The 284,688-nt window shown below is 28.4% G+C and overlaps 7 protein-coding genes across 28 annotated transcripts; 5 read left to right on the top strand and 2 right to left on the bottom strand.

The window, feature by feature from the left end:
* The first annotated feature begins 21,808 nt into the window (after window positions 1-21,808).
* Window positions 21,809-39,459, top strand: LOC112680773. Of its 4 annotated transcripts, none has more exons than XM_025550964.1 (31): window positions 21,809-22,109; window positions 22,470-23,444; window positions 24,303-24,424; window positions 24,511-24,593; window positions 24,681-24,777; window positions 24,842-25,272; window positions 25,728-25,808; window positions 25,882-25,926; window positions 26,037-26,806; window positions 27,222-27,434; window positions 27,509-27,637; window positions 27,711-27,873; window positions 28,437-28,587; window positions 28,651-28,797; window positions 28,864-29,009; window positions 29,070-29,221; window positions 29,284-29,440; window positions 29,740-29,947; window positions 30,038-30,127; window positions 30,243-30,323; window positions 30,388-30,471; window positions 30,544-30,630; window positions 33,444-33,545; window positions 34,692-34,760; window positions 34,977-35,066; window positions 35,127-35,234; window positions 35,318-35,416; window positions 37,953-38,253; window positions 38,316-38,482; window positions 38,567-38,611; window positions 38,690-39,459. In XM_025550964.1, the coding sequence occupies exons 2-31, from the start codon at window positions 22,487-22,489 to the stop codon at window positions 39,212-39,214; spliced, it is 5,901 nt and encodes a 1,966-aa protein (XP_025406749.1). In that variant the 5' UTR covers window positions 21,809-22,109; window positions 22,470-22,486; the 3' UTR covers window positions 39,215-39,459. The 4 variants fall into 4 exon arrangements, with proteins under 4 accessions (XP_025406749.1, XP_025406746.1, XP_025406747.1 ...); XM_025550961.1 differs by having other exon boundaries at window positions 35,127-35,240; XM_025550962.1 differs by having other exon boundaries at window positions 21,809-22,135; window positions 35,127-35,240.
* A 10,596-nt stretch (window positions 39,460-50,055) lies between these two features.
* On the top strand, window positions 50,056-56,136 carry LOC112680775 (6-phosphogluconate dehydrogenase, decarboxylating). The gene is made up of 7 exons (XM_025550966.1): window positions 50,056-50,469; window positions 50,607-50,827; window positions 53,845-54,089; window positions 54,783-55,277; window positions 55,450-55,583; window positions 55,648-55,870; window positions 55,931-56,136. The coding sequence occupies exons 1-7, from the start codon at window positions 50,459-50,461 to the stop codon at window positions 56,048-56,050; spliced, it is 1,449 nt and encodes a 482-aa protein (XP_025406751.1). The 5' UTR covers window positions 50,056-50,458; the 3' UTR covers window positions 56,051-56,136.
* LOC112680776 (protein Simiate) lies at window positions 52,057-52,924 on the bottom strand. The gene has a single exon (XM_025550967.1). It carries the CDS (start codon window positions 52,723-52,725, stop codon window positions 52,156-52,158), a length of 570 nt encoding a protein of 189 aa, XP_025406752.1. The 5' UTR covers window positions 52,726-52,924; the 3' UTR covers window positions 52,057-52,155.
* Window positions 56,137-58,390: 2,254 nt separating the features above from the next.
* On the bottom strand, window positions 58,391-232,907 carry LOC112680806 (coiled-coil domain-containing protein AGAP005037). 18 transcript variants are annotated; one of them, XM_025551017.1, is made up of 26 exons: window positions 232,632-232,906; window positions 219,777-221,222; window positions 187,987-188,037; window positions 166,819-166,934; window positions 166,555-166,581; window positions 165,385-165,556; window positions 163,459-163,524; window positions 159,165-159,363; window positions 155,964-156,141; window positions 94,947-95,118; window positions 87,795-87,948; window positions 79,157-79,264; window positions 77,250-77,350; window positions 76,598-76,648; window positions 76,253-76,300; window positions 75,408-75,497; window positions 73,175-73,237; window positions 71,063-71,143; window positions 70,833-70,986; window positions 70,074-70,196; window positions 68,531-68,638; window positions 68,101-68,199; window positions 67,939-68,022; window positions 66,711-66,804; window positions 66,033-66,082; window positions 61,477-61,675 (listed from the first exon to the last, which is right to left on the bottom strand). In XM_025551017.1, exons 2-26 carry the CDS (start codon window positions 221,155-221,157, stop codon window positions 61,564-61,566), a joined length of 3,882 nt encoding a protein of 1,293 aa, XP_025406802.1. In that variant the 5' UTR covers window positions 221,158-221,222; window positions 232,632-232,906; the 3' UTR covers window positions 61,477-61,563. The 18 variants fall into 18 exon arrangements, 17 of the variants coding, with proteins under 17 accessions (XP_025406791.1, XP_025406794.1, XP_025406793.1 ...); XR_003148350.1 differs by lacking the exon at window positions 66,033-66,082 and adding an exon at window positions 64,909-65,022 and having other exon boundaries at window positions 61,587-61,675; XM_025551018.1 differs by lacking the exon at window positions 61,477-61,675 and adding an exon at window positions 65,726-65,786 and having other exon boundaries at window positions 232,632-232,907.
* LOC112680808 lies at window positions 135,258-155,144 on the top strand. Its single transcript, XM_025551024.1, has 5 exons — window positions 135,258-135,599; window positions 146,987-147,290; window positions 147,364-147,469; window positions 149,082-149,296; window positions 152,803-155,144. The coding sequence occupies exons 2-5, from the start codon at window positions 146,988-146,990 to the stop codon at window positions 153,601-153,603; spliced, it is 1,425 nt and encodes a 474-aa protein (XP_025406809.1). The 5' UTR covers window positions 135,258-135,599; window position 146,987; the 3' UTR covers window positions 153,604-155,144.
* On the top strand, window positions 204,960-206,312 carry LOC112680809. Its single transcript, XM_025551025.1, has 4 exons — window positions 204,960-205,226; window positions 205,920-206,018; window positions 206,076-206,221; window positions 206,288-206,312. Exons 1-4 carry the CDS (start codon window positions 204,960-204,962, stop codon window positions 206,310-206,312), a joined length of 537 nt encoding a protein of 178 aa, XP_025406810.1.
* A 26,911-nt stretch (window positions 232,908-259,818) lies between the features above and the next one.
* LOC112680779 (PTB domain-containing engulfment adapter protein 1-like) lies at window positions 259,819-266,420 on the top strand. Of its 2 annotated transcripts, XM_025550973.1 has the most exons (10): window positions 259,829-260,092; window positions 261,066-261,167; window positions 261,228-261,292; window positions 261,352-261,522; window positions 261,593-261,783; window positions 264,973-265,090; window positions 265,161-265,336; window positions 265,640-265,776; window positions 265,850-266,070; window positions 266,143-266,420. In XM_025550973.1, exons 2-10 carry the CDS (start codon window positions 261,101-261,103, stop codon window positions 266,218-266,220), a joined length of 1,224 nt encoding a protein of 407 aa, XP_025406758.1. In that variant the 5' UTR covers window positions 259,829-260,092; window positions 261,066-261,100; the 3' UTR covers window positions 266,221-266,420. The 2 variants fall into 2 exon arrangements, with proteins under 2 accessions (XP_025406757.1, XP_025406758.1); XM_025550972.1 differs by lacking the exons at window positions 264,973-265,090; window positions 265,161-265,336; window positions 265,640-265,776; window positions 265,850-266,070; window positions 266,143-266,420 and adding an exon at window positions 262,972-264,744 and having other exon boundaries at window positions 259,819-260,092.
* Window positions 266,421-284,688: the final 18,268 nt, after the last annotated feature.

Genomic DNA, 284,688 nt, shown 5'->3' with positions numbered 1-284,688 from the left:
CACACACACACACACACACACACACACACACACACATACACACACATCTACACACTCGGGCGCTTCGCGACTGTTTCCAACAAACCGCAAGTCCACACGCATACTCGCACATATTATAATATCTGATATACCGTTCGATTCAATAAGATTGTTTTTTAATTTCCATCAGTATTTTCAACCGTTGTAACGTGATATTTTTCGCTGACAACAGTGACGTTATGACTGCAGATTATGAGATTATGCAGCAAAAGACGGAGTGGGAATGAAATCCAGGCCATCCAGCACGTTTTTTCTAAATGTAAAATATTTTTTCGTACCAGCTTTTGTATTAATTTTAATTAAAAAACAAATATCTAATTAAAACTTAGATTTCTTCTTTTATTGGTAATATATTACTTAAAACACTATTCTGTAAGACTTATCTAACAATGATATGTTTATGCTTAAGAAGTATATTTTTTATTTTTTATTTATTTTTTTTTGAGCAATTGAAGTCAATGTGATTTCCACCATAACATCAAATTTTTAAGGATTTAGAAAATAAATAAAATTATTATTTATTGATAAGTATGTAAATTATGAAATAAAAAAATATATCGAATAAATTATAGTTATAAAAAACTATTCTCTCAGTTATAAATAACATTTTCATAATATGTTACTTTATTAAATAAAATATAATTGAATTATAACATCAATATAGTAAAAATTAACACTATACACATAGGATGGACCTTTATAAAAGATATAGGATGGATCCTTTAGGATGGACATATTATAAAAAGTTATAAATTATAATTCTCTATTAAATAACTTTCTATTATTTTATAATAATAATTCAAATAACAGCTTCTTTCGCCAACTTTATCTTATTTTCTGTTATCATTATCGTAAATGATTGCAGATTTTTCTTAGTTTTTGTTTTTTCTTGAATTTCTATTCTTCAAATATTTCAGAATTGGGTATTCACATAACATTATGGGTCTCTGTAAAATGTATATCTTTACAAGACTTCCGAAAAATATTTACCATAAATTATTAAAGTTAAGATTCACAAACATTCTCATAATAATTTCTTTATTTTTTATTACTATATTATCTAAATTAATAAAAAAACAAATTTATTTTAATTTATATGTAATTTATAATTTTTTTAAGTTAAAATTTTGTTATAATTGGTTTTGAGCTCAGCGAACTCAATTATGATATCGTCAAAATTTATTATTGAAGCCAATGCTTTCTCCATAGATAAAAGAGCAAGTGAGTTTAATTGTTCTTGACTCGATGTTGCTCTTTGTGTTGTCTAGAGTGAATCTCCCAATTAACTTAAAGGTTTTTCTGCTTCGGGCCCCTATAATAGCCGGATCCAGTGCCGCAATAACCGGGTGTGTTGCGTGTATCAAACACATGGGCCCATGACCCAAGCTTATAATAGGGCCCAATGGTAATATTTTAAAAATATGTAGAAAGCAAGAGAATTAAACCATTTTGTAATAATAATTACTTATGGAGATTGAAAAATTAATGATTGATTTTGTTTTGTATACATCATCGTACATCAACGTTTTTTATTATAGCCTGTTTAATTGGAATTAAAATTAGTTTGGTTACAAATACGGTACGGTTTCTCTGCAGAGTCCGGATGCGGGGGAGGGTATTCATTTTACTTACACACGGGCCCAAGTTAGTGTAGTTGCGGCACTGGCCGGACTCCTGTACTCCAGGTCCAACATCCTCCTCTTTAGCGTATCCTGCTCATGAAATGATACACCTGAAAGCATATATTTGGTTGAATTTTTTGGAGAATACTTCACAATAAGGGAATTGATAATAACATTTTGAATGTTTCGATTTTGGAGAGTAGAGTTAAGTAACATCATAATGAATTTCTCTTACTGTATATAATAACATAATATTTTATAATTTTTTTTTTTTTTTATAACATAATAATTACCTCAAAATGAAAATGCAAAGAAAAAATGTTAAAAATGCCGGTGAATGTCTATTCACACTTAAGAAGTAATCGGTTATCCCAAATTTTAAAAATAATTTGTAAAAGTTCTAAAGAGCAATAGAAGGTAATAGGTTTGGTTCTGCATGATATAATTCACGTTTATTTATACGCTCATTAAATTAAATAGCTATACAGAACTAAAAATTTTATCCAGAAATGTGAACAATTTCTTATTTAATACAATAAATAATTTACATTTGTACAGTCCTTGAATAGTTTATGGAGGAAATTATTCACTAACAACACCTCGTAATATATATAATAATTTATAATTAATTAACTACTTAGTAATTGTTTGGGACTATATGGAACACTGAGAGTGATATGAGGATTAGAGTTCCCCCCGCCCTTTTTTTGCCACTTTAAATCCTGATAACAATAAGTTTTGCTTTCCAAGTATCAAATTATTTTTCAATATTTTTTTAAACTCAAAAAAGTTCATAAGTGTTTTATTTCAGGGCTCTTATAATTCAAGTATAATATAATGTTTTGTTCCTTTATAAAATATGCATGGTACAATATTTATAACTTTAAAATTTTATTGAAAGTATATTCATAGAATTAATACACCGTTATAAATAATTTATGCAATTGAAAGTATTCAATGTATTCGTATAAGAAGTAAATCAATCTTCACCCTACAATAAAATAAAAACGTTTGAAATTCTTTATTTTTTTATTTATCGTAGTTGCAAATGTAATTATTATATATGTATTATAATACATTCGAAATTTTGAACTACCCGATACAAATGTGTTTAAAATATTACTATTTTCAAATATATGATCCTAGCATGCAGTATAAAAAAAATATTTAAAAATAAACAGGAAGGGTGTTAACCTTACCTGGTGGCAAAGAGGATGTCGGTTTAGGGTTTGATACAAATTTGATATCGGATCCTACCCAGGGTTGCTATAGGGATGTACACCGTTCACCTTATTTCCGGTCATCAACACTTTTTAACTTCCTGGACATGGCATAATTATTACTTCCACTGACTGTCCGGTCAACGTTTTTTTTTTTTTTTCATACTTTTTTCTCTCTAGAAATTTGAGACCAACCTAACACAAATATACAAGCATAGGGTTAAAACGGTTTTGTATTAAATATCTTCCTTCTCACTCTATCTCACTCTTACCTATCAGTCTCGTCTCGTAGTCCATCGTGCGCTATGTCCTGTCAACCCAGTAACTCGAGTCGAGTTACATCGTAGAGTCACACGTTTAGATCCATTCCATTCCTATTCGTGTTGGATAAGATCTATTACTGTACGCAGTATCGCAGAGAAAAGCGAGATTCTGCGGTTACGCATTTTCAAAATCCCACGATACCCAATGATATTTGCTTAATGTATGTAAGTTCCCATAATGTATAATAATTTTTCAGTACACCTTCAAATTAATACTCTTGTACCAAAATATTTTTCGTAGAATAACATTTTCAACTTCAATATTTTTGGTCTTACAATACGTATGGTCAAATTGTTGAAAAAATATAGTTAAACATTTTTTAAAATTATTATCATTCTTAATCTAAAATAATTTGCTATTCACACTTTTAATTCTATAATTTAATGGAAAAAAATAGTTTATTGATAGATTTAATAAAATTATTTATTATTATTTTTAATGTAACTTAACATTTGTATTATACATTAAATGGTTTTGTCAGATAACACATGTAGAGTAGGTATCACTTATGTTATTATATCACACATGGATAATATCTCGTGACTGACCCATATTTTAAAGAGCATTTACATGTATATTAATCATTTCAAGTGTGATTCTGTGTTTTTAGTAGCGAAATACTCTCGTCAATGTCAATGTATATATAGGGGACTTGTTATTTTTTCATTTAAAATATTCGTCCATTAATGAATTGTCTCTACGGGTGTTCCTAAGGCGTGGTGTTTATGCATCTGACCAAGCACGTGCCAATAATAAGCCCCAAACAAAGACTAAAAAGATAAAATATTTCTGACAGTTCAAAAAGCAATTTTCCAGTTACAATCTAAAAAAAAAAAAAGAAAAATCATTAATTTGATATCTATATTCTCGTAGATGATTTTAGTAAAATATTTAGAAGTATAGTTAAACTTTTCGACCAAAATTAATTAATTAAATAATTTATTTTTTTTAAATAAGAAAGTCTGGCAACTGTCTGTTTATAAAATATAGATGGATAAAAATTAATCACAAACATAACGTGTGAAAATTATAAATTCATATTATTTACAAAGTATAAATGGATGACGAGTAAAATCTTATCAGTACTAATAAGTAATACTGCAATGTTTCAACAGAATTGAATATAATTTGTTTTGGCGAATTTAGAAATCCTAAAAATAAAATTTTTAAGTTTATAATTAAAAATTGTAATAAAAATAATAGTTACATAACGATATAAGGTAATGAAAAACGATAAAATTTAATTGCTTTTCAATGGGCAATCATATTTACAGTGTACTTTTTTATAAAATATCCATAGTGTGATTGATAAATTTTTTTAGTTACGGAGATAAATAACGCTCCATGTCCAGGGTATTATAGCTCTTATATAGCCCAATATATTTTACTATTGAATATCATTACGTTATATTATAGCAACCACATTATTTGAATACCTATTTTTTAATTTAAATTATTTATAGACCTATAATGAGAAATAAAAAAATTCTATATTTAATTTCAATAATTATCACAATGAAACGATTCTGAAATAAAAGGTTAATTTCGTTCGTGCTTTATTTTCAGTAGATCGCATATATTTGGCAGATAATTCTTAACATAATAATAGAATCCTATAAAATTAGAAAATAACACGTTTTAACTTATTTATAGAAGTTTGAACATAAAATATTAAGGCCGTATTTATAATATATACGGGATTTTTTAAAACCAACCATTGTGAAACGGACGGATGTAAATTTCAACACAAGATGTGGCAGTTAAAAATCACCTTTGGGTTTATCTATGTAAGTTCCTACACAAATAAAATTTGTAACGAATACAAAATTCCTTCCCATTTTATTCAGACTTAGGACTGAAAACGTAGTTGCTGTGGTTTAAATTTTTTTGTTTTATGTTTTGTAAAAAAATCTAATCCAATTTTTAACTGAATGAATCTTGTCCATATACTTATATAATAATGTATAGTTATCCACATGTTATATGTATTCAATATAATAATAATAATTATATAAATTAAATTAATGTAGCTTATTACGAAAACTCATAGTTTTAACATAATCACATTAGGTATGTTATTTGTTTTAAGTTTTATTTTAATATTTTGTTGTTTATATTATTTTTTTTTTCGTTTATTTTGTTTATTTTTTTGAGGTCTATTGGTATCTTATGTTCTTATTTTGATATATGTATTTGTTTGAAAATTTTTATAAAACTACTATTATTTTGAATTTATTAGGATGATGATAACGATTTGAGTTTAATTCTGAGTGAAAACTTTCATAAGCATTTATTGTAAGACTTCTACACAAATTAGCAATAACCTAAATACTAGGGGGATTGTACTCGTACTATTTTCCTGTATGTAATTTGTCGCTAAATACTCATAAAATTTGTTTGTTTATCTGTATTATTATCTGGTTTCACAGCCATGATATATATAACAATATAACAATCTTCAAATCCTGTTGGATTAATAAATTGTAAGGCATATAAATGTACCAGCCACTTTCCTAGCTTATCATTTGGGTTATTAAATTTTTATACTAAATCTAAGCTTTGAACTTTACAATACTAAGCTTGGCCCAAATGGAAACATTGTCCCAAACTACATATTGCATATTGCTGTACTTACTTTATATTTCGTGTAAGAACTTAAATACCGGTATATTTTTGTTCGTTAAAGAATTTACGTACTAGTATGTTTTTTATCGTGTAGGAATTTACGTACCACTATATTATTTTGTCGTGTTGGAACTTATGTACATATTATGTTAACGTTACCTGCTTTGTGTGCTTCGTGTGGAAACTTACCATCTGTAAAACTCTACTAAAAGAAAAATTGTGACCGTGCAAGTCTTCGCTATGTATTAATACACTGATAAAATGTACTAAAAATGTATCATGACGTATCCAGTGTATTGAGATATGCATGTTGGCTTTTGTCTGTTTGTATGTTATAAATTAAGAGAAATATTATTGTGAAAATACTTTGCAAATGAAATTTTCAAATTTCATATGTTCAGTTAAACGAACAAATTATAGGAAGTTTGATTTCGAAACGTATGGTTACAAACACAATTAAAAACCGATTTCGAACGTTCTCCTGTGGGAAATAATTCTGAAATCAATTGAAATCGATGTACAGAATAAATCATACGGATAATATCATTCTGGCCATAATATAAATACTTCCGTCAGTTGATAAATTTTGTAGATCTACACAATACAACATCATATTACTGAGGTTAACACCGTTCGCGGGCCACAATCAGGCGTAATAATCGTTTTATCATAAATTATTCAATATTACGGACTATAAACATGATGTATACTTTCGGATCGTTTTCCCGAGCATGACGTTCTTTTATTATTCAGGAGTCAAGAGGTATGCCGTGTACGGATACATATTCATCGGTCGTGGTTTTGTTTCGTCATTACGTGTACAATATCCCAGCCCGGTCGCTATATCTCGTCGCCACCGCCGCCGTCATGGGATAGTACGCCTGGGACGGTAATGTCTGCGGACGCGTCGTTCGTCTGGAATGATATAAAACACAGTATCCACGTAGGCCACACAACACTAAACTTGGTCACGTCAACTTCCGATTCAACGAACCCAAAGGCTGTTATTATGTTACATGGTCACCTGCCCCCGCCCAACGTTCTATTCGTTATTGTTAACGCGTTTCCTTTGCCGGGTTATACGCGATAAAATAAAATAATATCCACTCCAAAGAGTAACCAATCACAGGTGCCTAATTAGACACTCTGCCACATACACACACATACACAAACAATATACATGTATATATGTACTTAGTACTTGCAGTACGATGCACAAACGTACGTTGTTGCGACGGACGAACGTGCAACACAGCGGTTGTTATTAATAATAATATTATAAAAACAATACGTGCGCTGTGTAAAAAAAATAAGTATATCCTGGAGAGGAAAGGTCACTATGCAGCTTGTCATTTGTATATTATTACCCATCTTGTTTTCGTTCGATCGATGAAAGACTAGTTTGTAAAAGAAAATAACATTGCATAACATTAAAATATAATCAAAAATAATTATTTATATTCGCTTGTTCACGCGTCATAATGTGTTTCAAATACCGAGAATAACGATGATAATTAACTAATAGCTACAGCTCATTTATTATACGCAGGTTCACTTTTCCGATTTGTTAAACAGATGAATCCCTGAAAATTTTTGTGTCATGAATTTATAGTTGCTGTAACTCTAGTATTTGATTGATTTCTACAAGTAGTAATTTACATTGTTAACAAAACTGACGATGTTATTCTTCAATCATCAAACTTTTGAACGGTAATGAATGAATCATTACCAATAAATTATCATACGGTATAACATCTCACCAGATTGGATTTATTGGACACTAGATAAGTTGTTTTTTATGTTTTCAGTAGATCGTTGATATTAAATACACACACACACACACACACATATATATATAAAGTATTTAACCTTCTCTTAAAATCATTTTCGATTTGTGATCGGATAATTTTATATAACATTCAAATGTATAAAAAAAACATGATTATCTACACAAAAAAGGACCAATAACCCGGATCTAGTATTTAAAAGATTTTTTTTATGTAATTATATATTAATTTTTATAATTACTATGTATAAGATCAAAGCCCAATAGTTCATAGTTAAATTTAAAAATTACCAGTAAATTACCAATTTTGAAAATAATATAATCATATTTGTTTTCAAATATTTTGAAAACCTTTCAGAATACTTTTTTTTTTTTTTTAATATGTTGCCATTGAAATAAATTATACAAGGACGCTGAGTACTTATACAAAATATCCAAACGATTTGATAATTTTTGTTATTGATGTGTGCCTCAAGTCACGGTTATACATATAATTTTGTAGACACATATTTTATGACGTTAATTACGAAAAATACATATAATATACAGCGTATTTAAGAATTTATATGAAAAAATAAAACGAGTTGTATAAACAGATTTGTTGATGATTGTTTACTATTTGCAATGAGAGGTTTTGTAAAAAAAAAAAAAGTAGGGGCTGATTGTTACAATACATAGTCTCTACTCACCCTAATAATTTACAACAAAACGGCGCGATAATAATTTGCATTTATTAAGACTGTGGTATAGGCTATATTAATGTTGTATCCTAAAGTAATCTTAATGATCGAAATATTATATATTTTGCGTAGTACGAATATCAGCACGGCGATGGCCGGTCCCTGTATAAAATATACGGACAAGATAATCGGCGCGTGGTGTCCGATGAATAAAAAATGTATACGCGTGTGCGCCACGTGTCTGCTACTACGGATTACCTAATAATATAATATGTTGTCAAACCACGCGGACAGACGTATACGTGTGCCTACTGTCTGTCTATACGTACAGTAGTAAACGACGTAATCGGCTAATCGTTTGGCAAATAATTAAAAACCAAAACTACACGAGATATAAATCAGTAAATTGATATCACTGTCGGGTAGTTGTTTACTTTGAGTTTATTTGATGTCGAAGATACGCGCCCACCGAATGTTCTAGTCATGAGAATCTTTCGTACGGACGTGAAAAATCAACAGATAATGCTCATACAAACGGATACCCATCATTTTCCATAGTTGGTTATTAGGTACATTAACGTGAAGCGAAGAAAATGATAAGATTTTTTAAAATCATACAAGGAGAAAAATATTTTTCTCATTGCCGTCGAATTAAATTATTTTGAAAGTAGGTACGTATAATTGCAAATTACACCATTAAAATACAACTTCATCGTTTGTTATTTTTTTCTTCTTTGTTAAAGATAAAAAATTTTTTTCATTTTTATTTAAAATATGTGCTTTTAATTCGTTAATTAGTTTGTTTGCTATCAAGTGAAATACTCGATTAGTTGGATAGGATATTATACGAATTCCTAGTGTTAAAATTCATGTTTTAAATTTAAATTTTATTTTAAATTTATATTTTTATATTATTCATTATATGTTTTTTGTGAATTATTTATTAGTATTTTTACCAATTCCCAGTGATGTAGTTCATAGTGTTCACACGGAAATGAATTGATAAATACAATGCTGGACGATAATACACTTTTTACACGTTACATTTATAATGAGAGGGGTTCATTGACCACTGATACATGAAAAGTAAATAAACACCTGTGTTTACCGGTCTTCTTAGCTTGTCAATTTGTGTGTCTGCATAGGAAACTATCATTATACATATAAATGGTACTCGTAATATATACAGTTAGTGCTTTTAGGCTCCGTTTTGGATCAAAAGGGTGATAAAAAGGGACAATTGTACCTGGACTATTGTTCATGTGTAATATACAGTCCATTGGACTTCAACCATAAAAAGGGTCATCAAATCATTTTATTAAACCACACAATACATAAACCAAACAAAACTCATTCAAACCAGTAAAGTACGTAATATTTGAATATACAGTGCGTTTCCCTCAAATTGTGATACGAAATTGGTATTTCTGTCTATTAACCTCGGATTGAAACCTACACAAAAAAATTATATTTGACAACATTTGAACAATACTCATGATGCTTAAATTTAAAAATTGTTATGAATATTCAAGGAAATTTGCCAGAATATTTTTGAATATTTTCATAATATTTTTAGACCAATATTTGGTAGAAGATCTAATGTTTCTACAATAATTTTTTCAAAAGTTATTCTTATGATAATATTGTTTTAAAATGTTTCAACAACACTATATGTTAGTAATTTTCTGAATATTGGTTTTAAATATTTTCAATATATTATTAATGGTTCATTTTAAAAAATTCTGTAATATTCTGTATTATGATAAGATGATATATGGAGATATTGATTAGAATATTGTCTCTATATATTTTTAAAACAATTCATGCCAAATATTATGTAGATTTTTTATAGAACATGATTCTTCATTTTTCTGAATAATATATTTACAAGGAACAGGAATTATAATTTAAAAAATGGTGTTTCTCAATACTCACTTCATTCAACAAATTACCGCGTATAAAATTTATGAATATATAGTTTTTCATAAAAAAAAAAAATGTAATTAAAAAATGTATGTTTTCTCTAGCTATATCATAGCTATATATTAAAAATTATAAACTAAATACAAATAATCCCAACATCAGACATTTTAATTTTAATAAATACATTTCTGTATTAATAATAATTTAAAGTTAACAAAAAAAAAAATTGACTGTGTTTTAGATGAATATAGAATTATAGAATATACCTACTATATAATTCTTGTTAATAATAAATTATCATCATAATTAAAATTAATAAATAAGTAAAATAAATGTTATGTATGGTAAATAAATTTATATTTGTTTTCAATTTCAAAAGTCCAATTTTATTTTTGAAGATTTGACTAATTACACATCTTGAATCTATTTTTTAGAAACTCATCAAAAACCAATATTCATTTTGATTAGTTTAATTTTAAACTAAAAGTTTATTGAAAATAGTGACTGAAAAAAATGTTTTTCCATAATTTGTTTTTAGTAAACGAATGAGCACGTGCCATCCACATAATGTATTATATATATTCGTTAATATCCATACTATTTTCGTTAACAGGGTTATAGAGAAATTGAAACGGCAGGTGGTAGTTGATGACCACACCAACTAATGTGATCGGGTTGCGATCATAGTTGTATCGAATAACTTGAACACAGGAAATGTGGTAGCACGTGGCTACTGGTTAAATTGTTTTCTGTCTATATACGAATAATATTCTGAACATAAAGAAATATTTTATATACAATACAGTACAATTATATTATATTATTTAATTATAATAAGGAAGTTGAAAAATTAAATAAATTAAATATTATTTTCTTAAATTATTCATGATATAAGGGAAGCTTATTAATAAAGAGAAATTTACATTACTAACAATATTTTAAAAATCGAATACAACATGAATCATATATTGATATTTTATTATTACAAAAGTTATTGTGAAAAAGTGTTTATTGTCAAAATTTCAACTATTTTTTTAAGAAATTTGGTTTTACTGGACTTTGGAGTCTCGCCCGAATTAGGTATTCCACCATTTTTTTTTAAATAAAAAATTCGTAATTAATTTTAATTAATTTATAATAATATAAATAACTTTTTATAAATCAAATTAATTTTATTTTAGAAAGTGGAGAGAGAGAACTTAATTTTACAATGATATGCATATATACTCGTATTTTACAACTAATAAAAGCAGAGCTAGAATTGGTAAAATTAAAATGGTCGTGCGCATTTATCATAAGTGATTTGTATGAAAAATAATTAAATACCAATACAAAAATTACTGTAAATCTGTAATTTGAGTATTTAAAAGAATTCCTGGTAAAAAAATCTCAATGAAAAAAATTATATTTCTTCTTCTCTAATTAGGGTTAAATAGAAAATATTCTATAATGAAATTGTTTATGCATTTTCATTTTCATTAATGTTTATTAAGATATATGTTGCAAATTGTTACACGCATATCGACGCTTAATAAAAACATTTTTTTTTTTTTAACAAACCTAACTTATTAATTGAAGTTAGTTTATGTTAACGACATTTTTAAACTTATTCATTTATGTGATTCTCGTGTAAATTAACTTAATTGGGAAAATATCCAATTAACTAATTTAAAAAACATTATTACATGTAACATTTGTAAGTTATTTGTGTTTTTAAATTGACAAGTGTAATGCGTTTGAAAGTTATTATTAAGAAGTTCAATATTTTTATTTCCTTGTGTATTTTTATTTCCAATGAACATTATAAGTGTAACTAGGGTCAAAATTTTGGAAGGGCTTAAGCTAGATTTAGTATTTAATATGTTAAAATTAATTAAAAAAATTGTTTTATTTGGGACAGAACGTCAGACATATGGACAGACATACATGTTTGATAATTTTTACCTTTAATTGCACATACGGGCTATAGATGACTATGGTTTTTGATTAAATAAGTTTTGCTCAGGGCCTCGCAAAAGATAGCACCGGCTCTGAATAATGTCTTCGGAATTTTAATTTATAACCATTTCTTGTTCTGTAGTTGAAAGCTATTTAATCTCTCTTGAATAATTGTACTTCTTAATTTCATTAACACATTAAATCATTATTATAGCATATAATTTGTGTTTCAAAAATAAATTACATTTCTGGGGCTGAATATAAAAATTATAACATAATAAGTCACATAATATACATAAGATCAAATAGGTCATAATTTTTATTTATTTGTTATAATTTTAGAAACAAAACTCTATGTTTAGGGTGTGCAATTGTATAATTTTTAATCTATAATTATATCTATAATCGTTTTCGTATTTAAATTTATTTTTTAAGAAAATACAATTTTAAATTGAAAAGTTATTAATGTAATAATCAATAAGATAAAATGATGCAAGTAAATTTGTAATTTGGTAATTTTTTTGATAAAAAAAACAAAAATGTATCATCCTATTGGGTTTCATAAAAAAAAAAAAAAATTGTTGGGTTAGTAGAGAAAATTAGTAGAGATACTCCGTTCCCCTGCATCCCCAAAGTCGAGCACTCAGTATAAGGAAATCAAAACACTATAATATCAGTAAATGCTTTTAAAGAACAATCGTTTTTTTTTCAAATCGAAGAATCCCCTTGTTTTATTCAAGCATTTTAATTTTAGGTATATGTCAAAATATTTTGAACATCTTGCTATTTGTAATTTGAGATAATAGATCCGTTGAACGATTTTAAACATTATACCTAATATTTTACCATATTATCTATACAATTAATGACAATATATTTCATATACTTAAGACTGCGACAGCAGAAGCCTACGCTTCTCAGAAATCAAATATACAAATGCACCCCATAGCCTACGCTAGTGGTATTAAATTCAAATATAACATTTTATTAATAACTTACTATTATTATTACTATTACTTATTAATAACTTACTATTACTATTACTTATTAATAACTTACTATTACCATTGTAGCAATGATTAAACTATTGTTATGTTATAATTACAATTTGTAATCAAAATACACTCACGGGACCGGTATAAATAAATCAAATATCAATTCCTGCATCACGTATATTTCTATAAATACAAAACCAAGATAGTTACTCGGAATATAATGAATAAAAGTATACTATTTTAGAAATTATAATTCAATATAAGTAATAAAACTACCTAATTTAATTGGTAATACAGTGTATAGTAAACAGTATAATTTGAACAGTGTACCTATGGAGCTGGATTTTCGCTTACTCTCATCTATACACAACACTCTGAATTTCAGGTGCATAATAATTTGAACATTTGTAAATTATGGTTATGAATTTAAATATGTAGGAACTTCTTTATTTCAGTGGTTCAAAAAGTGTGAGTTACGCCTCCCTTGGAAAGCGTTAGCAATTATTAGGGAGACGTAAAGCAAATATTTATATATATTCTGATTTTACGATTATTAAATAATTATCCACTTTTGTTTTTATTTTAAATTTTACAATTATCAAATAATGAAATAATATATTATAACTTAATAAGACTCCAATTTCACCAATACGAGAGACACCTCGGTGATGAATTGGGCAATTAATTTGTATTTATAAAATTTACAATTTGTAATTTATATTTGAAATTAATTTTAATGTATAAACTGTTTTTTTAGCCAAATAAATGTATTATTATTATTTATTATTATATTTGCAATTTGATCGTTAATAATTTGCTTATAATATAATAATAAAAAATGTTTTATTGGGAAGCGTGAATCATTTATTTTGTTTTGGAGATGCATGACCTAAACAAGTTTGGGAACCGCTGCCCTATTGCATTTGTTATGGATTTGTGTGTGTATATGATTGAAAGTGTTATCTGTCCTTGCGACTTCCACATTCTTGAATTTTTTCAGATAAGAATGCACAGTGAACAATAATAATAGTTATTCTATCGTTCAGTGTTCTGACTAATTATTTTGGTTTTTCTGTTACGAAATTTGTATGCATAATATAACAATATGAGAATATATAGAATCAATGAATTATAAACATATTGCTCATATAGCTTTGACGTGAATGACGTGTTTACCGAACGCGTTAATTAGAGTACTTGCATGTGTAAGTGTGTGTGTATGTGTGTGTGTTAATATGTACATGTGCATAATAAATAAATGCATGTTTAGCAGTATATATAGGTATGTATGTACATGTATTGTGTGTAATGGGAGCTTTTGAGTTGGGCGGTAGTGGTGGTGTTGGTGGTGGGCGTACGGTCTAAGGGAAGGTGGTCGGAAAGGGTGAACAAGTAGGGCGAACTTAATAAAAAGCCAACACAGGCTCCCTTTAACGGTTGTGGGGCTTCAACCTAACCGACCGACCGCAATCCAACCAATACGCTCGGCTACAAACTTAACGCCACTTGCAGGTCTTCCACCCGGACCCTCGACTACCCCTAATCTCGTCAACAATCGCAACAAAAAACACATCATTTTATTCAGTATAACAATGTATATATACATGCATATCATATACGGTTATATTCTACTCGGAGCTGTTCCTGCGCTTTACAACCCCCCTACCGCCCTCTCACCCTAACTATGAGGATAAATGCGAGCAAATACTTTGTTGCTCCCTCTCAACGCGTATATTTTTTGTGTTCCATCGACGATGAAGACGTAAAGAACGCGATAAGTACGTTAAGAGTAACACGGCGCAAGAAAAATTATCATTCTACGACCTTTTGACGAAAAAACAAAACTTCCCTTAAATGTGTATAAGTATATTTATGCCGGTACCCGATGATAAAATATCAATCGTTGATCACGATTCAAGATACTGCTAAGCGCTAGATTTATTATAGATTATTACCAGGGCTCGTAAGTTCTTGCATTTGCATATCAATCTTGCAAAGTTGTATTTAATGCTAGATGACATAGAAATCCATTTTAAGGTACTACGGTTAAATATGTGAAATCTTATTTTGCATGTTTTTGCATATTTGGCATGTTTTTGTATATTTGGCATATTTATGCATATTTCTATTTTTTCGGGCATATTATACAACATTGTATTAAAATCTATCAAAAATCGAAATGGAAAATATAAATAAAATTAAAAATAGAAATTGTATTATCTTTTCTTTTTTTATCTTTTTGATACTCAAACATTTAATGAATAAATTAGTTTCAAAAGTTTCAGATTTAAAATTAATTACTGACAAAGACGTACATTATACGCAGTTAATAAAGGCTCAAGAATAATATAAAATAGTATTTAAAATCAATTTTTTTTTAAATGTGACATAAAAAAATAAAATATAGCTATAAAAAAATAAAAGAATAATTTATGTTATTTCAAAAATTATTAATGATTTTTTTAAGTGCATAATTTTAGATATTTAATGCATATAAATGCATATTTTTTAACTTTTTAAGGCATATTTCAAAGCATATTTTGCCAATTTTAAGTGCATAAATGCATGCTTATTTAAGCATTTTTTAGGCCATGAACTAACAAACCCTGATTATTACTATAGAAACGTATCAATTCATCAACGAACAATATTGAAATGGTTTATCATATCACTAAAATTAGCAAATTGTTCGTGGTTATTTCAACATGTTGATTCCCGCAACTAGATTGATTCTGTAGTCAATGAATAACGGTATTTTAAACATACGAAGAATATGGAATATAATTAATGTACACGCCCAAACCCAGAAAAGCTTTAAAAAACATTAAATTTTTAAACTTAAATAAGTTTAGTTACGAATCTTGATTTTATACTTGGTTATACAACAAATTAATAGTAACTTTTATAATGAGAAAAATGTAATAAACGTTATTCAATTTTAAATTATTTGTTTAGTGTCCTTATATTATAAAGTGTAACATATTGAAATGTAATATTCATACAGCATAAGATCGTGCGATGTACTGAAACATATATCGTAAATCAAAAAATGTTTCAAATAATATCCATCTAATATCAAGATAAACTTTCAGTATGATTATTTTTACATAAAAGACGCATGTAAATAATTAAATAATAATTCCGCAGAAGAGTCAGACGGATCACTGACGATCTTAAGAGTTTAAACGCCATACAGTGGGAGAAATTGAAATTTTACACAGAACAGTGGTTTTACCGCAACAAAAATATATTTCATAACAGAACAATATTTTAATAAAATATTACATTTATTTAATTATAGTGAAAATTATGTAATAATGCATAGGTATATTTTTACAAAAAAAAAATTAATAAAAGAGGTAAGTTCTGTTAATTGTGCGAAAACACGATAAATTGATGCAGTATTTATGTATATAAACCGTTATTCTGAATCAGAACATGTGTCTGAGTCTTCTGTTTCTTCTTCATCATTCGTAATTATTAGTTATTTTAACTGAAGAAGGGAGTTCCATAATTGGTATTTTCAAAATATTTAGTTTAGAAGATATCACTATTTGTTCTTCTTCTTAATGGTTTGCGAGTATGATTTCCCTAATATTTTTATAATTTTTATTATATCCTTATTGGGCTTCTTCAGAAAGTAGTCCTATTGGTAAAAATGCATATTTTATTACAATAGAACAATGTAACAAAATTGTATGCTTACTGGAAGGCATTCGATACCAATTATAAATACAATTCAATGTATAATTCGACTTTTATTTACTGATTTATTATGATTTATTATTATTTATGATTTATTGATCAAAAGATTCAAAATTAATTTTAAAAATAATTGATAGTCCCTCACCACATCTTCGGCCAGAGTTTTGATTCTATCCAGAACGCAATATGATAATACCTTATATGTTGTATCTAATAGCGCTATTCCTCTATAATTACTACAGACTTTCTTGTCGCCTTTTTTATGAATTGGGAATGTATATGCTATTTTCCAATCTACTGGTAAAGTTTCCTTTTCCCACATTTCTTTTATTAACATACATATACTTTATATCATAAGCATTCAACAATACTAGATGAGAAAAACTTTTTCATTATATGTTTAAGATAGGTTTAGACTTCAAAGACAAAAGATTAATACATAAAATATACATAAATTAATCAAAAAGTTGTAGTAAAATGTAAATTTGATACATACGAAGAGTCGAAAGTTCAAAAAGGAGTAAAACAAGCAGTGACGTATTTTCAAATTTACTGTGGGGGAGAGGCCAAGAAGATTTTTTTCTGGGTGGTTGAGACCTGGGACCCCCACCCCCCGTAAATACGCCACGGACTATAATAGACGGCGTACTAATATAATTATATATATTACGTCGTTATCGTCGTCGGCGACGATGCGGCAAAAATAACCAAAAATTAAACCCAAGTTATTTATACAAATGTAGGTAATACAAATATTAAAAACAATAAAAAACACACAATATTAATTAATATTCACTTTCTCGGTACCTATGTAGCAAATTATTTATGACTTTTTAATCTTTATTTTCCGAGGGGATAGAGACCTGGAAACTTCCCCCGTAAATATGCCACTGAAAACAAGGGTGTAATTTATTACCTATATTATTTAATTTATATATTGAGCAAGCGCTAAAATATCTGAGAGATGAAGATATAGAAGGGATCAAGATTGGTAAAATGCTAGTTCAGATGGTGCGATTTTCAGATGATATTGCTATAGTAATAGACAGTGAAAAAAACTAGAAGAAATGCTTCAAAAAATGGATATAACACACTTAAACAAGAATACAATACGAATACTAATAAGACAAATATATTAGTTGGTAGCAGACAACAAGTAGATATCATTATAATCATGGACATAATTATGTATATTATAGGGTTGCCATAAATGTATAAGGCGAAACCAGGACAATACATACAATACAATAATGTGTTTACATTATTGAGTAACATACTTTTAAATAACTCATAATATATTGAGAGGACCAGTGGCGTATACAAGGGGGGGATGTAGCGGTTAAATTCCACCTAGGATTTTTTTTAAATATTATAAAATAATGTTCATAGTATGAGGGTGTTAAAAACGTAAAAAAAAATAATGACAAAATAAAAATAATGATTTGTTTGCAAATGATCCCTCCACCATACAAAAGTTATGTGTATACGCCACTGAAGAGGACCATTAATGGCCGGCAATACAATATTTAAAAATATTTTTGTAAAATAAAATACATTATATAATTATATGTGTAAATTACAAATTATGTTTTTATTATATATTGTCAATCGATTACGATTAAAAATGTGCTTTGAGATAAAATGGTCGAAATTAAAAATTAAACAATACTACATTTCCTCTAAACGTCTAACTCGGGACATACGGACGTCCCGAAAACATTTTCGGGACACCGGGACACGAAGTCCAAAAACGGTGACAATCTGTTTTCCAGGACGTATGGCAACTCTAGTATATTATGTATATTTTACTGACCAACAATAGAACACAATACGTATTATGGATGGGTCGTTCGCGAACGATTTGATCAATTTAAACGAATCGATTCAATGAGCGAAATGATTTAGATTCAGAAAGTTTATTTATATACGTTTTGTTCATAACTTCGTTAAAATTTCGACCAACTACGAATCATCATAAAAGCCTCATTTACGCGTGACGAGCGCTCGGCCGAGTAAATTGTTTCGTTGCTCGGCCTATAGGCTATAGCAGCGGTTCTCAATTTGTGCACCACGAGCACTTTCTGAGGGCACCGCAGTCTACATAATAGTTCATAATAGTTTAAAATGTATAGAATTTTTTTTCCTTATTGTTTTTGTAACAACTTATTGTTATATTATGTTATTTATTGTATTGTTTTCTATTGTATATTCGGACATTCTCATTTTAACTTTATAACATTTTATGTAATAACCAGAGCTCGGATGTTTATGACTTGGCATATTTTTTTTGCGCAGCAAGAATTACACCGGAGTGATATACATTTGATGAGATATACATTTGATTCATGAAGTCTATATTACAAATAGGCAATTTTTTTTGCATATTTTTGCATATTTGACATTTTTGAGCATATAAATGCATTTATTGATCATGTCTAGGTTTAGTGGCATATTTCTAATATTTTAAATGTAATATAAACACACTTTATATGGACGGCCATAATGCGATAGAAAATGAAAACTCATATATTTATATCAATATGTATACACGAATGTCGGAATTACCTGTCGACAATCTTTATCTTATCGTTCATCGATAATAGACTCATTGAGTAATATTATTCTATGAATAGACTATAGTATAAGTATCGGTAAGTATAAGACCTGATTCTCACTACAGACAGTGTTGCCAGACGTACGGAAGCAGTTGGGGGAATACGGTAATTCTATAATGTGTACGGTATGCGGACGGATGAATAAAAACGATGATACAAGATACGGTAATTTGAATTGTTTCCGATTACTATAAAAAAAAAATAATAAAAATATAAACCATTTAAAAATGTTGCTAGTTTTATATTAAAAGTTCTAAGCTTACTTCACTCTTCAATTGATTGCGAGAGGATGTTTTCATTAATTAATTTAATAAAAACCAAAGTTAAAATTAAACTAAGTACTGAAACAGTTAACAGTTTGTTCTTAGTAAGTGAATATATGAACCAAAGAACTAGTTGAGTAAAATTTGAACCAAAAAGAGCAATAATAAGCTCAATTACCAAACATATTTATGAAAAACAAGAAATTACCAAAGAAACAGACATTCAAGGTAATTTGGACATTTTAAAAAAATAAAAATTGGACTATTTTTATGAACTAATGTGATTATATAAATGTTTTTGTTTCTTGATGAAAAAATATAGGTATGTACGATAATTACACATCCGATACGGACATTTTAATCATATTCCCTTAACCGCAGTCATTATAGATCTGGCAACATTGATTACAGGTAATGTAACGGTCCGTTACAAAAACGTACTGTCAAACCGTCAAAGATCTTTCAAATTTGAAAACATATCTAAAATCATTATTATACAGTGTAATCTTCACTTTTAAATTATTTAACCTATGTAATATGAATTTTATTATATTAATTTATACTTATAGTATTTTATTTCTATTATGTATTTTAAAATCAAGTTATTTTAATATCATTTACAAAAAAAAAAAACTACTGAATTACTATCATCCCATTTTTTGTAATTGTTTAATTGTTAAAATGTAATTAAAATTGAATTGTGTAATTGTTTAAAATAGGTATAATATTTAGTGCACATTAATAGTGTATCTTGTAATATCTTGTTTTGCGTACATTTTTTTACATATATTTATTGAAAAATAGATATATTTGATATATTTGCATATTTTTAAATTTTTAAATGCATATTTTTATGAAATTCTGATCATAAACATCTGAGCTCTAGTAATAACTATAATAATAATAACATTGATTCACTTTTATTTATTTTCCAAGTATAAAAATGCATTAATTTATTATTAAGTTAAACTTTAATAAAATTATCAATGAGTATTTTTTTTTTGCTCTGTCTTTCATGTTATTCACAACAGGGTACTGTGGCTAAATTGGGTCCAAAAAAAATTTGAAATCGCTGGATTATAGTACCGAAATTGACCGAATCAGCGTCTATACACATTATATTCGCTAGGTCAAATGACACATGAGTTCACTACACGTTAATCTATGGTTCACTACACGATATACTCGGCTGGTGGTTTAGACACGCCGAGTAAAATTAATTTTGGTTGTATTCGGTCGACCGAGTGAATAGAAACGTATTTTATTTACTTGCTCACTCATTTTACTAGGCCAAGTGCTGGCCGAGTACTAGTTCACACGGGACAGTGCTCGGCCGAGTACTCGTCACGTGTAAACGAGGAAGAAGTTCAGAGTAGCAAGCTGCACTATTACTAACTTGCGGCTGTTCTCCGACCGCCGACTGACTATTCCATCTTATAATATTTAAATATATAATACTTATCATGTGGTACCAACTATCAGTTAATATTACTGATGACAACTGATGAGATTCGGATGATTACTTTTATTTCCATTAACAAAATTCAAAAGCAATACAATTGAATATTAACATTTTCATTAAGATGCGTCCCAGTGGTTACTGGATATTTTGTTTGTAAAAGTTTTGTGCTCAATGCTCATGACTTGCGTTTAAATTAATTTATAATGTAATTTAATTTATAATTATTTAATTATGATATAAGAAAAATATATAATTGATTATCATTACGTATAATAAGTAATAACTGAATGAGTTTAAACTCTTTTTAATGTTGGTGAATCACACGAATCGGATGAAACACTCCTTTGACCGAATCAATTTATTGAATTGATTCGAATCAGTTTAATGATTAATTTTTCCCATCCCTAATACGCATCTGTGATAATGGGAACACAATAAGGTCTAACCTAACCAGTATTTGAGTACGCGCCCGTCATCTGTAGGCTGAATGTCGAACTACGAACGCGATCGGTTGGTATCAGTGTTAGAATTTCATAACGGTCGGTCAGATTTTCAGTTTATAGAATAATTGATGTTTTGCGCCTGCGCTGATGTTTGTAGTGTTGTTGGGGTGGTGTACTGGTGTTAAACTGTTAACTACTATATTATGATATTATTATTATATATACAATTTTTTTCTTATGTGATTTCTTATTGTATATGTCCAAATCATTTTTTTTTTTTTTTTTTGTTATTTTTTTTCAATTCTGTAATCCTGTATCATGTAATACGTTTTGAATGGTTTGATAGTAGTCACCGACGGATCGGCCCATGACTCCCGATTGATTCTATAATTACGTTATTTAAGTGCCAAAAGTGGTGAAGAGACCATGACATGAGAATTTAGCAAACTATCCGCGCTGTGTTTGAGAGGTACCAATAAACAATTATTACTAACCGTGCGTATATGAGATATTTCGTGCTATTATAGTTTTCCAACCATTGACTTATCACTAGTGTAGATGTTAAAACAACTTATGTTCAACGTTTAAATCAATTAATTGTCTACTAACCAGAAGTCTTTAATTTTTGACGATTAAAATATAATTTTTCATTCAAAACGCGCAATCGAGTTTAACTACAGATGGGCACTAATATTTTTGAAACTTGATTTATCATAAATTTCATGAAAAATGAATTGTAATGACTATTGAACCTTTAGAAACAAACATTTAACTTAACAATTGTATTTGAGCATGTATTTGTTGTTACTAAAATTATTTTTTATTACAGATTTAATTCAGCACATAATGGCTGAATCTAAAGAGCTGAATGATTTGGTTATCGATAATAGCCTAAATATTGATGAATTACAGACAGAATCAAATGTTCTCAATTCAGATGAAAATCATAAATCAATTGAAGTATCTAATTTAGATGATAATTTATTGAGCAGTAATAATACTGAAAATACAGTGACTCTTCTTTGCAATCAAGATTTACCTGATGATAAAGAAGTTGATTCTATAATTGAAACCAATGTCCTCAATTCTGATGAAAATCTTGAGTCAACCGAATTATATAATTTGGATGGTAATTTATTGAGCAATAATAATACTGACAATACACTGACTTCTCTTCACAATCAAGATTTACCTTATGACACAGAAGTTGATTCTATAGTTGAAACTAACATCCTTAATTCTGATGAAAATCATAAATCAACCGAATTATCTAATTTGGATAGTAATTTGTTAAGCAGTAACTATACTGAAAATTCACTGACACCTCTTCGTAGTCAAGATTCACCTTATGATACAGAAGTTGATCCTATAATTAAAACAAACCTTCTCAATACTGATGAAAATGATGAATCAACTGAAGTATCTAATTTGGATAATAATTTGTTGAGCCATAACGATACTGAAAATACACTGACACCTCTTCAAAGTCAAGATTTACCTTATGATACAGAAATTAATCCTGTAATTGAAACAAACCTCAATTCTGATGAAAATGATGAATCAACCAAAGTATCTAATTTGGATAGTAATTTGTTGAGCCATAACGATACTGAAAATAAACTGACACCTTTTCATAATCATGATTCACTTAATGATGCAGAAGTTGATTCTATAATTGATAAATCTATAATTAATAATCAAAATCTGGATTACAAAATTGGTGATATTGTTTGGGCTAGAATTGGGAAGTATCCATTTTGGCCTAGTGTTGTCTGTGTTGATCCAACATCAAACACTTATATAAGTAAGATTTATGGGTTTTTATACATTACTGCTAAAATTATTACTTTTAATATTTTATTTTATAAAAATAATTTAATGATTTTAGATAATTTAATTTAATTATCTATTAATATTTAAATTTAATATTTTTTTTTTTTTCAATATCAAATAATATAACTATTGAATATGCAATTATAACATACGTTCAGTATTTATTTTAATATACAACTTAGTAGGGATAAGATTTATCACTTATTCTATAATAAAATACAAAATGAATTAGGGCCAAAACATGTTAAATTCCATGTTATGTGGTTCTCACTTATTTACCATTTTTACCTTTTATTGAATATATTTTGAAATCCTCAGAATTACTTGTACTTTTTCTAACATTAACATTTATTTTATAATGTATTATTGAAATTACTTTTGAATAAACATCTGTTTTGATAAAATAATGCTACATTCTTACACAATATTTGTGCTATATCTAGTTTATTAGCAAACCTTTTTTCTATTTCATATATTTTTCATTATTTTTTAATCTATTATTTATGTACAATTAATAATAATTGGTTACAAAATTTTCAATTTTTGTTTGATGTATTATTTTCACTATAGGTCAACGGGTTAAGTACCTAACAGTTAAATAAACACCCAATTTTCTAACTTCAGATGAAATATAAATATATAATTGATTACTAACATTTTTTATTTATAGTTTTTAAGATTTCGAAAAAAAAAATCCTAATATAAATAATATATTTATAGTTTAAATTATATTTTTAGTAAATATACTTATATAGGGTTTAAGCTATTATATTTTATTTTTTAGATTTTTAGTTATAGAATGTACATTTTTTTTTTTTTTTTTATACAGAAGACAAAAAATTTATGATACACGTACGATTTTGTAATGATAAAGGTAGGCGTAGTTGGACAAGATTTGTGGAAAAATTTTTGGGCAAAAATGAGTTCTTTTTAAAATATCCTAATTGTTTTGTAAGTATTAAATTATTAATATGTTGTATTTCGTATTAAAAATACTTAACTTTAATGAAAAATGTTATTATTATTAATAATTATAGTCTACCCTTAAGTATAATAAAAAGTTATTGGCTACATGGGATTTGGCAATTGAAGAAGCTGAGCATTTATGTAAACTTGATGGGTAATATTTTAGATAAAAGTGATTACAACTTTTATAATTTTTATTTTGTTGTTTAAACTATTTCAATGATTAAATTTATTGTTTTAGAAAAGTTAGAATGATTGAGTTCTTCAAAACATTTTCTACAGAAAATGTGACTTGTGTAACTCCTTCTTCAAGTAATTCTTGTGAAGGTGCTGCTACTGTAAGTTTATATAATAATTTTAAAAATTTATTTATATGTCATTATAAAATTGTTTTCTTTTTAGGAATTGAAAGTATGCACATATTCAAGAAAAAGATCTCTTACCATTTCAGAACAAGGTAATGCTTTTAAACTATTTAAGACTGAAAACATTTCTGTGGATGGTAGTACATCATCAAGATCGATTGATATTTCTCTACTATCAAAATCGGATGACATAGATAGTACTCTTTCTGATATTTCTATGAACTCTGTTTATATTGAAGATGCATTAGGTTTAAAAAAACGAGGAATAACAAGAAAAAGAAGATCTACAAAAACATATCTGCCGAAAAGTTCAAATATTGATAAATATAACTCATCTGATTTAATTATGACTTCTCCAGAGTATAATGATGATAATATATTACCATATGATCCTGATAAATTAACAGCTACAACCATGACTTCTACTTCCACTCGAATGATACCCTTGCAAAGGAAACATGAAATTAGGTATGCAAAATACTAAAGTAACTATAATATAAGTGTATATAATGTCCTAATGACTTGAAAATTCAACGAAAGAAAAACATTTTGAGATATTCAATTGCTTGAGCATGTAAAAAATATAATATTTATTCTTCAAACATATTTAAAAAATTTCTTGAAACTAAGATTTAATTGAGACTATAAATACTAAATATTAAATATAATAAAATACTAAATAGTTACAAAGATGTTTTAAATCTATATTTATTAATAAAATAAAAATTAGTTTAATTGAAATTAATTAATAAAAAAAAATATATTTTGTTTTAAAAATGGTTAAAATTACTACATATATTTGTTAAGTAATGTTATACTTATGAAATTATTATGGAAAATATAAATTCTTGTTATTTATATATTTTTGTTCTATTTCATAAACAAAAATAATAATATTGTCTTTCTTATATTTTGTACTGTAGAATGTTAGAAGGTTATTATGAACAAGAAGATGAAATTTATTCAAATTCTCGCTATTCTAAAAGAAATGTAATTTCTAAGAGGTAAATTAAAATGCATAGTTATTTAAATATATAACTATAATGTGTATAAGTATTTTCTTAATTTTTTTTTCAGTTCATCTAATTCTAAAAAAACAGCAATAAAAAAACCCCGTCAAAGGTAAAATTTAAAATTATTTAAGTATTAATATTTGTGATGGTAATAAATCATATCAATTTTTTTGTTTTTTATCTTTTTATATTTGTTTAATTATTATAATTTTATTTTAGAAAATCAACTTCTACTAAAAACAAGAGTGAAAGTAGTCCAGAACCAGACACGGCAGAAAGTGAAGTATCATCTAAGAATGAAACATTTAGTTCAATTTATGTGGCTAGTACAAAAAACAAACAACTCTTTATAAAAACTTTAAAGAGAGCATGTGTAGTTTGTAAAAATATTGAAGATACTATAAAATGTATGGGCCCATGTCAAAGTTATTTTCATAAAGAATGTTTAGATAAAAGTGAAGAAAGATATCATAAAAGTGAACCCAAGATTAAGATAAAAAATAAAAAATATGGACGTTCTAAAAGACAATACACAAAATCTTCAGTTAAAAATCGTAACTCTGTTACTTGTGTTCCACAACTAACAAAAAACATAAATGATACAGATATTGATGAATTAAATGAGAAAGATAATACAGTAACTAAATCTTTGAATGGTTTGAAGTCATTACCTAATGAACAAGGTGATCTTGGTGAAGAAATTAAAGTGCATGATCTACTTGAACTGAATAAAACTGAAAAAGATAGTAAAATTATTATTGGTAATGTACATGAGATAGAATTGAATGAAATAGAAAATTTATCTAAAGAATCAATTGAAGAAAACAGTGATCCTCCAATTATATCTACAGATTCATCTGTATCTAAAGAGAAACTATCTAAACCTGATTTACAATATTTATGCAGCTTATGTAGAGTTGATAAAACTTACTGTTATATATGTGGATTAGATATTGAAGATTCTGGACAAAGGATTGCTTGTAAAATATGTGAGTTATTTAAAAATAAAACTGAAAACATTAATGTATTTTAAAATTTTGAGCTAATTGGATAAAGTAGTAGTTTTAGTAATTTAATTAAAAAAAAACTAAATTATTTTATCTAGTGTATTAAATATTCTAAAGATTTAATCAAGTTGATTTTAACTTAAATTTAAAATACAACATAATTTAATATTTTCAATTTTAATGATATCAATTTATTTTTGATATTTTTAAAATGTAAAGATTATATAATTAAAGTTAATAATCAACATTGTCCATTTTTTTTTTTTTAATTTTATATATCATTTGATATTCAACTTGAATTATTTTGCATTTTAAATGTTAATAATATTGTAATTTAAGTATCATGTGCTAGGTCAAAAGTAAATATATAAAATATAAGTCTTTTTATAATCTTTAGCTAGTTGTGGAAAGTATTATCATGAAAACTGTTTAAGAGATTGGCCCCAATGTCAATGGATTCAAGGATCAAGGAATAATATACGAACTGTGATCTGTCCACATCATGTTTGTCATTTGTGTATTTCCGATAATCCTAAAAGTTCTTGTCAAACTCATTTTCCTGCTGAAAAATTATCTAGATGTATTAAATGCCCAACAGCATATCATAGAAGTAATTATATTTCAAATAACCTTTAATTTTTAAAAATTATTTTTATCTATCCTTATACTAATTAATATTAACAGGTGAATATTGTTTACCAGCTGGTAGTGAAGTTTTAACTTACAGTGATATTGTTTGTAGCAGGCATTTTGAACCACTTAAATTGCAAAATTATCATTATAATGCTACTTGGTGCTTTATTTGTACATTAGGTAAGTATAGAAGATGCTGTTTAAGCTTACTAATTAATTTTAGCTTTTATAAATACATATATTATTTTATAAGGTGGTGCATTAATTTGCTGTGATCTGTGTCCTTCTTCATTCCACATAGAATGTTTAAATCAGAATCCATCAGAATTTGTATCCGGTTTTACTTGTGAAGAATGTCAAACTGGACGATATCCATTATATGGTGAAATTGTTTGGGTTAAGATAGGCAATTATAGGTATGATTAATTATTTTCATTGATGTTATATTATGTACCTAAATTACTGTACTTTATATGGATTTACATTGTTGAAACACCAAAAGTATATTTATGTTATTAATGTTGTATATTATATTTATTTAGAATTCATTAACTAATTATAAAATTATTAAATTACTTATTTTAGTATATATTGAAATATTTAAAATAAATCTAATTATTCGTTAAGTTAGGTTGTCTTAATGATAAGGAAATTCCATGGATAACATAAAAGAGGCCAATAATTCATACATTAGTTTATCGACATTTTATAATTATTTAAATATTTACATTTTTAATTTTCTATAAAAAAAATTGGTTAATTGGCTTTGTTTTATTGTATCATAATTAATTAAACGTACATAATATTAAAGGGATAATTGAGAGTTTAATGTTTATATGAATTTTTATTGAATTATTTTTTATTTATTTTTTTTGATGACATTTTTATCAAATACATTTATTCTCATAATTTTTTAGACATTTTATATTTCTTAAATATGTATAAGAAATAATTTCTTCAAATAATTAAATTTGTTCAGATGGTGGCCTGCTCAAATTGTTTTTCCAAATCAAGTTCCTGATACTGTTAACGCAATAGCACATTCTGTGGGGCAGTTTGCTGTACGATTTTTTGGATCATATGATTATTATTGGGTGAATCGTGGCCGAGTATTTAATTTTCATGAAGGGGTAATTGAGTGAAACATTTCCAATAGCCATAATTTATATTATTTTATTTAAAAAATATTTCAGGATGATGAAAATATCTTAACTAAAAGTAAAATGAAGGTTATTGATCAAGTATTTCAAGATGCCATCATAGAAGCAGCTCAAGCTCATAATGCTTACATTTTAGATAAAGACAAAAATGATGCTATAGTAGCAAAAAAATATTCAACAGTATGTTTTACTTCTATTTTAAATTAATCACAATTTATCCTTGACAAATAATTAACTGAATTCTAGAGGCCTCCAAAATTTGTGCGAATAAAATTTAACAAACCCTTTGGCAATGTAAAAAATATGGAATTAAACACTAACACAATGACTCCTTGTGAATGTGACTCGACCAAGCCAAACCCGTGTGGCCCTGGTTCTGATTGTATAAATAGGTATTTGATTTTAATTATTTTTGTAATTTTTAGAATTCTTTTACATTTTATAATTTATAGAATGCTCATGTTTGAATGTCAACCACAAATTTGTCCGGCTGGAGACAAATGTAATAATCAGAGATTTACAAAAACCATTTATCCTAATATGGTTCCATTTTTGACTAAAGGTAGAGGCTGGGGTCTGAAAACTTTAGAAGATATTAAAGAAGGTATATTGAAAATATTTATATTTTTGTAATAAATTTTGATTAATTGATTATCATGATTTTAGGATCATTTGTAATTGAGTATGTTGGTGATGTTATTGATGAAGAAGAATTTCAAAGAAGATGCTTGGAAATGCATCAACGAAATGAACAAAATTATTACTTTTTAACAATAGATAATAGTAGAATGATAGATGCTGGACCAAAAGGAAATTTATCCAGGTAAATATAGTTTTCTTAACATAAAAAATAAATATATTTGAATGAAATGAACTAACATGTGATGTAAAATTTTAGTATAAATTTTAAGACCATAAAACTATGAATTATTAAAAAATTTAAATAAAAATATAATGACTATAAAATATTTGATTGTTTTAAAATAAATAAATATTGCATTCTATATTTAAGTATAATTATTTAAATTATATTGTTAATTCATTTTACAATTTAATAATTTGCCATGTTGTGTAAGAACCTAATACTTCAGGTTTAATGTTAATTTAAATATTTTTAAATAGGTTTATGAATCATTCATGTGAACCAAATTGTGTAACACAAAAATGGACTGTAAATGGAGATACTAGAATTGGACTTTTTGCTTTACATGATATTCCAAGTGGTACAGAGCTGGTATTTGATTATCGTTTACAAAGTTGCTCAGGAGTTGAGAAAAAACCGTGTCAATGTGGAGCTGCTAGATGTTCTAAATTTATTGGAGTCAAAGTGGTAATTTTTATTATAATAAAATGTTATTATTTTTTTATTTAATTAATAATTATTATTAACTAGATTATTATTTTTTATGAAATTTTATAGGAAGAAGAAAAAAAGAAAATGGTTTTAACAAATGATGCTGAAAAATCTAAGACTACTACAAAAAATAAACGGAAACCATTAAAACTAAAGGTAATTCAATATCAGTAAATAATTTAAAGAAGTAAAATAGGGTTTTACATTACATAAATTATTAAATCTTAATTTTGCTATTTTTAGTCTAATTTTATTTATTTTTATTGCCTAGGACAACATTTCGGATTCAGAAAAGTCTAAATCAAACAAAGTAACTAAAAATGATCAAAACATTTCTACTGCTGAAAATGAAGTAATGATGAATATTTCTAATTATTTTCATTATGTTTATTATTATGATTGATAATTTTATTTAGGTTAATGTAACCAAAGTTGAAAGAGATGATTCTAAAAAACCAAAAAATAAAGCATCCGTTAGAAAACTGTCATCTGTTATAAAAGTACTTATTAATTATTAATGTATAAAGAATAATTTAAATCTTATGTGTATTTATTTTTTATATTTATTTTAGAATGAAAATTCTGTACTCACAGACTCGCCTAATACTATTCAAAAGAAATGGAAAAATTCAAATAAAATAAGCACCAATATAACCAAAGTATGTAGTCGTGTAATAATTTAAGAAACTTCCATTCTACATATTTTTTTAAAAAAAAAAGAAAGTTTATTACTGTCAATACTTAATTGTAAATTTACTCAAATAACTCAAAATGTTAAATAGTCTCTTCATAAAATTGGAACATAAAAAAGACTTGTTTTTACATATATATATATATATATATACGGATTGGGTAATTTTTGGTTAAAATATTTACTTTTTTTATTTTATTAAGGTATTGCTTTAAATAAAATAGTTGATTTAAAATTGTATTTCAATTAACTAAATACATTCCATATAACAAGTATTAATAATAATTTAAATTCTAGAAGAAAATTACAATGAATGTACACATTTTCTATTATGTTTTATGTAGACAGTTAACATAAATCTGTGGTTCCCAGTCTATCTAGAGTTATTAATCAATTAACAATTTATCAGTTTTTAATTAATTGGGCTATTATTATTTTTTGAATAATTACATAGAATTAGATCATTGCTATAGCTAAACTATGTTGTATGATTATATAACATATGTGTGTTGTTACACGCTATCGTATAGTTGATTCTCAACTGTATAAAAAAAATACCATTACAGTATACTATCATACTATCACAGTGATACATAATAACAGTATGATAGTATGGTATGTAATACTTTGATATCACAATATTAATATTATAAAACTAAACTATGTTAATATAGACCTAACTTCATTGAAATATTTTTTCAAATTTAGTTTATGAAATGGTACAGATCTGTGGACTGTTTGAGAACCACTTATTAGACTATAATAAATGTAATTAACAATCCTAAAAAATAAATGATTTCATTTTTCTTATTCTCGATTAACCTCAAATATGATCTGACTAAATTGTGTAAATAAATATTTAATAATTAGATTTAATGGTGTAAATACACTTTAGTATTGCTTTCATATTATTATGTTTTTTAATGCAATGTAAGTTGTGATTTGATAGTTAAGAAGAAAAACACTATTATTATAATTAATTTATATACACTTGTTTAACATAATAATAATTTTAAATGATATTATATGTATATTACTTTAATATTTCTATTCTAAACAAATACATTAACTAAAAATGTTTATTCATTATTTCTTCGTTTGGTAAGCTGTCCATCTATTTTTGTTAAACTCTTGTCTATGTTGATATGATGCAGTATATTTTATATACAGAATTGATGTAATAAATTAATATTTAACTCTTAATATTACATTTTTTATAATTTTTTCTCATTTGATATTCAGTTAGCTCATAAACCATTTGATTACCAAGTTAGGTTATATCTTTTACATATTCAACAGTAAAATCATGTACATAATCAAAATGATTTTATTTTATATCTATATATTTTGTTGAAAAAATATATATTTAACAACCTTTCAATTTTTTTTATAAAATTATAAATAGCATAGGTTTTTCATAAACAAAAAAAAACTCTTTACTTAGAATAATTTAATTAATCAACTATCACTCAATATTTTATGAAGTCAACAAATGTCAATTTCATGTTTTTGGGTTGGAAAAATTTGCTGTCAGTTAAAAAAGAAAACTAAAATTGTTTGTTCTTCAACTTCTCTGTGACAGATTTTATTATTTTTTACTTTTTGACAAAATAAAATAAAAATAAAAAATGTGTAAATGGTTACTTGTAAATTATTATATATACAAAATTTATTTTCCAAAGGCTTAATATAGTTTATATATAAACTATTAGTTTATTTATTTAGATTAATAATTTATTATATAAGATTATTTTTTTCTGTATTAAAAAAAATATATTTATTATTTACTATTTCACTATTTACTGTACAAAAATTGTATGTGGAGAAGTGTATTTAAGTTAATCTATGATTATAAATTCTTTTAGTTTATTAAAGATGGAGATTTATGAAATAGATGTATTAAAAAAAATTTAAAAGTTGAAGTGCTAAAATTAATAAGTATTGATAGTATTAATTGTATATAATTTTAAATTATTTATAAGAAAAATACTTAAAAAGTGATGATCAGTATGATTATAGATGAATATTAATTTTGTTATCAAATTTTTTGGTCAAAATCCAGTGCTAAAGTGAAAGTTTCTAAGTGAAAGTATTACGTTTCATAATATAACATGAATTATCACAAGGACAAAACAACATATTATGTTTTTACATTTTATATTTCCTTCAGTTAAATAAATATAATTTTTATTTTATTTATGTGTTAATAATTGAACAATAAAATAAAGAAAATAATTAATTCTAATTTGTTAAAAATATTCTTAAATCTCAATTTTAATAGTATTTTCAGCATGTTTAATTAAGTTCTAAAAATTAAAATTTCTATCTGAAGTTAATTAATATTTTATAAAAACATATTTTTCTATACATATATATGCTTTCAAATTTAAAAAAAATAATATGTAATAGTAATAATGTGTTATTTTATACATTTTATTTTGATTAAAATAAGTTCTATTAAATCTTTTTTGTAATTAAAATACCATATACATATTCTTTGATTTTAGTGGCAATTACTTTATAATTTGAATCGGGTAAATTTAAAATAATAAAAAAGTAGATGTCTAACTATGCATCATTTTTTTAATGACTAACATAATAATTTCTATTTATATCTTTAAAAAACAATTTTTTTGTTTTCAAAAAAATTGATAACAATAATTTGAATGGACTATGTATAGTTAAGGTATCTAATAATAATATTTTATCTTTAATATTTTTTAGTTTTAGTTAATATTTAATATATTTTCCATTTTATATATGTACATTTATTATTTTTAGGTTGATAACAATGTTAATTCTTTGGAACTTGAAGAAAATATTAAATCAAAAAGAAAGTTAAAACATACTTTATCCACACCTTCGAGAAAACAATTTATTAAAGTATGATTTTATTTGATAAATAATTTATTTTACCATATTTTGTGCTGTTTAAATTTTTTTGATAATCATCGAAAACTTATGTTTTAGTTACTGTACAAAAAAGACTAATATATTATGTTTTAGTGTTCACAAAAATGTACCGATATGTTTACTACTTAAATACATTTTTACTATGTATATACATTTTTAATTTAATATTGTTTAATTTTACCGAAACATACTGAAACATTGTTTGTATTCATACCTTTTTTTTTTTTTTTTACTTGTCAACAATCATTATGTTTTTTTATTTATATGATATCAATTACTTTGATAATTGCTCACTTATTATTTTATGAACTGTATATCTTAGGACTTAAGTTTAAGTATCAATTTTTTTACATTTTTTTTTTTATAAAACGATTTATTTAAAAAAAAAATATGATTTTCAGTCTCATACGGAATTATTAATTGTTGTCATTTTTTCTTATTTATTATATTACTCTCTATCCATGACTAATATGTCGACATATATTCAAAGAAATGCCTACTATATATATATATATATTATAGTCTTGTTAAGATTAAACTAGTTTCTAATTTATTAAGTTATTTTAATTTTAAATTAAATTCAGCTAATGTATAGAAATAAAATGTATACATTTATAGAAATAAAATAATAAAAAATAAAATAAAAGTTATAAATGATTAAATGGTTAATACTTGTAAATTAATATATAAATTAATAAACCAATAGCTTATATAAAGAAATAAGTAAATAAATGCTTGCCTGGATTATGATATCTGAAAAAATGACCAGTTTCAATTTAAAAGTTTTCAGTTACTTATAAAGTCAATAAAATTGCAACTGAATATGAAATTAAATAATATAAATATAAAGTCTTCCTTCATTTTTTTCAAATTCATTCGTGATTTTATTGACTGTATATACTTGAGGGATGAATTTTTAATTTGAAACCAGTCGTACTTTACAAATATAATAATACTTCAGCCTTAGCATTTTTTTCTTTCTATATATAAACTATTTATTTATATATATTTATAGTACTTGACATGAACCATTTATAAAAATTATGTTAAATTGAAATCCATTGTATTTATAAAATATTATAACATCAGATTTATACAAGATGTTTATAATTTTAGGATTATTCATCAGATACAGATGATTCAATCGTAATGAAAAAAAAACGAAAATGCAAGCGTTTTAAAAAAGTAGGCATAGTATATTTATATTTTGAATAACATTTAATTTTAAATTATAATTTTAAAAAATATAATTCACAAAATGACAAGTATTCAATTATTAAATTTGCGTTTTTAATTTAATTTTTGAAAAGTTACATTTCAAATTTTTTTTTTGCCAATTTTCCCACATTTTTTTATGAGAAGCAATTTAGAATTTAATTATTATTTTAATTTATTTTTCAGAAGAATGTAATCAAAACTGATTTATTACCACTGCCTAAAAATTTGACTGATTTATCAACAGCTACAACATTGTGTTTATCCGAAGGAAAAGTAAGATAGATTCTAAATTATTTGGACTTAAAGAAGATAATGATCATTAATTATGATTAGGATAATGTTGCTGGTTTAAGTATTGAAGAAGATATGAAAACAAACGAATCAATAAATTGTATAAAGGATTTCAAGAAGACTGAACAAAATCATGAAGTATTAAAAACTGTTGGTGTAATTATTTTTTAAATTTTTTGATTCTGCTAACTAAAGTATCTATATAAAGAATAATGTTTAATTTTTATCGATAGGCCGATGTGATCAAACCAGATAAATGTACAATAACTCAAGAAAAATCTAGACATAGTTTAACTAGATTGGCCAAAAGCAGACATTCCTTTTTATCTAAAGTAAGTAAAAAATTATCTTTATTAATTATTTATAGTGGCCAGATATTAAGTCAAAACTTGCTTTTTTTTATGTTTATAACAATGCTTGGAATCAATGCTTGACTTGGAAAAAAAATATTAAAAGTACTCTGATGACACATACAAATGTTGTGTCCCTAATTCAAAACTAATTAAAAACTGAATATAACCATGTTCATTCCAGGGGCATCCTCCGAGTAGGAACGGGCAATTGCCCTAATGAATTTTTTTCTTCAAATATTTATTTTTTATTATTTATACCGTACTAGGAAATGTGATTACATGAATACATTTTGTGTCCCCTATAAAAGGGCCTGTTGACACCATTGGTTTATATTCTTATGGCACCCTTAAACATGTTATATCACAAACCAAAAAATATTCCATAATTTATTATACTAATTTATAAACTGTAAACCATAATCTTAATATATAAATAAAGTATGCCGTGACATGGTAAATGTCTATAAGCCATGATGCATAATATATATTTTAGTACCATCCACCCACTTTTTTTCTCTAGTTGACCATTTTTTAAATGTTTTTATAAAACATAAATTAAAGAAAACTAAAACTAAATGAATGAAGTACCTATCTTATTATCTCCAAAATTTAGTTTTAACAAAAAAAAAAGAAAGTGAACTAGAAGGGTTCTATGTTATGTCAATAAATACTCACTTGTGTATGCTTACAAATTGTTTAATGTTAATGTTTGACTATCATTTATCATGTTACATTGTATCAATAACTAATATTACTTAGGTATACATTTATAAATGGTTTATTTTTTAAAAAAATATTAATTTTATCCTAGAAAATCAGATATTTTAGTTATAAATCAGTACTCAGTCCCCTGCATTCCTCATTAATCAAGCACTGGTTGACAATACTATTCCTAATTTATAATATGTTCCAACAGTATATAAATCATAATAATTGCTCTGTATTTTATATTTTATGGTATATTTAAATAGTTTTTCTTTAAATTTAAGTATCATTTTCGCCTTATTTTCATTGGGAATGTTAACGATTATACCCACAAAGATTATACTTTTTCTAAATTGAAATTCATCTTCAAACTTCCAACTTTGACTTAAATTAAGTCCATAGTTTATATTTTCTTCATTTTGTAGAACATATTTTAGATATTTTAGATTATAATGCATTTTTATGTATATTTTCATAGATCGCTTATTTTTAGGTTTATCATCATTCTGATTCTAATTATTACCTAGCATAATACTTTTATATAAATAATTTAAATTAATATTTAAAATTAAAACTTAGAACAAGTGCAGTATTGTAAAAGTATAATTATAAAATTTAAATTATTCTATAGGTGTATTATAACTAGGGCTTGGATGTTTATGAAATTTCATATTTTTTTCTATTTATCTAATTTAATGCTAACCTGGATACAAATTTAATTCATGTTCTACTGAATCAAATAATAATATTTTTATTTTGCATATTTTATGGTTTTGTTTTCTAATTACATATTTTGGAATTTTAAAAATAAAAATACATATTTCAATATTTTTTTTTTTTAAAAAACAATTGAAATTAACGATCTATACAATTAGTTCCATAATTTGTAAATATAAGTTTTATAGGACGTGGTAACTACAACCTACCACACATTGACGTAAAATATAAATGCTTAATTAAAAATAAATTATTTTTGACTTATCGTGTTTGTTTGGGATTATGGTACCTAATAAATAAAGCTCGGAAGTTGATGACCGTAAAAACATTAAAAAATGACCTATATAAAGATGCAAATATGACATAAAAATGACAAAAAATGTCCTTAAAAAATGACAAATATTTATTTTAAATTAATAAAAATACATTTTATTAAATATATTACTCTATTTTACTATAACATTCTATATAAATTTATCTAAATTTATCAAAGCTTACAAATTACTCAAAAATCAAAATCATTGCATTGAACAATTAAAGCATATTTAATATTATCAAAATTAAATTAACCACAATTATCTGTTTATAAATATTTATATTTGGAAAATCTCTCCACGTTCACTAAAGTGATTGGGAGAGGCTAACGAACATTAACCGACTAACACTAATAATGTAATAAATAATAAATAATAATGTAAATTAAAATAAATAAAACTTAATACAAATTTAAAAAATGGGTTTTAATTTTTTTGTGTATAATTTGGTGTTTTTATTGGCTAAAAATGAGATATTTAATAATTTTTAGCGCATATTTTGATTGCATATTTAGCAATTTTTTAGTACTTTAATGTATTCATATTACAGTAGTTTTTAGTGCATATACACCCGAGCCATAATTATAACATGTTCTATCTTTAAAGCTTTAATATTAAATTTAATGTTTGACATTTCATAAGTAAACTATATTTAAGTATATATTCACATTGTAATAATTAACAACCTTTATATTAGAATTTATCAAAAGATTATAAAATATAAATATTAATTTCTCTAAATAAAAGTAAATTATACATTTTATTTATTTTAATTTTAGAATGATACTAATAAAGATAAAAATGAGCAGCCTATTTTATTCCCTAAAAGAAGAAAATTCTCTAAAGAAAAAAAAAACACTACTAAAGTATCAAAAACCAAACAAAAATGTAGAGAAATAGTATTGAAAACTATTGAAAAGAAAAATAAAATGAACAAACAGAGCTTACTGTCCAAAGCTTACTTCCAAAACGATTCTTGTTTGGTATGTGGCAAGGGTCAAACAGAACTAGCATGTAAAAACAAAAAGTGTCCCAGAGTATTTCATCTAAGTTGTATGAACAAAACTAGAATTGTTAAATGTGAGTATATCATACCTCACTCATGAATTTTGTATTTTAATAACTGTCATATTCTATTTCAGCTGGATATATTTGCCCATCTCATTTTTGTTCTGTATGTAATAAAAGAAAAGTAGTGGCAAAATGTAAATTTTGTGTGGAATCTTTTTGTTCCTCCCATACAAAAGGGAATATATTTAAAGATCCACTGGGTCATGGGATGCTGTGTACTACTCATCATCCTAGTAAAGTAATTCAATGCCCTCGATTATTAATATAACTAAAAAAAAAAAATTCTTAATTTCTAATTTAACTTTAATTTTTGTTTTCATAGAAATCAATTCCCCCTGCAAGTATTGCTACTTATCAACCTAATAAAGTATGTAAATTACTCATTAAACTAAAAAAAATAAGTCAATCATACTTCATAATCTAACCTAAATATATATTTCTATAGCAATCAATGCCTCTTGCAAATGTTCCATTGACTCCTAGCCTGAACAGTCATGGTACAAGTAAAATAAACACCATCAATAATAACCTTGAGCCTGTTGATCTTATGGATTCAAACCTTGATGCAGTGATTACTGAAACTGTACCAGATGTTGATGAAGGTCAGTTCGATATTGATATTGATGAAATCAATGAAGAAGAGTACACATTGACACAGGTAATCAAAGATGAGTGTGATCGAGAATACATTCATATTGGTGGATTTAATGTGTGCAATATGTCAGACCTGGCCTCTGATCAAGTAGAAGAACATCTGAGACCTGTTGATACAGATGGTGATCTTTTTAAGCCATCATCAGCCAATGTTGTTATTGACATAGATTCAGCATCGGCATTGTATCAGCCTACTGATACTGTTCAACTAGTGTCTATTGCCTCAGAAAATAAAGATAACCACAACTATGCTAACATACAGTTCGTACCTGATACTAGTCAAACTAAAAACAAATGGTTAGCTGCTGAACCTTAAAGTTTACTTGGTACTCTTACTTTTAATATTGAATTTATATTCATTTTCTTTCAAAAATTGTAGTTTTTTAAATTCTCTTGTTTACCTTTTTATTTTTTTTACCTAATAAGTAATTTAATTGTTTTGACTAAATGATTGCTGATTAGACAATATTTTCCTTTTATTTAATTTTAATTTAAAAACTAATCAAATGTTGACCTCTTAAAGTTGTCTAATTTTTAGGTTTTACCATGAGTTGTTAAAGTTTGAAATATTTAAATATTATATTTAATGATAAATATGCTTTATAATATATTATTTAGGTAATATATTTTGTATGATTAGGTATTCCGCTATATGTGATTTTCCTTATTGGATGTGATGTATTTTAATGTGTTGGATTACAAATGTAAATATATTAATCGGAGTTAAATTTTATAACTTTTTTTTTTGTATCTATATATATTGTATTTATTTAAAAAATATTTTTCAAACTAAAATGTATTTAATTAACTGTGCACGTCACTTCTAAAATATTGTTTTAGTTATCACTAAAAATATGTACTGCAAAATTGAATATTTGTTTTTACCATTTTGCTTTTTATACTGGATACTGGTGGTGGATATGTCTGAAAAAACACTCTACTTAACCCAACATTTTATGGTCCAGTAACATTGTCATATTTATAAAAATTTGAAAGCAATGAGTGAATCAAATTCATTAGTTATTCATGCCGTCTTGGAATTTAAGTAAATACAAATTTAAAATTGTTGTGAACTATTGTTTAAAATTAAAAAGTATTTTAAAAGATAATTTTATTTTTATTATTAAAAAATTGTATATTTTAACTAATTTAATTAAGCACTTTATATTTACATATTACAGTTATTCTACTCGTCAATGCATTAAAAATATGGGACAATAATTAACAAATTATTTGATGTTCAAATGTTACACATTCATATTTCCAAAAAAATATTCTATTTGAATAAAAGTTTTAATTAAAATTGTTTTTAGAATCATTACAATTTAGTAACCCCCCTCCCCTATTGAAATTTCTACATACTCAATGGTTTAATAAGAAATAGTATATAATAATAGTATATAGTGTATTTTAATATTCTATTATCTTCAATATACAAATTTTATAGATTATATAATATACCTATAATGTATAAACCTTACTATATTATATTAACAGTAATGTGTTGGTATTGAGTTAAACTATAGTTATAATAAGAGAACAGATAAAATAAAAAATGTTGGACCTCCTCCCCCCCATAAAAAATTCTTAGGTACGCTCCCGTCCAGATTAAAACATAGCTAAAAATTTAAAAATGAAGGGAACCAAAATAACAGCCATCATTACAAATGTTATTGGTGCAGCTATTTTTTAAGTGATACGAGGATTTTATTGAAGATACAAAAATTTGATTACTACAGTACGAGAATACCTGTTTGAAAATCTGGTAATCCTGGACCAATGTTAAAACCAATTGTTCTGTATTTACTATTTAAAGTACATGTTCTGTAAAATGTTCATAAATAAATTTATAAATCATAAGAATATTTTAATGTTTTATAAATGTAATATAATAATCCAATACATAAGGTATAAAATTAAAAATTTAATTTAATATATGAAAATCTATAATTTGTTTATGAAAATTCTATTTATTTAGTTTGGAAAATCAGGTTATCAGCTATAAATAACAATACACTTCGTTTCTATTCTATGGATAATTATCAATTCTTAAAATATTGTGTATTTCCAGAAATACGGTATGTATGTATATGTATGTGTGTGTGTACATCACCATAATATTTATATAATATTTGTAAATTAATATTTTAATAAATATAACTAATGTTTTTAGTGTCCAATTTATATTATTAATTAAATAAAAATTTCAATAAATTACTCTTATGGTAAATTGGTTAAATAATAATTATTTCATAGTCTTCCAGTTTAATATATATATTGTAAAATTATAAATCCCTTCCTATATCGTGGGTTATTCCTATTTATGAGTAGATTGTTAAATTAAAATGTCCCTCCCTTGAAAATTTTCCTATGGGCGCCCTTGCTTAGGTGTACGAATACAAATAATAAAATATAATAAATACATTTTAAAACCACTGATTTGCAAATTTGAAACTTACTTTAAATATTCAATTCTCGTAATCTTCTCATTTATGTATTCAGTCATACAATTTTCCAAGTATTTGTTATTTCTTTCCAGTTTACTAATAATTTGCTAGTCAGCGCCGGCGGAAGGGCAGGGCAGAAGGGGCAGCTGCCTAGGGCTTCGACATTTTAAGGGCCACACGCCTTTCATGGCATTTTATAATTTTTAACCAGTCATTTACCGAATCGGTTTTAGCGTTTCGCTAAGGTTAAATTAATATAAGGAATCACCTGTTCAAATAAAAATAGATTGTTTTGAAACTCCATATACCTCTTATCTAAATAATATTAAATTATTGTTTTTGAAATGTAGGTCGAGAAATGCACTGCGGACTTTAGTCTTACTGTTAGAAATGTTACCCCAGCGGTCCTTTTCTTGCATACAAGAGAGTAATTTTTTTAGAACGATAATAATTTAAGGATCATAATTTTGTTTGATTAGCTCATCACATACATTTTTAAATCTTTATGATAATACAATTACAATAGATGTAGTCATATATTTATCCCCACTTATAGTTTTTGTTGCTTCTTCGAAAGGACATAATACTACGGAAAACTCTTTTATTATGTTCCACTCATCTACTTTACTCATCCTTTATGAGAATTGTCTAGAAGTCCAAGAGTTCCACGAATAGAATCTTCAAGTTCAATATTTTGTTCGATCATGTACTGTGTTGTATTCCACCGAGTACTGAGATTCTGAAGTATTTTCTTTGGTACTTTTGCCCCAATATTAATTTGGTAATTATTAAATTTATTATTAGCTGATGCGTACTTCTACGCAGAGCTTGCGCTAAGAAAATTTTAGAACTACCTAACATTTTAATATTTTTGTACATGCAGATTAGATAAATTTGTCGCTCGCTAAATTCGCTTAACAACTACTGTTAACTAAACTATATATTGACTACACGTGTAAACACTTTATACATTACTTTATTTCAATTTGTTAATAATAATAAAAGATTAAAATATTTTTTTATTTTTTATATAATAAAAAATATTAAATAAAATACATAATTAAATTAAACAATATTAAAAATTCCAATAATACAGAAAACTCACGATTTATGGTACTGATCAAATTGGTTTTTAGAATTGCCCATTTTAATTTAGAACTACTATTAGGACAAGCTCTGCTTCTACGGAAAAATGACACAATTGTTTTATTTTTTTCTAGAAGACTAGATTTTAGTATTAAGGCATCTTGGACAATCAAGTTTAACGTATGAACAGAACATCCGGAATGTTTAACCTGAAGTATGGATAAAGCTATTTTTATATTATATGTGTTGTCTGACACTGATAAAATAATTTTAGTTTGTGAATTCCATTTTTTTAAGGTTGAATCTATTTTTACACTAAAATTTAAACTTGTATGATTTTCAGAGAACTTATGACAGTCCAATAAAACAGATCTTAGAATAGAATCGTCGTCAATTAAATGAAACGTAATTGCAATATAAGCAAAAAAATGGCAGTTTTATCACTACTCTCCATCACGAATTTACAGTGGAGTAGGGTCCATTGTTGCTAAATCGATACACGGGGCCCTCATTGCCCATGAGGTTACTAATAAAAATAATTCTGTTGCTACGCTACTGGGTATACATGTCATGTATACTGGAAGATATCTGACATCAATTGTCTATGCTCTAATGCTTCTCCTAATGCTTTTCTAAGTATAAAACTGCGCGTGATTTGGTGTGGACCGTCATCATTCGCCGCGAAGGTTAATTAATGTACTTAAATAAATGTTTTATATAGGTACGTGGAAAATATTAAATTCACGCGTTAGATAAACCTATCTGAGAATGGTTTTGAAACAAAATTTTTATTTGGGCCGGGAACCGGGAGGTCATCGTTGTCAATATTATTATAATGCGTGTATGCATTATGCAAGATCAAGGCGTAAGCAATCGATGTATCGGTTACCTACCTACAACGTCATTATAATATACGCGGCAGGTATCCACTAGCTGTTATTTTGCGGTGAGCACACGAGTATAATATTAACCAGGGGTCGGTAAGTAATTTATATTGGAGTCCTAAAGATTAAAATAATAAATCATTGAGGTCCAGTGAAAAAAATCTTTGTCAAATATTTTATATTTGAAAAATAGCAATATAAAAATAAAAATATATAACTATCTAGTTGTTACAGTTATTTTTATAATTAAAATTACAATATTAAAGGTATGAAACTAGATTTACAATATGTTTAAATTAAAAACTACAATATTAGGTCAATAGTAATAATTTTGTATGATAATAATAATAATTTATCAAGTAATTTAATGCGAAAAATTGAATTTCTTTTCCTTAGCCAGTTTTTTGAAATCGGGAACTCGTAGGGAACAACTTATGCGCAATGTGTTCTCAAGGTGAAAGTATGTTAATTTTGTCCGATATTTGTTTTTCAAAAAATGTAATTTTTGAAAATGATGCCTCAAAAATGTACGTCGAACTAAACATCGTAGCCAAATTATTGACAAGTTGATACTTGTGAATGACATCCTTATCCCAGTATTCTGCAAATGACGAATTTCTGTATATTTTAAAGTTGCTTACACACTAGACAGATTGTTTGCGCGCAGTCGTGGTTTTAAATCGGCGTAATTAATCGCTTACGATAAAACAGCCAATTTTAGATTAGATCAATCTCACTATAAAATCCATCGTCATCGTTCATTTTGAGTGAACATTTGCTGAAGACGGCTAAAATTAAACCCGTTGTTTTTGTACGGCGCCTAACCGCGATTATTTACATTTTATAGAGAATGCGGTGGTCTGTTTCTGTAATTTTTGTATAGTTGTCTTTGGATATTGCAATATATTTTTAAAATTACTTATATATTTCAACATGAATTTTGATTTGGAACATTTTATCATTGAAATATGCCATGAAAATAGTATCTGGAACTTAAGTACGTAAAATACCTATACACATTTTATGAAAACATGATTAATCAAATAATTTTTTAATTATTTATTATTATATACATTGTAGAAACCGAAGAATATTACAATATAATTATTAAAAATAATAGTTAGCTTAAGGTAGTAAAGACCACCAGAAAAGACTTCGTGATGTTCTCTGGCGCATTAATCACGAGTGATAGTTTTGGTTTTGTTTTTAATATTTTGTTTTAGAGCGGTTTTTAACCGCGTAAATTATGTGTAGCGTGTTAGCTTTGTATTAAAGCGCTTTTAAATCGCGGCGATTTAAAACCGCGTCCGTGCATGAACAATCCGTCTAGCGTGTAAGCAGTTAAAGGAAAAATCTTCCTGTAGGTCGATTATTGCCATTTAAAGTTTTGATTTTGAAAGATTAAATAATTTTTTAGCTACATCAGTCCATTCTCCGTCTGGGAGAACGTCGTCGTAAGGAATTTTTAAAAATTGTAATAGTTTTCCTATTTCTGAAAAGTCTTTGAATCATCGAAATCCTTTATAAAATCTAACAAAAAACTTAAAAATGTTTCGCTGTTAAAATTTCAGAATCATTTTTGCAGTCAAATACATACGCAATATAAATTATATAATTATTTGTGTACATTTATAGTAAAATTATAGGTATTATTAGCCAAAAAGTACTGATTAAAAGTAATAATTTAAGTATATTTCATATGATTAACAATTTCTACCCCGCGTGGCCAAATGTAAAAAAAAAATATGCGACTAGTGATGGATTAACGCCGTCGGTATAATTGGCATTATTTTAACCCCTAATTATTAACTTATTATTTTATAATAATTTATAAATTATTACCTATATTATTATTATTTCTATTTTATGTTTGATCACGTGGGGTTAGGAAAATAATAAAAAATAATAATCAGGGAACGAATTTATATGCATTTTGCATATTTTTTTGGTTAGTCCAAAAGATTGCTTAGTGAGATAGAATCCGTTTCACATACTGGAGATTAAAAATGCACTACGCATATTTTTGCATATTTGGATATTTTTATTAATAAATGTATATTTTAATATTTTTATATTCTATAGGTCATATTATTACTAATAATGTATACTATATACTATTACAGTAAATAACAAAATCAAGTAAAATGTGTTGGCGGGGTTCAAAGTTTTGACTTTCACGGTCCAGATCCAATCTGCGGTCCACCAGTTTACGACTCCTGATATAAACCTATCTATACATATATACATGTTCAACGAGTAAATTAAGTATGAGATTATTACGGTTGTGTCTTTCTCGCTGAAAGTATAAATGTACGACATATATTAATCATGCGCCAATGTAGGTTCCGGCTGTAGTTGACTAAAAAACGCGTGTTTATGGTCAGTGGTGCAACCCAGGTGGGAGTGTTGTGACTCCCTAAAATATGTAGTTAACTTAACCTTACCTCATTCTCCCCACCAAATACTTTCTAAAGTTAATTTTTTTCAAATGTCTAACCCTCCTTCCTTTGAAAATAAATACTGGTTGCGCCACAGTTTATGGTTCATATACAACAGCACCTTTCATGTGATTACAAATAATTATATTCACCATTTCGTTCTTTCATCGTTGTCGTGAATTTCGTGTGTGTAAGTGTAGACAATATTTTTCACATCGAAATTGTCTACACAAATGAGGTCAATATTATTTGAAGTAATTTAATGAGATTCGTGTTAACGGTTATGAACAAGTACTTGTGCATAATATGTATGTACTGTATAGGTACATATATACACAATATTCATTTATACGTGTCGTAAATAATTACCTAACGTGGTCACGTGGAGTTCACGTTTTTAATTATTATACACAGGAAAATACCCATACTATGTATTATAATTATATCGGTATGTGTAAAACCAAAATTATTTACATAAGCTGGCAGTAATATATACAATACACATCGTAGGTACACGCATTCATCGTATTACACAAAGCCCATGCGCACATGTAAGTTGCATTGATGTATACCGATAATATTGAATTATTGCAGTCCACAACGTAGTGGCGTAGTGAAAGGGGTTTGAAAATGCTTAGTACGTCTAGACATGGGTGCTGCGAGGGGCGTATCCGAATTGGGTCCCAGATAATATTTATGATAAAGATAAACAACTGATTGGGTTCGACTATAAAAATCATAACATACTAGTTCTGTCCGACCACCATGACAATACAACATGTAACTTACCAGTATTAATACATTTGTTAATATTAAAAAATTAATAGATTTGATTTTGTAAAAACTCTATCATTTAAATTTTTACCAATTGAGTAAATTTTTAAAATTTGTAATAATTTAATTTATTTATTTACCATATACCAGTATTCTAATTTATAGGTGACTGACAGTCCAAAGTCTGTAAAAATGAGAAGCGAAATATTTTTTTATACAAACCTAACTAGTGTACTACCTGAAAAATACTGAGATCCAACTGGTGTACTACTTGAAAAACACTGGGACCTAACTAGACTAAATAAGGATCTCTGGGACCCAATTGGTAAATGCCGACTGTGAGAGAGGTGCAAGGGGAGCACTTTCACCCCATTAGGTTAATAAATAAAATAAAATAAAGATACAATATAAATTATTGATAGTTTTGAACTACCTATACCGAAATATGCGATTGTAAACCAAAGTATACATTTATAAACTCAAAACTATAAAATATGTATTATTGTTTATACATATTCATCCACGCTATTGCTATAACGCATATTATATAATGTATACAATATATATATATTATGTATGTAGGCGCCACCAGGAGGGTGCATAATTATATCATAATATCATTGATTTTATATTATTAGTATTAATAATCAATGATATATTGTTTAGATTTTTGTTATCTTCAAATAACAGGAGCCAATAACAATAACAGGCCCTTTAAATATTTTTCAAAAGTCGCCTCCAGGAAAAATATCACGTGTACGGTATGTGAAAACGTCCACAATGTCATGGCTTCACGATTTAAATATGAGTTTTCTTTCGTAAAATATGAATGCCTTTCTTCTTTTAAAATTGGTGACTTAATATCCTTATCTATGCGAGTCGGTTGCGGTGTTATAATATTATTCATTTCGATTCGTATAATTATAATATTTAAAGTTATATGCTAGCATAAGTGTATATAATTATAATAGACGTCAGATAAATATAATTTGTGAATATTTGTCCGCTGAATTATTTCAATAACAGAAAAAGCAATAGCCAATAGCTATAGCTACATAATGATGTATACATAAACGAGTATATCATTTGAAAATTATAAATTCATGTATATTGTAGTTTAAACGATTTGAGGATTAAAATATACCTACAATTTAAAAAGTAAATATATTTTCAATTATTATCGCAATATTATAGTGTATGTATTAGGTTACCTATTAAATAATTATGATAATTTGTCTATCTATACCATGGTAAACGTCGAAAATACAAATATCGTATACGGATAAATAACTAGTAGTCGATCTATATAAAAATGAAGTTTTTTTTTCCAAAATATATTAGCATTAAAAATTATTATTGAGCTATGCGGTGTCGTGCATTTACACATGGAATCGAACAAAGTCTATAAACTATACGAGCGATAACCTTTATTTTTCGAAATAAATTAATTGAATATGCTATAAAAAACGTCCTATTTTTATTGAAGTGTACTATCGTAAACTAACATACAAATATAAGTGGCTAGTTTAAACATTTCGGTGATTGTTTAAAACTTCTGCTCCGTTTAGCAGTAATTATATGTTATGTACATGCACATATTAATAATTATTAATAGTTTTCTATTGTTTAGAATTATTGCTAATGTATTTATTTTTGGAAAAGATAAATGGAAAATAGATCTGAGCAGAAATGAAAATAATAATTTGGAATTGGTTTTGGGTCAATTAAAAATATGAGCTAAAGGGATAAATATGGGGATTGTTGATTTTTGTGATTTAATATCCTCGAGTTCTTGGTAAATTCAGTATGATTATATATATATATATATATATATATATATATAAGAGGTGTGCAATGCGTGCATATGTATTATATGTTCACCACACCAATATTAAGAAAACGCGAAAAGTCGATTCTGAATAATAAATAATAGTTTCATTGTAGCTGTGAATGTTATGGCGTTTATAGTTAGTCTCGCATAAAGAGTGCAAAAATGATTGCAAATTATAATACGCATACTGTTAATCAGTTTATCTAATCATAATACTATTTAGTCATATTAATTTGAACGTTGTTGTAATATTATCATGACGTCCATCATAACCATGCGTGGTTTGTAATATTAATTTATTATCATTTAAATTTGAACAAACCGTATTAGATATTGGTATATATATATTTATAGTAATATTATTGTTATCGCGCTTTTAATTCAAATTTAATTAAACGCATTCGATTTTGATGTGTTTATGCATACAGAAAATATGATGTGAAGTGACGTAAAGGTGGTGTACGGTATATGTGTCTATATGTTTGTGTGTGTGTAATACCGTGTACTTATACTCCACGAAGAAAAACAATAACGTCGATCGCTATTAGCATAGAATATAAATACTAAATAGTATTTATAGTCAATGCTATTAGTTACATTAATAGTTCAGAAACTTAAGGTGTAGAAATACTATCTGAAAGCGACAATGAAAACATAAATTATTGTAAAATTACTGTAAAATACCATCAATTTGTTACTCGTTTCGTTGAGTATCTGAAAATTTAGGAACAATATGCGAGTGGCAAACAATATTTTCGGAATGTTTGCAATACTTTTTCATTTATTAAGGGAATTATGGCGGCTACAAATAGTTTTGAGAGTGTATACAATCGATAGTGCACGGGCGTTCTCAAATAATTTGTGTAACAGTAAATTAATTAAGAAGTCTGAGACACTGCAGTTGTTGGAAGGGTAGGAAGAATCTGATGCAAATCACAAGTACATTCGATAGAAAGCGGAAAACCCAACAGTACGATTTTCCGTCTTCCGTTATATGTTTTGGTGCAGTCACGGGCCAATGCGAATTGAATCCATAGAATTAAACCGAATTCGTATTCCTTGCGGTACCGCGACTTTATCGTTTAAGGACTTTATTATATAGGTACTGCAAGGCCCTGGGGGGGGGGGTAGTTGAGGGCAGCACCACAAATTAGTGGATTGGCCATCGTTAGTTATGTCGATTGAGCAGATCTAAATTTTCGAACCCGGTTAGAATCCTACCACTTTTTAGTTAGACCCGAGTACTACCATTACTGGATAACCGTTGGCATATTGAAATTATACGTTTTGCCGTCACTGATTACTGATAACGCGCGTATTATAAATATTTTTATTTACAACACATAATTAATTACGTAGTTCGTTGCGGCACGTTTTGTGTGTAATGATATTCTTTTTTTTTGTGTGTGTGTGCACGCGTTCATTGTATTTTTATAGTACGTACCACCCAGGTGATAATAAATCGGAATAATATTATACTTTCACTTTCCCTCGGTCTAGTCATTGCGACCGAGCAGTAGTCGTGAGGTTAGCCCTTATTATCTGTCCATTATCATTTATCATAATTATTATTATGCGTCACGAACGGTGCCGGCCTACACCGCCTACCCTATACACGTACCACTGCTAATGTCATTGTGCGTAATTTTTCTTTTGCGGTAAGACCATCATTACTACAGCGGTAGCAGTGATAATAATAGTGGTAACAATAATAGTAGAAATAGTAAGCGTAATCGCAGCGCCTACCGTTTTCCCGAGGTGAATAATCACTTTGTTGAGATTAAAGAGAGAGAAACAGAATTATCATTATATGCCTACATGAAATAATCCGGTGCTTTTTTTTTTTTTTACCGGCGACTGGTTGCCGATGAGGTCGTACCCTTGTCCGGGCAGCGCACTCCATTCGAACCAGTCGGTCAGCAGGTCGACCTTCGTTCGACGGTATTCCGGAAAGGACCTTGATCCGTTTTACGTTAATATTTTTATCATATCACCTCTACGGCGGCGACCACGATGACGGCGTAAATCACCCATTCACTCTGTGACCGTGTCGCCGTACACACGCACGTCGAACCGAAAACCAACGAGAAACGAAAGACCATGAGTGCCAAGTGAGTAACAACCGTTTTTTTTTCCACAGCTTTTACAAATCATTATATTGCTATACTCATGATTCAAAACACGTTTCGTGCGATCGCTTTCCTCGAGTTTCTCGCCCGTCTTAATCCAACATGTTGTTGTTCCATAGATCTGACATCGGACTTATTGGCTTGGCCGTAATGGGCCAGAACCTCATACTTAACATGAACGATCACGGATTTATCGTCACGGCCTACAATAGAACCGTCCAGAAGGTAGACGAGTTCCTCAGCAAAGGGGCTAAAGGCACCAACATCGTTGGCGCACACTCTCTCAAGGAACTGGTCAACTCGTTGAAAAAACCACGAAGAGTCATGATGCTTGTCAAAGGTTAGATAGATAGATTCCAGTCCGTATTCCTATATTCAGTGTCGGATTAAACATTTGTGGGCCACTAGGCAATTAAAATTTTGGGCCCTACTAAATTATTTTTTACATACATCTGTAACATTACTGTCCAATAATTAAAATAAACAGCTTTAATAATGACCAACTATTATTAATAAATAAAATCGTGTGTATTACATTTTTTTTATTTGTGAGAAAAATTAATTATTATATTTTTTCTATTTTTTTTTCAACATTTTTTTATTATTATTACGGCATAAAACACTTACAACTTAATATATATTGTATTTCTTAATGACTTGTCCCATAAATTCGTAAATAAAAAAAAAAAAATATAGTTTTCAGTTTTCACAGAGCCCCTTAAATGAGGCTCTAAGGTGGGCGCTTACTCTGCCTAATGGGTAATCCGGCACTGCATATATTATACTGTTTTCTGTCACGGTTTATTAAATTTCAATTTAATAACTCTTATATGAATCTTACTTAAGATTAGTGAAATATGGACATTTCAGTATCATTTTATAGTGCTCTATAGCATAAGTATAAGCAGGGCTTTTGATCATATTTTAAGCGTTTTTTCAACATCATATAGTACTAATAAGTATAATAGTTACACATAGTGATTCACCAAAAATAATGTAATGTATTATTTCAATGACTAACTTGATATTGTTTGTTCAATGTCATATTAGAATAATTCTTATTTTTCAGGTTCTTTTCAATTTTGTTTATTCTATAGACTTTCATGGTCATGGTCCACATCTACTAAACTCAATTTCTCAATCCAATAAACCATTTCTAATTTAAATATTACATTCTATATCACAAAGAATATATATCTAAAGAAATTAAATTATGTTAATATTTCTAATATTTTATTATAATCATTTATATATTAAAATACACATAAAACAATTTAGATTATTGTTTTTATAATTTTATGAATATTGAATTCAATAGCATTAGGGTAAGGTATTTTATATTTCGTTTGGTTTTCTAAAATGATACTCATGTATGCCATAATAATTATTTTTGGTTTTTTACTATTTTTAAACTTTTTAACTACAATATCAAAATAATAAAATATATGTCCTTGAAAGATAAACTCAAATATTTTGGAGTGTAATAGAACCCGTAATACTGTTACCTTAATGATATAAATGTACATTATTGGAAGTATTACCTGTTAAAGTATATTAATAGTTTTTAAATCAAATTAAAAGTTTATATATTTCTCTTATTTAATTTATTTAAAAGTAGTTTATAAAAATAAACAAAATCAACAATTATACTATAGTGTTTCAGTCAAACTATGTGCAATTTCTTATTTTGTATTGTTCTTTAGTCAAAAGTCCGTTTTTAATTTTTTCAAATCTCTGCTTCTGTGGTAAGATTATTGCTATAAATCCAAGGTCATCTGGTTTTTCTAACATGATATTTGGGGTTTCTGCTAACTTGCTGTTCATTTCCACTAATTTACCTGGAACAGCTGATAATATCTTATGTTCTTCTCCATCAGAACAATGAACTATACACAAAGTTGATCCTGCTTGTACAACTTGAGCTCCTCGTTTGCCTTTTCCTGTCATCATATTTGTTAGTCGATGTGTACTCCCAGAAACTTGAAAATCTATTTTATCAATAGTTTTCCCCATTAATGCATGTGTAGGAGCCAGTGATAAAATACATAGGTTATTAGAATGAATTAGTACGCTGTAGTCCTGATTGGGCTTGTTGTTAACGTCTGTGGCATAACGAGATTCATAGTACCGTTGAACAACTGATGGCGGAATGTGTTCTGGTATTTCAACACTTTCTTCTATCGATGGCACTGAATCTTCATCTACATCGAAATCACGTCCATTCTTTATCACATCCATTTTAATATGTTACAAATTTAAAAAAGTTAAACCATATATTTTAGTTTGTTTGAATAATGTATAATTTGCATTATTTATTAAAAATTTAATGTAGATTTATATTTAATCACTGGTTGTCTGGGTCTGACAAATCACGAATGTAACCAAGTTTAAATCTTTAAATTTTCGTGCACAATAACGTGCTACTGATTAAATATTATCTGAACGTAATTATTTAAACAGTGGTACCAACCAAAAATATTTATTGTCTCGTGTCTTTTAAAAAACGAAAAAGAAACTATAATAATATTGTAGACCTTTTAAGTTTTGTTATTTAAAAAAAAAAAAAAAAAATTAAATCAAATCAAATCAAATGTACAAGTTTATATTTATTGATCTATATTTTAAAATTTCACTTAAATTAATTTAATTTGTAATTTTATTTGTTTTTGAAAACTCGTAAAAAAATAAATACTGATATTTTTTTTAAATATTAATGACTGGCTTGGAAGTTTTAGGAGTTAAATAATGCAAAATATGCATTTAAAATGTTAATTATAAAAAAAAAAGTATTTACAAAACCAATTATAATTGAAAAAAAAATGTACTACTGTTTGGCATTTTGACATATTATTGAAATGTAAATATAATTAAGAAATAAATATATTTTCTGTATTATTTAAGTTAAATACAAAAAAAAACATGTTATATAACACCTATTGAGTTATTGCATTGAATCATTAATACTTTGTTAAGATTTTAAATTTTAAATTTTATTTTTTATAGAATAAAGCTTCTTTCAACATTAGGTTACAGATTTATCCTTATACTGGTTAAGAAAGAAAACAAAATCAATTTTTTACTAATAATTAAATATTTAAAATATGCATATGAAAATTTACAAAATATGCACTTTTTCCTTAAATTAAACCCAATATGCAAAATATGCATTTTTAATTTTCAATTTATAAATTAATCCTTGTATAGCTTGGATTTCTAGTTTGGTCTGCTATAAAAAACTTATAGAGCAACTCCTACAACTTCCATGCCCAATTAATGACAATAATATTATTATGCCCATTTATATTAAAAAAGTGTATAAAGAAGTAAATATTAATTTAATGCTTTCATGTTCTATAGCTGGAAGTGCTGTTGATGACTTTATTGCTCAACTCGAACCTTTGTTGGAAGAAGGTGATATTATTATTGATGGTGGTAACTCTGAGTATCAGGATTCCCAACGTCGAACCAAAACACTTGCCCAAAAAGGTTTGTTGTTTGTTGGTTCTGGTGTATCTGGTGGTGAAGAAGGAGCACGATATGGTCCATCATTGATGCCTGGTGGGAATCCAAAAGCTTGGCCACATATTAAGGACATTTTCCAAGTGAGCATTGTTTTACTAAAAATATTAAAATATTGTCTTTCTATTCACTTGGTTTCATCTGGATCTATATTTTGGTTATGAAAAAATTACTAATATATTGGAGCTATTTTATTTAACATAGATTAATATTATTTATTATTATTTTGTATTCACCATCTTTATATAAAATATTTCAAGTATATAATTTAAAATGTATATGAACATTTTATTATATTGACTATACTATATTTAGGGAGTTTTAATTTCAAAATACTAAATTTGTGAGTGGAAACAGATCTTTTGTTACTATATATATTTTTATTCAATCTGGCCTTGGTTTTATGAAAGTTTTCTATTAAGATAATAACAAAAGTAATTTTAAAAATTTATTTATTATTAAGTTTTAAGTCATGACATTATCTTAATGTTAAAAATTATTTATTTTTTTGTATTAATGATCAGTACAGGGCTATTTGGGTGTGCCATTTATTTATTTTTATATAGTGCCTCAAGGCAACTACCTACCAAATTGATTTTATTATAATTGAAGGAAGTGATTACATTCACTATGATTATTATTTTATTTTTAATAATATTAAAAATGTTTTGCTGAATGTTATATTTTTACTTAAAATTATCGTATAGAAAAAAAAATTTAATTTTAATTTTAAATAAATGTATAATCATCCTTTATTTTTTATTCTTTATTGATAGAGTATTTCTGCTAAAGTTGATGGTGAACCTTGCTGTGATTGGGTTGGTGAGGATGGTGCTGGTCATTTTGTGAAAATGGTTCACAATGGTATTGAATATGGAGACATGCAACTTATCTGTGAAGCATACCACTTGATGAAATCAGCATTGAATATGAATCACAAAGAAATGAGTTTGGCTTTTGAAGAATGGAACAAGGGTGAATTGGACTCATTTTTGATTGAAATCACAAGGAATATACTGCAGTTTAAAGATGACAATGGAGAATATTTAGTTGAGAAAATTCGTGATTCAGCTGGCCAAAAGGGTACTGGAAAATGGACTGCAATCTCTGCATTGGATTATGGTATACCAGTCACGTTGATTGGAGAATCTGTGTTTGCTCGCTGTCTTTCTTCTTTAATTTCTGAGAGAGCAGAAGCTAGTAAAGTTCTCAAAGGACCAACAGAATCCTTCAATGGTGATAAACAAGCCTTCTTAAAAGATATTGGAAAGGTTACTTAATTTTATATTATTTTTAGTTTATTGATAATTTATAATGTATTTATATGTTCCACCATTATTTATTAATTTAAAGTGGTTCTAAAATTACTTAACCTCTATAAAATAGTAAATTCCTACCCTCTATTCCATTATGTTTTTGTTAAAAGTAGAATTTAATTTTTAGGCCTTATATGCATCCAAAATTGTATCCTATGCTCAAGGATTCATGTTGATGCGTGAAGCCGCTAAAATTCATGGATGGAACTTAAATTATGGAGGAATTGCACTTATGTGGCGTGGAGGATGTATCATTAGAAGGTATTATTTAAATGTTTCAGTTATTTTAAAGAATACATTGATTTACATAAGAATGACATTTTAGTGCATTTTTGGGAAAAATTAAACAAGCCTTTGAACGTGATTCAAATCTTACAAATTTACTGCTTGATCCATTTTTCAAGAATGCTATACATGACAGTCAAGTTGCTTGGCGCAAAGTGGTTGCCACTAGTGCAACAATAGGAATACCCACACCAGCTTTCAGTACGGCTTTGGCCTTTTATGATAGTTATAGAAGTGCTAGGCTTCCGGCCAATTTATTACAGGTAAAATATATTTCACTGCATTTTGGTAGTTTATATTTATAATTTTGTTTTTTATGTTAGGCTCAACGTGATTATTTTGGTGCTCATACATACGAGCTGTTGACAGCTCCCGGAAAATATATTCATACCAACTGGACTGGTACAGGTGGAGATGTGTCTGCTAGTACATATAAAGCTTAAATGTGACCAACGATATTTGTTAAATTATTTAATTTATAGGGACCAAAAATGGAAAATAAATATAAATTATAAAACACTCCAATTCATTTAAGATATATGATTTTTTACTTAAAAATAGTTCCATTTTATTTAATTTTTAATTTTCAGATCAAAAAATGGAAATTTGTTGATGTATTAGAAAATTATGGTTAATATTCTTGCCTTTAGGAACATATACATATATATATATTTAATTGTAATATTACCATTAAAAATATATTGTTTTCAAAAAAAACATTTTTGTTGATGAGAATATAGTATATTTTTATTGAAATGTTTGAATTATTAATTCGTTTATAGTTTTATTTTTATTATATGACCTTAATACTAAATTATGTAAATTTAGTTTCTTGATAAATTTGTATTTTATCATTTTTTTTTTTTTAAGCTAAAATTCTGTTTTTATTATCATGTTACATTTATGGTTTATACTTATATTACTTATTTATAAATGTATCCCAAAATTAAAATTAAAAGGTAACTGTAAAAGATAAAAACCATGTTATAGATTTTAACTATTAATTTTACTACAGTGTAGAATATAAGAATAATAATATTAGAATATATTAAACAAATTAATCATTCCCAAGGTTTAATCATAAATTAATTTTTAACTAGCTAAACTAAGAGGAAGTTACAATAAAAGTGAAAGGTATAGACACTGAAGGTTTTGAGTTATTAATACTATTTTATTTTTTGGAAATATATTTTATGTTATAAATACCATATTTTAAAATCTAGTGCTAATACTAGAAAAGTAAACTTTAAATTAACTTTACTTAAAATCAAATATTGTTTATTCTCTATTATTTGATTAATTACTCTCTATTAATCTTTTCTCTTTCTGTGTTTAAGATTAATTTTAAAATTTGTGTTTAAATGTACTTGGATAATGTATGTAACTATGTAAGTAATATATACACATAGGTACATATCGTAAATTATAATATGAATATTCAATAAAATAATGATTGAAAATTAAGATACAAATGATCGAGTATTGTACTGTATCAGTTGTTTTAAACTATGTTAGTCCTCATAAACTTTAAATTATAAATTTTAATACAAAAACTTGTAATTCAAACAATGTGTAGATATTTTATTAAGAATAATAATAATGATCAGTAATAAATATAATAAATAATTAATCTTATGAATAATGATAATAATAATAATAATAATAATAATAATAATATATATATATATATTTATGTATATATAGATCATTGTTGTGGTCTGATGACGCAATTTATAGACAGTATGTTTATATGTACGCGGTATAATAAATAATAATTATAAAAAAACAATAATTTATTATTCTATTCGTACCCTTTGGGAAATGAGCCTTGTCAAGCCATTAACGATATAGCTCATAATAATCAGTTACATTATGTTCTAAAAAATGTACAGGTGAACAACAATTGCAATTCATACTTAGTTTTTGTTATTTTAAAGTGTATAAAATAATGTTTTTAATACAATAATAATAATAATAATAATAATAATAATAATAATAATAATAATAACGCGTATATAACGGTCAAATATACATATATATGCACATGTTATATATAATATATGTATTTGTTTAAATAAATTAGTATGTACACGTAGAATAAATAAATCAAGGCATATAAAAAAAAAATGTACAGTTGTAAAACGTAATAATTATGGGTTTAGGTTTGTGTGAGTGTGTGTGCCGAATAAAAATCAAATAGCAATGTTTTAAGTATGCGTAAAAATATAGTACAATGTGTCGTAATAAAATATACTCATGCACGTAAATATTTCGTTCGATACAAATAATATTGTGTGCTTACACGTATCGGAAGCTAATAAAAACGATATTACACTATTACTATTATTTTTGACACGATCGTCTTGCATTTCACCCGGGTGCAGGTCGAGAATGACGAACAAACGGATTGAAATATACAGTCCACACCAGTTTTATTCGGGTGTTATTTATTTAATTGAGCTTTACGTTTTGAAAGGATTTCATCCCCCCTTCCTCGGCCCCGTTGTTCGTAACTGGTGCTATCTTACAACAGTATAGACTTTTAGTTCTCAAGTGGTCATCTGTATATTATTTGAATTCAAATTTCAAGTAATATTATATTTTTCTTCTTGATATTGTTCAGTCCGACGGTTCGGACGGATAAAGCGATATCATCATTTACAACGGGAAAACTATAAGCAAGAAGACATTTAATAATCAGTTATCTTAGCGCGTGGTGATATGTGAATAATATCAAAGCTATTTTTACGAGCAACGGAGCGGATGGATATGAAAAAAAATTAATACCGTGATGGAACACAGTGAAATCTCGCGAAAAATGTTCAACAAGAATAAAACACAAATCACTCGTTCTTCTACGACATAGGATCCGGAAATTTATGTTAAAAGCTTTACACTCATACAGGGCGGACTGACAGAGCTGGTAGGTGGTCGTACCCACCCAAGCCCTCCAGAAATGTTAAGTGTGGGCCTCGAGCTATATTTGTAGCACGAGTCGTTTGCCAGTTTGTAAAACTTTTATCTACCCATCCGAGTCCTCAGTCCGCCCTTGGTTATAGTCGTATGCGAATTCCGTATACATCAAGAGATGAAAATCGCGAGTTTCCCAATAATAGTATATGTTGTAATTTTTTTTCTATAATTGTTTGTACAAAATATCAATCTTTTCACAGTGCGCTATGCGCGACTGCGCTATACAGTAGCGCGCGCGAGGAACGTATTGAGCAACGTATAGGCAATAAGTTATATAACATAATATGCACATGGGTGTAATATTAATACATTACAACAGTAACTTAACGAACATAATTACAGAGAAGAAAAACTAAACAATATACACAATGATAAATGTACAACGGTGCCGCCGCGTGTTCGTGACGAGTACGTACGTACCTTTATGTTTTTGTATTTTTTTAATTTTATTTTATAACAACGTGAAATTGTCAAATACCGACTTGCTCATGCAACTGAACCGACTTATATCAATTACAATCTCTATCTCTGTCTGTCTGTCTGACGGTCTGTTACTCCTACACTTTCCACCCGGTCCGCTGTAACCATGTACCGGAAAATTGAATTTCTCGTTAGGGTTAAAAAAAAAAAAAAATAAATAAAAAAAATAAATCTTGTAAAAAGTGCGCGCCCGATCGAATCCCGTTCTCGTACGAGCACCACAACAATAATAATGCGTTCACCTCTAGGTTTAGCCCTACACGCCAGTAAAAGTAAGCGGGTAACAACGTATACTGGGAGTATACGCGCGCAAACGCTATTTTTGCTGCGTTGTACACGGATGGATTCGGACATTTCCCGAAAAAATTATTTTTTATCACGGCTGTGTACCCTCACATCTCTCCGGACAATGTACTATTCGGATACGTAATGTTATGTGTACGGGAGGTACATGCAACGAGAGTACAGAACGCGCGTGTTACCTGTTATTATACTATTATTTTTTTGAGAACGTTTTCCCGGACCCAAATCCCGTGTACGTACATATACGTAAATAATACGGTCGTAAGGGTGGCCCGGCCGATTCTTCGAAGTGGAAGAATTCGCCAGAGAAATTCGACACAGGCGAGGGCGGGAGGAAGGCGCAGAAATGCGGTTTTCGATGTGTTCACGTTCATTCCTATACATACTTTGGCACTGCACCGCAAGAGATCAATCATGGTTCGTTTTCGAGCACGGTAACGCGTATAATATTGATATCGAAAAAACGGTTTTCGGCAAGTCAAAAGAGAGGTTAGGTATACACTATTGTAATTCGTATGAATACATAAACGAATGCGTTCGCGTCACAGCGCTACAGTAATAACAATAATAATAATGTCACGAACACACTGTGTACAATATAATATAATGAACGTGAAAACTGTCGAGGACGGGCGTACATAATATAATACTTATTAGGTCCCGTGCAACGCCGCCATAGAAAGTTTTCACTGTAATATAAACAATAATGACGAACGTGCGTCGACACCCGCAACGAAAAAGTTTATAGTAAACGGCAGTTTATGTAGTCTGTATCTCATTAAAAAAAAACTTAAAGTTTGTTATGGAATGGGGGAAATACGGTTTATGGTTTCTTAAGCAACAGAAGAGATTTTTCAAAATTATTTTTCGAAAAACTGGTATACGTACATATATCATCCCGAAAAGTTGGCGACAGACATAGTATACGATATTTTTCGTTGCGGGTGTCCACGCGTGTAGCGCCTAACTGAGCGTAGTCCCGCAGTGTCAAAGACCGAATAGTAGCAGGTAGGTTACGTAGGACATGATGACAGTATAAATTTATGTGTACCACGGACAGATTCGTCGGAACCCGAAAGTTCCGAAGGCGGCAGCGTTGTACAGATATTATACGCTTTGGCTGATCCAGAGCAAGACAACGGGGATGAGCGTTTTGAGGATAATGTAGCTCGACAAGTCGGTCGGAGGTGTGAGGGTGCGACGGCCGTGGTCGCACGACACGTCTTCGAATGGAAACCGTCCTGGCGCGCGCAGGAAATCGTGTGTCACGCGCGCGCCGATGTGTTGTTCGTCGTAACAATTCAGACGTCCGTCGTGGGTCAAATTATGTCCGTCTCGTACACTTTGTTGACGGTAGTCGTCGCGGCGGTAGCGGCAGCGTTGTTCGACATAGTGGCCGCGGTCTTGTTCGTCGTGGCGGCGTCCACGTCGGATTGTCGTTTCTCGGCGTCGGCGGCCGACGACTTTACCGCGACGGCCAGCTGGGTGAGCGAACCCGATATGGGAGCGGCCGCGCTCATGGACAGGCCCATTTTCAGCAACAGGTTGCCCTCGCTGCCCGTCTTCTTCAGCTGCAGCAAGTCGGGCGTCGGTTGCGAACGCTGCAGCTGCTGCAGACGCATGTACTGCTCCTGCAGCGCTTTCTGTTTCTTCAACAGTTCCTGGTGCCGCTGTTCCAGTTGCTCCTGCCTGCTGACCGACCCGGTCGCGACTAAGGTAGCGTGCTGCTGCTGCTGCTGTGCGATCGGCGGTTCGGGCATCGGCGGTTTACCGCAGCCGCCGCTTGAAGGGATCGTCGACGGGACGGCGGACATGACGGTGGTCAGCGATCCCTTGCGGCTGGGCGGGCTGCCGGCCGACGACGACACCGAGCTCCTGGGAGACGTGGACGCGACCGAGCCGCCCACGCACGTGGTCGGCGACGCCACCGGAGACTTGGAACTGGTCCGCGGCGGCGGCGGCGGCGGCATGCGTTTGTTCTGCAGGTCGGGCGTGCGTTCCGGCACGGGCGGCTTGCCCGCTTCCGACGAGGTGCTGCTCAACCGCCGTAGCACCGGTTTCGGGGCCAGGCACGCGGGGGCCACGGGCGTTACCGCGGTTACCGCGGCCGTCTCGGCCACCGTCACCAATGCCGTTGCTGCCGTATCCGTCGCCGCCGTCACCGCGGACGATGTCGACGGGGGGGTGGTCTGGAGTTCGTCTAGCAAAGTGTCGAGTGCGTTCTCCGTACCTGTTGGCTCGCGCTTTCCAGCACCGCCGTCTGATCCGGTTCCGGCCTGGTCCACGACACTCCCCTGTCCAACGACACTCCCCTGCGGAACAGATAAAAAAACCCTGTTAAAACGCGTCCCACGGATTCGACATGATAATGCGGTGTTCGTGCACGCTAGTTAAAAGGACGGCATATTCGGAAAAATTGCGATAAATTAATACGTCGGTTATAAATCAAAAAATATATGTATATACAACGGGCATGAGGTTTTTGAAAAATTGTTTTGAAATCGTTGTCGTGTTTCACGTGATTTGAAATCTCGCCGTTTTTGCATTATCTATGCGATTATATTGTACTTTACATCTGAACCGAGGATTCGCGTCGAAACAAAGAAATATATTTATAATTCGTTTTTGATTATAATTTGTTTTTGTTTTAAATTTTTAAATCGTATCGAACACGTTTCAGTGGATGTCGTTCATGTGCGCTTTTGAAATGACGTCCGATTAGAGCTGACGATTATTGGCCGTACGGTTGGCGTGATAAATCGCACGTATCACGACCAAATTATAATTAACGAAATTATTGTGCATTAAAATAGAGAGGTCCTTTAGTGTTAAACGAACGACGTGGTATGAGGTCCTTTTGACTAGCACATACAAACACATATACACACACACACACACACACACACACGCATACACAGTAGGTACAGTATAATAAACATTAAATAATGTAATACATTATTTTTCTCGAAGATTCGTCGCGGGGGCTGTCTTTCAATTTCTTTACTTTTTGTTAACGCTCGTTGGTCATGTATTTGGAAAGCGGACGGTATTGATATTTGCATAATCTTAACGAAAAAACTGTTTCTTACGGGGCACCCTTCGATATTAATTTCCAAGTATTATTGCCCCTTGATGCACAAACGACAATTATTGAATGTATAAAATAACGCCGCGGCAAACTACGAACTATTCGCAATTTCAGAGTACACGTTTAAAATATTAGTTATACATGTTATACTCTTAATACTTAATGAGTTGTCAAGCGAATTGGTTTCATCGAAAAACCATATTATCGGATTGTTGAAGTTACACATTTTGTTGGAATGTTAAAACAAATAACGTTTGGCGGTATACATATTTGATCAAAAAGTTATTACATTATTTACATTTAAGAATATAGACTTGTATTATGTTCGCACACGTTACGAGATTTTAAAAGCTACATTTATAATGTTTTATATAAACGTATTTTATTTTTTAATCAAATAATGGAATTGATATGCGAGGGATACGCGATGGTTTTTTTCCGTGTGGTTCAATTTTAGACAGTTTATTTCTCACTTTTTCTATTAAATACCAAAAGAAATATTTTGTGCGTAATGTGTCAATAATTTTTTTCTTTCTTATAATATCGTAAGCGAAAGTTTCACTTGAATGATAGATTATCTACCCTTTACGTCAAGTATAGCACTTGGATTTCTGGATTTCGTAATATCTACGTAAAAAGGGTAAATTTATAGGGATCTTTACCGATTTTTATCGTGACTTAAAAGTTTTTATAGAGTTGCCATTTTATAAATGAATAGATAATAATGCGATAATTTCATACATTTTTGTTGATTATGAAATACGAAGTTGTTTTTAGTTTACGTTTCCGTAAACGCGAGAAAAAAATAACAACGATAGTATTAAAGAAATAATAACAATAGTAAACGCATAAGTTTACAGAATGTTAAAAAACAAATATTATATACTTAATTCATTGCGGATTCGCTAAGTTATATTATTATATTTTTGCAATGTTTATTCGAGAGAAAATCTAAATAACAGAAGTATAGGTAAGTAGTAAATGTATTTTTGTTTACTTAAAAATTTGTTATTATACACCAAAAATAATAGATGGAACTATGGTATCTATACGTATATTTTATTTAAATATTTGTTAATTAATAAATTTTGTTCGTACATAATTCAGTTAAATATATTTATACTCGGAAAAGGTTATTTTAAATGTATACTTCTCAATAGCAATATAACTACGAAATGAGATTGACATAATTTACGTTGAAACAAATTACGGTTGTGCTTACATTTTTATTGTACCAATTGAAACGAACTGAAAGGAAATGCGCCTCCATGATTGATTTATTATTTTAAACATTGACTGAACCTTTTCCAAATATATTAATATACTATAGACGAACTGTAATATAGAGCTTGAGAATACTTGTTAAGAAATTTTATTTGTAGCAAAAACGTGTTATTGAATTACTTCTTGGTACATTAATAATTACTTGGTTTAATGTAACACATTTATCGGTGGTTAAGACGTTTTATGAATTTTAATTTAAAAAAAGTTAGTCATATTAATACTGTAATAGACATTAAAGCAGATGTACGAACCCTCGTTGTTGTACCGATCACAAGATAGCCTATATATTATTACATTACTTTATTTATAAGCAATATTTTGTTAATTAAATGGGTAATTGAAAGACAGCCACTTCAAACAGTATATAGTATAATAAATTATTAATAATTATGTGCAAAAGTAATCTACAAACTATAAACGTTAATTACATATTTTTGCTGTGTAAAATATATGAGGCATGCGTAAGATAATAAAGTAAAAGCCAAGAAATTTTGACTTAGAACAAAATATTTTCAAACTAAAGAAAATATTTCTTTCAAAAACAAGCTATAAGAAAAATGTAGCGTTTCAAATGTATACAAAACTTATTATTGTAATGCAAGTACTGCAAAACTATTTAAAACAAACTTTCAAATATTCAAGCGGTTCTTTCGAGCGAATCAGTAAATCTTTTGGATATATTTGTATTCGTAGGAACATGCAAAATATATGTATATATATAAATGTATATTATAAATGGTTTAAAACAATTATTGTCATATATAATCTAAGGACGGATTGCGTAAAAATCGATTTGAAATTATAAATTTAGTTAATATCGACAAAAAAAGTGCAATCTACAATAATCTCAATGAAAATGAACTGTTCAATAATATGCAATTAGAAATTGATTTAATCATTATATGCTACTCATAGGTCTGACTACAGTGATTAAAAGAGTATTAGTAAAATTATTATTAATGAAAAAAATGTATTTATTAATATATGTATAAGTATAATAATTTGGTGTTAGCTTTTTTTATACAACGTTCAAAAGAGACTATAGACTTATTGAATGGGATATTATTATGGATTAGTAATTGTATTATTTTTATTTTGATAACCTTGTTAATAAAGTTATATCAAGTTACCATAAAATTAAATATATATTTACACATATACTCGGGTAATTACCAAAATCTATCCGAATTGAAACATGACGAGTAATTTGCAATGGACGTCCACGGAAAAAATATATTACAATACTTGTTCACAATCTACATTATCCGTGCAGGCGTTATTCACACACTATATTAAAAAAAAAAAAAACACAGGCAAACTAAATAATAATAATAATAAATAAAAAACAAACCAAATAATATATATAAACGAGGAATAAGACTTGCAGTTCAAATGAAAAGGCAGAAAAACAGTTATTAAAGAATATACAATACAAAAAAATAACAGTCATTATCATTGGGCTCAATGGAATTAACAATTGTTTGTTTTAAATTAAGCGCTACGGTTAATAATAAAAAAAAAAAAAATAAAAAAAAAAAAAACATATTTACTAAACATTTCCAATGTGAAATTAACTTTTTTTCTGTACGACAGTGAAAACTATAGTAGTAAGTCGTACACACGAAGAAATAAATATACGATAAGTAATTCTTCGCAGGAATATATGAATGTGTAAGTCAGTGGGTGTGCACGCGCATGTGTGTGTATTTTTGTGTATATAAATGCGTGTGACCAAAGTAAAAATTATACATTGTAATAAAAAAAAAAATTAATTATGTCCATTGCACGACCATGTCGCATATTTTAGTATATATAAAAAAAGAAAAATACACATGTTGTCTAAAAGTCCATGCAAATAAATCATTGAAATGAGAATAAAAAAAAAAACTCGTGTGTTAAGATAATATAGAAAATGAAACATCATAAAAGTAAGAAAATATTGAAAATAAAACCATTAATTATTAAACAAAAGAAATACTGAACCGTTTACCTGAACCACGGTCATATTATAATAGGTATCTAACGAGAGATGCATGCATCGTCAGTATGATCTAAAAAAATAAAATATATATAAAACCAACATTTCACGGGGATAATGTTAATGAATAAAATGGAATAATACATATAACAAATGGCAACATATAATAAAAATAATAGTTATGAATTCAAGTAATAAAACTCAGATGAACATGAAAATGAGTCAAGCAGATGAATAAAAAAGTATTACATCAATTCATAAGCATTAAAATACAACGATTCGAAGAATTTTGGACTTGTAAAACAATGAAAAAATTTACTCATGGCTAGTAATCGCATCCTTGAAGTTTGCACTCCAACGCCAACCAAACTGGTAGCCAATTTAAAACAAAAATAAAAAACAAAAATTAATTTCTATAAAGCTTTTTTTTTTGCTTTTTCTTTATGTAGTCATTATTTAAAAATACTATTAATAAGACATGTCCCGTGATTATAAATATATTGTTATTTACGAGATAATGCATATATATATATATATATATATATTATTATTATATATATATATATATATATGGCATAATAATATTATGTTACGAAAATATAAAATGCAAAATAAACGTTAAAACACATTGGAAATGCATTATAATAATATGTTTAGTTACACACGTTTAGAAATTGATCAACTAAGTTTTCGTAAAAAGCAAGTTAAACTAAAACAACATTATATTGAATAATAATAATAATAATAATAATAATAATAATAATAAATAAAAAAAAGAACAAAGCTATATTTCTGTAAAGGTCCGCAAATTCGGCAAGACTTGTAGGTTGAAAATACGAATACGAAAACTAAAAGAACCCTTTATATAACAATATAAATGTCGTTTTTTTATTTAATTTTTTTTTTTTTTTTTGTAGATGATCGAAAGAAATGAACGAAGTACGAATTTACTAAATGGCGACTCAAGAGTTACCGAGATCTCGGTAACCGATTATACCTTGGCGGACGATGTAGGTGTAATTGGCGGAGTGTTTTCATTAGTCGGTGATAGTCTGGGATCGGGCAAACGCTGTTCTTGTACGGATGCTAGTCTGTAAAACAATAAAACACAATGTACGGTTAAAACCAATTTTTCTCACAAATCATTGGGATTTTTATAGCAATTTTTTTTTTTTTTTTTGTATGAAAATTCGCGTATTCTCCTTTACGCCAATATTGCCTAGTCGAGCGAAGATGTTCAACAGCTAAGTTCTGAGAGTGGATTAAATATTTAAATATTAGTTACTTATTACTGTTTTACAGTAATTTTTATCATCAAATAATATTTAATTAAGTAGTCGTTATTAACTCTCGTTAAATATTCAAGAGAAATGAATTAATTCGAATTGACTAAGGCTTTGATTTATTTTTTACTCATTAAAATTCGATATTATAATTTAAAAATTATAATTGTTACTATTAGTAAGACAGCGTGATAATATATCATTTAGAAATTGGAATACTTGAAACACTATGGTTATATAGTTTCAGTTGGTAATCGAAAACATTTTAGACAAATTAATATTTACTTAAAAAAGTCTTGCCGGTGATCATTAATTTTCTTGTTCACTCATTATAATGACATAAGATGAAACTACCATAAGCTATTAATTGAGAATTTTGAAGTGATAAGGTATCCGACGGGAGAACTTAATGGTAATTAAAATAACCAACATTTTCTAGATTGCAGACAAAAGGCAAATAGAACTTGATAATGGGATCAGATTAACCAATTTAATTTCAAGTTAGATCAATTAGCTTTTGAAATATATATTAAGATTTCAGAACAAAAGTATAGTGATATTGAGTCGCAAGAGAAGAATAACATGCAAGTTGTAGACGGTTTATGCGATAAACTATTTTAAATTATTAAAATCATTTTTATTTTGTTAATATTGATAGTATAATATTACACGAATAAATAAATCTACAAAACATCTGAATAGATTAAAAAAAAGGTGTAAATTTTAAAATATTTAAGCATCCTTTGGCAAATCTTTGATCATCGACAAATAAATTATTATAAATTATTAATACATTTTTTAGAAGTATATGTACTTAAATACTGAGTTCATTTATATAAAATAAACTATACTTTCTATAGACACATGTTGTAGTATAGTTGTTTATAAATAATAAAAATATTAATTATTGAGTAGTAGGTTTATAAAACGTAAATGATTTACCTCTTGAGTGTTACAAGCGTTCCGGTTAATTTTTTACATCGTTTGAGTGCGCTCTCGAGTCGATCGGGCTCATCCTTGAGAAACCTATACAGGCAGAAGATTTATTGAATTATATATTATAACATTAAGGACCTAATATGAATATTATATGAGTAAATTTACTTTTCCTCAGTAACGGCTCGGTCCATTTCCTTGGTCAATACGTTTCGGATAGATTCCTGTAGACTCGGAAACTTCAGTTTCAATTCCGCAACAGTTTTACTGAAGAAGAAAAAAAACACAGTAAGAAACGAAAATATTTATTTTCTTAAGAATTCAACGTAATTTTACGGAAAGTTCACGCGTCGTATTTTCCGATATCATAAAAATTCGAAAGAAATCTCATTAGATTTTCGAAATACAATTAGAAATAAAGTATATTTATATACATCGTAAGAAGAGAATAAGAGGAATTAGTTTCACGAGAAATATACGTTGCCAACGGGATTCCCAGGAGAACGAGAGAACGAGAAACGATGTCGTAACGATTTTGGTTTAGGGACGATGGAACTCTCGTGTCGAGCCCGTTGGCTATGATATATATTTTGGATACCTGGATTTGCTGAGGACAAGCGCCATGTTTTCCACGTCTGACATGTTTACTCGGGACTTCTTGTTAATGACGTTTCCCCTCAATTCTTCCACCGTGCTCTCGAGTTCCCTGTGCGGACACACGCGGCAAAATAACAACACCCATTAACAAAATTCACAAGCGAAAACTATAAATTCTTGGTTACGCGGCTCTGGGTTATTGAGATTTGTAATCTAATACCTTATTATTTATTTAGGTTAATACACTATAAATATGAGTGTGACGATCGTCACTATAATAAGTTTATTTAAACTAACAATGCAACAATAGTATAATATTCATAAAAACTGTATCGTAATATCGAAGAGGGAGGGACGGTGCTACGGGTAAAGCTTCAGCCACCTTGATGAGTCGGATTATTTTTTTTCGGATAAAATGTATTTGTTATTTTTCTTACGATCCGCACTATCGAGGTGCGACGAGTAGACAAGAAAATGCGACCATATGATGTGAACACATGGACGTAGTTACGAAGTTACATAAGTATTCAATCCGATTGGATGTTAACATTTTACCGAATTTTGACGTGAAATCAAATAACTATAATTTCCCAATGACATGGGTTAACAATTTTTTTAACATACTTTAAGCAAGGTACATGGAGTACTATTATTACAGCAGTAAAGCATCAAAATAATGCATTTCGATGGGACCATATATATTTTCGAGGTTTATCTTGTGAACAAATTTTTCTGAAGTTATTTTCAAATATTTTTGAGAGGTTTCAATTGAAACATATATAATGAGGTTATCGTAACGGTTCGACGAACATTTTTCTAATTTGGAATTCAAAATTATAATGTACTACAAGTATGCGCATAAGAAGTTAACGAAATGTTTGTAAATTATAAAGTTGCCGTTCGCGTTATGCTATACTTATACAATAAGGACAACATTTTCGAGTTTTCACGCGTTCGTATATGTTATTACGTATTACAATAATTGTTATCTTACCAATTAAGAAAAAAAGCAACGAAGGCGAATTTATCCGAGAGAATTTCACGAACAAACGAATTATTATTACAGAAGACCACCGAAAAATATGTTTGGCTACGAAACGCGTAGCGCAGCATGATGCGAACGTGTAAAATAAGCGTAACACGTCGCGTTACTACATTGCTTATGATTTCCGACATTCGGCGAGAGTACAAGCAACAACGGTTTATTTCCGCGAGAACGGAATTCATAGAACAGAAGGTACCGACTAAATAATAATAATATCTACACACCACGCTGTATATTATATTATATTGTACTATTATGTGTGGAATTACACTCCGGCGATCTATTAAGATTAAGAGATGTCAGACAATGATATTGCGTGTTTAAAATCTTTATAGTGTGAATAATAACGCGTTAATAGTATTGTAATTCATCAACTTTTTCCCGACTACGGTCGGATGGTAGAAAAAAAAAATAAGTATAGCTGTTACACAATGCATCACATAGTGTATTATTATTATTATTATTATTATTAAATATGTCGTCGACGGTTGACACTTACGTCAAGTCGGTTTCCAGCCTGATAATCTCCTGTTTGTATATATCCTCTTCCCTGTCCACGCGTGCCCTCTCTTTCGATCCGGATTCGCTCCACGCCTGGTCGGCGCCGGAAGCGATCAACGCTCTAGATACAAAATTAAATTACATTATCTGCACGCAGTACATTTAATAAATATATTATAATAAATATTAAAATAATTCCCTGATCGGTGATTGGTCGGAAAAAATTTTAAATCCCGCGGAGGGTTTTTCGTTTCGTTTCGTATTATAATAATATTATAATTGTATAACAATTAATAACAAACGACATAGATTAAATCGTTGCAGTAATTTTAGAAGGATCCGATGTTATCAAAATATTTTAATTTATTTTATTTTTTTTACCAAAATATTAAAAACTGATTTTCGTGGTAAGTATATATTTACACGTCTATAATATTATAATATATAATGTATATTTTTAAACGGTGGTTGAATAAGAAAGATAGATAAAACGATAAATCGTTTGAATAATATAAGTTCAAGAGCTGAAAATCGATTTATGAAATATTCAAAGGATATCGTTGGTGAACAGCCTAAGGATATTTGTTTTAGCTCTCAAAATATTATGTATGCATACTGTGATGCTATAGAATGGCTTTGATGTATTTTCGAATAATATTAAGTATACAATTTTTGATACTTATATACTTAGTTTAAACTTAAAGTACACATATAATACGAGTATTTGAGTATATAATGTACAATATGTGAGATTTACCTAATTTTTATGAACGTGTCTTTAATAGTTTCACGAATGGAGTGGGCTTGTGCTTGAGACATTCGTCTTAAGCTCCGTGCTTCTTGTCTCAAATCTTTTGCTTTTTTCTGTAATACTCTTAGCTGGTTATACATTTCTGGTGTGAGCTGTAAATCTAAAATCGTACAACAATTTAGTATGCACACGTTTTAACCGTAAAATAGTTTATCATGTTATCATTGCAGACTGACCGCTGTACAAATGCCTGTCGTCGTATTGGCCGGGTATGGCAGATGGCTTAGGTGGAGGATGAGGCTTAAATCTGTCTTTTTCTAAAAGTAATTCCAACAAAATAATAAAATTAAATAAATATTGGTGAGCACACGATTAAGTTATACATTATACATTTTATTTATATATAATTTAACAGTACATTATACATCATTATTTTCGAAATTAAAACTTGGATGTTAATATAAAAGGTAAAGTATAAAAATAATATAAAGGTTATATTAAAATATTTTTAAATTGAAATATATTTATTTTGACCATATAATAAAATAATAAAAATATAACTTGTGGTGTACACTTTAGATAGAAGTTAAAATGATCATAACAATGATTTTCGACCACGAGATGAGGTTATACATTTTTGTTTTCTTAATAAATACAAATTAAATGCCAACATGAAACAATGCCATAGGGGCTGTTTTCATATTGAATCAAGTCATTTGAAGTAAGAGGAAGAATAATGAAATTTGAAAAATGAAGTGTTTACTATTTTTTAATGCTAGTTTGGATCAAAAGGGATTTGATCCTTCATTATTTCACGAAAAAATACGAATCCAGGAAAAGAATACATTTATTCTTAAGCTAAGATTTGATTTTTTTACTGTACGAGATAAAAATGTTAGATTACTATTAAGTATATTTATTTTAATGTGTTTTTAAGAACCTAGCATATCACTTAAATAAGAATAACAAAGAGTTAGGCAGTTGTTTATTTTTTATTCGTAAATGTTCTTTGAGATAAATGCGTATTCCGGGTGTTTTTTTTATATAGAAAAAAACGAATCAATAGTAACAGGTAAAACTTAAGAAAGAAAAATACCATTATTTGCGGACTTTGGAAGGATTTCTTTTGTATATATTTATGTTCATAAAATGCATTAGGTAGGTACTTAAAAATGTTTTCGTTTAGGTATTTTTTTTCCGTAAATATTTTATTACTATTCTATTTAACGTTCGACTGGAGGAGTACTGTAGATTATGCAATACATTATATTTTATCACTGAACCACTACACATGCTGCGACATTTATACGATGAGGAGCGATGTTATTATATTGGAAACAACTATAACGGTGAAAACGTACACAACAAATTGTTATTGTGTAACTTAAAATGAACGTCTGCGACGTAAACTATTATACATTATTCTTTCGTATTACATATGAATTATTATCACGCCGAAGTATAATTTAGAATATCGTATTCTTACATTTATAAGACTAGGGTGAGCAGATCAATAAAAAAAGAGAAATGGGTTAAAAAATTATTCTACAAAAAAATTTTTTAATTTTATTCTAATTTATAAAATATAAATAAGTTTCCATTACATTAAGTAATAACAACAAACTGCGATTGAATATAATCTATAAATAGATAAGTTGCGTAAATAAAAATTATAAAAAAAAAAAAAAAAACAAACGTGAATACTAATAATAACCATAGTAATTAATATAAATATAACGAAAAAGGAAATAAAGAGTAAACTAAAGGTAATATACTTAAATATATAATAGAATTTCAAAATTAGTAATACTTTTGTAATTTAATTTAATTCTGGGACAAATCGAAGTTTCGATTAAGATTAACGGGATACCAGAACAAACTTTCAAAAACCGGGAAAATCCTGGAAACCGTCTGAGCATTCTAAATGAAACACATCGTTTATAGTTAATTTAGGATCATTTATCGCAAGAATACTGTACACTGTAGCAGATTTTATTTGAAACTTCAGATTAAATTGAAGTGTATAATTTAAAAAAAAAAAAAAAAAAAAAAAAAAAAGGAAAATCATCGCACCATATACTCAGGGATTTTAAGGAAGATTCTAATAGAAATATTAAAAATATAAAAGAAACAAGTGATCAGTGTCGAAAAGATGTGCGCAATCAAGAATAGTATTAGACAAGTGTCCGGAACGCTGCAAAGAGTGAATAATTTTAAGTGCAATACACGCGTGAAACTGATCAAGCACAGTGAACAACATTTCTGGCTAACTGATTAGTTTTCTGTGGTACGTGAAGTAAATAATATATTTATACATAAGTACGTGTATTTTTATTTTTAATTTTTACCTTGAGACGCTGTTCTAGGCAATGTAGACGATTTAATTGCCGGTTTCGCAGGTTTCGTGTCCGCTATAAAATAAGCAGCGAAATACAACAATAACACAAACAATTGTAGTCCACTCAGTGCTCTCGTTAATAATAATATATTATTATATATGAATAAAAAAATATTATACAGTTATATTTACACGTATGTGTGTAATGTGTGTGTACTGTGTGTGTTACCGGCAATGCGATTATGAGATTGTCTTTGTTTAATATTGTGCACAGTACCTTAACGTTTTATACATTTCCTTAAGACATCGATGTAGGGCAACATAATGTAATGGTTAATTCGTATAATAATAACGTTCTGTACATTTTTCGTTTCTTAAATCAACTCGATAATATACGTGGAGGGACAAGCATACATAATAAGGTGTATTTTTTATAGATATCAATGCATGGGTTTAGGTAACGTACAAAATAGGTATATTTAACCAGGTATAATTAATCAAATTTGTCATTATTAAACTGTTTTCACGTAACAGTGATATACGAATAATGTCTAGAGCAACGAAGATAATTATATTATATAAAACTATGTATGTTACATAGTATGTCCGTACTTCATAAGATGGCAAATATAAATAATATTTGTTTATTTGTTTAATGTGATTTTGTAATTACGTACCGATAATTAGTTACACTCCGGCTTTCTGAACTATGATTATATAATTAGCTAAACTGAATTCATAGTTAGCTGCGTATAAAAGATTTTACCAGACAATAGTCGAAGGTTCTTGTCGAGATTCTAAAGGGCATAAAATAGTAGCTATAGATGTTATATACGAGTGTTATAAGCTTCTAGGTCTAATTATTGAGATCGATAACGAATAATCAAACGTTTTATACTGTCGTCATATAACTAATGGTTATTATCTATAAATAAATATTTAAGCAATGAAGTGGGAGGAGTAAAAGATAATTTATTATAAGCGTTAGCAAATTAAATTAAATTTAAAACGTATTAAGGTATAGTATAGTTCCATAGATTGGTTACCGGCTATTATGGTAAAACAACAATGGGATGTCACGTCCATAATAAAATAATTTTTTAACAAGTTTTTATGGAAAAACAACAATAATAATAAAGAGAATCAAACATTTTTAATTATTACAAGAGTTTATATCAACTCACCCCTTTCTATTTTCATAATTATTGCCATTTTAAACCATGTTTAGCTCAGATTAATAAAACGTTTACTACAAAAGAGTAAATAATTTTAAACGATTTTATTTCTTGGTAGCTTCGAAAATATAATTTTAGCCGTTTCAATTAATTTCATTTTTCCACCAACATATTTAAGTTTGATAGAGATATAGGAATATGTTTACGCAGTATTACTATTTTTTTACCTTTTTATCGCTCCTATTAGGAATTTTAGTTTTTATTCTCGTTAGTAAAATGTATTATTTATTACACGTATTGCATTTGAGTTAAATAAATATATATGCATCAATTGGCTACATGACTATTAACATCGCCGGTAACAAGAATTTATATATTTTATATACCAATACAGTAGATTCTTGATACATCAAAACTTAATGAATTCAAAAAACAATTCGAGGAATTAAATTTTCGACACATGAAAGTTATGGTATAAAAGTTTCCAACGATATTATATTGAAAAATAAAAAAAAAAAACAATTTTATTTTTATCTGATGTAATTATGTATCAACGAAAAAGAGTACATTTCACATTCTTTCGCAATACTTTTTTAATTTTATTGGAAACTGTTGCGAGCGTACAGTACTTGTATGATTTTTACTTATTTTACATTTAAAATGTTAATATAAACACATCGTGACAGGCGAAACCGAAATGCACGAAATCACACTGGAATTATTATTATTATTGTATACATATTATGAAGGCAAATGTATAATATAAATAGATAACTATCCAATATTCCAAAAAGTCGTAAATCATAACAATGCCGATGTACATAAACGGGATGAAAAAAAATTTGAAACTCCCAAAACGTCATAAGTATCATCAAGAATTTATTGCAGTGTATATATTTAATAATATAATACAAAAAATGTGTATAGTTGTGTTATAGTACTGTGTAAGTCAGTATATTAATTTCTCTATAGTATACCTGACAAAAATTTGATATACAATTAGTTCGCGAAAAGGGAAACGGTTTTTATCAAGAACTACGTAATCGAAAACACTAAAAATGAATCTACCTGAACTCTGAGGTGAATGTTGTTTCGGCGAGTTCATGTCAGGTGGCTCGTCGCTGAACGATACGGACTTCTCAAATGAAACTGATTTGTCTGTAATATTATAATAGTACCCGAAGTGTTAATTGACATAAAATCAGCTGCACGGCGATATGTTGATAGTTAAATAATTGTTTTAAAACTATATATATATATATATATATATCAATAAGCGTAATAAAAATATTGTATGTAATATAATTCATAAACATTTATTGATGCGTCATCGCGAATCCGGTTAAGCAAATATATCATTTGTTTTTGAGTGCGAACTCTCTGCAAGTTCTATGACGATAGCGATTTTTATTCATTCATAGAAGCTTAATACTTGAAAAATTTAGAAACGCAACGAAGAATCAATAGTATCCTACTGAAATTAATTAATAACAAGTACCTACGGTAGTGAAAAAAAAAATTGAAAGTTAATAAAGGCTTTCAAATAATATTACGCTCAAGCTCTTAAATATTTTCCAACTAAGTACTAATTCACTTTGCAGTTATTTATCAAACTGGAAACAATTCAAGAAGCCATAAAATATAATCTTACCTTTTGATTGTTGCGTTGTAATTTTAAGGTGCGAGGTTAAAATCAAATTAGTAAATGGATAGTAGGAAGTAAATATTTACAAATCCAAGATGTTTCATAAGCGTCCAATAAGGTAAAAAACCAATACAATAAAAGTTTAACAAGCTAGAAATAAGCGGACAAAATACAAGTAAATATTTCAAAGTACACAGTACACATATATAGTACATACACTACGCATTAGAGTTATAATATGTAAGAATAAACAGTATATATAGCTAACCTCGTCCAAGTTTAGGAGGTTTAGTGTCAGACCGCTTGTATGGTTCCTCTACAAAGCACATTATATTTGGATAAGAATATATTCTAATAATATTTGGTTAAAAATGTACATTGCATAAATAAAATGTTTAGAGACGATGTATTAGCATAGGTCACGTAAGATTTTTATCTTGTAAGGTAAAAAATAAAAATAAAATTAGGTATACAGTATAAGAAGAAAGGATTGATCCAAAAAGCCATTATTGAAGTAACACAATGTAGGTATATATCTATACAGGTATACACATATATGTCACTAGCTATTAGAATATTATGAATAAACGGGTTAGGAAATAAGACAACGTACCTGCCAGAGATGTGGTACTGCCGCTGGAGACTTTATCGAACTCATCACTAGCTGAACCATAATAATGAAAAAAAAGATAAGTGTTAGAGAATGGACATAGAGGGTTACACGCGAAAAACCAAGCAAAACGTGTCAATACGTTTTTTTTTATAAAATATTTATGTGAAATATATGTATATAAATAAATATTTCATTCATGTGTGTGTGTCTATATATATAAATATATTAAATATATATATACACACATATATACAGAGAAAGAATAGATAAATAGATAGTATATAAACATAAATTTACAGACAGATAGGTGATACAAGTATTAATATAATATTAAGATAAAATAAAAAATAGATGATATGAAAAGGTCTGAGGTCATATGCAATGAATAGTATGTGAGTGTGGGTGGATATTTAAATAAAAATATTAAATAACGTTGTGTTTGTATATAGGGGATATTTATAAATACGACATATTACGTTAGGTTGAGTGCTTCAATACATGAAAATATGAAAAATTATAAAAACAAAGTAAAAAAATCTTTGGCGTTGTACCAAAAAATTTCAAATTACTGTACAGAAAAATAATGATAATATAATGGTTTTTACTTTTTTATACAAATTGGTTTGGTATTTAAAACTGGTTGTATGCTTACCACTTCTGAAAGGTGCTGTAACAACCGGCGCGTGTGTCAGGGCTTTCTGAACCAATCCCGTTAGGTTGGCGATCTGTCTTTCCATGTTTTCCACACGTATCCTATAAAACAATTTGCGACAACGGTATTATTATTGATTTGAATTTTGGGTTATTACAATATCAGTAAAAATTAAGGAATAAAATAACTGATCATGATGAAAATAATATAAAAAATAAAAACAAGTAAAAATTATTATAGATTGCTATCCACTCTTTTTTTACATTTTTTTTTTTTTGGGAAAACATAAGTAACAGATTATCCAATCAATATGTAAGATTCTGGACCATTGAAAAATTATTCAAAACTTCTAAACGGGTTAAACGAAGTTCACATATCTTATAATAATTAAACAACATATTACTTCAAGATTTTATCGTGGACATATGATCTAGTTCATGTCATATTTGACAAATTCGATTTAAATTTGTTTATGCGTTTATACCGATCATAGACGTGCGCAGATCCATATTTTAAGAGGTGTCTACAATACTTTTAGGCCCTATCTTAATAAAATATGTAGGTATATTTATTAAATTATAACGTATAAATAATTAAATAAATATAACTTTAATATTTTATTTAATATTGTGGAATGTTAGTCCCAATGAATATGTTTTCCTTGAAGATCATTTATTTTTTCTCAGATAGCTTCAATTATTTATGATTTATACTTTTGTAGTTAATTATAGCCGTTATACTTGTATTATCATAAGAAGTTTTTGCACGAAAATTAAGAATATTTAGTTTTATTTTTTCTATTACGAAAAATTATTAATTTTTTACCAAATATTTTAGAATTAATTTAATTTAATTAGAATAATATCATTTAAATACGGGCGCGTTCCTCTTATACTTAAATTGTAGGACCCCATTTACAAAATTTTGGGAGGTGCTCGGACAGACACAGCGCACGTCTATGGCCAATTTATGTTACAGCGTTATTAAAATGGGATAAAGTGAAAAATAATATATTTACGAGCAATTTTACAGATGGCTTAATCTAATTTTTTTTTTCACCCAACGGAAGCCACAATAAGACAAAAAACGTTAATAATGATTGCTAATCGTCAAGCGGAATCTCGGCTGATAGGAACGACGTAGAGTTTAAAGTTATTGTGTATAGTGTATATTATTCTTAGTAATATTAAATAACTCTTTGAGTAGGGATAATATAGCTGAGACAATGTTCAGACTCATTCATTTTAAACACGTTAACTTAATTAAAGAACAAATAAAGAGTTGTCGAGCGTCTATTATCGTAGATCTAAATTGTATAAAATGCAACATGAAAGTGTATGAAAAACAAAAAAAAAAAAAAAAAATTATATTAAGAACACGCATAACTATAGTGTCGGTAAACGTCCGATAATCATTGCGTCAGGGTTACAAATATACTAATAATCGCAAGCAGAGGATTAACCGTGGTTTTCCGATTGCAAGATGACCGGATTATTATTAGATAATAATAAAACAATCTTGGACGGGTTGCAATAAATAAAACAGCGGGAAACAAACACAAACAGATCGTCTACAGGTACGTCTATCATAGTGTAAAATAAACGTGTTACACACGACTTGAATTATTGTCGTTGCGTGTAAAACAAAAACACCACTATAAAACAGGCACAAGCAATACTATCATAATTCACTGCAATAGGATGCACAAAGGATCAGCGAAAAAATAAATAATAATAATAATAAAAATAGAAAAAGAAAAAGTTTTACAAAAAACAAACTACCAACAATTAACTTAACGGAAACACACGTGAACACGGGTTAATTACACGTAAAAATAATATTATTCAAACTACGACACGGTACAAAACGTTAAAAAACGTGCGCGTGCTGCGAGTTACATGTTGTACCTGGTAGCGTCATAAGGGACGGTCGGCGGGTTGCCGTACGTCGATCTTTTGGATATCGATGGTTTCACGGTGTACATACTAAACGGGTCTTCCATTAGCTCGTTGTCGCTGAATAGAGCGAAGTCGTAGCCGGTGGTTGGCACGGCGGCGCAATGAGGAGGAGGAGAGGAGAAAAGCGCAACATAATACGGCAGTGTTAGTAAAACATAATATAATCGTGCTAAACGTATGCTATATTGCATTATAATATTGTTTTATTCTAGTTGTATTACAATATCGTTTACAGTATGTTCGAAATGTTCGGAAACAGTTAGAATTTAAAAAAAACCCGCGAGACGTTCTCAAAACTTTTCGAACACCTGTTATCGTATACACAATGTACATTTGGTACGTACTAAATAGAAGGACTGGCGGTAAATTTTTTCAACTACCGGTCATCGTTATAAGAAATGTCGCGATTACCGGTTTTAACGATAATCGGAGACATCCATAAATCAACACTTTGGGGCTTTTTTTCGAACACAGAAAATTAGTGATATGTACAATTTTTTTTTTTTTTTAGAATATCTTACATAATAACTGTGTGTGTTTATTTATTTCTGGTTAATATCCACTTTGTTAATTTATTTTTTATTTTCTTTCACTGATGCAGTACAGTAACTTAATAATATTATCATCATAGTAATTCAATATACTATTTTGCAGTTTTTTTTTTCTATATTTATAATGTTTAAAATATTTCCGCAATCCAATATTATATCCTTGTGTACATTCAACAAAGTAAATATTATTACACTAAAGTAAAATCATGTATAACATTATGGAAGTTTGTTTGGATAGGCGAAAAACTGCTTTGTGTGTACGTCCTAATTGCAATTACTATTGGTAATAAACAGATCTATCGTTTAATATTTAAATGTGTTTATTTTGTTTCAAACTATTTTTCTTCAAAAAATATGTGTTCGTTTTCGTAAAAAATATGTTTATTTTATGATTGGTTTCTGAAGAAAATAATAATTGATTCAAATTTTTTGGATTTTGTATTAATATACTCGTGATTCAAGTTCTTTTTAATGTACTGTTTTTATGGTAATAATTGTCTCAGTATCTAACCTAAGACTAGGTATTTTAAGCAAATAGTAACCAGTATTCTCGGTAACTATTTGAAAAGCAGTTACCATCGCAAATTAGATAAACAAATATACCAGAAAATAAATTTCGAATACAGCCACCGTACCATTTAATGAGGGTTGAAAAATTATGGTAAAATATGAAGAAATAGAATTATCAAAATATACAACGGGTTTAGTAAACTTAAATCGGTCATAATATAATCATTTAATAATAGGAGTACAAAATAAATGATTTGTCAATACGAAGAAGGGCTGGCTGGCTGTTATTGTTCGCGTTTGTCCGTGCGTTATTATATATATATATATACTATTTATTATATATATAATATACAAGTACGTATATACACACAAGAGTGCGAGTGTTTCTTAACGAGCATGTAGTGTACAATGAAGACGTACGTTAAACGCATGTGGCGAATATGTAAAATGAAGTGTGTTTATGTTATAAATCAACTCGGATAAAGTTCGAACGAACCACTCGTCGCGAACTCGGAAACACATCAATACAACCGCGAATGTGTTGACGGATTTTCAACGGACTCGAGAACAAATTGTGTGCTATTTGTAAAATACACAATATATGCATAATATTTATAGGATTGTACGCACATAAAGACTGTTTGAACCCGACGAATACAAAATGCATAACCTTATTGAAGCGCATGATATAAACGCACGCAGTACCCAACCGTGAAGAATGCTACAGCAGAAAGCGAGTTGTACACGGCGGTGTCTATTTTTATTATGCATACGTGAAAACTTCGAAAATATTATTTAAATATATTATAATTTGAGAGTTGGCCTCAACATTTTGGCCAACATTTCAATAAGTTGGAAAAAAAAATAACGCGACTTTATCAATTTTTGAAAATTCGATGCGAAAAATAAAAACTAATAATATTTACGATTGTTTTATGATTAAATAATATGTTATATAAAATAAGCAGCGTGAAAGGGGATTAGGAAAAAAAGGGGTAAAATTCCTAGATTGGATGAGGTACAAGTTTGGGTATTACTCAATTTTTTTTTTATTAGTCAATAAAAGATGTGTAAAAATGTGGAACTTTATATTAATTACCAAGATATTTGTCAAATCAAAATGATAGTAACAATATTTTTGATAAATATTTAAGGAAACATTTCAATTTTCTATAAAAAAACTCAACAAAATCTTTTAACCAGTGAACATTTTAAGTCTCCAAGACTATTACTTTTTTTGAGTTACGATGAAAACAAATACGATTTTGTCGAAATTGTGGACTCGAAAACTAGTATGTTGTAAATTTTTCTGTTTGAAACTTTATAAAAATTAACATTTTCAAAGTATCAACCAGAGTGCACTTCTTATCAGACATATGACTGTTATGATAGAAGCAATTGCAGCAAAAGCAGATTAATTTTTCTGGTTGAAATCGTCTATACAGATACAAAAAATAATACCATTACATTCCTCATCTCACTCAGAATTTTAAAACTAAAACTTTATAACTTTAGGCTACTATTAATTACCAAACTAAAAAAAGCTACCAAACTAGAATACTAAAAGACTACTCTTTGTTAACCTAATAACAATTATATTTTTTGTATCTAATAATATTTATATTAATATAATGTATAAAAATAAATCTTTTTACAATAATGGAATACTTTGAATATTCATATTTTGTCTCAACAATAACATTTTAAAAAAAATAACAAAATTAAATAAAAATAATTAAAATCTCTGTATTAAAATAAAATTTAAATTATTAATTTTTATGTATTCATATATTTTGTAATAATTGGTATTTATTAATAAATATATTTTTGTACTAAAAAATAAATTGTCTTTGGTTTAATTATTCAGTTTCATTATGATAAAAAATAAATTAATTTTCCTATTGTGTAAATTGCCAATATTTTGTTCATAATTTTATAAAATGCCTAGTTATTATATAAAATATCTATGAAATGCATGTAAAAATATAAAAATTATATACTTCTTTAAAGACGACTGGGTACTTCATAAAACTCCTAGTCATTATATAAAATGCCATGATTATACAAATTGTTGCTTATATTTATTATATTCGATAGATCGTTACAAAAATCATTCTTCTTTTAAAAACACAATGAAAAGTCTAGGCAACGCAGAACCCAGAAAGAGCAACCCGCGAATAAAAATAAACCACATTTAATTCGAAAATATATGAAAAATTGCATAATCAAACCAAAAATAATCAATTAATTAATAATTTTAAAATAATAAGAATTTATTTACTATAATTCTAACAAAAGATATTGATTTCCACAAAACATGTGGTTTGAATAACACAATGATGAGTAACGAATTTTGAGGGTAAAACCATATTACGAAACATTTTCTGGTAACATCCGTGTTGGTAAATTTTTAACTAATTTTATTATTATTATTATTCGTTAACAACCAGTTTCAAAAGAAGAAATCAATTATATTTATATAGGTATACATTGATTCACTCAAGTATAGTTAATATACTGCGAATATGAAATTGTGGTACATTTCTGACACTAACATTTTATGTGTGTATATATAATTTTAGTGGGTGTTGTTATTTTAAAAAGAAAGTTTTGTTTGGCGTTTTATATCATTAGATATTTATTTACTCAGTAATAATGGTGTTGTATTCATATATTACGCTAATAATATTATGATGTTGACACAACTAAGTATCAACATTAAAATACGACTATGGGGTTCTAAATGCGCGTTCTTAACCAGTTACTTTAGTTGTCGGGCGCATGGAACGCGGATTATAACTACTATAATAAAATATACATGGTTTTAAATTATTTATGTTAATGGCTCTGTGTATTTTTCAATTTGCAGAAAACCGGAAGTGTCATGCCATCATGACGTCAGTATCAGAACACCATACACGTTGTAACGTTTTATGTAGTAAAAATCGTGTGTGTGTGTGTGTGTGTGTGTTCGTACTCAATCGAATTGTCATCGTACGGTACAATAAAATTAAACGGATGAATTCAGTAGCGGTCGACATTAATTAACAAACGCGTGTTCTATATATATATATATATATTAGTAAACACTAGAAGCACCGGAAGACGGTTTGTTTTTCAAAAGCGGTCTATTAAAACGAAATTAATTTACGACTTGAGTAGCTTCTACATAGACACTCGTCCGGACACGAGTCTACCATTTCTATATATTTCTATGTATATATATATATATATTGGTAATGTGCAGTTGTTGTAAAACTGGATACGTGCACACAGTGTAATGGGCGTCAGAATTTTTAAAAGGAGTATACACATGTATATTGCACACACAAATATAAATATATGAACGCGTACAGAAGAGGCAAAACAAAAACGATGACTTTCTCCTCGATTTCACAGACAAAAACCCGACGGACGTGTAGTGTTCATCTTTTCGAGATTGAAATACGTATATATATATATATATATATATATATATATATATATATATTAAGTGGTATATTGTATTATAACTCGTCTGCCTGACAGAATATTACTGTATCGAATGCACATTTTATTACGATAAGACCACACGAATACGCCATGCGCGCAGTGCCCGTGGATTTATTTTCATATGGACGTCGTATAGGTATACCTCTACTAAATACGAGATTCCCGAATAATTGTTTTTCGCGCGATCCAACACAATAACTAATAGGATAGAGACGATATTATTTATCGGAAACCGGAGCCACTATATATATATATATATATTACAATATGTTTACAAGCGTGTAGGACGACCCGACGTAATGGAAATTACAACGAGCCGTATAAAAGGTAAAAATGTTGTTATTGACGAACATCGGCGGCGGTCGGTTAGACGATTGTTTGGGAAGATAAAATAGAAATATATGAGCCTGAGTCGTCACCGTCCTAATAGTTTTATACCGCAATAACCACGCGTAAGCCGTCCGAAAGATGGTTTTTACGGCGGTAAAGTATATACTTTTTTTTTTTTTAAAGTATACTCGTACATACATACATTATACATAGAGTGCAGATTTTTTTTCCCCCTCGCAACAGGACGCGCGTACTTTTATTTATGAGAATACGAATTGCTAAAAAAAAAAAAAAAACTCGGATCGAAAAAATCTCATCACGAGTCACCACATCACGACGATCACTACACTCGATAACGTACACGTTGACACACGATACCCTGTGGGTATACGTCGCTCAAGTGGGAGATTGTGGTGACGACGACGCCATGTACTCGTATATGAATATTGATGATTTACTTTTTAAATTTTTATTTATTCGACACAGTGCGACGCGTCGAAATAGCAGCCGTCAATAAAAACATGCGTTTTGAGTAAAAATACTGATAGTTACGAGCTATATATAATATATATATATAGGTTCAGGTTCGAATTCTAATCATATCTTAAGGATAAGTGAGTTTAATTTTCAAATTTTTCTGTTGAACTATTATTTTAGTACAGGATGACATATCTTCGAATAATACTTTTGAGTTTCAATAAGCAATAGCATTTTATAACTAGGTACTTGTTCTCATCCGCAGAACAAGAATTAAAAATAACACATTATGCGCTGAATTTATTCACGAAGGAAAGATAATTAATAATTATTAATAATTAAAATATAAATAAACGTATTATAATTATTAATAATAATTACTTCAATTAACTTATTTATTCGGTAATATATTTTTTTTGTTTTTTTACATTACTTAACAAGCGTGTGTAGATTGGAGGCTCGAAATATAGTATAAAAATCTTTTTGAAGTCTCTATATCAGTAAAACTACTCATCAAATTTCATAGTCAAAGTTTTAGTGCTTTCAGCAAAGCGATTTTTTTTCATATTTACTTCTTATCCCTTTTTACCCTTAAGGTGTTGAATTTTGAAAAGCCTTTTCTTATTGCACATCTAGAGTGTAAGAGAAACCACTAGGTCAAATTGCAAGTTTATATGATCTATCATTTTTATGATAGATCATATAAACTGATGATGATGAGTAGCGATGTTCAGTTAGTGGTATTTGGTTTATGTATATATATTATGTAGATTATATGTACCGAGATCGGTAGTATAAATATTAATTGTATAATATGGTATTTTTACAGTAATAGTAAGCGTGCGAGTCCCAATGACACACGCCACGATCGTAGTCGAAATCCGATTGAAAAAGGATGAACGTACCTTTTATAGGCAGTTGCGTAGTACACCTCAATACTTACCAACAAGAATCGTATACCTAATAATATTATCTGCGTGTGTATCTTATTGCATATAAGCAACCACTGCACGTGCTCGCACCATGACACAACATGTACAAATAATAGCTAATTTACCGCAGTCGACTGTTGTAATTCGATGATTAGTAATTTCCCCTCTTATGTTTTATAACTAATTTTGTTTATCGTACTGGACGTAAATATAAATAATTATATACACGTTAAGACGAAGGAGGTCCGCAAACACGTACCTCTTGTGATTTTCGACGCATCATAATTATATATCATTCGTGTTATTAGGTGGTTAGTTGCATTTATTATCTCATTAAATGTGAAAAATAATACCGACGACGTAGACGAAATATCTCCAAATAAATAAACCCAGTAGCTATTCGAAATCTGACTTGGACGCAAATCAGTATATAAAATTGGAAAGGTTAATTTTTAATAGTGATTTTTTAAAATGCAATTTAAAAAAAACCGAGAATTGGGTGAAACTGGCTGTGGTGATACGTTATGCATAATTTAATTTAATATTAAAAACAATAATAAATCTAAAAACTAGACGCTTAGATCGATAAGCTAATTTTAAACATTTTAAAGAATCATTTATTTAAATCATTTATGACCATTTTTTTTTTTTTTTTAACGTACAATTTAAAAAATGGTTTTTTTTTATTAAAAGTAATTTTAATTAATTTTATATTATTTTATATATTTCCTGCTTTTCAAAATTTTTATCATTTTTATGCGTAGTAAATGTTCATTAATCGAATTCTATAAATTACATTAACATTATTCACGTTAAGATTACTTTAATTCAAATGTAAAAAATTGTTAATAAGAATAAAATAAAAAAGTCTGACTTCTCGATTACGGATATATCTCTTTAACTATATAATGTATTATAGCATTTACTGCAGTCGGGAATAATTTAAATTCGTTGAAAGTTGTTTACGTTCACCATTGTTACCTCATCACTTGTGTCTGTATTTATTTTGGTTTTAAGAGTTTGTTATTTATCAATTGTTTTTATTGAAATTTTATGGTATCGAAGAAATGATTCCAGTATCTAGACAGGGCGGTTCAAATATACAATAAAATTTTTTAAGTTTTGTAAATTACTAAAATGTTGATGTATTATTATTACGCTACGGAGTTGTACTACTATTACTGATTTGCAACGTATGTATACATACATTATATAAGATTATTGTGCCAACTTACGCATTATCTTTTCGAAGAGATTAACAACAATAACAATAAAAATACTGTTTATAATAATAATAATACAATTATTGTGTAATATTAAAGTTATAATAACAAAGGGAATCACCAATTCTACATTATTCTAGTTATCTTCAGATTTTCATACGTGATTTCAAATTCAAATAATTTTGAAAGTACAGTTCCAAATTTTGACTCTTACGTTAAAAAAAAAAAAAAAAAAAAAAAAAAAAAGAAACGGAATAAATTTAATATAAAATTAATTTTTCTATTTGAAAAACAAAAGTTGATATTGGTACAGGATATATTATACATTTATACATGGAAAGATATAGTTTTTAAGAATATAAATTATCCAAAATCAGAATTTGAAAAAATGAATAATTTAAGCACAAAAAGGATATTTTATGAATCACATTTTAAAGTACTGCTTACCGGATAACTGTAGCGTAAGTGTTTGTAAGTATTCGTTCATTATGAATTATATGAGTTCCTATTCGTTCCGGGTATTCATTATGAATACATAATAATTATTCAGAATACCTTTTTTTTAATAACTCTCATCCCAGATTTTTTGAATTTTTCCGGAATGTAAACAGAAATAACAAAAATATTTATTTCTTCTTACGTAACATGTTATAAAATATTTCACTCAATGAATACGTAATATTTCTATTAATACAGACATACTTATAATATTGATAACTTTAAAATCCCTATAAATAAGTTTAACTATAAATAGACTAACCATAAATAGTTAGCCATGTTGGAGATTATAAGTTGACATTAAATCATCTGTTCGCCAAATATTAATAAAATATTCAAACTTTCTAATGATTACTCGATGTTTTAGTATAATAAACATTTCATTTTATCGGATGGTTAGATATGATATATATATATGTATATATATATATATATATATATGATATAAGCGTAAAATCAAAATTGTATTTTTTATTATAACTCTACTGGTTATCATTCGTTACACAATACAATGTAATTAAATAAATATTTGTTAGTTAGTTTTGCAAAGTGAATATAAATATTTCGAATTTACCTGGTTTCTTCGTCGATAACGGGTGTGATAGACCCCGTCCTGGGGCCATAGCCATAATAGGAGTTTTCATCGAATGATGAACCTCCAGGCGACATATATGGAGGTGCTGTGTATCCTGATCGAGAGCCAGCCCTCTCTGGTGATGACATGTACCCTGAAATATTTTAGTTATATATTATTATATTTCTCTTACATTTATTCAAGTTATAGAAATTATGTTGAGTTAGTGAACATCTTTGTTCGCTTAGTTTAAAAGTTACGCCATTAGAAGATAAGTACTACAACTACTCAGAATTTAATAAAGTAATAAAGTAGTTTGTTTGTAGATTACACCAAGTTTATATAAGTAGAAATAAAATTATATAATGAAAATTGGAGAATCTAATGTTAGAAACAGAATAGAACTACACGCACTAATAATTGTTTTTTAATAGTTTTTAATATAAAAAATGTAATTCAATTTAAAATTATAGTTGATATTTTTAAATTTAGAAAGTTTTTTTTTGAAAATTAATGAAATGTTATAAAAATATGGGTTTTAAGTTAGTATTATCTTTATCATATAAAGTAAAAATAATTTTTTCATTTTCAACGGTAGTTGCATGTATGTGTATACACACAACTAATAATGGATAATTTTTATAGTATCATAATTTACACAATTTCGATTCAAACTCATTCGAACAAAAATTGAAGAATAAGATCCGTATAAGATGCACTATTTATTTATGTATAATAAATTAATTTTTTAAGTTCTGAAACTATTATGACAACAATTTTATCTAAAATTTTATTTTTTTTCTGATAACTCGATAAACTAACTAATAAACTAAATTCTAATGAATAACATAACTTTTTTAATAACGAAAAGTTAAATATTTGTAAAATTATACGAATGTATTTCGTTAAATGTTAACGTATAGATGGGTCAAAAATGTTGAAGGCAATAATGCCACAAAACGTCGAAAAGTAGAACACTTTCGACCCAATATCATCAATAAGTGCATAATCATTCGTATTTTTATTAATTTCTAAAGTATGTTAAGGAGCTCGTTTGTTCAAAGAACCAGCTGACTCAAAATTATTCACCAAGAAAAACTCCATTATGGTTTAACAAAGTTCTACGACTCATTAATCCAAAATTTCGATAAGAAAAGTAATAACCACTGAACAGCAACTTCGATAAAATACATTTTATTTCGAATATGATATGTTGTACGTTTCAAAATTTACTATAGTAAATTGTATTTTATGTTAATAAGCATTTATGTAATTACAGCACCTTAGATCTAGAGTTTCCTTTCCAAGAAAACATTAAACTATTATACAATTTAAAACCAAATCATTATCGATGACACACGTGTATTATTTTATAACTAATGTTATCTTAAATTTAAATTGATTGTTTATCATGTATTTAACAGGTTGACCTCCATGAGACTCTTTTTGGGGGGCTCACTAGTTTTCTCCCTGAGGCCATGGTATTTTTAATGTGATTACTCAAATTTGATTTGAAAAAAAAAATGATTGGATTTTGCTGGAAATTTAAATATGGGTTCAGTATCAATTATATGACTGATATACAGTTATGTTGGACAAATTCTAGCTGAGACCCTTAATAGATTCTCATGGCGGTGGTGAGTAACATATAAAAAATTGTTGATTGTTCCTAACAAACTGAGATACCAAATAGGTTCTCAAAATAGTAATATTGTAATAATATTTTCATTCCATTAAATTTAGGATATTCGATTGTATAATATAATTTTTTAGGAACTTGAGGTTAGAGGTTTACATGAAAAATAATAAAAATTTAAAAAGAAACATTTTCCTTAGGTGCACTACCTTTTAATAATAATAAGTAATATTATAACAGTAAGATAAAACAAATTTAAGTACTTTAGTACCCAATAGTTTAACAGTGAAACAAACCAATACAATTTTTTTAAAAAAAAAAAACGTTATCGATTCATTTTTTTATCAAGATGAATATTATCAGTAGTTATGATATACAAATTGGAATAGTAAGATAATATCACAACCTAAAACTGAAACCATAAACATGACCAGATGACTTCATTGGTATCATCATTCATATAGTTATCGATAAATTTAATTTAAAAATTAACAAATAAAGATAAACGTTCGCTAAAAACACCAAATTATAGTGGTCACACTGTAGAATCCGATTCTGCAATAAAAACTACGACAACTGAGACTCTATTCGGAATATCGGCGTATAAACCTATGTAGTCATTGAGATTACAAAAAGAGTCTCAATAACGGTTTTGAGTAACTTAGCTGAGACCCCAAATAGAGTCTCATGGCGGCTATGAGTAACCCGAAAGAAAACACATGGCGGTCAACCTGTTAAGAATATTATGAATAAACGATAAAAATTAGATAGCAACATTACAATGTTACAATTATTATCACAGCTTTTAAAAAATCTTGATGTTTCGTGTGCTGCAAAATTGTTAAAGAAAACAAAATTATTTATTTTTTAATGAAATATGTAGTTTAATTTAAACTTTTGATTAAAACTACAGTTATAATTATTAAAATATGATGTTGTTTACGTAACTACGTAAGTAAAAGTAACCATGATAAAGGACATTTATTTTTTAGTAATTAATATTTAAGTATAATGGTATGCGAATGAATTAACGTAGACGAATGGAACAATGCCATAATATAATGAATGTTCACACTCTACCTTATATTTAATGAACTTAAAGTTTTCTTTTATTGAAAAAACCTACAATCGATACAAATATATATGTACAATGAGCAGGTTTAATGTGCGATGATTATAAAATGAATGGTGCGTATAGTATGAGTTGTGGAATTACCCAGTGGTAACATCCAGTACGTTTATTAATTATTGCTAAAAGTAACTTATAATGGGTAATTTAAAAGTAATTTATAATGGATAACTTACAGATTAAAATCGAATCTTTAAAATAAATTTAAAGAATTAAATTATAAAGACGTCGAGAAGATAAATTCAAATCAAACCGAACGATGTTGTGTTGACATATTATTAGTTACCTACGTAATACAATTTAAAAACTAAATGTGGCACTGCACCACAGAACTTTGCCAGAAAAAATAATAAAAAAATAACACTCAAGTATATAATTCGAGAATATAAATTATACATCTAAAGGAATTTCCAGGAGACAATTCGATTTACATATATACTGTTCGAAAAAATCAATGAGGGTATATTGAAAACAAGCCTGCTGTTATGCATTGTAACCAGCAGTAGCTCATTGCGTGCTTAATTATTAAGTGTGAATATAATTAAATGTTTTGAAATTAAATCAAGCGTTTAAAGGTTATGCGAATTCGATTTTATTTCTATACAGCTTGCGAGACGGTGGTAGTCTGAATGCACGAGTCTCCGTAAGGGTAGCCTCAGGAGTCATTGAATACGTATATATATATATATATATATATATATATAAATATTTTATGGACATTTTTTTCAAACAACATTGCCATCGTCATCGTTGTCGTTTTCGTGCTCCGTCCGTCCGCTCAGGGGAGAGGCACGTGTAGCCTAAACCATAACTAATTTCGAATAATTAATAGGAGCACGACGAACAAGGGTTAGAATAATTAAACAACGGGTTCGTTTTGAATAAACCGAATTACGTTAGCGTGTCGCACAAACTTGTAACAACGGCTCGCTGACCTCGAGAAACCTATAAGCGTTCAATGTTGGCCAGGCACAGACTCCGACCGCAACAATGGACCGTGGTGAAAAACCTCACGTGTCCCCATAGCATATAATGTCGTCGTATAAAGAGCAATTTTAGAAGCATTCAAGAAAAATTACCCCCCGCCCTCACAAGTAAGAAAAACCTTCGCCGTGACGTAACAAATACAATCGCAGACGTAGGTATCATTATTAATATTATTACTATCATTATTGCATGTTTTAATCGAAATCGATTATATTTTTACCATTCTTATTTTTATTTCAATTCTTATTGAATAGTTGTTATTTATATGCGATTTTCGGATAATGATTATTTTCATAATAAATGTACGCGGAAAATATACACGTGTAATATTCTATATTTATTATTTATATATTATACGAATGCAGCTGTCTAGACACAGAAACAAAAGTAAAAGAAACCATTTTCTTTAGGTTCTGGTAGTAGGTACGCGACGAAAGTGATCGATCAAAACCATACATTCGAATATAATATTATATACACACAGGACAATTGTCATCGGAAATATTTTTGATAGGTAATATGCGAAGGTCGGGTTTTGGTAAATCGAAAATTTGATTAAAAATATCAATGCGCGGCCACGATACGTATATACGAGCACGCCCGTATATGATAATAACAAACGAACTTCGCTCTCGAAACCAATATATCGTATTGTTTTGTCCGAGACCTTTTTAACGCCCGTCATCTAATGCCGTCAAGCTCGGTTTGACAGAAATAATAAGATACAAATAGTCGACGTGTTTACAATATATTATAATATTATAACATTCTGTGCAGCGTTGTGGGTATGCATCCAGTTATTCGGTGTTTGAAAAACAAAATAAAATATTACGTTTCAATGTTGTTCTGATTAATGGTCGAATATAATCAGTATTACACGGATCAGAGACTGTTGCAACAGTCGGATACGTGGTCGGACGAGTACGACGTAGGGGTAGTACACCGTGTGTAATACCCCACGGACACGGCGGCACGGAGAAAGATGTTATTATATTATTGCACGCGGAGGATCTCGCAGGGCTGGCGGGCAAAGGTTAAGAAGAGAGAATTTGATAAATATTTAACCATCCGTACATTCTTTTGACGGTCAGGACGCGTGAAACCGTATTAACAAAAACTTATCTAAATGGAACGATCGTAAATCTAGCGACTGAAACCGACCACCATAAATCACGCGTACCACATGACGACCTGGGTTAAAGGTTCTAATGTGCAGCTCTCATATTGCGCGCGTACATACCGCGTACATGAACATCGACGCACTAGAATTGCAAGGCAAAGATCGAGCTCGGGGTCAGCTGTTCGACCAGTCGGCCAGTTTATCCACAAATTGCGTTTTATTCGCTGTTGTACATCATTATCTGATCGGGTTACGCGGACTTACAGCGATCCTGGTGCAGTAGCCAAAGCTGAAACAGTCAGTGACGTTTGCTGCAGTGGCGATGTGTTTATATAGACATGCGAGGAGACATAGTAATCATCATAGTGAACGAATTGACGGCATCCCAAAATAAATAAGCATAATTTAGGTTTTTTCCCTTTCATGTTGTGAATTAATCATAATAATATTATGATTTGAATTTTTTCTTCTTCTGTATTCATACTATTACAGAATCACTCCAAGAGTTAGTTACGTAAATGTGGGGATTGCTGTAGGGCTTCTGCACGCACTGGGCCCGTCCCGAAATTCGGCTCCGAATGTGTTTACGCACTTCCCACTGTTTTATGTTACATTATTACTTTAGTTCGGTGACGATGCATTTTAAGATATTCGTAACGCTTTCGTAATATGTGTAATATATTACTGTACAAGAGGGTTTGCTGTGCACGAATGTCGTCCGTAAGCAACGATTACGAAATTCCGATTACGACTAATATTAACATATTAAATACGATAAATTACTAATACAATAATATTATCTATGTCTGTGTGTAAAGGGAACTTACTAAGTATGTAAGCTATGTACTATTATATACATTATGATGCCATATAATATTATGGACGTAGCAACTATGACTCGGCGACGCACACCCATTCTACACGAAAGCCGTTAGAAAACGTGTTGTAAATATTTTTTACTTTAATAATTTAATACCTAGAAAAATGCATCATTTTTTTTTGACACATTGTAGTTACGCGTTGTTTAATACTCAGTCCCTCTGCGCTTTATTCTATTTCGCACTATGATTTTTTACCCGTTCGCCTCCGCGAAATAATTTATATCGTATTAATAACGTATAGCGTGTGTATTCCAAAATATTTTAACCACCGTTGTTTCTGGTAGACGATTTACACGATATTCTGATTATTATTATTTAAAATGTATCAACTACTCGACATACATCCTTTTTATTTTGATAAATTTTATAAATTTAAAATGCACAACTGTTCTTCTCCGTTTGAATTATGGACATCGTTTACTGAATGAATATCGAGGGACATATTTAAGTATTTCGATAGAATTAGATTATTACACGACAGTCGTCTTGTTAATGTTTAATGTTTACACATTTGGATTATAAATAAAAGAAAGATGATTGATTGTTCCAGTGAATGAATTGTCTGTATTTTCGTATTGCTTATTTCTAAGTTTTCAATTAGTACGCATTAATAAAAATACGTTATATAAAAAAAAAAGCGTTAATTATACGCGTTGAAATCGAGAGGTATAAATGGAATATTTTATTCATCAAAAGGTTTATCTATCAATCGGATGCCTCTACCTCAAAAGAATGTTTATATACGTATCTTATAATATTGTTGTCTTTGTAAACTTCCAACACAATTGCACAAGTAAACGATAAACGTTTCGTAAAAACAATAAAATACAGCTCTAGACGAAGAACAATAATAATAATAATAATAATAATAAATTCATCTGAAATTTGTTTCATTCAAACGAATCGAGTTGAAAAGGTAAGTAGCTTTTGCTCAAAATTAATTTCGTTGTACAAACGACTTTTGATCTTTATGCCCTACTGGTTCACTATATAGTATTTACACTGCGGGTACATACTCGCGACGGAAAGGTCTTTTTGACTTTTGCTCGCCTTTGAGTGACGTTAAAAATAAAACGAAAACATTACTTTATTTTTTAAACGCTGGTTTTTAGCTATACAGCGTTTTATGATAGTAGAAGTTGCGTTTAAATTATATAACTATCGTATAAATGCACATCAGGCGGGAATATTCGGTCGTTTGTTTAATATTGCATCTAACAATAATATCTTCTTGAAGGAATAAAATCGCTTAGGCAAAAGAATCGAAGGAAAAAATACAGTTGAAATGTACGAATATTTCACCGGGGTAGGTTTAGTTTTTTGTTTTAAGACTTTCTCTCCGTCCCATAGCCCCGTACGAACGCACTGTAGTCAATTTCGTATCAGCCTCAGAACGTACCTGACGATTTGTTAGCAGCCACAGGCGGTATGGCAGGTGAATACGTTCTGGCCGGTATGGACCCGGTGGGCGGCCGGCCTCTGTTGGGTAGTGTAGCCGACGATCCTGGCGGGAACTGATGGGTCATGTAATACGGTTGCCCTGGCGCGCCGCCGCTAGTACATTTACTTCCCTGGAAAAAATGGAAAAAAAACCATTACGTTTAATGAACATGTACATATATTGCAGTGTAAACTTTATCGTAATATTTGTGTAGGATTGGGTATCGATTTTGCGATTTTCATATAATTAGAAAACGCTTTCACATCTAAAAATACGATTCAATAGAATTTAAATTTAATAAATACCGATTCTTATTGTGGAATTTTTTATACTTTCAAATGTTTTCGACAAAAAGGTGATGTTTAAATAATTTTCTCGGTAATTGAGGAATAAATCATGTTTTTACGATTAAGAGACGATTATACATTTTCCAAATCTGCTCTTAAACTATAAAAACTTCTTAAATCAAGTCTTTAATTCATCAGTTATAAAAATGATTCAATGTTATCGTTTAAAAATAAATACATACAAAACTTAATTTAAGGTTAATTTTTATAGATTTGCTTGAGTATCGACATATGTAGAGAAATAGTAGGTATGTTAACAAATATATTAATCAATTACAGACTAATACAATAAAATTTAAGTATTGTAGAACGTGTACGTGTTCTGTCCAAAAAATAGATGTCGTAATAGTATTATAATATAAAAGTAGGTGTTCATGAATGTGTGGGGATCCGGGGGTCCTGATAATTTAAATTAAAAACATAATTATTGGGTCATATATAATAGGTATATACACGTCACACGTTATAAATTATAATACGTGTTAGGATGAAATATCGTTTTGCTTTCTAAAAAAAAAAAGTTATTATTCGTCTTTATTAAAATAATAGTACCAGTACACTTTTAATTAAATATATTATTAATAGCCTAACAGTAGAGATATTAATTTTATATCTCGTTTTATAATTACTATTGTTATACGACTGTGTGATTATATTGTTATGTTAATTGACGAAAAATATACGAGCCCAAATTATCAAGGTGTACACGGGAGCCTTGTTATACAGTTTTATTATAATAGTCACAAGCAACGCGTAAGACTAAAGACTATATGTTCGGGACTTCATACTCATAATTATTATGAGCGCAGGCCCGACATCATATTTTTCCCAGATAATTTCGTTTCCTTATAGATATTAATCCCCGCCCATCTCTTAATTAAAACATTTCCACGATTAAACTATTGGTTTCGAAACTCACTATAGTTATTAATTACTATCATCATTGCTGTTGTTGTAGTCTTCGTCTTCGTTATATACAGCTCAGTAAACTGCATCAGTTATGATTCTATACTGTCATAGGACTTCCTAATTAAATATACATTCTAATGAATTGTTGATTCATAAGACAATTCCGAATATATACATATATGTTCCGTTGTTAATATCAAAGATTAGACCGGCGACGTGACGCTCTTGAACGGTATTTTCTCGGATATTTGACATAATATTATTAACTACATTATCGCCGATACGTATACTACTGACGTCGAAATTAACGGTTTTCACACAAGAAATAAAACCACATTTTGGAAATAAAAAATTAATTTAGGTCAAATTGCGGTGTTCGAAAACGTAACAGATTGTTTAAATATAAATAATATATTATAAAAATAATTATTATACTTCAAACTTCGGATAAATGATCATTAGATATGCCGCTTATTATAATTAATGTTGTGTGTGGTAGACGACATTTTTGATAATATTTTCTTGAACTAATAGGTAAAATTATTGAAATATGCTTAAAATCTCACACGTATATACATTACAGCCGCATTGTATTAAGCTGCGAAAGGTTAATTCAGTGCAAAACTGGAATAGATTTTCAAAAAATTAAATCCAATGTTAATTTAAATATAAATATGCTTATTTCCACCATTAAAAAAATGTTATACATGTGTATAAGAGATGATACATCTATATTCTATATCAGTGGTTCCCAAACTGTTGTGCTTCCAAGGGAGGAGCAAGCATTTATTGGGGAAGGCGCAAGGCAAATATTAGAATCTGAGCGGAGCGAGGAATGTAATGGTTTATTTATATTGTGTATTACATTATCTTATATTTATTTTTAGATCAACTGTAATTTGCTTTTATTAAAATAATAAAAAAGTATATTTTGTTTATCTATGGGAGGAGTATTTATATATTTTTTTTTTTTGGTTTAAGGGTGCGTGAACCAAAAAAGTTTGGGAACCACTGCTCTATAGAATCGCTAAATGTATTCAAAGTGTAAATCTATGAAAAAAATCAATCGTTTCATGGTAAATTAGTTATTTCACACATTTATTGATCAGGGTATATATAATATTTAGACGATAACAATAATTGGGTCACTTTCGTCGACGAGAAATTAATACCTAAATTCGTAAAGCTATATACAATTTTGAATGACATTGGTTTCATTTGAATTATATATTTGTGGTTTTCGTTGGTATTCGTGACTCATGAGTGCGAAAACGTGTTAAATCTGAGTAAATATGTATTCCCTCTTTCGGATACGACTACGAGTATTACAACATATTGCGACAAATACCAAAAGATTTAAAAACTACGACAGAATAATAATTATGGAAAACGACTTTTTTTCGCGAATAAATCTACAATCATTGCAAGAATAAAATTCGTATCGATTACGAAAAGATACCGATGGATAAATATACATATTTACGCTTATGTTTACATATGTACATATATTGTACATTATATATGTACATAGGTAGGTATGAATTATATTATATACATACGATGGGTTTAATTTTGAAAATCAAAGCGACGACGACAACGATGATGGGATGTGGTCATATTTGATTAGGGAACAGGGAGCTTTTACATTTTAGCGGCTTGTTAAGGACCATAGTTTTGTGCCGAGACATAGGGATTAACACAGTAATACAGTTAGTGTCTTGTGGGATTAATGTGCACGCGAGAGAAACATTAATAACGCATACGGCGCATTACATTCGCAACAGTAGCAGGATCCCGCTATAGCCTCCGGAAGGAAGACGCCAAAACGGACTGCCAACTTATTTTTATTTTTTCTTCAGATTATTCACAGAGGTTCATATAATCTTGAAGTGCCCCGATATGCAATATTAAAAGTATGATTGCGTCTTAAGTCTAAACACATACAATCGAATCAATATTTTCCTACGTTTTTAATAACCGAGTAAGTTATTCGGAGTAACGTATATATGTGTTCAATATTTATTTCACCTTTGCGAAAAAGTAAACAAATGTCTATATATATATATATATGTATTACATACTTAGGAAATGTCAGATTCGAGATATTTCTCTTGTGAGAATCAGTACACTATTACGTTATCCTCAGACGAGCTTCCAACGTGGTGTTTGTTCCGTATATTACAACGAGAATGTAATGTTATAAATATCGACCTAAGCTCTAAACGATAACCAAATTGAAATGTAAAGATTACATTCAATGAAATACTGCATGGAAATTTAAAATATGTATTTGTATTGACCAATAAAACGAACGAAAAACTTTTAATAATAATTCATTTTATAAGGGTTGTTAATATAATAAATTGTACCCTGGTGAAAGAATTGTCGGCATAAATGTTTTTTATTTAAATAAAAATGCTTTGATAAAAAGATATATAAAAAATTTGCAAAAATCAATAAATTATAAAGGTATAATTTTACTGACAAATATCAATATAAAATACCTTAATACCAGCGAAAAGAGTTACTACAAAGTTTGAAATTTTACAAATGTCATTTACTATCCGTTTTGTAGAGTTCATAGTGTTACATCATGCTTGTAATTGTGTTGAATATTTATACATTTTTTTTCTTTCTCTTGATCGATTTAGCAAATTGAGATAGAAAGATAGTTTTACGTATTTATGTACGTAAGTCATACTACTAATTTATGGACAAGTTAAAACGGGTTAAGACAATGAATAAATTATTATACGTGATATTGTGTACACGAGTTTCATGAACGCATATACTACCTGTATATATTTTCTTACTTCAGTTATCGCTACTCCTGCTGTTTTCATTGCGGTAACGACAAAAGCTTGATTAATAGTAATTTACAATTATAATACTAAAGTTTGTTTAGTTGGTTTGCAATTCAGCATTGCATGCTGGATCGCTTTTTTTGTTTTGAATTAATAGTGAAATTATAGGCCTAATTAATATCATTATATAATAATTTAACATATATACACTTACATGTATACATATAAATTCAGGTTGAGCCATCATTGTGCAGTTGCTCATTCAATTTTCAAAAATACGTTGATGTCAGCAATTTACACAGTTCATATTGTATATGCGTAGAAAAAATGTATTGTAAAGCAGGGGCCAACGTGATTCATTAATTATAAATATCATAGACTTTAAATTTGAAATAACAGATACATCATAAGTGAAGTTATTATACACTGATTAATTACTAATTAGGAAAATAATATTAAATATTTATTCAAAAACAATCATCAATCAACATGAATGAAAAATCCTAATTATTATATCATTTTTTTTTGTTTTACATTGCTCTTATAACTTAGTTATATCCTTTTAAATCTCGTTAATTTTTTAATGGATTTTATTGCAGAGTAAATATTTTGTTAAATAATTACATTTTATTATATAATATAAAAATTTCAGTTCTTTTAAATGATTTAAGGCTCTTACGGTAGTTTAATACAGGTTTTCATTACCTTATAATATGCAGTTAGATATACTCATTTTTACTTAATTTAACAAAATCAATATAATATTAATCAGATAAGTGAATTAATTCAAAATTGAATTTAAATTATTTAAAAGTACACCTAACTGTAGACAAGCTAGATTTGTTTAAAATAAAACATGCATAATACTGAAATTTCATAATGGATTCCACGCTATTTCCGAATGTGAACGAATGCACGAATAATTACAAAATCAGCAGCATAGACCAAAAATATTATTTCAAGTTGGATAAAATACAATATTGTATTGAGTACGAATAATAATAATAATGCTATGATATTCGTGAATATTTAGATTATATTTTATATCATTCGAGAAGGAAGTGAAAATGTTTAAATAAAATATTTAAACTTAAATGCTTTAATATCGGTCATACGAAAAGCGTTATTGCAGTCAATTAATGTATCCCACAAAGAGGAGTACGAGTCAATTTCAACAATATTAACTGTGCAAATATAAATTAAAGTGAACACTAAGTTATTGTGACATTATCTGTACTAAGTGAATACAATTTAACAACATTATGAGGATAACCATGGAAAATGAAGAAGAGGAGAATTTTAATGAGACTCGACGTTCCAGAACAAAACTATGAATTAATAGTGAAAACTAAATAATTTAGTCTTACATCATATAAGGAGTTTGCGAGAAAACGTGTTTTGATTACTCATTTGGCGTTTAAGAAAGCTGTGGTCGGTACTCATAATAAAATTATATTATTTTTACTTAATTTTATCTCCGAAAAGGTTAATATAAACTTGTTTTTGTACACAATGTTGCACTAAATAAAAGTTCATATTATTAACAATCATGGTTCGATCGATGGTGCTGTTTCCACAAAATAATAAAGATAAAATGTGCCTTTTTTAGACAGCAAGAACATCATTTGTATAATATATACTAACCATTTGTATAGCTCACTAACAAATGGTTACTAGAAATTTATACGTACTTGAAATTTATTTAATAAATAATTATTTTTATTAATTAATTAAATACAATACGGATTTAATTATCTATGATATTATAAATAATCTGAACATAGTATTAATGCGTGTAATGGAAAACTTAACCGAGCATTGGTTTTAATAATGCCTGGATAAATTATATCCAAAAAAAAAATACCCGGAAAAAAATACAAAAAAAAAAAAAAAAAAACAATATTTAGTAATAAGTTTTATAAATTAAAATTAGTTTTAAATAATATTTTATATTATTAATATCATAAAAGTAAATCAAAATTCTTTATGTTAATACAAGGTGTTGTGGTAGAACACTTATTGTTCGTTTATATGTTTTGATACATCATAATATCAATATTTTATCATACCTATATTAAAATGAAGAAATTGTTTTTTGGCTGATAAATTAATAGAACCACTATAAAGTACGATTAGTCTTAAGTGAAACTGGTGAACATGCAAGTAAAAAAAAAAATATATATATATATATATATATATATATGAATAATTGCAATATTCTTTAAGAGCATTGTGTGTTAGTTTAAATAAAAATGAATTTATTTTGCGAGAGTTTTTATTAAATATAGGTAGTAATGTAAGAAAATGAACTTTTGATTAATTCTTTATTATTCCTATTTATACATTATTTTAATATTTAATTTTATAATATAATACTTTTTATTTAGGTACTTTTTTCCTTCAATTGAATTAAAATATTGCATTGTCATATTTAAACATTTTCAAATGGTTTAATTATATTAATGAAGTTCATTAATGTAAGTTAATATGGATTATATTAATTTAAAAACAATACAATTTACAAACACTAAAACTTACTGAATTAATTTTCAGACATTCAATAAATTTAAATATATCTGTGTCATATAGGAGTATATGTATTATATGCATTAAAAAAATATATATAACTGTGCATTTGAAAAACCTAACAAACTAAAAAAACTTTTGCTAAATATATACATTTTTGACTTCAAGTGTCTACTTATTTACTCCATTTATACAGATTGTATAAGTAAGAATAAATTGATGCTTACGAGTATCGTAATATTTTAATAAATTATCTTAATATACAAACTACAAGAACTATAATGTTTAAGAAAAACCTCATTGTGAATAAATAAAGTATAACTAAAATTATATTTATAACATCTATTTGCACCATTAAGGACGTTATGAATAATAAAAATTAATAACGCACTAGTTGTGAATATTTATTTTAAAATGGAAATTTAATGCATTATTTATATTGGACCTAAAACATTATAACATTATATAACAAAGAAATATTATAATTTTGCGTATGATAAAGTCTATAAAGACTTTATCATACGCAAAATTAATAATATTAGATATTATTATAAAATAATATCTAATATTATGTGATCTTATGTTATTTAATTTTTAGTTTTTTTTTTCATGCAATAAAAATTAATTTGATGAAGAATTATCCATAAATATATATATATATATGTCGCATCCATATCGCGTTATTGTACGTTTCGCGAAATGGTCAACGTTTGCATCTATTTCACGAAATAAAACCGCGGTTTTTCCACTTCACGTAATTATACAATATGGATAATATTTCGTGAAATTGATACCTAAACCATCATCGACGGAACTTGTTCCGTCATTTGGATATCCATATAGCAAAAATTAAAAAAGAACTTTAATTTCTATATATTATAATTTATGATTATTATAGCGCGAACTTTTATGTAATTACATAATTTTATTGAATGTGAATTTCTCAATACCGATTAAAATTAAGCACGTTTCATAACACCCTGAATAATATGAGACCTTTTTTATTTTACATATTTTGATGTAAATACATATTTTTAAATATTTCATCAATATTTAAATATTTCATCAATATTTATATATTTTGTAAATATTTCACATTTTCATATCACTTCAATACAGTTTTTATTTTATTTACAACTATTATATTGGAGTTAAATGAAAGAAGATATTTCAAATATTGATTCAGATACTACAATCGCTATTTCTTCTGATGTTATGTGAAATAATAACTTGCAAAATAATTTACCATATATTTCCACAATTTTTTTTTTCTGGGTAAAATAATAAAAAAATAGAAACATTAAATCTAACAATAATTGAGAGTCTCACGATAGTGGAAAATGCAGAAATTCAATGAAATTAAGTTTAAGAAGACTTTAAGTTGGAGACTGTAATGTAATCCCGGTTTCAAAGGTGGATAGAGGTCCTGCAGACCCAGCTAACGTTATTGGCGTAGTAATCGTCCAGAAAAATAAACTTAACCGTTTAGGAACTGAACATGGCATACTAAAAGGTTAGTATGGTTCTCGAAATATACAACCAGCTATATCAAATTTCATTGACATCGAGAAATTGAATAAGACAATAGAAATGTCTTTAAGAGAAATTGTATCTTCTTTAACTGGAGGTCAAGGTATTTTTAGCTGTTATTGTATAGGCAAATGTGAAACTAAAAATGTGCTTGTTTTAAAGGTAATTTAAAATGTAATTCTCGTTGCCATAACTCACAAGATTGTCTAAATAAATAATAGTTTGTATTAAAGTATTATAATATTATAATATTTGTAAAATATTTACTTAAAAATAATTGTTTAATTTAATTTTTAGGAATAAATATAATATGTAGAAATTAAAGTTTTTTTTTTTTAATTTTTGCTATATGGACATCCAAATGAGGGAACAAGTTCCGTCGATGATGGTTTAGGTATCCATTTCACGAAATATTATCCATATTGTGTAATTACGTGAAGTGGAGAAACCGCGGTTCCATTTCGCGAAACGTACAATAATGCGATATGGATGCGACATACATATATTATCCATAAATACCTTGTATATTAATATAATTTTTGTCGTATAATAAAGATTCAAACCAATAGGGATAATAGAAAAAATTAAAATAACAATATAAATAATATAGAATAATATTATATTGCTGAAAAAAGTTACAAGGTTTATTTTTCCCAGAAAGTGACGGAGTATTTCTTAACAAGGTAGTTTTCAAGAAAATGTAATTTTACCAGAGTGTTTAAAAATACAAAAGTTCTTAAACCGGACGTCCTGCGTAAACATTCATTCGATTAAACGTACCGGTTATGGAAGTTACAAATCGAGAAAAACGAGTAGATTCTTCAGAGAAATAATAAATAATGACCACATACGGTGAATATAATTTAGATTAAGGCAAATAAAATACAGGTTTCGCCTACATAACAGAGCATCTGGAACGCATGACGTTTTATGCAAATACATTTCTAACGCACTTACATTTATATTCCTATAAATAATTTTATAAAATACCCATAATATATAATATTATTGTCGTTTCCGTATCATATTCACGTAACAATGTGAAATTGGTTTTTGAACGGTAATCGGTTTTATACAAAACTAGATCCGAACAAAAATCTACCATAATCCTCTCACAAAGAAGTCATCATTTTTTCGCAATTTATGTTACTATTATTTTGGTTTCGCTACCTCATAGAGTTAAAAATGAACCTAGAATTATTGTGGAGTCGAGATGCTTGTATTTTTAGTTTTTAACACATAAAACAACATCTTGATGAAAATGATTGTGAATTAACGAACCGTGAAAAAAAATAAAAGTACAATTTTTGCAACCCAACATTCATTACCATCACTAAATTCTTTAGCAAGCCACGCACGTTTGAAAATCTGACCTTTTGATAGTATTATTTATCCAGGTTTTCGCCGATCAGTAAGTTACCCTGGCAACTGTAAACCGGAAAAGAAAATGTTATTTGCAAGAGAACAAAAGTAAAACGTGCATAACCGGTACGGTTGACTTTCCAAAACAAGTTGCTGAGCATAAAAATTGCTTAACCGAAAGTAGACGGTATCTATTCTCTAAATAGATAAAATGCCGTCATCTGGTTTCAGTGATTTATAAAGACATAAAAAATAGAATTTAATATATTACCAATAAATTCTATAAATTAGAAATAATAATACAATATAATAGTAGTTTTCAATGGAGATAGTGTTTGAAGAGAGACAAGACATATAATCCTCTATCAAATATATTATATGTTTCCCCCTCTTATTTTAAAATTTTGTTTAGCAAGGAAGTTGAAAATATCATTATAAACATTTCATTTTACACTTTTCAGTGAAGTGAAAGAGTGCATATTGGTAAACGAATGTAGTACTAGGAACAATATATTTTTTCTAAATTTATATTAGAATATTATAATTTTTCTGAAAACCACGAAAGGCCATGGATGATTGTGAAGTCAAGCAAGTTTTGCAAGGGAAAGAAAGGGAAAGAATAGTTTTTCACAAAAAATTAAAAATCAATATTGTTTTCCTATGTATAGTGGGATGGTTGGTTACCAATGTATCATGTTTAAATGAAAAATAATATGGAGGATAACAACCGTGATATTTGTAATGGATATGGATTTTTAATGTTTAGTTATCTGTACAGACGAGAGAGTTAACTAGAATCTTTTAGTTCCAAAATTTTATATTACGTCAACACCTTGATATGATTTATTTTTATTTTTTTATTTTTAGACCAATGGTTTATCAATTCTATGGTTTATCAACTCTTAAATAGTTTACAAGTAGAATGAAACAAAGTTATAAATACTATACTTGATTGGTTTCTGATAGTGATGATTGTCGAATAACTTAACGAAAAAAAAGAAATGGCACTATATATAATACGGAGCTAAACGAGTGCTTGTTGTAAAAATTGATGAAAACAGTTTTTTTTTTTAATGTGTATACATTAAAAATAGTTACAACATAGAAAAATCTATTGCTTAGTTGTATGATGTTTATACTATGAACGCATAACAAAAGGTAAAATATTATACACGAATCATATCGATTAAGACTCATGATTTTGTAGCACAATATATACCTATAAATATCAATTTATAATTGTCCGCGGTTTCGTTCACGCAGGAGCGGGTCTAGGGGGTTCAGGGGGTCAGCTGACCCACAGTTAATATTTGTTGACAAAATTGACCTCTTGGAAATTGGCCCATCGGAGCTACTTGAAAAATGAATGCCATGTATATTCAAAATTTAAAATTTTTCAATTCATAATTTATATTTTAAATTATATCGTTTTAGTAGAAAGTTAAGTAAATCATATTTTAACCGTACGTTTGTTGCGCTGATAAAATTAGATTATATTTATTAATCGTAAATAAGTCACTATCGGCGGTATCAAGAATTCTAAAATATAATATAAATATACTTATACACTTTTATGAGCATATTGTGTTTTTTTTTTTTTTACAAGGTATTCATTTCTAATTCAGTTTTATCCCTAATAAATGGCCTCTTGAAATGGCTTGACCCACAGTTCCCCGACTCTGGATCCGCCCCTGCGTTCACGTATATCGTTATACCTATCCTGCGTCGACCACGGTAAAATACGATTCGCTCCATCGCGTAATACGTTTGGTCAACGCGAACTTATACGGGACGGTTTTTGAGTTTGACGTGCGAAGACACTTATCGACTTGTCCCCCTGAAGAGGTGTAACATTTTGAACAGTTTATCGTCGAAACTGGAGTAAACATATTACGTAACAACGTCGTGTCGTTAAATTTTTACGGGTATTACGTACACGCGTGCTAAGATGAAAAGAAGACGAAACGAAAGACGAAAACGATACCGGGGGGCAATGGCGATGCGAGAGCGACAATCAATAACCGCGGTTAGATGTACGTAACGATAATGAGACGTTTCGATCTACACCAGACACGCACTGTGCGGGTTACGTGCGCAGAAAGAAAATCGTTTGAGCGAAGACATCAACATAATCGCGCATATACGTACGTTGTGAGTTTTAAACGAGACGGATCACGCGAAGCGAGAGCGCGTTTAATTATCCGAAAGGGCAGGAGCGGAAAATACGGCGGCGATGGTCACGTTACGATCTTTTTAATTACTACGCCGTAATACATACGAACCGGAACAGGTCATATCGGGTGGCATCAGTCAAATTACTCGACGGAATACGAATCAATCTCTCGTTCCCTGGCCTTCCGTACGTGCGTCCTGCTGCTCGACGTATAAATTATGAAGCCCGATTCACATTTCACCGTGTCAGATACTCTTTAAGATTATTGATCGGTACCAATACGCATATCAATAATGCGTTCTTTATTTACCGTGTATCAAATCTCGGTTACACATTATACGATTTTATCTTAGAATCAATTACTGTAATAGCGCCCTACGTCCAATAGTAAGATGAAATAAACTTCGCGGTAGCGCAACGGTTACTTCGGTATCGTGTAATAATTCCATATAGACTGTATGCTATACGAAAATAAAACACCCCGTGGTTCAGGCAATCGGATACAGTTATTTTGTACCATACCGTGTGTAGTGCGAACTCGACTTTTTGGCTGTGTAAGAGCCGATGTATCTGGTACTGCAGTCCTTGAGCAACACGCATGTTCCAATACTGGTATTTTTTTTCTTCTCGTCCGCACATGTGTACACGATTTCTTTGTGCGGTGAAAGCGATGCGATATTATCAATTATTAAAGTATCATCATGAAGATATTGATTTTCTATCGTGAAAACTATACGACACGTATAATTGCAAGACCAACAAAACATAATTCGTATAATTGTGTACGTATACGATGCTATCAATAGGTGGTCGCCATTGTACCATCGGCGGGTTACGTATACATACGAATGGTAATTACCACGTTTACCTGAATTGGCGGAGTGGGGTCAAAGAAATGATTTTTCGGATGGTGTTGTATCATAAAAATCGTTACAATTCGGTACAAGAATATTTAGTAAATGATAAAAAAAAAAAAAAATCAATAATTTGTGCTCATTTTACATGTACGATATTGTAATTATTACTAACGAAACCACACCAGGAAAATGCGGGAAATGGTTGGGAGGAGCCAACCTTCAAGTCTCAAGCATTTATAATATGTATTTATATACGTTCGATTTAATATCATAAAAGCGTACCTTAAATACTTACCGCTAATTCCCCACAATTTATAACGAACGATACGGGTGTAAGATGGAAAACGTGTATATAAAATATTTAAAGTAATTAATTGCTGCTCAAATTCAGTCAGTGTTTATACAAAGCGCTCATCGATTTTCTACGGTTATCAACAACCGTAGTTTGTACTCCTGTGTTTTGTACTTAATACTGAAAAGCTATACGAAGCTAATTATCGTACAATATGTACGTACAATATCGCATTGTGCGAGATCCGCATAATATGTACGTTATTTTCCGATCAATGACGTATTAATTCGATTAACATCTATATACATAGGGGGTTTTGAGAGCATAGCAGTACTGATTGAAATACGTTCCGAGTCAATAAAGATAGTTAAAACTTGTTTTTTTAATTTACAGAAAAATTATGTAGGATAATTTACTTTGTGATTTGTATCAAAAATGCATATAGTATTTATGATTGAATTTATGACCGAGTAAAAATTCTGCGTAGTAATCAAATTGTCAAGGAATTGAAAAAAAAAAGAGATTGAAAATCGTGTGCTTATGAAATACGCGCAGGCATAAAAATAATAGTGTTATTGTTCGGGATTGTTTGTGTCAATACATAATGCATGTTAGGTGTATAGTTTTTAATTCCTTTTAAAATTATAATACGGCCAAGGTAGGGATAAAAAAGTAGGGGTCTTCAGAAGTTTGAAACTATCGATTTAAACAAATAAATGTTGAAAACTAGACGGGGGTTACACAAAGCGGCTTTGGAGAACAATTCAGTTTAAATCGTCCGTGCACATATACATATTATATACTTACAGTAGAATCTCGATTATCTGAATCTCGTTATACGAACCCTCTACTGTCCGAACGTTATTTTGTTTCAATTAATTTATGCGAACGGTAATGAGTAAAATATTACGACACCCACGACCAGTGTTGGGAATAGATGATGCAAAATTTATCTAGATAAAGATGAAAGATAATATGTCCAAATTCATTTAGATAAAGATAAAAGATAATTTCATTTTTATCTAGATAAAAAAAAGATATTTTCAAGAAATGTTATTTTTTGGTCAATATTTCATATTTTAATAATATTTATGAAGACTCAATCATAATCATTATTATCAATGGGTACTTAAGTGTTTAATGTTTATTGTAGTAATCTAGTGTACCATTAAGTAGTATTTATATATAATGTTACATAAAAAAAAAAAAAAAAAATGAAAATTGCTCTGTACCATCAGAATAAATACCGAATACATAAAAAATTATTTTAAGTTAACAATATTGTTTTCCATATAATAATAATTTGAAGATTTTCATTATTCTATAAGTAGTTACAACTTTACGAGTTCCAAGAGTGAAGTAATGACTATCCAGCGTATGAGTGACGTGTATACTAAAATCAAATACCTACTATATTTGGAACTTCCATGGAAAAATTAGAAATTAAGTTTAAAAATACCAAAAATATTTTCCCGACATGAAAATACAAACAAAATGTCATGCCAAGAAATAATAATTACTTATTGATAATACACGAATTATGATTATGAATACAAAACTATATGTAAAAGAAAGTCAAGTTAGTTACAGAATTTATAATTCTAGAACGGCTGGACCGATTGTTGGATTCGTCTTCGTACAAGAATAAAAATAACTCTAATCTTGGTAAGAATACAGACAATTATCTAAATAAGTAAAAATTTTATCTTAGATAAGTAATTAGATAACTTGGCGTTATTTATCTAAATAAGATAAAAGATGACAAAAAATCTATCTAGATAAGTCCCAACACTGCCTACGACTGATCGTAGCTTATTATTGGTACGTTTATCTTAACGAAGTCTACTTGCGGCTAACTTATCAATGATATTATATACTGGACATTCATATTATTTTTGTATTACATATGTATCAATATAGTTTTCATTTAATCTGGTTGAAACTTGTAGTCTTGATATCTTCTTTTTAGTCATGTTTATTTTTTCTAAAGTGTACACGTCTTAATAACACATTATACCTATTAAAATGGAATCAAATTTAGCGTCGAATAAATTTAAACGTAACGTTCTTACGATGGAACAAAAAAAAACAGAAATTCTTACAAAACTAGATAAATGTGAAACCAGCGTATATTGAGACCATGATTTTAGTATTGGTAAAGCAACAGTTTCGGATATTAAGAAAAAACCGCATTTGCTTCATTTGAGACTGATCTTGAGTGGTTTGAGAGACAGGACGAATGTTGTCCAACACAATTATTTCTATTAAAACGTTTGCGAAATTTAGCATATATATATATGTATATATACACAAGCATTTCTATAAATACGTACGTGCGTGTGCATGTAAGTTCACATAAAAAATATATTCTAGTACTAATGAAAAACAATACAATTGTCCTAAGCGGTGGTTTGTTTTAATTTCCGACCGATTCCCCTTTCATAGTTAACATAATATTACATGTATAGTGGTAGATATATCGGTATATGGTTATGGTGCAGCGGAATTTCTATTCGGCTAGTGTTCCCTCACGTACTGTATTTTTTTAAAATATAATGTGCATAGGATGTCCGTCGAATATTTTTATGAAAGCTTCAAAAATATAATCATTCGTGGCGCAACACTACAATGTCTGGATAATTTGATTGAAATGGATTATACATTAGTCGTTTTACTGTAATATTATAAGTGCCGGGTATAATGTTTGGTAGTAATATTTGAAAGTAAAACAAATTAAAAGAGTTTTAAAATAATTTAAACAACATTCGTAACGTGATACCACAATAAAACAATTGTATCCAAAATCGTTTAAAATTTAAACTTTATTGGATATTTATGCGATTGAAGACGGATTAATTAATTTCTAAAAAGGAAATTGCAATCCTTGAGTTCCCGGAATATATCTGTTGTGGTCATTAATTTCACGAAACTTCATTAAAACTACTATTACTACTACTACTACACACACACACACACACGTACACAAATATATAGGTGTATATATATATATAAATAATATAAACACATACTATTTAAATTACGTTTTGCGTTTATCGAAGTTTATCGGTTTAACTTTATCAAGATTCTTCCATTTTAAATAATAACTTAAAATGTTGAAATATTGTTTCATAGTAAATCCATGGAAATTATTGACATACTAAATTTTAAAATCGAATCCACACAAAATAGTTTAATTATTATAAAATGTATGAAATAAATACTACCATACATTAAATATAGGTATATAATTTATAATACCATAGGTCATGGAAAATGCATTATTTGAAAGCCACATGAACTACTACGAATAAATGTTTCATTGGGGTATATTAGTGGAAAGCTTCAGAATTGTTTTCGTTTTAAGTTATATTTAAATAATATGTAATTAAGACGTCTCATAAATATTCATTTGAAAAATTTTAAAATGTAAAAGTTTAAATTGCATGCCCTTATTAAGCAACACATAATAAGGAAATACAAATAAAAGTTCACCTTCTCATCATTTTTACATTCGGAACAGCATGGTTCAGCACGGAAGCGTGGTTTGTTGAAATCAAAAAATTTCGGGAACTTTCCATGATAAGAAATATTAACTTAAAGAAATAATACATCAGTTTAAGTAATGATGAATGTGATAAATTTGAGACTGTAAATAATAATTTTAAACGCGAAAACAGAAAAACAAAAAAATTTGTATATTTTTATTTTTCATTTACAAGATTTTTTTTGTATGCTATTGTACCACCATTGTTGAATAGAAAGCACTAATTGATCTTACCTAAACATATACACAGATATATTAATGCAAAAATTTTAATCAATATTATATCACAATATAATATTACATACGATTAAAAGTTTTCAATAATTTATAGATAAGACGTTTTTGAAATTGATTTTAATTCCTTTCAATCATTACCTTCACCTTTGACCAGAACTAACAGTTCTTGGTGTTCATTTACTTTTCTACAGAATTCTGCAAGAAATTCAAAATTTTAAAGATTTATTTTTGATTTAAATATTAATCATATTTTATTACATTATAATATTAATTCATAATCATATATTAAATCAAATAATATCGATCCCAAGACTAATTTTTATACAAGTTAAATTTTACAACCTATCGCAATATATTGAAAGGCTTGAAATCGGCTGTAATTTAATTCTTGCCAATACGTACGTAGGTATCTCACGGAAATTGTTCCTATTTGAATAAAATAATGATTATTGCATCACATTATCATAAATTGTTAACCTAATGGTGTGCGCATTTTCTATTCTTAAAACGGACAGGTAAAATGGTTGAAATGGTAAATATAACAATATAAAAAATATTATAATAATTCGATAATCGTCTGTATGCAAACAGAATTAGTTTAAGAAATCCATGAACATTATTGTTTAATACGTGTTATATGATTAACATGTTCACTTTATTCGCTTATATTTACTCGTAGTATGCTTACGGCATTTTGAAAGGTAAAATAGTTGTTAAACATGTTACGTGAACACGAACATACATATTAAAAATATTTCAAAAGGATTATATTGTACAGGGTAAATAGATAAATTGAGTTATTTGATAAGTTCAGATTACTTAGTTTGGTAGACTGTAAAAAATAATAATTAAAAGTCGATCATAATTGAATTTACAATACACGTTAATCAGATTAGAAGGATTACATAAAATATTTTTGCTAAAATAAATTTATTTTTAATCGAATAACTTTATTAAATCAATTATTTTATATTAATATTCTTGTTCAGATAATGTTTTTTTTTTTTTTTTTATAACAAATAAGCGTACGTACATATTTATACAATAGACCGATTTGATTATGGAAGGGGGGAGCGAAGAACAACAGTTTACAATTCAAGTCGTCTTGAAGAATAATGTGATTATTATTAAAATAAATATAAGGGGAAAATATCAGGTAAGTGTAATTAGAGTTTAAATTCAAATTATATCGGAAGAGTAATTATACAATAATAAACTGAGTATTCTTTTTGAATTAAAATGTTCCCGAATGTTTGTGAAATAAAACAAGTTGTTCGTAAAAACGGAGTGATTAATGCATTATGTATTTTTTTCATATTTGCTTTGCAAGGTGAAATAGAATTAATTTACTCAGAGTTCCGAGGTTTTCAAATAGTAACTACAATTTTCTGACGTAGGTATCAAACCCATATGTGTAGGAGAGTTCAAAAGCAATTATTTCTCACTGAGTTTATGCCTTCAATGAAATTGCTACGAGTTGTTGGATTTGGTATGAAAAATGCGGATTCATCGATACAACAAAAGGGTTAAAACTTCTAGATTTCGTTAATTTACATTATTCAACGTTCGCCATAAAACATTTTAGCACATATTCAATCGAATCACGTTTTCAATGTTATACTTTCTATTTCGGTACTACAATGCTTGTTCGGCTTGACATCGTATAAGTTAATAAATGAATATGTTTGATAAGTATACACACATGTGTTAATACACAAATTATGTTCAATTTAATGTATTTGACAATAATGATATATACATTATTATACTTTGAAATAGGACGTTGTATTTGTACTAATAAACTTTTTCTGAAACCCTACCGCTAGAATAAATCATCCTATAAATGTACTATAAACGGCAAAAAGGCGAAATGTTTTTGAAAATTATCCCAAATTTCATGTTATTATTTTGAATAAGTAATACAATATCAATAATAGGTATTCGTTCAATAATTTGGATAAATAAAGTAAATAAAATCTTCAGGAAAGAAGAAAATCAATCATAAAATGTAATGGTTAAGACATTCCCTCAAAGATATGGTGATTTATATTTTATTACTTTCTAATTTATATAAAGAGACAAAAGCAAATATTTAACAGTTATTATAAATTGGAAACCTTAAAACTATTTTTCGAAGAAAATGCACTTTTGTTCGAAAGCAAGTAACTACTCGAACAAGTCATTGTAGTGCAGTAACTATCGAGTTCGTTTGCTCCACTTAATAACTTAAGCGATTTCATAATTTTAAATGTGTTTGCCAAACGCAACTCGTCGTGGTCAGACAGTGAGAAAACACCCATAGTCTAGATACAGAAGAATAAAAACTAAGAATTTAAACTGACTATTTGTTTGGTAAAAGTATTTTTTTTCTGAAGCAGATAAAATATAAAAATAATATTAAAAATTGTCAATCAAATAAATAGTGCGCGTAATCGTAAAATTAACCATATATCAGAAAAAAAAACAATAGAAACTTATATAAATGTGGATAGTACTATATAATTTATGTGGTTTCTCTATCCGTTCGTATGTAGATTTACCACAATAAACGGTTCGCTAACGAATGATTTCGATAAATGGCCCAGAAATTTGAATGTACTTTTTTAAATTTTTTTCCATTGAATACCTTAATTTTATATTTATTTATGTATTCATATACAATGTAACGTGGTGGTTAAAATATTTTCGTACGACGATTCATACAATATATTTTTTTGTCACATTTTTACCATAGATAGCAGAATTGTTGAGCTTATACATCTGGCATGATCATCAATACGGCCATATAATATTTATTGAAACTTTATAAGTACAGTAGAATCCGCTTATTACGACGCCGCATACAACAATATTCCGAATAAAACGATTCCTAAGCCATGTATTTGATTGATTTTATACCATACGTAAGTAATGCTTTCATCATCCGGATACAACGAATTTCAAATATAACGATCTGATTCATTAGGACCCTTGAAAATTGTTATAAGCGAATTCTACTGTATATCATATTCATTTAAGTACCTATCGTTCAAATTGCATAATTATTAAAATAAAACCAATACATCCATATCATAATATATAGTTTATTAAAAATGTTGTATTTCGTTAAGTTATAATAGTTAATAATAATAGTAATGAAGTTTATCTATTTGCAAGCATGTATTAAGATAATGAATTTTGGTCGAAAATATAAAAATTTAACTACAAGCGTTGCTAATACGTGATACATTTTTTTCTAAGAAAACGAATTTATTTGTTGTAATTAATTTAAGCCCAACCTACCAAGAACGAAACGGTAAATATTTTTTGACTAATTACGTCTCTATTTTAAGGTGGTTGGTTGAACTGTATCCCAAAATCAAGTGCGCTTGACCCTTATAAATCTAATTTCAGTTAATTATGGAGAATTTTATTAATTTTTTCGGAGAATGTTCATTTATTGCTTTGTCGGAAAATCATTATTTTATAAATGAGTACATACTACACAGTATTGAATGTTATTGAATTAGTTCTGATTTAAATATTACACTAGATTTTTTTGCATGTTGTATAAATATTCTACACCTGAATATTGTAATTAATAATACAACCTTAAATAAACTTTATGTTGATATTTTATACTTATTTTAATAAGATTTATCTGCAAAGAGAAATATTTTAGTAAAATTTCTCTGAAAAAAAAACGTTAAAATAAATCTTGGGATAAATTGAATACACTACTGGCATTTGATTTATAACGTAAGTAGTGTACATTTATTTTTTGCAGTTAGCACCTTTAAGGTTCAAATCTCTAGATTATTGGATTAATTTGAATATATTTATGTGAAAATGTATCTAATACTTCAATATTAATAAGGAACTAATTAAAAATATCAACATATAAATATTATTAAACGTGCGTCGATATCGAGTTCAAAATGACTTATTAGTTATGTGATGTTATAATGGCTGCAACTTGTTTGCGCACAATTCATAATTTTTACCTGAAAAATCGGAACTCGTTTGCGCACTCGGTTATGTTAAATATACAACTGGTTTGTGCACATGAAAATAATAATTTTTTGAAGAGTAAGTAAATTTCAACGTATAAATAATACAATGTGGATAACAATTCAGGATCTTTGTGTTTATACGCTTAACCAAGAAGTAAATATTAAAGAGTTCCATGTAGACTTTGAGATATCCGCACACAATGCTTTACTAAATCTTTATCCCGATTGTAAAATTGTGGCTTGTACTTTTCATTTAGCTCAAAGTTAGTTTCGGCACATCCAAAGTAACAAACAATTATTACTTGAGTATAATAACAAAAATTCCAACATTGATAATTGGCTTAAAAGTTTTTTTGGTTTGCCGTATTTACCTCCAAAAGAAGTAAAATATGCCTTTACACAATTAATATCAGATTGCCCAATGTCAGATTTTTCATTTCTAACTACGTTCTTGAAACATATATAATTCCAGATTCAAAATTTATTCCTACGTTATGGGCAGGACATCCAAAAGACGAACCTCGAACTACGAACGGTGTAGAAGCATTTCATAGACATTTTAACCAACAATTTTACACTCCATATCCCCACATACACCAGGTAATAAGCGTAATTCTTAAAATACAAAGCGAAACAGAATTAAAAATAACATCAATCAACAAAAATATAAATAATTATCGCCGCAAGGAGTCAATAGAATCAGTTGAACATCGCATAAACTAATGGACAAAATATACATCTGATGAAATAGACCAAATTAAAATTAACATGCATTTTTTAACTTGAACAATTATTAAATATTATTTATTACAATTATTAATAAGCAATTAACATACATTTTTAACCACACATATGAATACATTCATAGACAGTCCTAAGTCTGTTAAGGGGGAAGGAAAATGTATGCAAGTACTTTAATAATAAAGAAATATTAATATGCAAGGTATTAAACTATTAAAGTCTAAAAGGTAACTGTGCGCAAACCATGTGTATGATTACGACTCGACTGTTCCCAAACGAGTAGTAGTTTTGTGCCCAAACAAGTTGTCTTTTTGATATTTGTGCGCAAACCAGTACCGCCCGTTATAATAGCATATACGAGTATGCTAAATACTGATTATAATAATCTATACTGGAATATTAATATTCAAATGGAAGATCAACTGTAATAATTGTAATTAGTGTTCGACTTTAGATTTTTGAAAATTAAGTTATCAATATTTATAGTATATCAGAAATTTTTCTATTGATAGGAATTAATAATATTAGTGAAGGATAACGATAGAGGAGAACGCAGGACAATATTTCATGGGGGAGGGAAGTTTGAAAAATAGTAACATGTAAAATGTTGACAAATACGAGAAACATACTCGTAACATACTTTATCACTCATTCGATAATATACTCGTAAGTATATATTTATATATTTTGTTTGCAAGTTTCGTGGAAATCATTTATATTTGTAGATCAGGTCATTTTTTATAATATTGTTTTCTGTTATTTTATTAGCTTAGATCAGCGGTTCCATAACTGTGCTCCGCGTAACCCTAGGGCTACACGAGAGAAGTTTAGGACTCCGTGGCTCTGTGGACATATCTGAATTAATTCAATTTAAATATTATTATATTTCTTAGTTATAAAGGAAAATCACTGGTATAATTACTTGAATTGCGCAATGAATTTTACGTTTTATTAACACTCATTTAATTTACAATTCAGACTTCTGATAAAATTTGATTAATTCGACTTCATTCCTTGGCTGGTATTTTCATAAAATTAAATAAAGTAAATCTATCAATACAATGTAATATTACCAGTTTTCACAGCAAATGACCAAAGACGAGCTTCTAAAAAAAATTTAAATTTTGGGTTGTGTATTTTTCTTGATATGAAATATTGATCATTATTGTTGTCTCGAATACGAATTCCTCATTTTCGGGGTGTTACAATTTTCTTAGGAACATAAGAGCTCCGCGAACAAAAAAGTTTGAGAACCACTAGTCCAGATAATGGTATTAAAAATGACTAAAAATCATATCTGTGGAATAGAGAACCACTAGAGTCAATACTAAGCCGTTTGCGTGTACGACGTACCAGAATAATATGTGGATATCTAATGAAAGGAGATGAAGCTCCTACAAATGAAGTCTGGAGCGTCAAACTCACGATTATTTATTATAATATATTTTAACTGAATGCTTTAAATACGAATTTAACCGATAAATATTCGGATTTGATGAGATTTTTGATTGGTTTTATGATTGAGATCCGAAACCGATAACGCAATAAAAATGAACGAATTTTTAAAACCATCAGAAATGTATGATTGAATCTAATAATATTACCACATCGTCAATATGTTAAAATATTATTTTTATTAAAATCTTATTTTATTATTATATAATATAAAGTAAATACTGTAATCACTATAGCTATGTTTAATATTGTCACCTTATTATTATAATTATAATGAAATATTTATTTAAACATACATATAATCATTTTAACCAACTTAACTAATGGTAATATAAATGCTGGATTTGTTTTAAGATAAATAGAAAAAAAGAGAACCACGGAGCTTATTCAATTTGAATGTCGGTATATTATTTTGGCATGGTCATAACTCTATCGAATATTTGTTAAAATATTAGTTTAATGATTGTAACCGGAAAATATTTTCATTCCATTAATTTTTCAAAGGAAACTATTGCTTATACTATTTGATTTCGTATTACATACAAGGAGTGTATTCGTAAATCACACGTGTGACGTTTTGTTAGTTTTAGTCCGTTAAGATCTCACGTAATATCAGTTTTTATCTCGTTAAAAAATAGAAAAGCGTATGATCATAAAAATAGTGTTACACGATTCAGTTTATGTTAAGTGCATCTATCAAATGACTTATACTATACACTCAACACTGTTATGGTTAAATAATTAATGATTATCGATGGTTATCAAGTGAGAGATAAAGATTAAACTATGTATGACATAATTTATATTTAGACGATGAAAATATATCATACGCGCATATATGAGCACGATGGAACCATAAGACTGTTCCCAGATGTGTAACGGATTATGTATTTGCGTCGTGCAGGTGAATATTATTCAGATATCGTGCGTACCTACGGTATTCGACGCGCGGAAACCGAAAACGCGAATATAAAGAAAACACGTACATCGTTTTTATTCCAAAATAACGGTATTAATTTGACTTTAGCCGACTTGATGGACGATCTTTTTCCCGTGACATATTTTCGGAAATAAGAATAAGAAAAAAAAGAATAGTGCTGGGTCGTGAAAAGAAAACATAAGAAAAAAGGAAGTAAGTAAATATAATAAAAATAGGAGGTATGCGTAAGAAAAAAAAAAAATAAATAAAATAAAAATATCAAGAAAAAAGGGAGGAAAAAAAATAAAAACCCGGTAACAAATGACGGTTCCACGTGACTACTTTGGTAAGGAGAATAAAAAAAAAAAAACAAAACGCGTGGTAGCGCAGCGAAAAGATATTCCGAGAATACATGTCTACGTTCACTACCGTCCGCGTGTACGCGGAAAATCGTAGGGCGGGTTCAAAAATCAATGAGAACGCGATATAAGTCGGTGTCTATCGCACACGTGTGAAATGTATATCGGGTCAACTGTATCCCCCGCGAGTGCTTCTGCGGAGGTATTATTAATATTTTGGATACTCGGCTGCCGTCCGTACGCGCATGTACGCACGTGTACGGGGACAAGTTTTCTCCTAGGCACTTCGTGTATGCATTTTAGACGACTGAAAACTCGTATAATATGCACGTACGTAGCTACGGGAGGCGACACGAGGAGAGGTTTGACTTTTACAATTTCTCGTAGTATATTTTATTTTCGGAACACACGCGGAGCGCAGTCCGCGTCGAAACGTGCAAAAACGAAAAAGCGTACGCGACCGGGGAGAGGTGCGATCGTAATATTATATTTATTACTGCACGCGTACAGGATACTTGTAACGCGCACACCTTGTGTACAACCGGTACCGGCTTCACGTTCCCGCCTGGGTCGCGGTAACAGCGTGACACACGAGACGACCAACGAGATTTTCTCCGTCTAACCACGCGGTGGGTATGATAATAGGTGTACTCGTGTGCGCGAAACATCGAGTAAATTATGCTGACCATATTTTTTCCGCGATCGTTGTTCTCACGAACGCGAATTAAACGCGACACGTATAAATTATAAAGTTATGTTTACAAGCCCGCGCGCTCCAGTAATGATGATACAACGTGACGGACGGGTCGAAAAAACCATGATCTAAACTGGTTCGTAAACACGGATTAAGTAGCCGGTACACGGAGCGTAAAAAATCGCTACGCGATTGCACGGGGAACGGTTGTGAAAGTTGTGAAAAAATATCCGTTTTTAGAAAATGGTTTTGCCTTCTCGACTTTACGCAGCCGGCCACCGCAGCGTCTCGTCAATCGCCGCGGCAATCCAATTATCGGAGTTCACGTGCGTGAACCCGTCGGGGTTAACGATAATGATTGCGAGCCCGCTTCACCTCGACGTTCATCACGTTCGTAAACGCATCAGTCAACAACGCCGTAGTAGTACAGATGATCGAAACGGTCACCGAGATTTGAAGTGCACGCCCTATTGTGAGCTGCGAGTGGTCTACGCGTTTGCCAACGGAAGTTCGTCATCACATTTGTATCGATCTACGTCGTTAACCTCATTCGGAAAAATAATTCCATCGAGCTTAACACCAGCAAAGCGCATGATGGGGAAAAATTGATTATTTCTTTTACACATCAATAAATATTTTTTTTTTTTTTTTTTTTTTACCGATTTAGCGCTAATGCAACGTATATTAATTTATTTATAATGACGAGCGAACATACGAGCAAGTAAGTGCGACGTTATCAGACGCTTTTCTGACGGCACGCTGTCATTAACAAAGTTTCGCTTCCCTTCAACTATTATTGTAATTTGCAAACAATTCGAAAAACATGTTTATAGGATGGAAATTGTTCAAAACTTACATACCCAGGTCTGTTAGCAAACAAGAAATTCGATTTAAACTGTACGTGAAAGAATCCGCGGAAAAAAAATCTATTTATCTCAATGCTTTCGGAAAGCCTGCTATAGTGAACTTTTTACCTACTATAGTGCCGTACTGTTAAAGATATCTTGAGTTTTGGTCAACATTATGCATCATTAATTAAATTGGTAATATAGCGGTTTTCTACCGATTCAGAAGTCAGAATTTCAAGTTTGCGCTTAGTTTGTAACGGAGCGGAATAAAAACAACGTCACTCCCCGTTTGTCGCTATAATTCGTAGTACATAAACTAATTTGTTCGCGACATGAATGGGATAGTCTAAATGGTTTTTGAAAACAGAAAAAATATAAACTAGATTCAGTTAGCGATCCAGCACGAGAGAACATCTCCAATTCGACAATATTACGGTGCTATGTCAGTCGTCTGAGAAAAAGCCACGTAAGTAATCGCTATCCGTACACCAACAACAGGGGTTGTAAATACTTATGAGATTTACTGTTATTATCAGCGTCGAACGGTACTCGTTCTTTTATTAGACGATACGGATTAGTAGTGAACTTTTTAGCGAATGCGATCGTCGGCGGATCATTGAAACGCGTACCATGAACTCAGATCGAGCTTTACGAACACGTGACCAACCATAAAGAAACGCTAAGACATGTACAACGAGACACTGTCATAGATTAGCGCATTCGATGTTGCTATCGTGTTCACACACAAACAGTTGGGGCTTATGTTTTTTTGTCGTGTGATTAAACAGTTAGTTATAGGTTACAACGTCCCGGGGGATACAACAGACACATTACGTTTTATTATTTATGACTGGATTTTTTCAAAGATTTCAATTTACAATCGTATCAGTTTTTTTTTCTCGTCGTAAAATCGCTATCGCCTTGTGATTTTAATACGGCAGCTTAAACCGTGTAAAATGTATAAACCGTGGAAGATATCGTTTTACCGAATGTTTTCATGTCGGTGTGCATAAAACAAAATTACAAAAATTAAATACGACAGAAAAACAAATCATAATTATTCAATTGTAGGTCAATTATACATTAAAATACATTGATTTCCTTAGTCCAAATGTAAATAATAACTTACTAATAATTATAACCCACAAACCGTTAACATTATTATAATCACGAAACAAAACTAGGTATCTAAGGTCTACGAGAACATATATTAAACCATTTAAAATTAAAAAGTCGGTACAAAGTTGTAGGTAGGTATATTTATTTCAAACCGTATATAATCCGATCATCTGTAAATGTATTACGTTGTATTATTAAATATGCGTGTAAGTGAATGTGCGAAGTATAACTGTAGTGTATATTTTGGAAACGACGTAGAAATATCTTGATCCGAATAATATAACTCATCGCGATCTCATAATTCTCGACGCATCGGAATATTTTTATGTTTATTGATATTATATACATATCATTCTTACGAGTATATATATATATAAGTATAGCATTATCACGCGGTCAGCTGTACGGTACATAAAAGTATATATAAAAATTCGATACAAAATGTATTATCAATATAAATTTTTATGATTTGAGAACATGACGTGCACATAACATTAAAGCAGTTCACTATCACAATAAATATAAATCACTGAAACAAAATTGATATTTGTATTCTGCAAAATATAATAAAATTTATCCGTATTGTTAGTAAAATCAAAATGCTGTTGTTCGATATAGGTTTGGTGAAATTATGGTGATTTTACACCGATGGCATAAAATAATAAGTAATAATCGTGCAAAGATTTTTCACTAAAAATCGAACAATTTTCACATTTTTATCTCAGGATCTTGGATTCAAGACGAATAATCATATTTCACTGAAAAACGCGTTGCATAACGTTTGTTGATCACAGCTGGTTAATCAAAAAATTAGTTAAGAGATTTTTCCGCAATCAAAAAGTTTAATCCAATTATCAAGTTCGTAAAGAATATTATAAAAACTGAAAAGTTATCTAACTATAAAACAATTTGAAACTTTAAAGTTAAACATGATTTGACTCTCCTAAATTGTGGTGTTTCAATATTTTTATACAATTAACTAATTTTTCGAACCCTTGTTTATACTACCGCGTAAACATAATTATTTGGCATGTATACAAGCGTTATCAACATCATTTGGTTTTGGTAACTAATAGCGATCGGTCGTATTTGATAATATTATAATACAAGCAGGTCGTTCCAGGCCGGATAATTATTTTTGAAAACTAGTCCATAGACTACTGTGCGACTGGTACTATTCGTAAAAATCAAAAAAAAAAAAAAAAAAAAAGGTGTGATAAACGTGACCGTTTATAATTTTAAATAAAAAATTCGTTTAATCTAATAAATTAATTAAGTAACCAAATTTTAGCGTTTAATTTATTGTATCAAGCAAATATTCTAACTGTCGTACGATTGTTTCGATAATAAGAAATATTTTCTGGACAAACATATTATTTTAATTACGCATCACGCTTCTCATGTTACGTTGTAAACGATACATTTACCTAACATTAAGTCCATGAATAGAATTCGAGTACTTACTATTGTAGTTACATCAAATGTTTGCTCAATGAAAACTGAATATCTAATGTATAAAAAAATGTATCAACATTTTAAAAAACGGTCGGTTATGCGGCCGCGTGTAGTTTGAATTTTAAATAATATAAATAATAACGGGGAAAAGCCTGGCAAGTTAAAGAAAATCATGTCCGCGTTCGTTTTCGTTTAACGTAATGTAATTGAAATAATATCAAATGTTTGCCGTGGACTTAAGGCGTATTTATTGTGCGCATTAAATCGATGAAGCTCTGTGCACATTTTTCAACAAACCAAACTATATCGACACTGATAAATAATAAGAACCACAGTGGAATCGAAGAAATATAATTTATAGATATATATTGTCTTTGAAATTTCCTGTATTCTTTTGTTTTCGAGTAGTGAAACTATGTACCACATGAATCCGGAGGAGTGAAGGATTCGATATCGATCAATAATGTTTCGGAGCGAAAACCTACTTCTTCTCTGTTTACAATTTTTACACACACACGCATACGCATACGCACATATTTTAACGTACATAAAGTTTTACGGCAGGTTAGGAGAATAAATGTTGCGTCAACCGATTTACTTGTGCGACGTGGTGTCGTATAAAAACACACGCACGTATATTAATATAAAGGGTGATTTCTTGAGCACGTTCACTCTTTGTTCTTTTACGGAAAACGTATCGTTTGTACGATTCCGAAAGCGACAGGTCGAAATGTTGACTGTGGTACGAAAAAAACTCGCGGAAAAATTATCTGTTTATTGATTTAGCGTAAAAAAAAAAAATCGGTATCAATGTTTGAAAAACAAGAGTTGATAATGTCACAGGATACCCGTTGCGAGACACGAACAATTCTATACATCTGAAAACGTAGCCTCGTAGTGCACACGCGTTTTCAGTAGAAGAGCGTTCGGGTGGGGGGGGAGGGGGAAAGAAACGCGTAATCCAAGGGTAACAACACGACGGACGAGCACACACGCTTGTCGTGCACGTCGCCCTGCGCACAGTGTTTCGGGCGCCGACCGGGGCGGAGTAGCCGCGGCGCAATATCTCGTACGCGCCGAGTGTTGCTGTCGAACGCAACTGTCGCCCGACGCACGTCCTCGGGACGTCCTCGGGGTTGTAACCGTGTACCAGGTATACGTGTTACGCGCGGCAGGAGGAACAAAATAAAAATATCGCGTACGGGGCCCCCGCGCGGAGAACGACTTTCCGCGCACTCCATCGCGAACGTAATCCCGCGCGATAATAAATCTCGATTAGTCAGCAGCCGCCCGCCCGCCCGGCAGTGTTGTTAACGTTCGCCGTACGCGCGCCGCCGCGGTGGCCGCCATCGCCGTTGCGCGTACCGCGGTGCGGAATTATGCGCGCGCGTTACACGCAATAAATCCCGAGCGCACATTACACGTGAACGCGCGGCAACCGTGACACGGGACACGTTTACGGTCGAACGACGTTACGAACGTGTGCGCCGCGCGCGACTTCGAAAACTTTTACGGCCGCGGCGATTACAACGGAACAACGTACGGCAAGCACGCGCTAATGTCCGAGTAACACAAGGTCCGTTAGCGATGCTCAGCGGCGGCGGCTGTGCGCGTCGCACAACAGTAATAACACGTGCATAAATTGTAAATGATATCCTTCGGAAAAGCGAAATCACACCGTTAGGACACTGTAGAAGAATTAACTAGTCCCGGGACGGAATGCGTAAACAAGGACCTAAACACGAAAGAGCGTACGGGGGGAGGGGAGCTGGCTGGCCGCGATGGTTCCGTCCGAGAGAGCGTCATCGATTTTCTCGGGTCCGGCCGTGGGTTTCGGAAAACGCTGAAAGCGTACGGTAAACACGTAGGTGGTACGTGTACGGTGCGGGATACGTTGTACACGAGTGCAGTTGCTCGACCGTACACTCTAACCAATGGATCGTATCAACGATGTACAACCGATTCGACGTCCGTGTTGTTTGCGTACCGTTGTTTTCGGGGGAAAAAAAAACATCCGGAGTGCGAAACAAACATTCGGTAGGAACACACAATCGCACACGGCAGGGATGGGGGCAACTCAAAGTTGCTAGATGGCCAATTTTTAGAAAGTTAAAATCTACCGGATCAGAACATAGAAAAAAAAAAGTCATTCAAAATATGAATTTTAATTAGCATTTGTATACACCGAAACAATAAATTCAACACACCCGGCAGCACGATACGAAAGATATGAATAAACTGATGTAGTTAAATATTTCGTTACAAATAGATGTAGTTGAAAGCTGTTACTAATACATAGTTAGATAAGTTTGCGTATAGACGATAGACTTCGAAATTGTATGAAGTGATTTTAAGATATGGCACGGGCCAGATAAAAAAGGCCCGTGGGCCGCCAGCCGCCCGCCTCCGGTATACGGAACGAAGAAAGAACCCAACAATGGATCTCGTAGAAGAATAACGACGGTAAAAAGTTACACGGGAAATGCATAGAAACACGTTGTGTGAGCTCATAAATTCTTCGAGCACTAGAGTCGAACCGACTGAAATATGACCCCGTACGTAACGTGCACGGTTCATTGGTGATTGGGCATAGGATTATTAGCATCGCGGAACATCGCGCGAATCGTTAAACGGATAGCGCCGATTGGGTCCGAACGCGTTGTTTTGTATTTTTTACGTGCACATTGGAACACAACGCGCACGTGTACTTATGGGTTTTTGCTCTCTGAGAAAGTCTATTTACGTACTACACGTGTATTTAATACGTATTACGTGTATGCAATACGTATACTTCTAAATTACGTATTGAGTTTTACATATAAACGTATATGATATATTATTATCGTACCAGTTTCGGAGAAAATTCCGTGTGCGTATCCACGTGCTGCATAATATATGTAAAGTGTCGTCGCACGTATTTATACCGTAAATACATAACAACGTGATAAAACATATTATATTTACACGTACAATTGAACGCAACAACGACAGCAACAACAATGATAATAATAATGATCAGGGCCGGCGAGAACTTTTTAGGGTCCAGGTGCTGATCGGTTCCAAGGTCCCCTTAACTTGTACTAGTTTGGTCAAGATGTACGTACAATCGTACATAACAACATGTACAATAAAAACGATCAAACTCTTATCTCATTAACTACGGCGAATGAGACTGTAAAAAAAATGTTGTATAAAAGGCTGAGACGAAGGGAGCCCCGGGGCTCTATCCCTCCATGCCCCACCCTCTCGTCGGCCCTGATAAAACGAATAAAATGCAAAGTCGTGTTTTCACGGCTCGCCGAGCTTACGAGCCGATTACGGTACACCGCACGCGTTCGCTCTTGCTCGCCTAAGATCGTTTTACACCTCGGCGTGGCTATCAGAAAATTGTCGGTCCGTTGTGTCCGCGCCAAAGGAAACGGGCCGCGCATTTAAACAGCGTTCCCGCAGGCACGCGATTGTATAGCGGTTTCCTATTTCACTGTGTATTTTGATTACACGTTCGATGTACGGTTTTTTGGTTTTTTTAAATTTGAAATATTTTGCCGTTAATACATTATATGATAAAATATTTATATTATTTGAGTATGACCTAACTAAATTTTAAAAAACAAACATGGAATGGTGCAACGATGAGGTTCTAGAATACATGGAATCATGGGAAGCCCGCCCAATCACAAGTTTTGTTTTTCGACTACTCACTACGCATTACAAAATACGCAGCTGCACATGTAGCGATTCGCGTCCGATCCAGAGCACTAGTCATTTTAAACCGAAAAATTCAGCGGCATCATTTTGAAGGAGCTCTGGTCGGCTCGGATAAGCTCGTGGCTCGTCGAGTTGCGCGTCGTGGGAACGATGTAGACATTGTTGTAGGCTCGTGATATGCCGAGCATAGTAGTAGGCTCGGCACAATAAGCGCACCGCCCGAAACTCGGCGAACCACGCGCTGTGGTAATTTAATAATTCGAACCTATTTAGGTCGGAATGCGCGTGACCATTAATCATATCGAATTAACTGGACCGTAATTACGCGTGCCATCTGTTTGCTGCCGCCGCCTCCGCCACCGTCCGTTTCTGGTTATCGTCGCGGTAAAAAGGATTCACACAATTCAATAGTAATTTGTAACGTTATCCGAGCCACCCGGACAAGGACGATCAGACGACAACGAGGATAATATAAACCGGGAGATTAAAAAAAAAAAAAAAAATACTGCTTAGGGAAAGGAGAGAGTAGAGAAAGAGAGAGAGAAAAAATTAAAATAAGTTTAAAATAATAATACGTGAATTTCACGACTTGTACCAACTGACAATATTTTTGAACACTTAAAGCCCGTACGCAATATGATATTTACAATTTAATAAATCGCGTCGCACCGAAGTAGTGGTTTAAGTTTGTATTGTATCCGTTTCATAACCCGGGCGATATTATACATGCGCGTAACATTTCCGTACATTATCGCCGCCGAATATAGGTACGCTGCACAATGGCAATAATAAACAATATTATTACATACGAGTAATTGTACGGCGCGCACGTGGACGGGATTTCCAGTTGGATTGGCTCGGCCGTATTAAAAGATAATACAATGCGGACCGTATATGGACACTGTTACGCTGCGGGAATCATTAAAATGCGATTTGTAGAAGTAAACCAACATAATAATGATAGTCCATGCAGTAAAATAACAAAAAATTAAAATTTAAATGGTTAACATTCTGAAACGAATATTTAAATGAATGTACAAATAGTTTATGCCTACATAGAAATAAATAAATACTCCGTTGTCTATGTCGTTTTAATGAATGAGAAATTATCAACTGATAATCGATTAACTATCAACGGTATTCAGCGAGGTTCACAAATTGTTTTGTTTTAACGTTTTCGTGTAAAGTATACGATAATGATTGCAAAACATACTGTGTACCGAAACGTACGGAGATCCGCCCGTCGGTCGAGCGACTAAAAATCTGTACTCGAGAGTGAATTATTATTTGACGACCAGCGGTTCTCGACCGGATGGTATTCATCTTAAGACGTAAAATAGAATTTTTTGAAGAGTAAAGATTGGAATAATTTATTCGATTTTTTTTACGTATTTACTATGTATTTATCTTATTACGTGTAACCACTTATTATAATTATTATTATTGTTTTACGATCTACAAATTGTATTTATACAGTGTACTATCGATAGGTCTTCTGCGAAACGAACCATTTTTACATAAATACAAACAAAAAATAAAAAAAATTAAGTTTTTTTTATATAATCCATCATTGCGGTTCCATAAATCGGTCAATTGGGTTGCGATAACCGATAACCCGATAATGCGGTTTATACGTTACGCTTGTCATACGTGGTTTTTTAGCGGGTACTGGTATTTACCAACATCCTACCCGGTTTGCGGGTAATAGATCCAAAAAGGTTAGAACCGCTGTTGTAGACGAATCCGAGTTTTCCAAGTACCAGGTTTTATTGTTTAAAACGATATCATCAATGATAATTACTATAATTATTGAATATCAAATTTTAACATAAGTCAAGCTACTATTATTATAATATTATTCGAGTGAGCGTTTTATTGTTCAACGATATGATGTGATACGGAACACTTGAAACGTTTAGTATTCATTGTTAATACATGCATAAATAACATCGAATAATTTCGTTCGGTTCGTTTGGTTTTCTGAGACGAGCAGGTACTTATACAATAATACAGTATTGTATACTACCTTACCTATTATCATTAACGTAAGTAATTACCAATAACTATCGTTATAATAATGCGATAATCAAAGATCATTAATACAACAAAATACGTTTTCCGTACGAATATTTCAAAAACAAAGAACCGGACCTAATGAATTCATCGCATGCGGTCATAGAGCGAATTATTGTGTACAACTAAATTTTTAGTAGGTGCGTCTTTTGTACGGAAAACGATCTCGAATGCGTAGTGAAATCGTATCTGCCCCCACTGCAGACGGCCCATGTAGTTATAATGATATATATTTGTAATAAAACCGACTTGTAATAAATTTGAAAAAAGAAAAAATACGTTCTTGGTTATTATTCATGGTACGATACACGTTGATTAGAACAAAAGGTTCTACAAGATCTTGATAAATCTAGTCTTAATAGCTTCGTATTTTAAACACGGATATAAGACTTACATCATCGAAGAACCGCGTAATACGTTGTTACAATCATTTTTTGCTGTTAATATTATATTTGCGTGCATTATTTAATAGCTTTTATGGTACGCGTTTGAAATAATAAAATTAAAAACATTCAAACACTTTGTTATTTTTTTCATCTTCAAACATTCTTTATATGAGATCAGTGACGGTGTTAGAGTTTGCGAGGCCCTGGGCAAAATAAATATTGGGTCTTTTGATTTATAATAATAAAATATTTTAAGTTCAATTAAATCAGAACCGCGGGGCCTTAATTATAATTTAAGGCACGGGGCCCTGGGTAACTGCCCCTATTGCCCACCCCCTCGTGCTGTCCCTGCATGAGATATAATATCTATTTCATTTTAGACCGGTCACAGAATGGCAATAATATACTCGTATTCCACTTTTACATGAAAGTTATTTTTGGTTTAACATTTTAGTCAAACATGATGAATTTCGTACAATTTGTTACGTTTAATTATTTATGTTGAACGGTTTTTTTTTCTAACACTATAACAAACTGCCTATACGCATAAATATTTTTAGGTGTATACAATACATGCAGATAACTTTGACCGCGTGGTCTCTAACAAGTTGTTTGTTATTACATAGTTATAAGCCTCTACCGGTTGTACGAGTCTTTTTACGAAAACGTAAACCCGTTTAGTGAAATGGAAATGTCATTTTTACCGGAACCACTCTTCACCATTAACAGTGCCGTTCCCTATGAATTATAGATACAACATGTAACATGTATCGATAGTGCGGAGGAGCATAATAAATTGTTCGACGTTTATTTATTTAAAATAAATGGATGATTGCAGAAACACGAGTACTTTTACAAATTACTCGAATCTGTATTCGATACACGGCGGGACGGCGAACTGATATTACGATATTAAACAAATATTAGTGTTTCATGACTTGTTTAAATGTTTCAACAGGTCTTTTAAATAAACAAGAGAAACGTGTTTCTGAACATCACATGTTTTGGCGGTCCAATGAAAATAGGAAACTGGAAGTGTATTGAAAAAGAAACGCGCGTTTTTCGATTCAGAAGGAAATACATGTAATGCGCGGTATATGCTGCGTACGATATTGCGTTCGAACGGCGAGATAAGACATAAAACGTCTTAATTACATAGGTACGCTTTATGGACGAAAATACTATAAACACGATTCTGCGGTATTGTGAAAGTCAAACCCAGGAATTGCCTCGAACAACGCAACGGTAGCATACACGGATATGGTTAAGTATTTCGTTTATTCTATCCTTAGCAACGATAACCCCGGTATTTGTGCGCGTACATTCCGAAAGAGTACCAAACAGTCCTTTACAATTTTTAATGAATAATCTATCGCACATAAAAAAAAGGCATCCATCGGTGTTCTGCATCCACCGCGAAAGTAGCGTTTTATTATTATCCAGCAGTATAACTTAAAGTATCATTGAATTTTAAATTATTGTTCCGTGAACTACATGGTTCTTTATTGAATCGACGTACGACTAGCTACAGAAATAATACTCCGAAAAACAGTATTCCATTTTCTCTTAAATTCCGCAGGAATAACACTTGACTCCGGTTAATATTTAAAAATCTATATTGTTTGTGTGTAGGTTTCTTGTATGAGATTGTACCTATGTGATTTAGCAGCAAGAAAGTGTTATTGAACTAACTTCTTTGTCTTGTAATTTAAAATAATCTTTTACTGTGACATTATTCAAACAATGTAAAAATGTTTACGAATATAAAATCAATAAAAATATACATAGACAATTATCAAATATTTATATTTATAATTTTATTTGGTATATATGATCAAACGCTAAAAAAACAATTTCTATTTTCAATCATACATTTTTAATTTACTTTAAAACTTAATTGATCTGAGCAATATGTTAATTTATAAAAAAATCTATTATAAGTTTTTAATTTTAATTTTAGTTCAATAAGTATTCGATTAAAATGTATACATTAAAATAAGTAAAAATATTATTTATTTTATCCCGTTAACTACTGCATAATAAAACAATACAACCAAACACACAAAATAAATATTTGCTTACTAAAAAACTTTATAGTATCGTACATAAATTAATTTAATTCGACAAGATATAATTTAAAAATGCATTTGATAAACTTATAAAATACAGAAAATATTTGATATCGGATTAAACTTTCTGATAAACAAAAATATCTACAAAGTACAACTTAAACCGCAATATCTATGACATTTACATATTGGAATCCTTATATTATTCAATGACATTTAAATCATTATTATATTTTTCATATTATGTTATATATAAACATTAGACTTAACGAAACATTACAATTTATATTTTTTAAATTTAATTTGAGATTGACAATAATTTGAAATGGTTTTAAATAAATAAATAAATAATTAATTTTATTTTTAGAAATATATTTTTCTTAAAAGTTCGCTATTCGAAATTAAAATGAAAAAGGTGTTAATTGTAATGCTTTCACATGAAATATATAAATAACATACTGTAACTAATAGTTGAACAGTTATTGAATTGTGGACAATCTAAGTAACAAAGAATTAATTATAATTTTAGTTTTTAAACGCCAAATACAAATAAATATAAAATGCTATCTTTAAAATTTCATAAATATTACCCGGGTCAAATTTCTTTTTAAGAAAAAGTTTTAGGGTTGCATATGACTATATAAGTATATGTAAATATAGAGAGGAAAATTTCAAAATATATTATATAAGTAAAGTTGTTTTACATGGTCGAAGTAAAAATTTCCAATGTATTGTAGAAATGTAAATTACAAACCATATTTTGTTGAATGGATTTTTTTGCAAAATAAATAAAATTTAAATCAATGATAACCGATGTACTCGTTTCATTTGATTTCACCTAAAACTGTGATTTCTTAAATAAATAGAAACAAATAAACATCATAATAAATAAGTCAGATACATTAATTTTAATAATTGATTGACCATATTTTTGGGACAACAAGTTTTTTAAATTACGTGTTATCATGTTCTTTGTGCCTTGCCGAGGTCTAGTTAAATTAAAATATGTGCCAGATGAATCAAGTGCAATGAAATCAAAAAAGTATACATAACATTGGCGTCATATTGAAATATTTTTCTTTCTTCTGGAATAACTGAAAGATGTACAGTTATTTGATTTTTATTATTAATAGTAATATTGTTACTATTTTTATTATTATTATTGTTGTTATTTTGGCCATCCTAAGTAATAAGAGGTGTTGGAAATTTCTCTTAAATTACATATCACATCCAATTCCTCGACGGTTTCTGATCGAATCGAATTGCGATAAGAGTTGGGCAGGAGTAAAAATACGTTTTATTAATTTTAATAGAGAAAAATCGAAAATTTTCACCTAAATTACGTCTGTCCGTGTGTTATATTGTATACACCGTAACGAAATAGCTAATCAAACGGAATCTGATTTGGTTCTTCTTTATAAATATAATATATTTCCCGTTTATTTGTACTCGACAATTGAAAATATATCTATATTATTTCAACTAAGAATAAATAAATATATATATACAAGGAATGAACTCCCATGGTTATATTTATACAGTGACGTCACACAATTAGTGTGATTGAAACACCGGGAGAAGATCTGAGGAATTATTATTAATAATTAAGTTCGAGGGTTTTTTGCTAATTAGTTTTTGAAATGTAATAGCAAAACTGATTTAACTCATAAATCATAAAAAATATGTTACGCTAATTCGATCAAAACGGCTGAGGATTTTTTTCCTTCCTCCGAAACTCTGGCCTCCTTAAAATACACAGGTTATAGATTCAGAATAGTATTCAGTATTATGGAATTGACACAAAAAAATCATCATGTTCACCGTATTATGTGTGAACACAAACATTTGAAATGCTTCTATAAGATCCATATCGGTTAAATATTTTTCTTGTTACATTTCCTGTTCGTTTATAGATGAGTGATGACATTTGGACTAGAAAGTCTCTATTGGGGTACAGAAAAAATAACCTAATCAGCGATGTGAATATTACATCATGCCGTTTGTTTAGTTTTGCAAATGCAGTGAAAAAAATGCATCTGTTTATTTCGCTAATATATTTATGTATTGTAACAATCGCGGTATCGGATTTCGATATCATTTTCAGTTATATTAAATTATATTTTTTTAGAAAAAAAAAATAGAGTGTAATATAATGTTAGTAAAATTTTAACATTGAATACAGAAGAAAACACACTTAAGTTGTAAATAGAGAAATGTTATTTAAATAGTAATAGCGATTAAATTATAGTTTTGCAATTTCTAATTCATGGGTCATGTAGTTGATAACTATCAGGCTTATAACAAAGAGGAAGGGGTTTTATTAATTTGTATAATTCATAGTAAATTCGTTGTAAATTCATAGTAAATGTTTTCATGAATGGTATTAAGCAAATTTTATGCAATTTGTACACGCAGAGAAAATATAAATAATATGTTACGCTTAAAAAAAAAAATTCAATATCGTTGTTCATACATATTAAAAAAAAAAAATAATCAAGTGAAATTCATAAATATTAAATAATACAGGGCCTTAATCAAAATTAGTGATATTTTAAACCCTGCGAACAACTTTATGTTTAGTTTTTTTTATTTGACGTTTCCTCATTTCCGAAAGTTTAGTCAAAACTTTTCATGTTGATGTGCGTTTTTTTGAAAGATATAAAAAAGTAAAATCTTCTGATAAATTATTATTAGTAGTATTATAATTATAGGAAAAATAAAAACATGTTATTATATATTATTATTATATTACACTATACAGGATTAAAGTCAGTAATCCGTAGGAGGAATATTATAATAATACAAATCCGCCCATAGAACATGTATATGACGTTTTATTATTATACGATCGTTGGTTAATTTAGTATTAATCAGTAAAAAATTATATTATTTTGAATATTATTATTTTTTGAAATATCAGTTTGTACACGCATACGTTTTAATTATATTAAATATTATTAATTCAAAAGCTGTTCAGTCGTATATTTTAAACTTATCGAACTTATTTTCTATTAGTCATTATGCAAGTCGTTTACCGATACATATATGCCTATAAACACGATGTTAAATAATTAAAATTAATTTTTTGGCAAATTGACATAGTTTTAATTAATATGAACACTAAAGTTTCCGCAGAACCTTTTTCCAAACTAAGTGATATTTTTCTATCATTTTAAAAAACAAAAACATCATAACATTAGGTTTTTAATTTAATATCCCGAAAATTGTATATATAATTTAATTAGCAGAAATATCATGTACTATTATTGGGATTATTCGAGTCATGCGTATTATGAATGTAACATACAAAAAAAATCCACTACGCAAAATAACGAGATAAGTGTAGGTATTCAACAGATAAAAAATATCTGTAATATCTATAAGAAATAAAGTATCACCTAATATATTGTGTAGGTCGGATAATAATACAAAATTCATATCGTATATACAACAGCCGACTGGAGCATGGCGCAATCGTAGACGCGAAATAATGTAAAAAAACCAAATAAATAAAACGAAATTATGGATTCGCACGTCCGCGATGGTAACACTTCCCGTCCAACGGGTCGCCGATAAAACAAGCGAAATGTAATAATATTCAATGTGCATTCCGTACAGAATAAACGCGGTAAAATATATTATGCGCGTAGAAAATATGTAAAACAGTTTAATAAAACGACAACGGATGACTTAATTATGATGACAACGCGGCGCGCGTGTACAGTTGTACGGTATATATTACACACGATGTATACGACAGACAAGTCCGAGTCTTGGAGAAAGTGAATCTCCCCTACTAAGTGCCCGCCGGTGTGTGTCTTCCTCCTTATCCTGGCGCACAAGGTACCGCCGTCGCCTGCGTCATGCAGTTCCCCCCAATGCCAAACGATCGCTTTAGATGACCGCACGTCCGGTTTTATTTTTCTTCGCCGGCGCGCCACAGCAACCGGACAACATTTCACGACCACTATAGCATATACTATCACCGCAAACTCGCCCCACGTCGTCTTCAGTCGTCCGATAGCCGTAGTCGTGTCCATACACCGTATATCGCGTCCGACCACTGAGTTTTACGCACCCGAGACGTAGGCCCGCAAGAGGTGAACATTTTCCGATCGAACGCTTTCATCGAATACCGCGATCCTAAAGCCCACCGCCGCTGAACCGTTCAATTCTCCACGATATATTGTCGTCGTTGCACGCCGGAAAAACGTAAGTCATACCGCTGCGAACATCACGACGCATGCATAGCGATTGCGCATTTACATATTACTTTGTCAAAGTTAGGATCGTATCCACCATTAGGTCGGCGTTGAAAACATATTTTTTTTTTGATTTTTATCACGCATGCGTTTAGGTCGTTTAAAAAAATAGCAAAATAATGTACGTGTTAGTTCAATAAAGTTACAGTTCTAGAAAGATTTGATCACCGAAAACATTTAGTTTCCCAATAAAATGGGATGCAAAAATTGTTTTTACAAAAATCATCGTGAGTCACGATCAAATCATCTGAAACGGAAATTAAATAATATTGATCATCTGTGTTATGCAATTCCACTCATATTACTTGTTTTTCATGGCATTTATATTTTCAACTTTTATTAACATGCGTTTTATCCGTTCTAATTCATTTTAAAATTCAGAAAAAATTAAATGTTTCAAGTACTGATTATTGGTGATGATGGAGTTTTCACGGCAATGTTATTGCGATATTTTTTTTTTACTTTGATACTTCACGCAGGTTAACTAACTTATATATGAATAACGATTTGTAAAGCTTTTCAAGAACATCTGATATAATCCATGTATATATCGCATACACAAAAACTTTATTAGATTTTACCCACAGTTATGTCAAATATTTGTAATGCAATAATTCATTTTTTTCCCAACTCTATTTTTGTGTAATCAAACTCCGCGTGAAACTTGCACCGTATAAATTTGTACTGAATAAATTCTGTAGATGTTATAATAAAATTTTTCTCAAATTCAATAAATAATGAAATATATGGCTCATTAAATAACATTTGCTAAACTACAACAAATATTTGAAGACTTTTTTTTTTTTTATTATAAAATTCTTATGTCATATGGTATTTAATGTGTCCAACCGTAATGCCATGCTGTAGTTAAGACAATATATCTTGGTTTCACAAATCGAGGCACTCGAGCAAAACATCAAAAGACAACTAGACTCGTTTTTGTTTGAGTTGACGATTATCCGAGTGTAAAAGTTTCGTATTTTTAAGAATAAAAGTTTGTTGTTTCTTGAGTAATGAGATCTTAAGATTAATATATAGAAGAAGTAAAGCACTAGTTGCATGAAAATATTTAAATTCTTTCAGTTTTAAATGTTAAACGAATCACTTTTTACACATTTAATTATATTAATTTTGAGCTCGATTGGGAGAATACGTAGAAAACTTTGAAATACTCTTTTCGCATCCGCTTTAATTTATAGGATTTCGGTTTAACTTTGCATCCATCGAATTTAATCATTTTGATCGATCTTACAAGTTTCACAGGGGTCAAGTACTCGTAATAAAAAGTAAAAAATAAACCGACAGAGCATATGAAAATACATCAATATGAGGGTTTTTAAGTACAGTAGTTGAATCCAGTTAATGGAATCGTAATTACTTTTAGACCTAAAAGTCATAGTAAATAGGGGAATCTGATTATTTTTCAACTCGGCCGGTGAAGAATGATAATTGCATGATTTAGCCACGGGGAGAAAATCGAGAAAATAAAAATGGATGTGAATATATAGAAAGCTCCAGAGCGCATATTCGATCAAACTAATTTCAGTCAAAATGATTTTAATTAATTTCACGGGTTTTTTTTTATGCGTTCTATTATGCTCATTTTGTAAAAACACGTTTATTCGATTTTTAAATACACGCTTACTAATGATGTTTGACTTGTTTTTCTGATAAAGTAAACTTATTAACTGGTAACTACTATATATTCAGTTTACTATTTAGGTTGATTATTAACCTAAATATATATATTATGATAATATTAATAATAAAAATTTTTATTTTTACTTATTATAATTTGTGAGTAAATATATGTCACTTGGTATAACAGACCAGCGGAAGTGTTTCAAAACTATGATGTATACATTTTAATTTTACTAATTAATATTCATACGTTTAGTGCACGTTAGTTTTTTTTTTCTTTTAATATTCTTATGAAGGAAACAATTATAATTTGTTAAGATTTAATGTTAAAAATTATTATGCTTTAGTGATGATTGACATAAAATTAACTTTCTGGTGTACACATTATTTCAGTTTAGGTGTAAAAAATATTACATTCTAGCCTAAAAATAAATTTAACACCGAAGGAAAAATGTTTATGTCAAGATACATTCAATTCAAATATACCTATAACAGAGCATTATCACATACATTTACTAAAATGATCATTAAATATAAAGAAAAAAAGAAAATTAAAAACACATTTATGATTCTCGAAATACATTTCTGTGCTAAACACTACATAGATTATTGCCATTTTTCCGAAAGTAGTTAAACTATTAAATTATTCTATTTGTATTGGTTCATTTGCAGTTGTTTTAATAATTTTTCAAAACTGTAATTTCACTATACCCATTATTATATACTATAGTTATTCAATTATGTCGTTTCACCACAAGCCAAGGCTAATTTATCATTTGTTGATGACACTTAATTTTAACGTCAACCAATCCTGCGAGTCAACAAAACACTCAAATTTTAAAATAATTTCATTAATTTTAAATACTTATTATGTCTATTATTTAAACTCTACAGCGTCTAGAGCAAATTATTTTTGACATCAAATCACATTCTATCAAGAGGGGAATTGGATTCTATTTTTTTTTTTTTTTTTTTACTAGTTACGATATTTATAGTGTATTAAATGTTTGGTCACCAGATATATTTTCCCTGAGAATTTAATGTTATAATTTTATTACGAGAAATTTGATCCTTTTACTATTTTTTTTCCCATAACTTCACATAACAAAATATCAGTTAACGAATTCGTTCTCTTTCCTTTCCAATAATTATTGGGTCTTGGACCCATAAAATATATCACATTTTATATATATGTATATATAAATCGGCAAACATCAAGAATATTAAATTTTTTAAAGGTAGAAGTGATTAATTTTTATATATGGATTAACCATAAATATTGCTTTGTACATAAACATTTAAGCACTCCTAACCATTATTTTTGTCCAATTATAGAGATTAATTTGGTAGATATTCGATAAGAAGTCAAAATTCTATACTGTAAATCAATATAATATGCATTTGTAAATTCTAGTTAATTCTAGTTTCATAAATTATTCTATGATAACAGTATAATAATTGTTCTTTTAAATTATTGTTTTTAAATTATCATTCAAACAAAGAAACTTTAAATTAAATAATAAAAATGCTAAATATTTGTAAACGACATAAATACAATTTAAAATGGTTCTAAAATGTGGGTACTTTAATTTGACTGAATGTCATAAAATTACAAGTAAAATAAATTAAAACCAAAATAAGGTATTATTAAGGTTTTAGCTAAATATTAATATAATATAGATCTAATATATTAACAAAACTGATAATTAGCTATACTTAATAAGGTATTAAAATAATACGCGTCAAATCGTTCAGATTTTATATAATATTATCATAAATTTTATTGAATTGATAATCTTATTAGTAAACATGAAAATAGAGAGACGAACGAACGGTTGAAGTATAAGGAAATGGTAACGTAGATTCGATTAAATTACTTTGCTTTCGTTTAATTATTTTCCTTCCACTTGAATTAAAAAAATATTTATCCAGTCAACTTATCGCCTCGACGCATATACAGAATTTAAATCTATTTCGTCCGGCTAAGCGCCAGCGTAGCAAGAGCCGTGGTACTGGCGACGGTAACGAAAACAACGACACACGCTTCTAAATTGGACATTTCTCGTAGGCAATTGTTAAACACATTATATTTATATATTTATTGTTGCTATTATTATTATTATTAACATTATTATTGGCAAATCCATTAGAATTGTGCAACCGAATATCCCAATGCTCAATCGTTCGAATCACGTACTTGATCGAAATGCATTAACGCCAGAAATAGGGCCACGCGTAAACATATATAATATACTATACATATACTATACCTATAACACGCATTGTTCTTATCACTCTAGACTATTATCGCAGCTGGACAGGTAACAATAGTCGCGGTTACCGCAGGCCAAATGAATAAAATTGACTTGTCGCAATTGTATAATATATATAAATAATAATAATAATCATAATAATAAAAAAAAAAAAATTGGATCACACTGGCATGTGTGCACGTTGATTCAACGATATTTTCAAGACGGATGTGACAACAAATAAATACATATGTACACAGTGGTTTGTCCAACGGTTATAACTACGTCACATTCTAGTGGACGTTTTTTTTTTTTCGGAACCAATTACAATAAATCGAAATTATTGTACATACATTGGCTACATATTATTGGGATGAAAAAGTAAACGTTTTATAAAATAATACTTTTCGCGGTTTTTACGCCCAGGAAAAAAAATGGATCGTACATAGCATAACATTTGTAAAAATTATTTCAACACTGCGGTATACGTGCAAAACAACAGAGAGAGAAAGATCGTATAACGTAAGGAACAAAATAAATTTAAAAAGAAAAATACAAACATATTATATTCTATATCCGTTTAGATGTGTATCAACTGTTAATGCGAGATTAGACATACAGGACTGCAGTAATCTTCGATCGCGTATCTGCTGTTCTATTCTAAGAAATACGTGAATCAACAGTTACGTAGGTTTGCAAATGTTCAGCGAAAAATTAAAGTTATAATTAGTTATTAATTATTAAAACTAAATGTTATAAGAAGCGACGAATGAAATTCTAATTTACGCGTTAAATTAATTGTATTTTCTTATACATTTTTAATACCCTTTTATTCTCTCGTTTACTTTAAGGACCACGTAAAAGTTAATGTGAATCAAAACATCTTTTCAATTACACACATGGAAATATTCTTTTGGGTAGAAACTTTTCCGGAATAATATATTTCAGAAATACATTTTTGAGAATCCAAGACAATATTAATTTATTCATACGACTCGTTGACAAATCATATAAGTACAGCAGTCCCAGATGTTCGATCATAATTTATTTGAAACTTAAGTAGTCCTTCTATGGATTATTATCAGCTGTAATTATTACAGCGTTAATTGGAAACAATAATAATCATAAATAAGATGCAATCGCTTCATTATGATAATTGGAGAACGAATAAGAAGTTTCTTAGTTCGAATTTTTACAAATGACGATATTTTAACTACTTGTAATAACGTTTTGACATTAATATATTATGGTAGTAAAATATGTAATCAACGTTTCGAATACGATAAAAAAAAGTTAGAAATGTTAATTAATTTAATTGCATAGCGTTGTTTTTGCAATCATGGCTCACATTTTGATTTTGAGATCAGATGTATTAAATTTACATAATTTATTATCTGTGTTTGTTATTCAGAACAAATTCATAAGTGTGTTTTCTAAATTAATCGTAATGGACCATATAATCTTATATTGCTGTACAAAGTTTATGACTTCAAATTATTTTTGTCGAATCAGTGACGTTTTGGACCGATCATTTGATTAAAACGTATATGCAAATAACTTTTTCATTACGTGCTTTTAGCCCTTTTATACAATCTAAGCGTTCCTTAAAAAATTCTTCAAAGCAATATTGAACCTTGAACTTTTAGCCGATACACGTGCAACCAAAGTTCACATCTTAAGTAGTATATTTATATATTATAAGCGTACTCGATGAAAAAAAGTTCAATTATTAAACCGCACGTTGGTAGAGACATATTTTTCTTATTTTCAAAGACAAATTTTTTTAGATCTTAGAAATAACACAAATATGCGCGCATACACACACACACACACACACACACGCGCGCGCGCGCGCACACGCACATATATATTTATGCACTAGTTTACAAGAGTTTTTAGTTTGACGTGACACATAATATTTTCTTTATGAAATATTGAAACGAAGAAAAATAACTTATCCAAAAAACATTAGGAATTATTAAAAGTAAAGGTATGTTTGTAGTAAGTGCTAGTTGTTTATTCTAGTTTCAAAGGTAGTATTTGTGCCGTAGGGAAACTTTGATAAGGACCTGGGGTTTTGCAAATACATGATTGATCAGAAACTTTTATATCGATTGCCTTTGTTGTTATTTGAAAGATACTATACAATATTTATAAAATATGGGACGAGCGTTTGCGTAATTCGACATATACAGAATTGTTGATAAAACAGCCTCCTCTATTAATTGTACTCCTTCGAATGTGATGGTTCAATATGGATTACATAAACCGTATTAATATTTAAATCGCGTTAAAAGTTAAATGTGATAGTATATTATTTGTTAAAACGATTAAGGCGGACAGCAGACGTTTCGTGGTGATGATACGTATAGTGCGTGGCTGTAACGCATATTAAAACTAACGCGATATGGTTACGATGCCGACGCCCAAGCAACACATTCTGTTGTTTTCTAACGATAGAAATGACAAAAATTAAAATAAAACAAAAATAATGTATACGCTACCCAACAACTGTTTATGATACAGGTTTACGGGTATTTACGGTAATCAATTTAGATTCGTATACTATATACTATACGTATGGTGAGCATTACCTGAAAGTTAAAATACTCAATTATTTATCGAATGTCCGAGAAGTGATTATTTATGGGGTGTTTGAATACTCAAATGCATAATTACCTATCGATCATTCGAAATTGGAGTAATTACTTATGGAATGTTAGGTATAAAGAAAAATAAAATTGTTACGTGTAGTCTAGTTCATTAAATAAAAACATTTATAGTTGTTATAATGGATTTTATGTAAAACTTATTGGCAAACATTGTTTTTGGTTAAGTTATCAACATAGGTCGAATAAAAATTAATTTACAATTTTTCCCTATTCGAATAAAAGTTACATCACTTCACTTGTACACGTAGCAACGCGGTATAGTATAGTATAGTATACGTATATTAAGTGAGCTGCGGAAGACGTTGTATGTGAAAATAGTTGATTAAAAAAAAAAAATAAATTAAAAAACAGAATGATATGTAATGTAAAATGTTTTTCACACCGTTGTAGTCGTATCGCCTACGCCGCGTGGTAATAAAATAATTTCATACATGGTTTATTTTTATTATCTAAGACTAATTGCTTCTAATATGGTTATGCAAACCGACACATACGAATATAATTCGGCGGTTTTCGTACTGATTTACTATAACACTCATGATTTCAATGATGATCGTCACGGTTGAATTATTCGCACACGCTACTTACATAACTATATTGTAACTAAACGAATACGATATCTAATAATAATATAATCAAATGAAAGCCTCGTAAAAATGTTTGTTTACCCGTTTGTGTGTGTGTTTTATGGTTTAATTGTCAAACAAAACGTCTAAACTACACGCATATTTATCTGAAATTAAGCATTGATAATATCTGAAAATATAGCGTTATGTACTGTTATAACAATTTATCTTGACTATACAATACCTTCCATTTCTTAATGAACTCAAAAGAAAAATTTTTGACTTCTTAACATATTTTATGCATTGATTAGAACAATAAAAATTATTATAATAATCTGGCGTGAGTAATGAATAAATTAAAAAAAAATAAATATATTTAAATAACTTTATGTTGATTTTAAATTAAAAAATAAAAACATTTTCAGTAGGTTTTTAAGTAGGATTTTTTAAATTTTTTTTTACAAGCTCTTGAAAATAAGAGATATTTTTTGGTAAACAATAAAAACAATGCCTCTGCGTGCAAAATTATAATAACGATTATAAAATGATATACAATAGGTACGCTTTGCGCGTTAATAATAAACGCATGATAAGTTATTATCTAAGTGTGACGCGACGCATCAAAGGATTACTGAAAGGTTCTGCAAGGTAACATATAGTTAAAACTTTCATTTCAATAACATAAATTATTTAATGTTGAATAACATAATATTATAATTATAAAAATTAGTGCCAACAGAAAGTTTGTGGCGTTACAATCAGCATTTAAATATTGCACAGAAAAGTCACAAATAAAATCCACTCAATTCCATTTTTTTTACATTTTAATGAATTAATATTCTGCTATTGATCAATGCAAGTGCCTATTAATATACTTCAAACATATAAAAATATTAAATTATCTTGAAATGATTTAAATAGATTAATTTCAAAGTGATTATACAATCTGAAACAATTGATGGTTATCAATTAGCTTCAAGGGCTAATGTGTCGTGGTCTACATACATGTATAATTAATTATATTAGGCAATCAAATACATTAAAGTTTATCAATGAATGGCATTGAAGTAGAACAAAATAGATTTTGTTCGACTTCGTTTATCGTCTGAATTTAAATCCGTTTATCATTGGGCGATTATAAAATAAAATAATCTGGTATATCAATTAAAAGTAGACACTTTTATTTATTTTTTTTTGTTTTTGAATAATTAAAGTGTCTTTATTAATAAGGATACGATATAAATGAGAAAAAAAAAGAACGATTAATTTATGTTCTCATATAGTTAAAAACATTTTAAGTACACGTAAACAATATATGTAATACAATTAAATAATCATTAGATTAATAACAATATTATCAGGGAGGTATTAAATTTTTTTGTAAAATCATTTCAAAGGCACGATATTTATTAATCTCAAGATAATTATTTCTAATATGAACATATATAACTTAAAAATATCGACTACTCCTCAAAGTTATTTTTTTGATAAGACATATAATATCCAACTTCAGTCAGATTCTATCGGGTTTTATATAGTGTATTCTGTGGCAAGGGCTAGAAGTAAGTTATTTCGGTCGTGGGCGATGTGTGCGGCACCAGCTGCAGGTGAGAACCGCGTTTTGCCCATGAATGAATTTACTTTCCCGCGTGAGCCACACATACTATATTTTGTCACGCCCCTGCGTTCGTGGAAAAGGTATTTTAGAGATCTATGCAACAGCAGAAAACAATTTCATGAAAAAAATGTTATTTTATTTCATAATTATTACAATTTTCATTTTATTAATATTTACCTGTAACGTTCAACGCATTCGCGTAGAAACAGTGAAAATATGTTTAAATGTTCAAACGTCATACGAGGAGGTTATAATATGAATAAAAGATTTAACCAGAAGCTTATGTTTTGTAAGAACCGTGATATACATTACGGTTTCTGGTTGTGCTGGGAATACGCGCCCGGCACTTTTTGGAATCATCACATTACCGCTCACTGGACGGAAAAATATCGCTTTCCAAAGCTTCGACTGCGATTGAAAACCAAACTTTTGGTGCAGGCGTGACAAAAAATGTATTAGTCAAGGGATAGAAGACTATTTAAAAATCGCAGAAAACTGTCTACACATGAGTATCAAATGTGTTGGTGGGAAACATCTTACACAATCATTTATCTAATTATTAATGTCAAAAGATTTCATTAGCAATACTATTAAAATTAAAAATTATTATTATTTACAAATCATTCGCAGTTATCAGCACTATATTTCTCAGATAACAATATATTTTTCAAAACAAAGTGAATAGCGTTTCTATTTAAAAAATTATGAGAGATGTGTTTGAATTTTTAAATTATTATTATAGCAGGCTCGGTTTCGTAACAACTTCATCCGGGTTAGGTTAGTTTTAAGTGGTGAATGCAAATACAAAATCGAGTTTATAAAGATTAGCATTCATTAAATAATACGAATGAATAACAATTATGTTACTATTGTTACAGGAACAACATTGTTTATTATTTTTCACATTATTTTTCATAATATTTTATTTAATTTCACGAAAGGTTTTATTTCATCTTGAAAATGTTGTCACTTGTTTTAAAATAATGTTTATCGACATCTTTCTGATTATTATTTTTTTTGTTTTTACCCTAGGGACGATTCAAATTGCCTTTTTATAAAAAAAAAATATAGACATTCTTATTAAAATTTAGTTGATATACACATTGATACGGTATAAATGTTTACTTTTTCATTTTTACTTAATACATATGTATATAATATAAAAAAAATATATATATATATATATATTCGAAACTATATGTACATAAAATTAAATCATCAAATAATTAAAATTTTAAAACGGAAAATGTATGGTTTTAATAATGGGTTTCAACAGTTTATCTCGGCAATTTATGAAAAAATTAATCGAGATAAAAATAAAAAAAAGCAAATCAACCTATCAAGTTTTATCATAATATACGTTGAATGATTATCAACTTCATTATTAGGTTTAATGTAAATACGATATAGCATTTTGTACTTCTGAAGAATTTTTGCACGGTAGTGTACTTTAATAATTTGAATTTTTATTGTAAACGAAGATCCACCCTGTGTTTAATACCGAAAATGTTTGTGTTGCCAGCGCACGCGTGATTATAAAATGTACGAAGACGATCACAGTTTGGGCGATTTACGTTCTTCATTATCATTTGAATCTCATTGAATTTCAATGAATAAATATATTTATAGAAAATCAAACAACACGAACGGCATGCATTGATTTATTATTAATATTATGTGTCACAAGAATTTATGGTTTGTAAGAAATAAAAAAAAAACCCCACAAAGGGAATAACAAAAATCTGTCATCTAAAATGGATGAGAAACGATGAAGGGAAGGGGATAAAACTAAGCATGGCCCCCATATGAGATAAGAATATTAAGTTTTATAAAAATAATAATAAATAAGAAAAGTGTGCAGAGTTAGTTGGTTGTTTTTGTAGACAACGGATCGCAAGAAAATTCTGACTTTGTTTTCAAAAGTTGTACCCCCTCGGGCGACATTCGTGTGCTGCTGATGCGTTATATAGTTTCCACTGGAATGGAATTCGTAGCTGTGAACCAACATATCACATAATCATACGCAACAAAAAGCGCACACCATTCGACATTTCTTTTTGCTTCTGATACAAAGGCGGTATCGACGTGAACATAATACTTAATTTATATTATATTATTATATTGTGGTGAAATATGGACTACAATCGTATGTTAATCAAATCGACCGTCGTTCAAAACCTCCTTCACGTCGGAGGTAACGAATTGCCTATACCGCGCGCCGTCTGAAAACGTTGCATCGTTTTCCCTTATAGGGTTGATTTATTGGTTTTTATTTCATTATTTTCATAAAGATTTTAGTTTCAACACGAGTTATAGATCTCGAGGTTTTGAATTTCGTGTTAAATTTTTTTTCAATTTCTAGTCAACGAAATTCAGATTTACACTAAACAACGGATTGTGTTGACAAAAAATACCACTGCATATTAAATTGTATTTTTCCATCCGCGTCGTACCTAGTGATCTCCAGCGAATCCGCTCCAACACTGTCCGACCAATAATATTCCGTCGGCCATTCGTCTTGAAAGTTGTTCGTAAAGCATAAACATATTTATAACGTAATAATTTGTGCCGTCCCTTTGTTCGCGCAGAATGATCTCGAGCCGCGTGCCGCTGATAACGTTAGCGATCGTGTCCTGTCACATGGTGTGCGACGCCGAGCACTACTGGAAGTGGCTGAAACCGTACGCGTGGGACGGCCGTCAGCCCAAGTACGTGCACTCGGCCGTCTACAAGCCGCAGCCGTCGTACGCGCTCGCGCAGCACGAGATACCGTACCCGCCGTTGTCGGTCGCTCACGAGAAGCCGTACCAGCCGGTCCACCAGAAGCCGTACAAACAGGACCATTGCGAGCTGCGCAAAGTGGTGTTCACGCCGGGATCGGAATCACCGCAGGTACGGACGCGTTGTTCCCCGCGGTTCGCGATTTTTCGTACGTAATTTATATCTTCATTTTTTTTCCCCCCAGTACGTCGCTTACAAGGCCAAGATCCCCGACCTCAAGGAGTTCACGTTGTGTCACTGGCACAACATATTCAACTACACGCACGATCAGCCCATATTCTCGTACTCCCGTAAGTATACACGCATCACGCCGACCAAATCATAAGTAACGATTTTGTACACATTTTGTACACGTGGACCGGGAGAATGTGAGTAGAGCTGAGATTATACGGCGCGATACCGTACAGGTGATCGGCCGCAGGATTAGAGTCAAGGGAAGACATCTAGTGTTCAGCATCCTGAGAGTAGGGAATACGTGATTAATATAATTTTATAATAACATTAAAAAAAAAAAAAATTCTAATTTATCGAATTACAATGTTTGCTCTCATAAGAGAATACATAATATATTTACAGGCGGTAACCTTACGTGTTTTTTTCACTATTCGTCTAACTCTATTTTGATCCGAAATAAATGTCAAAAAGCATCGCTCGTTCGCTTGAACATCAATAAACTTATTTGAATTCTCGATAAGTTTATCAATACTTTCAATTGTACACCTAAATATGGTTACTAGCGTATCCTTGATATTCAATAAAATATGATTAAATATAAAAAAGTCTGTAGTTTTTACATTTGTATCCGACTTCCAAAATAAAAAACTAAATACATATTAACGAACTCCGAAAAAAATATACGCTGTTCTTAAAACTGTTGGAATTTGAATACGAATAAGTGCAGTAATTTGGCGTTTACTCTCATCGAATTTTTTAACATTCCCATGAGTCTTTTTAAAATGATTGTTAAAGATAATTATTATAATTTATCGCTACAAAACTTCAACCGTTTTAACTTATAGATACCACATTTGTGGAAAGTCTAAGATTGAAAAGGTGAATGAACATTAGGAGATAACGAGGATACATTTTTATTTATTTTTTATTTCGGTAAAACATTTATTGAAACATTAGTAGTGAGATACGCCGTAAATCTGTACGATCCAAGTAAAATAATAACAATAACAACGATGTTTATGAAGACTGCTGCCATATAATTAATTCTGTATAAAAAAAAAAAAAAAAAAAAATGACGGAAGAAAAGTAATTTTGTATGAAACGGTCAAAAGGATGATGGAAGAAGTTTATTTTTAGTGGAAGTTTAAAAGGTAGCTAAGAATTTTCAATTTTGCTCGCTTAAAATTAATAAAGAAACAGTTAATAAACGTTGAGAAACTAAATTTTGTATTTATTGTTATGAAAAATATCATAACTTTGTTCTAAAAACAATTATCCTAACGAGAGTCTGTATTTTTATTCACGAAAAATTAATTATAATTGTTCTTTATTTATTATATGTATGCGGTTCTCATTACACGAATTACAAGTAGAATGTCGGTTCACATATAAAACAAGTAAATTGTACAAATATGCAATTCACCAAAGAAGTATTTCATTTTTATATTCAATTATTCATTTTAATAATTAGAAAAAATTTCTAGCACACATTATACAAATTATATATGTAAAAACCGAAAACTAGCTCCGCATTTTAATGTAGGCAATTAAAACACAATTGGAGAGCCATTTTAACAAGCGACTCGACTTTAATTAATTTTTCACGAATATATGTATTGTTAAACGGCAACGTAGTATGGCATAATGTACACGTTCCGAAAACTTGTAGCATTTTATAATAACACAAGCTACATGTTATTTTTTTTTCTGTTTTTCACGCGTACACAGAGCCTGGCAAGAGTCGCGTCATATACTCATGGATCGAGAATTCACCTGATAAAACGTACTATTCGCTGGCCATTAACGGACACACCATATACAGGATTAATTACCCGGAGAAATTGTTTAAATGGTATCACGTATGCCAGTCGTGGAACGGACACACGGGCGAGTGGCAATTGTGGATCAATTCCGAGAGAGTGGGCAGAGGATTTTACAATTTGGTGAGTTGAAAACCGTATATTGTATATTAATATTAATTTTTTGGTCGAAATTCCATGGGATTGTCTTCACAATACATGAGGACTACAACGATCAATTATTCACGAGTTAGAACGGACTAAAAAATGTTGACAGGGAGATAACATATGCGGTTCCGTGGATAATTTTATAACGGATTTTTTTTTCACACTAAACTGTTATCGAAATCTTTCTTCTTACAAATGATGGTAAATAGTTATGGAAAACAAATACAATGATAATAATAATAATATTCTACTAGGAATGAAGGTTTTTTTGTTTAGTAAATATGTTTATATTAGACTACTATTAATATATAGTATGTATTAATTAATTATAAATTAAATACCTTTGATAGAATGTTTTCAGAATTTTATACTTTAAAAATTGAAAAATATTTTTCTCTTTTTTTCTTGTTTGTAAATCTTTAATTGATTTTTATTGCTGTTATTATTCAGTTCTATAAGAGCAATGTAGATGAAGCCTGTATCATATGATTTCTTTTCATCGTTAGTCTCATAATATGTTTGTTATATATATATATATCATATATATCAGTATGGTGTGAAATGCAATACATTTCTCAAGTGACACCGATGTTGAAAATCGCAAATGACGAAATGATAATTATTTATTTATTACATGCTATAATAATTAATCGGTAGTAAAATATGTCTATATTGATAGAATAAATTATTTGTGGGATCAAATGGAAAACTTTTTTGACTAATTATTCATTGCAAAGGTCATGATGTTGATTTTTATAGGTATTTTATTATGTCTACGTAAAATATGTACATATATATATTTATATTTATATAAAAGGAAAATATCATCTACTGTTACTAAAAAACTGATAATAAAAAAAAAATAATTATTACAATCACTTATTCTTCCGCGGGATAAAAAATACAATAACAATAATGAGCCAGAAACGTTGAAAGCAACGACTTAATCCAGTCGTATTTAATGACAAGAGAAAAATCCCTTTGGTTTATTTTATTCAAATTTACGGTGCATACTAGAACTAAAACAAATAAAAATAAATTTACAAAGGAATCTTTTAAATATATATTATAAAATAAAATAAAACATTTTCTATAGCTGCGATGACGTTTCTATAGCGTGTAACTGATTTTAATACAACAGAAGAAAAAAAAATGTTAATTTTACTTTAATGGAATACTATAATATATAGGCTGTATTAGAATTCGGAATAATACATATAAAACACGGAACGGTTGCAAATAAATGATTTGCATAAACTGAGAACTCATAAATAATATATTAACGCTTCGGAAGAAAAAATAAAATCAATTTTAGTCTACTGCTTTTTAATACAGAGATCTCAAATATTCGAGTACATATATGTGTTACCATAACACTAGGTTACTAGGTTTTTGGGTTTAAGAGATAAATTCCAATCATTTTAGAGTAGAAATATATTACGAACTATCCGAAATATCATGTATTCGCTTTTTTTATTTTTATTCTAATAAATTAGCGTAGGTATATGAATTTACACAGTTTTTCATTATGGTTTCCTCAAATATACGTGGTGAATGTACAACATTATATTTAAGCAGACTACATAAGTAATTTTGGGAATTGTCGGTAGCGTAAGTGTTTCGTTTGAAAATTTTATTTATTCGTTTTATACTCAAACGAGCACACGTTTTATAATAATAATAATAATAATAACAATATAGATATACTTCAAATATCCGTATTACACCGCGTTGCGTAAGACTCCGTTTGCTTGAACACACGTAAATTGTTTATGGGGGGGGGGGGGGGGGGGAATGAAGCGCGGGGGGGGGTGGGGGGGGGGGGGGGGGGAGATTGAAAAATGTCGAGAGATATAACAGATAAGGGATTCGAGAGTCGTTTACGGATATGAGTATATACCGCACGTGCTTGTATAAAGAACAAGCGCGCGTTTACGGTCTGACCGAATTCGACAGCGTGTTACACATCACGCGTTGATCAAAAGTTTGTAACAGAAGAGCCGGTTGTTGTTAACCAGCTGATACGTAGAAAATGTCTTCAAAACATCCGTACGCGCATCACCGCTGACGGTTTTCGTGGGCGAAAATTCACTACCGCCTAAAGGCTTCTATCTTCACAAACACTGAATGGTTTAAGATGATTTCTTGAAAATGTACGTGAGTACACATGAAAATGCGTGTGTAGGTGTGTGTGTGTGTGCTTGTGTATGTGAGTGTGTGTATGCACGAAAGTTTAATATTGAAATATATGTAAGACAATATAACGAGACTGAAAAACGGAGGCACATGAATAATATGGTACAATACTGTGTTTCGTAAAATGAAAAATTTAACTTGATATATTCCAGAAATAATATAAATAAGACATGTTTTTACAAGAACCGAAGAATCTCATCTACTCCGCGACGTGCATGAATTCCAAGAACAAACCATAACGAATGGGTTTCGGGAAAATAATATTAAACTTTATTCGTAATTATTTTGTTTAATCCTCGAAGTCTTCGTTTTGCAACTGAAAACTTGTAACTGTCGTAGGTACATATGATTATTATTATTAGTATTATCATGCAGTTAAGAAGATTCATGAATCTTGACAATTTTATATTTCCGTTGGCTCGAATAAAATTGTATTTTTCCAACGAAATAATTGACAGTTACATGTGATTTTACAATAATAATCTCTTTCATAACTAGAATTCAGTTCCATTCATAATCAAGTCATCATGTCTCGACTATCAGAAATCTTAGTAAATACATTGCACACGGACGAATTACTCTTTAAACTGTAGTTGGTATGCTTATAACTCTTAAAAAGACGAATCGTGATGATTTATTTGTTTTTTTCTTTTTTTAGAATGGAGTAAAGATGAACTCCCTTGAACCATATAGTGGGTCTGTAGTAGAGACATACTTCATGTGTCATGTTTAGGTGTATATTCTATACTATATACTCGTGTACTACTATTTGGTATTTAAGTATTTTAAAACTTTGGCGCTAACTAAATTTTTACGAAGAATGAGGGTGTTTTTTTGGTACAAAAGCGTATTACTCCAACCGAGATTATCACTATGTTCGTGGAGGTTATCATGAAGGTTGTGGCGACTCTCGTCTAACACTTTAGTTTTATAATATCTATAGTTTTTATACCATGTTAGGTCGTAGCGATTCTACCGCAACTGATCACAAGTTATTTATTATTATTATAAATTGTATTTAAATAAATATTATTAAAACTAATTTAAAACACTATAAATGCATTTATAAATTTAGTGGGGAGGGGAGTAAAGGGAGAATTCTCAAATCTTTTCTTACCTAACCTGCCCGAAAAAGTATTCAGCACCTCCCGTTTAAAAACTCCGGTTACGCCACTGGAACCGGATAAATCTGATTGGATAGTGTACCATGGCGAGGATGACTTGAGGATAGAAAGGAAATACGAAAAACCGGTTTTCGATAGTAATACGACTTGACGTTTTTTCAGATGGTCGGCAAGATGATTAAGGGCGGAGGCGTGGCCATCAGCGGTCGTGAATATCTGGAACAGGCGTTGGCCGTGCACCATGCGTCGTACTCGGGCGAGCTGACGCTTGTGTCGCTGTACAAGGCGGCGCTGACGGCCGGCAAGGCATACAACAACCACAAGCATCACCACGTGCACAACTTTCACCACGGTTACGACGAGTCGGTGGACGAGGGCGAGACGGAAGAGCCGCCCGTGACTGCGGCCGCCCCCGACCCTACGCCGCCACCGCATTTGGCCCACGGCGGCGGGTTCGTCAACGGACAACGGGTGCCCAAGCTTCCAGTGAAGCCTGTGACCGCCGCCACCGCTCCCAACGACCAAGTGCTGCGGGACGAGCAATCACTGTTCGACGGCGGCCTATACGATTTTTACGTGCCGTTCCGGGACGACGTGTCCATGGCCGCAGTGGCGGACGACACGTTCCGTGTGAACCTTCTGGACAGACAGGACCGTTTGCGGTACAGGAGGAACGCCACGACCGTCGATGATGATGATGATGATAATAATAACCACGACCGGTCTAAGAGGTGGACCCCGTTGGTGATGGCGTCGCCAAGTAATGCCAGGTCCGGCCACTCATCCGACCCCCAGAAAGTCGATCCGGCCGAGTGGGAGGTGAGGAAAGTGTCGTCCGTGTGCTCGGCATGCGAGACGGATCCGTTCGGCGCGGCGTCCGTGCTATCCTGGCACGACACCCGCAAACAGTTCTTCAACGGTGCCCTATACCTACCCGCCTTGCCCAAGTGCTATCTGTTTTGATACGCAATCCCTGTCAACGTCATGTATGACACCCACTTTTTGCCAACCCATCAACTGCCGACAGCCGTATAATAATAATTATGGTTATGATAACAATAACGAACGCTCGTAGCGACAGTCCAAGGGGTAGACGGGTTGGTTCTAGTGGCAGGAAACGTCTTTGTAAATATTTGTACATACTACACGCGTAAGAACGTTTAAATTTATTTTTTACTGTAGGGTAAGAGCGAGGAAGCAAAAATAAAAATAATTTGTCTCCAAAACGGCTCGTGTACCAGTACTAACGGGTGCTTGTAATATCATTTTTATCTGAGCTGTTACAGTGTACGCAAGTTTTTCGTCCGGTAAGGTGGTAACGGTGAATACAATTCTTAATTTTTTGCGAAACACTCGCTACACCCAACCGCAACCCCTGTGAAGGTCGAACTCTTAAGTTGTGTAACACAATGACGAGAGTGGAAATAGATCGTACCCCGCGCTGACAAATATTCCAGTTGAAACTCCGTCGTGTCTGATGGACTTAGAGATTTCATTCAATAGATCTTATCACGTCGTGTACTCGACTGACCAATTTCATTATCAATCTCTTGTTGTATTTTTCTTTTTCACCATCATTTTTTCGTCGAAATCCAACTGCTGACATATCAACACTCATACACACAGACACACAGACACACATACACATACTATAGATCAAAGACAAACTCAGTTTCATCGGATTGATATTCGCGCGTCTATCTTTCAGATATAAATCCTTACTCAACAATTATAATTAGTTAACAATTGTTATACAACATTGCTTTATTAGACCGAGAAACCTAACCAATCGTCTTTAATTCTATATAATTAAACAAAATTCAAACGATTAATAATCGACAGACGACGGCCGGTGTATATCTTAACTAATTGTTGATCAATTCGACCAGCGATTATAACGAATTAATTGTTGTACGTACTCTCAGTGACGGATATTCCATACGTGCCATGATAAATTACATAGTCGTCGATTGACCTCAGATATGTATTCTTCTATGGATCGAACGCGACATGGCCATATTATGTAAATTAAATCCCATAAATCTCCATAATTGTTACACTGATCGGTGAAAAATTAGACTACGGGAGAGACTATATGGTGATTCCATCCGATTTAGCAGTATTCTGCAATTATAACGATCCGATGACCAAATGAAATCCGGGTATGACATCAGACAAAAAAAAACCCGTTTTAATCTAGTATTATAATGTGTATTCGTAAGCTGTTGTAACGATAATACTGTACCGTTGTGTGTATAGTATAAATTTAATATTTAAGATTTATTTTAAGTGATTTAGAATAAACTTCAACGTTGTTATATATTATTTGTTTTATTTCTGTAAGGAATAAATTATAATGTAAACTTTTTTTTTCGTCGACTTTATATATAGTTGAGTGAGTCAAAACATATTGTATACCTGTGATAATGTTATCGTGTACATATACATAAATGTAATAATATAAACAAATATAACAAATAATATAACAAGTATTATGAATTTAATATAAGCTTGTTTCATTGAAATTGTTTCATTTGAACATAATTCAATATTTTTGTCAAGGTTCTACAATACTGATGTTTAATCTCATATTGTAAATCAAACCACATTAATAACCTAACCTTATATTTATTAAATGTTATATTAATTATTTGACATAAAAATAACAAAAAAAGTTTTCAACTGAATAGAAAAAAAAAAATCTAAAATGTAATTTAAAAATTATTTGAAAAAATACAAATTAAATAATACTATACGTATTTTTAAGCCTGTCTACATTACTAGTTTTCTATATTAGTATACAAATCAACTATATTGAGCTCGAAAAATTGTATAGAAATCATTAACTTATATGCGATGACTGAAATCTATATGAAATCTATTATTAATTTTATAGCAATAATTTATGATAATATCCAATAACATTTCGGAAAGACGTTAAATATTATCTGCATAAGCCATTGCAGTAAAGAATACACTGCACTTTCAATTTTTAAAAAAAAATAATATTAAGTTTGAATAAATCTTACACGGTAGTTTATTTATGCATTATTATTTTCGACACTATAGGGATTTTTGTTTTATATGCATTTTCGTGAGAATTCTTAAGATTTCAAACTAATGCTTTAGACGCAATGGAAGAGTATTCTATAAGCAAATACCTAGCACTAAAGAGGAAATAAATACATTTTCTGAGGCTTATTCATTAATTCGATTTTATCAAATATAATATAAGTGGTGAGTTATGTTACGAAAATAAATAAAACAAATAAAATAGCTGATGTATTTAACTTTAAATGCCACATAGCTAGTGTTTCACTAACCTTGGTTTTGTGTATATGCTGATGTTGGTACTCGGAATCAAATTCTGGTTCGCTGAAGTACGATTGATCTTGATCCCACGTGGGTGCGGCTATTGTGAGACCTTGGGGAAGAGGACCGCCCTCGGCTGATTCGAAAAGTCGCAACACTGATCTATCCCGGATATCGTTGAGATGTGACCTGCAAAGGAAATGATGAGTATAAATACAAAATTGCACATAATCAAACAGCATTTTCTATACATGATAAACAAACACAACCCAAATAATTGGTAAACTTGAGTACCTGTATTTAAAATTGGAATGGAGGAGGAGGATGAAAGGAGTAAAATGCGCAAACGTGAAGTATCGGTATTATAGTTGAATCTGTCTACCCAAATAATCTCACTGTAGATATCTCCTTTCTGGGTGTTTGCAAACATATCATGGCAACAACTGCGTTTACCGATTTTTGGAATTTGTTTAAAGGATAAATCAACATTTTGGCTGTAATGAGCAACTAATACTTTGTCCTGTAAACTTCACGCAGTCGATCACCTTCATCTATCTGTTGAACGATTATAATTTTCCTTAGGAAAAGCTTAAAGGATTGAGTCACTCTTGTATCGGCTATGATAGTCTTATAGGATTTATAAAATTTCTGATACGCAATCCTTTCTGCAAATATTTCTTAATGGGTACAATAACCGATTTAGACTAATTTTGACACCAGGTTTCAATAGCAGTGAAGAATGAGCCAAATATATAACGAGTATGTAAGTGAAAGAGGGAGGATGCGTTTTTGTGTTGAGAGAAACGAAAAGATGTTTACTATAAACATTTTCAAATTATAAATATCCATAAATAATAAACGAGTCACTTTTGGCCTACAAAGCTCATTAAATTCTTCATAAATAAAATATATCATCATTATGTAAATGAATTCATGTAATATTAACTCTGGAGGTTATAAAACAAAATAATATTAATGCACCAACATTACAAAATAAATAAATAAATAAATTAATTATTAAGCTACTAATCCTTCAAATATCTAACGTTTTCTAACACTAGTCCTAACACATCTACCCTAATATTTTATCTAAAAGAGCTTTAACGTTAACCTCATCAAATAATTAAAATACTTGCATGTAGGTATAGCATATTGCATAGATATTTGTAATTTGATGAAATATTAATTAAACACTTATATAGATATATTGTTCAATTATCAATAGTTATGAATTAAGTATTAAAACAAAACAATATTCTTACTTTTATATAATTAAACATTATAGTATTAGTTTTAAGAAAATGCGAGAAAAACTAAAAGTTTGGTAACTTTAACATTAAAACCCTTTTATTCATAGTTATTTAACAACATAAAAAGAAAAAGTAACTAATTTATTAAGGTTTCTCATTCACAAACGTTTGAATTATTTAACTAAATAAACTTAAAGAGATATATGAACAAATGAAAATATGAAAGAGTACAATATTATGTACAGTCTAATACAAAAAGAAATTGTTTAATTTACAGAAAATATGAATTTATTTATTGGAATATTTTGGACAGAACTAAATAAGTGAAAGTAAAACTAATTTCTTTACAACATATTTTCATGATTTTACAAGAAAACTAGAAATGTTAGAAATTCCTAATACGAATCATAGTATAACATTTTTAGATTCCCTCAAGTGTATAAAAAAAAGATTACCACAACATCACTGCACAATCAGCAAATTATCAAACCCACAAGACTCTAAAATCCAAAGAAATATATTTGCAACATTTATTTTTTAAAATATAAATAATTTTTAGCTTTTACTCAATTGTAAAAACATATTTGATTGACAATATGAATATCAGATAAAAACCCTAACATGATGGTTTCCATCCATAAGATATTAATAACAATACATTTTATAATTAAGTTTTAAAATTTTTTTAATAATAATAATTTGTCAGAGAATGTATTTTTGGGTTGATGATCGAAAGGATAGTACAATATTTTATCTAATTATGATAACTATAATCATATTAAACGAAAGTAAATTAAATAGTAAAGTAAATGTACGGATAAAGTATTTTTACGAGGATTTTTTTTTTTAACATTATTTTTCTTATTAGTTATTTAGTTATTTAATTCATTATCTGTTAGTTATTAACTATTTATTTATCTAGTTGTTATATTCATGCGAAAAAAAATATCATTAACAATCATTAATAGAACCTATTAAACGGTTCTGGTTTAAGTTAAAATGTCCGGCAGTAGACTTCATATTACATTCGCTCGAAATGTGACATTCAGCCGTTTATGTAGGTAGTTCACATAGCTAAAATAATTTTGTTGGAGTATTATAATTCACCAATGATTATATGTAGTCATATAATATATTGTATTTTACAATCGATACACATAGTTTTCTCATAAATAACGGCAACTAAATTTATAATGACGTTTCATGTGATATCGAATAATATTATTAACCGCATAATGTTAACAATAATGTTTGAAATCGACGTTAGTAGAAAATTAATGAATGTATTATTTTTAAATATAATGATAAAATATATAATTTTATAATTTACTAGTCTTCATATTTGATAAAATTTCTCCGGCATCATCCCTTACTACTAGCAGGATAGCGTGGCATAATTGAATAGTTAATTTAAAAGAAATTTTAAATATCACTAAATTTACCACGTTGAAATTCAACAATTTCAACCAAAATTTATAAAATTATTTTACTTTTTTTTTAAATTAAATCAATTTTCCATTAAGTTAACCAAGTCCAACAAATGAAATGACTCTTTCATACACGACAATACGTGTATTACAACGTTCTCGGGTAAAGTATTTAAACTACAACTTAAATTTTTAAAAAGCTTATAAAATATTTATAACAGTGAATGCTTTTAAAAACGGAAATTAATAAAAAATAAAACTAAGAAAGAAAGAAAGGAAATGATAGGACTGCAATAATGATATTAAAAGTGAAAAGGAGTATTATTTAAATGGACGAATCTTCTCTTAGAGTTCAATAATACGTAGTAGTGAATTTCGGTCACACTCGGAAACAAACTTTAATGCGCAGAGTAGTTTTTTTAGTTTTAAACCCGATAAACTTTACAATTATAATAATTAAATTTTAATAAACCATAACCTTAATAATTTTCTTAGGGATTGTTTTTTTTTATTTAAATATAATGAATAACCATACCTGAGGTCTTCTAGTTCGTAGAACATATCTTTCGATGAATCGTGAATATAGATTTTCACCAGTGATGAGTCCATGTATTCCATAGTGAGCTGTTTAGGAAAAGACCGAACGAACAGCGCCTTGACCGTGTCAATAGAAGTAATTTCATTTGGTAACAATGCTCTTTTTGTTTCGCTACGGTATTGCAGAAATACCAGACCTATGCTCATAAAAAAAAAAAAAAAAAAAAAAAGAGAAAAAGTAAATTAATAAAACAATTTTACAAAATTTAAAGAAAAAACAATGAATAGCTTGAAGATATTTAGAATTGTTTATTATGCATGCACACGTTCGAGGAATTATGTAAACATATATTTTTAATTACAAGATTTATTTATGTTTAAAAAAGTTTTAAATCTACAGTTTCAAAACAAAATCAAGAAAAAATAAAATAAAATGAGGAAAAAAATTGTTTCTATATTACTATGTTGAAAACAAGTAAGAAAAGGTTGGATGATAGGAATTAATTGTTATCTCATTGCAATCTGATTTTTTTTCAACTATCCACTACAACATATCAGTGAAAATAAACTTGATATTTATAGAATGTATACAAAAAAATCGTTAATTTTTTAACGAAATTAAACGCATAGAAAAAAATAATACTAAATTAATAGACATATAATATTATGTGTTTTGATAGTTTTAAAAAATAAAATAAATTTAATAATTATACTGAAAACTGTGATACTTATATACTTGTTTAATATTTTATTTGTAAATAAAATGCTTTTAAATAATGATTGATACTCATAAAATCATTGGAGTATTAAACTTATTTAATCTTTTACATTATTTTAAATTAATTTTGCTTAATTTTAAAGAAACTAATAGACACCGAATGAGTTTTTAATGTCATATTTTTTTTTGTTTCGACATCAATAGAAGATTTTGATGTGCTCTATAGAACATATCAAATCCATTGTAAAAACCTTTATCTCGATGTTAAATATTTGGTTTAAAATCAATAAATTAAATTAAAAATAAGATACTGATTTTTGTAAGATTAATATGTTCTTTATTGTCTATGATAATATTAAAGTACACACATAAGCAAAAAAAAAGTTAATTTTTTAAATGTTTTTCATTATTTTATATAATTTTAAGTGTAGAAAAAATGTTATTTAAATACAGTTTTGAATAGTATTTTGAATTATAAAATAATAAATAATTAATTCAGGTACTCAAAGAATTACCAAAAAAATAAGTTAGGCATAATGGATTACCAAGCCAACATTTTATAAGTACTTTCAATGGACTATTTCTTGGATATTGTATATAGCACGATCATGTGATTTCACAATTTTAACGATAAAAAAATATTATAGCTGAATAACCAAGTTTAATAATACGTTAACACTTTACTACGATTAACCTTTAAAGTACGTGAAAATATATATATGTTACCGGCAATATGGATAATTCAGGTATTTTGCAAAATACCAAGGCATTATGCAAATTGCCGACCCATTTTAGGCAAGGAAATAAAACATATGATTTTCAATATTATTTTATATATAACCTAGGTATTTTATAAAATACCAATATTTTTTTAGGCAAAGTACAAAACATTTTATTATATGTTATATTACATTAAGATTCTTATAATTATTATATATTATTACTCATATTACAGACACAATTTAATTTTTATCTATTAATATATTATAACTATTATTTAAATTAGTGCTTGAAATCAAAATAAAAAATTTCGATTTTAATTTCGAATATCGATATTAATTTTTTTCATTTTCGATTTCAGATATCGGTATTTATTTTTTTTCAATTTCGGGTTCACAACAGAATGTTATCCGTAACTTATAATAATTTCTCAAATTTTAGTACATCATCAGCATAATAGTGTTGTAGACTGTAGCGACTGCAAAAGTACAAAATAAAACTATTTTAGGTTATTTTATTGTATATTATTAGTTAAAAGTATAACTCACGGGTGACAATCAATGGAGTATTATAAATTAATATCTTATCCATAATAATACACTACAAAATGTATATATATATAGTATATTATATGGAATGAATCTTGTGTATAAAAACAACAATCGCTCGTTGAACCCCGATTCCTTATCGTAAATATTCTAAGAAAACAAAATAAGTACTAGTTATTTATAATTTTTTTTTTTTAATTAGAAATAGGCTTCAACATCGTAGGTTATTAGCCTAAAGTAGTTTAGATACAAATGATAGATTAAATGAAAAAAGAAAAATTAATTAATTAGAATAAATAACAAATTATAGGTATTGTAACTTAGAGACTAAAGATAGTTTTTACAATATTAGAGTTTGTTGATGTAATTGATTTAGGTTAGAAATAAAATAATTTTGCTGGTGTTCTTTTCATTGAGGGCTTCTTCATTGTTCGGTGGTATAGCGAGTTTGGTTATTAGGTTATTATATTTGGTATTTATCAGATAAAAAACTATTAGTCGCCAAATTTTTAAAAAAAGGTTGTAGTTTGATATACAGATTTGACTATATAAATCGTATGCATAGTTGCAACACCAAAATGACATAAGAAAATGTAATTGTAATAAAATTATTAGTACGTTCAATATTGTATCTCAGAATTATTATTATAGTAGTAAAAGAATATTAATTTTTATTGTGTTAAATTGTGAACGCACATTTATGATAAACGATAAGTAAATTAGTTGGTAATAGGCTATGCCCAATTTTGTTTGTTTTCTTTATATTGCCTACTCCACGATTGACATTATACATAATACCTAGGCAAAGCTCGTATTATGTATATTGCCGAGTGATTTTTGGCATTTTATATAATGCCTAGATATTTTGCAAAATACTGGATTATCCATATTACCGGTAACATATATATATATTATTATAAATAGCATTTTATATAAATACTTGTGTTATAGAATACTATATGATTTCTCATAATAAAATGTTGCATTTATGTATGAAAGTATATACTATACTATATTTTACTATACTATAAATTATACATAGTCTTTTTATAAGCGTATATTTATCGTGCTAAAAAATAACGTTGTAATATGGAATTAGTGTATTATATTATTATTTATTATTTTAAAATTTAAACACTATTGTGCGGTGCCCTTTATAATTATATATTTTTATACCCACGTTTGAATGAAATGATAAATTTGTTTTTAAAATTGAACAATATTTTAATTTCAAATCACTATATTTAAAATAAAGTTAAGGTTAATCACATGACAGTTTTTAATCAGAAGTACGAGTACTATACAATAAAATTAAAGTTGTGTATTAAATTATTTAATAAACAACACTTTAATTGCTTTGAAAACATATACAAAATTGTTACGTGCAGGATTTTGAGTAAACTCATTAAAACTTGGTTGAATAAAATAATTAAAATTTAATAACATATTATTTTTAAGATATAATTATGTTCATTAAACAGTGGTGCTGATCCTTATGTGTAGAAATTGCGAATGTAATTCCTAATTTATGTGGGTGGTCCCTTGATGGACAAGAGTACATAGGAACTAGGATCTACAAAATATAGCAATTTGAATTTATAATATAAGACTGTTTTAAAATTACAATTATAATTATGTATACTGAGTATTTATTGCAGTTATACTCAGATATAAATTTTATAAAATATCATAAGACACATAGATCAGCGCCACTGTCATTAAACATTCTCCGATAGATTTTTATACAGAAAATGTAAAAAAATTATTTAACTTTGGCTAATTTTGAGATTAAAAATTAAAGGATAAACGTGCACATCGAATTTATCGGATTTATGGATATTACAATACACAAAAGTTATACAGTGAAAGTTCTCTAAACAAAAAAAAAAAAATAATTTTTTTATATGTGCAGAAGTATTTTATCACATTTTTTCGTGATTCATAATACTATTGAACACTCGTGTGATCATATATAACTACATATTTTTGTCATACCATGTATTCACATTATTTATGCGTTTAAATCATTCAAGTTGATATATAATGATTTTTAGCATAAATAATAGATGAATATGTATGAACGTAAAAAAAAGTACACATAGTAAGAAACAAAACGAACTTTTCTGTCGCATGCAATAACTATAAGACGACGTTATAAAGGATCGAAACAAATAAAACATTTAAAAAAAAAAGTCGTTTTTGTGCCTGATAAACAAAAGCTAACATTAAAATGTGTGATTATTGTTTTTTTTTTTTTTTTGACATTTATTTTTACCAAACATTATGCATATTAAACTATGTCTCACCTAAACTTTGCCGTGAGTGAGTCATCATATTATGGAAAGCCATTTCATCATTCAACATCGGGTCACCTTACAAGACATAAATTACCACAGCTCACAGTTTTTAGGTTAATATAAATGTTGTTATACAATCATTATACAATACAGGTATGAGTTATGAATTATAAACGGACAGTGATTATTTTCAGTTATAATTGAAAACGAGGGCATTTGATTTTGTTCTGACATAGGAAGTCAAACAAAATTCGAATTTTGTTCAAAACTTCTCAATTCAATGACCTTCTTGTGAGCATTTTATAAAAATCCAGATAAAACGCATTAGCAGTTAATAAATTGCTTTATGTCAAATAGTAGCTTAAAATTGATTTAGTAAGCTAATAAATTCTTAAATTAAAAATCAAATCAGTATTTAATTATTTAATTGAATGCTGGTATCACGATTGAATGGTTTAAACTGTTGATTTTTAATCATTCATTGGACATAATGTATATTAATTTGTTCTGTGTCCATCACGTTAAAAGAAAACATAGATACTGTGCATACATTTAAAAGGGTATTATGTTATATATTATTATGTGTATTGATCATAGATAAGCTACGATACGGCAGAAAATAAAAATAATAAAAATTATGAAACGGACAAAATTCAAAATGCTATAGAAAATAACTATAATTATACATCATGTCTACAATGGAAATGATTAAATACAATGTAGAAAAGATGATCATAAAACGAAATCATAATGGTCTGGTTCATAATTGATGTACAATTTTTGTGATCTTTACAGCGAATATTGTTCATCGGCAACTATAACTACTTTCAAAATAGGACATATGAGTACATAATTCAATTTTACGTGCGTATATTTCATCGTCCAACACATCAGACCAAAATTACGAGTATAATCTAATTCTATTCAAATTATTAACTACAAAAGATATTGTTTAAGCAACATAACGTAATTTAAACCAGACATATCTAACCACAAGCGATATCCCAGATCATATCAAAAAGGTTAATAATGAAAAGGTCGCTTTTCTTCTGTAATCGTATTTTAAACTTAAAATTATTAATGTTCTCTAAAAAGATGGAAAATGGTGCCTAACTTGAAAAATTCGAAATACCAGCAATGTGCTATAATTTATTTATTTTTAGAAACTATTATATAGTTAAAAATTGTTTCATGATTGAAAATTTTAAACACTTACAAAAATGATTTTTATACCTTCATAAGATTTTATGAGAGTTTAATACGATTCTTTAACTCTATACTTAAAATAACAATGAAATACTATTTAGTTTTCGTATTTATACTACTAAATAAAACTATATGAGATATAGCAGTAAAAAAATGTTAATCCCAATAACCATCTGAATTATAATACTTAATAAAACTCCTAAGTATTGCAGAAAAAAATTAATAATCCATTACCTAATAATTGTATTAATTTGATCAACTAGCGGAAATTTTAACATGTTTTTGATAAAAATATACTAATAAATTAAATCTCTCTATATATTCAATTGTTTTATTATTTTACAGAGTATGAATTAAGTATAACAATAGAAAAACCTGTTGACTTTTTTCAAAACACAAAAGACAATTTTTCAAATAATATAATATTACTACAATGTTGACTAATATGTTTATAAATAATTTTAAAATTTATCTTTTCTTACAATAAGGTTTTTCTAATGAACTTTAATGCTCGATAGATAATTCTTGATATAAGCAATGAATATTTAAAATTAAAATCTATGTTCGACTGTCAACTGCTAAGAAAAACAAGAAATCCTGCACCACAACCGTTAATAGCAATTATATTTTTTCAAAATTTTGTTAACAATTTGATGAGGAAATTTAGAGTTTATTTTTAATTCTTCATGAGGTGTATCAAAATCGTGAACATTAAATGACCTTACTTACCTAATGGGCGTTCTAAAGTTTTTGACGGGGTTCGGACAACTGGTAATGAGCTCCTTTGTTTGTTCCCTCTTCGAAACCCAGTAGAACTAGTTTCCACTTCAGACATTATTCCTGGGTCGTCATCAAATAGCATGCCAGTAGCTGGTGGATATCCTCCTCTAGACGAAGGAGACTATAAACAATAAGAATATTGTGAAAAATTATAAATATCATATAAACGTGTTTTATTTGACTTAATATTTATTTTGATTAAATATTGTAAAAAAACAAATTGTCGTTGAATTTAAACTATTAATCCAATTTATTTATTTTTTAAATTTTTCGGTGTATGTTTTTTTCTAAAATTATTTTAGTAGTATTATTGTATATTATTTTCGATTTTAGGATCATAAAATTACTACTTTACATGAAACAATAATGTTCAACATTTAATATTGTAATAAACTTTACGTGATATTGATGAAAAAAATGTTTTAAAATAAAATGTGAAGTTATTGCATAGGTACAATATTAGAATGATTATTATCTAAGCATATTTAAAATAAATATCACAGAATAATATAAAATAATATTTAATTTAAATTTATCATTACAACCGTACCATTAACAAACCAAAAACTTAATGATGTCACATAGGGTGAAAATTTCGTTGGAATAATTTTGACTACCTAGTTTTTTTGTCATGTAAAACGTAAATAGATTATAGCGAATACAAAAAAAAAGCTCTGAAAATAATAATAAAAAAAAAAAAAAAAATTATGTGAAATACAAATAGCTAAATAATGATTGACGCATGTATTTCTTCGAAAAATGTGGTTGCTAATAATTGTCTTATTCATAAATCTATTTAGTCCAAAATTAAATTTAAGAGAACAATTTTTTAATTTTTATACTAAAATTTGATTTAAAATTTTAAGCTTTCAGTAATAATATAAAATTTAAAGAAATCAATCATAAAATAAAAATAAAAATTAACTTAAAATTTTAAAATAAAAATCATATTAATGATACAATTTTGTATCAGTTGTCACTGTTTATTCAAAGTGGTAGCCAGGATGGTATGTTATTGAACAGCATTATAAACGTGGCCAATTAAGCTTAATTATGTTATACTTTGATTGTTATTATTGAAGGATTGTAGGGTAAAATATACTCAGGGCGAAAACTTACTTTTTTCCGTTGCGTTTTTGTTCCCATCTATATAGCAAAGCAAATAAATGGTGTCAATAAAACAAATATATTTTATTAAAGCAAAAAAAATAGCATAATGGTAACCGCTTAATTTTATATATCTTAGTGCATCCAACTAACTGGCATATATTTATAAAAACCGGTAAATCCTTATAGCGCACACACCACACATATATTATTTATATCGGAAGACAGTGGGAATAATGGGTTGAAAATAGAGAAAGTTCGGCTATTACAACTCACCTCCAAATCCATAGACCTTGTCAGAGCTGGTTGATAGTTATGATGTTGATCGCCAGATAATGTGTGCCGACGTGGATCGTCTCTCCTCGAAGATCTGCCACGACGGATTTCATCACCTTAAGATAAAGAAATACCGCATTAATATTACCATCGAAGTGCTTTCCAATACATAAAATTACATATATAGTGGAACTTCAATTAAACTAAACTCTTTCTAAAGGAATATTTTTATGGAACCATTAAATGTCCATTAAAAAACGTTTTGTATTAATGAATTAATACTATAATTGTATCACAGTATTAGTATTTTGAAGCTTACAGAAGTATACGACAGAATAAATTATCAGAAGCAACAAGCTGATGTACAGTATCTACCTACTTTAACAAACTATTATTATTACTATCTCTAAAATATGGTAATTATTATTTCACTTATCATATTCAATCATTAACGTTCTACATTAAATACGTTTTTCCAATGAGGAAAATTATATTTATTTTTTACGAATTGTTTTCAACGAATTGCCAAGTTTGTTAAATAGAAATTCGAACTATGCGACTATGATTTTAAATCTGCTGTTCGCGAGTTTGGCGTAATTTATATAATGCGATTACAACGAATGATAACGGTAGGTATTATGTATTATCGTTATAGTAATATTATAATAGACCTTCATTGTTGCTGCGATCGATAACACGCTCCTCCCGCTTCAAACCTTTGAAAAGATACAAAATAACCGATATCTGATGCAAACAGCTGTCAGCAAAATTAATAATCTCAATACAAAACATTATCATAAAGCTGCGAACTGGTCGGATTCTTATGAGGGACGCGTGCATATGATGAATACTATTGATAGGATACGTGTGCGAAAAGCAATAAAACTGTATCCCTACCCACATAATGTAATATCGTACGGTCAGACACATGACCCAGTGAAGTATGACTAGATTTAGATAAAAATACCTATATATTAAATGAAAAATATGAATTACGTTATAACACTTGTATTAAATGTATATGTTATAAATTTCAAGCGTTTCGTAATAAAACTTAAGGTTATGGTATTAGTTTGACTTTTTAAGAATATAAAAAAAATTAAAGGTTTTTTACCTTTGTAGTTTATATTATAGTGTATGTTACACAACTTATTAAGTATTTCTTGGTTTATTAATGCTAAACAGTTTCAGATGTTAAAATTAATTAAAATTATTTAATAGTATAAACTGTACGTTGAACATCAAATACATTAACTATATATTAAAATATTGATGCAAATATACTAAAATTGATCTTTTATTTAAAAAATGTGAATATTTATAATATATAATAATATAATAATATATATATAATAATATTATTGTAAAATTATTTATGTATTATGAACAAGTGATTAATATGAGTGGTATAACTTAAATGTTATAGGTTTCTGATTAAATCATATTTTTTTTTTTACTATACTTTAAGCGTTTCAGTTTGATTCATTGAATGATGCAGTCGTATAAAAATATTTATTATACAATTTACTTGTAATATTATTAGTAGGGTTCGGAATTTGTAGCAATTGCTACTTTTGATGAAAATTTCATTCTTATAAATATTTTGAATCATTCTGATAAAAATGAAGTAAACTTTACTTTTTTACTTGCTTTGCCATTTTATTTGTTTATTTATTCTCGATTTTATTCTTTTTTTCTTAATTTCTACATAATTTTCATGACAATTTAACTTATTACAATGTATTATTTATTTCAACAAACGGCGACTTGTATAGGCAGTTATGATACACGACGGTGTTGTGTTTATATATTAATATGTGTATAATGATAAATAAATGTAAAACTATTAACCCCAGTATTTACATAAAAAAGATAACTCATAACATAAGAACTCAATGATGTTAAGTATAGTTCTACAGTTATTTAAATAAAAATATTTTAAATAATTATAATCATAGTACATTTTTCTCGATATAGCTTGATATTACCAAGGCTGGGAATTAACTAGTTACTTTTGGATTTTTGTTAATTTAACTATTAACTTATTAAATTCATTTCTTAACTAACGTGAAATTAAAGAATTAATTTTTCATTTTAAGAAATAAGTTAAGTTAATTTATTTTGTTTTTAATTTTTTATATTTCACCATTTCGGTCTATTTAGTTTTTATGTAAAAATAATTTACTGTGAATTGTTGAAAATTAAATGTTTTATATTTTTCCGATCACTCTGTACTCTAAAGGAACACGTATAAACGAACATTTATAAATATATCAGAAAATATTTTCTAATAAAAGATTTTACATTATAAATTAATAAATTAATAAAGTATAACTATACGAAGAAATGTATATGTTAAAATATTATTCAATTATTACAACTTATATTTTCATTCCTTATATAGTTTTAAGTTAGTTTGTATATAATGGGTATAAACTATAAATACATAATTATTAAATTATATAAATTTAAGCTACTAAACTAATTTTAATATTTTAGTATTTTACTAAGTATTAAATACTTAATTATCTATTTAATAAAATATTTTGTGATTATTTTACAATCAGTAATACTCATAATACTCTATTACAAACGCACACACATAAATAATATTAATTCATTATTTTTAGCCTTTTAGGTATTAATTATTATTTATCACTTATTACTTATAAAATTATAAGATAAGTCACTACCCTTATTTTTTTAAAAATGAAAACTTCAATGAAATACAATATACTATATGGAAATACTGTATTTTTATAAAGTATAATAAACACTTTAGTTATAGTCTATAAATTAGTTTTGAATTTGTAAAAAATAAATTTAGCGTTGTTTAAAAAAATGTGTATTTACTTTTAACTTTTTGTTATTGGTGCAAATTAACTTAACTTAACTGAGTTAAAAAAAATCATTAACTTGCCCAGCCTTGGGTATTACAAAACTCTCGTAATAATAATAATATTAAGGTAAAAATAAGACGATAAATATCTTCTCTATCTGCGAATTTATTATTGAAAAACATAGACTAATTACGAAGACATATTCTAGGAACCCGACTATTGCCTCCTCGCTCAAAATTAAAAAATAAAAAAAAAAATAAAAGATCTAATTAATAAAAAAATAAAGGTATAAATAATTGAAAACTTTTTGGTTACAATTTTACTCTACGAATAATATTGTTGTCTATGAATTATTAGTCCGAAAACCAATTTGTTAAAAATCTGTTATCAGCAGTTGAACGTCTTATACTAATATTTTAACACAGACAAAATTATTCGAATTCGATTACTAAAAGAGTTGAAATATGTTTAATTTTGAAAATCCTAATTTTAAAAAAATAATAAAAACAATTTGACTACGGTTTACGAGAATCTGGAAAAGAAACTGCTAAAAATAGTTATCTTGTCAATGCAACCGTGGTATAATTTCTCATAAATATACGGCATCGACACAAACTATAGGAATAATTGTATAATTATTATACGTTGTATACATCTAACCAGTAAATGTATCTTATTTTAAATCAAGCTAGTGAAGGCCTATAAGTATTCTTTAAATAATTAGGTTCATTTACACTTATCAATTATATAAATCATTGTTCATTTGATATAACGAATTCTTTCAATATAGACCGTGTATATAGATAAAAGCAACCTGAATAAATATGAATTTTTATTTCACAGGAGTTTAAAAACAAGAATAAATATCAAAATAAAAATTTTCAACATTAATTTTGTTCCGTAAATATAGTTTCAAATGTTGGATTAACTTTACATGTATAAATGAATCGGACAATTAACGAAATAATTGTGGGAAATACTCGCATGAAGAACACTGCATTAGTTTAAATTGTAGATGGTTTATTCGTTTATGTAACCGAAGAACAAAATAAAATAAAATACCAAATTTAAATGTCAAATAGTGGTGATGATGTTTTACACATGTATATATTTACGTTAAATATCTACAATAAATGCAAAGTAGATTCTTAATAATTTATCAGGATAATAATAGTTTAATTTAGATCATTTTTTTATCTCTTAAAATCACCTCCGAAAGTCTAAAGACGGCTTTTATATAAAATATAATATTTTTGACAATACCTATACTACGAACAATAAATTAGTTATATTCGTCTAAAATCAAAATAACTCTCATTCGCGTAAATATTTCAATAGAAAAAAGGTTTATAAATTTTACGAAAACAATCAGTCTTGAAGAGATTCCCTACAGTCTCTATCTTTCTTTATTTTGCTTTATATTCCATACTGTTTGAACAAATCCATTTACATTCTGTATCAAGAAATCATTTCAGTGCATTTGCATAGCTTCATTACATTATTATTAAATGTAATAACTGAAATTGTAATACAGAAACCAACCATATATAAGTTTTAATTTTATTACGCTACGACTATCATAACGCATACATATTTATTAAGTTATGCGGAAATATACCCTAATGGATTTGTAAATATTTTGGATATTTAGTAACGATTTATTTGTTTTACACACTTAAAGTTTATACGCATACACATACACGCGCGCGCGCGCGCGCGCATAAAATACGGTTTTGTTTAAAACTTATTCACAACTTATTTTAGAAAAATTAATTTATTACTTATATTGAAATGTAAAACATTAATACACTATTTACACGTTATTTAAATTAAAAAACAATTGTTAGATATTCATAATAATATTATTTATGGTATTAGAAAGAAACGGACATGGACGTTTTAGCGCTGGACCGGTTTAGTGATAAACTCTGTGGCGCCGCCGCGGCGGTTTGGTGGTTTTGGCAGTTTGGCACAGCAGTTTTAAAAACGTGTGCATTTGATAAATATATATGTGACAATCTCTATGTATAAAATATAAATAATTAATTATAAAAATTATATTATTTATAGGATATTTATATAACTTATTAAACCCGTTATTAAATAATATATATAATATTATTTAATAAAATGTCTTAGACCCATAAAAGAGTTTGTTAGTTTTGAAAAATAAAATTCTATATTATTTTAACACTTCGATTCACAAAGAATTATTTAAAAAATAATAACAATTATAACTAAAGAAAAAAAATAGTTATTTGCAGACACTATATAGTTGTCATCTCAACACCTAAAATTTTAAATAATTTTCAAACTATATCATTCCAAATGTACTCACGATTGTTAATTTTTCTAGGATATTTTATAGTTATTTCATAATACAATGATACATATCTTGATATCCCATAAATTGAAATACTAATGCTTATTTTAGGGTTTAGCGTTTATACATTAGTATATAAATTATTTGAATAAATTACTTTGAAATTGTTATTAGTATATATGTGTATCGTACATGCACAAACGGTTAAACATTACTAATTTTAGAGAGAGTTCTAAACATCTTTGAACTATAGACATATTTACGTTTATAACTAAAATATAAAATAATTACTTTGAGTTATAAAAATATCGCAAAGTACAATATTATGGACATGTATAAATAATTACATCTTACATATATGATAAAAGGCACATTGTTTAATATATTATTTGGTTTGCTTATTATTTATCTTTTTTATCAGCGTAAAGGCCACCGGTGAATTAAATATGAGAGCTTATGATAAAACAATAAGATTTGTCGAAAAGAAATGTACCAGTCATGCTTTTCATTCACTTTTATTCAAGGACAAAACATCAATGGCTTTTTAATTTTTATGTTTGATATCGAATTACTTGTGTTGCTTATTACCTACTCCAATAATCGTGATGCACGTCTATTTGAATTGGTGAAATATAAAGAATAAAAAAAAAAAAAAAATCATTGGAAATATTCATTACTACAGGCGTTATAGATTTCTAGTGATCTCATCTTTAGAAATGAAGATTTTGAGAAAAGACTTTTCAATGGAATCAAATTCAGAGACGACCCTGGCAGGGAATATATTTTTATGTGGGAAATATTAAAATATGAATTGATAACACAAGAGAATACAAATAATGCAGAATAAATCCAAACGCCTGTGCTGCCAAAACGTTTCAATTATTCGGTTCATTGGACCTCGTTGCTCTGATACTCAAAATAATCTACTTCCCCTAAATGTATAGACCCTCAGTCAACACCTAAAAATCACATAAGGTAAAACATATTGAGTTTATAAAATTTCTAATGCAGATGTTTAATTTTTGGACTGTTGTTATAATTTATAAATTATCTTTAGTTAGTTTTACGTGGAAAGTATTTTATAATACGAATTTGTTTGTTTTCAAATACAACTTATTATATTTATTAAATGTAGTATTTTATATTTTGAATAAACATTTTTATTGTAAATAACAATTAATAAAATATTTATTAAAAATACACTAACAATTTGGTATAGTTAAAAATGATTATAATTTCAAATTAAAATTATTTATGTTGTTTTTTTTTCTCTGCAATTTAATTTTAATAATTTTAAATATTCTTCATAGTAAATTAATTTTATAATTTTATTGATTTTCTAAATAGTTTAATGCTATTTTTGATGTTCATATACAATGCGTTTAAATTATAATTAAATGGGATTTAATTAAAAAATGCAAGAGATCCAAATAATAAATTTGATTGATTAAATCAATTGTACGTTTAGTTTTGATTAAATCCACAACAAAAATAATTCTTACTAAATCATGGTTTATAAAATATTAGGTGTTAAAAAATGTAAATACTTATTATATTATATTTATTTTTTAAAAATTAATTATAAATATAGTTTCATCACAGATTATTTAATGATTTTGTAATACCATTAATTGCCTCACCTATTTACATAAAATACACATTTTTAAAAACATCCATGCAGAATGATAAAAGCTAAAATGTCTAAGCATTAGGAAAGTGTGCTCTCCAATTCATTGATTCCGATTACTCATAATATAGCTACAAAAATCTCAATATTCTAAAATATATTTATTTTTAAACAGATGAATAAACTAATTAAGTTAACCAAACAAGAATTAACTTTTAAAAAAATTTTATGATGGAAAAAATAACGAAAATTAGATGAAATTCTAATAAATAATACAATTTTTATAGTATAAAACCTTATACTATAAATTTAACTAAATAATTATAATAAAATACAGTATACTGAATAAACATTTGTAATAGATTAATTAATAAATATTTTATTAAAATAACTGTAGTGTAATAAATATAAAAAATCCAAGACCATTTATTAACTTCTTAGATAAGTTGTCTTAATGAACAAAATAAATAGGGAAAATAAAAAAGGATTAATAAAAAAAATCGTAACAAACATTATAATTAATTTTAAATTATATGTTTAAAAAAATGTTATTATTAAATTACCATTGGAAATAAACTTTAATATTTAAAAGTAAAACCCGTATTATTATATAAATCTTATTTTCACTGTCATTAAAAGGCAATAAATATTATCGCTGTAAATGTATTAGTGGTAACAAATGAAACTTGTAAACAATTTACTAAAAAAAAAATTATATTTCAATACCATACAATTTTTACAAAAAGCGAAATCATTGTCTAATAATTAAATCAATTGTATTTTTCTCTATTTATATGTTGCTGTAATACAGTTTTTATAAAGTTAATTTAATTTTAATATTAGAATTTCCATTTTGCATATATTAATGTTTATTTTTTATATTTGTACATACATAAGTAGTATCCTGCCGAGATAATACTATAGGCATCTGGCATCTGAAAGTTTTAATTTATCCTAAGTAAGTTTCAATTTACATAAAATAGTTTTAATATTCAAAAACATCAAATTTTAGTGTAAAATATACCAACATTTATGATACTGTTTGATTTTTGTATTCATAGTATTAATGATTATATGATATGTCCAATAATACTATGTGAGAAATATTATATCATTTTATGTAAGTTATTTAGGAGGACATCAAAATGAATGGTGAGCCTTTAGAATGATTTTACAAGATTTTTTGAAAAAAACTATAAATATTGTTGAAATACTAACGAAATTAGTTTTAAAAGATTTTTTTTTAAAAAAATTCAGTTTTGAGACGTTTCTTGTCACAAGTGTCTTATAGTGTTTACGTATTGTATGGTAAATGCATAACCAAAATGTGATTTTATCATATTTTTTTTGTTAATATATTTCCCATTAAATTAAATTTCAAATGTTGTTTTCGGATAAGTTTCAACTTGTATGCATACGTGACACATATACAGTATGCTCGTAAAGATAATAAGGCTAAAATATACTCATCGGTTTCGCCGAAATAAAACATGTCACAAAGACAGACGATAGGAAAATTACTATTATCGAAGAGCGAACTATTTTGTTCCTAGAATGAAGTAATAATCAGAAAAGTTTAAACATTTTTTTTCAGAAATGTTCACCCACCTCACGTAGTGACACTGATAACCGATTGATATTCTGGCTGTTAACATAGGATAATTATTTTAATTATTTTAAAATATACCAGTTATAAGATTGATATTTTCTTTGTTTTATTTTTAATTTACTATTAAGACGGTTCTTTTCCAAAGAAAATTATTAAATAAGTCCACTTGATTTTTCTATTTTATTTTGCTAATCAATTTTAAATTCCCTAATGATGGTATATTTCAATTCATATCATATAAAAATATTAAATTTTTTGAAAACAATGTGCAATCACCATAGTTATGAAATTAGAAATTACACAAATCTGATGAATTCAATAATTAATTAATTAAAATTAATTTCACGACAAGAGTTGATACATGAGTAAATAATTTATTATTCATTTTAAACATATAATTATCATTTATACCTTACAGTTATGGATTTTCAATAAAACAAACAAAAAAAAAAATCATATACATAATTTTACATTTGAAAATGTTTTATTTTAATGATAAAATCGACAATTATATCTTTTGAAGCAGTTTTATTTTGTAATTTGGTCTCAATCTGAAACGTAAGTCTAAACATGTATAGAGGTCAAATTGATTTAGAGCCAGAAATGTGGCATACATAGAATTAAGATGCCGCCCACATAATATTTAAAATACGTATTTTTTTTTGCTTCTCCGTTTAGTTCTATTTGTGTAAGATATTCTAAAAGCTTTTAAAGTTTCGATTCAAATGACATTTTTTACTTAGACTAAAACGTAAATAATCTCATTTCTTACGGATATATATTTAAATTTAATATCCAATTTTGTATGTAGAAAATTTAAATTCAAGGAATATAACCTGAAGTAACAATACTTCGAAGGAAAATATTGGGTTGGTTAGTTCAGTGCAATTTAAAAAGTTTGAAAAAAGCAACTGGAATCATAATACCGTATTTTCATTGACTATTTTTTTTTTTTTTACATATCGTAAACCTCCCACAGAAAGTAAATTTATGATTTTACTTATAGTTGTCTGTGACCTTGTTAAAAAAAAATTAAACAATAAATTCAAAAAAATAATTAAAGTTTTAAATATTTATATTGCTAATTATGAAAATTTAAATATCAATACATAAAAATTATAGTTCATGATAAAATTTCACTCATTTTGTTAAACTAATATATAATTACAATATATAGGAATCGAATCTTGATACACGGTATTAGTGTTATTTTATATAAGTATCAATGTTGCAAGCGTGAATTAAACATAAAGTTATAATGAAAGTCAATGCTTATTTCAGTACAAACAAGTTTAATGCACCTATTGTTATACGAAAAATAATAGAAAGAGTATTAATGGTTGTTACGTCTGTAAATTATATCTTTCTCGTGAAGAATGAAGTAAGACTTTTGATTCATTATAAAATATTCAGAAACCGGAACATATATTAAAAAAAAAAAAAATTAAAAATAATAATCTAGATGGCGTCTCATAACTTTTATTTTTGTACAATGTTTAAAATTATACTCTATAACATAAGTTGTTTGAGGTAATTTGAACTGATAAAACTTTTTTCATGAAAAAATATTTTTTAGATGATGAGATACCATAAATAATGTTTTTCTTCTTTTTATTTATGAACTTGAACGAAAACAATTTACGAGTAACTCTCGCGGCTTGTTTTGCTATGTCACTTGTTTGTTGAACTATAAAATCAAACCATTGTGTCACTCCAGTAAATTGGGTCTTATATTTAGAACAATGTCAGACGATAATAATATATGGAGAACACAGAACATAATTTTGCAAACCGTATAAATCATTTTTAATACACTTAGAATGTACACTTTCATTAATAATTTTGTCATTCATAAATAATGGTACATGAATAATAATAACCATTACACATATTTATCGTTTAATACTGGTATTAATGATGTGTACCAAAAAAAATGTATTGATTTTATTTTTAAAACTACATTCGTTATATCAATGAATATTGGTCACCATTCTTATCATTAACACCACAAACTGTATTTCATATTTCATGGTGTTCAATTATAAAAAGAAGTATAAAGTTGTTATGGATATTTTTGTTACAACTGAATTTAATACTTTTTAAAAGCGTTCATAAATGCATGAGGTGAATCAATATATTCGGTATACTCGATGCTAAAATATATTTGCTTTTAGAAAAAAACTAGAATTTCATCGATCATTGACCAAAATGTCACAATTAAATGTATTAATTTGTTGCGAACTTATTGATGGCGTTGTATGACTTGTAGGGCATGTGTATTTCCCTATAGTATATTATCATAATTTTATGGAATAAAAACAAAAAGTTAAAATATTTTTGTATTAATTCATTAATGGAAAATGATAAATTATTAAAGGTATTACATTAATAAACCATGATAAAAAAATTAAAAAAAAAAATTGCACATCCCAAGGGCTTAAAGTTTCGAGTTCTAAGTTAGTTTTAAATTTAAATCAAATATTAAAAATAAAGTAATTAATTATTGATTAATATTAAACGTTTAGAATAATCAATATTTTGTTTTATCCAGAGTTTAAAAAGTAAAACAATTTCCAAATCCATTACCATCATAATAATTTTATATGATGTGAAAAATATTTTCATTGAAGTTACAGTTTTATCTTTTTCCTTCACAAGTGAATAAAATAGTTAATATTTATAGAAAACGCAACAATAACTTATTTAAATCGTAAATTCAAAATTCATTAATGTATTCGATTTTGTTGAAATTGGTTTCTGAGCGTTGATATGCATGATCATAAAAACATATTGTAAATACACAAAACATGCATATTAGATATTTATAAAAAATATTATTGTAATTTTTTAACGAGTATAGGTTGTATTTTTGTATTAGAATAATTAAAATTTTTTAGTTAATTTTTTATATTTAGAAAAACTAATGCATTCAATTGAGTTGATGCAATTGTAAACTAACATTTTGTTACTTTCCATATAAAAAGCATAATGGATTAAAAATGACAGTAATAATAATATTTATTATGACAATAATACTGATAATAATGTAACCAGTTATTACAATGAAAGTAGTTTGTTTTATGGCGACATAATCACTTTTTATCATATTTAAAATCAAAGCACTTGAAAATCCAGGACTATCCACCTATATACGCAAATATGCGTATTTTTTTTTTTTTTTTTTTTAATTACAATATCTAAAATTATGATTTTTCTGCAGTTGCTTTATGGGCTACATTTAAGTGTACATCATAATTGTTCGCAGGAAAACGGTTTGGAAAACGAAAAAAAAATTAATAAAAATTTGCATTATCAACCACTGGATTGTTAGTGGAGGGAAAATATTTGTTATAAGCACGGCCATATAGTCCAGAAAGGCGACAGTGTATAATTAATCACGTGTTTTATGATTAAACGAATTTTGTATTATTCGCAAGGCTGTATTTGAGGAAGTCCAGTGTGTCTGGACCCCCCTTTCCCGAAATTTATTCAATATTTTACGAATGTTTAAAATAATTATTTATTTTTAATACCAACATAAATATTTTCGGTCAAAAATGACTTAAGCTCCAATTAAACATTGACTGTTTTTAGTTTTATATCATAATATCATATGAAAATATGATATTAATGTTAATAAAAGAAGATTAAATCTTTTTCTTTCTTATTTTTAACCAAATATCAAAATTTAAAATATAAATTCAATAAAATTACAATATACATGATTTGGACCCCTCCCGAACAAAATTTCTAGATACGGTCTTGATTATTCGCCGTGGTTATAAGATTTATAGAGAGATTTTTATTTTTACTAGTTTTTTTTTTTTGAAAACGCAGGCTTCAACAGCAAAGGTTATTATAATTAAATTATTAAATTAAATAATATTATTAAATTAGCCGTTAGATGTTACATATAAGATATTATATAGATTAAATAAGATAAGTTTTTTTCGCATCATAATGTTTTATTATAATGCATTTTATATCATATAATCTTAGCTTAACAACGGACAACGCGTCGATGTTGTCGCATAGTTCTGTTCATTTTTCATTTGATTGTCGTCTGGGCCAGTGCGATCCAGCAAAATCGGTGTACAACTTTTTCGCACCTCTTTCAATCATTCGTTTATAAACTTAAAATAAAAGTGTTTCAACTTGGATCAATTGAAAATCGTCGTTGAATTTACATTTCGATATTTTCATCCGGTCACCGAATTTGATTCATTACAATTCCAAACCACCTCGCAGTGTTTTTCGAAACATTCGGCATGTGATCGGACGGAAAATGAATGAAAATGTTTGTTACTGAAACTCATTATTTTCGTGGAAATATAGTAGATGCACCGTTGTTCTGTATTCGTTTTTGATTACTCGACGTTCTTGAAATGTTATAACGTGACGCGGTTTGTTATATCGAATATTATTTAACATATACATGAATTTATTTAAATCATTAAAGCGTTAGGAAAAAAAAAAAATCGAAATTGATAAAAAAGATATTTTAAATCACTTACCAAAATAAACCGTCTAAATTCGATTTGTAGATTTTCGAGCAGTGATTTTAGCACTAAAATACCATCACGCGTTTGTAGTTTTGTCCGATGCAAATAATACAGATATATGTATATTACGGTGTTTTTTTTATTTAAAATCTATCGTACGTATAGTACAACGTTACGATTTGTTGAAACGTGTAAACGATTTATTCATTGTTCGTCATCGTACGAGGTTTTTTAATTAAACATTCCATTTGGTCCCCGACAATCTAACTGTGTAGTTTATTCGATTTTGAAACCGAAATAACTTTGCAAAGGTACGTTACCGTTGTCGTGGAATTCTGGTTGGATCCGAGCAGAACTCTGCTGCTGCTCGCTGTAATCTTCCGGCGATTTATTCGATAATCGTTCGTTGTCACACCGGCATTTGCCGAACAATAACACGTTTCTAAACCGGTGCCGGCACTTGACTGATGATCGCATTGCGACGCAAAACTCTTGCCAGCGCGTACGATAATGGTCGGTAAGTCGATGTGACGTCCAGCGTACAATGTCTCTCGTTGGTGCGTCCGGTACACATGTTTTGCTTAACGTAATCTCCGAGCGATAGAATTCATAGGCATTATTTTCCGAATCGGTGCCAGATTTTTTATCGTTATCATTATTATTTTTAATTTTGCGCGCGCGCACATGCATACGATGTTTATATATACACGCTGTAGCGCGACGAATCAGACGCAAAAGCTACTACGTGTGTACTTTAGATGACACAAATCGTCCCGGAGACGCGTGCCGAGTTTTGAACCAGAAAAATAAATAAAAATCTCGTATTGATGCCGTTTCGATATCTGTTATATTATATGCTTACACTCAAACGTTAAACGTACATTAAATAGAGATAATTTAAAAGAAACAATTGGTCTAGTTAATCCAATAAATGTCAAATCCGATCACAATCAAACCTCCAATAATGGTATGAATTTAGATTATGGATATACATGGTATACAAGGGCGTATTTAAGTTGAGGCCATTGGGTGGAGGGATGAAACTAATTTTTCTTCAATACAAACTTAAAAATAATTTACAGTTCATTACCTACAGCTCATGATCCTGTTATAATGATAACATATTATAGTGATAGACTAGTAATTTATATTCTTCATTATTTATACAATACATTTTTTAAATAAATCAATGTATTATATTCAAAAAAAAATACAAGCCACGGTGGCGGGCAAATGCCCCCCTCAAATACGCCCTTGATGGTATCTACGTTTCTTAAATGTGTTATGTTAATCTATACATTGCACAATGAATAATAGTTGTGTATCATCAAGTACAGAAGAAAGCGATAGCACAGATAAATCGTACATGATTTTTGATATAACTTTGTCCGTGGACGAGTGGAAAACCATACAGTCTCGGGAAAAAAATATATTTTGAAAAACATGGTCCAAGAATGTACAAAATATTATCTCCTTACCAATGGACCAATTACATCCATGAACATTTTTTTCTACACTCTAGGCTTCCGTGTTGCTTAACATTCAAAAAAGCTAAAGTTAGTTGTAGTGGGATGGTATTTTTATCAATACGTGGTAGATACACTACTTGTGATTCGATTTTCGATGGAAAAAATTAATGATATTCCTGAAATGGATACCAAGTTAATTAATTGAAATTTAAAGCAATATTATACTTTTTATTCACTTGTTTTTTAAAATTGAATATATATATATTGTTTAGTCTTAAAAATTGAAACTTCACTATGGTTGGAAATTGTATTCATTTTTTTTTTTTTGTACAGAGTTATAATGAAATGCTTTTATGAAGGCAATTATAACGTACCACACTTGAAGAAGCGAAGGATAATTGGTTCGGAAAAAGATAAAACACTAGCTGCAATTGTGGATGGTAATACACACCCTTCTCTCTATACTAGAAATGAAGCAAATAGAATAATGAAAGAAGGTAATACTTAATAATTGTAATAATACAATAATTTTTAATATTTTAAAATGATTATTCGAGGTTTAAATTTATGCAACACAAGAAAATAATAATTTTAATATGTAAGGTTTTATGTTATTATTTTAAGTTTAAGGTTACGTACTGTATAAAACGGGATTGTCCTTTTTTTGATAATCATGTCGCGTTGTTTCAACAAAATGCAAACGGGACGTTTTTTATTCCGTTTTTAGAAAATAGTCTCATTTTAATCCCGTTATTTCTATATAACATATATTAGTAAAAAATAAAAAATGTAAATTTTTGAAACAAATATAAAACACTATTATACCATAAACTATAAACATATCGAAATCATAAGATCAATAATTATTGCAAAAAAGCATTAAAAAATTATTTTTGTTACGATTATTATTAATATTAAATAAATTATTGTTATTATAATTATTTACTTTGTTATGAATATTATATTTTTATCATAATTTTGTTACACGAAAATTGGACATTATTGACTATTTAATTAATTTATTTATTCAGAATAATCAATTTATTCACAAGTTAAATTATTCGCAGTAAATTTTATTTTTATTCATAAGTTGAATTTGAATTTTTGAAATTTGAAATATTTTTATTTCTCATTCATAACTAAAACTATTTAAAATAAAATATTATTCTTTATTCACAAAATAATTAATTATTCATGATTTTATTTTCTTTAAGATTCATTAAAATCAATTAAGTTAAAAGTTAACAAAAATTAAATTTGAACAAGTTAATAATTAACTTAATCAACATTTATGCCCATGTTTGGAAATTTATAAAAACTCTTATTTTTAATAATGCTAAGTTTTCGCCAACACTTCATGTTTTTTAAATGGCCATCATTTTTTCTAAATATTTTAAAATGATTTCAAATTAAGACAATGAATATGATATACGCATATTTTTAATACAGGTGATCCAATACCTGCTCATATCCCAAAGTCTTCATGTTTAAGCGTTGCCAAGAGTACAACAATTACTTCAACTAGATTACATCCTGATCTGATATTATCATTAGGTTTAGTGAAATGTAATCAAATAAATACTTCAACAATTAGGGATATTGGATTAAACAAATTTTTTGTTCATTTTTGGAGCAACTTGCAATTATTGATATATAAAGATAATTATGAAAAAACGTCGGTACCTACAATATATTTTGACACAAGGGGATGTGTGAAAAAAATTAAAAGACATAATACATACAGTAGTTCTATTTTTCTTTACGAAGGTGTTATGAATATAAATAACCAAACGTTCACAAATTGTTCAATGTCATCGGAACAACATGACAGTACTTCTATTTATTTATGGTTAAAAAGATGGCTTCGATGTGACATTAAACGACCAAAGTTGGTAATTAGCGACCAATCACTTGCTTTCATGTGCGCTTTAGTTCATGCCTTTATTCAATACCAGTCGTTAGAAGAATATTTAGATGCGTGTTTCTCTATTATTGTTAAGAATCAAAACATTCCAATACCTTGCTGTATGATTAAAAATGATATTAACCATTTTATGCATTTGGTTACACAATGGTCTCCTTTGAAAAACATAAATTTTACACGAACCAAAACACGTACGATGGGGCTTCTTGTTTATTTTAGTTCAATTAGTGATGCAGAAGAAATTTTAGTAACACTATTTAATATAATTTTAAGTAAATACGAAGGTAAATTATTAAACAACTGTGATGACACTCTTATGCAAAAAGTAATGAGTGGTACAAATTGGTATAAATCATGGAACAAATAATGGCGAAAAAAAAATAATGGATTTTTCAACATTGTGGTGCCAGGGAAACGTACCTTACGGAATGCTATAATATCACACTAGTTGTTTTCCATACAAGTAAAATAATCAAATTACCATTACTATAATATAACTGTTATGAAAACGATTACCTAATAATTGTATAGGTCGTTTTCTAAATTTATTTGAGATATTTCTTCATTGAATCTCTCATTTTTCTTCTTAGAGCTATAGTACAGAAACAGCTTTTTCCATAGTTTAAATTTTTTACTACCTTATTAATTTAAATCATCACGTATTTAATCACTGAATATGTTATCCGTTACTAGTAAATTTTAATTGGTCATCGACTTATATCAAATTAACTTTTATTTTATTAGTATCTCAATTTATTAAGTCTTACTAATATTATCATAGGTAATGATGAACGTATATTAATGTAATAATGTATATTTAGCTATTTTATGCATATGATTTAATTGTAGAGCTGTATTAACTTTGCTGAAACTAAAAAAAAAAAATTAACAATTTAACTGTGGTTAACCAGTTAACGCATTTTTAATCACATCAATTAGGTTTAAAAAAAATTAACAACTATCATTAGATTAACATAACTTTTAATATTAAGTTCATTTTTTAAAAAAAAAAGAAAGGGTTTTCATTAAGCGTCAAAATAAGTAATACCTTCTCAACATTTACAAAATAACATAATAAAAACTAATAATAATGAAAACGCATAAAATAAACCTCGTTCATGAATACTTTTCAAAAATTAACTAATTTGTCAAGATTGAACGAAAAATTACTTAAAGGTTAGTAATAATGATATATTTTTTTAATAGTTTATAATTAATATAATGTTTTTTTTTTGTTATATTACATAGATCATATGTAGTAATTTATAATTTCTGTACTTTTTAGTGATTGATAATTTTTTAACCTGCACCGGCAAAAATATCCTGATAGTTTTAAAAAATCTACTTCTGTAGTACTTTTTAAGTATTTAGTAGTTAGTTTGTTAAATTTTTATGAAGTATAAATCAATAATATTAATTATTAAATTCATATTCTACATAATCCACTACATACATATAGTGTAGTAGTTACTTAGTCAATACATTAAAAATTATTATACATCACGTTTATACTCATTATTAACTATTATTAAATCATATTTATTTAACTTTTTAAGTATTTATAAATAAACTTCTGAATCTTCGACTGTGCTTCAAGGACGAATTAACTTAAAATTAATATTGAAGTGAAAAACATTATAGATTCTATATTTTATCATTTTTAATATAAAAAAATTAATAAAAAAAAAAGTTATACTAATTATCGAAACATAATGTTTTACCGTAAATTAAAATAATGACTTCATTCAGTCGCAGAAATTTAATTATTAATATATTACATGTAACGAATTAAATTTCAGTGCGTTGTCTATTTTTATACTTATTTAAATGGAATACTTATTAATTTTTAATTCACACACATATACACTAAATACATAAAATTGTTATTTTTTCGTTAATTTCGGGAAAAGAATAAGAAATTTGATACTAAAAAGAGTTAAAATCGTCTATTATTCATGAAAATGGCCAAAAAAAGGATAATCGCAAGACTGGACTACAAATGACTGGACTCACAAATCGTGTAATCACCAATTTTAGAACCATGCCATTTTTGTACGACTCAATAAATTACATTATGTATTAAACTGTACGTGTATTCTTACCGTTTTTTATGGTATTATAAGGGTAATAGAAATGTAAAATATATATTTTCTAAACACTAAAACTATGTAGGTAGAATATACCCGTGTAATTTTGTACATGGGAATTATAAGGAAGGTTATTGGATTATTAATAATTAGTTATTACTAATAACTATCACCAGATTCAAACTACAATATATAATATAAACAATAAATATTTAAATTAAAAATTATTCGATAATATTTTCAATTAAGGCAAACACGAAACACGCATCAGTTTATTCTCAATTTTGTTAGGTATTATGTGTAGGAAAATGGAAAAAGTTTACCACAATGTAAAAATGTAAAGACACCAAAAAAAAAAAAAAAACTAGTTAAAAAATGTATATGTTACAGTTAAAGTGTAGAATTATGTTATTTTATGAAATAATTAAGTATAAAATTATACATGAAAATCATACTTCAACTAGTTATTTCATAGAATAATTAGTTATTCTATACAATTTTAGTTTGATTTCCGTTAAACTATAGAATACATTTAAATTTAAAATGTATTATAATATTTTATTTATTTTAAGCTAAATTAAATGTAGTTCTATTACTTATTTGTTTGTGCTAGGCTATTGTGGTATTTAGGGTTACACAACACCTTTTTTTTTTCTGCAAACACAACGCTTTGCATCAAATTTTTTGGTACAAGTGAACTTTAAAAAACCCTGACTAGTTCCCAGTAACTTTACAGTTACCGGAGTTCTTAATGTTATACTTTCATTTGAAACAAGTAAAATTACGATATTGTATATATTTTGGACAATTTGCTGGATTAATGAAGTGAGCCCCAGGAAAATATAAAATAACTAAATAAAGTATAAATTATACAAATTACCAACACGATTATTTTATTTCATAAGCTAACTCAGTCAACACTTTAACTGTAACATATAATTTTTTTTATACAGATTATATATACATAAGTGAGTATAATGATTTATATAGTGTAATTTTTTATAAAATTCAGATTTGCATAAATATTAATTGTTTTATTCTACATGCCTTGTCGGGTGTATTGTATGCTCTTTTCATAAGAGCATATTGAGTAAGAGTTTTTAAATATACATATATATTAAATCAAAATCAAAAATCAAAAATAAATTTAAATAATATATCTATACATTTAAAAATATTGAAAAATATATACAATTCTATAACTACCTAAAATATTTATTATTATTTTTTTGCTAGTGATCTAGAGCAGCGATTCTCAACCGGGAGGTCACCAATAATTTTTTTTAGGATCGTATCATTTGAAAAAATATTATTTCAAATCAACAACAGCAAAAGTCATTAAATTAAATAAATATTAAAATTTACATAATATTTCTATTAATTAACGCCAATCGGCTTTTATAATATACTTTTTTTTTGTAAAATATATACACAAATAAATACAATAATAACATTTTGTAAAATTTTTCAATGCTTACATTACAAAATGTTCGTTAGACACATTGATAACATTATAGGGGGTCGCGAACTCAAAAAGGTTGAGAATCGCTGATCTAGAGTGTTTTTTTTTTTTAATATGATTGCATAATTTTTTGTAGTATATTTTATATTTTAAATATTTTAAAATTTCCATTCAGTTTAAATTATTTTTGTTCCATAGAAACTATATTATTATAGTTGTAACACTTTTTTAAAAATTATTAGATCTTGTTTGTTCTCAAGAACATGTAATTAATTATTTAACATATAGTAAAATTTAGAGTACATACAGTTTATTTTAAAATTAAAACGACATAAATAATAAGATTGCCTAAAAAAATGTATGATATGTTCCAAGTTGGAAAAAAATTAATACTCTTTAGTCTATACTGCAGTGTTTCACATGTAATCGAAAGTACTATTAAAAAAATACTTAAGAATTACAGTTCTTAAGGTTATTAAATTCAGTTAATTAGTTCTTAAGGTTATTTTTGTGTATATTGTATATAAGAATTTAATTCTGTTATTCATTTTTAAATTTTACTCTCATATATATATATATACATATAGAGATCACACAAACTAATTTAATAAATAAAAAATAGTTAAATTTAGAAATGTAAAATTTATGTTCAAAGTTATTCTAATTTTATTTTATGATAAACATTATATAATATTTTTATGTAGATTTTTAAATCAATATTAGTAATTTGTACCATTATAGGCGCATCATACGCATAAAAAAAATTACAGAAAAAATAAAATTAAGAAAACTATCAAATAAAAACTCACAAGGGAGTGACCAAAAGAAAAACCAAGGAAGTGGTGGACGGATGAAGTATGAGAATCTAGAAATGTAGTGAGTAAAGAGTAGACATAATTGAAAGATGGTATCAATAGCAACCGAAGATTTTAAAGAGTTCTAAAACCAGAAGAGTAAGTGGATAACAAAACTAATAAAATTAAAACAAATAATTACAAAACGGAGTAAATAAATTATAAATGTTTCGTACAAAAAATATAAATTTTAATTTAAATACAAATGAGACAAAAAGTATTCTATATTATTGTTTTTGAAGAACAAAGTAAATTTTTTTAGTAAATACTTCCAATTAATTTGTATGCTTTTAAAAAAATGTTATTACCAAACTGGGAATATTTCTACAGAAAAAAATTATGTATTTGATTAACATTTTTGGATTTTTAAACTTTCTATTAAATTAAAATATTAAATATAGTTTTATAATTCAAAGCCCAATATTTTTTTAAAGTTATTCCTAGTTGAGTGTTATTCTTTAAATCACTTACCAGCTTGTTCGACGGTCCCTCTGGTTTTCCCGTCACCACTCCAATCATCGTCTGTAACAAATACGTATAAAAAATTAAAGTTATTGTTTTTTGCACTTGTTACATTAGTGAAAATAATTAAATCATGACGATCCCTAGAATGTGTTTTCATTTTGCTTCATCTACAGGGACAATATGTCGGACGTCAAAAACACAAAGGATAAATTTGCACTCACATGCAGGAAATAAAGATAATGCATTTTGTTGATGATTAATTATTATTTCAAACAAGTTTCTTGGTTATAGTTCAAAACAAAAGAACGACGTATATCTAAACAATAACAATTATACCCATGAAATGATAATAATAATACTTAAAAATTTGATCTATTCGTTTTTTTTGTTCATCGATAGTTTTTTTTTTTCGAAATTTCAAAAAATATTACTTATATTATTACATGTTACCAATAAAGTCTATCCAAATGATTATTGGGGATACATAACATAATTTTTTATTAAAATATTATAATAATCACAGAAGAGTAAAAGAGTACAACTTATAATAAATATTATGAGAATACCATATATACAATAAACAAAAACACTAAATATTGATATTTTTTCTTTTTTATGCGGGTAAATCAGTAAAATATAAAAACATAATTAAAGTATTAACTGATTTTCAAAAATACTGAATATATTTATAATGTATGTTACTCACTAACTCACTTTGATTACAACTTTTGAATAATATGAAATTCAAATAAAATTCAATACTAAAAAATATTTTTGTTGAATTCGAAATAGAATAATTACATTAAATATACCGGCTAATCATACTGAAGAATACTATGAAATCAAAATTGTTATCATGAAAAATAATACGAATCCATAATCAACATTTTTTTTTACTAGTGTTACATAATGTTACCAAACATAACCAATAATTCGGAAAAAAAATGTAACAGAACCAGTATTTTGACGCTAAATACTACACTTTTTACATAAAAGTGCTATGCACAAACACATAATGAATAAAGAACTAAATCTAAAAAAAATTTGATAGTCGATGAACAATTTGATAGATACATATAAACTTAACAAGTTCATCTAATAGTTTGATTAATTATCGTAGTAGATTAAATTCTTAAAATCTAAATGCATCGTTATTATGATGTTAATTCTACAAATCAGATTTTAATATTTTTTCATTTTTAATCATAACATTAATAAACCATGAATAATTAAATAAATTATTCATGTTTTATATGAACATAATTTAAATTTACGAGTATATTTAGTTTTTGTCATACTTTCATGATCTACCTATTTCTAAGAGAGAAATACAACTTTTTATTCATCTATCAAAGGTAACAATATTTTATTATTTTCCTCGTGACAAAGATAAAGTATTCAACAGTTAATGGTTATTTGGTTATTTAATTTACTTTTCTATGAGTTATATGTTCTATTAGAGTTATATACATTTTTCCAATGTTTTAAAAAATTAAAAATAGTTCTTCTTTTGAACTTACATATTTATAAATACATAAAAAAATGTCAACATACACATATACAATAAACATAACTAGGAAAAATAATGGATGTATTTAAAAAAAATAATCCCTATTTTACTAAAAAATGTTATTAAAAATTATACGAATTTTCATTTTTTGGGAATCTAATTTATTAATTTTATGTTAAATATTTATATGGTTTCTTTTATAAAAAAATTATTTCAAACAAATGTAGAAAATAATTCTATATTCCATCTGGATATTTAAATATTTAACAACTATCTAAACTTAAAATGTTAGATCAAACGCATAAAAAAAAAATAAAAAACACTGGATAAAAATATTTATAGAAGTCTTGTATTATGTACGACTCCTTCACGGTAACCAAATCAAAATCTCCTACTGTCTTTAGTGTCGAATAAGTTGCCTATAAAATTAAAGTATTGTGTATTAAATATTAATTAATTTTTAGTTTATCCGCTAACAAAGTGTTTTTTTTTTTTTTTAGTTTAATTTGCTTTTGTCAAAAAAAATATTAAAGCGATAAAAAGTAGTTTTATTTCAAATAAATACGAAATTGCAAACAACTTTCAATAGTTATTATAAGAATTTAAATATTTCAATATTCTTTTGAATGCAAGCGTTTCAGTCGCCCGCAGTAAATTACACAAAATAATTGTAATTAAAGCATACGTTAAACTTTACGTTTATAAATTGAAAGACTTAATGCAGGAATATTTAGATAATGAAGTAACAATCAATAGACAAATTATGTTTATTTATAAAGGTTCAATTTTATACAAAAATGTATACCATAATCAACAAATTATTATTAAACAAATAAATATTTATTTAACCATAATTTTGTGCGATTACTATATTAAATTCAGAAAATTTTGTTGGTACAGATCGTATTTTATAAAATGTATTCATGTCAAGAATATTAAAACAGACATATCTAATTTATATGTTTAATAATGAGAATATTGATGCTACCCTAACCTACTGTAATAAAATTGAGATATACATTTGTATTGTATAGATTTATTGAATGATTTGGCCCGTTTAAGTAGTAAAAGAAGTATTATAATACAATGTACACAAATTCAGAATAAATATAAATCGTGTGCATAACTAATAAATCAGATAATTTTATGGTCTGTATGTTAATAAATAATATATATAACAAATATACATATAATATATAAGTTCATATGGATTCGTATAGAAATAAAATACGATTAAATATGAATGCCTATATGTAGATATTATAATTTATTCTGAGCGATGACAATACAATAAACAATTTAGATGAACTTAGGATAGAGTTGTCATTACGTGTTGCAAGGACCTTTAAAATCATTCAGCCATCCGGAAACTAGTCACGTAGTTAGGATGTTATTCAGTACATATAGTTAACAGAAACGTAAATCATATGTATCTTTCCATTGCTGTTGTGTGCCACAACTATGGTGGGCACAACTAATCTTGTGTCACACAAGGCATACGATTATACTCGTATATATATATATACAAATACACTGTTACACATATTTGATAAGACGTACTACATTGTTACAGTTATAACTTTTATTATTACTGTCACTAACAACTAACAATAACGACTTGGTTCAATAAAAGTAAATTTAAATATATATAAATGAGTAACAAACATTTTTTTTCGTGTTATTTTATAATATCATATATGAATTATCAAATTAGTAAGAAATGATAATCCTCAGAATATGAATAAAGATAAAATGTAACACTATTTGCTGTTTATTGTTTTTATTCAGTATGCAGTATTATGCCTCATGTCATAATATTCATCTATGTAAAATAATAACAAACATGTTTACACTTCAAATGGCCCCCATGAGAAACATTTCAAGGGAAAAATTTCGGAGGAAAATCTAATAAGAATGATTTATCGTAGTTCCAAAATGTTGTGTACATTCATGTAATATGTATTAATTCTGAATAACTACGAATATAGATGTTAAGACCATACGTGTAATCAATGGTTTTTTTTTATTTAAAATTCTTGAGTACTTGAAACAGCTTTTTTTTTTATAGATTTTTTTAAAGCTTATCCACTAGCTATGTGATAAAATAACTTGCATTGCATTTATATACACATTTTAGTGTTGTTATAAGCGCAAAGGCTAAATTGAAAACCAAATGTGACTCATTCAAATCGAATATATTGAATCTTAACTTTTACACACAATTTTTATACATTTCATACACGAGTATAATTAATAAAATTAAAAACAAAAATTTTTCATTTATTTTGCTACCTACTATACTAAAATTATTATTCCATAATCATAAGTTAATATGCTTAATAAACCTACGAAAATTAATTTTTAAATTGTTCAATTAACATTACACTACGAATTACGAAGAAATAGAAAACATATTTTTTCTGAATAACTTCTTTAACTATTTCTAAAAAAAGATATTTTTATAAAATAAATATAAATTAAATAATATTAGTTAAAACCCATTAGAGGGTTTTTTATTAAACTGAACTTTATTAGGTTCATATAATTCAAACTAGACGTTTTACTAATTTTATTTAAATTTTACAATATAAAAAGGTTTCATAAAGTTATTATTCGGTTAAAGTTATAGCTTTTACAGGTTTATTTGTTCGTTTAGGAAGATTGGATACTTCAATTTATGAAACTTATACATAATTTAGATATTTTTTATATTTTTTTCCTTTTATTTGGCCTATATTATATAAAAAATGTAGTAAATAAGTAAAAATGTTAGACGATAGCAATATGATTGGAGAAGCATCGATGAATATCCAGATGTATACTTGATACTGAACTTACGATTTGCAATTATTTATTTTAAACATTAAAGCTTAAGATTACCAGTGGTACAAACCGAAACACTATTCTCAACTGAACTGACGTATTTTTAATACACCGTATAACATCAAAACAAAAGTTATTGGATATTTGTCGGAATATAACTACAACAACAGAGTTGTATTGTATTCAAAGCACCAAATTCTATACAAATCTCCCAGTTACTTCTAAATAGGAATCATCCATCTTATATTTATACAGATTGATATAATACCGCGTTAATACATCACAAAATATGTATACCGACATTTATGATAATCAAACGGTAAAAAGTTTCGCCTACACAATGCGATGCTTGAATACTGTGGGTCGCGATAGTATAGAATGAGTCGATTGCAAACATGTATTTGCGTGTAAGTGTTCTCAATCCTCATTTTTTATACGCATTCAAAATTCAAATGCTCTGACAGCTTAATAAGGACTTTGCCAAAGAGATTACACATCTTGACGAATAACGAAATAATACATACAAAAACAGAAGTTATAAAGTGGGAAAATGAACGAAATGGAATTCTAACTTTAATAGAGATATGTTTAAGTTTTTGAATATCCGAAAAAACTTATTTTGTACACTTCAGTTATTCAGGTCAATAATTTTTTAATGTCGACACTTATATTGTATGGAACATCAACAAATTAAAGAAGAAACGCTTTTTAATCTCATTTGAACTGACATCAAAATATTGGAATAGTCTATATTTCAATTAACTTTGTCTCAACAACTTGAAGTTACAAATTTTTTAATAAGAAAATCGAAGAATACATGCAAATATAAATGTGTGATAGACACATGAGAAATAGTCACTGATTATAATTTTCAAAGACCAATAACAAGATGAATTAAAATCAGAATAATAATTGCAATATACATTATTCGTTTATAATGGGTTATAAATTCGTAAAAATTTTAATCATTGTAGATGTATATAAGATTAAAAATAAATAGTTTTGACAAAACTAAAATAAATTTTAAAAAACTACTTACAGCGTTAGGTCATCATTTTACTAACATATCAAATTTAGACAATTAACGTATAAAAATAATTTTTAATATTAAGGAACTACTAGTTTAGGCTTTACTAGTCGTAAAATTATATAAATGCATTATAATTATATTATATTAAATACTCGAAAATCATTGATAATAAACATTATAGTTTATCAAGAATCATATTTTTTATTTATATACAATGTAAAATTGAAATGCTAAGAATAAGAAAACAAATTAATAGAAAGTGAAATAAAAACGATCAATAGTAAATTTACATTTATGAGATTCTTCATTTATTACATTTTTCATCCATTAGAAAATAAAAGAATAACACTGTATTTATAATTTTTTTTTTTTTTTTTACTAATCCCAAGATTTTCGAGACGCTGAAACATAAAATAATAATGACCTTAGAAGTATTAAAAAATGTCATTACGTTAAGAAAACTAATAGGATACTCATCATATCGGCGCACTTTCCAAAATTGATTTTGTTGAAAACATAATGAAGAAAAAGTGTTTTAAATAAATTTTACATTTTTATTGCCATATTTCAATCCAAAGAGCAGTATTATCGACATAGTATACAATCATAATAATAGAAAATTAAAGATATGATTAGAAAATATATCAAGATACTACATATTATAATACAAATGATAATATATAATTAATAACAAAATAATTATTCTCGCAATTTATTTTTGATAAAATTAAATAATTTAGAAAAGTATAAAAGTATTTATTATTATTACTAATTTTAATATTAATCTTTATTCGGTTTTTATGAACGAATTTGATACAGACATAATATACATACTTTACATTTGGTTATATTTGTGACTGTAAAAATGTTAATATTTTTAGTTTATATCCTAAAAATTGATAATTTTAATCCAGTACTAATATTAAATAATTAACAGTATACAATTATCTTACAATATTATAAAAAACATAATAATTAAGAAATTACATGTTCCGATAGAAAATAATTTTAAAATTAAAAAATATACATCATAATAATAAAAAGGACAATTCCTATTGAACACTAATGTTTGCCATTATTTTTCTAGACTAACCAAATGCATAAAAATAAGTTTGAATATATTTTAGTTAACCAAATAAAAGTAACTTCTTTGACTTTTATTCTTTTTTATTAGTATTTTACATCTGCAGTAAACGACTAAAAGACGAAAAAATATATAGTGCCTGATAAATTTCCAATTGTTTTATAAAGCTACGCATTGGGATTAATCATACAGTCTTGAAAAGAAAAAGAATTTCATCAACAACTCTAACACTAACTAATATGCCTACTTTGATTATATTTAAAAATCTAAAACCGTGTAAATATTAATTGTTGATTTTGATGGATGTATAAATATATTTTGAATATATCAAACAATAACTAATTGAATATTATAAATCTTACATTTTTTTATATCCTAATTAAAAATTCTAAATCAATATTATATTTAATAAATTTGTACATACAAATATAGAATAGTGCATAAAACATATATTCTAAGTAAATACTCATTTACAATGAAAGGGGAACTTGATGAGGTACATACCATTCAATTATACAGTTTCCTCAAAATCACTGAATGTAATACAAAAATATTGATAAGATTTTAATGAAAATGTATATGACTTATATATTGAAATTTATTATTATATAGATTAATACCCTAGGCTCATAAACAGCTGAAACTTTTTTATTCATGAAGAAAAAATTTTTTAATTAAATACTGTAAAATAATAAATTATTATCAATTTTTAATTTTTAAAAAGTTAATTTAGAATATGTTGAAATTTTAATTTTGGAAACTATATTTTTCATCGAGATAAATTTATTAATTGGTGCCTTAAAACTGTGTTATTTTTTAAGATAGTAATTTTATAAATATCTTTTGTGAACATAAATATCAAAAGTTATTTTATAATAAATCTGTTTTCTTACAAAATAGCGCAACGTGTTGACGAATATTAAGACCGGATTACCTTCCAATAGTTCTATAGAAGTTATACGGGTATTATAAGGGTATATTACAAATTTCTTAAGGTATGTGTTTCAACTATGAAAAATTAAAATTGCATTTTAAAAGCTCAAACTGTAAAAATTCAAATGGTATAAATTGCATTAAGTAATTCTATAAAAATTATATCCAAATGTATTTTAGTATAATAATATAATATATTTATATATTGTATTATATTATAATACAAGTATAAGACAATTACTATTAAAATTCGCATAGAAAATATAATAAAATAAAATATTGAAATCAAAAGTAAAAAACTTCGAGGTCGAATTTTTTAAAATGCATTATTAAACATTGCACGTCCAATCCTATTAGACTTACTGCTATTCGAGTAATACAAATTTCGGTTTACACAAAGTTATAAAACGTAGTACGACTGCTGTAAGAATGAAAATGGGTGATTCATTTCTTGATGTTTAATTTTCAATAACTACAATATGTAATCTATATTTACTGTTAAGTCTAAACTACTGATCGACACGGGGGACAAGTATCTCTACGGTCAAGTTACCTCGAAGTGGGCCGTGATAAAGTCATTTAGTCCTCGGTTGAAATTCCTTCGAAAAGCGTTTATCTTTAAACTACAATGATATGCGATGAGTCAAAATAAGAAGATGCAACTACTTGAAACAATATGATTAATGTATCAGATATTATATAACATGAGGTGGTATGACGTGCCTAATCCGTATGATTTATAATGTATTGTATCAAAAATATACAAAAGTCAAACACTACGTTTCAGCGTAAGTTCGCTGAACAATAATCGTTTAAACACCAAGCATTATAATGCGAAAAATGGTCCATGCGAATAAATATTTCGATTCCACGTGCGTCTTATCCGTACGAACTTTTTGTCATTATTGCGCCATGCGCCGACGCATGAGTACGTTCGGACAACGTAGAGAATATTGAAAGAATCGAATAGACGTGACGTAAACAAACTGTAACCGTCTAAACAATAATAATAACAACAACTAGAAATCGAAAGCACCTGAAAGCATATCGGAGAAATCATCACCATCCTCGTCGTCGTCGGACACGGGCGAATCCGAATCGCGACGCTTACGCCGGCGTCTTTTCCGCTGACAACAGTCGCTGCACTTGCTGCACATGTTCGGTGTGCGCGGAGGTGTACGACGTTGAGATGTCGGGAGTGGAGCAAGGGGTGACGGAGAAAAAAATACGAAAACACAAAAAAAAAAAAAAAAAAACGGTTGACGGCCGTGGAGCGGTGCAAGTGTACGGATGGATGTTAAGAAATATGACAATTACGAAAAAAAAATGAAAACGAAAAAACTCGGATGACGAAACGTCCGATCGGGGTTGTGCGGAATGCCGGGCGATACGCGCGGACCGTCCCTTCGCCCACCCCCGTCGCAACGAGTGCAGTGCGTGTGTACGACGCGGCCAGGCGGTAACGGTTGGACGCGTCTGGCGGCACGAGCCGGCGCGGATGTACTGAAGTTCGAACACTCTGAAATTCCGAACGTCGGTCGCTGTCGCCGCCGTGGCAGTCGTCGGCGGTCACGGCGTTACCGGGCGTCAAGGGTGGCGGCGGCGGCGACGCGACGGCGAATCCGACTGAAAAATAGTGTTGCGCGCACCTAAGTCTACGCGTACGCGCGCGTGCAAGTAGAAGGAAATATATCGGCGTTCACCGTGTGCATCTAAAGTCGCCCGTCCGTCAAGATATTAGGGGCGCGAGCGTTGGTTTTTTGGGAACCAACAAATAATGAAAGGGAGGGAGGATAAGAGAGACCAGCACTTCGTATTCATAACGCATGACGCTTATGTATAATAGTCGTTGGAATATCGCACGATAATCATATTCTACTGCATCCGAGAATACCTTCAAATAAAAAAAGTTGGACACTATGGTTTGCACTTTAATACGTAGTACAAAACAAAACTAATACATTTAAAACCATTTTTTGTTGAATATTTAATAACATTATTATTGAATACTTTAAATTCGGCCACTTGTGACAATTTTACAATTTAAATCATATAATATTTATCTGGTGATTACTATATTGTTTATAACTTCATGCTCCAAGACAGATTAATCTCCTAAGTTCCTATTGATCAACGTATTATATGCAAATGGTATATATGAACCAATAGTATATTCAAAATAAATATTTCAACGGATAATTAATGAGATAAAAGGTGTCACCCTAACCTCACTATTTTTCATGTTTAAGCTCAACAATTTCAAACAAAACATTTTACTCGTCCAATAATAATAATCTATAATCAGAAATTATTTTTTTTTAAAAAAAAATTCTTTTCTAGTCTCTATAGAAAAATAAAAATTGCCATTAGAAAAATCACATGAATAAGACAATCATTTTATGAAAATAAAAGTGAGAAATCGCTTTCAAATCCAGCATAGATTAATATTAATGATATTATTAATCTTAAATCCAAAAATCTTCTCAGAGATAACCGAGATGCTGCACGACAAACGACTCACCCCAATATTCCCAAATAGTACTCAACTGACACGTGCCCACGGGAATGGCTATCATTATACATTAGTTTTTCTTTTTTTTTTTTCACCGATATACAGTTCCGCGATGACCTATATTTATTGTATTTATCGATCAAAAGGTCTAAAATCGAAAAAATGAATATCTGTCCACATAGTCGTGTCCGAAACAAGTCAAACCTGACGTACACTAAAAATGTGCACTGTACTCAAGACGCGAAGTGATCAAAGTGGATTGAAGTAATCTAAGATGAAAACTCGTACTGCTAACGTTTTTACATCGTATGTACGCGATAAGTCGTTTTGCTCACTCGTCGAGATCGCATCGTGCGGTGTGGGTAGGGGCGTGTAACATACATCGGAGCGCGAGGCGCAGCAAAGGCAAAATGAGTTCTCCAGATCTTACACGCAGTGGCCAGCAGACGTAAACGGGAAAAACGTGAACCTATCTCCCACGGGGAATTTCTCGCGAGACTCGCCGACAATAACATCGTGTTGTTGCCCAGCGCACGCACCGAGCTGAACGCGTCGTGGAAGCGGTATCGCGATGCAACTAACGGACAGCAGTATCTGAGGTTGGGTCGGGTTGACTACGGGGCGTAATAGTTTCCGGAGTTTGCGAATAATGCTTTCGTCGAACATCCGAAATAGTCAGTTCGATATGTATCTGGTACCTATTATATATATTATATACGTACGTACAACGTACTTTGCAGAAAGGTCGTGACCGAAATTAACATGGGTTTGCCAATTTAGACGCACCCATCGTGCCCCTTAAACGAACACGTGCAAACACACAATAAGCTGTCGATGTAAAGCATGTATGGTCAAAATGTAACTGTGTTCAAAAAATTATGAATAAGTTTAACTTTCAATCTGGAGGCACTGATTTATACTGCACGTTTTCTATATATTATTTTCATTGCGATCACTTGTGTCTTTTTTTATTTTAAATTACACAAGGATGGGTTTTACACTGACACCATTATGAAACCGAGCTCTAACGCATAACTCCGGTTAACCGTTATTAACACGATAAACTTGCAATTTTTAAGACAGTAAAATTACAAATTGTTTATTATAGATGCTGTATACATGTATACGAACAAGCATAAGCTATATATATTAAATTGTATTAAAATATATTTTAACTTTTATACTTTGATTAAATTATTTTTGACTCGTTAATCATAAATGACATTCAGTGTTGTAATTAAAAATTAATTAGTCAAATCTCGTAAAATTTTAAGGGTATAACATTTTTTTCCTAAATGTCTGTGATTTTGGGCATTTCACCCGGCCCTACCTCTTAATTATTACTTTTCTTGATATAATAATTTCATAATATAATATTGTCATTCAGCTACAATATGAAAATGAACTGTATTAATTAATAATTAAAACAACTGATTGTTATGTACGTAAATACAGTATAACCTATTCGTATTGAATTTGTCTTCCATTTGAGAAATATATATATTATTAATTAGACTTGTAAATATCTTAAGTACAGTAAAACTTTTTAAATCAAATAAAACTAAATTTCTGTTATTAAAAATACGAAAAAATAAATCGACTCGGGCATACAAGAATTTATTTATAAGAAAAACGATGAGTTAAATATAATTCAACAAAAAATAACTTAATTTTAAGAAATATTAATAATCAAGTCATGATTTTTTAAAAATGTAGAACATTTATAACATTTTGTTTTATTTCTTTCTATTGTGAAATAGAATAAATTCTATTGTTTATTTTTACCAAATATTTTAAAATAAATTGTATTTAATTAGAACAACATAAGTTAAAATACAGGCCCCTTACTCTTAAACTGTAATCGTAGGACCCCATTCATAAAATTTCAAAGAATGCTCGAGCACACCCATTACTTCTTGTACACACGTCTATGATGCTGAAGTTAGTGAATTTACTGTGACAATCTATTATTGGTAATTAATAAAAAAGAATTTTTACTAATATCTATTTAATATTCTACTTAGAAAAGTATAGTTTTTAATACTAATTCTAATAAGAATAATAATTAATACTAATAATACTTATTGTATGTAAAATAATGGTATGTATAAAAACACAGGTTTTTATTTCAAACATAAATTAATTTTTAACTATCATTAAAATAGTATACAAAGCTTTTCAATTAAAATAGTAATAGTGTAATTGAAAAAAATAGGAATGTTGGTATTTTTGATAGCTTATTAAAGCTCACTACTTTAGTTTTTACATAAAGAAAATATATTTAGTATATTATTTATGGATACATTGATGTATTCATAATAATTAAATTTTTCTTATATGAAAAAATGTAATATTCTTTATAAGGATATATTTATTCTAAACATTTACACAGTGGTATAACTATACGTTTCATCATTAAAAAGTAGGAAAAGTCATATAAAATAAGTCGTATTTTAACTTCAATTTTTAAATGTATGTAAAATAATAGATTAAAGGTTAGAAAAAAATAAAAAAATAAAATTAATTAATTAATGCGTTCAAATTAATACTATTTTTAGTCATTTTTCTTATCATGGAAATGATAAATATCTCTAGTATTTTTAAAAGATATATATAAGGTTATTATTTAAATATATTTCGATTTATAATCATTGTATTTTAAATGACAAAAATCTAACAGATTATTTTTACATTTTCTAATCATGAATTAAAATAAAATGTATTTTATTTAGCTATGAATGTATTATATACATTACACTGAATAATTTATTTGAGTAATAGAACTGTATAAACAACTACAACGTATAAAATATTTCAAATTAAAAACAAATAATTTTCACTCAAACTATGTTAACACGTTATTCAAAATTCGTTTTTTACATTATTTGTTACCAAAACTCAAACAATATTGCTGGAAATCTCCCTTACACTTTACAAAAATCTTAAATAAAATTCATATTTATTTAATAAAAACTTATCTGCAAATTTTAGTTAAAAATACTTTTATATAAAACATAAAGTAAGAATATAGTTATACTGATTTATTAAATATTATTATAAAGTAGTTATTTGATTGTAAATAATTTATTAAAAGTTGAATAAAACATGAAATTAATGAAACTAATAAATTAATTTTAATACTAAGTAACAAAACATTTATTTCAAACGCAATGTATTTAATATTTAGTTTCTTTTAAAAACCAGTAAATTAGTAAAATGTTATAGAAAGTACATTAAGTGTATTAAACTACTAAAAACAAAAAATAATCTAAAATTAAAAGTGTAAAATACCAAAAATATATTCAAGTTAAATACAAATAAGGAGATTAATTTTTTGGGAGACTTAAATTAGTTTTAATACAAAATATAATTTTATCTTAAGTGGCTCGATTAATAATCCTGATTAATGAAATGAAATATTTAACTATGTAATGTCTCATATTTATATTTATATACATCACATATTTTTAAAAAAAACCTTGAAAAAGAAAAATAAGTAACTCGACTTTGTATCACTTATATCTTATGCAAATACCTAGTATTGTAATATGTAGACTACAAAATTTGATTTATAATATATAGTCAATAATCTTAATTTAATAATTTAAAATAGGAGATTATTATTTTTTGAATTTGAAGTTAAAATTCTAAAAACTATTACTAATAATAATAAATTGAATATAAAAAGGTAATATATTTAATTAGTATAACACTATCAAATAATTTAATGAAAATACTATATCACTTTTAATTTCATAATGTATTGCAAATTTCAATTTACATAATAAAACTAAAAATTATGATAAATTTAAATTTATATAAATAGAATTTGAATCGCCTAGAAACTAAACAAGTGTGTATCAAATTATTAATTTTTAATTTGCAAGAAAAGGTTGGAAATGCAAGTAGGTACTCTTGGTTAAGATAAATAGTCCTTCAGTTATTTTATGGATTTATTTTAATAAAATCAAATTTAAGATTCATTTATTTTACAAATACTTTCAGCGATTTAAGAATTTAAGAAATGGTAAAGTTTAATTTAATTGATGGAAAAATAGTAATTAAAACCATTTCCACTGAAATTCGTACACATATTAATACACCATATATAAATTCATATATTAGAATACACGAATTGTAAATAATTTAAAAAAAACTATATGTTTTAAAACAACAAATGTATAACACATAATTTGAAATCGGGAATTTCAAACAAATATTAAAAATTAATAACAGTCCATAAAAATGCAAATAATTTATTTACTTCAATCATAGGTAGGTACCAATTCCAATCATTTATGTTCTATTTAACCATGTATTGTAACAATAAATAATTTTTATTTCAATCAAAATTAAAAACTACGTATGGCCCTACAAAAACCGAACAAGATACATTATTTGTGTCAGGTTAGTTTTTGAATTTACTATCACACCGTTCACTGCAATAAACGATTCGGTTTGAATATTGTTTTAGAAACGTTTAATTTTTTGAACAAACGAGACGAAATTAAGAAAATTCAACGGAAACTCTTATAATACTATTATAACTGTTATTATTATTGTAATCAACGACCAACACACTTTTGAGTACATTAAGCGATCGTAAAGTCAACTAACCTGTGAATGAAACGCATTGCCTAAGCACGCACATCGACATGGTGGTGGACGCTGCGGGACTGCGATAAATGCCGAACGACCGCACACCTTGGCGCGAAGTCGACGAATCCGGCAGAACGATTAGCAGCAACGCTTTCTGTCATACGGTGCACGCGGCACCGGGGCGTTTGCGCGTCTGCCGCCAGGTGTCACTGCACGTTACGGTTGTCCGGAAAACGTCGGGAGGAATTGTTTATTATTCGACGCCGGGTTACATAACATACGTTTCGTGATTTCATCGGCACAAATAATACATTGACGAATTTTCGAGTTTCCAATCGTAAATATATTATTCAAGTGCAACGTAGGATCCGAACACGAGACCGATTCATGGTTTACACGACCCATGTTTAATAATACAACTGGTATGTCTGGTAGGAGGTGCAACGTAACGTTTTGAACGGCGTTTCGTGTAGGCAATTTTTACGGGATGTTTAACGAAACGGAGTACCGCATTTCTATTTCGATTTCGACAGAGTTGTTTACAGAAGGTTTGTAAACATTGAGCAATTCTACCGCATATGATATACTATTTTATTTACTTTGAAACGCAACCATCATTGGTGTATTTTTTTATATCGTTATAATATTTCATAAATTATAAAAATACATTTTGATCGAGTGAATTTCATTAATTCGTGGAGTATTTTAAACTGCAAAATCTTCGGAAAAATTGACTTAAACGAGTCAGTTAAAGTATTATACTGTAACAATATGATAATTTATATACTGAAACAAATTGAAAATCGATTTTAGTTTATCCGTCTGTGTGTAGGGTAGTGAGCAATGCACGCCGATGACGTGTTATTTGAATTTTAATAACAAACTTTACATGAGTTTACCAAATAAAAAATGATTACTGCAATATGTGTTACTAATATTACCTTACTCGTAAAAATTTGAAATGTTAATGAATATTCGAAAACAAAAATGTTGCGGATTTTTAGAATTTTTATCACTTAGTCAAAGTTCAATATTTAAGCACATTAAATTTTTTTCAAACTCAATTTTTTTTCATTAATGATATATATATATATATGTACGAGAAACAGTAAAAATAAAATTATTTTGTCGACATTTCAAAAAAAAAAAAAAAACTAAGAAAATATGAACATTCCAATTTTATATAAATAACGAAAAGAAAATAATAAATATTTTAAAAACTATACCATCTACACAAAAGATGGTTTAAACATTCATTAAATATTTCATGCGTCTCAAATTATTATAATTATTCTTATGTTACTAAGAAAACAAAAATTAGATTTCGTCAAAAACCGGTATGCTACATATTTTGTGATATTTTTATAACTTTTCGTTGGTTTTTCTCAATTATTTGGAAAACTTTTGAAAAATTAAAAAAATAACCTCCCAAACAACAAGATAACATTTTCTGAAACACATTTTTTATACCAACAAGAACACATTTTCTACCTTATACTATTTATTTGGTGATAATAGGAGTATTCCTTCAGGTCGAAATCGTGTATACAAAATACACATCAAAGAGAAACTTATACATTACGTATAATGTACTACGAATTCTACTCTGAATTTAAAATAAACAATGACAAAAAAATAGTTGGATACAAAATCAAATACAAAATACACTAAACTAGGTATTCAAACCTATAAGTTATTCATAAGCTATACGTTCATATATGCTTCTAAATAATTTATCCCTCGACATTATACATTGTTATTAATAAGGTTTATATTTAATAAAAAAAAGTGTGTTAAAAAATATATATATATATATATATTGGATAAATAAAATATTCAGACATTTTTCTAGATTTTCATTAATAGAATAAATATTATTTTGATTTGTTTTTTTTTTTTTTTTGTGGTAATATTTTTAAATAGTAAAATTACACTATATTACAGAAATTGAAAAATTAAGTACTATAGAGAGTTATTGTTTTCAATTTCTTCTTATTTTCCAATATTAACTAAGGTGTATGAAAAAATAGTGATTTTTAAAACTAAAACTTATATAATTTATTAAAATGAGTTTTCGGTGGATTAATGTTTTTCCCAAATTTCGATAGTAAAATTATTTGAATCAGCTATTTAAAAATATATGTTTAAAATATGATTGTTTTTACGAATATTGACGATTTTTTTCTCATACCATATTTTAGGTTGATCAAAAACTCAAAAGTTCTAAATAATTTCTTCTTAAATCAAAAAATGGACATAGATAGTACATATGTTGAGATATAGTATTTCGATTCTTCTAAATAAATAAAAACAATTCTTAGGTCGTTAAAATGTATTCTTTGATAACATTTGAAATTTTAATTACAATGTATCAACGCCAAGGTAACGTAAACAATCGTTTTATTGATAATTTTCTTTAATACTTATTTTAAAAACGTTAAACCAAAAAGTTTATTGTGCTATAAAATTATTATTTTATATATATAATATGTCGTTTTGTTTAAACGAAGGACTAATTAAAATCATCCAAAAAGTATTTTTGACGGCTATAACAACGTACCTATACACAAGATTATCATTATTGATACCATCTTGTTCGTTGACCGAAGCTGGATTGAAAATCTTTCCATTTGATAAGATAATGTTCTCATCGTCAGTATTGTTCCTGAGTAGTGCTGCCATTATAATTGTGGAATGTGATGTATGGCCATATAACACAAAACCACACAGCAGAATAATTCAATTTTTTGGAGAGGTAATAAAATATTAAATATAATAAATAAAAATATTGAATGTATATTGATGTATATAATTTTACATTCCAAGCAAAGCAAGTACTGAATTAGTATTGTATCATTCTTATTGTTTTTTTATTTATATTCTTATTTATTATTAACATTTTGAATAGTAAATTTGAAATAAAATTGATATGCAGTTATGTTGTAGATAAAGAATTGGACACAAGATAACTTATACAAATCATATAATTGTTTTTAAATGTTCTTAAAAATAAATATAAAGAATAAATAAGAAAAAAATATTGAACTTCATCTTGGAACTATTAAAATTCATTTTAATATAATTTAGTAATTTTGAGCTTTAAATGATTTAAAAATATAATAACAAGACCAGTTTTAAAACATTTTACCTATTAATATAAAAGGTTTTAAAGTTCAAAGTATGTAACACTGATTATTTTTACGGATACCAACATAAATTATTTTTATTTTTATTTCTATGATATTTATTACTTATATATGTTAGATCATCTTTCATTCAGAAAAATCTTAGAATTCTAAGGTTGATCATCGTTTTCAAAAAATATAATTTTTATGCTCGTTTAAATAAACCCTACAAACTTAATACTTTGGATATTTATATTTAATTATATTTTCAAAGTTTCATCGATGGTGAATTGAATCTTAATTTTGTTCGTGTTTATTTATAGCTATATATTATGACAGCGTATGTACTGTTCACCTACACTTTATTTTGGCATCCAATTGTTATAGCCACATCTATCATCACTGATGAGCTTGGGAAACTAGTGAGTGTCTTAATATTTTTCTTCAATGCGTGATTCTTACTTATTCTACTTCTACAGACAAGTACATGGTTAGCAAGTGAGAATACCTACAAGAAAAGTGTACCAATATGTATGAATAACATAAGGAGTACGAAATTCCACAGCATTTTATTGGGTGTATTACTATTTTATAACGTCCTCGACAAATTCGGCAGAAATGACTTGTAATTATAGTTTTAATAACAATGTTACTTAAAATAATGACTAATAAAATGTATATGGTATTTCAGGAGACGAATAAGAAGTTTGTTTTGAATGATTACTGATGTTAATATTTATTCGGATTTACTTAATAAGAAGAACATTAAAAGCCCTATTTTTATTTTAAACTAGAAATAAATTCTAACATACTCATTTTAGTGGAATTATTAATTATGTAGTAAAATAGAATGAAGAAAACTTCGAGCAGTGAAATACGAGTATATGTGTTCAACATTGTCATAATATGTACTACACTTATATAAATTACAAGTTGCATTTGATGATTATATTAATATTATAGTTGATGTAATAAAAAATATAAATTTTTTGTTATGGTGATCAAGTAAATTATATTATAGTAAATTATATTATAGTAACATAATAAATAGTATACGTAGTATAATTATTAATATCAATGGACCAACCAATCGGTTTTAAAAGTTTGTAAACTATACAGATAATTATTCCGAATTGTTAATATCCGTCACACATAGGTGGATACACTGTTGATGTGAATATAATTTTCCTAAGACATACGTCTATGATATTATGATATTATGACATTGTCGTCTATAATTTACATAAACATTTGATATTTCACATTTTTCCGGTGAGTTGACTCGATTCACTTTTACCAAGCAACAGTCATAGTAATCAGTTATTAATCTTATTAAATTACCATTTATTTAATCATAATTAAATTTCCTATATTATTTAATGATTGAATCAGTGATCCAAAAATAAATGTTGAGACAAAACCTGCATCTCATGATACTACAAGAATTGTCAAATTTCCTTTTGTTTACTCCAAACAATCACCCACAAGACCGGTGTTAGTAGTAATATGATATTATATATCGAATGTCATACAAATCCTTTTCTATACGTCTTTTACTTTTTTTGACACAAAACGAAAGCATATAATTGGAAAGTATAGATTATCAGAAGTTCAAATAATACATTCGAAAACTATACAAAATCCTAAGAAACCATAGTACACACATTAAGTGTAACTAATTAAAGTAAAATAATTTAAAAATTCAAATTTTAATATTTTTGATCGTCTTATGTAGTATGGTGTATTAATTTCTAACAATCAGATTATTCATCTCTGCTATGAATACGATAAGTGCAACTAAGTAAAAATAAATATAGTTTTGACAAATTTAAATAAGAAAAAAAATTACTTGCCTTATATCATGTATATAACAATATATTTATTTTTTGTGTGCTTACGTAGAATTTGTGTGGTACATACACGGTTACTGCGAGTAATATTTTTAAACAACGTAATATATATCCACAGGTTTTTTGATAAAATAATCAAAAGGAAAGTGTAACATATTGTATATAAATGCATATATGAAATAGTTTTATGAACGAACTTAATTAGTAAACATTAAATATGTTTTCCAATATAATATATAAAACAATATACATTTCGAGGATAATTTTAGTTCATATTTCTCATCACAATATTTGCCAGAATTACAAAGCATTAAAAACTTCTTCATACAACTAAAAGCCTTACAACATTATCCATTATATCGTTAAATATCGTAATTTGAATGAATTTCCCTTTGAACCATATACCTTTGTCGTATTACTTTAGAGTTTTTGATATAATAAAACAACTTTTAATTCCCAGCTAACAACTATCGAATTATGAAATGTTATACTCGTAATATTGGATTAATTTAAAATAAAAACTTTCAACAAATTCTGATTTAATTGTAGATTCAATTCTCCCTTAATATATATATATATATATATATATATATATATATATATTATTGTTTATTTATTTATTTATTTATTAATATTTTTTTTATTCAAAAAATACTTTTTTCCGTTATGGTATAATTTATTACAAAACATTATTAATTCGTTTAACTTCAACAGATATAAAAATATAATGAATACACTGTGAAAATATTGAAACAAATTCCACCAAAATAAAAGTATTAAAAAAAAACAAATATCATCTTTTTATATGAATATTATATTATTTAAAATGCATAGTATGCTAAAATAATGATGATAAATTAGCAACATTTTAACAATTAATCTGCTTACCGGTTTGTATTATTGAATCGTGAAAAATAATATATTTCAAAATTAAGTTTTTTCTCGACTAATTTTAAAAATTAATTTACACATAGGTACTCCGTAGCAAATATAGTCGTGTTAATAAACATCGACATTAAATTTTTCAAATTGTCATTTTTAAAAAACATGCGAATCAGAGCGATTTTAAAATTCATAACAAAAAATACACTCCGTCATGAGCTGGTGACTATCTTAATGGTAGATGTAAAATCGTAGAAATAATTATACCATAAGCAATACGATTACCATCAATATAAAACTATAATCGATCGAACACGTTAACGATTTCACGTGGAATAGGAACAGCAGTTGCCACGTGAAAAAATGATTTACTACTTATAATACTTTCAAGCACTTGCTTGTAGCGTATATACGTGTGCTACGTGCAGTACAAATACGCGAAAAAACCTCCACATCTCTACGAGACCTCACCTGCTTCCCTGCCGGTTTTCCGTTTCTTTTTTGCCGAACCTTTGCTCGGCAACGTATTGCTCGACCCCGGCCCAGTGGCTTTCTCCTTGTTCTTCCACCGGTTCAGCATGTCTGTCTTCTTGATCAAATGGAAATATATCGTGACAGAGCGATGGTTTCCGTGGGTCGACGTACGTGTGTTATATACGACTCTATAGCTGTAAAAACGATAAATGCCGCGATCGTCCTGCCGGCATGATCGTCTCGGCCGAAGACGATCGAATTTGAATCCGACGCGATGTGTCACGAGAACGACATGAAACTCGACGGATATCAACAACGATAACAGCAACAACTACGATGACAACAACTACTCCGACGTCGGCAAAAATCTAATCGTCGGTACAACGGGCGTACGTTTGTGTAAGTGTGTGTTGAAACGATCCACGACGCGATATCATACAGGATGATCGAGGACGATCAAAATCCAACACGTTTACCCGGCGACCGCACCGAAATGGACTTTACACTCGCAGATGCATTTTGTGGGGTTAACCGAGAGGCGAGCCACGGGAACGCGCGCGCGGCTGGTGGCCATCCAGCGTAAACCGACCCTACTACAACCTTAACCACCCGCGCCGCCGCCGCCGCCGCCGCCGACAACGGTTGCTCAATCGATAGCGCTCTGAGCGTCGTCGTTGCGGTCCCTCGCGTGAACGGCTATACTACTCGCGCACACACGTACAAGTTAGCTCCCCCGCCCCTCACCCAGGAGCATCCCTCATCGGGGGCCGGCGACCGAGGGTGAAGCCGGCGTGCACACACATACGGTATACCATGAGCACGGAAACGTGTCTTTTCACTTTTCCGACCCCTGTCTGCCGCCACCGCCGCCGACATCGTGCACATATAGTGCACAAGGACTCGGTTATTCACCCGCGCATAGCAGTGCACGTATGATTACGTACTCATACAGGATCTTTTGTTTTTATTTCCGGCCGATTTCAGTAGATCGCCAATTCGGATTTTGTTGAAATACTATTCTTAAAAGTTTTAAAGACATGCGACACAATGACGATCACTACTTTCGTGAAAACATCGAACATTCTATTTTCATTAGTTTCGTTGCGCTGCTCCACGATACTTCTCTGTTGAGACTTGTCACTTTTCAGTGTCTTTTTGATATCTTCCCATATTCGTGGCACATCGAATCTACACCGACATTTCTTTTTTTGTATCTCATTCGAAAACCATTTTTAATAAGCTTTTGAGTCGAAATATATGCATACAAGAAAAAATAATGTTGTTTGGTATAATTTTTTTCAAGATCAATTGAGAAAATGAGTTAAAAAAAGCCAGTTGTACATATACTGTACATCATTATAAGACAAGCTTCAAGTCTGAAAAGGGGAAATCCCACTTCACTAATGAACTACTCGTGTATATTTCATACCTGCGCCACCATCTGAGATTACAGCGGAGATGAACACAACTATATACACACTGGAACGGGGTCTTTCGCGTTTTGAATCTAAAATTTGTTTTAACGTACATGGGTAACCCAAATGGTTTAACCAAAATCCACCACACTACATTGTATAAGCTCTGTAATATATATTAAATCCTACACTAGTTCATACTCTAGCTGTATATTATATTTATATACAAATACGTTTGCGATCATGTCATATAAGCTATAAAATATTAATTTAACAGAGTGACTAAGTTTTAATAAATAGGTAAATAATACACAATATGGTCAACTTGGTATACAACATGATGACTTAAATTATATAGTTAAAAATAAATAAACCTTAGATAAATAACCACTTAGTAAATTATATATTTAACTATTCTTCTTTCTCCTAAGTTTTATTGGTCACACTATTTATTATCTAATTGACTGTATAATTTTTAAATCAAATTTATAAATGTATTATTACTGAAAGATTAAACCCCATTTTAAAATTTTAATACAAAAAAAATGATTTACAAATATCAAGTTAAATAAATATCCAATGAAACACACAATGTTTGAATATTTTTAAAAAAGTTAATCAAAAAAATATAATTATTATCTATACAGCAACGGAATTAGTCAAACCTATTTATCAGGTCCATGATGCTTTAATTTTTTTTTCGATTTCGTTTTGAATTAAATTCCTTCAATAAATTAATAATAAGTGCAAATTAATACATCTTACGAGTATATTGGTTTATTTGTAATATTTAATTATTAATAATTTAATAAAAGTGTATCAACTTATATAAATAATAATTATATAATAACCCAATGTTGAAAGATTTAAGTGGTAAAAATTGATATTCTAGTAATTTATAGTTGTTAATTTCAAATATATAATATACCACATCAAAATTAGGTTATTTGTTCATAAAAGGCAAGTATATTGAATAATTTTTCAGGGTTATCTCAAAAAACCAATAACAAAGACTGATCTTTTGTTTCATACTCAACAAACCATTTTATGTGGCACTGGACAGACAATTGATGTAATAACTATAATGTATATACAAGTATATAAAGTTTCAGTTTACACTTCAGCACATAAAATCCGTTAGACTTGTTAGCGCATTTACAAACTCTGTGTGAATCTACAGTAGTACAGTAGTATCAAGAAAAATATTGAAACGATAAAAATGTCACAGGGATGAATAACGTAATCAGAAAAAAAAAATATTTTTAACACAAGAACATTGACGTGGGTATAATGATTTTGTCGAATTTTTTGAGACGTTCGGAATATTAATGAGCAATAGCGTGCTCACAATTTACATCTTAATTAACATGATAAAAATAAAATAAATCTATACCTACATGTATATATTACATATTATGATTAAGTGTTGGGATGAAAATATAAATTGATTTTTAAATTAAAATCTCTACTCAATTGATATAAAATATTACAGGTGATTTTTTTAAAGTAATACAGGTATAAACAATAAGGGAGAGAATAGCATACGCATTATTCTATGCTATATTAAAATATAATGCTATACATTTATTATGATTTCCAGACTTTCTATATTCGTCTTAGTAATATTGATTTTATAGGGATGTTTTTAAAAATAAATAAAGCAAACAATATTAATACGGTATAATTTTTGAACTTAATAGTAAGAAAAATAAACATTCTCTAGTGTAAAGTTTATACTTTTTGCATTGTTGAAAATAATTATATTAATAAACAGAAAACCCGATTGTAAAATAATGATATTTGAAATTCAAATAAATTTTTAAAACAACATTTTTTATAAATATATTTTAAATAACAATTGATACCTGAATAAATTACAATTAATATTTGAATAGTATATTATTTGCTGTTTAAACCTAAATTTTTATTTTATTTATTTATTCTATTTTTATTTTACTATTTTGTAATTTGGCTAAAATTAAAAGAGAACATTTTTTAAATAAGCCCTATACTGCATAATAGAACATTTCAATGTTAAGCATTCAAATTTCTCACCTACATACATATTAAAATAGATTATTTTATTTTATTTTGAAAGCAACACACTTTTTTTTAAAAAAAAACAAACAAATAAAATCGTTTACATTGAATATTGTAGTTTTAGAATAAACAATTTAAGAAGCACAAAATCGTTTGCGAAAATAACACCAAATCATTTTTATATACAGTTTAGTCTCAACCGTTTTCTATTATATTTACAGTTACATGATTGTTCCACTAGACCTGCTGCTGTTACTAAAATATCTCGATGATATTTTTTTATCAATTCAAGTCAAATTATCTAAGTACTGAGTAGTATAAAGAGAAGAATGCTCCGCAACTGTCTTATTTAATGGATCGTTTCCGGTAATACTTCAAATGGTTCGATAAGTTATAAAAAAGGATCTTCTGTGCTTCAGAATTCGTCAGAAACACATGTTTTGTGGTTTATTATAAATTATTATGTATAATATACAATAGATTTTTTCCAATTGGCTTTCAAACATAGTGATAGACTATTAATTATAAATCAAATTTATTATTATATTATCAATACTTTATTAGTATGCTTTCGTATTAATAAATAAAATACAAAATTACAAGCGACTGTACCACCGCCTAACATTCACCTTGAGTATCAACTGGACGGCATACATTTAATAGTGATTTTATTTAACAGCGTTATATACTCTTTGATCCACCATTGAAATAAAACGGTCGCGAAATGAAAGTCATTTTTAAAATAATCTCCGCGGAAAGTGGGCGGTGGAATCTCGGGTAATCTTTTATGGTGGTCACTCCATTAGACTGTACCAAACCTGCCGTACGGTGTGAAAGCTCACCTAAACGGCATATTGATTGGGTTGAAGATGCACTATCCTGATTTCTTTCAGGCTCGGTTTGTGGCTAATCACCGTTTTCTACATTTATTAATGGCAGTCGTGAAGCTCCAGTCGTCGACAATACTGTTCGATCGGGTGCGAAATCGCGAAAACGACCAGCTGTAGCCTTAACAAAGGCAACCAGACCTAATATTTCTATAGCCAATGCATCGAAGTATTGTGCCGATAAATCCAGCTCGATCAACCCATCCCACCGCCTCATCTTCCGCCTTAAATTACGACCAAAGTTCGTCTATCTCGTCGTCTAATACGAGTAGCTGCAGCGAACATGTCATCAAGACTGCGTAATGCTAATGCATGAATGGCCCACAATTGATTGTCATAAATAAGCCGCTTGATTTTAGATCGATTTTTATGTTGCCGCGCACAGAGTAATTCATAATCTTCAGACATGGTTTAATATGTATAATCGAACGAAAAAACCAGAACCAAATGTATGAATTGACAAGCTGCGCGATATTAGTGTGCCGAAATTGAATAACTAAAATTGGCAACGAAATAAAATAATATACCCAATAACAAAAATATTCGATTACTGAACAGACAAAATGAGACGCATATAATGCACATTGTATAAAGCATAGAAAAAAATGCATAAATGTATAAAAAAATGAAATAATAATCGTTAAAAGTCACTCAACTAACGAATTAAATCCAAAAAAACTAAAATGACGAAATTAGCAAATCTACTCTTCAAAATGTTACCTTCCATTAAATAATCAAAAACTCCAATCAATAGCCAATTTGTATAAAAAAAAAAAAACCTGCGTACGAACTAAATCCCAATAAAACCTTTTTTGGCGAATTAAGCTCGGGTTGTTTTAGAGTTTATATCAATTGAGTACCGTAAAATTTTAGGTATAATACTAACTCAGTTACTGATTCTCGTCAAATTTAAAAAAAGAAAAACATTTTGCTTCCCATTTTTACAGATTGAGGACTGTTCATACCAAAAAATTCTAGATGTATGGTTAAAAATGTTTTTTTTTTTTTTTAATATTTTATAACCTAATAAGGGTATAATATAATATGAATAATTTGTATATAATTAAATAAATATGGGTATTGATAAAATAACATTTTTTATAGTGGTAAAAATGATATAAACATTGTACATATTCAGATTTAGTTAATGTATTTGATATGAACGATCCTATATGTATATTAAGGCATATTCAGACAGTGCGGCATAATTGTAACAGTAACATATATTCAATGTCACGTGGCATAATTTCCGCTGTGTCTGGAATCTGGACGGTTGATTTTATATTTTACTCAAAATAATCATCGAGCTCAATTCGTATACTATTAGTTTCCTAACCCTAGACTCAATGAGTATATTATTATTTCTCCGTTCAGGTATAGAGACTCAATTAGTATACAACGTAAAAAATAAAATAAAATAACAAATTAATATTATTTATAATTATTCATTCTGAAAATCTTAACATTATACAGTGAAATCTCTGATTTTCATAAAATATATAGTTAATTTTAATTGATCATTTAAAAACAATCATCAATTATAATATATTTACAAGAATTGTAATAATTGTTCAATCGAAAAAATTCCAAAGTTTATTACATATTATAAAAGCTGGTCTAATACACTACGATCTAGTGGCGACGTTGCCACCATTGTCTCTGATGATTTCTTCAGTGCACAAATGAATATAATTAGTAATGTAGAATCAATAACGATAAAAATACACGGAAAAGAAATATTATATATAGTATTTTATAAAATATATGATAATAAGACAAATTAGTTTAACAAAATAAAATATATTCTGTTAAAATTTCATAAACTATCCAATTATTTTATTTAATTTTGCAGTTCAATAAATCATTTTTATAATCACATAAATTTAATTATGGTTCTACAATAACGATAAGTTATTGGGTATCTAATTATGTTATTGCTGTAAGTTATAGAGATATAAAATAAACTTAACAATTTAATGACTTGTTTTAGTAACTAATAATAAATTATATACAATGTTGAAGTTATAATAAGTAAATTGTAAAACATAATATTAATTTGTCGTTAAATTTTAATTATAATAAAATAAAATAAATTATTTTACTAAAAATTAAAAATAATTATAAGCCACATAAAAAGCTATATCATTAATCCTGGGATATTTCAGCAAATCTTGATAAGAATTTGATTCTAATGTGAATTTTAATATGCGGATATTCGGAAAATTCAAATCTTCGAATTTCATACCCATTTCTAAATGTAACACATAAAAACAATGATGTAGTTTTTTTAAAAAAATAAAATGAAACTAATGGCCAAAGCAGCCAAAGTTGTGATTAAGATCAATATAAAAAAAAAAAAAAACAGAATAATAAAAAAAATGTGTACCAAGATATACACAAAATATTATTTGCCTTTTTTGGTAGTACAGTGAAAACCCATAAACTGTAACAAATGCAACTATACGGTTCCAACAAAAAAATCGTGTCACAGATGTAGTGTATTCATAAGATTTATTATAATATTAACAATACGACGTAAATATTAATTAAATCGAAAACAATGTTATTACATTAAATTCTTAAATGTTACACTATGTATGATAAATGGTAATTATCTAAACTTTACAAACTTTCACGCAAAAATTCTTATATTATAATTAATAACTAAAATACTTATTTTTATATTTGGTTGTATACGCGAAAAACTGAAAATTATGATTAAAAATGAACTTGATATTTTTAAACAGGAGATATATGTAAGTATATATGTTACGGGCAAAAGCCGAAATCGGACAAACCTCAGAAATGCCCGGGCAAAACGCGAACTGTCTACAATCCTCGGGCAAAATGTCATATTTCGGCTTTTGACCGGGCAAACCTAATTATGACCAACCTCATTTGGGCAAAACTACCAAAACCGTATATGAGTTTTATCGTTAGGGCAAAACCTTAGAGTCTTAAATATGTTTGCTAATACTAAATACGATTTTATTACGATTATAGATGACCACGCGTATCTTGTTAATTTATCGCTGTTATTGTATTTAATCAACTCGTTATATTAAAGGTATACAAAATACACCTTATCTAAATGTACAATATTGTACTGATACTATACGAACTAGTATTTTGGTGAGCTTATATTAGTTCGTCTTTAGCAATGGCTAACGAAAAGTGAGTGTCTGATTTTAAAACTAAATTTGAATTAAAACTTAATGAAATTACAAAAAGTGAAAGTAGTGCTTTAATAAGTGATATAAGATACGATGAACTCATAAAAGAGGTAGAACAAGCAAAGGTCAATTCAAAGAAAACAACGAGCGAATACAGGAGACTAAATAGATTTGACATACTAACAATCGATGATTCTAAAAAGTTAATAGTTCCACTAAATAAATTATTATTTATAAAGTATTATTATATGTTTATTTTTATACAAATACTTAATATCATTATATTTTTATTATTATTTAAGTGTATTAAATTATATCAAAACAATATTTTATGATTATTATTTTTTTGTATTTAATATTAGTGAAGTTATTTCAAACGTTTCAGATTGGCCCAAGTGAGGTTTAAATGTATTAATTAAGTTTATTCAATTATATTTGTACAATAATATTTATTTTATAATTATTTGTATTTAGTATTAGTAAACGTATTTAAGACTTTAGGGTTTTGCCCTTATGATAAAAGTCAGTATACGGTTTTGGCAGTTTTGCCCAAGGATTGTGGGCAGTTTGCGTTTTGCCCGGGCATTTCTGAAATTTGTCCGATTTCGATTTTTGCCCGTAACCATGAACCGTTTAAGAGAAAATGTAGGAAAATTTAAGTCGGCTAAATCATAGCGAGTTGTTAGCGTTTGGATAATTAATTTGGATATTTAAGCCCTTTCTTACGTTTGAATAATAGGAGGAATAGGAGAAGGATTGAGAAGAATGAAGCGCATCTTCTGAAAATGGAAATTACGTGAAACTTAGTGAAGTTAAAAATAGTTGTAGGTGAAATACCTATTTGAAGAATATATTTTATTCGTTCTATAACAGTAGTTAAAAGTAATATAATAGTCAGTAAATATAATGAAAACTGTTAACAAAAAACCTTTCTTATGTTTGTCAACTTAAAGAGTCATTAAAGAGTTCTTTATAAACATAAAATCTTTAGCAGAACATTAAATGAGTCACAATACTCACAACTTATAAAAAAAAATTACCCAGGCTTAACTTCTAAGAAGATGAGCAAAATGCGGGTTACCGGATGTTTACATCCAAATAAATGATTCTTTATTGATAATTATCCTGCTTATCCATCTATTATTTATCAAAAATAGTCTTAAAAACTGAATGATACATAAAAATGTTGGTACACATTAACTATTAAGAGATCACAAAAAAAAATAACAAAACGATTAAAAAGCTTCAGTTAAAATCTATAATAATTAATATATTCTTCTGTTAATTATGTATTTTTTATTTATCTGTTATTAATGTTAATTATAATTTTATAATACAATATTTATAAATTAACACTTAATTTTGTAGTTTTTGCCATTTTTTATATCGATTGTAATTATTTATAGATTGGAAACTTAAAGGTTTCTTGTGTTTTAATGAATGATCACGGGGTCCAATCTAATTCTTTATGCTTCAATAACAAAACATTTATAATAAAAATAAGACACTAAAACAAATGAACAAACTATAAAATTGTCTTGTTATAGAAAAATACAAAGAAGAAAATTAGGTACCGATCCAGCTACTGGCATTATAAGTATCTAAATGTAAACTTGAAGCTATTTTCTTCCAAAATATTTACAGTTTTTATTTAAATATTTTTCAAACGCTATAGATATATAATTTTTAAATTAACACTTTTTACAATTATACTCATACAAATTATAAATCTTTATTTTAATAATTGATTACCTTCAGTTTAAATTGACACTATTTTGATATGTTTTATAAGTTATCCTATGTATTACTTTTCGTAGTAGTGTCTACTTTAACTTTTCAATTTTTTTTTATATCTTCGGTAAGGTTATCTATCAAGACCGTGAAATTACTATGCACCAGTTGAAAAGAGGACTGTAAAAAGGAAATTAAATTATAATTGACAGGAAATGATGAAATACTCTATAAATGTCAATTTTATTTAGTTTCGTGCAAATAATTTAAAACTACACAATTATACACAAAAGATTATAATCATTCATTTGTAGCGCATGTTTTTCAGAAAGTATTCAACTTTATTAAATAGTATTTTAAATTGTTAGTATTAAATAATAGATTTTGCATAATACAATAAATTCATAAAATATCCACCAAATGGCGATTTAACTAATTATTCAAATAATCCCCTTAAGTTCTATAGTAGCGCATACTGTACAATGATACAGTATATAATAAGTTATTACCAAAACAACACGATATATTGTTTGAGTGCATAATTTAAACTTTTCACTACCTTTACTTTGTACACGCATAAATTATAAAGTTTAAATCAATTGTTGCAAATGACACTTAGGCTAAACATATAAGTAGAAATTAAAATTATACGGCGTATTACGTAAATTATGTACACGACAAAATGTCAGTCGATGACATCATCGTTTAAAATCATACTTGAAAACTAAAAACTAAAATCGACAACTATATAATAACAATAAACGTTATTAATGAACATCGTATCAATCATCGCTTATTTCGTAGTATACCGACATAATGTATTAATAGGTCAGGTCAAATTAAAATCAAAACTATTAACGTTTATGTTGTAAGAACATGAATGCATGACTGGTCATATAAATAGCGTTCATGTACACAATAAAAATCAACACCTCAATCTGCTCGAGCCAACTGATATCTCGATTTTATAACAAAATCATGAAGCGATGCCTATATAAGGGGGTGGGGTAATGCATATATTACTAACAATTTCTTTTCGGACAAAATACCAATTTTTAATATTTTATGGAACTCAAAATAAAACAATCTAAAAAAATAATTATTTTGTATTTTTATTATAAGTTTTCAGCCATTCACGAAACAGCGTATTAACTTGTATTTACTAATATTATTAATACTATCTAGATATTTAAATTAAGAGAACAAAAAAATTATATCAATTATTTATTATAATATTCAACGACTGTGAACCCTATAATAAGCCTAAAAAATTATGTATATTTTTATTGACTTATGGAAAATAATAGGTATGGTAACAATTATAATAAAACTAAGAACAGGTAGGTCAACAAATGAAGATTAAAACATAGAAAATAAATAAAACAGTATAAAGATTTAAAATAAATAAACTGCATGGTTTGAAAGTAATAGATTTACCTATAAAAATATATAAGACAAAAATAACTGAGATATCGGAGATTTTATTAGCATTTAAAATAGCTCTTGTTAAAAATGAATTTTTTCCACGATTCGTTTTGAAATTAGGTTATTATGTATAGTATATAAGAATCTCTAGAAATAGGACAATTGGTAATGCAGGCTGTAACTATCTAAGATCATTTACGATATGATTATTTAACGATTTATAAATGAAAATATTCAATACAATTGCAAATCATAGGCGATATCGAATATCGTAATATAACGAATATGGCGTGATTTACTTACCGATGACCAGATGACCGTTTTTGACGTTCAGTATGCGCTGTACCTCTCCGGCCTCGCTGCCGGACTCGGACCCGGATTGATGATAGTGATGCTGCGGAGACGGTGGACACCATCGGTTCTGAATCATCTGTGGTTGTTTTGACTGGCCTTCATTGAAGCCGCGCAGTGTGCCGTAAATGGCCGAGGTGGACGGGCTCCTCTTGGGCACGGGCGGCAGCGGCCGGTCAGCAACCGCAGCCACCGGCGAGTCAGCGGTTCGTCGCCTGGTGGGCGGCTGCGGGGACGGGCCCTTCTTGGTGGGCCAGTACGCGGCCGGTTCGGCGGATTGCAGTGACCTCGGAGCTGCAGCACACGGCTGCGGCGAGAAGCTTACCCTCTTCGGGCTAGCCAACGCGACGGCCGCCGGCTCTTCGGCGGGCGCTTGCAGGGCGCCTCGTTTGAAAATCGGCTGGAACCTCTTCTGGCCACCACCGTCAGCCGGGGCCGCGTCTTCGTCCGTCTCGTAGATGGTCGACTGCCTGCTGGGTGATTCCCGAACGCACCCGATGGTGGCCCGATGCGGTAATCCGCGGACGAACGGGCTCCTCTCGGCCGCGGTCGCCGGCACGTTGCCGTAGATGACGACCTGCTGTTGCTGTTGCTGACGGAGAGCGGACGCGTACGCAGCGGCCGACGGCGCTGACGGTCCGGTGATCTTGACCTGGGCGCCGACGGGCATGAGCAACAACCTTTGCTGCTGCGGCCGCGTTTGCCGTTGCTGTTGCTGTGCCGGCACCGAACCGCCGTTGCGGTTGTTGTAGTACTGCGAGTACGGGACTATGGGAGCTGACCGGCGGCCCGACGACGAAGGACTACCACCCGAGTATTCCGGGATGGCGGCCACGCATGTGGACGACGACGACGAGACTAGTGAACAAGCGCTGTCCGCTCGGCGGCCGACGCCATAGTTGGCGTTCGCGTCGCGGTCGAAAGATCCGGGACTGACACTCCGAGACCGGAAATCATTTGCCGGGTTCGCGCGTCGGTTCGTCCCTTGCAGGTACTGAACGCGCTGCTGCTGTTGCTGCTGTTGTTGCAACCCGTACGTCGCGTTTCCGGCAGAGCTGCTGTTGTTGTCGAGACCGTTACTATTGTTGTTGTTGTTGTTGTTGCTGCTGACGAACGCCGTCTCGATTAGAGTCTTGCTCTGACGGTGGACCACTTGATGCGCGGACCCCGGCGGCAAAACGGCTCCTCCACTGACGTCCGCCGCCTTATTGTTGCTACTGAATATGGCGGGCGTCAACAACCGCCTTATGCCTTTTTTTTTCGCGCCGCCGCCACCGCTGCTGCCGCCTTCCGACGAGTCGGCTGCCGCCACTGCCACCACGGTCGGTCCCATGGTCCGTTGATTTCCTTTTTCGTCAACTTCGTCGTTATCGGCCAGTAAACCACATAGAGGAACAACTGAAAAACGATCATGACTCTCATTAGGGAACCGGTACATAACCGACGATACGACGAACGGACATTGGACAGATATCACCAAATATACGTGTAGTCGCTTCTATCGTCATCATTTATTAACCAAGGAGATGACAAGGGGGGAGGGGGTTATGATTGCTGGTAGATCGTATATCAACTCACGCGAAATATTTCGAAACTTCAAAAGAACAAAGTGTCGATTATAGATGATGTACTGAGTTGAAAAAAGAAAAACGATCAATACGATTGAACGATGGACTCAACATTAGGTTGTACAACTAAAGATGTATAAATACGTGTTACGGGCATTAAGGAATACCGGACAACCTATAGACTGCTCGGGCGATTTGAACCTCGATTATGAATATACATAATTACGTGCTACAAAGTGTCTTGAAATGCACGAAAATTCGACTGCTTAATTATTTTTCGTATAATGTTTTCTGATTGTATCGGCATAGCTTTTACTTTTATCAATACGAAACGAGAAAACAGTATATATAACATAAAACAATTTAAATACAGAGTAAGGAATATTATACTTATGTGTTACACATTGTTTTGTAAAAAATATATTTATGTATATTATGATAAGTTTAACTATTATTTATTTCTATTCTAAGTTCAAATTGCCTGGGCAGGACTGAATTGTCCGAGCAATGTGTGCATTGCCCGGTGTTCCATATGGCCCGTAACATGTCCATTTACAAGTTTGTCGTTTTTTTTTAACAAAATGGTTTCGAATTCGATTTTTTATAATTATACATATATTATAAAATATGGGAATTGTATAGTATTGGATATAATTAGAGCTGACTTGGTAATTAGTTTTTCTCAAAAACTTAAAAAAAAAATTGATTTTGTGCAAAAAAAATTTTCTCCAGTACAAAATGTATACTCATAAATATATTTTATGTTATTTGTAATAATATTATTCAGTTATAATTTGATCGATATTACATATATATATATATATTATTATTACCTAGACAAAAGAATCACAAAAAATACTTCATATTTTGATAGTAATCTGATTACCTGTATATACATGAAAAGTACAAATGTTTTTTAGAATTAATATCCTGAAATAATAGGAAAAAATTTAGAAATACATTAAAAATGTAAAAATCTGGAGACTCTCTATTATAGTAAAGCGTTTATTTACATTTTATTAGCTCGTTATTCTTTAATTAAGTGTAACCAAACACATAATATTTAATAAAGAACTAAGATATTTTTAACAATTATTATATATTATTAACAAATTTATTAGTTTCAATATTAATTATATGTTACTTAAATTATGGGACTAATACTGTGTTAGCACGTTAAACAATTAAACACACATGGCTTAAACTTCATTGAATCAATTTTTTTTTAAATTGTGAAAAATATGTGTGATTGTCTTATATTTTAAATTATTTCATGGCACTCTCAATTAAAATTTACGCCACCCTAGTTGAGAACCTCTACTATAATTTCTTGATTTCTGTATTAAATGCACAAACGAATCTAATTTATTATTGATATATTTCAACTATATTTCATAAAAGTAGTAATATTAAATCTATAAGCAAGTTCAATATATCTAATTGTTTAATTTACAAAACTTAACTGACAAATGCATGCTATTTACGCATCTAATAAAAACATTGTAAATAATAATGATAAATAAATTATTATACGCAATAGAAAAAAAGGAAAGAATGTTTTCAATAATTCAAATCCGATCAAATAATATAAAAATATAATGACAAAATCAAAAATACTATAAAAATTTTAATCGAAATCCAAAATTTGATATTTCAACTAAAGACAAGGATAAATTTAATTTAAAATAAATATTCAATATCATCTTATAAAAAACAAATTATTTAAAATCCAAAAATATACCACGTTAATATAAAATACTCGTAATATACTAAAATAATATATATTTAATTAAAAAACAATGTTATCACTGAACAATTTTAATGTAATTTAAAATATAGATAATTATAACACCATAGTGTAAAAATGAATAAATCATTTTATGTTGTACGTATTATTATAGATGGTATTCGTCTACGAAAAACTCATCCTGCTTCTCATTATATAGTACATGGATTGAATCTTAAAAACTTAAGTATTATTAATTTGGTAAGATAAATTTAAACATAACAACATAATCAAAATTGGAAACAGTTTTGTATATTTAAAATAAATCAAATCCATGACTTAAGAAATTATAAATATAAGCAACAATTCTGAAAATTTTGTTTTCACAGTTATCACTTTAACGTCTTAAACCCAATTTTATCAATGCGTTAATAAAGTATATTATATACAGAAATACAAATATTATATATTTATTTGAAAGGGATTTGTTTGTTTACACTAGTTATCAATGCATTCACACTAGATGTTAGCTCGAGCAAATGATGACGTATGCGTGTGTATGTATTTTATGATAATATACCCCTAATACTGTAAATACGAGTATCTATCTTATAATCGAAGTTTAGAAATCATAGTAATTGCACATTTACGATTTTTAAAGCTCTATTGATAATTAAGAGTTATAAAAGTTGTTTTTATGCATACTTGAATTATAAGTTATAATAAACGTATTAAAAGACATCATGCAATTATTTCGAACATTTTTGTTATATTGTACATTTTAGATGGTAAACGAAGCGAGGAATATATTGATATTACAGTGATGTTTTTTTTTTTATATAAATACATTTTCAGATAGATAATCTATATCAAAAGTTCCATACAGTAACTTATGAAATCTAAAATTGAACTTAACTGGTACTTTCGACAGGTAGTTATCGATTTACTCAGTCATTTTCCAAAGAATAAGGAAAATCTAAGAATAAACTGGAAATATTAGTGAATTTCTCTCACGAATATTTTCTTATTTTTTTGTTGTTGATAAATGTAATAGTTTCATAACTCTTGTGTTTCAAAAATTACATTTAATGGTTGTATTATAAAATTTTACTTAATCAAGCTATTTAACCTAATGTAATAAATTTAAAAAAAATTATTCTAAGTTTTAAAATTTGAAAAAAGTAGCCCTATCATTTACATGAATATTCAAAAAAATTTTAACTTTTTATCTCTAAGTTATTTAATGTGTAAATTATGGCAAATTTCGCAAATATCATTCTACAAATACAATAATTAATCATTACTTCCAGATTTATAAAAATATATATGATTTATATAAATAAGAAATTACCCCCCAAAACTCAATAATATTAGCTTTTTAATGACAAAAATTATCTATTAATTGTTTTTGTTTAAATTGATAAAAATTGAATGAACTTGAGTAGATATATTTATTGAATATAATAAATTTGGAAAGGGAGATTTTGAGTTTGGGGAGAACAAATTTGTAATTGAAGTTAACGAGATACGAAAATAAGATATAAAATAGTTTTATATAAACTTTAACCAACGCTTTTCCTCGCAAACAAATAATTAAATACTTATACTTAACAGCATAAATTATTTCTAATGTAATCAAAAAGTTGAATAATACGTTTTATTAATAAATCAAAAAACAATGAATTGGAAGGAAAAGAATTTTTAATTTATGTGGTAAAAGTAAGAGCAATGCCATAAGATATTATATTTGCGTTTTTTAATTCGTGTAAATAAGCATTAGTGTTTGGATGGGATTTTTTATAATATCCATAATGTACAATTGGTTTTAAACATGTTTTCCTCCCTTCATATTACTATTATTAAAATACATTAAAAAATTTAAAACTACATCATCATATAGTTCTACATAAACACTGAATTTTAAGTTTTTACATTTTTAAACACAAATCTTGTAACTAAATATATTTCGTGTTAAATAAACATTATTACATAAATATTTACTTAATATGAACTAATCAATACTAAAAATTTAAAAAATCTAAAAAATATTTTATCATTTTACAATTTATTGATTTTTAAATTATTAAAATTATAAAATTACATTGCGTGAATATGAAATTAATTTTCAATACAATGGGTAGGGACTAGATATCTAAGTAGGTATGTATATACGTATTCTTTTGTGAAAAATATCCTAAACAAGGTTATTCGTTTACACACACCATAAAATACATCTTAAAAAAAAAACGCAAATAATTCAAAATGACCTTATAAATTTGACCATTGCCAAATGTTCGAACAATTCAACAATCCCATATAATTGGAATTTGAGTTTATGTTGAAGTACATATATACCAACAAATATTATTATCATTGAAATCGAATATGAAAGCACACGTTTTGGATTTTCATTAACAATATTAAAAGAAACACGAGTTTTTGTATAAGCATATCCTTATATATAATAAAAAAAAAACAAATAATATAAAACCAGCAGATCCGATAACTAATTTATTCAAATAAAATTATATTTCAATATAATACACTCAGATTTTTATTATTTCGTTTTCTTATTTATTTTTTATACAGGTAAGATAAGATTAAAATTGCTGTAACATATTAAAATCTTATAAATGATTCATGCGTAGAATTATGTTTTAAATCTAATACATAATAATACATGCCAACTACCAAGCCATGTAATTTTATAATAACAATAATGCTCCCTACGTGTGTATTGCCTACTTCCTCGGTCTTAATTTTTTCTTATTAAGCGCTTGTTTACATTCAGTTAACACGAATCGTTCGACATTGACCTTTTAAGGCTTGATATACAGAATGAACATACTGAGAAATATTTCAAAACGTTTTGTTAAAATATCAATAGAATTTTTCAAAATTGTTTAAACTATTAGTTGATAAATTCTAAAGATGAAAAGAGTAAAATTTAGAATAACAATACAAAAAATTGACAAAAAAAAACCTATATAAATTATTTACTTAGTTATACTATACATATTTACAGATATTAATAACCTATATATTACCTATACTTATATCCTGCTTAATTTATGATAAACGATGATTAAAATAAAATAATTTTAACGTATATTCAATAAGCATAAAGATATTTGTATTATTCCATAGTTAATTTCAAAAATTATACAAAATACAAAAATGTTTTATAAATCATTAGTTAATAAAGTAAAATTATAATAATTGTAATTATAATGTGATCAATTTATATTGACGATTATAAAATGATATTAGTTTTACTAAATTAATTAGTTAAAAGTTAAAGTTAAATTAATTAGTATTGATAAAATTTTTAGAGAAAATCAGCAAAATATATTAAATAATTTTCAAATTCAAAAGGTAAAATTTAATATTCAAGGTAATTCATTTATGAAATATTAAAATATTTCGGGATTATAATTTTTCAAAAGTTACAACATAATATACAACATGGCATCACAAAGAATGCTACTTGGATTATGACTTAAATATTTACCAAGTATAATATAAATTTATTTTTACATATATAAAACATGTGTACATAAAAATTATACATATGTCGACTCATTGCATCTTAAATACTTACATAAAGTCTACTATTAATCATCAACTACCATATTTAAATAATATAGTTAAAGCACCACTTATTTAAGTTAATAAATATTTAACCAATTACACGTACTACAAAAATTCTCAATAAAAAAATAATGTCGACAAGCCCAACAAAAATATGTTGCTAATAATTGAATTCGAGGCTGAAACGTTCATTTATGCATCATTACACTTTGTTAAGGCTAACTTAATGTAATATGATTATTTTCAAATAATGAACTAAACTATTCTGTTTATTTTTATCTGAATTTCTTACAATATCAAAAATAAAAATGATGCGTTGATATTTTGTAACCATTGATTAAAAATTCTAGTATAATGAAGTAACATGTTAACAGAAAAAATAATACACATAATTGAGTATGTTAAAATTGTATAAAACCCAGTAAAACCTAAAAAAAATATAGAGGTTTTTTCAGAAATATATATATAATATATGTGTTTATATATTATATATTATTAATACAATATTTTAATAATTGGCTAATGGTTTCAGTTGCCAGTCCCCACTTAAGATATATAACAATAAAAAAAAGAATTGGGATGTTATTCGTACTCGTAATTTTTATACTTATACAGTCACAATAATAATTAATACATTACAGATATTACAACACAGATTTTAAGTACTTATTCAACAATTGATGACGATTGACACAGTTTCATTGATTTATACTTTTAAGATTAATTTAAAAAACGAAGTAAAAAATTTAGAAAATATCTCGGAAAATATTTACATTATTTTATTTCAGAAATATTTTTAAATACATGTTATTTACCATCGAAAATTCAATAAGGGTATCAATTATCATAAATATTAATTATAAAACTGAAATATTCAAATATAAAAAGTGTACAAAAAATCAAAATGCGCCCTTACATAATATAATCAATCTAAGAAATTAGTCATATTAATTAATAAAAATACATTTTTTTTTATATTTTCGATCAAATTTTACCAATTAAGAATAAAATATCAGCTAAACTTACATACAATTTTAAAATAAAAATACTCAATAATAATATATGTTGGTATAACCAATATTTAATGTGGATGCATTTAAATGTCTGTCTATAAAAAAAAAAGCAAAAAATAAACTACAAGAACTTCCTATTCAAATTTATTTTCAACAAAGATTTAATAATTACCTTCTATAAGAATATGCTTGTAATTTAAAAACGTGTACATACGAATTTTCTAAGGTCAAACTATTTTTATGGGCGGTCAAGTTATAGCAACGTCTATGAAGCACAAATAAACACACTGTCTATAATTTTTGTAATGATAACGTTTACAAGTACTCAGTATATTTCACATTCAAATTTTAAATTCAAATCATAATAATTATTGGATTTAAGATGACCATAAAACATATAAAATTTTATGAATTTTAATTTCTTGTGTTTTAACAGTTATTAGGTAGTTATATTTTTTAATCATAATAATGTTAAATATTTAGATATTAAAAATGAAATAACACAACATTTTAGTGTGTAAAGAAACAATATATCTGTTATATAATCTGCAGCTAAAACTAAAGTAAGTATGTTCTTGAACTGCTTATTATCAGTAAAATAAATAAATATTAACAATGTAACTTATATGATTTTTCAAGAACGAAACACTAAAATTATTAAGTATAAAAATACTATTACAACGAAAAAACTCCATTTAAATAGTTAGGCATTATGTTAGGTATTATATAAAGATCAGGTGGATATATAACATTTAAATACATGTTAAGTATTAATATTGTACTATATAATCGTATCCAACAATATTTTAACTGCAGGTAAATTAACTCGTTGAAATAAAATGTCTTTACAGAAAAACAGTTTATAATATACTGAATAATGCTACGGAAAATAATAACGAAAACTTTATTTAACAACTTTTAATATTTCGGTGAGTATTTAAAATAAAACTTAACAGACCAACACATTTTATTATTTAACGCGAGCTCGCACAGACATTTGAAACCAATAAACCAAAGAATGCGAGTAGATAATAAACTCGACAGTGTTAGAATCCTCAATTGCATCCCTACATCTATATTTAGGATATGTATTTATTGTGAACATTTTCTGACTTAAAATACAACTATACTCTAATATAATATAAGTACACTCATATCGATTCACTGCCGACAGAAATTCGGTTTCGATGAGATAGCTGTATACTTGAAATTGTGCATTATTGTTAGTACATGTACAAACAGAAACAATAAAGCAGCCAAAATTGTTATCAGGACGTTATATATTGAATGGAAGTAATAAAACAGAGTTATATTATCTTAAAATTATAAATAAGTATCTAAATTATATAATGATTTATTTAATCATGCGGAAATAAGAATAAAAACGCATTATAATAGTGTCAATGGAGCACATTAATTTATAAAAATAAATCGATGGTCTCGAGTAGATAAGATTTAATTAAATTTATCTGTAAGAAATTAAGATGTTTTTTTTATTTTAAAGTAGTTTATTTTTCACAAAACTCACTAAAAAATAGTATTTTTTATCCCTGAGCAGTTTCGACATTTTTGCTTACTCAGTCCTTCTCAAGCCGTGAAAATATTAGTTTTCTTTTTGCTCAACTATACCTTAAGTCTAAAGTCCCAAAACTCGGTCACAGATATACTTAAAATTTATAACACATAATTCTACAGGGTTTTATTTTTTAATGAAATACACTCACTCAATACTTTTTTAAAATACCAAAAATATTAAGTAAAAGCTATTTTATACGTGAAACAATAAATACATTAAATCTATCTAAAAAAAAACACCTCAGAAAAATCAAGATAAACGACCGATTTATATATATTTCATATATAAACGAAAAATGTTCAACTTTATTTAATAATGTGATTTTCTATCATATTTAGTTACCAAAAGATAAATGTTTAATACAGTAAGTGCAAGAGTTATGAACCTTATTCTAGCGTTAACATAATATATATATATATCAAACAAAAAGGTTTCACTAACAAAAATATAATTCTTAAATAATTCTAGATATGGATAAATTTAAATACATTTACCAAATGTTATTATAATAATAAAGTGTACAGACTACTCAAACTGCCACCATCACACACTAAAATTTAGAAACACGTTTAATTTTTCAAGTGCCATCGCTGCCAAACTTCATATTATATCATCAGCTACCTATTATAGTCAACATCTATTATACGATATTAATAATAACATAGAACAATATAATTGATTTTCTTAAAGTTCGTAACTAAGAAATTATAGATACGTTGTAAATATTATTAAACATAGTGACATTATATTTTGTATAAACATTTCTGTTTAGTAGAAGATCTATTCTTATGATTTAGATTAGAGAATAATTAGAATATCATTATAAAATCTACAGATATTAAAAATATGTTTAGTAGACACCCAAATTAAACCTCGACTAATATGCATCATTCAACTAAATGATTGAAAATCTTAGACGACACATATTAAAAAAACTTTGAAGTAAAATATAAATTTCAATAAATTTATTTCATTAGATATATAGGTACATATTAAATACTAAACATACAAATTGTAAAACACAATAGATTTCACAAAATATATTATGATAAAAACAAATATTAACATTTTATAAAATACATGATAATCTGGTCACTTAATTTGTCGTTTGACAGAAACAATAATGAAAAATCATAAAATTAAATTATTTTAATAAAAAAAATCAAAAATAATGATGTTCACTATTAATTTAAATTTAATTATTTTATAATACGTAGGATCGTTATTATTCCTTACAAAAATATGTCACATTTTGATAGTGCATACGTATATATTAAATTTAAATGTACATAAATACGAAATAATACACAAAACCATATGACTTAAGAAGTATTTTAATTATTTCAATAAAAATATTTTTAAGTTCTTCGTTATTTAACCTCGAATTAGCTATTTTATTACTAGAAAAAAAGAAAGGAAACAAAAAATTGTAAACGTTTTTCAAAAAATCAAACTTAAATAGATACAATTTTTTAATTTCACTTATTAAAAAGAAAATATTTTTCAAAACTTTTAATTCGTATAAATAAAAAAACTTATAAATATAAAAAAAAATCAATAATAAGAGTAAAGCGAGTATTTGTGAAAAGACTAAAAATGAATTTTTATTACGTACCGAAACATTCTGCTCACGTTTAACTTTTAATAATCATTAGGAATTGATAAAACATTAATTCGCTATTATACTTTAGTTATACGCATCAACAATTTCAGAAAATTATTTTAATATGAAATTTGAACGTTACTGCGAAATATTACGAATACCAATTAAAAATAAATAAATAAATAAATATTTGAAATATAGAAATCAAATACATTTAATAAATACTTAGGATGAAATATTATTATATTTGTACCCATGATAGGTTTCGAATTAAAAATTCGTCATAAGGTATATATTTATTTATAATTAATTTAAGAGTATTAAAAATTTAATAATTTTTATTATTAAAAATGAATGCAATTTTAACGCTAACTTATATAAATAAAAGTACACAACCCACGAAAGTATAAAATGAAATTAAAAACCTATACATCAGTATCAATCAGTCATTTATATGACTTTTACGACTTTTTTTTTTTTAATTGTTTATTTGATTTGTACAATCTATACAAATGTAGTATAATAAGCATAATGGATAACAAAATAATAGAAAACAAAATTTAATAGAAGGGCTTGAGTGAAGGAGCCGCCCACTGGCGACACTTTGGCAATAAATAAATACAACTAATTGCTGGAATTCATACTTTTCTAAATAGCGATTATTTAACGCTATGGCAGGACGGTAAAAAAAAATTGTGAGTACAAAAATCCCACATTCTCACGGAGGGATATTCGAAAACAACAAGCAAAGGGTTTCTTTACTACATATAAAACAATTATTATATATTATATTTGTTGTAAGTATATATATGTTTTATATAAAATTGAAATAGGTACATATCACATAAATATAGGTACCCTTTGTTCGCCATGCTCCCCCTTCAAATGGAGAATAATATATTTATTGTCTGTAATGGTTGAAAATAGAAATGCTTTGAGTTTTTCTTAACATATTATAACGTCACCGATTACAATTTCATTTGGTCTATAAACACATCACTAACCAATACCATTTCTAACAATTTGGAAACAAGAAGCGTCCAACAAATCGCTCAAACAATTACACCAGTTGGATTGCTTTGCTTGAAAGCATAAAAAATAAACTAATCAGAAAACTCTTGTCTATTTTCATAATTATGGCCACACAAAAATAAACTTTTTGAAAAAAACCAATACGTTGTGTTTTTTTGTACACGGAAAAACGTAAAATATTTTCTAATTTAAATTTAACAGATGACGATTTTCAGCATCTTTCGTTTGCTAGTTTAGCAAAAATGTCCTTCGATTTGTCGAGAAAGACGTTTAATTAAAATTTGTCAACTACGTTCACGAAATAAACGCTCATAAAATTATCATTATTTTCAGTTATCCTCGATCAAAACGTGCATTACCTATGCAAACATGTATTGAAAATAATTTTACAGTGCTTTTCGTATAATCCGTTTACTATTAGCTACACGGTGATGGTCACTACTGGTATCGTATTTTACTTCATCGTCAGCAGGTTTCTCGTGTATTGTGATTCTACAAACATCATATTCCGCCCTGAACTGCCACACCAAGATATGAAAATCAAACATCCGATTCCGTCGTAAAACCATTTAAATCGTGCCGTTCCGGGACACGCGCATACGCACCGTTCGGGCGGTACACGCGCAGAGGGGAGGCGCATCGTTGAAATATCGCGCGTATTCGCCGCGACAACGGGGATAATTGTTGTTAGGGCTCACCTTGTTCTGACAATCCCTCGCGGCACAGCTTCGCGGATGAAACAGGATTCGCGCGAATCGTACGGGAAACACGAAAAACAGTATCACGGGGCGGTAGGCAAACGATAACGCTGAAAAATACCGGACGGAACTATATATATATCGCACGCGCGAGCGCAAGAACGGCACGACGACGGACCGACACGGCAACCGGTCCCGCACGTAACTGCTCGACGGTCCGCGGTCGGCGGCGGTGCCGGGAGTCGGATGAATCGGTTTCGCCGCCACTGCACTGCTCGTCGACGGTGGGTCGTTCGTCTCTTGGGTGCCACTTCAGCCAACCGAACCGGTGCGCGCGGCGGTTATCTCGCGCCCGCGTAGGGACACGGTCGTGCCAACGCACCGGACGCCGCCATCCCTTACGCCCTAGTTGGCACCACTGACTCGGTGGCTGCGCGCCGCGTGTTCCGCGGGGGAACCCGGTTGCTCTCCGGACCAGAATGATCAGCTGCAGCCGTTCGGTACGCACTGTGACGCGACCGTGACCTTGACTCGGTGTTACCGCGGAAGAATGGGAAAATATTACTATATACGTTCGAAATCGTAATAATACGTTTTCAGCTGCAGAGGTATGTGCGCACCGCAATGCAGAGTCAATCGCGTCTAAATATAGAAAATACGGATTGGATTGTTGCGAACCGAATTCCTGGAAATCTGGAATTCGGTTTTCTCGGAGGTATTTCTTGTGCTCATATCTCGTGACACGTAAAAACTTATGAAATTGACTACCAAATAAGAATCTATACTTGGCTTCAAACAAACGTCTACGTTACGATCGAATAGGTATCACGATTAATAGCAATAGTACGGTAATAGTAATTCATTTTCGGAGAGGAGCAAAAGTTGGTACTCATCGGACGACTTATGCAAATGCGAATCCCTGGCAAAAAATGTTTCCAGAAAAATAATTACAGGTGAATAGAGCTATTGGGAGAATATAATTAAAAAATAATTATGGTACAATTGTTTTCAATCGATAATATTATTTTTTTGTGCGCGGAAGACAGATGGAATAACAACTAACCCGTGCATATTTTATTTTACGTACCTATTCAAATTTGACTTGGTGTAAAACCAGAAACTTTGGCTGTTTCTTTCATTTCAGGTTTAGATTTTACGGTTTTGGTATTAATTTGATCGGATGCATTGTTATGTTCGAGATGAATACCGAAGACTTTGTTATTAAATTGTTTTTTAAACAGTTGGACGCTTAAAACAATTATTTTTCATGCATTTCCGCCGAATAAACTGATAACATTCTTTGTATTTTATATGCATACATAAAACCGTTTAAAGTGATTTTTCGATATTTTTATTCGATTGCAATATTTCCATCGTTGTGCGCAAAACGAATTACGCGAATAATCGATTGAACGCAGAGTGATGACGTAAAAAAAATGATCACATCAATATCCTCAATTTTATAGATCGACAAATTATGTTATTTTACAAATGCATATAATCGTTTTTTCAGATAAATATAGTATAACCCTACCCGTATCTATTAAATAAAATTAAAAATATTATTTTTATTACGTTTATTTCCAACGTAGCCACTTCACAGAAAATACTACAAAAAAAATACTTACAAAAAAAATATTTATGAATTTTTATGGGTTCCCGACAATTTTACGACGACGTCGAATTATAAATTATTATTAATATTTTTGCAGATTTCGACAGAAGACAGAACGTCGCCGTCGTCACATAGATATATACGTATATTTCGTAATATAAACACCATGATTGCACTTTCAGCCACGGAGGACTCATAAATAATTCTCCTTGACGGAAATTAATATGCACCATGCACACAATATTATACGCGCGCCCGGGAGGCAATCTTAACGACCGTAGCCTGGTGATCGTTTAGCGAAATTTTCTATGGAAGACAAAAAAAAAAACATTTAAAAAAAATAATTACTCCATTCTTTGTCAAGCTTAAACATTTGACGTACTACTTATACGTGAAACCCGAAAACGGTGTTCCAATGTACATATAGTCATGGACGACAACACCAATTTAGTAAGAGTATTCGACGGTCAAAAGATATTTCGTAAATTTTTTTTTTCATTTGTACCCAAAAATGTCGACAAATATTTGCTTTTGCTTTCGTCTGTTTCCACGGAATTAAAATATTCTATTAACCGAAAATATTAACAACAACGTCCGGTAAATCCCTTTTTTTTATTAACGATTGAAAGGAAGACTCGCTATTTTGTTTACACGTAAATTAAACGTTCTATTTTATTTCTAAAAATATAAACTGGAAACCATCGATTTTCAAAAATGTATTTACATATACACAGCATATATATATGTTCTAAAACATCTGTTTCGGTGTCCGTGCGCACGTATAAAAGACATGGTTTGAAAAATATCCCTTTATGTATTGTTACCGAACAAAATAAACAGATCTCAAAAGTACCCTATTTTAATCCGAATTACAGACGGTGCAGTGGTCGTGCTGGGACATACCGATATAAATTATGCAAATCAAAACTATTTTAAATACTCGGTATTATATGGTACAACGTTTCTGAGGACGTAGAGTTTTGTGTCAACTGATCGTCAGTTGTGCAGCTCTGCCTATAGGTAGACGTCGCATTACGTAATTCAATGAACGCCGCCCTCAAATTTTGTCGGAATTATTTATAATCGCCCCATAATTCTAAGGGAGCGGGAGAGGGGGTGTGTGAGAGAGAGATCGCTGCTGAGTACCCAAATCGCAGTTATGGCGTCGTACGTACATATTATATGTGTTTTATACACCCAGTATCTTTCTATGTAAGCTACACAATGTAAGCACAACGCGTATACAAGAAAATCCAATGTAACCGTATGTAATATGTATACATAAATACAATACAATTCTGAGAACAAATAAGTTATTGAATTGATACGTTGAATTAATGTTTTTGACGTCAACGACACTGCGTATAAGCCTCCAAGCAACGACCAATGTAAAATATATATCACGTTTTTCGTTTTTCTTTTTTTTTTTTTATGATTAAAAGAAAATAACAACAATTAGTGTTTGTAGTCTGAAATATTAATTTTGTTGTGAGTACCTGTATATAATACATTGAGCCGGTCCTACATGCAGGGCCGACGAGAGGATGGGGCAGAGAGGGCTGGAGCCCCGGGACTCGTACCTCCGAAAGGGTCCGTCATCTCAGCCTTATATACACAATTATTTTATAATCACATTCGCTGTTGCATAAGCTGCAAATTTAAATATTTTTATTGTACTAAGGTATGTACAAGTAAGTAGTATGAGTATCTTGGCCAATCAAGTGTAAGTATGGAGGGCTAGGAACCGATAGACCCCGGGGCCCTCAAAAGTTCTCAGTTGCCCTGCCAACATGACTCGTGTACTTGGCGAGCATCGCAATTTCGACTTAACAGTTATATTGCTCTTTACACAACCCATAACACTTGCTGATCAATAAACGCGATTATTTATAATTTTTTTGACTCGTGTCACGTCCACTGACAACCAATGGGAAACAACGAATGACTCGACGAGTATAAATAATCACCATACTTGACGATTAAACACATCCTACATGGCAAAGCATTACGATTAATGATTATTCACCGCATAGGTGTTACTAAGGGGTATCGAAGGATATCTTTGCTACCCCGGAAATTGTTATGGGGTAGCAAGGGTATCTTTTTGCTCTCCCAAAAAAAGTTTTAGATTTTAAAAATATATTCGAAGTTTATTATTTAAGTGTATACGAACATAACAATAATAATTAATAATTTAATCACAAAATGTGTGGTTTTAAAATGGTAAATATATAACTTTTCGTCTATCTCAGAAAATGTACTAAAAAATAAATATTAAATTATATAATTTGTTTAAATCATATAGAAACTACAAATATGAAAACTAAAATTTCTATAATTTATTATTCGGTAGAATATATTATAACATATATCGGTAACATATATTATATTACTTATAACTTATTTTTATTTTATTTTTTTTTAAATATATTTTATTCTTCAAAACGTAACAAAATCAATGTAGTATTAATTATAATAAAAAAAAATGTTTAAGATTTTTTTCAAAATAAATTATATTCACGTACCTTACTTTATTATTAATATAAAAATGAAATTTTAAAAATTCATCTGGATTTTCATGCTATAAAGTTATAAAAATATATTTTATAGTATTATAAAAAATTTATAACTTATTTTGTAATTCACAAAAGTGAATATTTTAACATTAAAATTGTCTGTTACTCTTTAAAATGAACTATTAGTGAACTATCAAACCAATTAATATATTTTGTTGCTATATTTTTTATCAAAGTATTTATGATGTATATAAATATATTTCATCAACTGTAATTAGAAACTATACGAAATAGATAATAATTGTTTTATTAATTAGTTTTTTAGAAACATAACACACACTTTGTTTACATTGCTATTTAAATTATATTAATACATAAAGGTTTTGAATAGATTTATAAATGTATTATTTAAATTAACAATTTTCTATTGGCATATTTTTAATTTCAATCAATACTTAGATGTATATTTTTACCTTTCATCAAAATTATAGCTCCTTCATAATGTAGACTCTTGTTAACCCAGACATTAAACACCTCATTTACCAAATTATTGGTTTTCGGTTTTCTCAGACGATTTGATCTAAAAGTGAGCTATTGAATTTTAGCTTACTGACGCTGATCAGTATAGTCGCAATGAACACAAATATGATATCAGCCAATACGAGCAAATTATAAGGTAAAACTAAACAAACACAAAAAACTACATGCCACTACACTCTGTAGAACATAGGTATAAATAACATATTATGTATCTTCTATATGCACTGAGTAGGAAGGTATATTGTTACGTATATGGATATCATCGTAAACAATACTCAAATACTTAAAATAGTATTGTATTTCATCATAATTATCTCATCTTCCTTTTAGTTAATCTCAATTAAATCCCTTGTAATATAATAAAAGTATGCTTGGATTATTTATCATTACTTGCATTTTAGGTTTATTAAAAGTATTTAATACAAAAAAGACAACACATCCTAGTTGACTTATCCTTAATTGCATGAATTGCAGTATATTATTAACAAGTGAAATATTTGCTTTTACTGACTATAATTCATTCACATAAGTTTATCGAAGCAGTGATATTTTTGTTTACCTGACCCTTAGAGTCCAGATTTTCCATTTTTTTTTACACAATATATACATGCTTTAAATATAAGTTACAGTTATTATATCAGCTACTATAACAGTTTTTATTTTAAAACGTTAAGAATACTATAGTTTTAAACATTCTATCGTAATTGTTGTTATTTTTATTTATTTAGCTGGAGTTATAATTTAATTTACCACATAGATAATTGTCACATCATTAGTAGTAAATAACTGTAGCAATTGTATGATATGATATGATATGATATTACATTTTTAAATTTTTGACCACTCGTTTACGCACAAAAGTGTGAACACTAAAAACTAGTTTGTAGTTATAGTGTAGGGTGTAGAAGTATTGTATATTCTAAAAGCATAACATTTATTCTCAATCGTGGTTTCCTATTTCAAGTTAGTACACAGTTGATTCAGGCAATTGCGAAAAAACAAAAGTTTATTAAAAAAATACTCAAAAAATAATTTTGATATTGGAAGGTGGCTTAAATGCTTTATCAGTTTACCTAATTTAAACTCAAATCACGTTTCGGACACATTTACTGAAATAATTTCAATAGCTCCACGCTACAATAGGTATTGATTTTTCAGACTATATATTTTTACTATTTTTTTTTTTTTTTTTTTTTTATTAAATATATAAGATTTACAATCTGTAAATTTTTCTGCACGATAAGCAAATTTGCGGACACGGTATAACATAAAACAAAATAAATATGAACAAACGAGAAGGAAATCTATCCAGTGGTAGGGCTGAATATTTGATTATGATAAAATGCCTAGGTCAGGAGATCGCGGTTCCAGCGTCTTTTAAGCCAATAAGGAGGGTTGCCCAGAATCGTGAGTGAACATTGATTTGAGACAAGTGGATTGGAATGGAGAAATAATTTAGAGTGAAATTATTTATAGATTACTATGTTTAAATTATTGACGGCAATAGTATTTAGTACTATATGAAGAGAGTAGTTGCTGACATACCAAAGAGCGGAATTAATATAGCGAAAACAGATTGATTGGAATGCTTGGATTTTTTTTTTAGGGGGGGGGTTAGCACAAACCCAGATTTGGATTCCATAAGTCTATACGGGTCTAATCATGGATTTATAAATTAGGAGTTTATTTTTTAGTGGAATTTTGAATTTGAATATCAATCTCAAAAGATGAAGACTTGTATTTATTAATATTCTTTTTTTTTCGAGGTGAATGCCCTAGTTTAGTCTTTTATCTAAAACAATATTATGACATTTTACTTGGATTTGTAAGGGAATAGGAATGAATTAAAAAATCAGAGATGGTGAATTTGTTTTATTATGAATAAAAGAAACATGTTCACTATGCTTACTCTGTAGTTGTTTTTGCTTGCAAAAGTAAGTGTAATCAAAATCTCTATTAAAAAATAATTAAGCAATTATACATGTTTTAAATTTATGATATTATAATATTTTTAATAAAACACATTAAATATAATGGATCCAGAAAGGTTGTTTTCTTGTCTTAGTAGGATAAAAACCTATTTTCAAAACAATATGTCAAAGGTAACTATAATAATATATTCTAATAAAATTAAATATATTTATCGACCTATATATTTAATACATTTTGTTTATAGAAACGACTTAATGGTTTAGCAATGTTAGCAATTCATAACAAAGTAACATTTTAAATAAAATAAAATATAAAATAGAAATAAATAGAAAAATAAATATAATTTAACAAATTTCTTATAATTTTATTATATTATTCACCAAGAAAATTTGGTAGCACGCATCTCTATTCCAGAAGTAGATTTAGTGATGAAAAACGTAATAAAAATAATTAATTATATTTGAGCAAATTAACTCAATTGCAGAAAATTTAAAAGCTTTTTCGAAGAAATAAACTGTAATTACAGTTACATTATTTTACATACTTTGGTGCATTGGTTAAGTAAAGGAAAAGTATTTTATAAAGTTTTTACTGAACGGTTAGAAATTACTTCATTTTTACATATAAATAATAAATTTGATGAACTTAAAAACAGTAATTGGTTGTGCCTTTTGCTTATATGTGTGATATTACAGAAAACTTAAGGAGCTCAACCGCGGTTTCAGGATGAAAATAAAATTATTTGACAGATAGCAAATAAAATGTTTGCTTTTGAAGAGAAACTGGAGATATATTATAAGAAAATACAGAACCAAATACTACACAATTTCTGTGCCTTACAAAAGCTATACAAGATGATATTATAAATTCTTTAACGAACAATATAATAATTTAAAATTATTTAGATACCTTATCCAACGAATTTGAAAAAAATATTTCAGGATTTATGTGGTGTTAGAAATTGCTTTTTACTTACAGAAAATTCTTAGCACTTAGAAGTAACAAGTATAACACAATAAGCTGCATTGATTATATCTAATTATTCAAAACTATTTTTCGAATTTATGGAGTTAAAAAAATTATACAAATATGCATATTTTAGCATTCTTCCATAGAAGTTATTTTCAAAGAAAAAAGAGAAAAAAAAAGAGTACATCAAATTTTGGAATTTAGTTCCAGGAAAATAAAAAACCATATAAAATTGTGCATACTTTTTGCATACTCTATGTAAAATTTCATATTTAAAAATTAAAAATGCAATAATGTGTACAGAAATTAGCTCACTAACAAGACGACTTGTTAAGTGTAGCATGTAGCAACTACAAACCAAATAAATCCAAAATAGTAAAAAAACTATCTTAATATAAAAAAATCACACTAACTTATAATAAATATTTAATTATTTTGTAATAAATTATCAAATATTATATATAGTATGTACATTTATTAATAGGTTTTTTTTTCTTAATCCTCTTTTCGTTTGTTTTGACTTGTAATCCACGTATTAATATAAACTATTTGATGAGGTCCAAATAAAAAAAAAATTGAGTATGCATGAAATAGACAACAGACCAAGAATGACTAACGGAGCCGAAAATGAACTTCAATAGTCTTTTTTATACCTTCCACCCTTAGATTCACCAAGTTATTCAAGTATTAATGGAAATTCAAGTTGACACTGGTTCAAAAATTAATTCATTAAAAAGAAGTAATAAAATTACCCGTCGAAGACCAATATTAAGAAAAAAAAATTGTATGAAAAAAATATATTTTGATTACAAATCTACAAAAATTAAAATTTTAAAATTTTTAATTCAAACGCGTATAAATGAATGATAAATACAGTAGGGTCTCGATAATTCGAACGAGATTAGGGAAGAGGTCTTTTGGATTACTGATTTTTTCGGATTATCTATGGCTTAATAAAAACATCAATTTTATTGTAATTAAAATTGTAAAATTTATTTTTATCTGTATTAATCATGTAAAAACTCGTAATTTAAAAAGACAATGTATACAAAAAATAATTATAATTATATACGTGTGTATGTACAGCCGATTAATATAATATTTATTACATAATATGAACCTTATTATTTAAAATATATATTTACTGTTATTATGATACACATACTCGAACATAAGTATTAATTTAGCGATACGATATTTCTCAAGCTCGTTCGGATTACCGCGTCTTTCGGATTAGCATGTTTTCATGCAAAAATTATTTTTTTTAATTGAAAAAATTGTAAATAATGGCTTGTTAAGGAAGTTACGCAAAATTAACTAGCCCGAATAGCATTTTTAAACTCGTTAATGTATGAAACCAGAATATTATTAGACAGAAAATCCTAAATCTTATAAAATATGAAGGAAAATGTTGAATGAGGATAATAATTTTCCACTATCAGTAATGACTAGAGTTCGGATTTGAAGATAAGAGCCTTTTTTTTTAATAGTAATTACAGAAAAATGTTGGCATGTAATCTTAATTTAAATTATTATTTATGTATGAAGTACTCCTCAATAACTTCGAAGAACGTCGAAAAATAATTTTCTATGTACAAAAATATTTTTAGCCCAAACCGTTAACATTATACTGAAGATACCTTATCTATGAACATGATAGTGAATTTTTTTTTATCATTTACTAGTTACTTTATTTAATTTTGAAGTAATTTTTTTAATTGCTTTTTTATATAAATTAAATGCCTTTTTAGCCTTTTTTTCCACATTTTAAATACTTTTTTTATTGAGTATATTGCCTTCAAATCCGAACCCTAGTAATGATCAATTCGAAAATTGAAAAGGTACACAGATTAGGAATTTTGATAGGGGGGGGGGGATGAAATATATAATAATTAATAATACACCCATAAGTTCATAAATTGGTAGTTGGCACAAAGTATAATACATATTAATAAAATTAAATATAAGTAAATTCTGATTTATTTAAATTTATTATAGAGTATGAAAATTAAAAAAATTACAATACCTATTTCGATCAATTCGTTCGATTATAGATGGTTTTTCTTTGTTTAAAATCTTCAAAAAATACTCAAAATCAAGAACTGCTGATAAATGATATATATAGTTCATATGATATCGAAAAACCTGCAAAGCATTTTATCAGTTGTTAAAAAAGTAAATGATTACAAATAACAAAAAGAATTAGAACCTATTATCGAAAAACCTGGAATGCATTTTATCAGTTGTTAGAAAAGTAAATGATTACAAATTACAAAAAAAATTAGAACCTTTTTAGCTTTTTTCCAATTTGTAAACGGTTCAGTTACTAAGTTTCCTAAAGATTGATTACCGACACCATCACTCTTAGCAAATAAAACAGTGTTTATAGAAAGCACCACTTTTAATTTCCAAATAAAAAAGCCATTTAAATTCATGAAATCACTTATGTTCGAATTTCAATCCACGTTTTTTATTACTTTAAGGTATAGGAAAGTTATACTTTTTATCTGGAACCCACAGATTAGTAAGCACCTAGAACAGAAGAACTAGCACTCAATTTTTTCATAAATCAATTTGCTCTTTTTATATTGAATTAATATTGAATAAGAATGTATCTAAATCATAAACGATGTAAAAATAGTAACAAGCAAAAGAACTTACAAGTTTTGTATCGGTATCTTTTAAAAACGATTTATCAAATATATTACCAATATTATTGGTAATTGTGATAGTGATTGGTTGATTGAAAATTGGATTCTTCTTAAAAACGTAAAAAATAAAATATTATAATTATAAAAATAAAAAACTCAAAAATAGACTGGTACAAAATACTTAATTGTATTTAATATCGAATAATTCATAGATAATAAGTTTAAAAAATGAAAAAAGTTAAAAATTAAGTTGAAATCAATAATAATATAGTGCAATCAAATAGTGCATAAATACCTAAAAAAATTAATAAAATAAAAACAAACGACAATTTATAATTATAATGAATTACTTTATTAATTTTTATACTTACCTCATAATTTTCCAAACAAATTTTTTTATTTGTTCTAAAATAAGAAAATAAAGTGTTTTATTTTCTTTAGTATCACTCATATTGTTTTAAAACTTCATAGTTAAAAGTTAAAACTAACAAAACGCAAGAAATACAGTCTTCAAGCAGGACCGACCCAAGCAAAAATAGAGCACTAGATAAAATCAAATTTACAGCTTCTAAAAAAAAAATTGAGCTCTTGTTTTAACTTAGCCCCTCCCCCTACTTTTTATGTTACAAAAGATCTGCATAAAAAAAAATCTTATATCTAAATAATATATTAAAAATCTAATATCTTTTATTTTATGTATTACTTATTAATTTATAAAATTATTTATATTTATAATTAATAAAATTATTTGTAGAAAGACTTAAAAATGATTTCTATCATTATTACTCAAAACCAATCACTATCGCGACTATCGGAAATTGCTGAAGTGATTTATATTTTTGGAATAATTGAAAACTTCCAGCGTAGGCCGAAATATAAAGTTATATAATAACTTTAGACAATATTATTTAATTATATAAGTAAGTGGTTTTCACGAATGAATTAATTTCAATATTATATTATTATTATATTAATATAATTATATAATATTATTATTATATTATTAATATTTATATAATAAAATAATATTGTCTAAAGTTATTATATAACTTTATATTTCGGCCTACGCTGGACGTTTTCAATTATTCCAAAAATATAAATCACTTCAGCAATTTCATCAGAAATTACCAACTTTATTTTTAAAAACTTATAGAGTTGGAGTTGGCTAGTATTTAATTTTGGGGCGATCCATGTGAATCATGAACAATCATTATTAATACGTCATTGTCGCTAGCACCTTTTTCCCGTCATTCGGATTATTCGGACACATTTTCAGTGACAAATACAACGATCTAACATTTAAAGTGGGTAATAATATATTAAATCATACTCCAGATCATAGGCGTGTCTACGGAGGAGGTAGGGTCGACACCGGCCTCCCCAGCGACGTTCTTGGCTTCTTAGCTTATAATGGTGAAACCACGGATATATATATATATATATATATATTGTATCTATATCCATGGCTGAAACAGTAACAGTAAGTAATTTTAAGTAGAAGGTAAATTTAAATTTTAAATTTATTGAATTTTATTATTTGTAATATTTTAATAAATAACTGTTTATTGTGTAATAACTGTTAGTAATAAGATGTGTAGAGAAGGTTGATGTATAATTGATAAAATATTTATAAAAAATAACTAAGTAGCACAATAGTTAATAACCCTTATTTATAAGTTCATAGTTGTAATAGCTAGGAAACCAATTTTAAGATCAGAAAAATCTTTGATTTGAAAAAATTCCAGCTGCTATATACTTTCAATACAACAAAAATAAGTCACAAATATAGATATAGATTATAGATCACTGTAGTAAGAAAAAAGTTTAAATTACATAATTGGCCTCCCCAGCCATGTAGGTCTGGACACGCTTATGCTCCAGACTATTGTTTAATATGTATAAAGATGTTAATAAGCTATTCAGTAACGTGGATTTTAAACTAGATTTATCATGATCAATAATGCGGGTGTGGTAATGGTATATATGTAAAATATGTTCTACCTTGTTTTTATAGTTACACTAACAACGTGGGTTGATGTATAGACAATGTCTATTAGACATGTTACACTTTAAGCGTCTAGTGTACTACACTTCAAAAACGTTTTAGAAGGTAGAACTTGAGGGTTAGGCAAACGAATACGATTACCATACTTGAATTAAGTAACGACGTCCTTGTTATGGAATAATTTTCAATAGGTATCGTGTCTCAAAAATTGTTGATAATAAAAATAAATTTATATTCAATGGCTAATAAATAGCTTAATAAATAGTTATCAATGTAAATGACACCACAATATTTTCCTAAAAACAATACAGCATTCCTGTTGATTGACGTTGGTTACTTCATAATTGCATTCTATAGCCAATGCTCAATATGGTATGGATGGACACGCCATCTAAGTACAGAAATTGGAATTGGTTTTTTCATGATTCTTTAACTTAAATTCAGTTAATATAAGTTAAACTCCTAAACTGTTATTTTCTTTGATATAAGTCTTGTTGAACATGTCAAATAGATTTATTATTATCAAATAACATTTATAATAATAAACGAGTATATGCGAGTACAACTATACTAAATCTATATATTATATAGATTTTTTATTTATTTAATTTATTAAATTGAATATCAAATGTCATCGTCCCAAAAATTGAGAGTTCAGGAAGTAAATGACCATTAAAATATAAAGTAATGAATAATAAAAGCAGAGTATTACCTTCAACTTATATACAATTTAAACGTTAATTATTTAAATCATTGTAGATGAAAATTTCTAACATAAAATAAGAAATAAAAATAAATTGGGATTTTTTATTAGATTGAATAATTTAAATAAGGTGACATACTGAATTATAAAAATTAAGGGTAACGAAAAGAGGAAATTTTCTTGGAATTAAAATGTGTACTTTCATCCCACATTCAGTAATAAATTTGGTGAGATCAATTTCTTGATTCTTAATTGAAAATTGTACGTATAAATTAATCAAAATAAATATTCTTATTTTTAGTGATTTTGAATCCGCAAAATTAGCAAATTCTTATAGACACGAACTAAAAAAGTAATTTAATTTCAATAATCAAATAATTCACTCAAAATTGTTGTTATCACTTTAAACTTATCGTAGACTTTGATAAATACTTAAATATGTATTGAGAGAAACCTATGATTTTCATCACAAATGTTTACAATTTATTCAAAGAAGAATATCTCTAACATTTTGAGTTTCTAAAAATTAACTTATTTTTTTCCCCCCAGATGAGTTCATTATAGATTTATTGAATTTAAGTTTAAAAATATATAATATTTAAACTTACTATATATTTCATAAGAGATTTTAAATTGAATGTAATGTATGCTTTCTATACGAAAAAATCCACGGTATATCGTGCGTTATTTATGAGTTCTGATCAATGTATTGAATTAAAAAAAATTGTTATAAGCATAAAGATGGGCATACGTAAACTGCGCCAAAAATTTTATCTACGCTAAAAAGGTATAGTGTAAATTGCGCCCGACTTATTGACTTATTAAAGTTTCTATGTATGTCGCTTTCATTTAGCACAGTCTTGGAATAGAAGTATCCAGCAAAATGGTTTAAGTAACGACTATAAAAATAAAAATAGTGATATTAGAAGATGATTAGTACAATGTTACGGTTTACCGTTTCTAAGTCCAGGAGTGTATCTGAGTATTTTGTCAATTTAATAAAATCAAGAACTGACGACGAAAGAGTGACACGATTTGCGGATTATTTTGTAGACGTAATTATAAGTGAAAAAACTCAGTATTCACCTGAAGTATGAACTCCAGTATCAGCAGAGCCAACTTTAACCATAAATGCATGCGAGTCTTTTCATTCTCACTTTAATTCCAGCTTTTATACAACTCATCCAAATATTTTCATGTTTATAGAAAAGTTAAATGAAATTCAAATAGAAGTATAAATTAAACTAAATAGTATAAATGAACCGTTTAAATTCCAAAACTCTAAAACAAAAAAAAAAACAAAACGCGAAAACTTAGAAAATTTAATTAATAAATATAATAGTGGTCAAATTCCAATTGAGGAATATGTATCCACCATATATTATTATTTGTAATTATTTTGCTTTTTAAAATTATATTTTTTTTTTAAATTATTCATATATATGGCTGTAACGAATTAAGTATTTTACCTGAAATTTTACACGGGTGCAGTTTACATGTGTGATTTTGTATTTACCTGTATTTTGGGCGCAGCTTACAATCGCCGATAAAGCTAGTTAAATAATTAATTCATTACTTTTCAAATTAATAAATTGAATAATAAATTATTTTGTCACGTATCGCTGTCGTCCGTTTGTGATTTCTCGGAATACATTTGTAATTATACCGCTGGCAACGCTCATCATTTGGTCTCCCTATTTTTATAATACTCGCAGCCACTTTATATCGTATGTTCCATTTTTTAACGTGTTGGCTTAAAAATATGGTATTTAATGAAATTTCAATTTCCATTTTGAATTTATTATTATAGTTAATATAATTTGAACATATTCTGGTTAATGCTAGCCAGATTATATGTATATTTTATAATTATAAGCTAGATCACAATAATATAATTTATTATTTAATATATATATTGTTTAATATTTACTTCTCTTTCGTGATGTGCAAAGCTCTAGTTGCATAAAAGGAGTATAACTTTGTGGTTTGTGTAATTCTAAATACTGTATAATATAATATACTATATCACTGTATAAAATAAATTATTAATGGGTCTATAATTCGTTCAAACATTATTTTTTTTTTTTTTTTTAAATTCGATTAAATATTAACTTACGAGTATATGGTAAATTATTTAAAGGACATCTGTATACATAATTAAGACTGTACCCACATTTTTAAAATTAATATTTTCCTTAAAAATAGAATTGTTTTAGAATACAAAAATTAATCATCAGTTTCTTAATCGTTAATTAAATTAACCAATTTCAAAACGAAATATAATGTAGAGACTAATACATAAACATGATGTTGTTGGTATTGAAATTTTAAATATTTTATTTTAGGTTTTTATTCGTAATTGCTTAATCTGTAAATATATGCATATTTTTTTTACAATATATATGATAAATAAATAGTATTGAGCAATACGATATGAAAATAATAATTACATGAGTAATTGATATTGTTCATGTAAAAAGGCTATGATTTATGACAAATATATGATAACGAATGAAGGAGCCATGATGGAACTTCGTAACGTGGGGTATAATTAAAAATGTTGTTCTGATCAACTTCATATCTGTTAATAGTCAAAACTATTATTTACAATTATTATCTAAAAGTGATAATAATCACCAGGTCTCGGGAGTTTAAGTATTTACTTATTTTTATGGATTGACTAAAAATGTATCAAAATGCTATAGAAGTGTATGTCAAGTTATAACACGGACAGTTATGAAATTTAAAAGTCTCTTTTTTTGCTTTTTTCAGCAATTTTTTAAAAAAAATGTTTATTTCCAGTTTTTCTGATTATTTTTGCTTATATGACTAGTTTTTTTTACATTTCTATAGTTTTCTCCTGCAAAGTTGTTTTTGATATAATTAAAAATAAAAATAATTCTAATCTTATCTACGTTGTGACGTAGTTCGTCGCCATCCGAGGCATCGTTGTAGGGTTAACAAAGATATTCCAACGCTGAAAATATAACTGAATGTCAAATGTCAGAATGACCAAGAACAGAGAGAATAGTTTACATTTTATTTTTCAGGAAAATCCTTTAGAAAATCCATAAAATCCTTAAGACTTGAAAGTGAAGATTTATTTTTATTTTCTTTCATTTTTTAGTTAAAATTTTATAGTTTTTTTTTTTTAATAAATATTTTTGCTTAATTTTAAATTTTTTAAATGCTCATTTTAGTGCTTATAATGATGTTTTCAAGCGCTTTTTTAAGTGCTTGTTTTAATGATTTTAAGTGCTATAAGTCCCGAGTCCTGATAATCACGATGACACTCTAATATTTTAATTTTCGCCTAGATATTTATATACTCATAGGTATACGGGCTTTCATGATAGTTTATTCTATACCAATATAAATACTACTTAGTTGCTTAATCTTGAGAAATAATTACGTGAACGTTGACTGTTTCATTAGTTCTGCAGCGCATTCTACAGACTATAAATGACTCGCCATTCTAAACCTTTAATTAATTAGTTTAATTAATTAAACTTTAAATTTTTTGGACGCAAAGTTCTTAAAAAATGTTGGTCATCCCTGCACAATAGGCGACTGGCGGGCCAGACTTTTGTCGGCGACACGGTGACGACGGCTGTGGCGACGCTCTAAACGGATTATATTGCACTTTCGTTTCTCTGCGCCAGCTCGGACGGCCGCATTTCTGTGCGAATACTTGAATGCACCCCACTGTGAAATCAGTATTATACGGGCAATTTAACGTCAGTGACGCATTCCCCGTCAAATCGTTACGTTTTCGGTCGTACAATACGAATCGTATTACAAATATTGTATTATATAATATTGCAACTTTATCGTGGTGTACATAAATATTGACTCGGGGGGGGGGGGGGGGGCAGTTGTTTTTGGGGCTGGATTAAACTACCGATCGACTAGGCTAGCACTAGGTCATGATATTTTTCGTTCTATGTTAAATTATGTTTAAAACTAATATCATAATATTTTCATTTACGTTAAGTTTAAGATACTGACATTTTTCATATTTATACAACCCTTTGTTATTTGATAATTAGTAATTTTATGTAATACACTTATTCTTAAACGAGTATCTTATGAATTAATACCAATGCAATAATTAAAAAGTTACATTGTTATACATTTTTAAATATATACCAAGAAATTTGTCTAAAACGTTGTATCCATTTGAGGACGTTACGGGTATTAATTTTAATATGCGTGGTAACAGCTGTTTACATTAATTCAACTGTACCTATTATTTTTTTTCTTTATAATAATACAGAGCGACTGAGTTATACTAGATTTCAACGAAAAAGATCTTTTTATTTAATTGAATAAAAACATCAATACAATATTCATATACTAGTTATTTTTTTACTATATAAATCAAGGTTATTAGCAGACATAGTACGTTTAAAGGAGAATTTAAAAATTGATTGTAACATGTGAAATCGTTGTATATTTATTTACTATATTCATATTTCTCTGGCGAATGACGATGAAGGGCTTGAACAATAATTAAAAATATTAATCTATTTTAACTCTTTTATTATCTCAGTAAATGGTATATTTGCTATTTTCAAGCTATTACAAAAACAATTACTGACCCGACGTGCCCAAAATTCTAAATATGCTTCGACAGTAATTTACCGATGTAGTAATATGGAATCAGCCAACCGTCAAATTAGCAAAGTAGCGAGAAACTAGTAAGCTTTCGTTAAATATAACTCTTGCCGGATAGGACGTTATATATTTTATAATATTATTTCCAAATGTATATAATTTTCAATTATCACTATGTGATTAAGTAAACGAGCGTTATTCATCACGAGTCAGATTTACGAACACGTTTACTTCCGAAGCTAGTTATAAGTAACTCGATTTTTGTAACCGGGTAAATTACATTTGCCCACATAGATTTTTCAATTTAGATGAGTAACTAGGTTTACAATATAAACTGATATTTAACTACTAGTTTAAGCGATTGCTCATACAACAAATGAAAAATGATAACCAACATAAATATAGTAGTTACTTCTTGTTTCATTGTTGCGTTTTTTTTTTTTTTTTAATTTTCAATCCAATAATTGTTGTTATTCCTTAAATTATTATTCTCAAAATACTTAATGGCCTAGTTATTTCTATAAAATAAATCACATTAGATAATGCAATTATTTTTAGCATATTATGAACTCTTGTTCGTGTGTCTTGTGTTTTCTTTGTATCTGTGTATATTAAAATGCATACTCGACAATTTATTAGGTGCAATCTTTGTACAACATTTTAATTTTATTATCAGATCATTTTTTTTATTTTCAAATGTTCATACTGTTCAGTATAGTATTTATACGTTTTATTTTTATTTATCTTAAAGGAATAAAGTTTTAAATTTATGTTTACTTTTGAATGATTGAAATAACCACTTGGTACAATAGTGATAAAATGTCACAAGGGTCCTTTTTATGTTTTTACAAAAATCCAATATTACTAATATATATATATCTACTCAGATATATATATTAACTATAGTATTTAACATTCATTTTCATATTCAAGAAAAATAGTAATTATTTTTCTTTAAATTAAATATTAAGTCGTTCGTTTCTAGTGTTGTGGTAATAGTGTGCTACCTGCTTAGAACCAAGACACACACACATACTCAATGGTTTTGAGTGATGATTTATATGGGTATTATATTTATATGGGATTTATATTAATTTATATTAATATTTTCAGAGTTTGCGTCTAAGATACTTTACTGCACACGTTAGTTTTAAATCTGTTCTATATTTTGACACGTATTAGGTCACAGCAATCTCAATACACTATTGTTGTATCCGTGAGGTCACTATAATGTATAAATTCTTGTCCTATTCTAAATGCAAGATCCTTTTTCGGCTTCTTTTGGAATTTTCTATCTGGTGCAAAAGATGGGCGCATGCATCAAAAGTCCAATAAGAATTGATTTTGAATCATCAAATAGTTTTGGAATTCTTTTTTCCTTTATATGAAACATTATTTAATTATTGTTCACCAATAATCACTTTTTATGGACAAGTTTTATTTGTTGATATTGTGTTTATTTGAAAACAATATTTTCTAATCAGTAAAGTATGAGTATGATATTAGTATCATACCCATACTTTACTGATTATTACTCGCATATTAGTATACACTGGTTAGGGTACGTTAATAGTGGCAGATTTTGAAAGCTTTGATTCTGTATGGCAAGGATCGCCTACCAGTCGATCGCGATCAGCTGGCTGAATTTTCTAGGAATACAGGTCGATCGTATTAAAAATTGTTGACATTGTTTTGCAGAAAAACACCACGTATCATGTTGATAACTTACTAATTTTTTACTTTTCTCGTGTACTATTAGAATATTTAATTATTATTATTATTATTATGAAGAAACGAAATAATTATTAGGCTTTTTTTTTTGTATTTTCTCATCAAACAAATCCCATAGATTTTGATCACCCCAGACTTAAATTTCTAATGTAACTCATTTATTTGAAAAGTTTGTTTTGATTCGACAACATATTGGTTTACAAAAACAAAATTAATATAATATAATGTCAACTCCTGAATATGTTTTTAACTTCAAAACTCATAACGATTCATTGGACAAATAATTTTCAGGTGCAAACCGCAGATTTGAACAAATCATTTTTTCCAGCTTTTTCCTCGAGTTCAAACTTTTATCGAAGTTCCGTAAAAATCGATGAATAATTTATTATTGATAAATAATGAATTATTTATTGTAAACTTGACTATATACTCGCAAGAATATCATATAAATATTTAATCAATAAAAGTAGAAATCGGTGGAAACGAATCGTTCTGTACACTACTACGCGTATACCGTAATACATTACGGTACATATTATGATGCTGAAATAAGAGGAATCTAACTCAAACGATTAACAATAATGTGCCGTATAATGTTCTCAAAAACGACGAAAAGGTTTTAACATAGTATGCGTGCCTAACCTATTTCACAACAGGTGGCTAGATGTTATTGTCTTTTCTAGCGGTTTCAGCGTTACTTGGAAAAAAAAACTTCATGGTATTATTTGTACTATTATTCTCGACAAGTAGAATCATTCATTATAATACACACTAGTCAATTGAATAATTAATGGTAGAGTATATAGTTTAGCCGATTCATCCGTAAAATAATACGCCGCACATCGTCTCGTACACGTTTCAGTTTTAATGTAAAGTAACGGACATAACCTTTTTTTGTTCTCTCAAAGTAATAATAGGTAATCATATAATACAAAAATGGTGTGTTGTGGCCAAAAGCCAAAAATCGAACAAAAACTACGCACAACGCTTTACCTAAAATTTAATTGTGCACAATATTTCACAATTAAATTTAACAATGCAATACCATTTCAACAATTAAAATAAAATAAAATAGTTTGTACTTAAAAAAATATATATATATACCGTAAATGGGTATTATTTACAATGTATCGAAATCGAAAGTATATAAACCAATAAACCAAGAACCCAAAATAAGTAAATATCATATTATACATTTCAAATAATACTTACGTATATTAACAGCTCTTCCTATTCATTTAAGTAGAATTTCAAATTATCAAAGTGTATTACAGATTTACTTCAACAATATTTCTGACATAAAACTTATAACTTACTAGTTATACATAAAAAAAAAAATTAAGTTTAACTGCATTTTTAATTTTATTCTGATTTTGCTTTTGTTGGTATACACTGTACTATATATGCAAATAAAGTTATAGATATTGGAGGACGCAAAGCTATTTTTACTGAATTCGCGTTCTAGAATAAAATAATTAACCACCCATTAAAAAATAAAATGTAAGATAGCCAATAAGAAAATAGATCAAATCATAAATCAGTTATTATGCAATATTGTTTTAGGAATATATAAAATAATATATACAATATATATCTATATAATATATACCCTAAAAACCTTCATTTTTTTCATTATTTTTTTGAAATTTAATAATCCCTTCTTAATAAAAAAAATATATATGTATAAATAATTTTTTGCTGCCTTCAAAAATTGATTAATAGGGACATTTGTCCCTTTCAGCGACCCCTAAATGCACCATTGGAGACGAGACTGGAAATGATTCATAAGAGATTGTATTACTTACAATTTATTGTGTAATGTAACTATTAATTTGTGGAGGGGATTTTAACTAAGTAGAGGGGGCTAGCCCCCAACCTCCTTTTATTTGCTTTTATGAACTGTACACTGTGCAATATGCAAAATCTCGATAAAATGAAATCTAGTCGTTCTTAAAAATGTAATAAAAATAAATTATTTATAATATTTTCTACATTCAAGTTACTTTTTAATTATGTATTATTGGGATTAATGTAAAGAGATTGTCTATAATGTAAATTCGAAAATAAATACAGAATATATTTAATTGCTACGTTTTCACTAAACCTAATTTGTATGAAATTCATTCTAAAACATCCACTCTTTTAAACATAAAAAAAAATTAGATTTAATATTTTAAAATATAATTTAATTAAAAACAAACTTAATTTTATAATAAAATAATTCTTAAATTATAAACAAAGTATTCCGTTATAACATATAATTACATAAAAGTATTATTTCAACTGGGGTCCTCATCACAAAATCAAATGTTAAGTACGTAATAAACACTTACATTTACTACGCTCCATATTCAAATGTAAACTTTCTGTATAAACTGAAATTCTTATACACAAATATATTTTAAGACCTATGTGGGCCAACAGTGAACAAATGTGAGGTAATGTCAGACCATCTCAAACTTATACTATTCAAGCTTTTCAGAATATATTGCTTCGTGCTATAACATATGCCAATCGGTACATTTTAAATGGCTCTCTTCATATAGATTTAAAAGTAAAAAATATCAACAATTTAACAAAAAAAACTATAACAAAAATTTTCAAAGTAGGCTACAAACTAGAGCTCTTAAAACACGTGTACACGGATTACACGTGTACACGTGAAATTAAAAATTTCGTGATGAAAACCGTGTAATCCGTAGTTCACGTAATTCACGTGAATTTCGTGTATTTAAAAATCTAACACGTGAATTTCGTGTATTTAAAAATCTAACACGTGAATTTCGTGTATTTATAAATCCTACACGTGAAAAGAAACACGTGAAAATGTGAAATACACGACGTGCATATAAAAGAATTTTATTTTTTTCAGCCACCCCCATAAATACGCCCCTGGCACACACGTTAAAACCGTAGTGCATACTTGTACATTCGTGGTGCACATTGTGTGTCGGGGTGCACATAAAAATAGGGTCTGGTTATGAGATGTATACTGCATGCGGGTTAAAATCTCATTCGTATAACTACTAAATTAGACAGATTTTAATAAAATTATATCATATTATTAACATTATATAGTAATATTAACAATAAGTACAATATTATTTATAGATATTGTAATACGTTATTTTAACAATACAATTTCAGATCAGAATATATAATTAGAAATTAGTAATTACTATACTGCACTAATAGTAAAATAATATTATGGCCAGGCTCGTAACAGTATTTGTACGATGATGACGTCACTTGACAAAGGGGAAGCGGTAGTTTTGAATGTAAACACATGATTATGAGGTAACCTTTACTATCTATAAACCTTGGGTGTCAGTGTGTGAGTTCTATTTTCACAACCGGACGCCGTGAATTACTACGAGCACATGAAGATTTCCCGGCACACCACTACTTATCCAACAACTAGATAAGTCACACGCGACGGGCACTACAGAGTTCAATAAAAGATAATGAAGCTAATCAATAAAATTATAAATATATTTTCAAATAAAATACAACAAAATAAACAGTACCCAAAATCGGTTTTTGTAATGCAATATATGACCACCATGTAGGTATCATTAACAAAATTAACAAACTCTTTTTGTTTTTTAAATAACTATTTTTTATACAATCATATTTTTGATTAATGCCAATTCACGTGAATATACTAATTCACGTGATCACGTGAATATGATTCAGATACGTGCTCACGTGATTAAGCTTTCGTTGATTGCCGTGAATTAACCATACGTGATTTATTTTGATTCATTCAGATGATCACGGTATACGTGAACACGTACATTCATATTCACGTACAAAAACGAGACCCCTACTACAAACACACCCAAGTATAGTAGTTTCCTACAAATAATTTTTAACCAACCCTAATACCGTGAACAAATTTTAATGTGATGTTTTGATTTTTTATAAAATAATTAAATAATAAATTATTACTCAATATTCTAAACCTTTAAAATGTTGGTTTCTTCCAAATGTAATATATATTATAAAATAAATCGTCATTAGAGGCTTACATCACTAGATGGTCTCTCACCTCCGTCATTTCCTTGATATTCATCTGTTCAATTTTATCATATTTACTTATTGTGCATCATATAGCATCGATTGTGTATATTCTTCTTTAAATAAAAGTATTAAAAAATAAATGTAATTTAAATCCAATGAAAAATACAAATAAAATTTTGAAATGATCATATTTATCCCGATTAAAATAGAACACATAATATAGCGATACAAAATATAACTTAATTATGATTGATTAGACTAAATGATATTTTAAGTGACTTGGTCTTTCTCATCCATAATACAGTATATAAATTAATTGTAAACCGCGATTGACGAACAGATTTTACATTGACTGTCACGTACAAATTGGAAGATCCTTCGGGATATTACATAGATATATATATATAGCAACACGATGCATACCCTTTTGTGCGTGTTTTATTCACTTATATAATTTTCGAGTATTATGATATGCCAAAGGAATTTTGTCTAATGTATGTATAATATAATAATGTGTATGTGTATTCTCTTGAACTGAATACAAAAATATGCATACAATATACAAGTATACAATTTAAAAAGGTCTAGAAATAGTGGTTAGGTGAGATACAGAAAAATAACATTAATACAGATGAATTGCTCTTATAGATTTTAAATAAACGTAGATGTTATTGATTTGAAAAAACGATTCTAAGCATAAAACGCCTATAAATAGCCTACATTTCATAAAAATATGAAAATTGTAATAATGTTTCTACAAAACACTATTATAAGTACACTATTACTTACAGTAAATTTTTTAAGTCACCAAGATTAATATTTTTTGAATAACTATTCAAAAAAATAGTACCTATCATTAAATCAAAATGTATAGAAATACCTATCTGAATCCGTCAAAACTCAATTTTCTGATGCTTATAAAAATATTTGGTAACTTTCCGATCTATGATATTTAATTTTAATTTTTTGTCTACATTCAGTGTTGGTGTGGCTCATGATTGGGCCTCTGACAAAAAATGTACAATGGGTTCCTAAACAACATAATATTGGAGTTAGATTCAATAAATACCTACTAAAAATGTTTCTTTTTTCGCTTTGCTCGAACTCTACTAAAAATATTAAATTTTTTTTTTTTAATATTTTTCTAAAGCCAATATTATCGAATTATCATTATGTTCGTGTAGTGGCCCTTAACAACACTTTAAACTTTCACTTAACAACAATCTCAGTTTTTCAGAGTATTTATATTTGTTCGATTTTGATCAAGTGAACAAAAATATATAGCGGTTTATACCTAGTTCTATTAAATCATGTTAACAATATTTCAAGATTAAGATAAGAATAACATAGTTTTAATAAAATTCAGGAAAATAATTATTATGATTTTTCATGTTAGTATGGTTGCTTTGAGTGCAGGGGTGGATTTAGGAGAGATTTAAGAGATTTAAAAGAGGTTCAGGAGGTCAGTTGACCCAAAATTAATATTTGTTGACAAAATTGATCTCTTGAAGACTTTTTATACTTTTTAAGTGTGTCGACTATAAGTTGAAGTTAAAATGACTAGAAAATGCTCCAGTTTCTACGCTCCCCCCAATCCCTAATGACGCCAATAGTTTAATTGTATATTAAAATAAAACATCTTTATGTCAGACTCCATAAAAGATTCCAGAAAATAAGATATCTGTTTACAATGATAATTATGAATAAACTTAAAAAACAAATAGTATATGATAATATTGTTTTTTTGTTACCAAAGAATAAATTTATAAAACACATTCAGCTTCAATAAGTGGCCTCTTGAAATATCCTGACTCAAAATTCTCTAACTGTGGATCCACCCTTGGTTGAGTCTCTATTTTATGAATAAATCTTAGGGCTCCTGGAAAATTCCGGATATCCGGGTAGAACAGACCGAAACTGGCTTTACATTAAAATTATACTACATGATTTTTATCTTTTACTACGTCATAGTAGCTTTCTTTAAAAATTTTAAATATTTATAAACTTTACTATCTTGAATGCAATATACAAGATACTGTTTAGTGTTACTACAACTAGTAAAACAATTGAAACTCGTGGCAAAATTAAATAAATACTGCAGAAATCAAAATACTTCGTTGTAACGACGGATATGGCTATATTTTTATAGAAACAAATCGTTATCACCTATTGTTTCAGGAAAAATTTACATATAACATTTTCTAGTGAAAAAAAGTTTATGGTCTACTCAAACAGGTGATACCCATTATCTTGGATTTCATTATAGACTGTATTGTATAGAATGTTACTTTTATAAGTATCAGAGTCATTTATATTGATTTTGATGTATTAATACACAAATATCACATAGAGCCATGTAGGATAGGTTAATTTTTATACAAGCTATTTTATTATACATCCAATTGAATGTTCTGTGTATTTAAAAAACCGAAAAAATTCGATTTCGATAATTATGTTCAATATTTTGATATTTCATAATTTTTCTTAAAAAAATTAACTTATGAGAATTTACGTGGAATGCTTTACAATACAAAATATTAAAATATATCATTAAGTTATTTCCATGTTCTTGCTAAATCCTATACTTTCTGAATTAAATAAAGAAATTAAGAAAATCACCATCTTTTGCCATATTTCAACCCTAATGTGGTACCAGAAGGGGTTGAGTGAGACCTTACAAATGTCACCTAAGTTATTTACATATACGACTTAACAAATTAAGGAGTAATGTTTTAACTATTCAAAATTAAATATTCCACCTATATATATAAATAAAGACCACCCTAATATTTATACATAATATTGTAATAATTACAAACAAAAAAATCTCTAAAATTACAATTATTGTACAAACTAAAAATCTCGAGCATATAACATGATACTACTCGTATAATAAATTACATAGACGTTGCAGGTATAAAGAAGATATACAACATTAAGTAATCGAATTGAGAACATTTCTTCAAAATTCTTAATTCAAGCGTAGAAGATATCCAGCTGCTATCCGAACACAATGATAACATTTGCAGAGAAAGTAAAACCCGTGTTCCGGAAACAAGTACAGAAACCCGAGAGCAGTTTATGACTCAATAACAAATAATATCCGGGTTATCAAATAAGTTCATTATCGTATTCTAAAGGCAATGCTTAGTCGAATCAGTCATGTGTATCTGTCCCTCAATAATTGAGTTTATCGGATCAATTCGAAATTTATCCTTTACGGAGACCAAATCGGAAACAAAACAATAAAGCTTGTGGGTGCTATCGCACCGGCAAGAATTAATAAGTGACATGGTTTTCTAACGAAAACGAATACGTGAAATGTGTAGTTGAGAAAAAAATGCACGCGTTTTTATCATCAAACTGCGATGAATAGCTGAGTGTACTGAAACGTGTAAGATATCGTCAACCCATTACAAATTAAATCGAAACACGCAACAATTATTGCTTAAATGGATAACGCTGTCAAGCTTAACGACCAACTCAACAAAATGATAAACAAAATAAATAGAAAGTAACAGACTTCTAGTGGTGTTTCATTAGCCATCGTGAATAGTTTTCATCAGCGTGACTGCAGCATCATATGCGACCTACGAAGGTAACACACTTCGGTTGGCATTACGCGGTTTCGACGGAAAAACATGCATTTCTTTGCGAACAAAGAGAATTGTGCGTGTCGTAATGCCGTTGTACCCGCTGTAATATACGTTTTAGCGGGCGCCGTTTCCGCCAAAGACGTTGTAAACAATCACGTTTTCGACCACGATGGCGGGATGCCACGCCTGTTTTGAAATTCCCGTTTTGGCTCGCTCTTCCCCCGCTCCACCGTCCGATCGAACCCCGCCGCGGCGATCGCGCGCGCGGGCACGTTCACTATCACTGTCGTCCCCCTACTCCTCGCGCCCGGGAAACCAGCATTCCCGCCGCCGCACATCGTCAAAATGGCGCTCTCGTACGTGTTTATTGCTGCCGAACGCCGTTTAATCCGTGGTTAAACCGTCGCCTTCACACTCGCGTGGACGCACGCCGAAACCGTCGCCGTCAACCGTTTCCGACGACGTCGCTCGTTACGACCGTTAAAGGCTCGCAACAAATCCGAAACTGTTTTTCCGCCATATCCGATAGACAAGAAGCTCGTGTTTCGCTCCCGTCGCATTACGTAAGCAAAACACATTTTAATGGTCTTTTGTCTCGTTGCCGTCGCCGACATTTTTCACGCGCCGGTCCGTTTCCCACAAGTCGTCGCCCGTAATAATTCTGTTAATAGTTATTGTACTATTATTATTATTATGATTATGATTATTATTATTATATTTATTATTACTATTATTTTTACGATTTTTATTTTTGTTTATCATAAATGGTCTACCATTATTATTACTATTATTATTATTATGGACTTGCCGTCTTATCATTAACGCGATAAGTGAACGTAAAACGGTCAGGGTGTTGTTTATTATTACGTTTAGCGTGGATCGTCTAGTGACCTTGTCAAGTTTTTAGTACACTGTGCAGGAATTAAAAAATATTTTTTTTTTGGTGCCCCAAAAACTATTTTAAAGTTATTTTAGAAGTATAAAATGTAGTATAAAAATTTTCATTTTCCTACGTTTTATTTGATTACAGTTCGATAAAACCTATTCATTATCATCTACTTGTTATAATTTATTGTAATATGTTATCAATATTATTTTATTTTACTTTATCTTTTAGGAATTGGTTAAATAACCTAATACTCTCATAAATTGATAACATAACATTTTATTTTCAAATCAAATAAGTTAAGTATTGATATCTAGTGAGAAATGTATATACTATTAAGGATCTTTGGCAGTAGAATGTTCTACCTATAGTAATTGTAATGAATTGTATATTTACAACATCCTGTTATCGACCCACATAGTAGGCATAAATATGACCTGAAAGGACTATTATGAGCTGGTTGTCTTTGTTGACTTACATAAAGTGACTTGATATTATGTAGTATCATTGTGCATTATTTGTATTCTGTATATTCATTGATTAATTATATTTCACATGTAACATGTCAAAATTAATTGAATAAATAAATGACCATTGTTATTAAATTTGAATGTAATTGATTAATAATTGAAAATTTTTTTTAATTTCAGAAATTCATCCCACAATAATATATCAACAAATAATCATGAGAAATACTGGAAATCTTTTAAAATGGACTCAGAACTCCAACAACAAATCTGCCAAAGGAGGAGGTAAGTTAACTTTAATTGACAGTCACAAAATATGTTTTTTTTATGGTTATATTTTTTAAGAAAATCGAAACTGGATTCATCCCCCTGAAGCGCTACAAAAAGGTCATATTGCCTACATCGTTAAGGTATTAATTAGGTTTTTAAAATATTAGCAGTACACATATTTAATAATTTTAATTTACAGTTTTTGGGAAATGTTGATGTAGACCAACCAAAAGGTTTTAATGTTATCAAAGAGTCTATTAGAAAGTTAAAATTTAATCAACAAGTCCGAAAAGCTGAGGGTTCTAAAGTACCAAAAGTTGAACTTACAATTAGTGTTGAAGGTGTTGCACTCCAAGATCCAAAGACAAAAGTAGAATTACTATTGTTATTGGTTTCTTTTGAGTTAAAATTCGTATAAATGCCTATTATTTTTCCTATAGGTAATAATGCATCAATATCCATTGCACAGAATTTCTTATTGTGCTGATGATAAAGTGGACAAACAATTTTTCAGCTTTATTGTAAAAGACTCAAATGAATCTGAACGACATACATGTTTTGTATTCATGAGTGACAAATTAGCTGAAGAAATCACCCTTAGCATTGGGCAAGCTTTTGATCTAGCATACAAGTATGTTAAAATTTAGCTTAAAACTATCTTCAGTTATTTGCTCGCAAATTTAATATTTAATTGATTATCTTTTTAGTAGTTTTATAAAAATAAAAAAATATTCATTAAATTCTATTTAAATTATATTCTTTAAATCCATTTAATATATTTGGTGTAGCAAATTAAATTTTCAGATTCCTTGATAATTAATCTTAATAATTTATACATTTTTATTTAATACTATTTGTCTCCAGTTTTAAATTATTATTTAATATAAAGTTATTAAGTATCAATTTCTTTTTTTAATTTTGTGTTTGTGTGTGTTGTTTAATTTTTTCTAGATATTTGATGCTTTTTAACTATAACTATAATACAACTGGACTTGGTAGAGTATTCTATTAATATATTAGAATTATATTAAACACTATTTTATGTATTTCTATATTATAACCTGTCTTATGTAATTTTATATTAAATTTTTAACTGACATTTTCGATTGAAAATCTACTGTCTACAATATCACTATTTAACTATTAGATATTCATCAGATTGCAAATATTTTAGAAATTTTTGTTTAATTTTATATTTGTATGAATTTTATTTTGCTAATTTATTGTGTTCTTACCTGAGACTTAATTGTCAGTGGTCTTTTTTTAGTAAAATTGTGTGTAAATCAGTAGGGTTTTTCTTTGCAGTTTTTATAATTTTTTTTGTCAGTTGTCAACATAATGGCGACTAATTTTATAATTACTTTATTAATGAATATATGTAGTTGCATGAGTTTTGATAATTTAACAATAGTGTGTTATAATTAATGATGTTAAATTATTTGCACGGTTGAAAACATTCAAATGCCGAACTCTGTCTAGCCTACTGAAGTCGTGCCTTTTAGAATTGTTTAATTAGTAGAAAGAATAAAAAAGAAAAGTACTTTGTACTAGTAGATTAGATAATGCAGGGTGGTCAAGCTTCATATAACAAAATTATTGCAATTTATTGAAGTAGATCATCTAATTGCTTACAATATTAGTTAACATAATTTGTTACTAAGCAGGCAATACTATGTCAAACTTTCAGTGAAATTGTTTATGAATAAAATAGTTACTTACTTTCTAAACAATTATTTTTGGGCTACATACATTGATCACCTTGTAAAGTAAAATAGTTTTTTTAAAGGAAAATAGTAATGTCGGATTGTTATTGTGGTAGGTGGCCCAGCAAGCCGACGAACAAGCCGACTTTCAGAGCTCGGCAGTTGGATGTTTCAAAACCTCTGCCAATCTATATGTCTGATGATTTGCCTGATCTGCACGAGTGTACAGAATTAAAACGCGCTGTTCCCCAAATGCCCAGTGGTATGGAAAAAGAAGAAGAGTCAGAGCATCATTTGCAACGTGCCATGGTTGCTGGAAGTGTAATACCCACACCTGAAGTATCTAGATTAATAAGTGAAGATTTGAAATGGCATGATAAAACATACCCACCAAATTGTTATCCTCCAAAACAACTTATTCATATAACACCTTTCACAATGGAACAAGATGTTCCAGAATATGACTATGATTCCGAAGACTTAGAATGGTTAGAAACTATTGGAAGATCAAATAGTATAACAGCTGATAAACTTGAAGAACTTGTTGACAAATGGGAAAAACACAGTACATACAACATAATTGATTTATCAGATGCTAAATCATTAACTAAAGATGATGAAGATACTATTTTATTAATATATGATTATTGGTTAAGGAAAAGAGTACGTCTTGGTCATACTTTATCTCCTGTTGTACGCACTGAACCTATAGCTGGTGCTCCTCCTAATGATTCATATGTAGCTTTTAGAAAAAGACGTGATAAAATTCAAACTAGAAAAAATCGTAAAAATGACGAAGCATCTTATGAAAAAATGTTGAAATTACGAAGAAATTTAAGTAGAGCATTAGAATTACTTGTAATAATACAACAACGAGAAATGTGTAAAAAGAAATTAGTTCAAATAACTCTTGAAACATACAAAAAACGATATGATTTACGTGACTTTGATGGTCTTATTTATAGTGATGTAGAATTTGTTAAAACTGTGCGGCAAGCATTTACACCAATTTCAACTAACCATTATATGTCATCAATGTGGAAACAAGGAGATATGAAAAAAAATTCTACAAATACTAAATACCAGGAAGCAAAGAGAGAAAAAAGACATTATAGAAAAAGAAAACATAAGTCCTATGATATAGGGCATTTAAGTTCTGATGAAGAATTGTACTCTCCTCCACATAAAGTTCAGAATGTTGAAGACGGTGGTGGTAAATGGACTTTCCGTCGAAACAAGCATTGTTCTTACTTAGCTCCCATTAATTCTCCTGAACCTATAGATCAGACATTTGGTTTTCAACCAGTTTATATTCAAAAAAATAGAAATCATAAATCTTTGGGTTTATGTAGACCACGATATGGTAGAGGTGGACGAATCGTTTTAGATCGTTACACAAATGATGATGACCGATGGGCATCATTAGATTACAATATAATTGAACAAAAACAATATGAAATAGTTGAGTTCAAACATTATTCAGATAATGAAATGTCAGATTACTTTAGTGATACAGATATTAACTGTCCATTGATGGAAGTCAATAGTGAAATAAGACGAGATAAAACTATGGTAGAATTTGATTGGGATAATTTTGAACCAGAAGTCTTACAAGGTGTTGCTGACATTTGTAAAATTGATTGTGGTGAAATGAGTAAAGACAAAACTGAGCAAGGTGAATCTATATTGGAGAGATGGGTGAATCGAAATCAACCTCACTCTAATGAACCTACTTTGGCAATGGGATCAGATTCCGAAGTCATAGGATGTTCACAATTTAGAATTACTGATATAAGCGAACCTAAACGACTTAGAACTAATAATTGTTTATCGTTGAAAAGGCTATTGAAATGTGACATTGATTCTCATTAAGATTATTTTTAATTATAGATTTAATATTTATTTTTTTATAAAATCATGTTGATTAATTATTATACCTACATTTTAATAAATTGATCATTACACTATAAATATGTGTTTAGTTATGATTATAATTGGGAAATACTACAGCTAACATGTTACTTAATATATATGCTATATGCTGATCAATATTAACAATATTGATGTAAATAAACGTGATTAAAACCTTCAAATCGGATTGTTTTTCCTTTGCTTAGACGTTTCTTAGACATGGAAGTTCAACGCAAAGTCATGGTTTTACAACAACGTGTGAAGGAATTGGAAAATGAAAATAGTGTTTTGCGACAAAGGTTATCTGATGCCCTTTCTGGAAAAGTAATAAAAAAAAAATATTATGTTAAGTATTTTAATTAACAAATTTTGACTTAATATTTTACTAATATAGATTGATGTTGAGCAATATATGCGTCAAAATGGCATCAGTGATATGTTACAAGTTAATGATGTAAATAATGGTAATCCTTCTACCCTTATTAATCTGACCAATGGTACTCAGTTGGCTAGTCAATCACCACCACCGGTACCACCAAGAAGTGTTAATAACAATGATGACAATTTAAGGTTAGTCTAAATTATTTGGGATAATAATAAAAAAGTTGATTTTACATCAACTACAAGCAATCCCTAATAATATAAAACAAAAACAATGACTACAAATAAATAATTATGAATTATCTAAGAAAATAATTTAAGTATATAAACAGTTTAATTAAAAACTTGTTTTGTATTATAAATCCATTTAAAATAACAATATATTATATATATTGATATATATCAATAATAATTGATACTACTATATAGTATAGCTACTACAAATTACAAAGCATGTATTTTTTGTTAACAAATATTTTTAATTAATTTTAGTTCATCACACAGTGAGACGAAACCAACTCCCATTGTTGGTACACGCCTTGAAGGTCTTTTGCTAAATGAAATGGAAAACAACTTTGGGCCCAGGACAAATAGCAGTAACGCTACCTCTCCTACACCGCCTCCATTATGTAAGTTTTTTATTTGGCACTCAATATTCTATAATTATTTATTTTTCTACTACACATTTTATTTTTTATTTAGTGGCTCCTCCTCCTAAACCAGTTAGAGATACAGGACGTCGTTCTCAGAATTCTGATGACATATTTGGTTTGAGTCCATTCAAAGCAACGCCAAGACCAGCTGGCCAACCAAGAACATCAAACAGTGATCCATTCGGTATGGATGATTTTGGACAAAGAGTACAGAATGGTGGTGTTGAAAGTGACATTGGTTTGTTAGATAAGAGAATTAAAGAAATGAAGGTATAATTGCTTAAATCAATCAGAAAGTTATTAATGAATTAAATAAAATTTTAAATATTACTTGGATTACAGGATGGTTTTAGTCGTGGTTTATCAATGAGCACTGAAGACTTTTCATTAGAAAGTCTTGATCCCTTAAAGAAGCTGTAAATATTTCTTAGAATGATAAACTAAAATAAACTTGCTGAACAGTATACTCATTTCAATAACTTATGAATCTCTTAAAGTTAGAGAACAAACACCATTTGTGATAAAATCATATTATATATCATCAAAGCAATTACAAAGTATTATTATTTATTATGTTTTAAATTATTGTTTGTTGTACACATAACTAAACAAAAAATTCACTTCTTTTATATATTTTTTTATTGTTTAGTATCATGTTGATTATTGTAAGAGTTTAACTAAAGCATTTAAATTTATTTAGAAAAATATTGTTATTAGTTTTAATTGTTTTAAACTTAATTAATATCATTATTATTGCCAATATGGATCTGTTGAAATGTTAACAATTGATATATATATATGTTTATTTAGTGTTATTAATATTATTTATATTTAAGTTCATATAATCCTTTAAAATTTATTTTTTTAAACATTTAGATTAATGCAGATGTTTGTTATACAGATAAAATTACTATTATATTTTGTCATGAATACAACTATAATAATTGTTAATTTTATTTTTTATCACATTCAAATATATTGCATAATATTTTCTTTATCAATAAATATATATTAAATAATCAATAGCTATATCACCTAACCTCGATTAATTGTTTTCAAAACATGCACATTTCCAGTTAAAAAATTATATTCAGGTACTGAAACCAATTTAGCTTTAAATATCACTGTTTTACAGTTGGCTATTTTGTATTTAATTAATATCATGTTTTTTAAAATGTATTTCTAGTTTTTTGTTCAAAAATAATAATTTTCTGTAATTGTGTAGTAATTTATTGCAGATAACAAAATGTTCAGTGTTTATTAATATTGTTTTTTTATTTTCATCGACCTAGAAGCCGATGACCAGGTAATAATAGTTAATACATATAAATAATGTACTGGCTGAAATAACTGAATCTACGAATAATTATTGGTTAGAGTATTTTGAAAATTTTGAGTTTGTTCTGAATAATTTGCTGCATGGGTTCTCGGGACAAAGTCTACATATGTCATATGTTGAGGGTGGGAGGGTAATAAACCAAATATGTAAAATCATAGTTTGAGATAAAGTTACCAGATACTTTTGGGACACTTGGATGCCGTGGCAAACCGAGGAACTGGAATACATTTTTATGGTTAACGATAGTGATATTAAATCCGGATTTCAGGCTAAAAAATCGGGAATTTTAAATCCGAAAACCGGACTATCGGATATCGATAACCGAGTTTTGGGTTTAACAATGTGAAATCCTTTATTGTAATTAAAAAAATCAATTTATTAGAAAATATGCGTAGTTAACAAAACTGTATTATAAGTCGTACACAATGGAATACCACAATATTTTGCTGTTCAAAACGCGAAAACTGAATTAAGAAAAATATCAGGATTTACCGGAAAACCGGTCTAGTCAATCTTGTACCGAAATTGTTCGTTCTCACTACGTCGTTGGCACAAGCTACCTCTGGGGATCCGAAAATATATATAAAATGCCAGTGCGAAGTCCCCCGCACCCGATTGTCAGGGCTGCGTACCAAGTGCAATTGATTGCTGTCGTTCATCGGTGCCCGGACTCGCAGCTGCGCACTACGAATCGACTGCGATCGAATTATGATTGTTATATTCTCCGTCGGCAGCCAACAGGTGTCAGACCCGCTTACGCACCTCTCGTGGTAGGGTTTCTATTCTCCGAGCGTTGCAATAAAACCAACAAGCGAAACCCATCGGTACCGCAGCTGCGACCGTATAATAATTAATAAGTACATTATTTTGCGTCGTAGACAATGAAATATTAGTATTAATAATAGGGAAAACGGACAGGTTGGGTAACGTGTGCGCGCGCACCCGTAACGTTGATCGTAATTATTTTTGATCAACGCTGATTGATCATCAGCCATGTTATTATCACACGAGGAAATATCAGGGCCGTAGTAACCAAATATTGCGCCCGAGGCAAAACTTCAAAATGCGTCCTTAAGAATTTTAATTTATAAAAAAAACTGGACATTTTTTTAAACGCATTATAAATAATGATTTTTCTTTATAATTATGTAAGTGTTTGTTAATTTTATTGAAATCAATAACTTATTAAAATACAAATGTACATTATAATTATAAGTACATAAGTATAACATAATTGTGTCTAGAGTTATAGAAGTAAATACATAAATACATAATATTACTTTTATTTATAAGTAATAAGTAGGCTTAGGGACTTCTAGGATTTGTATACTTTTTTTAATTATTGTTAAATATAGCAGAGTGCGAAATAAATTTGTTTCTCGGTGCCATGGTATCAGAACTAAAATTTGAATGTACATATTTTTGCATATTTGATAGATTTTGCAGGAGAGTGCATATTTTAAAATGTTTATGCTTATTTTGCATATCTTGACAAATTTTCCAAATTTAAAATTAAAATCTATGGATACATATTTCAACCTATCGAAAAAAAAATATATTAAGAGGAATTATATGTCCTCCACAAAAAGGTACAAAAACCTTATTCTTTTTGATATCAGTCAATATTTGTGCAAACTATTTAAATTAGTAATATTTTACGTTTGTTGATTGTTGGCCACATTTAAAAACTTGTTTCATGTTATTGATTTACATTTGTAACTTTATATACGTCGTTGTGCATATGCAGTTCCTTAACAACGAAATACCGTATTTAATTTATCGTTATTCCACTTTTGGCATTCGTAGTTTATCTAAACATACCTAAACAACGTTTTTTCTTGCTCCTATTAAAATATTATACATCTTTCATTATTGTAATCATTTGTATTCAATTTCATTTTCGTTTCAAGACGGTGTCGGCGTTGTACGATTGACATCCAACATCTTACAGCATTAGTATGTATCTGTTTGTATATTAATACAATTATACTATTATACTATTATACGGTTTAAATCACAACAAAATTAATAAATAAACAACTACATACATAAACAATGGAGTGTTAAATTTATATGCTTATTAAATATATTTTTTTCAAGTAAATACCAGCACAGACGATGGGAAAACGTAGTTCTTCGCAATCCTGCTCCTCCCCGTGTCGACCGAACAAATATAAAGTTGTCGAATATCACTGCGAGGACCGGGAAGTCGAACGCCGGAATATGAAGACTTTTGCCGGGAGTTATTGTGATGCAAGCTTAACCCGTACATCACCCCAGAAGCGTGGTCGATTGCAGTCGAGTTCTCCGAGTCGTCCATTCAAATATCCCAGAACGGAAAGTTTGGCGGTCGGACGTTGGCGGTCTTGGATTTCTATATGTATTGAACATGTAAACCCTACCGGTGCGTTAAAACGTAGTCGTTCGCGATCATCTTCTTCGCACCGACCGGCCAAATATTTCATTGTAGAAGAGTTCCCCATAAACGGATTGGTCGACCGAGCATCGTGGATTTCGTCTATTAACAACTCCGACCGTAAGAATTCGACCTGTACACTCAAGCGTAGGCGTTCACCATCTAGTTCCTCCCAGTATCGTTCGGTGAAATATAGAATAGTCGAGTATCGCAACGAGGATCGGAAACACTGGGACATTTTTGATGCAAGATCGACGCGTAAATCCACTCAGAAACGCAGTCGATCGCAGTCTTGTTCTCCAGGCCGGCCTTTCAAGTACTCGAAAACGGAAAGTCCAGTGGCGGTCAGACGTTCGGGGTCATCAGTTTTTAGAAGCTTCATAAATCCTACCGATGGCGCATCGAAACGTAGTCGTCATCGGTCGCGATCATCTTCTTCGCACAGACCGACCAAATATTTCATCGTGGATGGGTCCCGCATAAACGGATTGGTCGACCGAGCATCACGGATTTCGAGCTCCGACGGTGAGAATTCGACTTGTAGACTCAAGCGCAGTCGTTCGTCATCTAGTTCCTCCTCGTGCCATCCGGTGAAGTACAGAATAATCGCATATCAAAACGAGGATCGGGAATATTGTGATATTTCGATTTGCACCGCAAACGTTGTTGTCAGATCGACACGCAAGCGTAGTCGTTCGCCGTCATGTTCCGACCAATGTCACCCGGTCACATGTTTAAAATTAGATGTAGATCATAATGACATTAAGGACTGCAGGGACTACGAGAATTCTTCGGCGGTTGATGAGTACGAGCAATTCTTCCTTTTCTTTAGCGAAGAAGAAGATTGCCGACTCGACACCGTATTCTGTTATTGCGTTTTGGTCTACGTATATGCCATGGTATGTAAACACTCATCGGAATTAATCGAGTTTTCCGTGACGCAAGTTTTTTTTTTCGACACACAATGACCCGTTATTCATTGTGAAGAAACATGTTATTAAGAAAAACTTTTTTGTTATTCATTTTTTGAAATAAATATAAATTTATTACAATATATCTGAAACATAGTTTATATTTTGCTAATTATCTTTCGGTTTCGATTAGATTTTTCAGAAAAAAATTCCCGAGGTTTCGGTTTAAATCATAAATCTTAAAAATATGAAACTGAGTTTACGGTTACGGTTGCGGTTATTACCGGTTGTAACCTATTACCAAAAAATATTGTATGATGTAAATCCACAGGTTAATTTACATCACTATTCCAAGTATTGTGTACATAATATAAATGTTATAATTTATAATTTAATGGATACTTACAGTCAATGTTGATCCACAACTTTTGACCTTTGATTTTTCAATATTTCGTCATACGTGAAATAACCATCCACAGAATTCTGCATAAAGCAATTCATAATTATTTTAATATTAAATAATACAATAATTTAATAATTAATACAAAAATTCAAAATGTACAATATCTAATAAACGTGACAATACGTAGCATAAAAGATGACCGTTATCATCTGCAGTCGCCAGCAGAATATGGAAAATTCAATAAGAGTAGGTAGTATTATTATGTGAATAATATAATAATAACATTTAATAATGTGTATCAAGTAATGTGGCCTATTTCTTATTACTAGAGCGCAGATTTGTATGCACTTAAAGGTATCGAAATATGCCATATAATATGCAGTAAAAATCATGAAAATATGCAAAAAATATGCAAGAATTTTTTATTTACTTAAAATTTATAATTCAACTTATAAAAATTAATTACTTAAATACTTAATACAAAAAAATTTAGGGGATTTCTGAATTTAATTTATTTTTAAAATTTTATTTATTATTAAAATAAATAATCATATGCATTTCAATTAATCTTCTGTGAAGCTGTGTCGTTTATCGGTTAACATATTTTTAAAGACTGAAAACGAACTCTCGATGTCAACCGAAGTTATTGGGGCATATTTGAAGCAAGTGGTATGTCGATAATCGACTGACACAGCAAGAGCGATTAAGTTTACGTCGTAATCGATTATTTATTTTATAACTAAATATATATATATATATATAAATTATTATTTAGTGACTATGAAATTTATTTTTAATTTTTCTACTTGACAAAATATTATTTTACACATTTTTTTTTAAATTTTCACTTCAATATGCAATAAATTTTGAATTTTGCCAAAATATGTAAAAATATGCAATAACCTCTAAATATGCAGAAATATGCAAAAAAAATTTCACTATTAGCTTCAAATTATGATGATTCGTGGAGATAACTGACAAAAATCCAAAAATATTGAAAGGAAAAAAATATGCAATTGCATAGGAATCCGCGCTCTACTTATTACCCACAAGACGCAAATACACGATCACTAATACCTAGTAGGTACCTATACAATTTAAACGATACCTAGATCTACTATTTTGGCACACCTTTCGTAGTCACTAACGACTATAGTTATTATGTTTTTCAACGATTGATTAAATATTTCTTAATTCATATTTCCATGAATGAATAGTGGACTGGACTGTCGTCGAATTTCAGCGTTTCTGTCTATTTTAGTATTTTATTATGATCATAATAATTGTATTATTATTCAATCGTGACATTACACGCTATTTATTTATACTTTGCTATTAATTGGCTTTGTTTTTATTATAACTATGACGGGGAAAATTAGACCATCTATTTTTAATACATTTTCGAATTTCGACATCCTCTTTAGTCAATAATTTCGTTTGAATATTTTTGAATAGTACTCTGTAATGTCCAGCTATATTACAGTTTATAAACTATAATCAATTATTAATATATTATTAATTATATAGGTACTTCACTTCTTTTAATTCTTTGAAAAATTGTCCGTATAGACTGGATTGCAGGAAATTAATACGATTATAATATTTTCCATTATGCATACTACAAAATATTCTTGGAAAATATAAATTAAATAATAAATAATACTGTAAACGTCAAACAAATAGTATAATTTCTATAATAAATTTACTCACAAATAAAAAATTATAACCGAAATAAACCGAAAGAAATTAAACTTTAATAATTAGGTTCCGATTTTAGTTAGGTTTTTTTAACATTTGAAAAAAATGGTTACGGTTGAGGTTCCGGTTTACAATTAACACAAGGTTCCCGGTTCTATAACCGGTTATTTTCAGTCCGGTTATAGTCCCTGATCTGAATATTTCGAGAATTTTTTTCTTGAAAATGAAATGAAAATAATATAATATTATGTAAATTACGCTTTCGCTACCCATTATAAAAACCTCTGAGATCCTAATTTGGGTCGCGACCCGAGGTTGGGAACCGTTGCTATAAAGTCTCTGGTATGTATAATAACTGTTATACTTGATGCTAGATTGGAAAAAACTCTATAAAATAAAATATATAATATTGAATATTCTTTACATATTTTACCTTTACTCAATAAAGAAGAAACTTCTAAGGATAAAAGAATAAGGATTGTACTGATTCATTAAATTATTACTATTAGAAACCACTGGAAACTAATTTGTAGCTGAAATTCTATAAATTTCGTTCACTTCAAAATTTTAAAATTTTATACATCATTGCGATTAATTGACAATAAATAGTCAGACAGAAAATTTAAAGTTCATCTAAGTGGAAAAATAAGCAAATACAAATTCTTTTAAAATGGTCTTCTTCAGAGCTTAATACTCTCTCCCATCTTGTTTAATGTCTACACAGCCGATATCATAAATACCTCGTCACGCAAATTTATATACGCAGTTGACGTGGGGTTAACAGTTCAGGCCGAATCGTTTGAAAAGATGGAGGATATATTAAATGAAGACCTAATAAGAGTACAGAAATGTTTCAAATCTTGGTTCCTCGTCCTTAACCTTAACCTTAACCTTAACTATATCCATAGTGTTCTACATGAACAACAGAGATGCTAACAGAAAACTTAACTTGATAGTTCAGGGATTTGATGCCATGTGATTTTTTTCTTATGAGAATATACTAAGTCACGTGTTTACCAGATTAAAGTTTGAAATGTCTTGGAATTTAAGCAAGAAATTCGTCGTGTTCTCGGTGAACTTGATGGGGCATTGTGTTATCTAGTGATGATAAATTTTATGGAAAGAATAATCACCTGTAGGGCTAGTAGGGAAAGTCATATGCCCGATATTGTTTTTCACTGTTACACCTTAACTTCTCCTGAAGAGAATGATATATTTGTTATGGTTTTTTTAAAGAAATAATTTAATTTATAGCAGATTTAAATCTTGCGTTCTTTATGAAACACCCTATAATAAATACAAATTGTGATTAAAATATTCCGTTAATTATGAAATATCTTTAAAATTCAAATAAATACTGTGATACGAAATTGTATGTACGGGTTGACCCGGATTAGTTATTCACACTTATCCGGGTCCCGTTCGAGTGTACAATTTTTAATATTTAATTTATATTTCACAATTCAGTCATTTACATTTGTCGAGACGTGTCCGGATGGCATAATTTTTATGAATTACCAAATAATAATTGCGTATTACCATTGATGGCTTTCAAATACATTTATGGTCGGAATAATATTATTGAATAGATTTGAAATTTCATAGTAATGTTTCAAATGTATTTAACCGTGCATTAGTATCATCATTGATTTTAGAATATGTTCTAAATAGATTATTAAATAGTTATTTTAGAATATATTCTAAAATCAAGGATATCATATAAATTTTATATTCGTAACTCAAAGGTTATAATTATTTTAATTATTATTTTTTTTTATCATTTATTTATTTTTATTTTTATTTTTATTATTTATTTGAGTTTTTAGAAATTACGTAAAAACACTTTAAAATTATTTTTAGAAATAATTTTTGAGTCCTTCAAAACACGTACTAAAAATTAATTTTATAAATGTTAGGTACTAATCAGTGTAAATTTACTTATATTTTAAGCTTATTCAAAAAGATATATTGTAAATTAACAGCCTTGTTAACAAACAATGACCCATTTTTACCATACACAAACGAATATTATTACTATAATGTTTACAGTTGATATAAAGGTTATAATACTATATAATAACGCAATGGACCAGTTAGACGTTTGGACAAAAAAATTTATAAAGATATTCTCATATTAAACTATTACATTATTTAGTAGCACGAGTATATGCGTGGTTTGCGTGTTTGACGTTTGTACCCGTTTGCCATGAGTGTAAAAAATATATTTATTATTATTTTTATTATTATTGCACTATCACTCATGTATTTTCATATATTTTTTATTTTTTTATGTATATATTTTTTTTAGAATTTTGGTACTAAAATGTCTGTTATATCGTGAATATAAAATTGAAATGAATTGAAATGAAAACAGCATCAGCCCGATCTCGGGAGGTAAATTTCGTGTAGTAGATCCCATTTAACGTTATGTTTATTTAAGCAAAAAAATATAATGTAGGAGCCGAGTGATTATTATATTTCACATACTCGGCCTATAAAAATGATTGATATTATGATATATTGCAGTAGTGCTCGTTACAACTGATTTTCGGCAGGATATAATTTTGTCTACAATCTCCAAAGATAATTTTCCCGTGGTCTGATTGCGACTTTGATTGTTTTTTTAATTTTCTTATGCACGTCGCGGCTTACAGGTGCATTTAAAATGTGCGATCGTGTAAAATTTGTTTGAAAAAATATACCAAAGTCGTAGAGTTTTATACATGACGCGTACTGCTTGTATAAGATTGAATTATAATTTTTTTTTATTTTCATTAAAATATGCGTGCACATCCAATATACTTATAGAACGTAAATAGCTCGCTTACACCAAGTCTCCTATGATACTCGACGTTTTCGTGAAACACTTCTATACTACAATAGATATCTGAATATATTTTATTTATTTATTTTATTGGGAAATGAACACTGATGTCGTCTTTGTGTATAGATTATTTCGAGGAATTACTTTTTTTCTATTATGGATACTACAATTCTGACGGAAACGCCGTGTTGTATTATATATGAAACTGAAATGCGTGTGCGATGAACAAAATAATACATTTTACAACTGAAACAGCACAAACTAACAATATGGCTGTAACTTCTGTTCAGGCGCGTACTGGGTCCATTTTCCCTACCGGAAAACTGGATATAATTAGGGCCCAATTAATATAAATACCAATAGAAATGAGTCTCATTTATACCTATCTATAACAATAGCCAGGTTGTCTATCCATTTCTTATACAAAACTATAAAATAACCATAAACCTAAATAATAAACCAAATCTACATTTGATTTAAAATCTATAAAAATAAATATATACACAACAATATTTAAATAATTATTTTTATTTGAGTGATCTTGAATAAATTTTAAATTAAATATTAAAAAAAAAATTTTAAAATGTCGTATACGTCACGTATACGTCTTAAACACGCAAGTTCGTGTTGTACTGATAAATCAAATCATTTTATTAATTAATTTATTTTATTAATTAATTTCGTTTTAGTTGAAACATCGTAAACAAATATTGGCCTTTCCAATATTATACGATTGCGTATTTTCAATATTTATCGGTTAATAGTATTCATGAGTAGGTGCATATAATTTTAATTTTGAAGGAATTTGAAGATGATTCTAAAAAGTGTAATTAAGTTTTTTAAATGTTTTCATGAAATAATATTAGTTTAATTTTCACTATATAAAAGTTTATATGTTTATACAATATTTAAAAAAAGATTGAATTGGCGTTTAAATTTTGGTCAAGTACAATAGTCAAGTACGATAGACTGGTAGATGTTAACATTATTTTAAAATTTTATGTAAAAAATAAATAGTAATATTTCTAAAACTATAATTGTCACTTAATTTGTGATGAATATTATTAAAATCGATTTATTTATTGCATCAATTATAATAATATTATTTTATATCATGTAGGTATGACAGTTTTTTTTTAGGAAATAATCACCAACTTATAATGTGTTAAAATAATTTGTATGAATCGATTCTAATGTTATGCGTATATTAAAGTCGTGGTTATTATTTTTATATTTAAGGTGATAAGACGATAAAATTCGACCTTTATGAAGAATGCTTTTGTATAAACTATTTACCAAAATATAATTATACTACATTGTATAATTGGCTTCATTTTAACAACCATACTAAAGTACTGCAACTAACTAGACGTAAGTCATCAGTATAATATTATTGTTAACGGGAAATATGTGCAATGGTATTTGTTGAAATCAACTAAACTATATGTGCATGGCATGCAAATAAAAACAAATTATTAAGGCAATATCATTGTGTTGTATACTACTATATCCAGAGTTTCTGGAACGTTTTTTTAAAAATTGAACTCGTTCACGCTCAACTTCTATGAAAAAACGAACGCATTCATTTAAATTTTTTTATTTTAAATTAATGAATCATCTACCTGCATTATGTATGAATAAGACCTTTACATGATGTATTGAGTATATTTAATTTTATGTTTAAAACCTATGCTTTAATATATTATAATCAATATTAATTATTTACGTATATATTTTTAAAATGGTAAATACATTTTAATGCCCCAAAAATCGTTCAAATTTTTTAAAATATAAATGTCATTCACTTTCACGTTCTACATTTAAAAAAAGCGAGTGACGTTCACGAGTCGTTCACAAAATATAAACTTGAAACGATGAACGATGTTTTTTCCAAATACTGAAAATTTATCTCTGTAATTGTCGTGGAAATGGTAAAATACATTCACGGTAAAACGATGGTATTGCAAATAATTTGTCATTGTTATTATAATTTTTTTCTTTTTTACGCCAAACGAATATACAGTGCAATTATAAGCTGTATCTCATGCACATAATATGTACATGATATCGATACCTTATAATTACATATGCATAAGGTTATCATTAGAGTACGAGGTTATATTGAAAATTGTTTTTCCGTTTTTAAAATATGATAAAATAGCTTACATAGTTTTTACTTTAAATTTAATTCAGTAAACCAATTCTAGAAAAAAATTGCGAATTCATCATGAATAATTTATTATTGATGATTATTTTCGAGCATTATAAATATTTATCAAAACAATAATTAATTGATCAATTGATGTATCAGTAATTTGACCGATTTGATCTTCTGGAAACTTTTATCCGTTCAATTAAGTTTCAACTAAGGAATATGTATAGGTAGTAAATATAATTATATAAGTAGAGCCCGGAGTTATATGCATTTGCATGTTTGTACTAAGTGTATGCACGTCTATGGAGGTTTAAAATGTCCATGATTCATATCACACCGAATTTAAACACCAAATTTTATATTACATAATTGTTCATAAACATAGGCGTGCGCAGGATTTTGTGTCGGGTGCAGCATACATTTTTAACCGGCCCTAAAGAACAATAAGCAGCCCACTTATTTCCTTTATATAGGATCCCCCCCTCCCGAATTCTTTTTAGCCCCACTGTGTAAAAATTTAATATTTTATAACTTCATATAATCACTTTTGTACCTAAATCATTATATGGTATATCCCCCCCACCATATAGATTCATCACTCTATGACTAATCTATTATAGTTATAAGAAATATAGTAAATTGTAAATAAAGCCTCGATTACACTGAGCGAGTTTACACTCTAGGCACCGGCGAATTAACTCGCTGCGACTAAAGTCGCTTAATATAATCAGCTTAGTCGCTTACTCGCCGCGTGTTGAATATTTGCTACTCGCTCGCGATTAATGTTAACGGCCGGGCTACTTTAGTCGCTAATCACTGACGTTTTTACACTCCAACGAGTGAAATTGCTCAATGTAATCGTCCTAGCTGGTGAAATCGCTAGTGTGCCAGCGATTAGTGATTGGACAAAATGTTGGAAGCTGTAGTTCGCGCGGGAGTTATTGTGATTTCTCATTTATTGCGATAGGAGTTGGAAAAGAAAAAGTATAAAAAGAAAAGGTTATGGATCAGAAGTTGGATTTCAAGGCGAGAGAAATATGGTGCATCCAATACATTATTAAAATAACTAAAACACGAAGACTTTGCAGCCTATCAAAATATTCTAAGGATGAACAGGACCCAGTTAAATTAATAATAATAAATAATCAATAAATAATTTAAAATCAATAAATAATAAAAAAAATTTCAAATATAAACGAAAACGAATGAGTTATCTATATTAATGACAACTTTCTTTTACATGTATATCACATGAATGCGTGTACGCGACTAGCGAACGAGCGAATTTAATCGCTCAATGTAATCGAACAAGTCACTACACGCTCACACGCGTGCGGCTTTAATCGCTAGTAAAATCGCTCAATGTAATCGAGGCTTAAAAAGTAATAATATTTTTATGAAATTTAGTATATTCATTTATACTTTTATAAAATATATTTAACATCACATATGTAATAAATGACACTATTCAGATTGCAGTAACAGTGAAAAATCGTTATTCAATTACAAACATAATAGTCGATTCGGTTATGTGATTACTGATTACTAATTATGGCATCTATTCCGTTTTCGTATCACTGCACGTCTGGTTGAATAGTTAATGCGCTATTGTCATTGTGGTTGTGTCTGTATTTGTATACTGTATAATTAATTGTGTGGGCACGTCGAATTTACCCAATAATATCCATCTATTTTTAGATTTGTATTGATAAAATAATATTATAATTTTTCATATGAATAACATTGATGAACATTTATATTTTAATTTAATTATAAACTCAATGTTTTTAAAATTATTCATTCTATGTATACCTTTCAAATAAATATCTACCAGCCCACTAAATCCAAGATAAATTGTCAGGTGTAGCGAAAGCAGCATTCGCTGCACCCGTGCGCACGCCTATGTTCATAAATATATACAACATGCATATTTAAGGGACCTCGCTTAATACATTTATTTAAGGAGCAACATTTAGACAATTTTTAATCTCATCGTCGGCACACGAGATCTATCTGTTAATGTATCTGTTAATCTATCTGTTAGTGTGTGTGTGGCGTCAATGCGGGTACCACTTCTTTCCGCACCATCATACAGGTAGTCGTTCATTGTAATCGTTATCGTAGTATACCATATTTATTGAGTTATAGTTATCGAAAATTAGGTACCCATGTTTTGATGTACAACAGTAATTAATAAAAAAAAATAGCTGCAAGTAATTTGCAGTGCAAAGTAATTTGTACTATTATTTCTATAATTTTAGTTCATGGTATGGTATAACGGCTCATTTACCCTTTATGAAACCTTTGTTTTTTTTCTTTTCGATAAAGGAATTTTAAAATTTTAATTTTATATTTTAATTTCATATTTCTAATTAAAATAACTAGTCTTTACAGAAACAAAGCTGAATAGTGACTGAATAATAAATTCAAATTTGAAATACAGAACAATAATAAAATATAATAACACCCAGGGCCTATTTTTGTGTGTAATACGAAATCACACACTGTGTATGGTGTTTTATGCCTTTACGGCTAATAAATATCAATTTTGTATTTATTAAAATTTGTTAATTTACTTTTCTGTAAATAACGCTCATGTGTAATATAATAGCTATAATGATAATAATATTTAACAATCACGATTATAGATAACACAATCTTTACCAAACGGAATTCCACATTTAACATTGTTTGGTTAGTAAAAACTATATGTTGTAATTACGGAAAATCTATGATTGCGGTTGAGCATGAATCATGATAACAATATTATTATTTTTAAACAGTTTTTAAATTAATTATTATGTAGTTACTACTAATTAGTTATTATATACCAATTTGTTCAAACGACAGACATTGAGTTTCATTATATTTTATTGTAATATTTAAGTTATAATATAGGTAATGTTTTAATTATTAGTTAAGTTTTGATTTTTAAATATTGTCGTTATGGATAAGTGGCTAACACGTTCATCAAACATTAACCGTATGTATTATTATGTCTAGAATTTTTATACACAATTTAATACTAGATTCCAGTATTTTATGAATTATACAGTTTTTGGATTTCTTAAAATATTGTAGATAGGTATACCAATTGTAAAGTGTTTTCTAATGAACGGTATTGAGTTTATGACTTATGTATAGTTTTATATTATTATATTTGAAGTGCAGTAGCAATATTAACATAATCTATTTTAATTATATTACATTTATTATAAAATAATAATTTATAAATTGAAATGTTAACATTAAAATTATTCCATTAATATATGAAAATAAAATAACAATAAGTTATTGCTATATTAATATTATACTATAAAGCTGTGTATAGGTATACATTTAATTGAGAAGGTGATGTATTTAAAATAAATAAAAACTATATTTATTTTTAAAATATTTATTTAACATTTTATTATTTATTACTGAAAATCAGATATAAATAAATTTGGTTTTAGATAAAGTTCACGTACATTACACAAATGTATGATATTTTTAAATAAATTGACGTAGGTTGAAGTTTTTTTGTCTGAAAGTAATGGAAATAAAAGTGGTATATAATGATCATTGCATAGACCATGCAAAGAAAACAATTGCGTAAATAACTTGGGACAATATTCAAAAGTTCCATACATGTATATTATTTCAGATTGGCATAGAACTTTTAAATGTGTGTCACATAAAAATATTATTATATGACAGTTTGGATCATTGATTAATAAAAATTGTTCATTGAGGTCCGTTTTCAAATCCAAATTGCTTATAGCTTTTTGCAATTCTTCCATTGTTTTTGGTAATGGTGGCATCATTTTTCTACGGGCGTTATACATATTTAGTCGAACTAATGGTATATCATCGGTAGTGATGATTTGTAAATTAGATAAATTTTCAGAAATTTCTGTTCGTAAAATCTTACTTGGTTTAGTATACAGATTTTCCATAGCTGTTCTCATATATCCATTTGAATATATTTTTCTATGTATAATTGATTGATCATGCCCGTTATGTTCATTTACAATTTTAACTATTTCTACAATATTTTCTGAAGATGTGTACACTATTGCAGTGCAAGTTTTGACAGTACAACGCCATTGTATTGAAAAATTTTTAGATTTATGAACTTTTTGATACGTAAAATTTTTAAATAATAATAATGTGTTTTTAATAAATTACAATTTTTTGTATTTTTTTTAAGTTTTCTATTCGTTTTTTGAGAGTAGGTAACTTCAAATAATCTAAATTATTTATTTTTAGTTTTTTTTTTATTTTTATTCTTGTTTTTAAGATTCCTAAGAGTTTTAGATTGATTTAAATGATTTGAAATATAAAGCAGTGGATATTATCATTTTTTTTGTTTTTGATAAAATATTCAGAATTTTATTTGGTATAAAAGTGTGGTTAAAAAAACACTTTTTATAAAATGTAACATAATGCATATAAATGCATATTTAAACACTTTTTCTTTGCATATTTGTTACTTTTTATATTCATATAAATACAGGCTCTATATAAAAGGTTATTATTTATTTATTATTATTATTTATTATTTATTTTAGGTTATTTATTCTTTGTTGGTATTTAGTCGTTCGAGTAGGTACTACTCGAAATTGTCATAGGATTTAAACTTCTTCAACATTTTTTGCTGTGACCACTTCGCATAGTGTTATTTGATATTTGATATTTGAAATATTGTCATAGACTACAGATTGTTGTCAAGTCAAATATTAGTTAAATAATACTAGTAGATTCGAATCGTTATGCTGTAATGTGCGTGAATAAAAACATTCTAAACATTGTGTAGAATGACGATACGACACATTATTAAATGTGTATAATTAATTATTTTATGACATAAACAAAACCTATAAATAATTATATACACAAGATGTATTGTGGTGAATGAAAAAAAAAATTATTTGGAAAAAAAATGAATTTTATGCATCTCAAGTACATTAAGATATTTGTTTCGTAATTATAATTCATAATTATAAATCATATTCATATTATGTAGTGACTTGCTTCGTTTATTTTAATTGTATCAAAATATAATAACATAAATTGAATAGCCGATGAGACTGAAGTTTACTCATGAAATGCGCATGGTGAAGGTAACGATGTCGACAAAACATAGTATGTAATGTATGATTTTCTTATTACAAAAGACTAATTTTTTTTACATAGATTGTGCACCAACAAGAGCCTTCTTCCTTGTCACTGTAGCTCGTCTATACATTTAAAAGTACAAAGAACTATAAGCTATTATTGTGCAACTATTACGGACGAAATAGTTCGCTTTCGGAATGTGGAAAGGAGCAAATTCAAAAAACACGTGAATCGACTGAAATAATGAGCGTTTAACGTTAAAACAATTGCCTTGTATGATTATACTTTGTCTTCTAAAGTATTCATGTTTAGAAATATACATAATCGTTTGAAGTCGGCGAACGATATTTGAACGGAGGCTTTTTTTTTTTAATCGTTTCGCATTTGCCATGCCTACTACTGAATTCGATTGCGTGGAAAATCGTAGTCGCATATGCACGTATACCGCAAAATAAATTATCCGTACAAATTGCAGACATTTAAACTGTCACGCGATTAAATGTCGTACACTCGTTGGTACATTATATAATACACTGATTTAATACGTGCATTCAACAGACACAACCATTGTATACTATTTTTATTTATTTTTTAATTTTTTAAATGCAATTTACAATCTATACCACAATAATTAGATGTTAGAGAGATTAGTTATTCCAGTCAAAATAAACATTCCACTTCTGAAAAATTCGCATATAGCTGAAAATTGGTACACACGTTAGATACATATTACAAATGAAATGTCAAAAGTGCCTATCGATCCAACCGCTGCTAAAAATATAATTCAAGGTCAAAGGTGACAAAAATAGGTTTTTCACAAATATTTCTTAAAATTTAAGTATTATTGTAAAAATAGTGATTACATAATTTGTAGATCAAGTAATTATCTGAAAGAAGCACATTGAACTTTTTTCCTATGAATATTATATCATATATTGCGGATTCAAAATTTAATCTTTGAGGCGTTTGGTACATTTTTTTTTTGTATTTACTCTGAGCGTATAATCTATAATTTTGTTGTGAAATAAGTTTTTATAAAAGTTTTTTTAGAATTGAAGTTGTAGTTTTTAGTATTGTAAAACGTTCTCCACTTATATTTTGCTTTTTACTGTCATACCAAACTGTGTTCAACACAGTTTATCGATGAAACAGATAGTTGCCAAGTTACCTTGTTTCTCTGTTATAATAATTCTATTATCATACTTTAACTTTTTTTAATTGTTCTATCATCTGGAACTTTATTTTTACAAACACGTTTTATTTCTTTCAGTGAAAACTGACAATTGTCATTATTTTCAATATATGGGAATATTTCTTCCATTATCGAAATAATACTATAGCCTTCAGGACAATCAATTTTAACTTCTGAAGAAGGCCTCGAAAAATATCTCTTGTTATGGTACTTGGCCTCAGCAGCAACTAAATTTTATTCATACTCCATACATACAAAAACAGTTTCTTTCAAAGTCATCTGAACGATTCTTAGCAAAATTTATAATATTGTCTTTAAAAGAAAGTGTAGCAACTTGATAAATTACTCACCAATTTCACGAAATCAATTCCGTTTTAACCGTCTTGGGGGGAGGGGGGGTTACCGGGAATTGTATGTTGGGATCAGCAAAATTTCTGACAAGAGGATTGGGATGAGATAAAATGCGAGCATGAAAACTTTTGTAATATGCTTTAGCTTCTTCGTAAACTAAAGGCATTTTAATATCTGTATGTATGGTGTTGTTAGAGACATATGAAGAGGCATTTAATAATTTGCGAATTGAAATGTTTTAGAATGATTGGATTTTGTTAATATTAGATTTTTTTGCGTTTCCCCAAAGCTGAAAGGTCATATGTCCAAGTAGGTTTTAGTAGTGATTTATAAATAAGTAGTTCAGTATTGATGTGAGTATATTTATTATTGTTGATGAAGTTTTTTAGTAGTAAGCGTAGGCCTAGGTTTACATTTTTTCTTTTTGACTTAATATACTGGGCTCAGGTCAGCCTATTATCAAGGGTAAGGTCAAGGTATTTAACATTCGAAGCACTGG

This window comes from Sipha flava, unplaced genomic scaffold (assembly GCF_003268045.1).
Source record: "Sipha flava isolate LNK unplaced genomic scaffold, YSA_version1 180_pilon_pilon, whole genome shotgun sequence".
NCBI lineage: Eukaryota > Metazoa > Arthropoda > Insecta > Hemiptera > Aphididae > Sipha > Sipha flava.
This window is presented reverse-complemented; position numbering and strand designations above follow the sequence as displayed.

Bases quoted from the DNA above. Each gene is read 5' to 3' on its own strand.
- LOC112680773 (XM_025550961.1), top strand. From the start codon at position 22,487: ATGGCTGAATCTAAAGAGCTGAATGATTTGGTTATCGATAATAGCCTA. The intron at 27,435-27,508 runs GTAATTATATTT...TAATATTAACAG, and splicing joins CCCAACAGCATATCATAGAA to GTGAATATTGTTTACCAGCT. The intron at 29,010-29,069 runs GTATTTGATTTT...TATAATTTATAG, and splicing joins GGTTCTGATTGTATAAATAG to AATGCTCATGTTTGAATGTC.
- LOC112680775 (XM_025550966.1), top strand. The intron at 50,828-53,844 runs GTTAGATAGATA...CATGTTCTATAG, and splicing joins AGTCATGATGCTTGTCAAAG to CTGGAAGTGCTGTTGATGAC. The intron at 55,278-55,449 runs GTTACTTAATTT...TTTAATTTTTAG, and splicing joins TCTTAAAAGATATTGGAAAG to GCCTTATATGCATCCAAAAT.
- LOC112680776 (XM_025550967.1), bottom strand. From the start codon at position 52,725: ATGGATGTGATAAAGAATGGACGTGATTTCGATGTAGATGAAGATTCA.
- LOC112680808 (XM_025551024.1), top strand. From the start codon at position 146,988: ATGATCTCGAGCCGCGTGCCGCTGATAACGTTAGCGATCGTGTCCTGT. The intron at 147,291-147,363 runs GTACGGACGCGT...TTTTCCCCCCAG, and splicing joins CGGGATCGGAATCACCGCAG to TACGTCGCTTACAAGGCCAA. The intron at 149,297-152,802 runs GTGAGTTGAAAA...ACGTTTTTTCAG, and splicing joins GCAGAGGATTTTACAATTTG to ATGGTCGGCAAGATGATTAA.
- LOC112680809 (XM_025551025.1), top strand. From the start codon at position 204,960: ATGTCGTTTTGTTTAAACGAAGGACTAATTAAAATCATCCAAAAAGTA. The intron at 205,227-205,919 runs GTAATAAAATAT...GTTTATTTATAG, and splicing joins TAATTCAATTTTTTGGAGAG to CTATATATTATGACAGCGTA. The intron at 206,019-206,075 runs GTGAGTGTCTTA...CTACTTCTACAG, and splicing joins CTGATGAGCTTGGGAAACTA to ACAAGTACATGGTTAGCAAG.
- LOC112680806 (XM_025551006.1), bottom strand. From the start codon at position 221,157: ATGGGACCGACCGTGGTGGCAGTGGCGGCAGCCGACTCGTCGGAAGGC. The intron at 75,498-76,252 runs GTTAGCTATATA...ATAATATTACAG, and splicing joins ACCTCCTAAACTTGGACGAG to ACAAATCAGTTTCATTTGAG. The intron at 70,197-70,832 runs GTAAATCTCACA...TTTTGTATCTAG, and splicing joins GACACGTTCATAAAAATTAG to AGCGTTGATCGCTTCCGGCG.
- LOC112680779 (XM_025550972.1), top strand. From the start codon at position 261,101: ATGAGAAATACTGGAAATCTTTTAAAATGGACTCAGAACTCCAACAAC. The intron at 261,168-261,227 runs GTAAGTTAACTT...ATATTTTTTAAG, and splicing joins CAAATCTGCCAAAGGAGGAG to AAAATCGAAACTGGATTCAT. The intron at 261,293-261,351 runs GTATTAATTAGG...TTTAATTTACAG, and splicing joins ATATTGCCTACATCGTTAAG to TTTTTGGGAAATGTTGATGT.